The 216,079-nt window shown below is 34.2% G+C and overlaps 7 protein-coding genes across 14 annotated transcripts in view; 4 read left to right on the top strand and 3 right to left on the bottom strand.

The window, feature by feature from the left end:
* Positions 1-19,094: 19,094 nt before the first annotated feature.
* Positions 19,095-125,562, bottom strand: LOC128991528 (gustatory receptor for sugar taste 64f-like). Its single transcript, XM_054414490.1, has 8 exons — positions 125,343-125,562; positions 120,301-120,504; positions 114,778-114,842; positions 105,661-105,882; positions 104,905-105,059; positions 40,141-40,306; positions 19,654-19,743; positions 19,095-19,228 (listed from the first exon to the last, which is right to left on the bottom strand). The coding sequence occupies exons 1-8, from the start codon at positions 125,560-125,562 to the stop codon at positions 19,151-19,153; spliced, it is 1,200 nt and encodes a 399-aa protein (XP_054270465.1). The 3' UTR covers positions 19,095-19,150.
* LOC128991529 (uncharacterized) lies at positions 45,872-103,971 on the top strand. 3 transcript variants are annotated; one of them, XM_054414491.1, is made up of 7 exons: positions 45,872-46,083; positions 46,436-46,654; positions 48,157-48,218; positions 53,580-53,714; positions 100,441-100,584; positions 101,395-101,595; positions 103,758-103,971. In XM_054414491.1, exons 2-7 carry the CDS (start codon positions 46,441-46,443, stop codon positions 103,875-103,877), a joined length of 876 nt encoding a protein of 291 aa, XP_054270466.1. In that variant the 5' UTR covers positions 45,872-46,083; positions 46,436-46,440; the 3' UTR covers positions 103,878-103,971. The 3 variants fall into 3 exon arrangements, with proteins under 3 accessions (XP_054270466.1, XP_054270468.1, XP_054270467.1); XM_054414493.1 differs by lacking the exon at positions 45,872-46,083 and adding an exon at positions 46,144-46,195; XM_054414492.1 differs by lacking the exon at positions 45,872-46,083 and having other exon boundaries at positions 46,373-46,654.
* LOC128991527 (uncharacterized) lies at positions 116,324-140,417 on the top strand. Of its 4 annotated transcripts, none has more exons than XM_054414486.1 (5): positions 116,324-116,436; positions 123,542-123,642; positions 135,949-136,091; positions 137,181-138,337; positions 140,303-140,417. In XM_054414486.1, exons 2-5 carry the CDS (start codon positions 123,615-123,617, stop codon positions 140,400-140,402), a joined length of 1,428 nt encoding a protein of 475 aa, XP_054270461.1. In that variant the 5' UTR covers positions 116,324-116,436; positions 123,542-123,614; the 3' UTR covers positions 140,403-140,417. The 4 variants fall into 4 exon arrangements, with proteins under 4 accessions (XP_054270461.1, XP_054270460.1, XP_054270463.1 ...); XM_054414485.1 differs by having other exon boundaries at positions 116,362-116,587; XM_054414488.1 differs by lacking the exon at positions 116,324-116,436 and adding an exon at positions 121,195-121,322.
* Positions 140,418-148,840: 8,423 nt separating this feature from the next.
* Positions 148,841-156,237, bottom strand: LOC128993254 (uncharacterized). The gene is made up of 4 exons (XM_054417039.1): positions 156,017-156,237; positions 153,220-153,342; positions 152,715-152,867; positions 148,841-151,458 (listed from the first exon to the last, which is right to left on the bottom strand). Exons 1-4 carry the CDS (start codon positions 156,150-156,152, stop codon positions 151,193-151,195), a joined length of 678 nt encoding a protein of 225 aa, XP_054273014.1. The 5' UTR covers positions 156,153-156,237; the 3' UTR covers positions 148,841-151,192.
* A 5,194-nt stretch (positions 156,238-161,431) lies between these two features.
* Positions 161,432-177,384, top strand: LOC128992333 (uncharacterized). 2 transcript variants are annotated; one of them, XM_054415865.1, is made up of 4 exons: positions 161,432-164,101; positions 170,012-170,105; positions 172,789-172,897; positions 173,884-177,384. In XM_054415865.1, the coding sequence occupies exon 1, from the start codon at positions 161,542-161,544 to the stop codon at positions 164,095-164,097; it is 2,556 nt and encodes an 851-aa protein (XP_054271840.1). In that variant the 5' UTR covers positions 161,432-161,541; the 3' UTR covers positions 164,098-164,101; positions 170,012-170,105; positions 172,789-172,897; positions 173,884-177,384. The 2 variants fall into 2 exon arrangements, with proteins under 2 accessions (XP_054271840.1, XP_054271841.1); XM_054415866.1 differs by lacking the exon at positions 172,789-172,897.
* A 6,770-nt stretch (positions 177,385-184,154) lies between these two features.
* LOC128993493 (acetyl-CoA acetyltransferase, cytosolic-like) lies at positions 184,155-202,928 on the top strand. Its single transcript, XM_054417436.1, has 8 exons — positions 184,155-184,354; positions 185,896-186,017; positions 186,388-186,500; positions 195,654-195,853; positions 196,414-196,643; positions 197,515-197,700; positions 198,565-198,727; positions 202,665-202,928. The coding sequence occupies exons 1-8, from the start codon at positions 184,309-184,311 to the stop codon at positions 202,781-202,783; spliced, it is 1,179 nt and encodes a 392-aa protein (XP_054273411.1). The 5' UTR covers positions 184,155-184,308; the 3' UTR covers positions 202,784-202,928.
* Positions 202,929-205,344: 2,416 nt separating this feature from the next.
* The window catches only part of LOC128991284 (cytochrome P450 4C1-like), a 17,028-nt gene continuing 6,293 nt past the window's right edge, over positions 205,345-216,079 (bottom strand). Inside the window, exons 6-12 of one of the 2 annotated variants that reach the window (XM_054414036.1) lie at positions 215,498-215,624; positions 214,499-214,577; positions 214,229-214,341; positions 213,392-213,460; positions 212,283-212,451; positions 210,987-211,166; positions 205,345-205,675 (exon numbers count right to left, since the gene is read on the bottom strand). In XM_054414036.1, coding sequence (XP_054270011.1) covers positions 205,518-205,675; positions 210,987-211,166; positions 212,283-212,451; positions 213,392-213,460; positions 214,229-214,341; positions 214,499-214,577; positions 215,498-215,624 — 895 coding nt within the window. In that variant the 3' untranslated portion in view covers positions 205,345-205,517. Of the gene's footprint in view, positions 205,676-210,986; positions 211,167-212,282; positions 212,452-213,391; positions 213,461-214,228; positions 214,342-214,498; positions 214,578-215,497; positions 215,625-216,079 lie in introns of those variants that run through there. The other variant, XM_054414037.1, reaches the window with a different exon arrangement.

Raw genomic sequence — 216,079 nt, 5'->3', positions numbered from 1 at the left:
AAAGTTACGAAGCATAAAAAGTGAGTACGCCAACTTCACAGTTATAGAATTTCCAGCGGGCACAGTTTTTTTACTATAAATGCCTATATCTATATACCAATCGTTAGTTCTTCGTTAGTTCTCGATAGTTCTCCAATATTTACGTTAGTTCTCAAAAAATAAAAAAGTTAAGAGGCATACAAAGTGGGTACGCCAACTTCACAATTATAGAATTTCCAGCGGGCACAGTTTTTTTACTATAAATACCTATATCTATATACCAATCGTTAGTTCTTCGTTAGTTCTCGATAGTTCTCTAATATTTACGTTAGTTCTCAAAAAATAAAAAAGTTAAGAGGCATACAAAGTGGGTACGCTAACTTCACAATTGTACAATTTCCAGCGGGAACAGTTTTTTTACTATAAATGCCTATATCTATATACCAATCGTTAGTTCTTCGTTAGTTCTCGATAGTTCTCCAAAATTAACGTTAGTTCTCAAAAAATAAAAAAGTTACGAAGCATAAAAAGTGGGTACGCCAACTTCACAGTTATAGAATTTCCAGCGGGCACAGTTTTTTTACTATAAATGCCTATGTCTATATACCAATCGTTAGTTCTTCGTTAGTTCTCGATAGTTCTCCAATATTTACGTTAGTTCTCAAAAAATAAAAAAGTTAAGAGGCATACAAAGTGGGTACGCCAACTTCACAATTATAGAATTTCCAGCGGGCACAGTTTTTTTACTATAAATACCTATATCTATATACCAATCGTTAGTTCTTCGTTAGTTCTCGATAGTTCTCTAATATTTACGTTAGTTCTCAAAAAATAAAAAAGTTAAGAGGCATACAAAGTGGGTACGCTAACTTCACAATTGTACAATTTCCAGCGGGAACAGTTTTTTTACTATAAATGCCTATATCTATATACCAATCGTTAGTTCTTCGTTAGTTCTCGATAGTTCTCCAAAATTAACGTTAGTTCTCAAAAAATAAAAAAGTTACGAAGCATAAAAAGTGGGTACGCCAACTTCCCAGTTATAGAATTTCCAGCGGGCACAGTTATTTTACTATAAATGCCTATGTCTATATACCAATCGTTAGTTCTTCGTTAGTTCTCGATAGTTCTCCAATATTTACGTTAGTTCTCAAAAAATAAAAAAGTTAAGAGGCATACAAAGTAGGTACGCCAACTTCACAATTATAGAATTTCCAGCGGGCACAGTTTTTGTACTATAAATACCTATATCTATATACCAATCGTTAGTTTGTCGTTAGTTCTCGATAGTTCTCCAATTTTTTCGTTAGTTCTCAAAAAATAAAAAAGTTATGAGGCATACAAAGTGGGTACGCTAACTTCACAATTGTACAATTTCCAGCGGGAACAGTTTTTTTTACTATAAATGCCTATATCTATATACCAATCGTTAGTTCTCGATAGTTCTCCAATATTTACGTTAGTTCTCAAAAAATAAAAAAGTTACGAAGCATAAAAAGTGGGTACGCCAACTTCACAATTATAGAATTTCCACCGGGCACAGTTTTCTAAATAAAAATGCTTATATTTATATACCAATCGTTAGTTCTTCGTTAGTTCTCGATAGTTCTCCAATATTTGCGTTAGTTCTCAAAAAATGAAAAAGTTACGAAGCATAAAAATTGGGTACGCCAACTTCACAATTATAGAATTTCCAGCGGGCACAGTTTTTTTTAAATAAAAATGCTTACATCTATATACCAATCGTTAGTTCGTTGTTAGTTCTCGATATTTCTCCAATATTTACGTTAGTTCTAAAAAAAAAATAAAAAAGTTACGAGGCATACAAAGTGAGTACGCTGACTTCAAAATTATAAAATTTCCAGCGGGCACCGTTTTCCGACTAAAAACGCTTAAATCTATATACCAATTTTTAGTTCCATGCATTGTAATTTGATTCATCTTCACACAATGAAAATCAAAGTAACACTGACATTAGAATAACTATCACATTATGATTCTCTCGAAGAGAAAGGATTGCTTATCAGTTCCAGGATAGCGCTTATCTGTGATATTCGCAATAGTAGTTGCAGGTGTCACTCGGTTAGATTATTTTTTAGGAGTGATAATTTTGATTAAGTTATCAAAATGATTAACAGTTGAATATGTTCAGTTAATTAGAACATCCAAAAAAGACAACGCTTCCAAAAATTGGTTTTAGATAAGCAATGAAATCATATTTATACCTACTTAGTTGTGTGAAAAAGTGCATTTTATAAAAAGTCCATCATGGAAACAAAATAAACTATCCATCAAAATGAAAACCAGAGTCTGCTAAGTAAAATGGTATAAAGTAATTTATAAGCAGTGATTATTTGAATTGGATTAAGCAGATAAAATATGTACGATCAAAGAACTTCTGTTTGGTTAATTAAACTAATCGTTTGTATTGTTTGTATTTGTTTGTGTTCGGTATTAGTATTATAAAATTACATCATTAAACGTAACACGTTACGAGTGACAGTTGCACGGATCGAGACTGGAAGGTCATACGGACTTGAACAAACTGGAGACTGGAGTAGTGGATGGAATAAATGTGTACAACACATTACTAGCATGGCGTATTGGGTATGGCGGGGTCGAGACAATATTTATTTAGTTGTATAGTAGTATACTGTAAGCATTTTTCGTTGAATGAAGGTGCGCGCTGGAAATCAGAAGCATTAAATAAGTTAATCTATTGATTATTGGCTATACGTATATTTATTGAATTTTTTTAGAACTAACAAAATAAATGAGTGAGCCCATCTTACGATTAATATTAAGATATAGGCACTTTTAGTCAGACAAGGGTGCACGCTAGGAATGATTTGGGTTTGAGGTTGGCATAACCACGTTTAAGACCTTATTGCCTTTTTATTTTTTAAGAACTAGTAATAATATTGGGGAACTAACACGACATAACGAAGAACTAAAGATTGGTAAATAGATATAAGCGTTTTTAGTCAGAAAACGGTGCCCGCAGGAAATTTTATAAATTTGAAGTCAGCGTACTCACTTTGTACGCCTCGTAACTTTTTTATTTTTTTGAGAACTAATGTAAATATTACAGAACTATCGAGAACTAACGAAGAACTAACGATTGGTATATAGATATAGGCATTTATAGTAAAAAAACTGTTCCCGCTGGAAATTGTACAATTGTGAAGTTAGCGTACCCACTTTGTATGCCTCTTAACTTTTTTATTTTTTGAGAACTAACGTTAATATTGGAGAACTATCGAGAACTAACGAAGAACTAACGATTGGTATATAGATATAGGTATTTATAGTAAAAAAACTGTGCCCGCTGGAAATTCTATAATTGTGAAGTTGGCGTACCCACTTTGTATGCCTCTTAACTTTTTTATTTTTTGAGAACTAACGTAAATATTGGAGAACTATCGAGAACTAACGAAGAACTAACGATTGGTATATAGATATAGTCATTTATAGTAAAAAAAACTGTGCCCGCTGGAAATTCTATAACTGTGAAGTTGGCGTACCCACTTTTTATGCTTCGTAACTTTTTTATTTTTTGAGAACTAACGTTAATTTTGGAGAACTATCGAGAACTAACGAAGAACTAACGATTGGTATATAGATATAGGCATTTATAGTAAAAAAACTGTTCCCGCTGGAAATTGTACAATTGTGAAGTTAGCGTACCCACTTTGTATGCCTCATAACTTTTTTATTTTTTGAGAACTAACGAAAAAATTTGGGAACTATCGAGGACTAACGAAGAACTAACGATTGGTATATAGATGTAAACATTTCTCCTCAGAAAACGGCGCGTGCTAGAACCCGGAAGTGTGAAGTTAGCGTACCCACTTATAATCGGCTATAACTTTTTTATTTTTTGAGAACTAACGAAAAAATTTGGGAACTATCGAGAACTAACGATGAACTAACGATTGGTATGATCAAAAGTGGATACGCTAATATGGGTACGCCAACTTCACGGACCTGGAACATGCTACTGATGTTTTTTTTTCATGCTTTGATCATAAATAAAGCACAAGAACTTTCAAAATTAGTTTCCACATGTTGATACATCAGCATTTGCCAAATAAAACATGCATAGATAACTCTGTATACTTCCGAATCTTTAGGATGATGGATTACAAATATTTTAACACGTAATTAGTACATTTGTACCTTCACTGTTCTACCTTTAATTTGACAACTAGTTTCAACATCTATGCCATAAATTATGCAATTTGTACTCGTATTTATAATTTAATTAAAATTTCTGTAAATACATGTGAAAGATAAGAATGTTGTATTAAATACAAAAATAAAACCTATACCAGAGTTATGCAAATTTAAACATAAAAATAATCAATTAATCAATGTTAATCTTCCTCCCAAACTTAACCTTACCATTACAATGTGTCAATGTTTTGGTAGTGTAATAGATGTGTATATATCTGCGATTCCGTTAAAAACTGATATTTAATAGAAATTCAATTTTCTCCCCTCTTTAATTTTTTATTTTCATTTAACTTAAGTATTTTGTTGATAATGTTAATTTTCAGGGTGATAAGTAAATTTTGTATTTTGTGTACTACTTAGTACATTAACTTAGCCTTTAGCCATGATTTGAAATTGATAATCATGTTTTCAATTTATCCTGGTTCCTATATGGTATATTTGTTTACAAAAAAAGTTCATCAGATAGTTGTTATATAAATCTTTTACGTTTTTCATATCAAGCTCTTTTTACCTGCAGTTTGTTTAAACAATGCCAATTTATAAGCAGACTGTAGCGCAGGCCTGTTCACAGAGCTCCATGTAGGACACAGCCCAGTTCACATTACTGCCCTCAAGGGTGTTGTTTGCACATGATACTCGTCCTAGCAGCCAACGCTTTCATTTATCAAAGGTTAAAGTTTAAGCAGACATTATGAAATGAGTAAGCTAACTATCTGACCTCGATGCTTTTACATACAGCTGCCGTAATTCTAGCGTATTTAATTAAACTCTCATTTTCACATTTATGTTGTTACTACATTTGTACGTATTTCACTAGGTAGTTTATTACCTACCTTAAGTATGTATACATATTTAAGGTAGTATATATACTTAGGTAGGATATTATATGTATATATAAGTTTTTTGCTTTGTTTATTTATTACTTTCATAAATTTATACTTCCACCTCAGTGTTCAAACACCTAGGGGTGGATATTGCGTGTTGAACTATTTATAATAAAGGCCCCTAATAAACAAATCTCGGTCGAGCCAACCTCCTTATTTATTCAAGTGAGCTCAAAGTACACTACCACCATCGTTAAAAAATTATTTAACTACACATAATGTGTTACTATGAAGAATTTGTATATATTTAAAGACTATTGTCCTACAAACTAACCTTGTTTCAGTATGTTCAAGGATTTCCAAAATAATAACTACCAAACGGTTTAATATCCAAAACTTAAACTCGTAAACAAATTTAAGTAAGTTTTTATCGTTAACTCCCAGCAGAAACAGTAATTTAATTACAGAACTTAAGTAGGTAAACAGCAACATGCCAACTTTCCCGGATATAACTTTTAATTAATTTCTGCTTTTGTGGATATACTTCAGCAACACATTACGCTAGTTAAATTAGTTTCCATCTCTTTCAGAGTTGTTGGAAGGACTGTTTGCTATTTTAGTCTACTTTCCAAATTAATATAGAAAAGCTTTTACTAATTAGTTACAAACTGTTAGGAGTTTCTGGGTCAGTTATTTTTACATTCATATGTTAACACGATTTTATGGTATAAATTACAATATAAACCATATACTAAATACAAGATCTGTAAATAAAGGCGATTAAAATCAATAGGCTACTTTTTAATAATCTTAAATTTAGTATATCGAGAATTTAACAATAAATACATTTTTCAACATAGTGATTCAAAATTAACCACCCATACATTTGAACAGGTATGTAACGAACTCTTACAGGATAACATATTAACACATACAGATTTGTATATTATTATAACTTTTTTATTAACCTACTCTTTACTTAAAGATTTTTCAATGTTCCTCTTATCTACATTTGTATATAATGTGTTATAGTTGTGCTAGTCATTCCCCACACCCTTTGCATACATGTAGAAAACTTGGGCTGAAAAATAGATCAACTTAACTATCGTGAACATGTGTCCGATTGTACAAAGACTTATAAAATGCGCCCTTTGTATGTGTTAGCATAAAATTTTCTTAATTTACTTATAACATTCTGAAAAAAAGGGTAACCACATAGAATTGAATAATTTTCTTTATAAGTTGTGTTATAAAGAATCAATTTGGGTTGCAATTAAGTATTTTCTTGAAATTAAAAACGTGACGCCAGGTTTTTCCAGTATCTGTATACAGAAATTTGAGTTCCTTAAAAGTATTTCCATTCGCTTATCACAAATCCACTAGGGATCTGTGTTTAAAGTTTTTTACATTTTTTATTTGATTAAGGTAGCTTTTTTTCTTATGTGTTTTTTCTATCCTAACATACTTATCTATTTTCAACCAGATTAGTGGAAACAATCAAAAGGTAAAAATGTTTATGTAAAAAATACAAATTGGTTGCTAGTTTAGCTAACGAAGCGATTTTAGAAAATGTTGTATTCTTGATTTTCTCTTTATTTTGGTCAAAGGAATCGCTAGGTTAATTAGTTATATCCCCACCTTTTTTGAACACCCTGTATAATAATACTGTATAACATATTAATAAACGATAATATAACAAATACATACAGATTTATACTTGATTCGAGTCATAACTAACAAAGCTCGATTGGGGAGTATAAGGTTGAGAATATAAATAACCAAATCTAAAATATTCGCTACGTTGGGTAATAACTGTATCTCGTATTTCATCCATTGTTTATTCAAAGATTTACTAGATAACTTTTTGATCAAGTTTTTTCATTAGCATACAGAATTTAAACACCACTCTAGTTCTTATACCAGTCGAAATAACTTTGTTAAGATATCAAAATTGCAAAATATTTACGGGATTTGCGTTTATCTTTGATTTTAAAGTCAATGTAATAAACATGTAAAACCAGATAAATTTACATCAAATTCAGTCAAATGAAAAGACTGGAGACAAAAAAGTTACAAATATGTTTAACACTGTAAAGGTCTAGATGTAAAGTGAATTAAAGTATTTATACAAAGTTAGCTGTGAGCCAGCTTAAGCCATGTTTTGTCAGACACAATTTTCATTTCAAGTTGCCCAGCTCGGCTTTACGTAAGGGGTTTGTCCAAGCTTGTTATGTTGTTTACGACCCTTCCAAAGTTACAAGCCCAAGTTTACATCTCCAATTTGTCAGCCAGTTCAGTTTTATTGAAGAAATCTAAACTTCGCACATTTTTACATCTCAAACTATTTCTCTCGTAACAAATTTTGTTATACATTTAAATATGGGACAAAATAAAAATACGTTTGCGTAAAATAGTTTTTCTCACTGGTTTTCCATCCCACATCCTCATATTAAATAAATATTAATTTTTATATTAAATGTAGGCCTATAGGTCCTTTGGGGAGCATACATAATATGTGAAAATAATCACAAAAGCTAATGACTCGTCATGATTAGAATCCTCAATAAGGATTAGATTTGTGAAAAATTCTGTTTACAAAACCTTTATTATTTTCTTCATACGATAAAACAACCCTTTTTGATCGTGATTTAAACAAAACGGAGAAGCAGGGCTTAAACATTTTTAAATGTAAATATTCTTCCTATTAATATTTTTATAGTTTTTACTGGTGAATTTAGGAATCTGTCTTTATTTAATTTGCTGGGAAGCCTACAAAAATTGATGCAATAAATTGGGACAACACTGTATTGCAAATTCACACATTGTGATCACGATCAAACCTTTTTCGCTTTTTCTAGGTCATCTAGCCATGTTGTTTGTTTCTTGTCTTCCGGTCGACGTCATTTCCAATTCCCGTCACCATCGTCACCATTTTCCGTCCGGACGCCCGACCTCAGTCTCGTTGACTCCATATTGCGCAGTCATGTCAATTGTGTTTTAATTTCGTTTATTTAACCAGCGATGGTGATATTTACATTATTTTTAAAATAATTTAAATCACCACTTAAAACCACTTACCATCTTTGTTGTATATTTACCGTCTTGTGAGTAACACTATAAGCGTAAATATATGTTTTAAGTGTTATAAGACGTTTCTTTTATTTACTTTCCGTAAATTTAATAACCCGTACAAGTAAGAAGAAGTTATTTAAGAAGTTATTTAATAATTTAAAAACATAATAATCATTACAAACTTAAATAAATGCTGATGATACTAGGACAGTACATTGATGTACTTTGGTATTATACCGACCACACCGATGAATCGACTTCCAAATAAGATTTTAATTAGTTTAAATAACAAAATCTTCATAACCTATCCTATCCTGACCTAACCTAACCTAAATCATAGTCCACCCTTAGGTTAGCTTAGGTTCTAATTATTAGGTGTGGTTTGGTATGATACCAAAGTGCCTTACTGTGTAGCATTATCTTTTAAAAAACATAAATTTTAATACGTTTCATTACTAAGCTCATAGAACTCATACTGGATACTGAAAACTTAGGTATATTCCTTATAAGGGGGTGTTCCACACCCTTAGATATGTATGTCTCTTCATGAAATACAAAAAAATTAATAGAAATTTTAAATCAATTCGTGTTTATGTAAATGAAATCCAAAGTCTCTTAAGATTCAGCTATAAAACACAATTTAATTTAAATCAACTAAAGCAATGAAAATCCAAGTTTCCTCGGGGGGTTTGCCGGATGGTTGGGTATCTACAAATAAAGCCACATTTCAGTTGATTTCCCCAATGTCTAACTGTGGTTTCTTTAGACTAGAGTAAAAGAAAAACTAGCAAAACTTCTTATACATTTTATAAAGTTATTCCGAATCAAACCCGGAAACGATAATTTATCCATATAAAAAACTAATGATTCTCATGTGGTATATTTTTTTTTTTTAGGATAAGATTAAGCCTTACAGAAAACTTCTTTTACTATTTTTTTCTGATTTTCAATATTATTGATCAAGTCAGCTTTTAATGTGTCATACCAGTCCTTTCATCATTCTTCCCCTTTTTCACTGGCAATTGAAATATATAACAAAATATTCTGGTTAACGAGTCCTTGAGATATTAGATAGTTATGTTATTTATTGATATATTTTGATGGCATTTCGAAAAGCAATTTACGCAATTCTTTCCTTTTTTGGTACTAGTTAGAATGGAATATCCAAGTAGTTTAGTTGTAAAAATAATTTAAAATTTCTTTTAGACTATATTACATTATGTATGTGTGTTACTTATACTCTTACATTTTATATTTTGAAATACAATATAAGATTATTTGCTAGTTTTTTCTTCTTAAGGAACTTTGATCTTTTATCTATCTCTTACTAAAAATAAATTATTTTAAGCTAAACTCCTTGAAAATAGTCACTATTCGAAATAGCTTGATGATTTGTAGTTCCACATTAGGAATGCAATTTTTCTCGCATATAAGGAACTTTATTGGGGTTATTACCTTTTTAAAAATATCCATCCGCTCAAAAACCCTTATGCATGTATTGATCTGTTTAAACCCGAACGACTCTTGTAAGAAAATACCCACGAAGTAGTTCATATTCAAAGTATTACAAACAATAAATCCCACTCCATGCTGAAAGATTTTAAAACATAAACTGTAAATTAAACAGCGTCCCATCTGTGTTGGTGACATCCGGTGGAGAGGAAGCTTTTAAAACATTACTGCCAGATGTTTTATTTATCATTCACCGGTTTGTTTAACTTCGTCATATTCCATCTGTGAGTGAGAGTTTTGAATTTTTAAAAAGCATTTCCATTTATGTGTAAAAACCCCTTAGGTGATATTTTTGCTGAAGTTATAGTTTTTAAGTTGATAAAGTACTGTAAGTGTTTTATGTAGCGTAAAAAGAAACTTACGCTGTTTATTTCAGTTATGAAATACTTTTGTCTCATAGGAACAAAACTTATTAGCCCTAATAATAATTTTCAATAATATTTTTTCACACAAATGTCCAAGCTGTGAAAAAGTTAGAATGGGAGGTGGGATAAAAACAGCATTGTAGTCTGTGTACGGTAAATAAAGAATCTTGTCAGTGCCTGTACAGAAATATACTAGAAAAAAAGTATTCTCCCTTATATCATGACTCATAGTGATGGAGTCAGTATTCTCTGTTAAATTTACGTAGAGTTAGCCATAATAAGCGTTGGCCTTTCCGATTGCAGTGATCGTATTGTTTGAGTGATCAAATGTATAGCATGTCCTCCCATACGCGTGCATTCCTCCGAATACGCGCGCGTGTGTATGTGTGTTTAAACTTTAATATACAGCCAAGAATATCTACTAGTAAATTTTTAATGATACATGAATTATCAATTTTAATTTATTTACGTGAGTGACATATTAAAAATTTGTTTTTTCGATCAAAATTTAGTCTCGTTGGAAAAAATAACATATCAAAAGTTCGATTTATTCTGAGTTGTTATATAAAATATAATCGATCCTTTTTACCCAAAGATCTGCCAACAATAGCTTAAAATATTCCTGGAGTATAGTTCATGCACATTGGTCACCAACCTAGGCTTATATTGTGATCTTACATTAAAAATCGCACAAAAGAGGACAATACCGTAATAGATATTTTCTCTTGTTAGTAAAATGACGAAAGCTTCCAGTGACAATGCATCATTAATCTCCATCCAAGGGAATATTTGCTTCGTGTTTCCTCACAAAGAATAATCCACTGAGGGGTGTCCCTATGTTATTATAGAGTCTTTAACTTCTTTTATTTTTTTCCTAATGTCAAATATGGAAATGTTGGAAACGCCAATAACATAGTTTTAAAATCCAATAAACTTCTAACTTCTGATGTATATAAAATAGTGAAAAATTATACACTCAGAAATAAATATTTTTGATTATAGCGACTTTTGATTTCTTTTCACTAGATTACTTTTGATATAAAAGTCATGCGATAATCTAAATAAAATATTTTATTGGGCTTCAACATACCCCAATGTAACGGGCCCAATAAATAATTAAATAAATAATAATAAATAGTAATAATCGAATATAAACAAATGATTAATTATCGGAACGGTACGGTAATCAAACAAATTATCAATATTCAGTTCAATAATGGACGCTCAATTAGATAATATGGTGGTTAAATTGGAGTCAAATGGTTTTAATAAAAGGATTAATCGTAAATATTCCAAGATGGCTAGATGAGAGCCCTGTTTGTCTTTGACGAAGACGAGGGGCGGGGATTAGACACAAATCGGTATTCTGCGCATCCAGTTGGATTGGGTTGAGAACTGGTGAAACGCTTTTGGTCTATAAAACGGAAATTTTCCGTTTTCATGGTGTTGGCAGTTCCAGGGTTGAGGAACCGACGCGCAAGATCTATAACCAAGCAAGGCAAGGCTTCTTCTTCTTTCTCACTTCTTCACTGATCTTGATACCGTTCGCATCTACGCCAGTTTTTACTTAAATTAACACCGTTACGATACCAATTTTTATATAATTACCATCTACCGGGAGTTTAATACCTACAGTTTAGTCCGGTTTATATTAAGTTATCGGAAAATGTTCGTGACGGTGCATCCCTCTTTCTAAAATTACTTAACACTCGAGGAGAAGCTCGGCTAGGCCGGACGACACGACGCCATGACACCCACACCGGCATAGGAGCATTAGGACATGGGGACGCCACTGGTGGAGGTGGAGGTGGACTCGGTAGTCGGTGGGTGACCTGACCATCTACACTGGAGGCGGTGAACATCTCATCTCACCTCTAAACCTAAGCTAAGTGTTCATAACCATTGACTAAGGAAACAAAAGTTTCCCTTGTCTGTGTCATAACTTAGTGGTTATGGCTATTTAAATAATCTATAGGCTAAAGTAAATTTGGTTTCTTACAAACAATATAGGCCTAGGGTAACTTAAATTAACTTCACTTTCAACCAAAAAATTTATAAGGACAGATTTTCTTTTGTATAGGCCTAGTCTTATTTAAAAAATGTAAATTTAAAAATGTCTGGTTTAGTGTAAATTAATAAAACAATCTTTTATGTTCTGAGAATTTTTTGTTTATTAAAATGAAAGCCCCACTCACACGATTAACCTGAGATAAGAGAAAGGCTCTACTAGCCTAAGTTAAGGTAAAATTAATAAATTGAATATGTAACTGGTGTGATTGACTATGAGAAGGCACTAGTCAATAATTAATTCAAAGAAATAAAGCGCACTGTTACACCAATTGTGTAAATTAATATACGTGAATTTCAATTGCCCCCAAAAATATTGCAAGGAAAATAATAAATCTCCTGACACAAGACTTGGACTGATATTTTGATATCTGAAACTCCAAAAGTCCCAAATGTTTGAGAAGCTAAACGCTCCTCTCTTTCAACAGGTGTTTCTTATTCAGAACATGTCCCGCCTGACAACAGCTTTCCACTAGAACAACTTAACAACTTAACTGTTTGTCTGTTTTGCATATTCAACGGCATAGTTGTGAAAATACGCTTAGAAACTTTGTCGAGAGTTTAAAGCTATTTCCATTATAAAAAGCGGGATTAACTAAGTTACTCCTCAAAAATGTTTTTGATATTTTTCTAATCTAAAATTTTATTGGCTGACATTTATATATTATTAAAAATTGCCAAATTAGACTATTTATCAACTGGTATTTACAATCAAAGTGTAGCCTATTTTTGGCTCTATAAGTTCTTTAAATCTAAAAATCGTGTTTGATTTTGATTGAGTGGTTAGTTATTATTAAATTTCACTTTGTTTTCTTAAGTCCTTATTTTGAAAATCATTAAGTTTAATCAAAATATTTTTTTAAAACTTGATCACAAACTTCAAAAAAAGTACCTATGCAAAGTTTTATAAAATATTACCAAGTCTTTGAACTGTGCATAATCTATAAGTATAAAAGAGGATGTTTGTATATATATTTGTTTGGCAGTGATAAACTCAGACACCGCTGAACCGATTGCCACGAAACTTGGTACATACGTGTAGAATTTCATGGAATAGGTTTATACACCATCAATTTCGTGATCCGTCCAATCGGCTCCGCCCCAGTGGCTCTGGAGTTTCCCATGTTAACCTTATGAGAAATGGAATTAATGAATCTTAACAGCTGTTTCAATTAAACAAGTTGGTTCTGTTCTATGATGTTCAATAGCATTAAAGTTACAAGGATTACCAACAGGGTGCAGCACTATTATTTCTTTTACATTTATGACAACAGCTAATTTGCAACCAAAAGGCGAGTGAGCGTAGCGAACGAACTTCAACCTGGAGGCGAGTTAGCGTAGCGAACGAGCTAACCTGAAGGCAAGTGAGCGCAGCGAACGAGCTCCAACCTAAAGGTAGTGAGCGTAGCGAACAAACTTCAACCAGGACGTGATTGTGCCATGCGAACGAGATCATCTTGAAAATTAAGAAGTTAAACGGGGCAAAGCCCGCGGGTTACAGCTAGTTAAAAATAAAAATTGTACATTATTGCTTTTATCTAATTACATTGTTCCAAATGACAAAAAACTATATATTAGACGAACGCAGTAATTTTAGTATTTTCATATCACCTCTACTCGGAAGTGTAAGCTTATTATTTTCAATTTTTTAGATATTACTATTCTGTTTTTTTCTAGGCCTAATAATATTTTATTTTATAGTTTAATTAAGAATCATATTACCTACATTATTTTTGCTAATATAAAAATATGTTTGGTTATTAACCAAAATTTGTTTACACGTAAGTAACAGTACCGGTAAGAGTGTTTATTGAGGATGGGTCAAATGAAACTGCCCTACGACACACAAACACACACACTCATAAACTTTCAGGGACACAAATACTCATGCACATTCATAAAATCAGATTTTTTTTAATCATAACAATTTCATTCATAAGCTTTATTGAGTTTGTATACAACCCACGTTTGTTCTAACACAACAAGCAGTTAATGGTAGGTAGCATTGATTCAATTTGAATTTGTGTTTACATAAATCTAATTACTTGGTGAAGTGAGCTATATGAGCTATATTACCAAAGTGAATGCCAGGATTTAAATCCACAATAATGATGATTTAACTAATAGTCCTTTCTAATGAACATGTCAGCCTTAGTCACTATTAAGACTACAAGATCTCACTAACACTCATCCAACACTCATCTCCATTCATACTTGGCTTAAAACACCTTAACTTCGTACGGTTAAAAGTATTAAAAGTGTTGTATTTAAGTATTAAGTTGTATACTTAAATTTATAGGAACAGTAATTTGATGTTCCTGCATTGGTTTAAAACTATTAAAATTGTGATGCCGTTTATTTGAATGCATTTCAACAAAGAAGTAGGCTAAAGCAATTGTCCTGATGAAATAATAAACCTCAACTTCTTGGTTTGAAATTTGCAATCTAAGATTCGAGAGTTTGTTAAATTAACGGTCGGAGTTAGCGATTGACTGAGTCATTACAAAAGAAACTATCTGAAAAGAAGAATAATTAATTGTAAAAGGAGGATTCAAATTTACATAATGCTGAGAGCAGTTATTTTACTGGCGCTTAGAATAATAGCATCATTGAATCTGGCCTTTCTCTACTTTAAAACTTCCTCATTGAATTACAAATTATCAGAGTACAGTTTGGCAAAATTGATCTCTGTTGAGATAAAACTGTGATTACCATAATTTTATTATAATTCACCATTTTAAATTTTGCACCCAAAAACTTGTCTACCGAGTAGATTTTATAAAATTTGTTATTTTTATTAATTTAATAATATTTTTATTGGCACAGATTTTACTTTTCATTTGATTCTATTTTTTAACATAGCCATACCGGTATCTGTGTTTTATTTTTTTTGTTTTTTCCGAAAACGCTTTCTAAATTTTAATATTTTTTTTTATTTTGAGTTTTTTATACGTTCTGTTGTAAAAAAGGACTGCCAAAACAAGGGTACAGCCTTCCCTTAGTCTAATATACTTTTGTAAGATAAGGCACAAACTTGCATTTTAAATTTGCATTTTATCACCATGAGAATATGCACAGCTAGTCCTCAAAGGTTGCCACATATGATACCATTGGCTTTTGGATTCTGAAATAGATAGCTTATCTACATGGACCACCTGTCGCTTATTTTATTTTCTTGAAAATAATATCGTTGAATAAACCACTCGTTTAGTGCTACTGTCCAAATATTTTAGTTTTTCTTTTTTTTTAGTTTTGTAACTGAGGTAGTTAATATGTAATAAAAGATGCTAAATCTCGTCCTATAAGTTTTACTTGGTTAAAAATATTGTGTATTCGACAGAAACCAGTAATTTACTCAGACTTTAATCAGCTCACTTTACACTGACAGTTCAATTGTGATATTCTAAAACAAGAGAAAGCTTTAGCACGTGGAGTAGTTCTAATATTGGCTTTAGAAATGCTTTAAAGTTGTTGTGTTAAACTATGAAACTAGACTTGAAATGGTAGCCTATCTTGATTGATATCAAGTTTATGTTGTGTGTGCGCAACAATAAGTCAATCAGTTAGAAGTTCACAATGGAAAGGTAATTAACTTATCAAAGGACTACACAGGATTGTGGATACTAGCAAGTGCCATAACATATAGGTCAAATTTCGATTAAGTATCGTTCTAAAATGTGTCAAATTAACACTTACAAGACCACATATCTTTCATAACGTTAAAGAACACATCCGGTCATTTTGACCGTTTTGTGCATTTTTGTGTTTTTTTTGCCTTATTTTTTTTTTAAATGTATAGTAAGGTGATACAAAGTAAAACAAACATTTAATTTAACAAATAAAAGTTTATTAGAAATGACTTGTGAAATACGTATTACATTTTTGAACATTTTACCTAAGAACAAATATTGTTTGTTGTAAAAATTTACAAATTTCTCTATATCACTTGTAAATTTGGCAAATGTCCAAAGTCTCATGGCTGTTACCTACACACATTCTTCAGCACACCCTGTACACACTCTTCTTTGACATTGTCCGCATATGGCGAGGTTGCACTTGATACACTTGTGTTGTGTTTTGCGGTCACTTCCAGCGGGACACTTCTGGCAAGTTTTGCGTTTCTCCAGACGATCGTCAGGAACACCTTCTATCTGGGGAGCAGCATCATTTCCTAGTATCTTCTGGATTTCCTGTTTCAATTCCCTTGGAAGATTAGCCACTTCAGTGAGCCTCTTTTGAAGATGAGGGACGATCAACTCTTTTGCAAGGCTCTTTATAAAACCAAAGCGTGTTACATTTGTTTTTCGGGTGTAAGACATGTACACAATGAAGGAATTTACACTGGCAATGTTTATGAGTCTGTAAAAAACAGCTAGTGGCCATCTTCTGGTTTTTCTACTTGAAGAGTATACGGCACATTTCATGTCGATGAGGTCGACACCGGCTTTAGTGCTGTTGTAGAAGCAGATTATCTCCGGTTTATTTTTTTCTTCATTAGTGTCGATTGTGTGATGCATGCTCGACAACAGACAAACTGCTCTGTTCTTTTTCGGTACAAAAGATAGAAGTGTTAATTCATTCCTGAAACCATACAGGGTAGATATGACAGGACGATCATTATTTGGAAGGAACTCAACTGGTATGCAGAGTTTATTCTTTTTCAGTGTACCGACGTATGTAAGCTTCCTTTTGCTAAGTTCGTCTACACCCTCCACAGAAGAAAACCAATTGTCTGCTGTTACATTTCTGTTCGTTCCCTCGATTACTTTACACAAACGAACCACTGACTGAGTTGGAATACTAAGATTCTTTTCTGCTTCTGTCAATCCAACTCCATCACTTCCTTTTCCTGTGTAAATATATGCATTGCACAGGTAGGAGGTTTTGGCATCGGCTAAGCACATTACCTTGATACCGTACTTTTTTGGTTTTTTTGGCATGTACATCCGAAAACTGCATCGACCTCGAAAAGGAATTAGCATTTCGTCAATTGTAACATAGGCTATGCTGAAGGGCGATACACAGCCTGACTATTGCTAATGATTTTATAAAAAATCTCTGAAATGGCTGCCGCTTTATCGATTGTTTTTCTTTGCTCTCTGGTTTGAGCATCGTCAAACCGTAAAGAACCCACAAGAGCTTTGTAGCGATTTAGGGACATGGTAGCTCGAAAGATTGGCCGACTAAACTCGTCTCTCGTAAACATTGATTCCATAGTTTCGTCATTTGATTTTATAATTGAAGACAGTAGTAGTAATCCAATTAGAGCAGTCACCTCTTCATTGTTAGTGTTTCTAAAATTGGCTTTACTTTGCCCAGGGGGGATTTTGTCTCGAACTGATAATAACTTTATGTTGGTATTGGTAACGATTTTAGAAATAATCTCAGCATCAAAAAACAGTTGCCATACCTCTGTTTTATTGGACGCCTCTCCTAACGCTCGTGCAGGCCCTGTGATCCCAGGCAATCCTCCTCTAAGAATATTTCTGGCGGGAGTCCTTACATTTCGGGGAGGATGTTTGCTGGTCCAACCATTTGGAGGGCCCTGTTCCTTTTTCCTCATCCTTTCAAGGAAATATTTAGGAAGCGGAACATCTGGAGCAACAGCATTTATTATGACACTTGACTCACCCACGTCCACGTCGTCCACTAGCATTGCATCTTCGTCCGAACTACTCGATTCGTCTGCCTCACTTTGACACATCACGTAGTCAGGGTCGGCGTCTGAGTCATCGACCACGGAGCCAACATCATCCACTTCATCTGGATCGTCCGGATTGTCTTCATCTTCCTCTAACAACCTCCGTACTCGGTCACCAAAATCTGGATCACCCACTGTCCAGGATGTACCACAAGACTTACTTGTCCCAGGTCGGTCCATTTTACGTGAGAAATATATAAAAATAAAAACAAACTATCACCAATTATGTACAAAGAATAAAGTGTCCATATGCTGATTAGACACCTCGAAAAATGTCACTAAATCACTATAAAATAAGTATAGCGAGTCAGTACAGTCTACGTTATAGGACACATACGGTCACTTTGACCGACAGCAGGATAACGGTATAGAACACACGCGGTAATTCTGACCGGCCGACGAAACAAAAACCATCCACACTAGGCACTGCTTAAGGCCAAACTAATCGATATTTTGCCGGGATGTCAGTGAGGGGGTGGGAGGAAGGTATTGTGAGCGGTAGGCGCCAAAACTATTCAGTGTTGCCAATATCAGAGCGTAAAAATTCCCATCGGTCAGATTGACCGATGTGTACTTGTAAGTGTTAAAGTCTACATATGTCAAGAGTTAAAGCTAAACTATAACGCTGTAGGGTACAGCTGGGTTTGGGAATTTTATTCCTGGCGACAATCTTTTTCAATTCTAGGATTATACAAATTGAAAAAAGTGATCCCGGATCAGTTTTGCACATTCCACACACAATAATCACACTCTGCTATTGCAAGGGTGGAATGTGTTTTCCTAATCGTTCTTTTATTGATTCTCTTTTAATGTTCTGTAATATTAAACTATTTTTAAACATGGGGAACTAAACTTTTGCTAATATTTATTATTGAATAATTAGTTAGGTGTCACTGAACTTAATTCATTCACCCTCTTTTTTAAACTTATATTAGACAAACTGTTTAGTGACTGATGTACTAAAAATCTTAATATTTCTTAATTCAATAACTCTGTACTGTAACTTTACAATTCCAGGCCTGCTAGAGGGGCAAGTCTGCCTGGAATTTCCTTACCCTAGAATTACTTAGGCTACTTATTTTGTAGGCCTATTTGATATTTTCTTGAAGATCTCTTATATATTTTTTTAAGACTCTTTTTGTTGAGCCATCCTATAAGTTTTGCCTTTGACTGTTTTACACACACTATCAATAATCAGTTATTAAGATGGACGCCACCTAGGTACGTAATTTATCCCCCAAATATGAGAGAAGGATGAGTGCGGAATGGAGTGAGATTATGTATACGCAATACAAGTGTATACCTAGCTTTATTAAAAAAAAAAATAATGGGGAAAAATTAAACATATTATGTTTAAACATGTATTTATTTTGTGACAACAATTTATAGTTGACTTATCCACCTGGTACGGACCGGTTGGAATTCTGTAGTTGAATTAAAACTATCTCATAAGTGAGAATGGCGCCAGCAATCTGGAAAGTACAATTTTTTTCTAATCATCTTATTAAAACATACATAGATACATTTTGTTTCAATCATAACACGAGACCATTAGTAAAGTTCCAACTGCAGAGAAATGGTAAAAGTCTTTGTTATAGAAAACCTGTAGCCTATACTCTGCTAATCTAGTTGTTAGTAATTATGCAAGATTTTACTGTATTATCAAAATGTTATTCTTAAAGCCTGAATTCAAAAGGAAGATACTGTTTTGTTACAGTAGCATTAACATTTTTTGAAACGCTTTGTTTTAATACTAGGCTAAATACATGTTGCTAAAAAGTACAAAACTATTTAGCATCGAGTATTTGAAACTTTATCCAGCGTATCTTTTCGTAGCTCTGGTTTTATACCTACTAAAAATTGAAATTTAATTAGTTTTGACTAAAACAAAACTTACTCCAAGTAAGAAGTTCCTTGTGATGGCAAACATGTTCAAGCCTGTCAGTGCAACATAATCTGACGTCACCTCTTGTAGAAACCTCTGAACCTGGATGCCAATCATATTTAAGTGTGTTAGTTTTTTATATATATATATAACATGCAGCAAATTTTTCTAGATTCTATGTATACATTATATTTTTATGTCCAATCCAACACTGCTACATTTCTCAATTTATTTTAGTAACTCTGGGTAAAATCAGAAACAGTTTTACGTGAATTCTTTCTGCTATCGTTTCAAAACTGTCCAACTGTCACCTCTTCTCTTGCACATGTCAGTTATGAGGATTTATCAACTGGTAAAATGTTATATCGTCTGAATAGTCAATACTTATAAAACAGGCGTAAAAGAGAGATAAGAGATCTTATGGAATTGCAATATACAGTAAATTATAAAATAATCCCAGAGCTAGATTTTAAGATAAATGTATTATTTTTGTAAAACTTGCAATGATCTAGATCGTACCAAGGGCGTCATTTGAAGTGGCAGGGGGCATTTGCCCCCTCTGGTTCCTGGGTTAGAGAAAGAAAATATGCTGTAATATTGTATTTTTAATATTTTTTACATTTAAAATAAGCTTAAAACCCTCTTTATGGTTTCAAAATTGCTAAATTTTCCCGGACCTTCATCTTTGGTGGGGAATATTCCATACCATACCCCCTATACCCCACGGTGTTTGCCCCCTCGGGTTTGGTGTAATGAATCACTGATCGTAGCCTATCAAACCTAGAAAGTAGCCTAATCAATAAACTATAGTGTTAACAGACACCATACCTACGATTTATAGGCTAACTCCACAATAGAACTACAGTAAATAGTAACCACAAAAAACAGATAGAGATTACGTATAAGGTATTGATGCATGCATGATGCAAAATATTCAAAATATGCACCCTGGTCTGTCGGCATTGTCTCGTCAAAACCAAAACCATGCCCAACAATGTGGCAACGTCACAATCCCCTCATATCCCCTTGTCAGCCTAATCCACAGTCACTTGAAGCTTGAAGACCACAAAAGTACACGATCAGCCATTTGATCTATTCCAATTATGTTCCTTATAGATATATTACTCACATTAGTGAACAAACCCTTCAAAGCATTACGCAGACGCTCCATATGCATTATAAATTAGTGTTAAGGTGTCTTGGTAGGCCGCGAGCGATTGCAGCATTGCCACATTCCCCCCGACATGGCCTCTTATACAGTATTAGAAGAGGCTTCGAGTGGGGCATCGTGAAAATCGAATGGCTGGCTAGTTGAGTGCTCATACACTGCTTGCCTATAGAACATAAACTGTGACTGGCATAGACAATAACAAAGTCACCGGTGTGAGTGATGTAATTTTTTTACATAACCCACCATGTTAAACTTCCCTATCCCAAGCATGATGTTTACAATGATCTAGATCGTACCAAGGGCGTCATTTTTGAAGTGGCAGGGGGCATTTGCCCCCTCTGGTTCCTGGGTTAGAGAAAGAAAATATGCTGTAATATTGTATTTTTAATATTTTTACATCACGAGTGAAGTAAAAGTTACAAAAACTCACTCGGTGAAGTAATGAAACCCATTAGGTACATTTTTTTCAAAAACCTTTTGACATATTGACATGAAACTTTTACACTGCACTAGGAAGTACATTAGAAGTTATTTATACCTCAAAGAAGCTAATTTTTGTGTAAAAAAAAATATTCACAAATAAAAAATATATTTTAAATATTTTTTTTATTATTGTTATTTTTTTGTACAAAACCTAGATTGAAATTTTAATAAGTAATAGGTAGCCTATAGCATGATAGTACAGTTGTTTTGTACAAGCACACAAATTTTCATGTAGCTATCTCAAATGGTTGTTGAGTAAAGTGTACCTAATTGTTAAAAAACCATAGTTACGGAAACGCTCCAGAAACCAAATAAATGCCAAGATTTTAGTTAAAACTTACTTTATTTTTAAAATCCACCAGGAAAGTAGTATCATCTCCTTTCTCATTTTCTTCTGTTGCCTTCTTTACAAGTCTCCTTCTTACTCTTTTCGTTTTGTTTTGTTCTTGATATTCTTTATCGGCTTTTATGATCCGTCGTTGATCGATGGTTTTCAAGCCTTCCACCATAAATTTACCGGGCTTAAGACCCATGTGTTTCAGCACATTAGCTTTTGCAATTGAACCCTCATTGAAACATAAGACTGCATCAGCCACACCAAAATCTTTTCCATATAGGCCTATAACTATTTACACTTTCATTTGGGTTTTGCGTTTTGCCATGCAAACATCGCCCTTAAAGTCCTTCTGCAGACAAATCTTCATATGTCGGTTTTATTGTTTTCATAACTGCTTCAGGAAGAGATTTGTTAGGCCTATGTGTAAACGTTGTTTTTGTTAACAATGATTTATTAAACTTGCACCATGTGTTCTCTCCTTTCGGACATAAGTGATGTTGCGGGTTTAGATCCGTAGACAGCTTGTGGTAGTAAGTTGCCCACACAGCATTTTTCATACCTGTTGCATCAGTTAGGCTACTTCTTATGGCCATACCATAGTACCTTTGTAGGTTGTCTATCTCAGGATCTGTCAGTCTACCTTTGCCTGCAAGAGTTTTGCCATCAGCGAGCTCAACTCCTTTCATTTTCTTTTTCAATGTGCGTAATCAACTTCCAAGTCGCTTCTGCACATGACCAATGCATTCTAATTTAGATATTTCTACATCCTCACCATAAGGCCTGGCTTCTAAGACAGACTGGAAGCCTTTTGAGTCGCCATCCCCAAGGTATTTGACATAGCGCACTCCAAGTTTGTCTTCGGATCTAAGGCAAACGGCTTTAGCGCCTTCTACTTCCATACTGCCACTCGTTCCGGTATAATTTGACTTGCACTCTTTCCTATGCCGTTCTAACTTAACTGGATAATCCTTTTACAGACCTCTGGCACAACTAATGCAGAATTTTGACATGCAATGATAATCTAATACCTTTCCAGTGTCAAAGGATGTTACAGTTATGACGCCGTTTAGTGACATGAACCCGCGTTTTTGCCAGGTGCCGTCAAAAGCCGCAGCAATATCTGGACTTCCTTCATTTTCTTGCACAGCTTCAGAGGCTGCATTTCTCAAAGAGGCATTACACACATCTGTTAGACTTCGGAGGATTTGTTTGTACAAAGTCTGCATCCTTGAGTTAGGAGGAGCTAGGTTCATTACGGCAGAAAAGGTTTTACCAGCCTCAAGCCCCTTGCCTATTGAGCGCATTGCATAAGAAAATCGCAGGTTGACTTCATGCTTATTCCTAAATATATTTGATGACATAGAAGAATTACAGTAGCCACATGAATCACATTCAAATATCAACTTATGGGCCAAGCCATTAAGTTAGTGTAGGTATCATCGAGTCGCAAAATCATGCAGTCATCTGAGCTACATTCTTTACACTTAGAAAAGCTTCTTAGCAGATAAATAGCAGATAAAATGTCCATGTTGATTATTATATTGACATCATTGTTGTCATACTCATACAGTTTTGGCAGCTTTGATCCATGAAGCTTTTTAGAGCTGGAACTTTTCTTAGGTTCACTGGTTGGTTCACCTAGGCCTACATCATTACCTGGAGTTAGTAGACTGAGACTGTGTTGGTTACCTTGAAACCTTTTACGGTTAAACCTTGTGATTCTAGGCATTTTTAGTCTTACACATACATTCACACATTCACAAACAGTAACTCACTAATTCACAATATAAAACAGACTAAAACTCTTATACAAACTTTGTAAAAAATTGAAAATGTTAGTAAACTTTTCTGTAGCAGTTAGTTGTAGCCGTAGCAGACAATAGTAAACAACAACAAAGCAGACCAAAACAGCATAATATTTTGAAGTCTTAGAGACAGACTACAAGCTAAAAACAGGGTTGCCAACTAAGAATAAAACACCCCCGCCGCAGCAAACCTGCCGACTAAGCGAATTTCCATTTGTCTGAATTGATTTTCAGTTAAATTATATTTTAATAACATTAGGTTTAACGAGTACCTAGGTTTGCTGCTACAAGGAAACAAATAAAGTGTGTTTTTGAGTAAAATATTGATAGCTTAGTACAAAATAAATAAATTTGACAAGTTTGATCAAAATATATTCATAAACAAGCAAACTACAACATTTGACAATATTCTCCATAAGAATAACATGGGAATTTTAAATTTACAATTTTTAAAATTTTCTCCGTCACTAATAATTGAACAAAAATACTTTTATATACTAAATTATTTGTTTTTTTAAGCTCTTTAAAAAGGTCTAAACAGAAATTGGGAAATTTTGTGTTTTAAGGGGCAAAAGTGAGAAAAACCAATTTTTACCCCATAAAACCCCCCGTAAAGCCCCGTTCCCATGGTCCGATCGTGCTGGTTCGCGAACTCATTCAAGTTTATCCCGCTTTACACCTTTAAACCAAATTTCATCAAAATCGGACAAAAATTACTCAAGTTATCGCGTTCACGGACGTATATATATATATATAAGAGTAGATATATTCATGTCACTTCTGGGCCAAAAAAGGAGCCACTCAAAAATTAAATGAATTTTCCTATTTTTTTATACAATATGCTATATTTTTTACCCTTTTAGGTCAATTTCTAACATATTCATATTTTTCTAGAAAAAGTATATAATTTTGATGAAATTTTCATGAATATGTCTATATTTTACATAAAATTGACTACAAAACAAAATGTTTTTAAAGAAACAGTTCACTAAAAGTGGACTATTTTTTATCTTTTAAAGAAAATGTTCTCTAAAAGTGAACTATTTTATCTAAAGTGGTTTTATCGGAATCATATTTTGTTCAAGTGTTTTACTGATTAGTTGGAAAATGTGCACTTTTACTGAACTAAATCAAAGAAAAGTGAACTAATGTATGTTTTTATTAAACTATTTTACTGAAAAAATTATCAAAAAATTCTGAAACTTAAAAATTATGAATAATTATGTTTAAAATCAATGTTTTTACTAAAATTTTCCAATTTAGGGTGAACTACCCTTAAACTAAAAACCTTAATAACTTTTTTGTTTGTTAAGATATTTACATGAAATTTGGTATGATATATCTATAAGGTAAGTACAAATTTATTAAATAATAAAATTTAAAATATTCATTTCTTGTGACCTTGAAAATAAAAATTTTTTATTTATTAATATTTTTTTTATGAAACAAATTTTAAATTAACAATAGTAGTCTCATTATTCATAAAATATAATAATATTTTGAAAAATATGTCAAAAAGTAGTAAACAAATGGTGGTTTTATAACAATTTTATTTGATTTCAGTTATATCATTTTTAATTACATTATACTCTAATAATCTTTCAGACACAACAACTACATAGCAATTAGTTTTACTAGCAACAGTTATATCATAATCAAAATCCATATTTATAATAATATCATTCTTTGAACCAGAAATATTAACAGGAGTTTTTGTTGTATCAATCACATACAATGGTCTATTTTCAATGAATTCTGTTGGATCATAATACATTTCACTATTGTTATAATAAACCTTTTTATAATCTTGATACATTTGATATACAATTCTAAATTTTCCATTATTTATATCTAGATTCATTAATTCATCAGGATAATAGTGACCATTTAATTTTACTCTAATATTTTTAATATACATACTATCAAATTTTGAAGTGTCATATAATTGATCATTAGTTCTACCTTTTTGAAAACTAATTATTATAAATTTTGGATTATAGATGTTTCGATAAATATTTGTTATATCAAAACTAACTGTTTTTCCAGTTATTGTCTTTTGTTCAATACATTGCCAATGATTAAAGTGAAATAGTATTTTTTCTTTTTTAGTTATTTCATTAATATATTGAATTTTACTTGTAGTTTTATACTCAATTATTGGAACTCTAATAAAAAAGTCATCAATAATTATTTTTCCAGCACTTGGTAATGTAGTATCATCAAAAGTTCCATCAACTTTTTTAGTTTTCCATCTAAAAATGGCATCATTATCTTCAGATCTAACAAAACATATATTGAATCCTCCTTTGTATATTGGAACATTAACATTTTCAAAGAAACCTAATCCAAAATGTGATAGATTACCCACAGCTTCAAATGTTTTTTTGAAATCTGCTTGAAATCCATTACAGATGTTAGATACTGCTTCTGTTTTTGAATAAGTAACAGTACCTTTTATTGTACTTAATTGTCCAGGATATTCGATTTCCTCAATTAATTTATTATGTTTTCTAATTTCAATTTTTGAAAATAAGAATGGTACAAAATTATTAATCAACTTTACATTATCCGTAGCACCATAGTCTCTATCATCAGATTTTTTTAATGATCCTGAAATATAAAATTGAAATTTAGATGTACAAAAACCATCTCCAAAATCAATATTAAATTCAGTTTTTTTGTTTGGTTCATTCAAATGTAGTTTGGATAAAGGATAAAAATTTTTATATTCAGCTCTTTCAATTTCATAAGTATTAGCCATTTATTAAGGAGAAATTTATGAAAAAAATATGGAAAGAAAAAGGTTTTTTAAAACCAGTAAAATTTTTGTAATAAAGAATAGTTTTATAAATCTTTTTGGAATAATTTAATCAATCTCGTCATAATCCATTTTTTCTTTAAACTGTTCAATATTCAGTGCATGATCTATGATGAATTTTGCTGATATATTTTGATATTGTAACACTATTTCCCAATCCAAATCATTTTTATATTTATCAATAAAATCTTCATCTAAATTTTGATACTTACAAACCAAATTAATATAAGCATTAAGTTGATAATTAATAAACTCATCAATAAATTGTATACTTAATGTTTGATATTGTGCAATTTTTTCCCAATTTAGTTTATTTTGAAACAATCTGATCATATCTTCATTCAATTCATATTTTTCTGAAATAATATTCCAATCTTCATTGGTCAGCATAAATTGGTTTCTGATAATAAAAAGATCAAATGAGTTATAGTTTGCCATTTATTAGGAAGAAATTTTTGCAAAACAACTTTTCTTTGAATTACATATACAACATTTTGCTTTAATCATATTTTTATTTTTTAATTTTATTGCTTGAATGTCTTTAGAATTGGTTTTTTGTTTACATTTAAGACAGTAAATAAACTCCATTTATATAGTAAAAATTATTGATCTTCTTGGTTTTCTGTATTAAGTTTATCTTCTAATATTTGTGCTAATCCAGCAGTTACTAATCTTATTTTTTCAGCAAGTTTATCTTCAAGTTGTTTTTCTAAATCTTCAACATACATTTTTAGATTAAATAATGAATTAACCAATTCATTTAAATCCTGTTTAGTTTTTGAATGATCATTACCAACCTTAATAATAGAATTTAAAACTTCATTTAACTCAGATTTTATGACAACATCATAGTCGTTAATGCTTGGTTTTACATTAACAATCCTTCTAGAATTAATACTTAAATAATTTTTGGATAGACTAATAGCATTAACCAAATTATTAGTTTTCTTAATATGGTTTTTTAAATCCTTATTAATATCATTAAAAATGGAATTTAATTTTGAATTAATATAATCATTTTTTACTTCAATTAAATCTTTTTTCTGTCTACCAAATAGATCAAATATATTTAATGAATCCATATTTATTAAGAATTAATTTATTGATTATGTTATCAAATCTTATATTTTTATTCAACTCATTTAATACAAAAACACACAAATGACCACATATAGGTGGATCATTATAATTTTGAATTTGTGAATCATTAAAAAATATATTGTCTTTTCCTAAATATTTAACAATTTCCTTAAAAGGTTTATTAACAATTTTTCCATAAGAATCAAAGTAATATTTAATTTTATCTTTTTTATAATAACATATCCAATGAGTTCCATTACCAGAAAAAGAATCTAAATTGACTACACCACATTCAAATTTATTAACAGTTTTTGGAAGCATATCTCTCATAAAAACACCTCTAAAATTCTTAATATTTTGACATAATTTTTCTAAATCAGCTAAAGTCAATGGGTTGAAATTTTTTTCTTAACATATTTTAATGTTTTTTCATCTAATCCAGATCCTTTTACATTAGCTAATTCTTGATCTAACCAATTTATAAATTCTCTAAATTTTGGAATAACATTGTCTTTTACTACTTTAGCTCCTCTTCTAACTTTTGGTGTTAAACTATTTATGCCAGGAATATAATCAGCAACATTTAATATTTCATTTAATAAACCACGATCTTTTATTTGTTTAAGTTGATTATAAGAAAATTCAAGTCTTAATCCAGTATTTAATTTTTTATGTTTTTCTAATTTATTCAATTGTCTTTTAGTTAATAATAATACATCATTACCATTTTTAAATTGATCTATTTCAAATTGTATAGTCAAATTTTTATTTTTCTTAAAAGCAGATTTAATTTTAGATTTTTGATAATCAGTTAAATTTACCTTAACTTTCTCCATTTATATAGGTTAAAATTTTAATCCTATTTCTAATCCCATTCCAAATTTTCTTTTTAACCACATAGCACCTGATGTTGGTAAAGCAACTAATCTTTCACCTATATCATGATCACTAGATGTTGCTATATCCCATGCTTTATCTTGTAATATTTTATCAGCAATATCATTTCTAGATTCTGTATCTTTATGATCTCTATAAAATATATCATGTTCTTTAGCAGCTTTATCTAAATCATTTATTCCAGGATCACCTCTTTTTAATCTTTTTTGTAGCTTAGTTCCAGGTCCTAGATATTGAAAACCAGGTACATGCAATTCAAATGGTAAATTATTTATAAAATCATTTAATAATCCTGAACCTATAATTGGTGATGTTATAGTTGGTAATATTCTTTTTAAATATTTTATACCATCAGGTTTTTCAATTAATTCATCTAATTTGTTTGAAATAAAATCTTTAATAGCCCTTTTTTCATTGATAAAGTTATTATTTCCAGCTTTTTCTTGAGCATATATATAATTGATTATACTTTCTAATTTGTTTAAATCATCAATATATCTGTATTCAATTTTATTTTCTGAATATTTTCTTATACCAGATCCTTCAATATTTCCTTTAGAATCCCAAATAAATTTAATCAAATTCATATATTTATTACCTTTACTTGATTTTGGTTTTCTAGTACTTGGATCATTATTTTTATAAATTGAATCTGTTTCCCATAAAATTTTTGAGTAATTATTTAAATCATCTTGACTATATAAATTATCATCTGGTTTGTCTTTATATGTCAATAATCTCCATAAACCTTGAGTGCCAGTATATGTTTTACCATTAACAAGTAAATCATCATTATCAATTACTGTTATTTTATCACCAATCATAAATGATTTTTTATGTTTATCCCAATACAAACCAAATTTATCATCTTTTGCTCTAGGTAAATATTTTTGTGCAATTGGACCAATGATTTTATTTAATATTTGAGGTGAAACAATATTTGGATCTATAAATGTTGATTCTTCTTCAATAATTTGTTCTCTTATTGGTCTAAATGGAGTACTTGAAGGTAACATAAATTCTTCTTCAGATTGTGGTATTGATATGTTTGCAAATTGATTAACAATAGGTACTAAATCCATTAAATTTTTATTTTCATTTAAAACATCACCAATTTTATTTTCTACTTTACCAATTGCAGATGTTATTGGTTCATATGCTTTTTGTTTAATTTGTTCATAATTTTCATCAATTTTAATCTGATTTTTAAATTCTTTTATTAATTTTTTTTTCAATTTCATCTAACTTTTTAGCTTTTTCAACAGTTATGTTATCCATTTATTAAAAGAAAAAATATGTTAACATAAATATAAATGATGTTAACATAAACATAAACCATGTTAACATAAACATAAACTATGTCGATTGACTAATGATTAATATAAATAAAACAAAAATAATAAGTAAATCTAAAATTAAACACAAACACATCATTTTTTATTTTCTGTAAATTTAATAAAAAAGAAACACTAAAGATAAGGCAAATATTATTATAACAAATATTTTATCAACAATTAAATCAAGCATACACCACATTTATTTAGAAGAAAATTTTATATTAGAAAACTTATTCATATATTTTCCTTCATTTGTTTTTAATATCAAATTCATAGTTAAAAATCCATAATTTTCTTTCCAACAATCATTACAAATATCCTTAAATTCATTAAATGACATATCAGAACCTACAAAATGATCAAAAATTTGTTTTACATAATGATTATTTTGCTTAAAAATACATAACATATTTAAATTATTCCTTATTAATTTAATGTCAACTTTTGAATAACATTGTGAAAGATAAATACATGATATGTTTTTATGTCTACCCATTACAAAATACTCTTTTATTTTATCTTGATTTTCTAAAATACAATCATCAAAAACAATTAATGAATTTGGTTTACAATCATTTAATGAAATTATATCTTTACATGAACCAAAAAAATTTGCAACTTTTTTGTTAATGTTCATTTCAATATTTTTAAATCTATGTTGTAGTTTTATATATGCAGGCTGCTCTAATGATTTACTAAAAATATATAAATTTGTGTATGGTATCAATCTTTTATAGATAAAATTTAATAGTAATGTTGTTTTACCAGAACCACTTGATCCTATTATTAACAATCTAATTGGTTGATTATTCTTGATTTTTTCATCATATGTATCAAATTTTATCTTATTTTTTTCCTTTAAAAATTTTTCCATTTAAATAAGATGAAATTATTTAAAATTATAGGCAATTCTTCAAAGATTGAACTAAGATTAGAACATCCAATTCATTTAGATGGAAATTATTGTATTGGTTTTTGTGGATTTTATTCAGATAATTTTATATTAAATGTACCAAATGATTATAAAAATATATATGGTTTTAGTATTATTGATCAAAACAAAACAATTGATCAATATTTTAATATAAAGAAAGGATATTACACCTTAGAAGACATAAAAAAATTATTTACAAAAAGTTTAACAGAATTTAAAAATAAATATGATAAATTTAATGAAAATGAATTTTTATTAGAAAACAATGGTCCTTTTATTGTAATAAAATCACCTGTTAAAATTATAGTCACAGCTTTCATAATTGATCTATTAGGGTTAAAAGATGAAATGATTGAACCAAATGTATTAATAAAAGGAATAAAATTACCAAAATTAAGACCTTTTGATGTTATTGAAATCCATTGTAATTTAGTTGAACCTAGCATTGAAAATCATAAAGATCATTTACATTTACATAGAGAATCTGAAATTTTATATTCTTTCTTTCCAAATATTGAATATGGTTTAAAGATTAGTGAAAAGCCAAATGAAATTAATTATGTTCCTTTAAAAAATATAAATAAAATTCAAAATATTAAAATTACTATTCAAGATAATGAAGGAAATTTATTGAATAATGAAAATGTAAGATCGATTGTGTATTTAAAATTAAAAAAAGAATCTTATATATAAAATTAGATTTAAATGATTAAAAATATAAGTTTATAAAGGTTTAATTATCAAATAAACTATTGAATTTATGGAATTTATTAAGATGTAAGTCACTAAAATTGCAACCAGTTTAATTGATTAAAAAAACAAATTTGTAAAGGTTTATTTAAGGTTTAATTATCAAATAAATTATTAAATTTATGGAATTTATTAAATATTTGACGCGTCGCAAAAATCGCGACGCGTTAATAAATGATTAAAAATGAGTTTATAAAGGTTTAATTATTAAATAAACTATTAAAAAATATGAAATTTATCAAAATTATTAAAGTTTTTTATATCATAAAAATCTTGAAGTAGATTAATTGATTAAAAAAACAAGTTTGTAAAGGTTTATTTAAGGTTTAATTATCAAATAAATTATTAAATTTATGGAATTTATTAAATATTTGACGCGTCGCGATTGATTAAAAATGAGTTTATAAAGGTTTAATTATTAAATAAACTATTAAAAAATATGAAATTTATTAGAATTATTAAAGTTTTTTATATCATAAAAATCTTGAAGTAGATTAATTGATTAAAAAAACAAGTTTGTAATGGTTTATTTAAGGTTTAATTATTAAATAAACTAATAGATTTTATAGAATTTATTAAGAAATAATCAAGTCACTAATATTGTGACTTGTTTAAATAATTAAAAATATAAGTTTATGAAAGTTTTAAAACTAAATAATATAGAGTTTGAAAAAATAAATTATAAAAATGATAAATGTAAATTATATAGTTCTATTAAAAATGATATAAAACAACTTAATAAAAGAGAAAGAATTTAATAAATTGGAAAAAAGTAATATACCTATAAATTGTAATAATTCAACTATAAATATTACATATTAATTATATTTTGATCATTTTCTTTAAAACTATCTTTAACATATTTTAAAACTATATGTAAAAATGGCATAATACAAAAATTAAATGTTAAGTGATAAACATAATATTGGTTGTACTTAAAAAGATAAACTAAATGTTTATTTGATATTTTTGTTTTATATATATATAATTTTTGATCATTTTTACTATTTATTAATTCTTTTGGTATAATTATTATTTCCATTTATTAAAAATATTTTTTAATAAATTCTTTAATTTTAGTTCTATATGGTTTTAAATTTTTATCTTCTTTATTCTGATATATATTATAATTTTTATATCTAAATAAAAATATTTTACCATAAGTCATATTTGGATATAAATATATTATTTGGTTATCATTTATATTTAAAACTTCTTTTGGTATAATTAATGCTTGTGGTTGATCGCTCATTTAGTAATATTTTTATGTCCCCAAGGTAATGTATCTACTCTATTTTCACATACAAATCTTTTATTATCTTTATTACTTAAAGCTAATTTGTTAATTCTCACTGTGTATAATTCATGTTTAAAACTTCTAATACATGTCATCTCTCTATATTGTTCCACATCATCAAACAAACATTTCTTAAAATCATTCATATTAATTGACTTATTTACAACACTTTTCTTGATTCCTTTACATTTAACTGGATTTTTCTTATCAAACTCATAACTGTATAGCTTTGATCTTAATCCACAATATTCTTCTAAAATTTCACCATTTAATTCATCTTTAAATTTTCCAATTACTTTTTTATTCTTTTCATTAAAACATTCATGATCTTTCTTATAATCACTTGTATCGAAATCATTTATATTTTCTTTAATAATTTTATAAGGATCTTTCTTTAATTCCACAAAGTAACTATCAGTGTCCATATATAATAGTTTTATATTTGGATCAAATTTCTTCAATTTTTCATAATAAAATTCATACATCAATAGCTTTGATAATTCTAAAACTGAAAATCCTATATAAATTGGTTTATCAAATTTTACTTTTTCTTTAATCATGTGAGAAGCAATACAATCGGTATCAAATATCTTAAATGTTTTAAAGTTTGGTTTTTTAGCTAGTTTTAATGAATATTCTTCATTACCTAATTTTATATCACATCTATTTCTAACATTTTCCATTGTCTTACCAAATACGGAATTATTCATTAATTTGAAGAAGTCTTTTTCAAAATCTGACTTTGATTGAGCTCTTAATTTTGTATTCAATTGAATATATTTTTTCATATAATTGTCTTGATCAAATGCAATCACTCTATTGACTCTTTTTAATTTTAATCCTTTTTTTAAGTAATATTTTAAGTTTCTTGAATGAACCACATAGTCTTTTTTATTAAATAATGTAGTACAAAGCTTATTATTATAATGTTCAGGAGCTAATGGTAAATCCTTGTGATTATCATGTAATTCCTTTGGATATTCTAAATCAACATCTAAAATATAACCATAATCAGCATTTTCATCTAATTCTAATATAGTTTCTTTCCATTCATCAGTTGTATATACATTTGGATTCATCCATTTAATATCTTTATATGGTAGTTTTTGACTTAAGGCCCATCCATATAAATTGTTTGCATCTACATATAACATGTAATTTTCAGGTTTATTAGGATCATAATTTTTGGTATATTTGTTATTTGCTTTACAATACCTTGTAACACATTGAGAAATTCCACCTCTTATACCTTTTTCAATCATCAAATACATATCATAATCACTTATTAATTCTAATTCTATTTTTGTTAATTTTAACATAGAGTCCCATGCTAATGATGGTGATGTTAAATAATGTGCAGGATCTAATTGATAGTTCTTTAAACAAACTGATCTAAAATTTTCAAATATATCAGCTAATAGCATCACATCTTGAATATTGTATAAATCAGAATAATTTCCTAATGTTTTAACTTTTAATTTATTCCAAACTTTTAGATAGTATTTATAATCATCATCACTAATATTTTCATCAGTTAAAGAACTATAAAACTGTGCTTTATCTAATATTTTATCATAATTTAATTTTTCAATATCATCTATAAACTCATAAGGAAATATACCTTTAGAAGATAATATTTCAAATGTTTCATCATCTTTTTCAATTATATCAATGTTTTTTATAAATTTAGTCAAGTGTTTAAATTCTTTCAGATTTTTAGCTAACTTATCAATTGATGAGGCCATATCTAAACGTATCTACAAATGAGAATTTTACAAATTTTCTAGGTTTATCATCTTCAAATTCATAACCATATCCTGAATTTACTGAATAATTTATATATTTTTCATCAGTATTTGCTATTAAATCAATTTTACCATATTTTTTAGCAAATTCTTTGATAAACAAATGTGTATCATAGTTTGAACTATTATGACAAAACACAGGTATATTTTGTGGAAATTTTAGATTTAAATTACAACTTGAATGTGCTGCACCTCTAAATTTTCCTGTTAAATGACAGTGATCTCTTACCTTTCGTCTTGTGTCATTATCAAAACCACTAGTTTCACAAATATGACAAACACTTGCTTTATGATATTCAATTTCTTCATTTTTAGTTAAACTCGTAGGCTTTTTGTTTTTCGAATTATATTTTTTAGCTATATACTTTGAAATCTCATCTAAGTATTCAAATAATTTATTTGGTACATTTTTCATTTCTTCATCTGTTTTTGCTCTATAACAAATTGGTTTATATATTTTATTAGTCACTCTAGAAACTAAATAAATTGTGAATCCATAAGGTATATGTTTCTGAATTTTATTTGTATATGAGTGGTTTGGATTATTTTCACAAGTATTAATCTTTTTCAGAATGCTTTCAAAATCCATATAAATTACAAAAGGATGTTCAAGTTTTTTACAATAATTTTCAAATTTAACAGTTTCACCAGGAAATGGCAAAATTGGTCGACAAGGTTCAAGAGATTTACAAATTATTAAATGTTCACTTAAATCTTTGTTTTTGTAAAAATGTGTTAAACATCTTCTACAAATGAATTTCTTATGTCTGTTACTTTTTGTTAATTGAGTAGAAACAAATTTACTTAAATCTGTTATCAAAACATAATGTGAATTATTATCATTTTTTATATACAATAGATCAATATCTAATCTCGCATTGTAATTTTCAGATATTTGTAATGGAACAATCTTTTTATCTTCATCAAATCTGTATCCATTAATTGACATGGATGGATAATTATATTTAGAATCAAATGATCTTTTTTCAAATAATTTTATATCTTTTAAACTCATTGGATAATCAAATTCTTTAAAAATTTCATCATTCAAGTAATTTTTATATTGTTTTACTCTATGTGGATGATCAAACTTTTTATCTTCATATTTATCAATAGCACATCTAATTGCATAAATAAAACAATATTCATCTTTATTTTTGAAATTTATACAACACTTTTTATTTTTTATTTCAATTGGTAATTCAACATATGAACCACCATTTAATGAATTATGTTTACTTAGTTTTAAATTTAAATCTAAACATCTTTTTAATGACCAACCAGATCCTTTTGATGGTTGATTTAAATTTTCTCTTAATATTAATTTTTTAAATTGATCATCAATAAATTCATCAGTGTTTAATATATCTGAACTTCTTAAAGGATAATACATTTGGGTTTTTTGACTATCACCATTTACTAATTGTCTTTCATATTCACAAGATAATGATAACTGACCTCTTTTATTTTTAAATTCTTGTTTTTCAATCAATTTTTTAATTTCATTTCTTTGTGATTCTAAATATTCAGATATATCTAAATCATCATTTGAATTTGTTAAATAATACTCTTGAAAATAACCTTTTAATGATGACACTTCCTGAATATTTATTACATTTTCCTTTGGAATTGGTTTATTTTTTAAATGATCAGTTAATAATCCAATCAATTCTTTTCTAGTTTTATCTTTTATTTTAATACCATTTTTAATTGATAGATTTTGAATAAATTGTAATGATCTATATTTTAGATTATTAGGATTTTGTTTGATATTATTTAATCTTTTAATTAGTTCATCTCTATTTAAATTGTCAACATTTCTAACAGATAATTTGTTAGCAATTTCTTTTAATTTTTCACTGTTAAATAGTGAATAATTTGTTGGATCATATGACTTCTTTAATTCTTTTAATTGATCTAAATTTTCGTTTTGATAATCAACTATTTTATTTTGTTTACACCAAAGTTTTAAGTTATTAACTTCAGTTTCATATTTAGTTTTATTTTCAAAATGTTTCTTTGAATTATAATGTCTATTATAATTTTTAGATAATATATTCTTATTACAATAAGGGCATAATATATTTTTATTTGTACGCTCCATTTATTAGAAGAAAAATGTGCACGATTTATTAAGAATAATTTTATTTGAAAAAATTATTGTTGTAAAATATAAATATTAAGATAAATATTTATGTGTTAATTTAAAAATTATAAAACATTTTAAATAAAACTTAAACTTTTTTAAAACCAGTAATTTTTTTAAATAATACTTTCAAAAATTAATATTATTTTTATGAATTTTCTAATTTATTTATGTTTTTATTATGAATTTTAGTTTGTAAATGTTTTTGAAGATAACTAAGCCATTTTAAATCTCTACCACATTCACAATGGGTTGTGACTCTCATCATTTTTCTAACACATTCAATACAAATTGCAAATTTTTTATCTTTACTATAATAATGTTTATGAAAATTTTCCATATCTTTTGTTTCCTTACAATTCAAACATACTTTTTCACTTTTTTCTTCTACTATAATATTATCATATAACTTTTTTCTATAAATTAAATCACATTCTTTACAATATGAAAGTAATCCATCTTTATATTTTTTATTTTTATAAAAATTATTAATATTTTTTAATTGTTTACACTTTGAACATTCCTTCTCCATTTATATAGTATAAAATTTTACAAATTAGTTTTCTTCAATTCGTAATCATAAAAACTACCAAGTATATCTTCATCATTCAAGTCTTTAATACTATATGTAACAGGATTTGTATTATTAATTCTGGAAACAACAAATATTTCTCTTGACCAATTGTTTTTATATTTATTTGAAAAAGTTGATTTTTTGTTTCCTATTCTAACTCTATCATTTATTTTAAATTTAGATTTTGTAATTATTTTTGGTGGGATATATTTAAAAACTGTATTTAATAAATCATTTTCATTTTCTTTATTTACCTCAATTGGTTTCATTTTAATTGTTGAATGATATGAATGATTATATTCTTTAACTATTTCTTTAAGAATATCAATCCATCTAAAATTTTTATTAATTTCAAATAAAACTTTCATTTTTTCATTTTGAGTCCTATTATATCTTTCAATAATACTTGATTTTTCTTCATTTTCTGTATGATACATTTTAATATTATATTTCTTTAAAATTCCATTAAATTCTTTATTTACAAATTCTAATCCTTTGTCTGTATGTAATAAGTTTGGTGGTTTATGGCCAATTTTTATTGAATCTTTAATTATTTGTTCAAATGCTATAGATACATGTTTTCCATCTTTTTTCTTCAATGGTTTTGACCAAACATATTTAGAAAATGTATCAATAACATTCAACATGTATTTATAACCATCATTTTCTTTTTCATAATTTTTCATAATGATTAAATCAGCTGCCCATAAATCATCAATACCTAATGTAACTATTTTTCTTTTTCGAAATTTTTTTCTTATTAGAGCATGAATTTCTTTAGCTTCAATTATTTGATCTTTTTTATTTAATTCTTTTTTTATTATTGGTTTAATTTCCTTTTTAATTATTTTACTTTTATTTGTTTTACAAATTGAACATTTAGTAGCAATTCTAAACAAACCATTCTTCATTTCAACAATTTCTGGATTAATATTTTTAGTTTTCTTCTTACATTTATGACACTGAATAAGTTCTTCCATTTAGATATAAACATTTTATATATAAATGGATATATGTTATAGATGTCGTAATTTTAATAACTTTACAATTATTAAAAATTATATAGGATGTAATATATGTAAAAAAACTAGTTCTGAAAAAAAGATTAATAAACGAAAGAATAAGAACAAACATCTTATAAATATTTTAAGAGAATTTAATCATTTTCAACCATATCGCACACAACAATTAATCAATGAAATCTATACATTATGTATTTTAGACAATAGTTTTGAAATAACACCTAAAAATATAAAATTATTCTTAAAACAAAGAAATTATACAAACTGGATATTTTACTATCAATTCTTAAACAAAATATTCAATATTGATTTTGAATTAAATTTTGAAGATAAAAGAAATATTACAGTAATTTTTAATGCATATTTCAGTTTTACAAAAAGAAATATATCATTTAAAAAACTATTACCAATGATTTTTAAACTTTTAGAATTGAATTTTTATATAAAACCAGAATTTGATGATATTTTTTTAAAATTCTTAAAACATCTATCAACTTTAAATGATCCATGCATAATAAATTAACATAATGGTTTTTCTGATAACATAAGTGATACATCAGATATTATTTAAAAAAAAAGAATTTTAAATATCACACAACAGTTCTAACAAACTGTTGTGTGATATTTAAAATTCTTTTCATATATTTCAATTATTAAAATTTCTATAATTATTTTTTGTAATAAATGGATCTATTAGAAGAGATTAATAATATTGGAGAATGTAAATTCAAAGAATATAAACCAATAAAAAGTTTAGAATTGAATACAAAATATAAAATAGAAAAATTTGAAAAAGTTAAAGATAAATATGGACCAACAATTATTGTTGAATTAGAAAAATGTAAAGTTCATTTACCTCATAGATTTATTAATATATTTGATGAAAAAACAATTAAAGAATTAAATAAAAAAGATTTAAACTTAATTATTACTGAAATTAAAACATTCAAAGATAAAGAAACTGTTTTAGTTAAATTTGTATAAAAACTAAATTTTAAAATTTTACTTGTTTTTAAAAACATTTCAGTTTGTAGTCAATTTTATGTAAAATATAGACATATTCATGAAAATTTCATCAAAATTGTATACTTTTTCTAGAAAAATATGAAAATGTTAGAAATTGACCTAAAAGGGTAAAAAATATAGCATATTGTATAAAAAAATAGGAAAATTCATTTAATTTTTGAGTGGCTCCTTTTTTGGCCCAGAAGTGACATGAATATATCTACTTATATATATATATATATAAGTCTATATATATATATACATATATAAAAATTTGAACGAATAGTGTTTTTGGCTTCTGGGGACATAATAATGAAAAAGTAAATCGGTCCCGGGTCTAGGTCTTACCGTGCCACCTACGGTAATAGCTACTTCCCTATAGGGAAATTCGCTAACATAGCAACAAACAAATGGTGTTATGTAACAAAGTACATCTGTGAGCCTCCCTCACGGTGGGCGCAGACGGCTTGCAACATTTTATATATTTTAATATAATTTTATTTTCCGAAGTGGAAACTATAAACATGTATATATTTTCTGAATCACAATAAATGCAGAATATTTTTAGCAAATAAAAAAAAATTAAATTTTTTGTCGAAAAAGTGCATATCTCCCCTTATTTTTTTTATTTTACCTGACCCGACAATATACATGAGGTTACGAACAATATTTTTCATTATCCATTTCACTCATCTTCTAACAGTAACGTTCATTTACAAACAAAAACTAGGTTAGGAAAATTCTTCAAAACGAAAACATAAAAAAATAAAATTCAAGCGCACAGCTGATTTCTAGCGTTGAACGTCGTTGGCTCCATAGAGGTATATTTTATAAGTTAAGCACTCAATACTATTTAAATGGGGGTTTCGTTACCTCACCGAGGGAGTTTTTTTCAACTTTACATCACTCGAGAATTAAAGAAGTTTTATACATCACGCTTGGGATAGGGAATTTTAACATGGCGGGTTAGGTAAATATATATTACAAGTGTACAACATGGTTTTGGCATTATTGCTTTTACATCATTATTTTTGGTACCTCGGTGCAGTAGCTTTCTGGAGGACATAGGAACAGCTCTGGAGCCACAAGTCTACTCTCATCATGGATAGCAGCAGCAAGGATCACCACAGCCGTCGTCCGCCCCACCAGGAACAACACAGAGTATACATAGAACAGCTGGGACTTGTAATCACTCTGTCCAGAACTGCAAATGAATGTGCTAAAATCAGCAAAACAACATGCTAAATCCATTATGATAATTTACTCAGTGGTGCAAGTAGGTCTAAATTGAGCGGCACCCCACCACAGTACATGTGGATGGCACTCGCGACCCCCCCCCCCCCACGAAAATATCACCACTTTTACAGCATCCGCGGTCTTGAAGATATCATCGTTTCCCGGAGTCACAGAAACAACCCCCTTTTCCGTGATTGTGCCAACATCCAGAATATCTTTTTCGGTCATGCATGCATCATCTTCGTCTCAAGTGGTCACGGAAACGACGCCACCTTTTTTGCGATTGCGTCAAAATCATTAAATATTCTTCGGTCTTGAAATTGAAGACATCGTTGTCTCCCACGGTCACAAAAACAACGTCAACTTTTTCACGATTACGGTGAGTGGTGACAGTTGGACCTCGGCGCCCCCCTCTCCCACAGAATGCGAGGATTGTGGGGTGTTATTTACGCCACTGTATTTAGGTACACTGTACTTGTGTTAAAGTGAGTCATAATGACTAACAAGGTAGCTATTGAAGATTGTGTTTGCCTAAGTTCAGAAGGATGCCGGTCCAATCATAAGAAAAGTTGTATAGTCTTTTTAATGTGTGTAATTTGAAACTGTATTCAACTCTCTTTTAACATGAGGCTTTAAATAAAAATTAAATATGTTTTTATTCTAGACTACACCATTTGGCATGGTTCATGTAACTTGTACGGAAATATAATGATATAATGATTTTATTTCAATTACAATAATTAAAAACTACAGTGCTTGCAAAAGATTAATCCATCGTTTAAGTCACAAGGTTCGTGATCACTTAGGATTAGCTAACAAAACGTTATCGGGAATAATTGTACTTTAGTGTATATATGCATATGTTGTTATTATAGCATAGCATATTGTTAAAGGTTGGAGACAATACCTCTTATATAATAGATTAAATTAATTAGTTACAAAATTCAAAATCAATTTACAATTTAAACTTGAAGTATTATCTAGGCTACGTACCTTATACAGTCAAACAGTTCTGAATCCAGTCACTAAAGGCCGATGCGCATTTCAGAGCTTTATAGCCCTATCTTCAGGTCCGTGGATACATTTATTAATTCATCTTGCAGATTCGTCAAAATTTTTAAACAATAAAAACACATAACACTAACACATAATTCAACATTTATACAGGTACATGTGCCGGTCGGCTATAGATCCCGACTCAATGTGTTTTTATTGTTTAAAAATTTTGACGAAACTGCAAGATGAATTAATAAATGTATCCACGGACCTGAAGATAGGGCTTTAAAGCTCTGAAATGCGCATCGTCCTTTAGTGACTGGATTCAGAACTGTTTGACTGTTTAACTGTACGTAACCTAGGTAATACTTTGAATAACATTTCAGGAGGCAGAATAATGAATAAAACTTGAAATCAGTTACCGACCTTGCGAAGTCCAAAACAATAAAAAAAAAGAACTAAGTGGATAGTGGTACTGTATTATAACCATGGTGGTAATTTGGGGTAAAGCAACCTGAGTTTGAGTTATAGTAGGCCTACAATAAAAATATGTTTTGATCCCAACAAAAATTAGCACAAGCGGGGAATTTGGTACAGTGTGTTGTTGGGTGTACCTTCCTTTTGAACATACTAAAAGTTCCCTAAAATTGAAGCTGTGCTACGTCCGCCATATTGGAAAATGGCGGCATAGGGCCTATTTCTGAATTTTTTGCTATGTGACTTTTGTTAGAGATACGGGAATAAAATATAAATATACAAAATGTAGTCCATCTAAAAGTACAGTACACATTTTCTTTTGTATTTATAATCTTTCTTTAAGCCCAATGGTTTAGTTATTTGTGATTAAGTATGTAGTCTTTTGTTTTTTTCCTTATTATTTCATTCAACCAAGATGGTTACTTAGCAACCCATAAGACTAATGTTAAAAAAATTTGACTTTCAGTTTAATTTTTCTACGTAATTAGATTTTTGTTGGCAGTTCTAACTGCAGTAAACTCGTTTTTAGGCCAGGAATAAACTTTTTACAACATTTGAAGAAAATCGTCGGAGCCGTTTTCGAGATCTCTTGGTGCAAGCATACATACATACATAAAGCAAACATTGCTCGTATTAGAGTATAGGATTATGATCAAACTTGTAAAATTTGTTTATTAATATTTTATACTAAGTTATTGATATTTTACTAAAAAAGCACACTACCTTGTAGCAGCAAACCTAGGTATACATGTTTAACCTAATTTTTATTTATATACATTTGATAAAACATCCAATAAGACAAATGGAAATTTGCTGAGTCTACAGGTTGGCTGTGGCGGAGTTGTTTTACTCATTAAAAATAGCCTAAAGTTAAATTTTAAGATTTTATAGTTTCACAATATTTAAATAAATGGGATGAATTGTCGTAAACCTAAAAGTAACCGTCAATTTCCATGGATTTCACCTATTTTTGATAAATAAAAAAAACTAAATCTATATATAAAGCCAAAAGTACCCATGAACTTTTGCGAAAACTACAAGTCACACCCCCATAAACCATATACTTAAAATGTTCGTCATGACGAGAAACCTTGCGCCAAATTATCCATTATTTCATAAATTGTCCTTTAAGGTCGTAATTCCTTTCTAAAGGGAACTTTTCATAATGTTAAAAATACCTCAGCTGTACTTATCTCTTTGTTATTCTTTCTATTTATTACCTTATTAAAATCAGGTGTGATTATTTGTTTCTTTTACTGTATTTTGTGTATTTCAGGTTATTATTAACTTAACCAATCAATATGGTTTTATAATAGATCAAACATACTCCCTTAGTTAGTCTTTTTACTTGTGTTGGTTAGTCTTTTTACTTGTGTTGGTTAGTCTTTTTACTTGTGTTGGTTAGTCTATGGTTTTATTAATACTTACTTATGATGTCAAACAGGGTGAAGCCCGTGGGTAACAGCTTTGGGCTTAGAGAAAAAAATGATAAATACAAAAAATGTGTATTTTTATATGGACTACATTTTGTATATCTATATATTAATAGGCAAGCATGTTTCTTTAAAACTTTTTTCTCAGCTCGTGTGCCCCGCAGGGAAAATCTACGCATACCTTTAGAAAGATATTTTCCTGTAGAAGTGCAGAATCTCTTTAAAAGGCTCAAATATAAGCACAAAAAATTAATTTGAAATTTAAAAAATTTTACTTTGGCTTTATGGGTTGCCATGCTGGTGACGAAATAACAACGAAATATAAACAGAAAATCAAAATAAATGGAAGAAATTCCAATCACATGTTTTATTTACAGGGTGGGGTGAAAATAGAGAATCCTATACCATAGACTAACCAACACAAGTAGACTTCTCATCCCATTGTAAATTTTGAAGCACGTCTTTCGTGTCTAGTTCATGTACGTGACACAAAGGCGCTAGTGTCGACGAAACTTTGTTTCTATTATTTTAGGGTTAATTTCTTGATTTGTGCTTTACTGTTTAACTAGGGGACAAGTTATTGTTCATGATTAGATCGTATTATTTGGTAAAACGAGGTTTTAAATGACTGTATTGACGGGAAAAAAATTGTAAACAAAACACGACCTCTACATAAACCGTACAGAACTAACAATAAAATTGTCTTCAGCTGTTCCATTAGGATGAGAAATCTACTAAGGGAGTATGTTTAGAAGACAATTTTATTGTTAGTTCTGTACGGTTTATGTAGAGGTCGTGTTTTGTTTACAATTTGTTTCCCGTCAATACAGTAATTTAAAACCTCGTTTTACCAAATAATACGATCTAATCATAAACAATAAATTGTCCCCTAGTTATTTAACCAAACAGTAAAGCACAAATCAAGAAATTACCCCTAAAATAATGGAAACAAAATTTCGTCGACACTAGCGCTTAGTGTGGCGTACATGAACTAGACATGAAAAACGAGCTTCAAAATTTACAATGGGATGAGAAGTCTACTTGTGTTGGTTAGTCTATGGTTTTATCTATGCCTATACCTTTTCATTCCATCCCCATGTTAAAGTTGTCACCAGTTTTTTAAAAATTAAATTCGTCGTAGTTGATGTGAGCCACCAACGGACTGCGCTGATCTAAATTTCTGTCGAATACACGATGATTTTTACCAAGTCAATCCGTTTGAATGAGATATAGCAACGGTTATGACCCAATACCATGTCAGCAACAAAAAATAATGTAGAAAACAAAATTTAAGACACTTTTGGTGAATGGATCAAACAACTACATGTTTTTAAATAATAAAAAATTGTGACAGCTGGTTCATATAGATGGGAAGTCTACCTCAGTATCCAATACTCAATACGTGTAGCCTACGATACATGTTCTTGGTCAAGTTTTCGACCACTGGACGACCACTAGCTTAGATTATTCCCGTATCTATAACAATAAAGTCACTGTAGCCAAAAATACAGAAATATGCCGCCATTTTCCAATATGGCGGCCGTAGCACAGCTTCAATTTTAGGGAACTTTTAGTATGTTCATAAAGCCGGGTTTACACTATGTAGCAAAACCTGCTATATAGCAGATTTGTGTAACATCTAGCAATGTTATATAACATTTGCTAGAAGTAGAAAAAGTCACTTTTCAAAAGTGCTATATAACACTGCTATATGTAGCAGATTCTGCTATATATAGCAAAAATTGTGCTATCCATCGGGAGTCGGTAAAGATCAAAAGAAATGCATGCTACATCTAACATTGCTATATGTAGCAATGTTATACAAATATTTTTCGTCTAGCATCTGCTATATGTAGCATTTAGTGTCAACAGTTAACAAAAGTTCACAGTTGTAGCCTCCTGTGTACGGACGTTTTTGCTCGGGGATCTTTGTTTACAATGGAAAGACTGTAAAGCGACAGTGCGTGGGATCGGGATGCTATTACATATAAACTTTAATTGAACTGTTCCGTGGACAACCGGCGTTGTGGTCATACGTAAAACATTTTTGAATGAATCTACCATCTTCTTATCTATCGTCTTATTTCGCGTTTTAATTATGGATCGCTTCCGCTTCTGACTTCCGATCACCGTGATAGCTGCCTCGAACAATGTCTCTTCGGCTCGACATTTTCGATACATAATGTAAATGAGGTTGTGCTACATATAACATATAGCACGGGCACCTGAATCACAAAATTGTCTGTAACTTTTTTGTATCTTAAAAGTTATATAGCAATGTTATATAGCAAAAGTTATATAGCAGTTTTTGCTACATAGTGTAAACCCGGCTTAAGGAAGGCACACACAACATCAACATCTGTACCGAATTCCCCGCTTGTGCAAATTTTTTTAGGTTTATGGAATTTTTCGCTTATTTTTACTGCACTATTATATTTTAGATTTAAGGATTAGTCTACCACGGCCATCTAAAGGAGTGATCCAAAGGAGGAGGTGAGTCCACTCCTTTAATCTATGGCTATATACAGTATGTTCACATATTTAAGCTATGTTAATTTCACAAGAGTAACTTATTCTTGATTTGGACTGGCAGTGGCAGTGGTAGCACTGATAATCGTGGCTCGCGCGCCTTTTTTTAGATTAAAGTTGTTTGTAATTAATGAAACCTAAACAAAACTTTTATTCTTTTAAAATACAAAATACTTTATTCCACCCACCAACCGAGGTGCCGAGGTGTTGATTTGTTAATCAATCAGGCCCTAACCACAATAATTAATTGTGGTTTAAATTATTATAAATTATTTATTGTTAGACTGTGCTCTAACCACCGAGAGAATAAGTAAGTTATTAGGTTAGATCTAGTAGGGTAGCCCGCCCAGTTAAGAAAATGTTCAAGTTTTGCTAAAAGTCTTCATCCAATCCTAAGCTGTTGAATTTTTCCTCTTAACTTGGTAACATTTAAGCGTTCCTCTCATTTTTGTAATCAGTTTTATTGTATGCTTTGGTATGTTAGTAGCAATTCGAATAAAAGAATCACAAACACTTCTAAGGGAAGCAGTATAAATCACTCAAATGTTTAAACTTTTATCAGCTAAGTTAATTATGTGACAGGGATCAAACACGATGTGCCTCTTGCAGACACCATTCTAGGGTTCCCTGATTTCTTTCTGTTGTAGCATAATTTGTTTTAGATAATATGAAGAAGGAGATATTATTCAACCAGATTCTTTTGCATTTAGAAGAGAGGGGCATGTTAACTGATGATTTTCCAAGAACAGAAGATGAACTAATGGAAGGATTAAGTTCAAACCCTGATGAACGGAAAAGAATTCTTATAGTTCTGGTATCATTATTTTCAGAAGATTACAAATCTCATTTTCTTAATCAAATTGGACTTACTCTAGACTACGGTAAAAGTTATTTATTCTTGGCTAACTTAGCCTATAATTAACTTAGGCCTAAAGTTCAAAGGAAATGTAAAGTATTGTAGTCTCTCAATAGATAAGCTGCTTTTTTAGGTATTTCTGAGGAAACTTTTTTCAAAAATCTATTCCTGAGTCAAAGTTTTGATTCCGCTTTGGCTAACTTACTTTACTTGTCTAACTTAACTAAACACCATAAATACAAGGAATGACCCATTTAAGGTCTACTGGAAATAAGTTAAAACCCTTTCATAGGATTCATAATATTTTTCCAAACTATAGTGAACATATTAAGATCACTTGTTTGTTTGGAAGTAAATTAATTTATAATGTAGGCCTAATCAATAAAAGTAGGCCTAAAGGTCTACATTTAATCAGGCTGCACTTTACTTAAGGTCCTACACTGATTCGAATGAAAATATTGATTGTTCGATTGTTTCATTCAATATATTGTTAGGTTAAGAACCTTAACCTAACTAACCAAATGATAGGCCTATATCGAATGAAATAATCAATCGATATTTTCAATGGAATGAGTGTAGGACCTAAAGTAAAGTGCAGCCGAAATAACAGGTGATTGTAAGTAGCCTATGCCTACTGTAAGCTATAAGTAAGTAGCCTACATTTCACTATTGGTGCCTGAATGTAACCCTTTTTGTGCAAGATAGTGGTTTACGAGTGACATGAAGACAAGTACAGAAATGACAATCAATAAATGGAATAGGTCTGTGAGTTGTGATGACTAGTGAACTATACTACTATACTTTTCACCACACTGAAAATAATCTTACATCATTATAGTATATTAACCCTAGAAAGACATCGTCATACAGCATGATGCTAATGGTATCAATTCGTAAATTTGACGTGCATAGGGATTGTATAGTAAGGTATCGTCATACAGTGTGACGCTTCATTACGTAAATTTGATGTCCTGCCGAACGTTTTATTATGACAAGCCGGCCATTTTACTTTACACAAGCTGACCATTTTACTATACAAAAGCCGGCCATTTTACTACACACACAGGGTATTGATACGTAAGTATTACTTATGCGTTCCTAGAAACATACTAGCAAGGGCATAAAGAAACACACTACGACCCAACCAAGGCAGCATTCACAAGGTAAATGACTGCTGGAAGGAGGGTAGCATCTGTTGGGGGGGTGAGACGCTAAAAAGAACTCATCCTACATCGAACTTATGTGCGATACCCATCTAGGGTTAACCCTCTTTATAAAGTTTTTAGCCTATAGGCCTAGCATGGTTTTACAATTTTATTTGAAATTCAATGGTTGAACAATAAAATGATACCTTACCAATACAATACTTAGGCTACATTATGTGCTCCTATTGAGCTAAACAGCTTCTTTTTTTGGATCAGCTTTTAATAGATTAAAAATCAATGATTTTTGTCAAGCTCAGTTGAATGGAAATGTGCTATTTCCTTAATTAGAGAACTGGAACTGAAACTTTTATTGCTGTTTCAGACCTTGCTCACAGACTTGCAGAACTTGGCCTTACAGATGGAAATCGTTACGATTTTGTTCAGGTAAGTTTTTCTCATAGTCTACAAGGAAATCATTAGTTTATTTTGTAATATTGCAACAACACTTTTTAAAGTTATTTAGCCTACTGTCTATTTTAATTTAAAAATTTGAGACCGTCTATACATGATTTTTTTTTTAGTTTTAAAATCAGTTTTCTGGCTGGAGGACATGACTAACTGGTACATTGGTCAGCCGTGGGTCATTCCACTTCAAATCATCCAGGCCATGTCACCCACCTTCTCAGATTTTGATGAAACTTGGAGGTTATGATCTTCCTACTAAGATATTAAAATATTCCAAATTTCAACTCTTTATCTCAAACGGTTTATGATTTATAGCATTTTAAACTTTTGGAAAAATGGACGTTTTCGCTCCCTCCGAGACTTAGAACGGCGAATAATGTAAAATTTTAAAAAGCTGTAACTTAGGCATTTATCGTTTAAATCTTATGAAAAAAATCAGTATTATCAAGTTAACTATGCTGCATATAGGGAAAAATATGGCATTACTCTAGCTACATTCAATTATTAAATAAAAAAATAAAATGAATTTTTGCAATTATTTTTTTGGGGGGCGAAAATGGTTTTTCGAAAAAAATTATATCTCCAAAAGGCAGAATGATAATCAAATATATATATTCTTTTAATTTAATCTACACAAAATGTTCTATCTGAATAACCAATAAAACTTGTGGCTTTTTTATTGCTTCATTTTATAAAATTATTTTTATATATTTTTCTTTAGCTTATTAAAAGATATACTAAAACATAAGATTTCAAGTATGTTCACTTTGTTAAAAACTAAAATTAATCAGTTTAAAGCATTTTTGTAACACAGAAAGGTAACTAAATAATAATATATTAGCCTATATTTATTTATTAATAAACTTCATCAAAATATTAAATATTGTAAGTTACCTAACCAAGTTGATACCACGGTAGGCCTACTCTATGTACCTTTGAGGTATTTATTGCTTAAAACTTAAAACAAAATTTTGAGAATTCAAATGAATTTAATAAAAAAAGGATTATTTATATATATTGTTGTTTGTTTATTGATTATATTCTATTTACTAGCAGAGTACCCGTCCTTCGTACAGGGTTGGAATATAAGTATAAAAAGCTTATTGTAGTTATACTCAAGCTTTGCGATCAAATTTGTTTTTTTACATTTACAGTATTCTATAATAGTACAGTAGACCCCCTCTTAACAGACCTCGTATTAACCGATACTCGGATTATCCGTCTTCGATCGTAAAATAATGCAGTTTGTTTTAACCGACCTTGCTTTGAGAGCAACTCGGTTTAACCGCCGCTTTCTAGGAATCTCGGCATTTCCGCTTCCACGCTGGGCGATGAGAACTGAACCATACGCTTATCTCCACAGGATATGACTAACAATAAGTTATTTTTTGTTGATCACAAAAAATATAGCATAGCCTATTGTCAGTTTGTCATCATCGTTCGTAGCTATATCTGTATTCGAGCACATCTGATCTGATTTGTTAAACTTATCTGCGCGGCAAATTTATAACATCATAAAGTGCGTCACGATTTTGAGAACTGATTATCTTATCGCCGGAGTAAACAAACAACGCAACTTGTAGGGATGGGGGGTTAACCAATCCAAGGTCAAGATAGTTTTTGTGCCTCGAGACTCCAGTGAGCTTTCTATAAATAAACGTCCTGTCTTGTAACAAAATGGTCGCTTGTATCTAATGTCAACAAAAGGTTCTGTACTGTATTACAATGTATTTGGAAAACATCAATTAATACATTGCAGTACTAAAGTTATTAAAATAGGAATTTTATTGACTCTTGCCTAGTATTATAATATATTCCACTGAAAGTAGGCCTATTTGACTTAACCGTGTTTTGTGTTTATTTGTGACTTTTCTACCAATATGAAAAAGGAGATAAGAGTAGTTTATTTTATAAATAATGCTAGTATGACTTCAAAATAATGATTATATAATTCCAAATGAATAGCACTTCATCATGTTATGATTTTAGGGATTGCCCGTTTTATCCGACCTTTTGCGTTATCCGACCTAGGTCCGGCCCATTAGAGTCGGTTAAGAGGGGGTCTACTGTATTACACATCCACCATAGCCATAATGTTCTACCACTTCACCTAAACAATAGAGAAAAATAAATTATCAACAATTCGCAAAATGTTGGATAAAGGTGTTATCGTGAGAGTAGACACTCCGACTGACTGGTGTTAGTGGTGTTCACCTCTTGTCATTGTCCCTAAAAAGGACAATTCAATAAGACTTTGCGTAGATTTCACTAAACTTAATGAGAGTGTTAAACGAGAACTATATCCTGTGCCCTCTGTAGACTACACTCTGGGACAATTAGATGGTGCTAAGGTGTTCTCGAAACTAGATGCTAGCTCGGGTTATTGGCAAATACCCATAACAGAAGAAGCTTCATATTTGACTACTTTCATCACACCTTTTGGAAGGTTCAGATTTTTATGACTTCCTTTCGGGATTTCCACTGGTTCAGAAGTATTCCAGCGTCAAATGTCTGAATCACTTGAAGGCCTTCAAGGTGTTGTTTGCCATTTCGATGACATAACTATATACGGGAAAGATATGGAAGAACATGACAAAAATTTACATCGTGTTTTGTGTAGGCTCCAGGAAAAGGGCTGGACACTTAATAGATCAAAATGTGTGTTCAGGCATGACAGTATCAGTTTACTAGGCCACCTTGTAACTAAAAATGGTATTAAGCCAGATCCCTCTCGTGTTGAGGCTATCCAAAAAAGACGCCAACTAATGTTAAAGAACTAAGGAGAATTCTAGGTGTTGTCAATTACGTAGCCAAGTTTATTCGTAGTTTGTCGACCATAGTTCATCCACTACATGCTTTACTGCAAAGAAATACAGAATTTGTTTGGGGGCCTGATCAAGACCAAGCTTAGGAAAAGATTAAACTGTCATTGATGTCCGAACCGTGTCTCGCTTTATACAGCATTTCTAAAGAAACCTTCCTCTCAGCGGATTCCTCGTCATACGGTATTGGAGTTGCACTACTTCAACTTCAAGAAGATGGAACTAAACGTCCGGTGGCCTATGCTTCGAGAAGTTTGTCATCAGCCGAACGCAATTGGGCTCAAATAGAAAAAGAAGCTCTAGCGATTGCTTAGGGGTGTGAACGGTTTGAACACCTCATTTTAGGGTTGGATTTGCATATTGAGACAGACCATAAGCCCTTGCTCTCCATATTCAAGATAAAAGACTTGGACAATATTACTCCCAGGCTTCAGAGAATACGACTCCGACTGATGAGATATACGTATGACATTACTTACACGCCCGGTAAACAGTTGATTTTGGCTGATTCACTGTCTCGAGACACAGAGAACTCTGAAGAGGAATGGGAACTTACAGAGGAAATCCTTGCTTATATACAAAACATTGACACTACTCTACCATCAGTTTCGGATGAAAGGTTGCGAGAAATAAATCAAAAAAACTATGAAAGATGAAACTCTAAAACATGTGTCACAGTATTGTGTGAAAGGTTGGCCAGAAAAATCTAAGATTCCAGAGGATGTATTGCCCTACTGGTATCATAGAGAAGATATAAGTGAGCAAAATGGTATACTTCTCTTTGGAAGTCGTATTATAATACCAAATTCTCTAAGAGCTAATGTACTAAGAAGTATTCATGAAGGACATCAAGGCATAACAAAATGTAGATCTTTTGCAAAATTGACTGTGTGGTGGCCTCGTCTTTCTCAACAAATCAAAGAACTAGTAGAAAATTGCAAGACATGTGCAGAAAATCGCGCCCAGCCAGTGATAAGAGCCAACATGGAGCTGTTCTACCAATGGTAGTTTTGGCTCAAGGCATTGAGCCCATAAAATATGCTGAGTTACTAAGTTCTATAAAACTTATGTTTCTAATAGGGTTTTACCCAGGCTAATTACTGTTTCTGATTATCACCAGAGTTATGAAAGTGATAGGCCTACCTCGTTTTAACTAAATAAATAACTTGATATAGGCCTATACATACTGTATTATCATCTGATATTGTGATTAACATTTTATTATTTCATGTTTCCTATAGACACCATATGTGATAGAAAATAGAAAGGTTTAAATACAATTAGTAAAATTATTACTAATTTATAAACTAGGATTAAATAAATATATAGGATGGAGAGGACACAGCTAACTCACCTAATGAAAGGTTGCAGACGAGTCAAAGAACACATAATTATTTAGTTACACATCAGGTGAGTTAGCTGTGTCCTCTCCATCCTATATATTTATTTAATCCAAGCTAAATGCTTTTTCCTAAAAACATAATTTATAAACTAGTAATGGACACCACCACAGAGGGGCAGGAGGATGCCGTTGCCTCCCCCTCTACCATTCAAAAGTTTATTTTCACATTCGTTCGCAGTAGGCTAAAATTGTGAAAATTAACTGGGCTCGCAGCCAAATATCACACAACCTTCTTGGAAGCTTTCTGTGATCAGGAGACTTAAAGCTCGGCTTGAAAATAGTGCCGCACGCATGCAACAATTAGAAATGACCCGACCTGAGCTTGGTCCGGAAATTTTGTATCATCCAAAAGATTTCCTGGACTTTCTGTTGGCCCAGCCCGACTAAAGAATTCTGTAGATCTGCAGACCCCAGGAGTAAGTCCAGTTGCTCCCGCCCCCTGTAAAATTTTCTGGCAGCGCCTTGAAATTGGTAGCCTATACAAACTATTATCATTCTTTAAATATTTAATATTGTTAACACGTTGACTGCGCGCGCCGACTTTACAGGCGCTCCCCAGTGGCGGGCGGAGCCCCGGCGCGCAACCGAATCAGCGAACGCAATTGGCATTCAAATATTTCAGTCTGACGAATCTCAAAAGAGCAGTGGTGACTGTGCTGCGTTACCCCGAGAGTGGATGTAGTTCACTGAAACACCCAAAGGTAGCAGCACTGCACGGATCCGTATCCAGTGTCTTTGTAATGTGGGTTGAAGAGAAAAAATCCCCGAAACCGGGACAAAAGCATTGCCAGACAGGACTTTACGGGAAATTTTAGTACCAACCTACACCAAAGTAAAGCTCGCATTCTAAGCTCGTAGGCTAGCAACAATTATAACGTCTCCGTCTGAGGCTAAGCTCACACTGACTCAATATATTTCTGTTGGTCTGGTGCCGACTTTAGTCGGCGCGCGCCACCTGGGAGCGCTGGCGACGCCGACTAAAGTCGGCACGCGCGGTCAACGTGTTAAGTTAGTTGTTGTGAGTAGAATTTTTTCTATTATTTTAAGCTACGAGTAATTAAAATTTGTTGTTGGAAATTTTAACATTTGATGGATTTGGAAATAAAATTTTCACAGGGAAAGTGTACATTAGAGGAGCAAAAAAAGATTTATGAAAAGCTATTCAAATATTTGCATCTATCATTGACTGCTCAAGAACATGATCAAGACAACTTTTCTTCGGACTGTTTCACTGAAGACCTGCCTGAACAGGTATGGATTAGTCTGACTAAAATAGTTTATATATGACTTCTTTCATGTTTCTTTCTCATCAGAATTCAGCATAATTTTTTATTACATTTTCATCCATTGGGAAGAAGCTACGTAGGCCTAGGCTTATTGAGCGAAGCTCTTTGGGATCAACTTAATTGAAAACAATATAACACCATCACTCAATAACAGCTGAACACATTTCTGCCAAACTTAACAAGATTACTTAGACTAATAGTGAGATCGTTGGTAAACAAACAAATTTAAATTAGATAATGCTAATGCAATTTAAAACCAACTTAAAATTTCCAATTTTTTACATTAGGCTTATGGGACTAAAGTAGCCATGACAGTTTTATGAATTAAGAAGAAAAATGTAAAAAAAGAGAATCATAAGGTATTTCTGAACTTTCTAGACTTTTCTTTTAAACTTTGAAACCATTCCTACAATCTTAATAAACATGAAAATACCGTTAAAACATTTTTTAAGGCGCGGAATTCACTGCAAATTGCGAAAATATACGGAACTACTTGCTTAATGCGCGGAGCATATCGCACGTCAGGAAACAAGGAGCGGAGTTATATGGACCGGTGACTACTTTCTTGGGCACCTATTTGTGTTGCCAGCTGATTAGAAATAAGGATTTAGTAAGCGATATATCGAACTGCATCGAAATCGATATTTAATCCGATAATACCTCACAGGTTATAAGTTGAACTACATCGACGGTACAGTAAGTTATTACACTTATTAATAAAACGCAGATTGAACACTGATCCAATTTAGGCATGTGGGGAAGGTAGGTCGGGGTTTATGAGTATTCGTGACTACATTAGGCTAAGTGTTTTGAAGTAAGGTTAAATTAGGAAAGTAAAGTGTAGGTTATAGGTAGGTAATCGGTTGTTTATTTGTGTTGCACCATGTTATTTTTTACTTTTTGGAATAGTTGGTTAAACAGGGAAACGATTTAAAAAATGCTTGCTTATGGTCTTAACAAACCATCTAGAGTATTCTAGCATTGACTTTATATAAAGACAATGATTCTAGCAAATTACTATATACAGTACAGACCAAAAGAAAAGAACATTTGGATTTGGACCTTTGACCATAGCAAAACTAACATATAATTTATGAAATGGGAAAAGTTGTATATCATTAAACACTATTCTGTAATATTAATAATTGTTCGGCAAATCCTCATTTTAATGGTTCGGCTGAAAATGGAATCTGCATTTTGTGAAACAGTAATTTGGAAATAATTCGGTAATTTCAAATGTTGATAACAGTAGCCTATCCTATATAAATACTGTTATTTGATTACCAAGCCACGGACTATACAGACGTCTAGTTACAACCATAATAAATAATAACGAGCTGGTAGCCCGTCCTACGTACGGTAATCAAGTTGTCAACTAAAACAGAATAATTTCAGAACAACTAGTTTACACGCATAGACACAAATTCTGGCAGTTCTAATGGGGAAGATCACCTTATAAACAAATGTAACGTGACCACCTATTTATTCCATTCGAATATAGACCTAAAATATGGCGATTTGTATTTTAAATCCGATAATTTTACCATAAAACAGCATTTGTGTCGATTTGAAAAATCTTGAAGTGAGATTGGCGACCGATTCACACTGGTTTTGAGTAGAGTAGCTACATGCCACCTCCAATTGCATACTGTACTATTTATGTACTTACCGTACCTTATCTTACCTCCGTGACCACTGAAACTTTTATGAGGATTCTCTTCTATCACCTGCCTCTTCAAAATTTAGATCCCAGTCTGAGGATGCATTTCATAACTTGATATTTCCCGTCTATCGTGTGTTACTCCTTGGAATATACTTTTTAAAAGTTTATGCACAGCCTGCCCATCCAAGCCTATTACTTCTGTAAAGCACCCCTGTATTTGGGTGTTAACACATTTCTCTTAGCTCTCTGTTCTTTTTTATTTCGACCTCCGGGCCGTTACCTTGAACTGGTCTGTATATTTTCTCTGCACTTTATTATCTAACCCATCATTAAGGTTTTTCGGTTATTTGGTCAGTGCCCAAGTTTCTGAATCATCAGTACTACGGGGATGGTTGGTATGGTATGAGTCGACTTTGGTTTCTGCTGCACCCTGCAGTTTATTTAACAGTTTTATAGAGACCTACTACACCGATTGACGCTTTCATTACTAACCAAAATTTTAGTATGCCTACATACTCACATTCAAACATACAGAAAAAGAAGTATCAACACGTAAACCACTTATATCTTAAACAATTAAGCGATAAACTGCTGAAAAAATATTTCCCAAATATGAGTTGAAATTTGCAATGCATAAACTAAATACTTACACAGATTGAATTTACGACAAAACTTGATTTAACGCAAGTGTTTGAGATGTTTAGTTCAATATAACACATTTCCTGATAACGCAGATCCTTCACGGTAAGGAAAACGACCTACATTTTAAAGTGAAATAGTATGTAAGCAAACACCAACGAACAATATTTTTGTAAACAAACAACTCGTAAACATTTCAATGACAGTTATAAACCAGCTGTTAGTTAAACCAGCATTGAAAATACTTTAAATTGCTAGCGTCGGCTGCTAGACTTTTTAAAAATTAAAACTTAATTTCTAAAAAACTGAAACCCTAAACTAAAATTATGGCTTTGACATTCCCTAGTTCTCAAAATTATTTTTCTTTCAACACAAAAATCATTAAAATCCGTCATGTGGTTGATTCAGAGCCGTGAAATAAAAAAACCCTGTTTCGTTTTAATATTGTAGATACCTTACCTTACCCTCTGGCCCTACAGCCCACGATGAGCCTTGGCCTCCATCACAATTTGTCTCCAATCTTATCTATTTCTTGCTCTCTGTCTCCAATTCCCAATTCTCGGAATTCTCAACATCCTGCAGCCATCTTCTCCTTGGACGGCCTCTCTTTCCTGTTCTGTAGATTTGACCATCCAGTAATTTTAGAGGCATTCTTTCATTACCCATTCTCACTACATGACCTAACCATCTTAGCCTCATTGATTTTATCATCATCCTCTCCATGGATTAGATCATCCAGCTCCTTATTATTTCTTATTCTCTTTTGCTCCCCTTCTTTTACCGCACCAAAGATTTGTCTTAATATTCTTCTTTCAAAAACTCTTAGGGCATTAGCATCGGAGCTTAGCAATGTCCATGTTTCTGCCGCATAGGTTACAACAGGTCTAATTAAGGTTTTATACAAATTTCATTTATTTTGTCTGCTTAACAACCTAGATTTTAGAAATTTCTGGTGAGCAAAATAGACCCTGGTACCACTCATTATCCGGTTTTGGATTTCACTGCTTATTTTGTTTTCATTATTTATGGATGACCCAAGATATGTCAACTCTGTTACATTTTGAAATTTCATATTTCCAATGGGCATGCTCTTCGCCTCTCTTCTGACCGTGATATTTTTAAATATTTTGTTTTAGGCCTACCTTCGTTTATGCACAGTCCCACCTTTTAGGTATCTTCATTTAGTTTCACAAATGTCTCCTTCAGCACATTTATTTTTCTAGCTGAGATGACAATGTCATCCGCATATGCTCCAAATAGTCTCATCCTATGAAAAACACTTCCTTCAATACCTACTTCACAAATAGCTGAATGCAAAGTCAGGTTAAACAAAACAGCGGACAGGGCATTTCCTTGCCTAACTCCTGTTGTTATCTCAAACTCATTACATTGCTTTTCACTCCCCCGACTAAAACTTTTCCTTTTGAGTTTTCCATGCTGATTTGAGCAAGGCTTACGATTTTCTTTGGGACACCCATCTTTAATAGCATCAGTTTGAGTCTTTCTCTGTTTATGCTATCAAAGGCCTGACTATAGGCCTAATCAATAAATAAAGTGTGCAAGTCAATGTCAAACTCGGAACATTTTTCTAAGGTTTGCCTCATTATGAATATATGGTCAATTGTACTTCTGCCGAAAAACAGCGGACAGGGCATTTCCTTGCCTAACTCCTGTTGTTATCTCAAACTCATTACATTGCTTTTCACTCCCCCGACTAAAACTTTTCCTTTTGAGTTTTCCATGCTGATTTGAGCAAGGCTTACGATTTTCTTTGGGACACCCATCTTTAATAGCATCAGTTTGAGTCTTTCTCTGTTTATGCTATCAAAGGCCTGACTATAGGCCTAATCAATAAATAAAGTGTGCAAGTCAATGTCAAACTCGGAACATTTTTCTAAGGTTTGCCTCATTATGAATATATGGTCAATTGTACTTCTGCCGAGACGTAGGAATTGGCTAACTCTGGAACTCGGTCGTGTGTCGGAACTGGCTAACCGTCCCATTAAGGAATTGGCTAACTCCGGAACCCGCTAACTCGATTTTGTCCCGCGTCGGAATTCGCTAACTCTGGAAGTCGCTAACCCGGCCACGCCCACTGCACGGAGCATTGCCAACCTTGTACAACAAAATAATCGTACACAGACGTATTTAAAAATGTCAGTGTCAATAAAGATACAGTAATTGTTATGGTTTTTGTTACCAATTCCACTTGTTCAACACTTTTACAAGGCAATTCAAAAATCATCAAAAAGTGTTTCTTTTTGTATTTAACTGTACAACGTCCAATTAAATGTTTATGATTTTGAACTTAAATATAAATGCCAGTATTATAGGAAAATAACAGAATATGAAACATATTGAAAATCCAGTAGTACCAATTGAACCACTATGAAATTAAGCTAAAATACACGTTTGGATGACAAATTTAATGGACAAATTAATGGATGTCGTAATAAACCAAAACCATTAAAAAATTCAGTCATTAACCATCGTGACTTTCATAATTAATTCATATACTTAAAATTAAAAGCTCGTCGTTGAATCGTCCAGCTTACGTGTAAAAATATGACATACGTTTTATTAATTGATAGAATAGCTGTCAATATAGGCATAATAGTTAAAACCAAAGCATTGTAAACCTAGGCCTACTAGTCAAAGCAAGTAGCCTAATCCCAAAATTTGTTGAATTTTTTAGTAATGTTACATGTTTTAACAAAACAGTTTTTAAGATTTTGTCGACCATCGACATAGTCTTAACTATAGTTAAGATCAACTAGTTAAACTATAGCCTACACCCATGCTGTCGACATACCAATATTTTGGTTAGTTATGAAAATGTCCACCGGTACTACAGAAGGTAGGTATTAACATAGATAAAGAATAACAAGCTTCAAAATTTACAATAGGACTGTTGACAAACAAATTGACAAATTCTTCATTTAATTGACAAGGGACGAGAAGTCTACTTGTCTTGCTTAGACATATTGGTCTCTATAACATTGTTAAAGTCCAAATGGCTGTCAGTAGAAACCAAAACAAAATCAAATAATACCGTACCATTTGCTCGGTAAAATATATATGTTTTGGTCTGCAGCTATTAATGTTTAAATATCATGTCTTATATATTTATAGCCGTAGGGTTAAATGTTCATTGACCCTACCATTTGCTCGGTAAAATATATATGTTTTGGTCTGCAGATATTAATGTTTAAATATCATGTCTTATATATTTATAGCCGTAGGGTTAAATGTTCATTGACGGTAGGTACGAAATGAAAGTTCAAGATCGTTCTGAATATGACGTAGAGATTTGTGTGAAAATATTCAATATTTTGTACTCTTATTTCAAAGTTTTCCAGGGTGGTCTAGGAAATTTGATGCGTAGGGTGTTCTCAGGGTGTTTTATAACTTTCAAAATGAATATGAATAGTCTTGATAGTAGTTGCTAATTTTCTACAGTAGAGAATGAATATGTCTTATAGCTTTGTTTTTGGATAAGATCAGCTGTCATTTTAGCTATGGCCACCATTATCAAAATATTTTATCAAACAATAATGCCTGGGTCCATTTAGACCCATAAAAACTACAGACTAAAAAAATACTGAAAGACACAAAGTTAATATTATATATTGTGGGTGATCTGAGACTCTATCACCTCCGTCATCTGCAAGAAGGAGATGCTGTCGTAGAGTTTGTGTCATCTGTTCATCTGTTCCACATGTTTTGTGAACTAGAGGAGGGGAGGCTGGCTACCTACAGAGCAGCAATTGTGCAAAACCAACACCTCCCACTTCTGGCTAAGATCCTACATTTGGAAGAGTTCATGCTGTATGCTCATGGATCTGACCTATGCCATGACCTGGAGTTGAGGCATGCCATGGCAAATTGTTTTGAAGCACTGATGGGTGCTTTGTTACTTGATGAAGCATTGAGGTTGCTGACAAAGTGTTTGGAGAAGCACTCTTCAAAGAATACACGGACTTGTTAGAGGTGTGGGTAGAGTATCCTCCAGATCCTTTACAGGAGCTCCTGCTCCTGTAAAGGATGTGGAGGGTAGTCTACCAACCTTTGGGCGACCGCAAATGGATTCCGGTGTTTGAACTGCTACAGAAACTGAGAATGTACGAAAAACAGTGCCTAGCCTAACACAAAAAGAACAAAGCAAACAGAAACATTACTACGATCAAAACAGGAGGCATTTAGAATTTTTCACAGGAGACTTAGTATTAGTATGGTATCCTAAGAATCTAAGAGATAACAAAGCTAAATTTTCTTATAAATATAAGGGACCATTTACTGTTTTGAGAAAGCTCACACCTGTTTCATATGAGATCGAGCTGTTTAAAAATGGTCAGTAAGTTAGAGATATTGAACACGTTCAAAGATTAAAATTGTACCACAGACGTGACCACATTGTTACACAATAGCTAAAAATATATATTTTCCATAATGTTTATGTAACGTAAGTAAGTTACGGACCTAAGTAACCATACATAAAACATACTCCCTTAGTAGATTTCTCATCGTTATGGAACAGCTGAAGACAATTTTATCGTTAGTTTTGTACGGTTTATGTAGAGGTCGTGTTTTGTTTACAATTTCTTTCCCGTTATTACACTCATTTAAAACATGGTTTAACCAAATAATACAATCTAATCATAAACAACAACTTTTCCCCAGTTGTATAACCAAACACAGGTTGTCTACCAACCCCGATAAATCCGGGAAACCGGGAATTGTACTTAATTGTTTACTGGCCATGAAATGTGGAATTGTCCTTAAATGCCAGATTATGTCCTTAAATTTTTAATGGGCCATAATTTTATCGATAGCTAGTTGGTTAGGAGCACATAAAAGGTTTATCAGATGTTTGTTTACATTTTCATAATTTATTACTAGAGTAATTATGCAATAAAAACCCCATTAGCAGTCTCAAACCCATTATTATTTTATCACGACAATCAAGTGTCAAGTCAAGTACTTCCAAGAACTGTTGACTCAGTAGTAGTTTAGCTCATAAAAGTTGTATCACTTTTATTCCTTTACAACATTTATTTATTACTAGGGTAATCATTATTAGATCCCAAACATATTTTATCATGGAAATAATAGTTTTATAATGGCTGTTAAATTTCTCTTCTTACTTGTACTTCAAAGCTTATTAGTGATGCGTGATTGCGAGATATTACAATCAAAATGTTTTGATTGTTTCAACCTCTCGAGACATTTTGATGGTATTTTTGTTTAGCGAGAGGTTCTTACCAAGAGGTTTTATCGAGATTTTCGTCACGATTGTTTCGTTTCAGCACGGCTTCTCTCGTATCTCGCATTCGTCTAAGAGAACCGAGAGGCAAGAAGTCCTTAGCGAGATTCTTTTTAACGAGATATTCATGGCGATTGTTTTGTTAAGTGCGGCATCGTCATTTATTATCATCTAATTTTTATTGTATCTGCCAGGGATTGACCCGCAATAAGAGGTATATCTTACTTCAAAACCAAGGAAGGTTCATGGATATATTACTTTCTTTATCTACCGAACTTAATACAGTCTAACCTTGATATAACGAACCTCGATATAACAAATTCCTTGATATAACGAACTTTTTTAAATCCCCCAGAACTCTCCATAAGACACAATGTATATTTGACCTCTACATAACGAACAATCCATATCAACGACCTTGATTTAACGAATTTGTCATGTTCCTGACTAAAATAAGACACCTCAATATAACGAATTTATCATTGTCAGAACCTCTACATAGCGAATTTAACCTCTACTTAACGAATTGTCTGCGTCTCTCCCTCGATACAACGAACCCCCCACCACCATTATTGCTTTTGAAAAATCTGTTTCTTCATCAAATGAAATGGAAAGGTGACGTCAATGCTTGCGCTAACATTCGTCTGCTCCGTTTTATCCCTGTCTGCTGTCGTCGTTGCGCGCTATGTTTACAACTAAGAGAACTGATTTCATTCACTGAGGACTGATGACGACGTAATGTGTAGTAAGCTGTGATTGGGTGATAAGTAAATATGGTGAATTGTACAATTTTTTGGATGAAGAGAACCCTTAGAAAGAAAAAGAATAGGAGATCAAGGCAAAGAAAAAGAATAGCAACATCGTTATATTAACATCTCATTAACGTGTGTTTTATTATCTTTAAGTTGGCTATGATTATACACTTTTATAACGATTAGCCGATCTAATATTTTCATTATTTTCAATATGATTTGTACTAAGTTCATGATTATTACAGTACATTCCTCCATTGTGATTTAAAGCAGTAATGTAGCCTACCGGCCTATCGCGAGCAGTAGCTTACAAAACTCTAATGTTTTGTTTTGTTCTTTACGTGGTTTATTGCTATGCAATACAGTGTTTGGCTAGGTTTTAGGTGGGTTGGAGTAAGCAGTAAGCTGTGATTTTAAACTTAAAGTTTGTAACCTGTACCAAGGTCAATGACTATAAATGTCATGATTGCGCAATATTAAAGATCCCTTCCCTTTAGTATCCCGGATAATCGAGGTTCTACTTTACAATGTAAACACTGTACACTGTAAAGTATTGTAGCCTAGACTACTTTAATTGTGTTTTAATCAGGTCCAATCCCGACCTATATAGACTGATGCTGGTTCTGAACCTCGACTTAGCGAAATTCCTGCAAACCTAACCTCTATATAACGAACCTCATTTTAACGAAATCCTTGATATAACGAATATTCGGTTCGGTCCCTTCAGATTCGTTATACTGAGGTTGGACTGTACCACTCAATAAAAACTATTGACAAGACGATATATTTTACAAATAAAATGTTTGTATTGAAATCAAAATGTTTATAACGAGACAGAAGGTTCTCATAAATGTAATGTTAACAGTATTATTTACCTTTACCCATTAGGCTACTTTGAAATAATTTTATGTTTCTGTTGCCATGACGGAGTGACTTAAGTGCTAATTCATATGTCAGCGGAACATCTCAAGAGGGAACATTTCGATTGTTCAAACATCTCGCAATTGCGCATCACTATAGCATATGTTCCGGCGCCCACCGCTAGGAGTGCCGTGTAGTTACTGCACACACCGCTGCAGGCAAGGAGCGCAGGAGCCGTATGCTACCTGCAGACACTGCAGCGGTGTGCGCCGTAACTACACGATACTCCTAGCGGTGGGCGCAGGAAGCTTTATTTGACAGTCTATATTGTCTATGCCCCAAATTATATCAATTCCTTAAGACACTTGAATCCATAAGAATACAATGAATTTTTAGGTATCAGGTTTTTTGCTCAGCTTCAGTTCTGTGGAATGAGGGAATCATATAGAAATTATAGGTTAATAAGTGGCAGTTGTATTGCCGTCACATAGTTAGGGCCGCACTCGTAGGCAGTGTTAGTGCTGTAGCTAACACTATGTGCTATTAGGTTTCCGCTTTATAACGTATATTCTTAATAGTTTTACCGTCTTGTTCACCTGCCACCATGTTCACGTGACCTTGTAATGTGTGTTTCTGATCACGTTTCATAAGGGGTTGTATGGGGTGAATATTGGTTTTTTGCTTTTTGACTGTAAAATAATCAAAATTCCATAGGATTATGTGAATGATATAAAAAGAGCTTAAAATACAAATTTGTATTTCATGGCATTTATTGTCCAATGAAGGGATGCAGAGAAAATGGTAAATAACTCCATCGCAGCAAACCTGCAGACTAAGCGAATTTCCATTTGCCTGATTGGATTTACACTAAAATGCCTCAATTAAAATATCACATTTATTCCCTATCTAAATAGAATAAGTTTAACAAGTACTTAAGTTTCCTGGAACAGGAAGGGTAAAATAGTGTTTTTTGTAGAAAAATGTTAATAGTAAGTAAGAAATGAATGTATTTTCCAAATTTGATCAAAATGTGTTCATAAACAAGCAAACTACAACAGTTGACTTATTCTCCATATGAATAACATGAGAATTTTTAAAACATACAATTTTTTGGAATTTTCTTTGTAACCATTACTTGCACAATAACGCTTCATTATACTAAATTATTTGTTTTTAGGGTCAAAAATGGGAAAAACCTATTTTTACCCCAAAAAACCCCCCTTCCCATAGTCCAATCATGCTGGTTCGCGAACTTGTTAGAATAAATGTAGGTTTACATGTTTATACCAAATTCGTATATAGGGTAAATATGAGTGTTTGCAATTAGCCTATATACTCTGAACCTAAAAACCCCTTGGTTTTGGTGTATGTGTTCAAAAGAACTTTAAAAACAAAGTAGTATATTGTGTCTTTTATTCTCTGATGAAGGGTTATGGTGGTAGTCTATAGGAAAAAATTGTATCCCATAAAATTTATAGTGACTACTGTTGATAAATTCCACTTTTAATATGATTGTATGTAGTGAACACACATCCAATATAATTTAGTAACACAAAGCATCCTAGCTGGACCATGAGAACATGCTTTCACAGGTGATTGTATGAGTTTTTACCTCAAAATCACATGGGTTTAGTGGATGTGTTAAAAAGGGCTTTAAAAATAAACAAGGTATCCCGGGATGAAATCAAAAGCAATTAAACTGATGATGAAACTCCACTTTTTATAAGACTGGATGTAAGAGAGTGAAGACGTTTCTAGAATGAAAAGTGGAAGCATCCTGGTCAAAGGATGAGGACAGGCTTTCATAGATCGAGGGTTATGGGGTAAATATGAGTTTTGTTGTATATTTTAGTCTGAAAACTTCCAGATTCCATATACTAACTAAAGTTAAAAAAAGCTAAAAACAAATACTATTTGTAATCTATTATTGTTTGATAAACCAAAAGGTGGTTTTTGGTTAGGGTTACCATACGGAGAAAATTACAATACAGATTACGAGATGTAGTTCTAATGCGACTAAGGATAAAGCTTCCCCATTAATGTAATTTTGTTGAATACAATAAACACTCCCTCATCAGGTTGAGTTTTACATGGTTTTACTAACTCTCTTGATTAGACCATGTGGACTGGCTTTCATACTGGTTTTATAGGGGTTGGGGGTGAATATGGATTTCTTTCTAATTTAACTTGAAAATATCTAACGAATTACAGATATTTTCTGATCTCCATTTTCATCAATGACATAAAGAGAGTTATCAAACCCAGTTTTCTTTTGTTTTACTGAAAACTTGTTGTGGAACTTTCATCCCTCCAGGCAGGAGGTTGTTAATGATGTTCTCAGCTAAGTTTTTTTTTCTGAAGTCCAAAGATAATATGATGTTAATCCCACCAAGAATAAGTTGATAAATTTTAGCATAAACAAAATTCTCTGGACATTGAATATTTCTTAGATGGCGTAGATAGAAATACTGAATATTTCTTATAGTTCTGGAAGTCTAACCAACAGAGGCCATGGTGTTTTGTTGACTTGTCAATTAAGTTAGGACCACACATTCACCACATCTGCACCGAGGCCTCAGGCAAGCTCGAAATTATCTGCTCTGCAACACACTGAGCATCCATGCCTGCTCGATCCATTGTGCGCCTGCCTGTTATAGACAGACTACTTCGGTGTAGTCTAGTCACCTAACTAACCAGCTCAGCCTAAATTGACTGCCTTCGTTTCGTCCACACACGGGAAGAATGAGCGTGCACCTAGTATACCACAGATACAAGACTTCAGATACAAGACTCCAGCTGGTAAAGCTGAACATAGTGAAAGTTTTCATAATGTTAGTACTGAAAACAAGGACCAGTCGGTTTTTTTAGGGTTTCCCAGTCCGAAGGGGTAGGCCTAGCTTCAGCTTTAGCAGTACAGTCGAGCCCTAGTCTAGAGGGTCAGCAGGCTAATTTAAACAAAATATCAATATTTTATAGTAATATTCAAAGTTTAATCAACAAAATTGACGAATTGGACATGCTGTTCAAGGTGCAACATTTTTCAGTATTGTGCTTTAGTGAAAATTGGCTTAATAGCAGCAACTACGATATTTATAACCTTGAAGGTTATAGCCTGGGGAGCATCTTTTGTCGCTCAAGCATTATCCACGGTGGTGTGGCAATTTATATCTCCAATGCTACGGACTTTGAAGTTTTGGATACGTCCTCCTTCTGTATTGAACTTCTCTTTGAAATATGTGCTGTGAAGCTAATCAACTTTAAGATATAGTATTATCCCTATACAGATCCCCTGCTGGTGACATGACAATTTTCCTGCAACAACTTGAAGCTACACTGAGTTATTTCACTAAGTTTGAAGCCAAAGTTGTTATGTGTGGTGACTTCAATGTAGATGTGCTTAAGAACGATAGTAAAATTGTTCACTTCTTCATAATGCGCTTCAGTTAGTCGGTTGCCGATGCACGGTCTGGGAACCTACTCGAGGACCTGCTTGCCTAGATAATGTTGTTACGAATGTGAAACAGTGTATGATTTCGGCGAATGTTGTTAAACTTCCTTTGTCAGATCATCATGTCATTCTTACTGATATGCTCTTTCCCAGTGAAGTTGACAAGAAAAAAACAACTCGCCCTAATGTTATTGTGAGACCTATAACCTATAACAAAATGGAACTTTTCAAAGAACAGTTAGCCCTTATTAACTGGGAGAGCCTACTCTATAACAAAAATACCAATACAATTTGTACTACAATTTTTAATGTATTAATTGGTATTATGAGTTGGTGTTTCCCCAGAAGGTCGACAAATCACTTATCTACTCCTAAGGGTAAATCAGGCATCTGGTATACCCCCCAGCTTGAAGCACAGAAGAACTACGTTATGTCCCTGTACATAATAGCAAATAATACCAAGAGTGCTACCGATCGAAGGGCTTACGTAGCAGCAAGAAACTTGTACAAGCAAGCCTTTCAAAATGCCAAAAGGGCATCTAACGAGAACTTCATAGAGTCTGCTGCGAACAAGACCAAGGCTGCATGGCAAGTGGTGAGAGATGAACTTCATGCTGCTCCGAGGGAAAGAGGTCAACCTACTGCAGAGGTCTACAGCAGGTTTCTCATGGAGGTCATCCCCCAGATACGTAATGCCATCCCTACAGTAACCACAACGGCTGAAGATCTTCTGAGGAATAAAGTGCTAAGTGTAAAGCAGAGCTTTGTGTGGCAAAATGTTGAGCCTAGTGCAGTGTTGAAAGTGTTAACCAGCTTGAAGTCATCCAAAACCAAGGATATATATGATATGTCCAACGATCTCTTGAAATATGTTGCAGATGTTGTAATTTTGCCCTTAACTTTGCTTGTTAATTCTTGTTTGAGCGAAGGAATCTTTCCAGACGAATTGAAGTTATCCAAACTCATACCTATCTATAAATCTGGGGATGTAAAGGAGGCAGCCAGTTACAGGCCGATATCTGTGGTTCCCGTCATTGCTAAGGTTGTGGAAGTGGTAATGAAAACTCAGGTTAGTGACTACTTTGAATCCAATGGTTTAATTTCTTCTGATCAGTTTGGCTTTAGGCCTAGTATGTCAACGGCTGACGCGGTCGGGGTCCTTGCTTCCTTAGTAATTGAGGGTTTTGAGCGAGGCTTAGCCACTCGAGCTTCGTTATGTGACCTGAGCAAGGCCTTAGACTGCGTTGACCGGGACATACTATTAAAAAAACTTGAGTATTATGGGATAGTCGGTCCTCAAATCAAAATTTTTGAATCCTATCTAACAAATAGGCGACAAAAAGTTAGTGTTAAGGGTTCAATGTCAGTCGCTACCCAGGTTGAGTACGGTATACCGCAGGGCTCGGTCCTGGGCCCATTCCTATTTTTGGTTATGGTTAACGACTTGCCTGATAATGTCTCTGCTAGTACTGTCATGTTTGCTGATGATGCGACCTTTTTTAGAAGCGAGAAAAATTTTAATGACCTTTGTTGCACCATGAATGAAGTAGTTCTTAAAGAGGCAGCTGAATGGTATGCAGCTAACAAATTTCTCCTTAACTTGAATAAGACACAGAATATAACTTTCTCTCTAGACGTAAGAGCACCGAAAGAGGCAGATGATGACAGTAGCGTTAAACTTTTAGGTGTCCATCTTGATCCTAAGTTAGTTTGGGATACTCATGTTACTAAGGTTTGTTCAAAGCTGTCCAAAGTTGTTCACATGTTGCGTCGCCTTAGATTTAGCCTACCTAGTCATTACTTAAGATCTTATTATTTTGCTTTTTTTCATAGTGTTTTGCTCTATGCTATTTTGTACTGGGGCAATAGTCCAAAAATATTGTAGTTTTAGTGATCCAGAAAAAGGCTGTGAGGATTTTATTTAATGTAGACCCTGATGAGCACTGTAGGCCCTTGTTCAAACAAGCCAAGATTTTAACTGTGATAAATGTATATATTTTTGTGTGTTTATGTTATGTTAAGAAGAATTTAGATAACCTCACTTTGTCAAACCAAATACACAACCATTTCACAAGATCTAGTCATCATATTTATAGGCAACATTGTAGGTTAAGTAAAACCCTCAAGTCTTTCAATGTTCTTAGTATTAATTTTAGGGATGGACGAGATTGGATTTTTAGTTCGAGACGAGACGAGACGAGATTTTTTATTTCTCATAAAATTTCGAGATGAGATCGAGACGGGATTTCCCTTCTCATACACAACGGGAAATGCACGTTCGGAATTTTTACCTGATTTTGTAATATTGTTAGATGACTGTTTAAATACAAAAATAATGATAATAGGCAAGAATATTTACAATCTTTTATTAAAAAACCTCAGCATAACATTTTTTTTATTAATCACGCCTAAATTATTAAAAATGCCTACGATTAGGAAACACAGTGATATCAGTTAGGATAGAGTTCAACTTATCCTAAAATAAAATAAATCATAAAATAAAATATTAATTTGTATAAAATAGTTACTTGTTTTGACTTTTTTTGTAGTAATAAAACATTCCTCACACTGCTAACACTTCAAAACAAAACAAACAAAACTTCTCAAATGTTATTAAAATAATTAAAGTAATATTTACATTTGAAGAATTAATTAAATAAGAACGCCTTCGCAAAGGAAACGCAACTACAACACGCTCCTGTATTGCGGGTATTGCATTGACTTTCTGCAGGCGTTTTTAATTTTTTTTTTTAATTTTTTTTTTTTATTCTTGTCTTGATAAAAATCTCGGCCAAAAAGAAATCTCGTCTCGTGTAACGAGATTTAAAATTTCCCGAAAATTTCCCGAAGTTTCGAGACTTGACCATCCCTAATTAATTTGTTTAACAAACTGCCTCATAGCGCAAAAGAAGTTAGTAATAGTAAATTTGAGAGAGTTTTGTCAGATTGGTTAGTGGAAAACCCCATGTATAGTGTTAACGAGTTCTTGAAAATGACTTTCAACGATTCAATGTTACCATTCTGTGTTAAGGTCTAGGCCTATCTATACATCTGTTTATTATTAAGTAGGCTAAGATATTTTAAAAATGTGACTTTGCCCATTGCATGTACATGTTTAACGGCAATAAACGATTCTTATTCTTATTCTTATAAAACATGTAACTAATCTTAAACACAACTAAGTTAAACCCTTTTTTTATGGATATTCCATCTTTCAATTGACAAAACCAAAAGCATTGTTGTTTGCATTAAATTTTTATCACTATGTAGGCCTACTTGGTTTCAAATTATGTCATTGCATTTTCTGTATCTTTGTACATTGTTGGCGGTCAGGTTTCATTTTTTTTTATTTCCCATATTTATTAATTGTGTTGTATGCTTTAAGCAATCTAAATCTTATGAACTAGAATGATGATATTATAGTGACTTTGCTGATATTATAACCTCATTGTTTGTTACTCAGTTTATATAGGCCCTCCTAAATAATTAGGCCTAGGCCTGGGTATTTTGATTCTTTGAAAGTGCTGTAAAATATACTAAGAAAATGTAATTGAGCCTAAGATAAACTAATGATTGCTATGTGTCGATATTAACTTTACAGATGAAAAGACAATAATCTTACTCTGTGCTTACTGGTAGCCGCTTACCATACCGATTTTGTACCTAGAACCGAGTTACAATATATTCATTATGCATTAAAGATTTTTTTTCAAAAGTAGTCGAGAACCTAACGTTGTGCCAGGGCGAATAATGCCAAATTAATCCGCCTGGATCGGATAAGCTATGTTATGATGTTTCCGTGACCGATGGAGATATTTAGGATTTTGTCGCTATTGCAGGAGACAATGATTACGTTTTTCTGATACACTATAAAAGCTGTACCTAAAGTATATGTTTATTTACTTTCAATAAGTTTCTATTTTGAAATTTAATTCTTGTCTATTATTATTTACTTTTCTCTCTGGAACAACTACAATGAAGAACAAGATTAATACAGTTTGACAAATCAGGAATATTGTTCTGTAATCACACCGTCAAAGGTCCTTAAATGTACGGGAATTGTCCATGAATTTTTTATCCAGAATGTAGTAGACACCCTGCAAACATTAAAACACAAATTAAACAATTAACCCTAAAATAATAGACACAAAATTTCGTCGACACTAGCGCCCAGTGTCACCGTACATGAACTAGACACGAAAAAAGTGCTTCAAAATTTATAATGGGATGAGAAGTCTACTTGTGTTGGTTAATTTATGGTTTAACAGTGCTGATGTTAGACGAGACTGTATTTCAGTGAAATGAATATTTTATTCCTAGAATTATAACACACTTTAATTGTTTTCTCTCTTTCAAGCAGCCATTTTAAGCACAAACGTTAACTTCCAACATTCTTAGTTCTTAAACATTATTTTAAATTAAATAACAAAAATATTTCCTTGTCAGAAGTACAGCACAACAATCAAGATAGTTATCACACACACACTAGCGTGAGTTAGTCTCCAGTCCCCAAAATCGTATAAATGTTTCGTTGGAAGTGTCACGCGCGTGTGTTGTGAATATGTGAAGTTTAGATCCCATGGCCTGTTGTCACTTTAGTGGCAGAAGTTAGGTTGTGCAAACATCAAGTGAATTATGTATGTATTGATTTAAATTCATTTGTAACCATAATTATTATAATTATAAATCTGCTTGCTCATTCACAAAATAATTAAAAGGAAATGTTAAGTTCCTTTTTTTAAAATACTCTTCTTTGCTGGTCTTTTGCCATTTTTTATAGTTTATTGTATTTACTAATTTTTGTTAGTTCAATCTGTACTCATTGTTCCTGTAATTTGTTATTTCACTCTTAATTTCTTTATAACATACCTCTTGTAACAGAATGCCAGTGTTTTACTGTTCCTGTACCTCAAACTTATGTCAAGAGAGTTCAGTCAAATTAAATTAAATGCACGAATCAACATAATAAGCTTACATGGTGGGCATGCCATTTTGTTTAATACACAATATATTTTCCGTAAATCCTAAGGTTGATGGAGTGATTAAAATTATTTGTGAGTTTGCAAGCACAATGTGGTCTCGTCTAAAACATTAGTTAGTTGTAAGATATATTTATATTTATCAACATTTGTTACCTATCAACAAAAACAAAACTAAGCTTCCTGTACTGATCTCGATTTGACTTGCTGGCGAGATCAAGTCCAATGGAGATCAGTACAGGAAGTCCAATCGAGATCACGCCAGCAAGACCAATCGAGATCAGGCCAGCAAGTCCAATCGAGATCAGTACAGGAAGTCCAATCGAGATCACGCCAGCAAGACCAATCGAGATCAGGCCAGCAAGTCCAATCGAGATCACGCCAGCAAGACCAATCGAGATCACGCCAGCAAGACCAATCGAGATCACGCCAGCAAGATCAATCGAGATCAGGACAGCAAGTCCACTCGAGATGAAGACAGCAAGTCCATATTGAAGTTTCCAGAAATCGTCCACTTCGGTATCCGACCTCCACAGCTGAGCTATAGCTGTGGAGGTCGGATACCGAAGTGGACGATTTCTGGCCAACCCTGAGTATCAGAAAGCCTGGAGGGAGTACATGAAATCCAGACACCTCATGTCGAACATGCCTCAACCCTTGTATAAGGACAAGGGAAAATTAGAATTAGAGGAGATCAAATTGCAGAGCATGAGGACGAAGAGTGAGCTGAAACGCAACGTCACTGTTACAGTTAGCGTTACAGTTAGCCACTGCTAACTGTAACAGTGACGTTGCGTTTCAGCTCACTAAGAACTCCCACCTGGAGGTTTCATCGCTCTTTGGACGTCTTAGAGGAGAGTTTACGCCGGTGAGTTAAGGCAAGCTGTAGGCGATAACGGTTCTGAAACTCTTACAGAGAAAACTTTGGGGCGAACCCAGACCATGCAAGAAATGCATTGATGAACTGCGGAGTTCGCCAACCAAAATATGGTGATCATAAATATTTTGGTTGGCGAATTCCGCAGTTCGTTGTGCAAAAACAACACCTCGCACTTCTGGCTAAGATCCTACATCTGGAAGAATTCATGCTGTAAGACCTCAATGCCTTCATCAAGGAACAAAGCACCCTCGGTTGATGGGTGCTTTGTTCCTTGATGAAGGCATTGAGGTTGCTGACAACGTGTCTGGAGAAGCACTCTTCAAAGAACACACAGACTTTAAGAGGTGTGGGTAGACTACCCTCTACATCCTTTACAGGAGCAGGAGCCTTGGGGCAACCGCAAATGGATTCCAGTGTTTGAACTGCTATAGAAACTGTCTAAGTTTGAGGATGTACGAAAAACAGTGCCTAGCCTAATACAAAAAGAACAAAGCAAACAGAAAAATTACTACGATCAAAACTGGAGGCTTTTAAAATTTTTCACAGGAGACTTAGTATTAGTATGGTATCCTAAGAATCTAAGAGATAACAAAACTAAATTTTCTTATAAATATAAGGGACCATTTACTGTTTTGAGAAAGCTCTAGCGTGAGTTAGTCACCAGTCTCCAAAATCGTTTAAATGTTTCGTTGAAGTGACGCGCGCGTATGTTGTGTATATGTGAAGTTTATATCCCATGGCCAGTTGTCACTTTAGTGGCAGAAGTTAGGTTGTGCAAACATCAAGTGAATTATGTATGTATCGATTTAAATTCATTTGTAACCATAATTATCTATATAAATAAAATTAGAGTTTTGTCTGTACATTGCTCAGAATCATAAATTTTTAGGTTATTCTATACATTAAAGAAGCCGAAACAAGTCTCATCTAAATTTCTGTCCGTCTGTAACACTCAAGACGGCATTTTACGCTATCTTCTCCAGGAAATCAAAAGTACCTATAAAGATGTAAGTCATTTTAATGTATTCACTGTATTGGCGAGAGTGTCTTTAGCCATTAAAATATGGCCTCACTACTTTGTAAATAAAATTACGGACGTTCAAAAATGCAGTTGTGTGTGATTTTTGTCAAGTTTTCGTCCAATTTTTATCACATAATCATCTATGAAAAAACGAACAGCTGTTCGGATCAAGATTATTTTATCTAGCTGTCACTGATATGTTTACAAAATGTTGTTTACAAATACTGCAACCATTTCTGATCACGTTTTGAAGGCAAATCCCATCGAAGTGAGATTAAAATAGTTTTTTTTTTTTTTACATAAAAGATTTAATTAATCGCAAGTGGAATAATATAGTGTAACCGTAAATTAAATAACTAGGCATCATCCAGGTCAGGAACCAGAGATTCTTTGTATATAAAATTGCTCTTGATATTTGATAACCAGAAAGAAGACATTGAATCAGTGTTGTATAAGGCTGGGAAGCTTAAATTTATTAATGATCGTCGCCAATAGCTTAGAAACAAGTTTCCACTCATTGACGGCGCTTCAATGGTGGTTGTGTAAAGTGTAAAGTAAAAAATCACAACTGCAGTGGGTGATTGTAACAGAGGTTTACGGATGATGCTACACGGCCTACCTACTTAAGAAATAATATTACAAATGTCCAATAACCCAACGTTGTGTGGTTTTTGTCACATTTCCTTCTAATGTTAATAATACCAATCATTGTTTAGGGAATACGTAATCTATTAAATAACAGAAAGTTATTGTATAAGGTTGTTTTTTTTTCAAACTGACACCAATAAGTTTACATTAAGAGTTGATTACAAATAAAGCAATTAATGGGATACAACTTTGATGCCGATAACTTTTTACGAGAAAATCCAAAACCAAGAGATCAATAACCTTGATTAACGCATATAATTGGTCGGATGTACTATAGTTCTTAACTGTAATCGTTGGTTTTTGGTACTGGTTCTTTTCCTTTGAGCTTTGTAGCAGCAAGAATAATTTTTACGTACCAACACATCACTGTAATTTACAAATTAGTTATTGTTGATGTTGCACCTTATTTATTACAGGCGTATTTAATTTAATTGATGTCTTAACTGTATAAGTTTTGCTTTTTCTGTCTGGAACCCAAAAATGTTAGTTTATGTTAAGAAAACGATAACGCATTTTTTTTAGTAAAACATTTATTCAGCAAACCATCATGAATTGTTCAAACGCTTTAACCGTTGTTTATGTATCAATAGTTCGTGACCTATTTTGGTAATTTTTATTATAAATTACCAATCTAAATCATCTATAGTTCTTCATTTCATATAGCAAGCCGATTCATATAGCATTTCGACAGAATTTCGGGTCATCTTGGGTCCAAGCAAATATAAATTGTTAAGATAACATTTTATGACATTAACAAAGATTTCAAATACTAATTTTATAGGAACTTTGTTATGCTTAAAGCGTAGCAAATTCCCTAATTAATTTCTGTATTTTTGTGTGTATGTCTGTTGGTAACGCGTTAATGTCCTTATTTCACAGTGTTTCACGGAAAGGACAAGAGCACCTTGATAATGAAAATGTCAACCCGAATAAAGTGTTAAATTGTGAGGTTGAGGTAGTACCTTAAATACTTTTGTTTTAACCATTGTGGAATGTAACTTTCAATTATAGGCCTACCTTAGGGCTATGCCTTATACGAGGGCTGTTTTTTTTTCAAGTTCCGTTTGTTTCTCCAAATAACCAGCGTAGTGGCGGGAGGCGGGGCTGCGTGTTGTGCGATTGCGCCGCTCCCCTACTACAGCCAACGCCGTTGCCGGCTCCAATCCATCAGTTGTAGCCGAGCTACGGGCGAGTAAGGATGGCCGCTACGATCAATTCTCCCGCCAGTTGTGAGTTGCGAAGTGTGATTCGTTTCCTTTAAGCTGAAGGATGTAGTGCTGCTGAAATCCATCGCAGAATGAGTGTTGTGTATGGTGAACACTGTATGAGTGATAGCGCGATAAGAAAATGGTGTAGGCTATTTGCTGAAGGTCGAACAGACGTCCATGACGAAGGCGGTCAAGGACGCAAGTCGCAAGTTTGGTTGAACGAGTTGACCAAGCGATCCGGGAGAAACGGAGGTTTACAATTGATGAACTTTCTACCGAATTTCCAGCAATTTCAAGGTCTTCCTTGTACATGATTGTGACCACCGAGCTAGGGTACCAAAAACTGTGTGCCCGTTGGGTACCCAAAATGTTGAGTGGGGATCACAAAACGAAGCGAATGGCGTCAGCCCTAACTTTTCTGACGCGATATGACGAGAAAGACAGTTTTTTAAAGTCTATTGTTACTGGGGATGAAACTTGGGTCCTGTATGAAAATCCAGAAACCAAGGAACAATCAAAGCAATGGATGCACACTCACACTCCCCTAGCAAGCCCAAAAACTTCAAGCAGACTTTGACCAAGAGGAAAACAATGGCTACAGTGTTTTGGGACCAAAAAGGTGTGCTTCTGGTTGAGTTCATGCAACAGGGAACAACGATAACAAAGGAATCATACTGTGAGACTCTAAATCGCCTCCGGAGAGCAATACAAGACAAACGGAGAGGAATGCTGTCATCCGGCGTGGTCCTGATCCACGATAATGCACGACCGCATAGTGCCAATGTCACAAAACAACTTCTGCAAAAGTTCAAATGGGAAGTTTTCGACCATCCGCCGTATAGTCCTGACTTAGCGCCCAGTGACTATCACCTCTTTCGAGAAATGAAGGCGTGGTTAGGTGGACGACGCTTCGCTGACAATGAAGAGCTTCAAGCCACTGTAAGGGCCTACCTGAGCTCACTGGCGGGAGACTTCTTCGAGGAGGGTATAGGAAAACTTGTCTCTCGCTATGACAAGTGCCTCAACATTTTTGGTGACTACGTAGAAAAATAAGTAAGAAATTACGAATCTTTTGGTAATAAAATAATCTTTTTATCTCAATGTGTTTATTATTTATGGCCTATCTGAACTTGAAAAAAAAACAGCCCTGATAGATCTATAAAGCATTTTTTTAGTTAAATCATTGGATTTAACATATGGACCAACAAGATCCGGATGACATGTAATTGCGAAGTGAATGAATAAATGAAATAATATGTTTATTTTCCACATAATATACAGAATACGAAATACATACTTCTTAACGTTACAATTACAAAATATAAACTAAAACTAAAATAAAATAAAACATTTCTGTACTTACATAATTGATTTTTTTTTTAGAAAATCAGCAGACATAGGTAAGAGCTGCCTGTGCGTCCGCTGGGTTGCTATTAAAAAAAATTAGTAAGGAAATCATAATGGAAACATTTGAAAATAATTGTTGCTTAAAAAATATTAGTTTAGGGATATACGAATAATAGAATGCATTAAAAATATATAACAAAATGAAATGCAGTTTTAATCAGGTGGGGGCAACGGTTCCTGCTGGCTTAGGGTGGTGGGGGGGGCAAGGGTCGGGTCAAGCGTGCCGGTAATCAGCTGTGATGATAACGTCGGCCTCATCTATACCGAGCCTGAAGAGAAATTCCTTAACTCTTAGTTTGAAAACATTAAGGGAAGGCGATTCAAAAAGCTTATCGTTACTAAAATGAGAACATATATTTCGATAGTGTATATTAGAAATATAGAAAGAGTTTGTTTTAGAGAAAGTATAATTTATTTGAATTGAAGATATGCCTACTCGTGTGGAGTAACGGGTACTATGAGAGTGAGTTATTCCTTGAAATATATTAGTATGATTTTTAAAGATGTTTATTAATAAACACTTAATGAACAACTGTCGAATAGTGAGAATGGACAATTCCTCAAACAGAGCGTCAGTCGGGTATCGTTTGCACTTGCCAAACCCCACTTTTAAAATTGTTTTTTGAGCAATGTTTAAAGGTTCGAGAATACTTTTATAACACCCACCCCATGCAATGATACCAAATGAAAGCAACGACTGGACATAAGCAAAGTATGCCATTTTTAGTTCTTTTATAGATAGGATTTCATTCATCTGTTTAAAAGCAAAAATATATTTCCGAATTTTGTTTCTGAGATAAGTAATATGCGTATTCCATTTCAAACGCTCGTCAAAAAATACACCCAAGTATTTGTACGAGTCTACTTTTTCAATGCTTTCGCATAAACATGTAGTACTTTGATAGTTATTACAATTATGAATAATTAAATCAGTTAAATTAAATTCAGTACTTTTATTTATAGAAATTGGCATAAATTTGGTCTTAGATACATTTAGCAAAAGAATGTTTTGATTCAACCATCAGTATTTAAGTTTTGGCTTGAAACTGTCAGATACTGTATTTGCGAAGGTTTACATATAATAGTTTTGTCAGCATATCTGAAAGTATACAAACCAACTGCTGTGCTTAATATAAGAAGGTTTTAACTGACTACGATAAGATCCCCGTGCGTAGAACGGGCACACAGCTAGTTATAATTCTAAATCTGCTTGCTCACTCACAAAATAATAAAAGGAAATGTTTTAAGCATTTGATTCTCTCTTCCTAAAATGAAAATCTTTGAGATTAAACTTTGTTTTTTTTGTTTTTTCTTTTAAATTTAATTTAATTTTTACAACTTATACTTTTATAATTCTAATTTATAATTTTCATTTATTATCTTATTTTTCCATTGCTTTCCATCTCCAGGACCATTGGTCTCGTCACCAGGACTTCAATCTTTTGATCTTGGGTTAAGTTCCTTCTTTTAAAATACCCCTTCTTTGCTGGTTTTTTGCAATTTTTTATATTTTATTGTATTTACTAATTTTGTTGGTTCAATCTGTACTCATTGTTCTTGTAATTTGTTATTTTGCTCTTAATGTCTTTATTACATACCTCTTGTAACAGAATGCCAGTGTTTCACTGTTCCTGTACCTCAAACTTATGTCAAGCAAGTTCAGTCAAATTAAATTAAATGCACGAATCAACAAAATAAGCGTACATGGAGCTTGGTGGAGGCATGCCGTTTTGTTTAACACACGATATGCTATTTTCCGTAAATTCTAAGGTTGATGGAGTGATTAAAATTATTTGTGAGTTTGCAAGCACAATGTGGTCTCGTCTAAAACATTAGTTAGTTGTTTAAGATATATTTATATTTATCAACATTTGTTACCTATCAACAAAAACAAAAATAAGCTTCCTGTACTAATCTCGATTGGTCTTGTTGGTGAGATCAGGCCAGCAAGTCCAATCGAGATCAGTGCAGGAAGTCCAATCGAGATCACGCCAGCAAGACCAATCGAGATGAAGACAGCAAGTCCATATTGAAGTTTCCAGAAATCGTCCACTTCGGTATCCGACCTCCACAGCTGAGCTATGCTGGCAACCCTTAATATCAGAAGTGTGACGCCATGAGGTGTCTGAATTTCACGTACTCCCTCCAAGCCTGGAGGGAGTACGTGAAATTCAGACACCTCATGCCTAAACCCTCGTATAAGGACAAGGAAAAATTGGAACTAAAGGAGATAAAATTGCAGAGCATGAGGACGAAGAGTGAGCTTAAACGCAACGTCACTGTTACAGTTAGCAGTGAGAACTTTTGTCTTACAGGCATCATGTGTGATGTTGTTCAACATGCAATGTTGATCCCGGTGTTGGTCTCCTACCTTAGGTTTCATCGCTCTTTGGACGTCTTAGAGGAGAGTTTACACTACAAGTTTCAGAACTGTTATCGTCTACAGCTTGCCATGACTCACCCCTCTTACAGACGTTATCAGACGTACTGCGGAGTTCGCCAACCAAAATATATGGTGATCACAAATATTTTGGTTGCCGAATTCCGCAGTTCGTTTTGCAAAAACAACACCTCGCACTTCTGGCTAAGATCCTACATCTGGAAGAGTGCTCATGGATCTGACCTATGCCATGACCTAACTCAGTTGAAGGGTGCTTTGTTCCTTGATGGAGGCAGTGAGGTTGCTGACGTGTTTCGAGAAGCACTCTTCAAAGAACACACAGACTTTTAGAGGTGTGGGTAGACTACCCTCTACATCCTTTACAGGAGCAGGAGCCTTGGGGCGACCGCAAATGGATTCTGGTGTTTGAACTGCTATAGAAACTGTCTAAGTTTGAGGATGTACAAAAAAGAGTGCCTAGCCTAATACCAAAAGAACAAAGCAAACAGAAACATTACTACGATCAAAACAGGAGGCATTTAGAATTTTTCACAGGAGACTTAGTATTAGTATGGTATCCTAAGAATCTAAGAGATAACAAAGCTAAATTTTCTTATAAATATAAGGGACCATTTACTGTTTTGAGAAAGCTCACACCTGTTTCATATGAGATCGAGCTGTTTAAAAATGGTCAGTAAGTTAGAGATATTGAACACGTTCAAAGATTAAAATTGTACCACAGACGTGACCACATTGTTACACGATAGCTAAAAATATATATTTTGTACCTATAGCAGCAAGAATAATTTTTACGTGAAAAACTCACATTTCATTGATGTCTTAACTGTATAAGTTTTGCTTTTTCTGTCTGGATTCCAAAATGTTAGTTTATGCTAAGGAAACGATAACGCATTTTAGTAAAACATTTATTCAGCAAACCATCATGAATTGTTCAAACGCTTTAAACGTTGTTTATGTATCAATAGTTCGTGGCTTATTTTGGTAATTTTTATTATTAATTACCAATCTAAATCGTCTATAGTACTTCATTTCATATAGCAAGCCGATTCATATAGCATTGCGACAGGATTTCGGGTCATCTTGGGTCCAAGCAAATATAAATTGTTAAGATAACATTTTATGACATTAACAAAGATTTCAAATACTAATTTTATATGTACTTTGTTATGCTTATTATGCTTAAAGCGTAGCAAATTCCCTAATTAAAGGCGGGGACACACTTGTCATACACCCTTCCGATCCTACTACGATCCGATTTGCGGGATTCCAGAAGGATCGGTGCGGGATTGGAGGGGGTGAACACACATGTCATACACGCTTCCGAACCGGCGACCCATCTCCGATTTCCTCCACCGGGTAGATCAACACTCGCTAGTCTCGTAAACGTAAACTACGTGCAGAAGGTGATAAATACTGTATGTTCAAAAACTTTGGTATTCAGGATTTAGCCATGGTGGCGTTATGTCTAGATGAAGAGGAAGAAAGTCAGACATCTCTGGAGGGCAGTGGAAAACGGAGAATTTGGGTCCATATTTTGCATGGAAGGAAAGCAGAAGTGCCCATTATATATATTATAGGTTTTTCTCTCTCGAGTTCGTTCAGCTCTTCTACCCGTCCGATTTTCATGATTGAGGTCTCGAATTGAAGGTATGCACGCACAGATTTCAAATCAAGCATCGGCATATATTTATCTTAAACCATTGTTCCTAAACCTTAAGAATAAAGGTTATTTTTAAGAAACTACCCGTCCTGCATCCGACAAACGAATAGACTGCAGTGTCGGTGCGTGATCGGAGTCAAAATCTGAGTAGGATCGGAGTATGACGTGACGCGTGTCGGAGAGGTGTAAACAACCACGTTCAATGTTATGTACCATTCCCCTCTCCGACAGTCGTACCGCAGTATGATCGGAGTCGGATCGGAAGGGTGTATGACAAGTGTGTCCCCGCCTTAAGTTCTGTATTTTTGTGTGCATGTCTGTTGGTAACGCGTTAATGTCATTTCACAGTGGTTCACGGAAAGGACAAGAGCTCCTTGATAATGAAAATGTCAACCCGAATAAAGTGTTAAATTGTGAGGTTGAGGTATACCTTAAATACTTTTAACCATTGTAGAAAGTAACTTTCAATTATAAGCCTACCTTAGAGCTATGCCTTATAGATCTATAAAGCATTTTTTAGTTTAATCATTGGATTTAACATATGGACCAACAAGATCCGGGTGACATTTAATTGCCAAGTATTTAAGTTTTGGTTTGAAACTGTCAGATACTGTATTCGCGAAAGTTCACATAGGCCTATAATAGTTTTGTCAGCATATCTGACAGTATGCAAACCAACTGCTGTGCTTAATATAAGAAGGTTTCAACTGACTACGGTAAGATCCCCGTTCGTAGAACGGGCACACAGCTAGTTATAATTCTAAATCTGCTTGCTCACTTACAAAATAATTAAAAGGAAATGTTTTAAGCATTTGATTCCCTCTCCCAAAAAAGAAATTCTTTGAGATTAAACTTTGTTTTTTTCTTTTAAATTTAATTTCATTTTTACAACTTTTACTTTTATAATTATAATTTCTACTTTTCATTTATTATCCTATTTTTCCATGCACTCCATCTCCCTAATCACCAGGACTTCAATCTTTTGATCTTGGGTTAAGTTCCTTCTTTTAAAATAGTACCCCTTCTTTGCTGGTCTTATGCAATTTTTTATATTTTATTGTATTTACTAATTTTTGTTAGTTCAATATGTACTCATTGTTCCTGTAATTTGTTATTTTGCTCTTATTTTCTTTATTACATACCTCTTGTAACAGAATGCCAGTGTTTTACTGTTCCTTTACCTCAAACTTATGTCAAGCGAGTTCATTCAAATTAAATTAAATGCACGAATCAGCAAAATAAGCTTACAATGTCTTTAGTATTGATTAATTGTGAGATAAAATAGGATATAGTCCAACAAACAAAGCCAGTAGAGTAGCAATTCTATTTTTCACCACACTATGACGTTTTTAGCTGTTTTACATACATTAACAAATGGGTGGCTGAAAGCTACGTTTTGCTAGCCATGCCAGCTGTGACCGTCATTTGGGGACGGAGCAGGTTTTTACATCCCTAGGGTTGCAAAATCAGCTGCTCGCTTACTTTCTTAAAACATGAATGCATATTAAATACACAATCAGTATCCATAGCATTGATAAGCATCTAGGCAGCCAGTGCAACTCCGAGGATCGTGGATCAGATCGGAAAACCCCCCACCAGTGCACATGAGTCGCATATTAGATATGGCTTGACAGTGTGGGGAGAAACTTCAACAAAAAATATGAATCGAATCCTTGTTCTTCAAAAGAAAGCCCTCGCCAACCTTGTCCCACCACAGACTTGCAGACTAGCATTCGCAAACCTAGGAATCCTCAGAGTGGTGTCTCTCTACATACTTGAAACCATAAAGTATGTAGATTAAATAAACCCCCCAAGAAACCAAGACCTGCACCACTACAACACCTGTCATGGCTCCAAATTTGCCCTACCAGTTTACCGAACAACTCTTTGGGGAAAAAAAACCTTCCTACACCAGCTGCAAACTGAGGAACCATCTACCTGACTACCTGAGAGACCTGACTGGCAACAAGCTACACCAGGAGTTGAAGAAGTGGCTAATCGCAAGACCCTTCTACTCAATAAAGAAATTTTATGAAAATTATAGAAATTAACACGTACAATTCACTATTGTATTGACACTATTGTAATTCTTAACGAATGAACAATAAAGAATATTGTATTGATAGCGTGTCGGGCTGATAATTGAAAGGTGCCGGGTTCGAATCCCGCTGGTAGCACTTACCTTTTTGTCAACAATTTTTTTCATATCAGCAAGTTTGGTTGGTTTGGTTAGGTTATGACAGTTTAATTTTATAATTAAAAAATTATAAAATTGAATTTGAAACATTTATAATTTTATTTATAGAACAAAACTATTTTCTTCGATTACTATAAACCTTCATTCGAGTTTTTCATTATCAGCAAGTTTGGTTAGGTTATGACAGTTTAATTATTTGTAATTTAAATTTAACCTACAAACGATACGTTTTGACAGCGACAGTGATAGATATAACAATTTTCTGCGAACAGTTAGGCTATGCTGAAGCTGATGCGCCGGTATGATTTGGAAGCGTACGACATGGTGCGGTGGTGGGGGGTGTTCTGATCCACGATCCTCGGAGTTGCACTGGCTGCCTAGACGCTTGTATAGCATTGCAATAGAAGTGTTTTATTGTCACTGGTGCCACAGAAAACATACTACAGTAGACCTCCGATTATCCGAATCAATAGGGACCAGACCCCATTCGGATAATCGGAGTTTTACCGGAATTCCGGGAATTTTAAAGAAAAATCCTCATTTTCGGTACTAAGTGAACTTTTAATTATTAATAATTTAAATCAGAACAATTTTACAGTTTACAATGCTCATAGTACAAGTGTTCTATACATGTTATTAAGTCAATAGTGTTCCATCAAAGTCCAAAATTGGCTAAATGTGTTTAATAACAATTCTTTGATATTTTGCAAAACTTATTACTGTAGCTTTACGTTTTTAAAATTGTTGAAATAAGCGATTCGGATAATTGGAGATTCGGTTAATTGGAGTTCGGATAATTGGAGTTCTACTGTACTATAACCCAGATTGCCAACCGCATGGTAAAAACCATTAAGGCCCGATTTCACCAAATTCTCGCTAACGATGGTTTAGTTAAACTTCGGTTAAAACTAACCGATGATTTAAACCACAGTTAAGGAAATCTGGTTTCACCAACGAAAACGCGTCAAAACTAACGCTGGTTTTATAAACGAGAGTTTAGAGTAAAATCCAGGTGGCAGTGGCAGTGAACTGTCATAATACCGGGCTGTTACGGGAGCAAGTAAACATAACCTAGAAAATAAATCAGTGTTTATGAGGTAGTGAAAACAAAACTGAAGACAGCAAGCTTACAGGAAAATACAATAGATTCTGAGCAAAATAACAACAGAAAGCAAGAATAAATACCAAAACAATTAACATAAGTAATTAAAGGCAAATCAATGTTGATCAAACATATTCGAGGAACAAATTGGTTGAGTTTTGCGGTCGAGTCAAGACTCACCAATCCAACTTATTACAGGGATGTTCAATGTTCTAATTGTTCACTAACCAGTTTGGTACATTTGAAGTAGTGAAAAAAACTGGAGTCAAAAGAATTACAAGAACGAGACACAATGTAGATAACACCAAAATAATTATTTTCTATCAAATACTAGCAGAATAATGACAATTTAGGTTTAGATTTTGGTTTACTTACGTCTGACCGAACGCAAAACAATTGTTTGAATGTTGGGTTAGGGTTACCCAAAGCCGGGAGAAGGAAAAGGGAGCCTATTTTTTCGAACAATGAAATAATAAATTTGATAATGTTGGTAGAAGAGCCGGGACACTCTTTTTAGCCGGGATAAAAGAGTACGGCTCTTGATCGCCAATCAGTCCAATGCGGTCGCTGATCACAGATATACGCCTTAACTTAAAAGCCTTGTGGGATAACCTAAAGCAATGCACTATGTGGGATAGCCTAAACACAAACCACTACAGTGGTTTGTATTCATTTCCTAAAGAAAAAGGCTAAACGTTTTGATAGTTCATATCTAATAATAAAATCAATTTCATCTTTGTTATTAAAATCATTAACCCTTTCTCTTATCCACCTAGTTAGGCGAACAACATAGGCTACTCTTCATTGCCATCACATCACTTACTTTCAAAAGCTAATTCGTACCGTTTTCTCTTCTACCATTTCGCCTTTCCATATATAAACTTTTAACTTAAAACCAGCTGATATTTACTTAACGAAAGATTAAAGAAGTTAACCGGTCTAAATTGGGCAGTTAATTATCTAACGACGGTTTAGTCTAAACTAGCGCTAACGGCGAGTGGTGAAATCCGATTTCGTCAGTTAAGAGCTAACTGCAGTTAGAGCAAGGCTTAACGGCGGTTTAAAAGTTTGGTGAAATCGGGCCTAAGTGTTTTGAGAGAGCTTTGCCTGTCAATTGTAGGCAGCGCCACCAGCGTTGCCATGCACTCAGCATAGCAACGCTGGTGGCGCTGCCTACGATTGACAGGCAAAGCTCTCTCAAAACACTTAATGCTTTTTACCATGCGGTTGGCATTCTGGGTTATAGTTGTATGTTTTCTGTTCCGGTGCCTAGCAACTATTTATTATTTTTTGCTGATTCCTCAAATTATTTCTTCTCATAACCTTAAAGTTGTATAGTTGTGTTGTATTGACTATCAGTGTGCATTAGTATTGTAGTGAATAGTGGTAATATGATAGGCTATATCTCGAGCCCGCAAAACCTCTTTTTTGGCCCTAGCTATGAAATATACTATTACCTGTAATTACTCAAAATTCAATTTTTATAAATATAGTCCTTTTTTAAATTCCAAACTCAATCTTGTTATATTTTAAATATTTATTCATGTTCATTGTTAATATTATTAAAACCATATTGTCTCAACATATATATAATTTATAATCAAAATTTATTCATTGGCTTATCCAAAATTATTATTCAAAACAATTCATAATTATTGTTGTTTAAACTAAGATAAGATTAGAATAACATTTAGGGGTTTATTTCAACCTAAATACAATTAATATTAGGGTACAACTAAAATTTTTGGCAGACATAAGCAGTGTACAAAAGCACTGAGAAGTGAAAATAATTCTCTGTGACGAAAGTAAGATTGCATAATAATCAATGACCCATGTTATAAAACATTAAATTTGTTACCTTAGTTCCTTATCAAATAGGCCTAACAAAATGAATCGACGACAACATAATATTTATAACATTAATGTTATTACTTTTGTTTAATACAATTATTAAATGATTGATAAGCTAAATGATCCAAGCTATCATGGAAACCCCACATAGACCAGCTCTGCAAAAAGCTAAGCTCAAGTCTCTACGTTATACGAAGGATCAAGCAAGCTTGCAGCCCAGAAGTAGCCAAAGTTGCATATTTTGCTCTATTTGAGTCCCACCTCAGATATGGCATTGCGACTTGGGGTGGAACATCAAAAGGCAACCTGGAAAGAGTACTCCTAAAGCAAAAAAGAGCAATTAGATGCCTTGCCGACCTGAACTACAGAGACAGTTGCCGAGAAGCCTTCAAGAACCTTAAAATTCTCACATCAATTTCACTCTACATAAGAGAAGTCATTATCCACACCACTAAAACAGCCCAGCCAAGACACAGAGACATACACCAGCACAACACACGACATGCCGCCAATTTTTCCCTCCCACAACACCATCTGAGTCTGTACGAGAAGAAACCATCCTACAAAGGTGCTCTGTACTTTAACAACCTACCAGAGCACCTCAAGAGAGAACAACCCAATCTGCTCAAGAAGCACCTGACAACATGGCTTATGGACCGGCCTTTCTACTCTGAGGATGAATTCTTAAACAATAAGCTACCATGAAAAAAAGAAGAAAAAGAAGAAGAAAAAATTCTAATTGTAATTGCAAATTACTGTAATAGTTTACGTACATACTGTACATTTTATGTACCTGACGCATGAATGTTCTCTAGGAATATTTCAATAAAGATTTTGTCTATTGTCTATAATACAGTAGACCCCCTCTTAACCGACCCTAATAGGACCGGAACTAGGTCGGATAACGCAAAAGGTCGGATAAAACGGGCAATCCCTAAAATCATAACATAATGAAGTGCTATTAATTTGGAATTATATAATCATTATTTAGAAGTCATACTAGCATTATTTATAAAATAAACTACTCTTATCTCCTTTTTCATATTGATAGAAAAGTCACAAATAAACACAAAACACGGTTGAGTCAAATAGGCCTACTTTCAGTGGAATATATTATAATACTAGGTAAGAGTCAATAAAATTCCTATTTTAATAACTTTAGTACTACTGTAATGTATTAATTGATGCTTTCCAAATACATTAAGAGAAAAGAATTTATTTATAAAAATAAATACCGCTGCCTTAAAAAATAAGGTTGCTAATGACACAGAAAAATAGTACACATAAAATATCTAAGGATTATACAGCTATAAGACTGATTAATTTTGATGTTTGCCATATAGATGATTTCTCATTATGGTCAATGAACCTCTTAATGTTTCATTAATAATAATTTTCAAAAAGGATCTGTCCAAATCATATTGTTTCCAAAAGTTCACAAAAAATTTTGATAATGTTCCTCTAGAACCAATAAACAATCCAATCACCTCAATTTTTGAAATTTTAAAATTTTGCTTGAAATATTCAAAGGTAGAATCATAATTTTTTTTCTTTTCTTCATTTACTTCGTTAGCTTGATTTATGTTTGTTTCAAATCGAATTGTAGGATCGAGAATTATGCCTTTGTTAGTATCTCTCTCAATCAATAAAATATCTACTCTTCTGGTGCTTCCGTTAGAAGAAAGACAGTGTACTTCTTCTTGCACTTCCCATGTATTATACCTTTTTCGGAAGGCATTTGCTATTATACTTCTTATTTTGTGGTGCCTTGTGTTTCTTAGAAGTTCACTAAACGGACAGAAGCCAAGGGCATGTGCAAGGGTTTCAATCTCACCACAGGCATGCCTGCAGCGGTTATTGCCCTGACTTCTGCCGTGGAGAACACGCACTGGCACCACATTTGCAATCATTTTTATACTGTCTTTCCACTCAGATTCTGACAAGCCTTCTTTATTAATAATACTTTTATTTCCCGGAGTATAGTCCTTGAAAAGTTCAACACCTTTACCCTTCTGTTTTAAGCTTTTCCAATTTTCAAACTTTTGTTCTCTTAAGTCATTTCTTAATTTTTGGGTATTTATTGTTTGATTACGATCAATTTCTTCTAGGTGTAATTTTTTCAAACAAATTGTTTCTATCCGTTTAATTTTGTCTTCATTTATTGTATAACAATTTTTAACCCGTCTGAGTATTTGTATAGAATTAAGTTGTTGAATATATGCTTCCCATTGGGCCTTGATTAATCCAAGTCCTTTATATTTTTTTGGGCTATATAACATAAAATCTGTAGTGTCAGTTGGTAAGCTTAATATTTCTTTAACACTACTTTTAACCAGTTTGTCTAAGTCAGTTAAAAATGCTACTGGTAATTTATGAAGTGGAGCATTTTGAAATGGATATATTAACGTTGGCCAAATACATTGATTAATTATATTAAACTTTTGGCTTGACAAAAGTAATGTAGTCGATGTTAGTCTTTCTAATTGGGATTTGAATTGTTTAATTATTTTCTCTTTATTAAAAACGATCCCTTGGGAAAAGTTAACACCTAAATAATTTATGTTTTCACTATCTGAAATACTTTTTATGAATAAGTTTTCATCTAACCAGATATTACTTTCAACTAGAAGCCCTTTTTCAATCACGATAGACTGACATTTGTTGGGGTTTATTTCTAGTCCGATCGAATTAAGTAAATTAATGGCCATTGAAGTAAGGGTTGCAGCACTTTGTTTGTCTTTACCAATAATAACTAAATCATCAGCAAATCCCATTATGGTTAGTCTATCTAAATCCGGCAGAAGTTCGTATTCGTAAGCCATTTGAACTTCTTTTTCACTTAGTTCATTTAAAATGAAATCTGTGCACAAATTATACAGCGTAGGGGATAAAGGTGCTCCTTGTAGTAACCCTCGTTTGAAGGGAATCGCTTTTGTTTTACTTCCACCAGTTTCAATAATAGTTTGGTTGTCTAACTGAAGATTTGCTATCAAAGTTTTTAACTTCCTAGGAATGTTATGTGATTCTAGCGTTTTAACTAGGTGTTCGTGCCCAACACAATCATAAGCTTTGTTAATATCTAGAAAAACCAATGAAACTTCTTTTTCCTCTGTCTTAGCTTTTGTTAAAATTGAGTTCACTATTTCTACATTGATTGTTGTTCCTGGTGTACTAGTAAAACCTCTTTGGTTTGGGTTAAAACGTATATGACCTCTCAGTCTTTTGTCTAGAACTCTTTCAACACTTCTTCGTAAGACAGAGCAAATAGATATAGGTCTCCAGTTTTTAGCATCTTTAACGTCACCTCCTTTGTAAATTAAAACTGTTCTTGCAAGTTTAAAACAATCAGGGACCCAACCTTTTAGCATCATGATTGTACATATCTTTGCCAAAATAACCGACACTTTCTACAATTTTATAACTCTCATTAACACTTTGTCTACACCAGGAGAAGTGTCAACAGCAATTGATTTCATAGCATTCATCATTTCTTCAGCAGTGACAATTATTTCTTCAAAGTCTTCTTCTTCATTAAAAGTAGTGGAATGTGTGTTTTCGTAGTGATCTCTAACTGATGTATTTTGCTTAGCAAAACGATTGTGGAACTCCTTGTACAAATCATTTGTAGATATCTTACAAGATACATCGCCAGATCCCATAACCATCCTGCAAGCTTTTCGCCTTTGATTATAATACAGATATTGTGCTTTTTCGTACAAATATTTTTCTTTTCTTTTAGACTTTTCTCTTTTTGAAGCTCGCATTGGATTGCTTGAGGTTTTATAGGTTTTACCATTATTCAAACTTAGGTTTGATTTTCTTAAGTTGTAATACTTCATTGCAGGGTGTTTAGGTCCAGGCAAATAGTTTACAGCTGAAGCTAAAAATGTTGTAAACTCGTTCATTTTTTTATTCAACTGTTCAATGTTATCTAGATCTGTTATTTTATCGAATTTTTCTTCCCAATCACACAACATTTTTTGAAAGTTAGTGTCTTTTGATTTGGTTTCAACTTTGTGGGTAACCTTTTCTTGTAAGTCATCAACGTATTTTTCAATTATTTTATCTCTATGTACTGTTGCATGGGCTCTGCTTATGTGAATAACTAGACTTTTTACCGATTTTCCACAATGGGGGCATGTTATACTTTTCTTTTTACTTGGAACAATGTCAGTATTTTGTGCAAAGTTTTCAATGCTTTTCACGCCATTTATATTATTTGTATGTTTAAGGTTATCAGTCAATTGGTTGACTGGTTACCAGTCATTGACAGGTTTGAGTGACGTGTGAAAATCTGACTCTGAGTCACTATCATTATCATCGTAATATTTCAAACAAGGTCTTGTGTACTTAGGATCACGCGAAGGAGGTATCACTACAGCAAATTCATTTGTAGATGAAGGGCCAGGTTCTTGACTGTAACTGTAAGTGACTTTTTGTATAGACCCATTTTGCAAAGATGAATATTCCATAGCGGCACTCCCAAGGAGACATCACACAATGATGAGTGAGCACCCATAATACAGTACAGAACCTTTTGTTGACATTAGATACAAGCGACCATTTTTAAACTATCTTGACCTTGGAATTGTTAACCCCCCTTCCTGTTAATTCCTGCCTTCCCTACATAAGACATAAGATATTTATTGCCGTTGATCATTTTTACATGAGATGGGCATGGTCAACATAAATATATACAGTCAATAATATCGATAATAATCATCAATAATATCTAAATATATTTAAATTAAAACTAAAGTTGCAACTCCAGCCTAGTACCCAAACAACAGCTTCATAAACATTAAATTAATAAAATTGGTAAACCTCATCCAAACAAACAAAAGTTAATGCTTATCATTAATTTGAAAACTTAAAATATATTATCTATGTTGGTGGCCATAAACTCATTAATAGTAAAGAATGGATTGTCTAGAAGCCATTGATTCAACTTGATTTTGAAGCCTTTAAGAGGAGTGGTGTGACTGAGCATTATCGGGAAGCTTATTAAAAAATTTAACACAATTTACCATGTAAGAATTTCCAAATTTTGTTAACCTATGTTGCGGGATTTCAAGTTTGTTTTTATTCCTGGTATTGTTATTGTGTACCTCACGTCTAACAAAAAAAGAATTTAGATTTGTTTTTGTTAATATTAATACATGATAAATATACAAGTTAATAATTGTAGGAATCTTCAATTGTTTGAAAAGACATCTACTATGATCTCCAGGCCTGGCTTGACAAATGGTTCTAATTAATTTTTTTTTAAGAATCAGGGCATCTGAGACATTTGCAGAGTGTCCCCAAAGTATGAGACCATAAGCAATATGAGACTGAAAGAGTCCGAAATAGGCAGTCCTCAGATAGTCAGTAGAGATTATGGAGCTCAGTTTCCAAAACAAACAATTGACCCTTGAGAGTTTTTACACAAATTTACAACATGTTCATTCCATGCGAGCTTTGAGTCTATGTGAATTCCCAGCAGTTTTACAGATTGATTTAGATCGATGATTGATTTTGATTGATAGTTTTGATTTTGTGAAAGACTGAGCAAAATATTCTGAGTTTTAGTCTCATTACACAGCAGTTTGTTAGCTGAGAACCATTCTTGTGCTTGGTTTTGAGCTGAGGTTATTCTGGCCTCCAAGAGGTCAAGGTTTTTACAGCAAGTAAAAAACGTGGAATCATCTGCATAGATAATAGAATTTACACCTACATTTTTGGGAAGATCATTTATTATTACAATAAAGAGAAATGGTCCGAGAACTGAGCCCTGCGGCACTCCCAAGGAGACATCACACAATGATGAGTGAGCACCCATAATATTTACATATTGCTTACGGTTCATTAAGTATGATTCAATTAATTTCAAGGAGTCGCCAGAAACACCATAAAAGTTAAGTTTAGTAAGGATATTGATAGGCGGTACACAATCAAATGCCTTAGTTAAATCTAATAGGGATAGGAAGGCTGATTCTTTATTTTCAAAGGCATGTAGTGCTTTTGCTTGCTACAAGTTGTGTTGTTTGTTTACTCCGGTGATAAGATAATCAGTTCTCAAAATCGTGACGCACTTTATGATGTTATAAATTTGCCGCGCAGATAACAAATCAGATCAGATGTGCTCGAATACAGATATAGCTACGAACGATGATGACAAACTGACAATAGGCTATGCTATATTTTTTGTGATCAACACAAAATAACTTATTGCTAGTCATATCCTGTGGAGATAAGCGTATGGTTCAGTTCTCATCGCCCAGCGTGGGAGCGGAAATGCCGAGATTCCTAGAAAGCGGCGGTTAAACCGAGCTGCTCTCAAAGCAAGGTCGGTTAAAACAAACTGCATTATTTTACGATCGAATGCGGATAATCCGATTATCGGTTAATACGAAGTCGGTTAAGGGGTCTACTGTACATTTCAATAAGAATGAACTCCAATTTTTCGGCCCCACTCGTCTCACGGGCCTCTCTTCTCACTAGCCGTTTCGCGGGCCCCTCAGTCTCCGGGCCCAGGGGCATTGCGGGCCCTTCTGTTACACCACTGCCAGGTATTTTCCAAGTTCCTAATTGACTTATGATTGAAAGCTCTTTAGCATGTGCTCTTTATTATTAGGTTACAAGTTTGAGCAAATTGCACAAGCAATTTACCATTATCACTTGAGACTTTGTGCAATGTATATTTTCCAGCAACGCTGTTAGCAAAGCCTTCCTTGCAAATTTTAGCATTAAAATCACCCAAAACTACAATCACGTCATACCTCGGTACTCTACCACATTCTCTTACAAGTGCATCATAAAACTCTTCTTTTTCCTCTTCACTTTTATCCTCTGTAGGAGCATGCACTGAGAAAACAGTCATATTTCTGAACTTTCCTTTGATCCTAACTTTGCAGATTTTATCTGAAATTGGATCATATTCAATAAGTCGGTTACCTGTCTTTTTGTTCATCATAAATCCAGTCCCAAACACACCTGTTCTTACATTGGGTCCACTATAAAAGAATGTGAATTATTTTTTCTTGATTAGTCCTTGCCCTTGCCATCTAACCTCTAGAACTGCCAAAAGATCTATTTCAAGCTTCTCCATCTCCTTTGCTATTTCTATCATTTTTCCCAATTGAAACATTGTTTGAACCTTCCAAGTTGCAAATTTGAGTTTTTGATCTTTTCCTTGACATCATGTCTCCTCCTAATCTCGTCCCACCTCGGAGAACCGAATGGGAGACTATTTTAAATCCAGATTCAATTTGAGTATTAGGAATCACCATCATTGTGCCTATGCTGAGACTTGTTGCAAGGTCTCCAAACTTAAATTTTTTACCTGACCTTGGTTTTACTTCAGAGTAACCTTGTCCTAGCCTTCAAGGACCCAACCTCCAACCGTACGGGGCAGTGCCTATTTGATGGCGACACATACTCGCCATGACACAGACTATTCATTGGGTTCTGTGGTTTTTAATGGGTTTGACCATGCTAAAAGTCACACCCTCTTAGCCTGCCGCCTCGGTCCGGGACTGCTTATTCTGTTTCCCTTATTCGCACCTAACTCTCATATCTGAGAGCCGTTTGCTATCCACCAACTTGCGACCCGAACGGTGGCTGTGGCTCGCCCCGGGACAACCATAATAATAAGTAAATAATTAATTACTTAGGCTTATAGAAGTCCACTTTTAACCACGGTATGGATATTTGTCTAGACCTGTCAAGAAGTAAGCTACTAATTTCTAATTATATAGCCTATTGAAAAATTGTTTGTAGTTTATTAGGAATGTATTTTATTTATTCTTGCTATTATTTATTATTAGAAATTTAACTTACGTAATATTTAATTCATTCATTCACTACCGCAATTCATTCAGTTCTAATGGCAAACAGCCGAGAGATGGACTGGCCAACGCTTAGTCGCTTACTACAGTAGTTTCCATTCGCCAATTGGGGGAGTAGCTGTACTCAAATAAAATGAAAATAAACTAAAAATTAATATACAAAAAATTATATAATATCATTAAAATTAATTTTTGGTTCTAATAAAGGTCCAGACATTATTAGAAGATGGCGGTCGCTGAGGCTACTATTGGTTAAGTAGCATTAGCCACTAGATGCACCCTCCTCCCGAATGTTGCCAAGCTTCAAATGAAGGCAGTGATTGTATGTGATTGACGTAACAATCAATAGAAGAAATAATATGTTTATGGCGCATAATTATTATTGCAGCGTGGTTAAAAAAAATATACTTTAAACCTCTAATAAACAACGCAAAATACGCTAAAAATTGTAAGGAAAGTTCTGAATTAGGCTGATTAATTTGGGTTGTTTAGATTAGGCCTTTCTTGTGACAAAATACGATGACGTAATTGGAGACCAAATCTACATTGTGTATTTAAGGTGTGTCTTCCCTTCTTATTATTATTCTGTTTTCACTTAAATCAGCTGAATGCGATGTTTACTTATTACTTAAGTTTAGGCCTACATTTCAGCCATCTTATTTTATTGTTCAATAAGTTAGTCTTTTTGCAGTTTTTACACATTGAAATACATGATTGATAATTCAGTTCATTTTAGTCTTTTAAAGGTGTTTTACATTTGAGTCGTACATTAAAATAGCCCAAAATGTTTTGTAGGTCTATGTTTTATGAAGGCCGGTATTAAAATGGCGTCTGTAAATCGTCCTAAAGTAGGTAGAATACCTACATTCCAGTTACATTACAATCATATCCTCCATCAAGAATACTTGGTATTAACAATCATAAATTATTTCCAGCAAAGAAAGCTGAGTTTAACCGATTGCAAGGGTTGAAATGATGACAGATTTTGATGTTGCACAGTTGAATTTTAATGTCAAATTTCAAAATTTTCCCTCCTGTTTTTATACTTAAATACTAGTTTTTTTAATAGTTAATGTTTTTTTTTATACTTAAATACTTTAACCAATTGTAAGGGTAAAAAATCAAGTCCAATGTTTTTGTTGTAGGCTACAGTTGAATTTGAATGTTAAGTTTCCTTTCTCTTTTTTATACTAATGCCCTTTTTGGATGTTAATATCAGATTCAGACTACTGTAATATTTTCCTGGTCAAAACTACCATAATCCACTTTTGGAAGAGGTATCTGAATAACAAGATGTAGTAAAATAAAAACTAAATTTAAATTATTATAATTTTTATCAACAAAACAAGCATTAGTTAGTACATATATTGACTTTTTTACATTTAGTTACTTATACAAATATCAAATCACGTTTGTTTCGCTCAACTGGCTTTCACCTCTCTGAAAGCAATCCTGGTATATTTTGTAAATTATTGGGACAGACGACATGTGGCACAGAGCCTTTCTTAACAATAAATTCTCACACTACTGAAAGTCTCAATTAAAAAACAAGAAACAAGGCAAAAGCTACTTAAACATTATTTGAACCTAACCTGTAATTACATTTTAACCTAATCAAGGACCAAGGTTGAAACATTGTACAATAAAACTCAAATTCAAAATTTTTCACAAAAACCAACACTTTTTCAATATACTATGTAAGTTATTGGGGGATAAAGCTCCCAAGCTTCTTGGACTTCATTTCGATCCTGAGCTCTCTTTTTCTGATCATGTGAGTTACGCATGCCAGATAGCAATAGGTTGTCTGAGAATGCTGTACAGGCACCGTGATTTGTTCCCCAAACCCACATAATTTCTAGGCTTGTGCAGGCACTTGTACTGTCTGTGTTTGATTACTGTCTTCCGGTGTATGGCAATGTTATATCACTGGGAGACATGAGTCGGATGCAGAGGGTGCAAAACATGTGCGTCAGGTACGTCTGCGATCTGCAAAAAATTTGATCGAATTTCATCAGACCTCACATTTCTTGGCTTATTGCCTATGGCTGACTTGTGCCTTTTACGCACAATCCTGCATCATCCGGAGGGTACTGTCAGAAGAGAGACCTCAGTACCTGAAGGTTAAGACTACTTACTTATTTTCCGTGTCCTGAAATCAGACTTCGCTTTTCCAAAAATTAGCTACCGATATGGCTTTGTCATTCGCATGTAAAAGATCATCTAATGTGCAAGACTGGTCTAGGCGTGGGCAGATCAGTAGATGGCCAGGATCCTGAACAGCACCACACGCGCACAAGATGTTTTCTTCGTCTGGTATGAGACCCCATTTCTGCATGTTTGTCTTACATTTTGGTATCTCGACCCTAATTCGATTTAGGGTCTTCCACACCGTGTAATGAAGGCCAGTTCACCAGGAGCCAGTTCCTCCCTGGCTGGTATGGAAAGGTTAGTCAACGTGGCCTCCCACCTTGCCACCTGATTGCTTGAGAGTGATCCATCCAGGACTCGTGTCCGTGATAAAAAGCTCTTTCTGGACCGAAGCCGTGGCTCTGCAGGTTGGTGGCCGTTTATTGGGTGACGAGGGTCTGTCTCTTGCTTAGTCCTTTCTGCTTCGGCAGCGACATCATGTCGGATTGATGGAGGGGCGATCCCTATGATAGGATAGAGTTTGTGTACTGGGGTTGGTTTCAAACACCCAGTTACAATCCGAGCCATGTCATTGACTGCTATGTCAACCTTTTTTGCATGTGACTATGCATTCCATACTGTTGCAGCGTACTCCGCAGCCGACACACTGAGCGCTAAAGCTGAGGTTCTGAGGTCATAAGGGTTAGCACCCTAGCATCTGCTGGTGAGCTTCCTGATGATATTATTCCTCGCTGAGACTTTACCTCTTGTCGCAATACAATGCGCCATAAATTTCAGTGTGCGGTCCAGTATGACACCAAGATATTTAGGTGTAGGACAATGCTGAAGACAGTCTCCCCGCCACCTCACATTCAACTCACGGCCTGCTTCTCTATTGTTTAGGTGAAAGGCATAAACTTCCGGGTCTTAGCAGGGTTCGGCTTGAGGTGATTTGCGTCATAGTACTGGGAAAGTTCATTTAGAGTCATAGTCAGCTTCTGTTCCACCTCTTCAAAACTCCTACCTTGTGCCGCCACCGCCGTATCATCGGCATATATATATACTGACGTGTAGCGTTTGGCAACGGTTGGTCGTTAGTGTAAATGTTATAAAGAGCTGGGGCTAAGACGCTACCCTGAGGCAATCCATTTCTTTGATTCCTCCATCTACTTTTCTTGCCTTGAAGGGACACGAAAAACCGCCTGTTATGAAGAAAAGTGCCTATCATTGAAGTCAGCTGACAGTCTTTGGTAATACTATACACTTTTCCCAAGAGTCTTCGATGGTTTACGGTATCGTAGGCAGCTGTTATATCTACAAAAGCGACACCCGTGATCTGTTTTCTCTCAAACCCATCCTCAATGTGCTGGGTCAGGTTCAAAACTTGGCCACAACAAGACTTGCCTGATCGAAAGCTTGCCTGTTGTGGAATGATCTTTTGTTCCAGAAAATCACCGATTCGATTGAGTATCAGACGTTCTAATATTTTATATGTGTGGCATAAGAGAGAAACGGGTCAAAAGTTCTTAGGATCGTTTGGATCTTTCCCAGATTTGAGCAGTGCAGCCACACGAGCTTTCCTCCATGCCTTTGGTATATGCATTTGGCTTACGCACATGTTCATGAGGCTCAACAACCATTACTTAGGTTCTTTAGTTGTTCGACTCTGATCTCATCAATACCTGGAGCTCTATTAGTCTTTAAGCTGGTAATGACTGCAGTTAGCTCGGACATGGTGAATGGTTCTTCCAGGAAGTGATTCTCACTTGCCACATCACGCACAACAGGCTCCCGGTATTTCCTTCCATAGGTTTTGCCATTTAAAAGAAGGTTGGTAGCGACTTGATCGACAGTAACTGTTGTAAAGTTGTCTTTTGGTTTTGTCGCATCTCCATTTATGTTCTTGAGGAACTTCCAGGCCCGTCTGCTGTTCACCTGCATATCTAAACTCTCCACAAGATCACACCACTTAGTTTTGCGATTTTCGGCAATGACTGACATAAGCTCTTCACCTGCTAGAAGTGTGTCCTCAGCAAAGGGATCATTGTCAAAGAGACCTTGGTATCGTTCTAGCAGTGGCTTTGCCTCTTCAGAGAGTCCTGCGATGTAATGGGTTTGACAGCCTCTAGGTATCATTTTTCTCGAGACCTGCTGGACAAGCTTTAACAAAGGAGTCATACATATCAGGTTGTGGAGGGATATTGGCGATTTCTCTGTCAATGATCTCCCTAAAACCCGTCCAGTTGGCCTTTTTGAAATTAAACCTGCTCCTTAGAGGAACAACTTCAGGTTTAACAACAGCACTAACGGTGCATACTATAGGTCTGTGTTGAGTTTGGGAAATCGGATCACCTACAGACTTTTCATACTGGGAAGCAATCCTGCTGCTCACAAAGATGTTGTAAGGGTTATAACTACTCTTCCATCTACCGCTGTTTAATGCGCAAGGGAGCTTAGGATTGTGTATGAGCTGCAGGTCATTTGCCTCAGCCCAGGTTTCAAGTTTTGTCCCATTTTTACTTGTCTCTTTGTATCCCCAAGCAATGCTCTGACAATTAAAATCCCCCAAGACAAAATTAATGTCATCATAGCATAGATTATCAGGCTCTGTAAATACATACTGACATTCGGGAGGCTTATACAAAGAGGTGACACTGTACTGTGGTGTCCTGACCGTTAGTATCTCAGTATTGTTCCTCTCAGTAAGCGAAGCTGAGGTGATGTCAATGTATGGCCTGGCAAAAACAGCACTACCATATTGATCATGAGGTCTCTCTAGAATCAGTCTCATTCCCTCTATGTTGGGTATAGGTTTTAAAATGCCCCGGTGTGTTTCTTGCACAAGGAGGAAGTCGCATTCGTACGTCTTGCACATATCAGACAGTAATACTTCTTTGTCTCTCGATATTCCCTTGATATTAATCGAGATCGTTACTAGTGGCCTTGAAAAAGACAGTTTAAGCAGATTCATTTTTCGAAGTCGTCCGGTTGTAGATGGATTTGCCGCTGACATGTCAGCGTTGCCCGGGGTGCGCCCGATTGTGATGTCGTTCATAGCGTGTAATGGTCACAATCTTCGGGGAGGCTCCTTCTGTGCACCCCAAGGTAAGACTGAGAGCTCGCTCTGAGATGCGATCCCAATGCACACGGCAGGATGACATGCTGGAGATGCCCCGTGTGCGCTGTGAGTTCGACCGTTGTGGGTTTTCTTATTTTGCCCCTAAAATCTGGAATATATTGACATCCAGAACTGAGCCAGGGGTGTTGGACAGTGAAAAGTCGTTTAAAAAATATATGACAAATGGCTTGAAGAATGGTAAAATAAAAAGGAATAGAGAAAATATTTTAATTTTTAATTAGCCTAACTTAAGATTTGAAAGTTGCCATTGTTTTATGTTATTTATGTTGAAGTGAGTTGTTTTGAAAAACATTATGTTTTAATATGAAAAACGCTCAAGAATAAAAACAATTTTCATTTCATTTCATGTCATAAAGTAAAAAGGACAAGCAGTTACCTACTCTAAGCAAAGCACTGAAATATATAAACATTTTTTGTTCTTTAACTGATCATATGCTCTACAGCAATACTAACTCTCCTTTGGCAGGCATAAAGATTGTATTTCCAAATTCTTGAAATTCAATGAAAACTTCACTTTAGATTTCTTATTAACCTGTGATATGGCGATCAAGTTTGAATGAAGAAAGAATTTGGATTTCTGATTATAAATAATAGGTACATACTAGTGTACATGTTGCTCGAACTCAAGCAATTGCAAAGTATCACAGGAGTTATTTCAAAACGAATAACAGTCATATTTACAATGAGTTTAAAAGAGTCAACTCAAAGATTACCGGTGTGTAACTCAGACCATGTTTATCTTCGTTATTGATAAACCTAAAGCATTCCGGCCGGTTTTCTCCTTCTCAAAATGCCTCGCTGTTACATTGATAGAGGGCCAATTGAGAACGAAAGTCGTTTTGAGGTAGTGTTAGGGCGCATTTGTAACCTAATAGTTGAGATTGTCCAGGGTCAAGTGCTGACTGTTATGAATTAAGCCTATTACGCGCCACTGTTCTGTAGCTGCGTTATCACGATTACGCCTCCTGTCTATGTTTCGTTTTCATCGCGTCGGAGGCATTTAAAAGAAAAAAAACAACAAATAAACTAATTATAGCAACACAAAACAACGATAAATGCACAAATTTAAGAAACAACCATACTAACACGATCCGTCTTGGATGTTATGTTTACACAAACTCAAATAGTAAATAATGTACTCAATGCGTTTCATTAAATTGAAAAATAAATAACAGCAATTAAATCATACAGCTGATCAATATGTAAACAATTATACTCTTCATAAGGATAACATGGGAACTTTCAAAGCCATTGGGGCAGAGCCCAAGGGGCTTTTTCAAAAATGCAAGGCCAGTTTGCAAATCTACGCGACACGCTCTGCCCAATGAGACGTCAATGGATAAAATCAGTTAAGAAATGGCGGAGGAGTTCAACCGACAAAGTTTGATGTACCGTATTAATTATATAGATTACATCAAGCACTTTTACTGCATAAAGCATGGATTCTTCCAAGACAGTGTTGGTCAAACATGTAGCTGTAGCAAAACACTTATTTTTTAAACTACTTCCCCAGTACTTTTTTGTCAAAAAATTATGTTATTTTTCATAGCTTTAGCTTTTGTAATCTTTTAAGTGATCACCGTCCTCCATTATTTAATTTTGTGTGTGTTTTTCAGGGCTCGGAACTACTTTCAAAGACTTTAAAAAAACGTGCTTCTAAAAATGTTGATACCAAAGAACTCAATGAACTGTTGGAGAAGGCAAAAAATACTTTGGAACTCATAAATTTAATGAAACAGAAAAGAACTTCTTTAGTCCAGGTAAATTGCTAATGATTCATACAGTTGAAGATTTGTTTGTTTAATGAGAGATAAGTTCAATTAGTTAACCTTTGCATATGATTTCCGTTGCAACAAATCTTTGCTTTACTTCTTTGTTGAGATATTAAGCATGAATCTACAGTCACATCCTCACTTTGCCAATGGTGGCCGTACAGCAAAGCGATCGAACGTCTTGGCCGCTCAGTTTCCTTTGATCTGGACCGACAACCTGATGGTTTGGAATCGGCATGCAGCATTGCCGATCGGCAAAAGCTGGCATTCGGCATAACGTGGATGGGGCATAAAAACAACTATACAATTGGATAGCACAATGACTTTTACCGAATTTTGCAGACAAAAAAATTGTAGGCTTAATGTAAATAATTTAGTGGAATGAAGCACTATTAGAAAGTTTTAATTTCTTGTTATCTTTGTTAGTTTTGGCAATTTACTATCAATAATTCAGACAAAAACTTTTTTAGTGTAAATAATTTGGTGAACAAAGCAAAATTAGAAAATGTTAATTTCTTGTTATTTTTGTCAGTTTTGGCAATTGACTATTAAGAATTTGAGGAGCATAAACCAACCGGAAAGTTAGGGTTATGTTATTTAAGTAATAAATAATTGTCGTTAGTGTTAATTGATCTTTTAATAAATTAGCCTGGTTAAAGAAAAGGCTGGTCTCAGTGAGTAACAGTTCCAAACCTACGCAAATATCTCACTCTATTCTACACTCATTCTCTATTCTTATACAGGCTGAAATGTGTAATCATGAGAAGTTTTTATCACTAACTGTAATCTTATGAACAGATTCAATCAAAGAAGTTAGAAGATGACCAAGATGAAGAATCAAAGTTATCAAAACTGTTAAGTACTTTACAATCTCTACTACAAGATATGAAAGAAAGAATTATTGTTTCTCCTTTGAGTTGTGCAGAGAAGATTCCAGTTCCAGTGGGATGTGGTTCAACAATTACAGAACTGCATCCAACCCTTCAGTTTGTGGCCAACGTGAGTGAATCAATGATTTTTTATCCTTTTCCTATATTTTTTCTCGCTCTTGGGAACAGAAGAAAATGCTAGGCAGTGACCGTGGTAAATGGTGCTCTTTGGGTTGGCCAGAAATAAAAATTATTTGTCGATTTATAGGTAACAGACTGGTGTGTGAGACATAGCCCTATGTCACCTACGTAAGTCAAACTGATAGTTTTGTTGTACATTAGAGATTGGGGCAAGGGTAGCAAACAGCATGAGTTTGGTTGCATTTTCTTCTATTTTCATATTCTATTTTAATCTCAAGTTTATACACAATTTTAAAATACTTTCTTTCAATAAAAACATATTGAAACAGGAACTGAAATTTTGGAGCACTTTCCCAAAAAAGCATTAGTAAGTTATTACTTTCGTTCAAAATGCCACTGGCGTGACAGATTGTTTGATATTGAAATCGTGCAAGGTTGTAATAAATGGGTGCGTTAGATGAGCAACAATGCGGCAACCTTACTGAGACAGACTAATGTCTGCCACCAAAAACAGAATACAATGAGAATAGTTTAGTTGACTTTGAAAATATATGCATGCAATAATAATGACACGTTAGAAAGGGTTAGGTTCAACACTATAATGTAAATTTGACTCATCTGTTATTTTGTGGTAATTGTTTTGAAGCTACTATACATCCGATGACCATGTTTAAGGTGTCATTGGATAGGTCGTGGCATGTAGATGTGCCATCAAAAAAAAATATGTTTGAAATTCCATCAGGGCTCTGCCCAAGTGGCCTTCAAATTTCCCATGTTATTCTCAGGGAAAAAATTATTGTTTACATTTGAACAGATGAATACTTTTTAAATTTACACTAATATTTGAAACTATACTAATATTTTAATTAAATGAAACATGAGCTATAAGGATTTATTAGATTTGTTTGTTGGGACGGGTCCCAAAAATTCTGGAAAAAGCCATTGTTGTGTTAAACAGGAATCTTGATATATAGTCATGCTTGATTGAGTGACTGTAGGTAAATGAATGACTTTTGAAAAACATGTGGAGGAAATGTGCAAAAAAAGAGTCTTGGAAATAAAAAATTAGCAGGACAGGCCAAAGCCAATAAACGCATGACTGGGAAGTATTTGATGACGCTATACATTCGGGGTTGAGCCAGAAATACTTTACAGATGCGAGTTCTAGGGTAAGGGTGGTAAGGAGATAAGATTGAAAAGTAAATGTTTAGGATGCTAAGAATAGTTTTGTTGAAAGTAGGGAAATCATACAACATAATATCGCATACGATTAAGGTTTTTACTAGAGCCATACCACTCAACCTGCTCATTAAAGAAAGGATTTTGGAGACAAGGCCGCGGGTAGGACTAGGTTGGAAAGCAAGATTGCCAGAAGAGAGGACACATTAGATGAGTGGCAAATGCACTGGGAGCAGATGAGAAAGAAAGGGGAAAGTTTGTATGTATGCCAAACAAAAAAAAGAGACTAGAACAAGATTGGGAGATGGTGTGTTAGGGGAAGACCACGACTACAAAGGAGAGTTTATAGGAATGGTGCACAACATAAGGAATGGTTAAGGCCAAATTACAACGTGTTGAAGGCCAGCAATTGCTACTATGGGCCCCTAGTATTATTTACTTGTTTGAATGGAGTTAGTGGTGGTGGTTTATTTAGTTGCTGGCAAAGCTAACAGTCTACCCTCTTAATCGAAACCTTACAAAAATTGCTTGAAAATTGTACTAAGAATCCAAAAATGCTACTGACTGTAATACGTGACTGATCGAACCTCGGAACCGAAACTTCACAAAACTCGCCGATCGACTCTCTAAAACGATATTTTTCCAAAGCTTTTGTGGTTTTGAGATTTGGTCTTGATACATGACTAAGACTAAAGTCTCTAATATCAACCTAGTGCTGGTTACATGAGAATAATACAATTTGATTTGCTTCCTTAAGATCCTACTAAATGCTACATTTTCATAATATGTAGTCATTAATCGTTTTGTTTTGATATTTATAACAAGAATATCAGATTTGTATTATAGCATCAGTCAACTGACATGCTAAAATAGATCACACTCTGAAATAAACTACATAATTTTGCGCTGATTAAAAACAAATTTTTTCCTCAAATGCTGTTATTAATTTATTTTATTTTATTTGTGTTACAGTGTTTAGAAGCGCCATCAGTAAAATTAGTCATAAGAGAAACCATCGACATGGAGGAAATAAGTGCAGAAGCTAGAAAATTAGAGTTGAATTCTATTGTGAAAAAGCTTGAGACTGAATGATAGAGGTGTTCAACAAAACGGCATAAACAGGTTTACTATGCCTTAATAAAAGTTTTATACTTTTGTAAATTATCAAATATATCTATTTTATTTATTTCTTTGTTTTTACAATTTTACCTCATCCGTAGCCTACATGTTTAGTATAGAGAAGTATCTTTTTGTTTTGAGATGTAGGGTATGCAATGCGTTTTCAGATCTGTTTTTGTGAAAATATTCCTGACCTAATTGAAATCAGAGTTGAATGTCCTACTGCTGATATTGATGAATAACCAATAAAAATCAAGAAAAACATAAATAATAGCAGTGAGCAGCTTGATTATAAAGTATATTAAAGTAATTTGTTAGTTGGTATAAATCATATTACTCGAGCTAAACTTATCACAGCAAGTTAGGGTGAGTAAAAAATTATGAAAACATTATAAGTTAAGGGTAAAATTCAAGATACTTGTTAATAATTACATAATCAGCACATTCAGCTCATTTTTTTAAGTTATCAATACAGTTTTAAATTACACAAGTAAGAATATTGCTGAAACTGTAGCTTTCTTGAAGTATAACATTATACTTCACTTCTGCTAAGCCGCAGGTTGTCCGCACTAAGACCTGACGTGTAGCAGGGAATTACGCAGTTATAAGTAGTTAATGAACAGTGTGGTGCCTTTATCTATTGTGTTTATCTAAACAAAAACAAGGGGAAAGTTTAGTCTAGTGCAGGTGCCCAAAGCTTGGCGTGCATCATACGAGAACAATCAAAATGGTGTCGAGGCTGTGTCTCAATGCATCCAGTGTTTAATCAGTGTTTATAAAAATAAAATAGCTTGCAATATGACAGTAGTCGTTCAGTAGGGAATGTAAAACAACCAAAGATAAGATAATCAAAACTCCTTAGCTACACATTTTCATATTTAACTAGAACAAATTTAATGGAATCAGCTAAGCAACCGATTGAACATGGCAAGCAAGCGTGTAAATAAACAAAATACAGTAGGTATTCGCAAAGAGTGCAGAAAAGGTTATTAGTCGTTACTCTATCTCAGTTATGAGCTGAGCGCAGATGAAGTAGACGTTGTTGGTGACAGACAGAACGATGATACGGTTGATGTGGTGATCCACGAGCTTCACCAGATGAGTGAGAGAAGCGTACATTTCACGGTACTCTCTCCACTCCAGCTGAGTAAGTATCTGCGTGAATACATAATAAATTGAGGAAAACAATATTAAAGGAATATATAAGCTGATTCACAGAATGCTGTGAGAGGGTACTTTAAAATGTTGTACTTTAGTAATTTAATTTAGTACTTTTAAATGTGATGGGTAATTTTTATATTGCTGATTTATGGAAATCTTCATAATTTTGAGTGGTACTTTTTTATTCACTTGAACTAAAGAAAAATTATAATGAAGTTTTAAACTCTAATTAAAGTTTGGCAATTGAACATCTATTTATTTTAGAGCATAGCATTAAGCATGAATGATAAACTTAGAGAATACTGCAAGTTGTCTGTTCATAATGTTCTAATGTAGTGAGTTTTGTTTTTAACAAGCATATTACCTTGTTTGTTGTTTCCGATGAGTGTGTATATTAAACTAAATATTAAATTATTGTTTATCTCTTACCTAAGTTTTACTTAATAAATACTTGATGATAAGGGCAAGTTACTCATGCCTCACTGGGTATTTTATTTAAAAATTGCTTAAATCTTCAATTGATCAATAAGGATGATAAACCCATAGAGGAATAAGTTTGATCTATGCCTAAAGAAAGCACATCCACAAGTCTAACCTTTCCTCGTATTGCTCTGAGCGCTCTATTGAGCACATTGAACTGAGCTGCAAGTGCAGAACTGACAAGCATGATAAATAAGTCAATAAAGTTCCAGATGAATGTTCCTGAAAGACTGATCCATACTGTAGCTAGGCCCCGCCAAGTCGTATAACTGTGGTCCTCGAACAGATACCAGTGCGAGTTGAGGGCAAATATACGCAAGTAGTCCACAAAATATATCTGCAACACAATTAATTAGTGTTGAAAGCCTGATCAAAGGGATCAAATGGCAAGTTTGATTGGAATCTTAGTGTTACTTAAACTAATTTAATTTCATCTAAGGTAAGCGAGAATGGAATAAAGCGGAAATTAGCTATTTTGCTTACTGTTTACATGTGTGGCGATATGTGACCATGTCACGATTTCCATGTTGTGGAAAGATTACTTTTTGGTCGGTATATTACACTTTTGCTCTGGACTCTATTTTGGGAGTAGCTCAAAGTTTTAGACCTATATGGGAAATTTGCTGAAGTGACTAAGTCCATTGAATCTGTGCTGGTATATTAGCTCTATTCAAGGAAAAAATGAGCTCAATTGGTCAAGTTTTCAAGTTATTGGCATACTCCAAACTTCCACATCTATTAATATTAGTTCTTTCTAGCCAAGTCAATGACTTGATCAGTAATGTACTAAAAGTATTAACAACTCAGATAATATTTTTAGGCAAAACAAACATTTAAAAAATACACTTTATAAACACTAGCAGCTAGTGTCACTTTGTGACTTAAATTTGTGACATTTTAATTATTTACCATTTCCTAATGATCTTAGTTGAGTTTAAAATAATATATTTTTTGCGTGATAATCATTAACTCATCCCTTAGCTATTTATACTTGTCCTTCTAACTTTTAAAGCAAACCCTGAACTTTGCTTTGTAATAAGATTTTCCAATAAAATACAAAATCAAGCATATAAAAGTGAACACAACTTGGTGGGGGGGGGGGGGGTGTAGGTGCTCTAAATCTGTATATAGTTAATATAGTTTATATAGTTTTAAATACTTTATATAGTAGTTTCCGATGAAGCGGCATGGTGACTCCGCTTCGCGGCAGAAATCTAAGTGTGGTGCAGACTTGTAAAAATTGGGTATACTGAAAGTGTAACTATTTTTGACTTTTGATTGTTGTTGGGGGCATCTTGGAAATGACAAAAACCGATGTTGTCGCCCTCCCAGCAGGTGCACAACTTGTGGGGGAGGGGGGAAGTAGCGCTGAGGCACGTTCTAGAACATCACTCATATCTCGTGAACTAGACACGATAGAAACATGTTTTAAATGACATTGTATTATAAAACTCATTTGCTTTAAAATTTGTACCATGAAAAATCCCATATCATTGTTAATAATCTAGTCATTTAACATTTTATTAGAAATTACTAATTTAAAGTCACCGTTAATCTACCTATATAAAAACAATACACTTAAAACAATGAATAGTACTGTGTTATGTTGTTTATGTTGTAGAGATGGCAGCCAGGCTAGGCTAGCTCTCTATATCCCAAATGCAGGTGGCGTGAATAAAACCTTTAATTTTATACCAAACTTTACCTCTGCTGCTATTAATTGACTGTATGCACTATTAATTAACAGCTGTGTCTAAGGATTATGTCGGCCTTAGTCACAAACAGGACAACAAGATCGCTCCACTCATCCCACATTCATCTCCATTCATACTTGGCTTAAAATGCATACATTTGTATGGTCGCCATTTCAAAGCAACATGGCTACATTATCAATGACAAACGTGGAAAACCTTATACGAGTGTGAGTAAGTCCGAAAACAGAGTAAGTACGAAAACAACTGTAAAAAACAATAAGAAATAAATTGCAAGAACCGTTGCTTATATCATTGGGTATACACGTATGTACTGACGTGTAGTTATTATACATCGATGGTGTATACTCCATCGTCTGGTTGATTCAGAATCGTGAAAAACCCCATTTACGTTTTAATAATATATATGATAGTTTGGACAGGTTTCAACCCTTCCGAGGCGTAATACATTTACACAGTTTATATGTAGACTACATTATAACTCATAAAATAGTTCTACAATTAAATGGATCTCCTTTTACAAACGTATATAATTACCAGAAATTTTCAGATCGTCCTTGCGTGTATTTTATGCCACAAATTTTGACGAAAGGCTTTTCATTACATAAACTATACCTATTTACAGTGTTGACCAAACAGTTGGCAAGAAGCATTAATAGATAAGCTATGTACCAAATATGATAATTTTAGCTCTATTCTAATTATGACAAAACACGAAGTAACTAAAAGCAGGTTTTGTTGGTGTAGTATGCGTTGCAGGAGGTCTACTTTACACTGAATCGACGTTCACTTTTATTGCTTTTGATCTTCCGGCACTGTTGACTCAGCGAAACTGAACTTGCATTTTACCGTATTTCGTTATATTAAAACTGCTGTTGCATTAGGTCAAATTCCCAATAAGTCAATTGCTTTAACATAGACCACGTTTTTAGCTCGGACTGTACTATTTGACTTACTGGGACTTTTGATCTACAGACACTGCAAACATTGTAGTTTTTGACCTAGCGGCACAGGTATAAATTATTTGATCTTCCGGGACTGTTGACTTTCAGCAACATTCCCGGCAGGAGTAAATATCGAGTATTTTTTTCTTCTGCTACTTCACACACAACCAACCAACCCATTGCCGCTAGAGTACTGTCAGATGTTCGACTCTTTAGAGGACGAGGTCCTAAACATCGATGGTTAGGTGACTGTTTGGAGGGAGTTCAATGCTAGCGCGGTAGAATGGGGTTCACCCCAAACAAACACAGGGGGGCATTGTATGTTTAATATAGGTACCCAAATCACTTTATATGGTAATTAAGAAGCGATATTTCATATTTCCCTCCCTGCCCCCCTCCACCAGTACTACACTTATGTAACTATTATAACCAAATGTTTGCTATAAGGAAGGTAATTGAATGAACGAAGTGAATTCTCATACTGGTGTACAATGCACACTCTCGAGGCTGTGGTTTCCTAGACGCGTAATAGATGCGCTGCGTCTTTTATCCAGGTCCCAAAACGCAGCTGCCGTGAGTGGTTTCCTAGACTGCGTACAATACACACGGTTGGTGCGTAACTTAAGTTTCACGGGAGAGGTAAGTAGTGGCTACTATGATGTTATACGATGATTTAGATAATGAAATGGATATTTTGGTATTAAAAGCTTTGAAGAAGCGTAAGCAGTAAAAAGTACATGATTAGGAACTGTGCGTGGCCCTCGTGGATCTTTTAACTGAACTGTTAAAAAGCAAACATGTCAATTTAAAATGTAAACAATAAATCTTAATCTACCCTGTCCAACTTTGCTTTTACTGTTATTATATTTACCTATTCGGGATTTACCGAATCGATGAAAATACCTTTTACAAGTATAACTGCAATAAGCATTTTATACTTATACGCCAACCCCGTAAGAAGTTTGGGTACAATGCTAGTAATTAATACAGTATAGGCGTATTACTAAGATGTTCAGGAGTTCCTAAAATAATTATGGGGGCTCTTATATTTGGGAGTTGGTGTTGTGCTGACTTGAACAGAATATTTGTCAACATTAGGTTTATTTACTAATAACAACAATAAGAAAATACTAGTTGCTCTGCCCGTGCTTCGCTACGAGGTGAGAATGCAGAAAAGAATAATTTGGTTTTACTTTAAGATACTATAATATACTATAAGGAAGTTACAACACACTTACCAGGAAACATATAGGCAAAGGCTCAATCGTACTTATTGATTATTTAAATGAATATCTCTTAATGTATTACAGTACCATCATTTTATATAGTGTATATCATTTAAAATATATGCAAAAGTATAACTTATTGACCACATGGCACTAAAAAACAATTCTCCTTGTAAACAAATTAAATTAACAAAATAGCAGAACAGCATTTCAGACAACAGCTGGAGTTTCATAACAATGTTTGTTTCCCACGTTAATCTTATGGAGAAATACAAAACTTTAAAGGGCCCCAGGGTCTCACTCTCTAATTATTTCCCTATAAAAAAAGTTTCCTGCACAACTTCACGTTACGCTCTTTTCAATGACACCAAAAACATGGCAATCGGTTAAGTAGTTTCGGAGGAGTAATTGTCACAAAAAATCTGCTTGCGTATTAAATAAGTAATAGATGTGAGGATAAACTAATTAATTGTAGGGAACATGTAACAAAGGAATTGAATATTAAAATTACACATAATGGGGAAATTAACACTGCATAACTTATGATATGAAATATCTAATATATAAAATTCTCGTGTCACAGTGTTTGTCTAGGTTCAGTTTCGCTGAGTCAACAGTGCCGGAAGGTCAAAAGTATAATCGGTTAAAAACAACGTTAGTCCTCTCGACGCATGACTTCAATAATTTCCCGTTTTGGTGTACTTAAAGTTGTGCTAAAATTTTGAAAATTGGCACAGAGCATCTTGGTGAGTCCTACTCGATGACTATTTTGTTGGAACTTTTAACTATTTACCGATCTAATTAATAAAAATTGATATGTATGGTGAAATAGTTTTAAATCGTGATTTCTAACATAAAAAAGTTAGCATGCGAGGTTTTTTTTTGTTTTTGGGTTAGAGAGGTTTTGTCTGTGGCAAAGTTGTAGCCAAAAGTGTGATGCGTAAAATATATTTTTTTTGAATTTTTTACAATCAGTGGTTCAATAGATAACTTGGGTTGAAGAGGACGGCAAATTTAGCATTTCGCAACGCATGGAAAGAACTACATCGTACGATGCGACTGCTGAGTGGACTTTTAATTTACAGTCCTAAGAACTAAGAACTCCTTGACATTTTTTCGATAAACCCACTCGTTTAGGAGTACAGCCTATGAAAAAATGACTCCCGGTGTACATTTTACATCATGTAGCTCCTAAACAAGTAAGTTTATAGAAAAAATGCGAAGAGTAAAAAAGTCTTACAACTGCATCCACATTCCAAAAAAGACCATAATATTCATTAAAAATATGAATTATATTATTTAAAAACTGGCGGCAAACTTGAAAAGTGGAAAACTTTTTATTTTATAGTCTTTAAGAAATGTAGATGCAATTCTAAGACTAATTTACTTTTTGCATTTTTTCTATAAACTTACTTGTTTAGGAGCTACATGATGTAAAATGTACACCGGGAGTCATTTTTTCATAGGCTGTACTCCTAAACGAGTGGGTTTATCGAAAAAATGTCAAGGCTAAAAAAGTTTTTAAATTGCCTATTCTATCCGAAAACATGCTAAAATATAGGGTGTTCCATGAGAAATTTTCAATTTGGCCGCCATTTTGGAAAATGGTGGGTGAGTTAAAAAAAAACTAAAATCATATTTTTAACTGTCACAAAAAATAAAGGAATGTCCCCCATTGTGGCCATGGTGGCCTCCTTGAGTTGATCACTCTGTATAGCCTATATTTATTTATTTATATATTTTTCCCGGGGGGAACCCCAGGACCCCCCAGGCCCCCGGTGACCCCCCCCCCCCAAAATATATGTCTAGGACCGCCCTTGTCTTCTTTACCTATAAAACACATGGGATACAGCCTTTCTTCACTGATCACGTAATGCGTGATTTTCTATAAAGTCTTGGAAAAATAAAAGTTAAAATAGATAGAATACAGGTGTACTGTATGTGGTTTACACACAAATATTCATCAAACTGTGTGATATTTTGTTATTGCAATGAACAATTTGAGAGTATCGTATTGTTTAAGTCGATGAAAATCTCTGTTGATCCTGTTTTACAAGCAAACCAAAAAGATACAGTAGTCACCACTCTATGCGACATATTCTAACCAGAAAATTGTAATCGTATGATTCTATAAGCATTGGTAGGATTGCAAAGTACTACACAAACATCATTTCAAGGGTAATAACAGTCACAATTTCCGCTGACTTTAAAAGAGTCAACTAAACTATTATAATAATGGACACACAACTAAATGGAACAACTAATGGAAATTCTCACGATGTACATTCGTTCGATATAAGCATTGAGTATACACGTCAGTACATACGTGTATACCCAATGATATAAGCAACGGTTCTTGCAATTTATTGCTTATTGTTTTTTAGAGTTGTTTTCGGACTGATTCTGTTTTCGGACTTACTCACACTCGTATAAGGTTTTCCACGTTTGTCATTGATAATGTAGCCATGTTGCTTTGAAATGGCGACCATACAAATGTATGCATTTTAAGCCAAGTATGAATGGAGATGAGTGTGGGATGAGTGGAGCGATCTTTTTGTCCTGTTTGTGACTAAGGCCGACATAATCCTTAGACACAGCTGTTAATTAATAGTGCATACAGTCAATTAATAGCAGCAGAGGTCAAGTTTGTTATCAAATTAAAGGTTTTATTCATAAAAATACATTGCCGCAAACCCAAACTCAAACGATGATGATGATAATAACGTTATTGATGTCGCTAAAACGTATCGTTTGAAATTTAGCAGCTGAAAATAAGTGAAATAGAAAAGGTTTTGGTTAAATCCATCAAATTGTAATTGGACACTAGTAAATACTAGTGCACTTGTTGCTACCTCCCCCCTTCGGTTTCATGTATTCCTCTCAATCAGTTCAAACCTAGGAGTATTGAACCAATAAAACGATATAATCATAAACAATAACTGGTCTCCTAGTTATATAACCAAACAGTAAAGCAAAAGTCATGAAAATAACCCTAAAATAATAGAAACAAAATGTTGTCTACACTAGCGATCAGTGTGTGTACATGAACTAGATGCAAAAAACAAGCTTCAAAATTTACAATGGGATGAGGAGTCTATTAAACATTAATGTTACCTAATTAATGTTAAATCCTCCTAGATTCAAACCTGAAACACCCAGATCGAAACCCGCCTGTCGTTATTTTACCATCGCCTTTTTTTATATTTTTCAAAAAAGAAAGATTATATTGATTTACTTTGGATTTTAAAAATGTTAACGTTTTATTTTGGTAAAGATTTATGGTGATACGTAAATATTGTGGTGTAGTAAAGTATATTATATTGTAGTTAAGTGTTAAATTTTGAAATTTTAGGGTGAATCGAGATGAGTCTTTTTTTATAACATGGGTATCTCCTACCTTAACATACATACCAAGTTTCATAAACATCGGTTGGAAAAGTGCAAAGATAAATATTTGTATGTAAAAAATACAAAATGGTGGATATCTGGTTAACGAAACGATTTCGGAATAAATGTTATCCTTGATTTTCTGTTTATTTTGACCCAAGGAATTACTAGGTAAAGTATCTCCCCGCTTATTTTTAACACCCTGTTTATGATGTATTCTTATAAGTGAAAAATGTAAGCTGGTAATACAGAAAGATGTTTTATAAATAATATGAATGTACTGGTGATCTATATATTCATCTTTTTCTTGTTCTTAGGACTGTAAATTAAAAGTCCACTCAGCAGTCGCATCGTACGATGTAGTTCTTTCCATGCGTTGCGAAATGCTAAATTTGCCGTCCTCTTCAACCCAAGTTATCTATTGAACCACTGATTGTAAAAAATTCAAAAAAAATATATTTTACGCATCACACTTTTGGCTACAACTTTGCCACAGACAAAACCTCTCTAACCCAAAAACAAACAAAAATCTCGCATGCTAACTTTTTTATGTTAGAAATCACGATTTAAAACTATTTCACCATACATATCAATTTTTATTAATTAGATCGGTAAATAGTTAAAAGTTCCAACAAAATAGTCATCGAGTAGGACTCACCAAGATGCTCTGTGCCAATTTTCAAAATTTTAGCACAACTTTAAGTACACCAAAACGGGAAATTATTGAAGTCATGCGTCGAGAGGACTAACGTTGTTTTTAACCGATTATACTTTTGACCTTCCGGCACTGTTGACTCAGCGAAACTGAACTTATATTTTATCTTATTTCGTTATATTAAAACTGCTGTTGCATTAGCTCAAATTCCCAATAAGTCAATTGCTTTAACATAAACCACGTTTTTAGCGGGCTCGGACTGTACTATTTGACTTACTGAGATTTTTGATCTACAGACACTGCAAACATTGTAGTTTTTGACCTAGCGGTACAGGTATAAATTATTTGACCTTCCGGGACTGTTGACTTTCTGCAACGCGTCCCTCCTGCCTAGTAATATTACATTTTATCTTATGATTATGTATTAAAATATATGAATCCAAATATATCAAGTTTTAAAAATGTTAAACATTTGTTTGATCACTCATACAACAAAATCAGCAGTCGGCTTTTTCAAAATAGTTCCTCCCCCACCACACCACACAAGGTTTAAATTCTTATTTTGATGATTGTAATAATTCTTATGGGTCATGTAGGAGATGTTCTTACACAACTACTGTTTATTTCTGAATGTTGCACAGCAATGAATCATTACAAATAATAATTTTTGGAGTTTTTATAGATTGACAAACCCATATATTACTCAGCATTTTTGAGCAATATTGCTGTTTTAGCGATATTTTATTAGCGATAATTTCCCATACAGGGAATAAGCTATAACCATAATACTCATGATAAGACCTGGACCCGGGACCGATTTAATTTCTCGTTTTGAGGTCCCTAGATGCCAAAAACGCCATCCGTTCAAATTCATATATATATGTGTGTGTGTCCGTTAGCGTGATAACTCGAGCTAAAATGATCCGATTTTGATGAAATTTGGTACAAACGTGTAAACATACGTTTATTCAAACGAGTTTGCGAACCAGAACAATCGGGCCATGGGAATGTGGTTTTATTGGGTAAAAATGGATTTTTCCCATTTTTGGAAAACAAAACATAAACAAAACATTTTGCAACTTTTTTTAAACCGTTTTGTAGAGCTTAAAAAAAATAAATAATTTAGTACCTATATGGAAGCGCTGTTGTATGACTAATGGTCACTGAAGGATATGTTTAGGTTTTGTAATCGCAATATGAACTCAAGTAATTGATTTTGAAAAATATATAGGTAAAAACATATTGATACATTTGATTTTAAATACATTTTACTATTTTATCCATGCCCCATGCATTCACTGTCCTTACCGTTTCATTATCATAAGCACTGAAAACTGTTTGCACACTAAGCCAGTTATGAAGTCCATTTTCCACTGAAAAATAAAGAAATGTTAGATGCATTCATTCAAAATAAAATAATTTTATTTTGGTACACATAAATAGATAGAGGCATGCATATATCATGGTAATATTTTGTAAAAGCCAAATTTTTATTAAAATTTTACATCCTTATACAGGGTGAGTTTTAATTGCCCCCCCCCCTAACTTTTTTCTACATTTTTTCAAATATCAATCCCAGACCACTTCCAATCATTGTTGGGTAGTAAGTAATTCATTTTTAAAAGGTGTTCATTTCCGGCCTCCATCTTGGATACGCCATATTGGAAGCAAAATATTTGTTTCAAACGTAAAGGTGGGGTTGTGACCCATTATTTCGAACTAGATTTTTACCCTGATTACAATGCCATAAACAGTTTAAAAAAATCTTGATCCATCCCAAAGTTATGAGGGCTTTTTAAAACTTTATTTTTAGCCCATTTTAACATTGTGCATTTACAAACTAAGACCATCATCTCAAAATAGTGCTAGATAAAGATAAGTATACACTACCAGTACCAGTCATTGTCAACCTATTTTCACTTGGTTATGACAAATGTATTTTTTTTGGCCGCCATCTTGGATCCGCCATTTTGGAATGTGATAAATTATTTTTCCTACAGTTACCGAACAATGTACATGTTCTCTCACTGATTTGAGAAAGCAAAGTGGCCAATTCGCTCTTTAGTGAGACAATGTTAACATTGTCTCACTCTAATTACTTTGTCTCACTACAGATTTGCAACGTGAAGGCACGAAATAGTGAGCGCGTAACATGCAGGCAACGTCGTATGCGCGCGAAGTACGTTGGCAGCACTGGCTGTAAATCAGCTGGTCAGCTGTTGTAGACTGTCACTTCACATTAAATGTTATATTAAAAGTTCACTTCTGTGTAAAAATAGGTTATGTTTCTTCACCAATTTATTTGTTTTATGGTAACTGTAGGAAAAGTATAATGTGCAACTCGAGTTCAAAGTACAATTGCCTCACTCGAGAAACCATTTCTCTCGAGTGAGTCAATTGCTCACTTTTCTCACTAGTTGCACAAATAACTATTTAATATGAAGGGGGTGTTGTGACCCGTCATTTCGAATCACTTTTTTAAGCTGAACTCAATTCCATGATCCGTTTTTCATTTTCATATTTTGATTTTGAAATATTGACATTTTTTAACTAAAGAATTGCAATATTTCATAAATAAAACTTGATAACAAAAAATGGATTGCGGCATTTTTTTTCCAGTGGGGCCTTGTGCAAATTCGGACATAGAAAGGCTATCGTTATTGTTGTTGTTCTCACTTTTCTTTCATTCACATTTTCCAGCTTCCAGCTTATGTCTCTTAGGCACTTTTATTACAGTACAGTATAGTGACCACGGCCGCCTTTAGTCAGTGATCGCTTTCATTTGCATTGATTTTTTCATCTTTGCGCAACCTTTAATAGCACAGCTGATGTGTCCATTCATTGTGTGTTGTCTGTATCGGTCATCGGAGTCTGTCTGGCTGGCTGGCTTGTCTCGTCTGTCGACTGTCACTCACTCTGTCAGTCAGTGCAACGACAACGAACGAGATTGAATCACTGAACCTTCTGGTGAGTGAACACGAAAAAGACATAGAAAAACTGTATTTAAGGAATTTGAAAGTGTAAAAAAATCATCAAGTTTGGAAGAATTTCTGATTAGGCATAACCACAAAATATCGCTAACAATGGGCAATGAGGATGTAATAGGCCTAGTGAGCAAGTAAGATGGTTGTTAATTTTTTTTATAAACAGCTAGGCCCTAAGTTAGTAGCCAACTAGATTTTACATTTTAACTTTGTTCTAGAATCAACTTTGTCATTAGGCCCTATGACTGGTTCTACCTAAATTTCTCTACTATATAAATACTAATTTTATTGTAAATAAACAAATTGCTTTCACCCTGTTATTGATTGACCTTACGTTATAGGCCTATGACCTATTAACGGGGTGAAAATCGAACCTATTTTAAATCTGGGAAAATCTGGCCTAACTTTGTACCTTCGTAGCCTCTTCTAATCAAACTCCTATAGGTAGGCTAAACACTGTATTTGTTCAATCAGAAATACACATTTGCAACTTTCAATATTTATAGGTTAAGTTTATGATGAATAATCCTCAATCATACTTGCCTAGGCCTAGGCTTGTCCTTTCTACATTTTACCAAACAGTTTTAATCGATTTTTCAGTTGTAGATATTAACGAAATATTTCAAATTATAGAATAAACGCAAGAGATCTTAGGGACAACCCTACTTCTATTGAACCTTTTTTTTAAATAGGCTATTTGATAAGTTTGGCTACAGTCTCAGAAAACATACTACTATAATCCAGAATGCCAACCGCATGGTAAAAAGCATTAAGTGTTTTGAGAGAGCTTTGCCTGTCAATTGCAGGCAGCGCCACCAGCGTTGCTATGCTGAGTGCATGGCAACGCTGGTGGCGCTGCCTGCGATTGACAGGCAAAGCTCTCTCAAAACACTTAATGCTTTTTACCATGCGGTTGGCATTCTGGGTTATAGTAGTATGTTTTCTGTGCTACAGTTCACGTACTAATAAAACCAGTCAGGGTGGTAGGCCTACAGTTCCGATTAACATAGGTTACAAAATGACTTTTTTGTCGATGTAAACATTAAATTGTTTTATGATTTTTTTAAGTTTTTATTTATATATAATAAATAAAACTAAGTAAGTTAACAATATCGAACCAAGGCCAATAACTATTTTCAATTTTGGCTGCACTTTAGTATCTGTCCTACACTCATTTGATTAAGAATATATTGATCGAAAGGCCTATATCGATTGTTTCATTCAACAACTGTGGTTAGTTTGGTTAACCTAATCTAACTAACCGAATGAAATAATCGATACATCAAATTATAGGCTACAGTACCTATGCTCATATTTTTCATTCACATGAGTATAGGACAGATAGCCTACTAAAGTGCAGTCTCAAATTTCAATACAGTATGCTAACTTACTGTTGATAGGCTAAGTTATAAGTTATAAGTTAACTAACTAGTTAGTTAACTAGTTAGTTATAAGTTTATAAGTAAGTTATAAGTTATAAGTTAGTTCATATATATGTGTCACCTTTTCAAGGTGATCCATTAATATCTGGCTAAGTATGTGGAATGTAGAGGGAGGAAAGTGTGTCATGTAAGAGATGTTAGTCACCATCTCTACTCGCTATCTACCGCCAGGCCCGTTTTTTACCAAGTCAGCGCCCTAGGCACAACTAATAGTTGCGCCCCTTTGCAAAATATAACAGGGTGTCAATACCAACCGGGAAAACTTGGAAATCCTTGATTTATGCGTGAGTTTTTTTAAACCGGGAATTATGCATGACATTTGAATTTCTACCTGGAATTTTCAATTTACCACGATCGTGCATGACAACAGAGACGTTTCCGTTACCACGGGAGACGATAATATTTCTGCACATGGCCGCGAAGGATGATCAGAATTTTCCGTCATCTCAGAAGACGATGATGATATCTACAGAGTCACGAGGGATGATCAGAATATTGTCGCGATCACTGAAGACCATGGTAATATTTACGCGTCCACATGACAACGGGAAATAGCAAGAATTTGGCCGCGATCACGGAAGACGATGATTATCTCCACACGACTGCGGGATATTATTAACATTTTGCCGTAATCACGGGAGGCGATAACAATGTTTTTTCGACCGCGGGAGACGATTATGATGGCTGCATATATTTTTGACTGCGGGAGATAAAATAATGATATGAGAGGGATCAGAATTTTGTCACAATCGTGCAAGACTATGATAATGTCCACATGACCGCGGGAAAAGACCAGAATTTTGCCATTCACGGATGACGATGATCTCCACATGGCCGCGGGAGATGATTACAGTACCATTTCGCCGCAATCGTGGGATGCAATGTCCAAACGACCACGGGGGACGATATAAACATGTCTTCATGACTTCACGGCCACATTAGGGTTGATCAGAATTTGCCCGCGATCACGCAAAACGATGATAATGTCCATACGATCAAGGGAAAAGATAGTTTTTTTGGCTCATTCGCGGTAGAAGATGATAATCTCCTTACCACCGTGGAATATGTTCATATATTATTGTGGTGATATATGATCATGGAAGACGATAATTATGTCTACAAGACCGTGGAAAAAAGTCACAATTTTGCCGCAATCACAGGAGATGATTACGATGTATACACGGCCGCGAGGGATTATCAGAAGTTTACCGCGATCCTATGCAAATACAACCTCCATTTTTTTTTATTTTCCAATTTTTTGGCGCCCCCCAAAAAAGCCAATTGCCTCGCGCCCTAGGCACGTGCCTACTGTGCCTATTCGGTAAATCGGCCCTGTCTACTGCGCAAGTTAAAACCCACATTGTAAGTCGTTACCTCACACAACAGGCCTACCATTCGCATTCCCCCTAGAAAGTTATTGTCAATACATTATGACGCTAAGGGTATCAATACATAAATTTGTTACTGATAGTTTTATAGGAATTGTCATACGTGTAGTAACGTATCGTCATACAGTGTGACGCTAAGGGTACCAATACGTAAATTTGATGTACTGCCGGCTATTTTTCTATGCACAAACAGTACGGACACGTAAGTTTGTTGTATGCGTTTCAAGAAACCGGCTAGCAAGGACACAAATATTAATGCTAAAAATAAAAATAACTGATGTCGTGATACGCATCTAGGATTAAGATACATGTCTGGATTCTTGTTATGTTTTGGTTTAGTGTTATGTGTTTTATTTTGTAATCTTTTACTCCGGTGGCATTTTTTACTTGAGGAGTTAAAGGTTAAAGTGCTTACGCTTTCCTGGAAAGTGGTCCAAACCCTTATGTGTTGTGGATGTTCCGGGAATTGAACCTGTCCATCGTGTTTTTTATAACTGTGATGGCTAAAAAGTCAATTTATACATTTATTTTGAATTAGATAGTGGTTGAATATAAAGATAACTTATACCACTAGGCTAACCAGAAAAGTTGGGCTGTTATCGGTTAGATTCAATTCCTTAACAAATAATGACGAACATGATATATAGGCCTATAGGCCTAATTTATTATTGCTAAATGAAAGCATGTGAAAGGGTTGGGTTGGATTCGTTTTTAAAAAGGAGAGTGAGGTAGGATTAGTCCTTAGATCAGATCGACAGTGTTCGTAAATCACAATGGAGTCGATTATCAAGTTTTGCCGATTATTTAAGGCCTTTGGTTTGCTAATTTTAAAACTTCATTTTTTATAGCCCCTGAAAAATAGGACGGCCTTGCCCATTTTCTTTTCCATAAGACATTTTATTATACAGCAAACCTTATGGAGTTAAGAACTAAAATTATTTCCTGGGTGTTACAAATTGGTTGTGTTAAAAAGTTTTTGCTTAATTTGTTGATTAGTAAATTGGATTTTATACTTACTGAAAGCCAATGACATGAATACTGTTGCTATTGTTATAAAGCGCAGAAAAAGTCGAGGTTGACCATAAATTTTCATTGACAACTCAACAGTCCTCCATTTATTCGCCAAGTCTGGCCAAGCCTTGGCTAAAGAGAGGAACAGATATATTCCAATACAAGCGTTGCCGTAGAAAATCGTCCCCGATGTTGCTCGCTTAAAACCACCTGTAAAACCATCGAGACTGAGTAATTTTACCTCCCATACATACTATAATATTTTTGCATTTTATAATGTTTTATTTGGGGGTAGAAATTAGCCCCTCAAAACATAAATGTTAATAATTTAATTTGAAATCTTATTTTCTAAAGCGTAAAAATAAAAATAACAGTAGGCCTAGGTTAAGGTGTTGTTGTCCTTTTAAGGGTTATGAATTAAAGTCAGTCTATTAGAAAATTTCTAAGTCTGCAGCTTTTTATCCAATTTTATTTTTTTATAAAGGTTGGTGGCCTTTTTAACTTTGCATTTGCCCACCTACAAACGCCTCGGGCCCATGTGTGGATAGTATCCATTAAAGCAAGAGGAGAGTCGGCAGGCTATAGTACAGATGGTCTGTGTACTGATAAAATTTTACGTGAACCCACAAGATGACTTTCATGTCACAAATTCAAAACCCACTGTGATATCGACTGAACACCGATTCTCCCTAGTTCTTCTATCTTGTTACGTTTACTCATAACAGATTTAGGCCCAACTGATACTCCTAGTTTATGTGTCTAATTCTTTTTTGAAGTCTTTAAAGCTAATTTTGACCATGTTAAAAGTAAGACTGGGTGTAACTTCCTCAAAAGAAAAATAAAACATTTTGCATTGCCATGGTTTCAGTAAACAACTTTTTATCCATCAATCATGTGATTCAAGAATATCCTTTCATGTCTGTCAAAATTTATTCAAGTTAAAACATCAATATTTTCACAAAAACCCCATAGCAATCAACTACACTCTTTCAACAAAGCTCATTTACACATATCGATAAGTATCTGACGTACGTATATATCTCCTGCTCAAATATTCTTTCAAATGATCAGTAGCCTAAAGAATATTACGAGTAATATGAAACTACCGTAGTTTAAGAAAATGGATTTGTAAACAAAGCAATTGGTTTTAAAATTCTCTGATTCTATATTGCTAAACAATGTCAGTAATTGTTTACAATCAGTGCCGTCCTTAGGGTGGAGCGACCGAGCAAGGCCTTTAAGGTTTTAGTTAGGCCTTGCCTCTCTAAAAATAAGTTAAAAGTTTTTAAATGAAAATAATAAAATAAAAGGACAGACAGATATGCGTGCCTGTCTGATTTGCTATGAATTATTTCAATTATTGCATTGATTTAATAAAAACAAAAACCTATGAACAACATTTAAAACACAAAAGAATACAAAACATCGTTCGACAGCAACGGCGGCGGGATGAGGGAACCCGAGCCCCGCGGTTGCCGCCCCCGTTGAGTGAGTCGTACTTTTACGCTAACTCTTACTGTCACGCTCATTGACAATTATATAGGTAGGCCTAATATTTTTTTGATATCTTTGACACCAACTTCCCAGAACAGAGAAGAGTTAATTTTTTTATTAACAATTGCAAAGAACTTTGTGGGCAATATTTATGATATCCACTTTGGAAGTGGAACAATAATATGTGCAATTAGCAATAATATTCACAAAACTATTTTCAGAGTGTATAAGATTCATTTTTTTTGTCAGTGCTTAAAATGAGGACTTTGCAAGTATAATTTTACAAAAATTTCCGGGGGTGAATTCATCCGGACCCCCCCTTTCTGCTGGGGTGTATTCCATCCCCCCCCCAGACTCCCAGTAAGCATTTATTAAACAAGGCCTCGCATCTATGTATTGCCCCAGGCCTCGCATTCTTTAAGGAGGGCTCTGCATACAATATCATTGTTTGAAAATTTAGGCAATCAGACCAGCAGCATGGGTATTTTATCCTATTTATTTCATCCAAATATTGTCAATTTTATCTCTACTTTTATAGCTAAAGCCGGTTTTTATGCACGGCAGTCACGGGGCTTTCCTGGTTATTAGTGTTTATGCACGGGGACAGTAAAAGTGTTCTCTAAACATCATGACGGTTTTACGAAAAGCGTTGTCAAATAGTGTCACTCATTCGCTTTTAACACAAATGTGTGTTCATGCATCGCAAACGTATTAGTTTTCCTAGCATGTGATATTCTAGGAATTAAGAATGTGTTATTCTTATACATTGTAGTCTAATTACAAGCGTGTTGTAAATGTCACTGTCGTGTGACTGAATTGGTCAGAAGCCAGATTAGACGCAAATGCTGCACACCTCGTTTTTTCTTGTAAAACTTGCTTAAGAAAGTAACATTTTGGAAGTTTCATCCACTGTGATACTATATCAACTTAGCTAAAGTCGCGTTTACACCGGAGTTAATAACAAAATTAACTTGACAGAATCGCCCAAAACTTTCCCTAAACAAAAGTTAATGACTCGTGTTTTTAACAGATAATTCCTTGTTATCAACAAGAATTATGTTATCCATCAAGAGTCGGTAAAGATCAAAGGAAATGTGTTATGTTTTTAACAAATGTTTGTAACAAAAGTTAATGATCTCTTTTAGTGCGTTAATTTTTGTTAATAACAGGTCCCTCTCTTCCCCGTAACCCCCGCGCCCAGCATCGTGCTACATTTTAAGCGCCCTGTGTTGTGGGACCCAACCAATGCTGATTATAAAGACAGAAACTTAAAAGACTATGCATGGCAAAAGTTGAAGTTTTGAACAAGATGACAAAAGTGATAGGACAATTTCAATGAGAGAACAAAAAGCCAAAAAGTGGGTCTGGAGCCGAGGCAAAAGTAAAGTAGTTTGCTTACGAACATCTATTGTTTTTGAGGGACAAAATGCGCCCAGATCGCACGACGTCATCCTCTCAGACCATTGTCTCATCTACAACTGCTGGCTGTACATGAGCTATGATTCAAGATGGCGGAGTGACTAAGCTACTGAGTTTATAGAATTTTTTTTTATTGCCCTGGATCATTTGTGATAATCTACTTTAAATTTTTACTAGCCGAGGTAAAAACCATTAGGCCTATATCAGTATTTATGAAATTACTTCCATTAGACTAATCATTTTTTTACCAACGTAATAGAACTAGTAAAAACGCTTACAGTGTTGATCTCTTGTAACACTGTTTTTTTTACAACTGCATTATGACTTTTTTCAGGGATATCAATGAAAATCAAAACCACAAAAGCGCTATTGCAGATATCGATTTGCTGAAACAGGGACTGGAAAGCATGAGTCTTGAAGGCAGCAACAACACAGGTAATTTGTACTGTATAGCAAATCTTGTATAGTGAACTGTAGGCTATGGTTCTTTATTATTATAAAACAATTAACTCCCACTACGGATTGAGGTGTATTGCATCTGTGAGTAAAGTTTAGATTGCTTCTCGAGCATACTGGTAACCCTAATTGTACCATTTCAGCAAATATTTTCTAAAAAGGATTTATGTTTTATAAAATTCTGCCTAAGTCATATACAGCTTGTGACATCTAAGCTGGCACTTGGCCTAACGCGGGCAGTGTTGGCGGGAGGAGGGTGGTGGTAGGGAAAAGACCGAACTGCAAACATTTCCGCTGCCTCACGAGGTTGACTACCCCGCTCCCCCGCTACCGGCGGGGGTGTATTGTGTACTTGAGCTCCTTCATATGGGTCGCGAGGATAGTTGATGCAACCGGCATGACGGGACATAATGTTTTTGAAATAGGTACTAGTAGCGATCGGCCAAGTGCCAGCTTAGATGTGACGAGCTATACCTCCCTTCCCTCAGTCTTAAAATAAAATCATATAGGATAACAATTTGTTTAGTTTATAATTTAAACTAACAATAAAAATATTTTAGTAGGAATCCTTCCCAGGCTTAACAGATAATATTCTCAAAGTTGCTGTGTGTGATGCTGAAGTTTTTACGTAGGCTAAAAGGTACTGCTGGAATGAGAGATTTTGTTAGAATTTACTGAAACTAAAAGCTCATTTGAAAATAAACCTGAAGAAATGCTGGTCTACAGCTTAAAATGTCGTCTTTAAGTCTCTACTACACTAAAGTTCTGTCATGGATAAATAATCAGGTTCCAGGTTCAAATCCTGCCAGTTACTAATGACAGCTCACTATGTGATAATCCCATGCCCAAACCAATCTACCTTTTAAATAGGGATGGACGAGATTGGATTTTTAGTTCGAGACGAGACGAGACGAGATTTTTTATTTCTCATAAAATTTCGAGATGAGATCGAGACGGGATTTCCCTTCTCATACACAACGGGAAATGCACGTTCGGAATTTTTACCTGATTTTGTAATATTGTTAGATGACTGTTTAAATACAAAAATAATGATAATAGGCAAGAATATTTACAATCTTTTATTAAAAAACCTCAGCATAACATTTTTTTTATTAATCACGCCTAAATTATTAAAAATGCCTACGATTAGGAAACACAGTGATATCAGTTAGGATAGAGTTCAACTTATCCTAAAATAAAATAAATCATAAAATAAAATATTAATTTGTATAAAATAGTTACTTGTTTTGACTTTTTTTGTAGTAATAAAACATTCCTCACACTGCTAACACTTCAAAACAAAACAAACAAAACTTCTCAAATGTTATTAAAATAATTAAAGTAATATTTACATTTGAAGAATTAATTAAATAAGAACGCCTTCGCAAAGGAAACGCAACTACAACACGCTCCTGTATTGCGGGTATTGCATTGACTTTCTGCAGGCGTTTTTAATTTTTTTTTTTAATTTTTTTTTTTTTATTCTTGTCTTGATAAAAATCTCGGCCAAAAAGAAATCTCGTCTCGTGTAACGAGATTTAAAATTTCCCGAAAATTTCCCGAAGTTTCGAGACTTGACCATCCCTACTTTTAAATACAAAATGTCCACTACAAAGAACTTTGAGAGGTCTCTAAAAAAAAAATTGAATGACCATCAAAACTCTGTGAGTGGTACTGACCGGCCACTGTGAGGTTGGCCTGGTTGAGATGCTGGATGGTGTAGTCAATGGAAATGAGCTCAACTGTGACGAAGCCTAACAGCAGTACCATGGTATAGACAGTTACGGGGCTGAGCCAACGGAACCGCAATCGCCTGGTGCTGCTGCTGGTGATGTTAGTGACAGGAAATGTTCCAAGCACTGCGGCCAACCCTAGGATGTAGCGAACACTGCAGTGCATGCCTGCCTTGTTGGGTCCTTTGACTAGACCTGACGTTCTGAAATCAATTGGTTTTTGCTTTATCTCGATGGTTTTTTTGCAAAAGTGTTGATGCATGAAAAGAAAAAATGGTTAAAAGCAGCTCAAACCCTCAGGCAACTGGCTTGGTCTTGTCTCTTCTCTACTATGTCTGATGATTTTATTATTGTGTGAACGAAAAATCCATCTCCTTCTAAATATATGTTTACCTCTGTAGAAACCCCAAATGATTATTTTAACTCCTTAACAATTGTAAATGTTATAAATATTTTCAAACACTATCTATATTTGTTATAAATCACAAAATATGTGAATGTTTCTGTAATCTTTCAGACAAAAAATTTATATTGGTCAATCTTTCTCAAGCTTTTAAAGGTGTTAAATGCATATTTCTTGAATACTTTTTCCTTTGGAAGTTTCTTTTACACGGGGAAAATTCGAAAATAACTAACCCAGACACAGGAACAATGCCTCTCAAAGTCTGCCACAACACTCAAAGCCAGGAAACCCCTACCAGCGATGGAGAAACCAAACCAAAATCCTAATGATAATTGTATCTATAGGCCTGGACCGCTTTACCTTACTTTATTTTAATCTGAAATGGCAACCATACAAATGTTGGGTTTTTGAGCCAAGTATGAATTGAATTGAATTGAATACGCTTTAAAGTTCTTTTGTGGGTTGGCTAAAAATTTAAACTAAATCTAAATATATTTCATCTAGTTAAATCAATGAGTTTAAATCTGCTGTGGTGCTGCCATACCTGGGAGATATTTGGCCAGACCAGGCTATCTTGGTCTTGGCCGGAGAGACTCTACGTTGAGGGTAACCACGGACTTTACTGAACCACATCCTCCATTTGGGCTTGGCCTCCTGTGGTTGGCCAGCAAGACCACTCCTTGAAAACATTAAAAAAGTGTTTAGTAATATGCAAGCTATGCAATCAAATACAATTTTGTCCAACAAATTTCCCCAGAAAGAAAATATGGCATTAAGGTAGAAAAATCTGTATTTGGGTCGCTGTTTCCAATTAATGAAATTTTCTGCTGTGTAGAGATAATTGAAATAAGTGAAAAAGATACAGCGAAGTACAAGCAACTTGTATAACATATCAGTGTTTTAATTAAAATGATACAAATTGATCAAGGAAAATGTTACCATCCAATAGTAATATTTGTGAATATTTTTGGTGGTTTGGGAAAAAATGTTCTATTGTTTTAACGATTCAGTGTAAAAGATTTATCTGGTGGTTTGGGAGGAAAAGTGGAGGGAGTGAGTTTTTCTGCCCTAAAATTAAACGTCCTTATATAGCTTTGACTGACTTAAGACCAGCTGTTTCTCTAGTCAGGACTGATCAACAATCAAGATCCAGTTTTAAACCATAAAAATTCAATAAATTCAATAAGCATAGTAAAAAAAGAGTGGACATATAACCAGACACTAACCATGCAGGTTGCCAACCATCCTAGTAAGTTTGAAAAGTGAAACTTAACGTCCGAGAAAAAAACCAAATTTTCCATTGAATTGCGTCAAGCCACCAGCCTAAGCATCCGTGGTAAGAGTTATTCATGCTGGTCGTCTGCTATCACTTCTGTTTACAGGCTGTCAGAGACTGTAACCATTGAGACCATTGTTTACGGTTTTTTAGTGTGAATGAGAAAGATTTTTTGATTATTGCGCTTTTTAGTATCCTGTATTGTACTTTAAAATTTTTTTTAAGTAGACCTAAATGTTTTCTTTTCTAACCCTGTTAACACGTTCACTGCGGTCGTATCCGATCAGATACGGGCCGAGCGCTGTTCAGATGCTGCCGTAACCGATCGGATACGCTCGGCAATGCCTTTCGTATATCATCATTTTTGCTCTAGCGTCGGTCGAAGGCAGACCTACTCCACGTTAGCGTGTAGTGGGTGACTTGCTTTTTGTTGTGTTGTAGGTTGGTAGTAAAATTTCCCCATAAAATCCCCGTCTGGCAAACTTAAAAATCAACTTGTTGTCCCGTCTTTCTCCCTCCAATTGGCAATACGATGGGACCGGCTACGTTCCAAGCAGTGCTGCTATATGTGAGTGTTTAGCGAACTACGTCGACTCTTGTTATAAAACAGGACATCACCGCACGTTATTTGCTATTCGTCATACCGAAATATGGGAGGCAATCGGGTTTGTTCGACGCTGCGGGCTGCGCCGCACTGGGGCTACGCCTGCCATTTGATGGCCCGCAGCAAACGTGTTAAGGGGTTTTTGAATTTTCACAATTTTTTAATACTTATCAGGTCTTTAGTATGTATACGCCATTCTACTGTATATTAAAGTATTGTTGTGTCTTGGATAGTCATGGTTCTTTACAATGTTTGTTAAATCATCATGTTACAATTTTGTCGGGACAGTCCCGATTTTGGTTCCTTAGGTGGCAACCCTGATACATACACTGAAAAAATGATTGAATACAAGTTCTAGACACAGAACAAATATGAAATGAAGGCATAGAGTGTTGATATCTAGTGAGTGTTTGGACCCCTGGGATCTGAATTATGGACCTCCTCTCATTTGCTCTAATCAAAGGACTTTATTTATTCAACCCACTTCCCAGACATATACAAACGTAATGGTAAACACAGCACTCCCTTTTGGCAGGGTTTATAACACTGTTGACCTGTTCTTATATATGAGGCCTTCCATTCTAAAACTCACTTATTGATATATTTTTTTATTAGCGATATTCCTATATAGGTAATAAGCTATTTTGAGATATTGTTATCACTGGATTTGTTAGAAAAGTCTGTATTGACTTTAACATAAACCTTTCCAAAACTAACTTATTTTAAAACCCTTTTTGTTGTTATATAATTCACTCATTACAACTAGCCAATCAAAATGCTTTATCTTCATGACGTTAAATAACTTCTTGATCAACATTGTACGTGTTATTAAATTTACGGAAAGTAAATAAGATAAACGTCTTATAACACTTAAAAGATATATTTACGCTAATACTGTTACTCACAAGACGGTAAATATACAAAAGATTGTAAGTGAAAAGATGATACTCCAATCATCATCAGACCCAATAGGCAAACATTTGCCTATTGGGTCTGATGAAGATTGGAGTGTCCAATCGAAATCGATCACCACTTACCATCTTTTTTGTATATTTACCGTCTTGTGAGTAACAGTATAAGCGTAAATATATCTTTTAAGTGTTATAAGACGTTTCTTTTATTTACTTTCCGCTTCATGACGTTCACCGGAATTTGTAGCCTTTCCAAAACTCTCTGGCAAATAACGTTGCTTCCAATTGTCACGCTTCAAATTACTCTACTACTCTCAGAGAATGTCATGTCAAAACTCATTATTTACAAGCGTGTCATGACAAATCTTGCTCCTTACGGGTTTTGAAGCTCAATTTCAGGTTTCACATTTATATATAGAGATAAAGTTAAGTGCCAAACTACATTGAGTGAGTTTTGCAATGAAACCCCTCATTAATATAGTTTTGTTATGGATTAAAGTATGTTAAGATTTATACTTTAACATTTGCAATATAAGAAACACTGTAAATAATTGTTTTTTTTTTTTTTTTCAATGAATTGTGATTTTTACACAAATTGTTTCAATAACTTAAACTCTCCATTATCATAATGGTGGTTTGAAACTGGACTTAGCTTTCTTTGAATTGGATTTTTGATCAATTGTCCTGTCAAAATAAAATGCTGATTGTAGTCAGTAAATAAGCTACGTCTATTACCTATGATCAATAATTTTAGATAACCTACCTAGATATGCCAATCTGGGGTAAGCCCTCCCAAAGGATAAGAATAAGTTTACTTCTAATTCATGCCCCAAGCAGACTTTTTAATGCTAATAAAGATTGCAAAATGTCTTCTACAGTGAATCTTTGGTCAACTTTTAAAAGTTGGTTCCCAAGCTTGCACTTAGAGATAGGAACTTACAATAAACTTTAGAATGTGATCTCTTGTGTTAAATTAACTGAATTAGTACAAGTGCTTTGAACTAGAAGAAAAGAGTTAGAAAATAAGTAAAAAAAAAAAATATTTTGGACAAAGTGCAGCATAGGTTAACTATTTACAACATGGTATAAATAATAAATGTAAAAAATATACTTTTTAGTTTTTTTTTTATTTGAATAAAATAATTTTGCTGTCTGTATACATACTATAGGCCCTCTGGGAAAGGTTAGTGCTTTCATCCTTCCTCGTGATTTTCGGACTAACTTTCCCACCTGTGGCATGTAGTTCAAAACTATCATCTGTAACTTTTCGCTCACCTTTTGTACAAATCTGATACTCGGATGGCTCCGTCCATTTGACCCCAGAACATGTTGTCCTGCATCTTCGCCTTTACCCTACCTCAGGTCCAGGCCTATAAAGTCCCAATGTTTACAATGTCTCTTCAAGTGTTTACATCTTGAATGTTTGTTGCCCTCTCTTCGCTAATTAGTACATTTTCAAGCACTCTTTAACTTCCATTTTACTGACAACATGTCAATTATCTCCTTGGCTGCGGTTCTTAATTGGTTCTTGTTGACTAAGTCACTTGAAAGAGTGAAAAATGGGTGTTTTCACTTGGCCCCATTTAAATCTGCAACATAAAGTTTTGAGTGAGTTAATTATCATTTATTTGGGTATTTTTGTAATTCTTCTTCTTGTAGTTATGAAACGTTACCCATTTGTCATATGTCCTCTAAATGCAGCACAATACAGTCTCAATTTCAACACTGGATATACCAAATCTTTTGATAATTCAAAATAAAAGCTTAGTCCTTAGAGAATATCTTAATATTTCAAAGTTTTACCATGCATTTTCATGCACTCAGTATTTTAAAGTCTAAGCAGAGGGCAGGCCGATTTGGAACGTGCAGTCTTTAATTTTGCCAGTCATTCAAAGTTTGGTCTGGACAACACTCTATAATTCAAAAGGAAGGCTTCCTTTGCGTCATAACAGGAAACAATACACCCTGTTAGCAAAGTAGTTCGGCTTAAATAATGTTATTGATGACCCAAGAACAGAGCTCTCCTTAGGGTTGGTGGCGCCCGGAGCAAACGTGGTTGTGGCGCCCCCTCCCCCCTAGCAATAATAGTCGCATTCGCATATTTGACTACTACGTTAATACAAATAGCCGCTGCTCGGCGCCCCGTCAGCCAAGGCGCCCGGGGCAGCTTGTGGTCCCCCCCCTTTCGGATGGCCCTGCCCAAGAATCAATAGCAAAAAGCATACAAAACTAACAATTTTTCTGTGTTTAATTAATTGAAAAGTAAGTTGTTGTTTGTTGTAAACTACCTAACTAAAATAAACTGTTAAATTGTAAGGGTATGTACCTTAAATTGTGCAGTATTAAATAATAAACTCTTTGCAATCTGAGTTAGTTTATTTTCATCCTGATAAATCAAACCCTTTGATAGTTAAAAACTATTGATAATTCAAATGTGTTGCTTGGCCCACCAATTTCAAATTATCAAGAGTTTACCGTTTGTTTAATTTGATCCATAAATAAAAGTAAGTGATGAATAACTGATGGTTAAAATACCCTTTTAAACCGTTATAGGACTATCTCTCACATTAATTCATCTACTAATTGAAAATAAGGGAAATGCACTTTACCTTATGGTAGTCCCACTCTGTTTTAAATAGTTGATGCAATTAAGTTATGATAAAACTGAAATTTAAAATCCCATTTTTTAAGCAGCCAATGCTGTCTAAAGCTTAGGTTAGCTGAAACTACTTAAAAGTAGTTCATGTGAAGATAAAATGGTAAAAAAGTTGAGACAGAGTAGTATCCATTAGGCAAACTGCCGTAAAAGTTTAATTTCCCTACAATTTTTGTAGCTACGCTACGACAATCAGCTAGAACCGTAACATGTTTGTTGCATAGTTTGAAATCTCAAGTATTTATCAACAACACAACATTGTGCAAATAGTTTGATAATGGAATTAGTCACTTGTTGATATTCACTAAATGTTGCAACAGAAAAGATTAGGTACATATCTAGATATAAATTTAGATTAGATCATTTGACCTTTATGGATTTGTGATTTTCCTGTTTATTCTCACGAACCCACCTCTCATTTGTTATTGTTTTCTTACAGTAGAAAAAGATATGTCACCAACCACTACACTACCGATCTTAGTCAGTAAAAAAACTGTCATCTCATTGAAAACTCATCTTCACTTTACCTTGAAGTTTTGGGGTTTTAAAAATCTAATCTGTAGGCTTTATGTGCTACGGTTGGAAATTCGGTTGGAATTTGAAAAGCTGTTCCAGTTCAAAGGATCTACAACAGCTTTTTTTTAGTTATTTTAACAACTGTAATTTTAAAATCTACAGCCCTACTAGGCTACCCAAAATATATTTAGATTTGATTTTTTTCCCCATCCCAAGTCCAAGAACTTGAATTATAATTAAGTAGTTATTACCGTATTATTGTAGCCTCTGTTCTTGTGTTAGTTGTATAGTCTTAAAGAATCTTTATTCATAGTATACATGGTTGTACATGAATAGTGTCAAATAAATTTAAACTAATGCTTAAAACTATGATAAAGCCATTTTCAATTCATGCAAAGAGTATATGGACGGGTCAATTAAATATAGCTGGAGAAGTTTTTTTTTTTAATGTTGGGTTTTTGTTCTGTTTTAATTTTCAAAGGAATAAAATTTAAAAATTCATGTCCTGCATTGACAGTCTTTTTTCAAATCTTTGTTTTCCAATTACAAAGTTATTTTTGTTACCTGTATTGTAGCTATGATTGTTTTCTATTTTTGACAAACATAATACAGTACAGGCAAGAACATACAAACCATAAACAGTGAGGATTCTTAAATTTTAAAAGTGTTCTTTTGCAAAATCATCTTTGTCCATTTTTAACATAGCTCTGATTGATTGCTTCTGTATTGTCAAAATTTGGTCTAGATTAGAATTTGAGGTGACCCCATATACACATATGCCATAAGATATATAGGATTGAATATTGGAAAAATAAATCATTTTTAAAACTTCAATACTGCTTCAATAGTTTTGATATTTTTCTAATCGCAAAAATACTAGAATTTATTTGATTTAAAACAAGTTTACAATGTTGGTCCCAAGACAAGTTACTGTCCAATGTCAGGCCAAGGAACCTTACGGCTTCTGTTATTTCAATTGGTTGGTTATTTACTTTAATATTAGGATTAGAATTGTTTTTGTTTTGTTTTCTTTTGAATGTGACAAACAATACATGTAGGTATAGGATACATATATAGTATCCTACTTACATTTCAACAACTTGTGTTGCATCTTCCTGTATTATTACACTAAAACTTACACAAAATATTGTGTATATACTCATATTTACAACTATTTTCAATCGCCATCATTACTATCGTGGTCTGCTCGATCGAGCAACGCAACAACATATTTTCAGTAAAGTCATATTGGCAAGAGGTTTTTTTTCTTCCGTTCCATTTCTTGAACTAGAGGTACTGTATTAAAGTTTTGGATGTATGAGCCCCCGTGCTTTTCTCGTACAGTAAATTCAATATTGACTTGTTGGTTTTGTAGTAGAGCTTGGGACTTCGGTGCCTGAGGTTCTGGGTTAAAATCTCTCCAAATCACTTATTGGACTTTATTTGAGTGATAATGACGCAACCTAGGTCTAGCCTGAAGTAATGTGAAAAATGATCCCGGGCTGTACAATACCCCCTACCCGTACCATACAAAGCTGTTTATGTTCATTGTAGTTGTTAGCCTCCGGATTGCCAAATAATATTATAAAAGGTTTAAATACCTGCTATTAAGCAATCCAATTTTGTTGTTGACACAACTAGTTTCGGTGTCTGTGTGACACCATCATCAGGCTGCACAAGGACAGTTTTCTTTCTTCATACGAAGAGCGTCATATTTACACGAAAATAATAAATAAACATTTAAACACGACACAAACACGAATACGAGACATTTATGGTAACTGATCAGTTAAGAAAACAGACGACGCTAACCCGACGGAGTTTGAGTCCAGACTGCAATCAATTTGAGTGGCAGTCTGGACTCAAACTCCGTCGGGTTAGCGTCATCTGTTTTCTTAACTGATCAGTTACCATAAATGTCTCGTATTCGTGTTTGTGTCGTGTTTAAATGTTTATTTATTATTTTCGTGTAAATATGACGCTCTTCGTATGAAGAAAGAAAACTGTCCTTGTGCAGCTTGATGATGGTGTCACACAGACACCGAAACTAGTTGTGTCAACAACAAAATTGGATTGCTTAATAGCAGGTATTTAAACCTTTTATAAGCTGTTTATGGATAGCGAAATATGACATTTTAATATTATCTTAATTCTATTGTGTAATGCACAAAATTTTTAAAATTCTAAAAAGAGCAATAGTTTGAAGTGCGTTAAGGTTATTGTAAAAATTACTTATAGGTCTGCACAAGTATGCAGTATTGTCTTTTCTCAGTTTAATAAAATTGTAGCCTATATATATATTTTAGTTGGTATTATTTAAGAATACAACTACAGTACGCAACCTGTGCACGTACATGTTCAAAATTAATTATGATCGTTTGCAAAAATCTAAAAATAAACCTAAACAAACACCTCAGAAATTTCTTTACACACAATGTTTGGTCTAATAATTTCAAAGCTGTTTAGATTTTGTGTTTCAAAACTATTAATCATATTCAAAAGTGTCATATAATTAATACACTGTTTACTAAGCTGACTTACCTTGTTGCACAAGGGTAGCGTGAGAACGGTTTATCGCTCTTTTAACTCTCACCCCCAACTCCCCCCCCCACCAATGTCACAACCCCTCCATCATTGTGTCAATATGTGACACCGAGGCAAACATTCTGGCATCATAATCGGTCTTCTGTGTTTGACATATGGGGAGAGGGGGGGGGGTTGCATCAGAATAGTTAACTATTAGAAATTACCCACCTCTTCAGTTTAATTTAAAATGACATTTTGACATAGCTATGGTGCATTTTGTTGCATTTTTCGATGTTCGTGTTAACATAGTGGTGTTACTTCTCCTTCGAAAGTTTCTGGTGTCTTTGTTCTAGTCGATTTTCATCTCAAACAATCTTTAAGCAAATTTTATCTGGTCTACTCCCAAAATGGTTCTAAATACCATCTCAGGCATAAATATTGCAGGTAAACTAAAAATTCTCAAAATATAGACCTACATTAAAAAAAAAACCATACTTAATAGGCTACTCATAAAAAATAATTTCTTTCAACATGAAAAATAACAAAGAATTGTAGTGTTTAGATAATGTCGTATTACTTATTTAAAATTACATATTATAACTTGTTTGAGCTAGATTTATTATTAAACTGAACCATTTCTAGATAAAACTGCTTAAAGTTTGCCCATTGTGTTTCCAGAAAAAGTAAAAATTTCCACTCAATAAGGCATTTTACACGGAAAGCTAAATCATCACAACTCTACCATAATAATAATCGTATTCCACATTTTGCTAAGACTATGTGGGCGTTACCTTTGAAGAGGGTATCTGTTTTTGGCAACTTCTTTCAATACTGCTTAATTATAAATGAGTGTAAACTATTTAATTTGTATGCTTTTTGAAACTGTTTGTAATCTAATTGGTTTTCATGTATCGCAACATCTTCTGTAAACATATAGTGTTGTAACATGTGTTAGCTCACTTTTTGTATATTTTCGGAATACCTTTAATTTGGAAATGGTTTATATGGATTGGATGACATGAAATGTTATGTGCTTCAGAATACAAATCAGAAAGCCATCAGAATCAGTTTAGTCTAGTAATGCACTTCACTTAGGGAACACACCAAAATAGTTGTGCGTGAATGTGTCCTCTCATATGATGATTGCATGTCTAATATAGGCCTAATCTGTTTTGCCATCAGATTATATTGATAAGGTAATAATCCCTCATTGCATGTGCTTAGTTAATCATGGTGAAATCGAATGATACTTGATTATAAAAGTTTAGTATTTTGTTATTGCCAATTATATAATCTTTTTAGGGCATCTGGTCATTGTCATCATGAAAATGCCTTTGACAATAATTTTCCATAAATTCTTCACGTTGATGATTTCTCTCAATAATGTAATTTTTTTTACTATATAGTGTGTGTGTATACATATTCAGTTAAAATACACACTTTATATAATAATATATAATATGGCTTTATGTAATATGGAGTAAAATTACAACAAAATTGAAATGTTATTGTGTAGCTACCTATAAAATAAAAGAAAACCACCCTTACTTAGGGGGGTAGGGTAGCACCCCTCTTGTTTATCAGATAAAATTTTACCTACCTAATTCAATCAGCTTTTTTTCTTTGAGGTACGAAATTAATTTGGCAGTTTTTTGTGCAGATAAAGATGAATCCAAAGTGGATTTTGTTCATGTGCTGCCGATGGAGGTTATTGAGGAGATATTCTTGTACCTGAGCCCAAGAGATTTGGCTGCGTGTACTTCAGTCAGCACGGCCTGGCGTGACGCTGTTAACAGCAACAAGGTGATCAAGAACTATTGGTGCACTAACAATGTAGTCATTTATAAATACATAAATACATTGCCCATTTAAGAGAATGCTGCAGTTTCGTCATGAATATTTTTTATGTAAAATATCATAATCTTAAGACTGCTTTGGTGTAAGTTTAAAACTCCACAGTAATGAAACTATGAGTACAGTTTTAGTGTTTAGCTCCGTACTTTGCGTGTATGCCGCAAAAAGACTCCTATCCACTTACCGGCAAATTTTAATTTTTTTTTTTATTATTGAATCTCCCGCCCGTGCAACGTAAGACCAGTGATGCATTTTTGTTTACCACAAGAAACCTATCCGATGCTGACATTAATCGACAGATGACTGAAGTTTATGACCCTACTGCAATGATAGAGAGAATAGTGTGAAAATTGGCAATGGTGCTTAAAAATGGATGTAAAAATTTTATTCCGGAAGGAATCGCGTTTTTTTGTGGTTACCCAGACTTCTCACAGAAGACCACAAAGGAAGAAGGCTCTCACAGCCATTTTTACTTTATATTACCCATTTCTGCACTTTACCCTCACTCATTGCATTAGGCCCATAAACTTCTGTCATCTAGCAATGAATGTTGGCATCGGATTTGTTTCTTGTGATAAAATGAGGAACTGACCTTACATTGCTCACGGCAACAGATAATTCAATAATTCAAAAACTAAAAAACACACAATGAAGTGTGCACACCAGCTACAGAGGTGCATATGGTGTCATTCTGTTCACAAATGTTGCCAATAAATGGGGAGGAGCCTCGTTGCAGCATACCCACGAAGTACGGAGGTATAGGCTAAAAAATTCCTTCATTCATTTATATTTTTGTAGTTGTGATTCTTGTTGTAATATTTGATAAGTTAATAGATAGTAGAACAATTTCTTCAATGGATAAAGGTAGTAAAACCAGTTTAATGACCACTTTAAGGTTAGGTAGAAAAAACCTTTAATTAATTGACAAAATTGAGCCAAGTAATACTCTCTGTAATAGTTTGCTTTCTGTCAAGTTGATGAAAAACTACTTCTAAGCTGTTACCAAACACATTTTAGTTTTACTTGGAATATTTTCAGGTTTGGGGAAGACTGTGTGACAAGAATAATTGGAAGGACGAGTTCGAGCCACATTTCTCACATTTCTCCCTAGCACAAAACAAGTTCAGGCGATGGGTCCACTCATTGGACTCGTTCACACCAATGTGCCATAAGAGGATGCTGTACAACAAACATTCTTGTCTGCAGCGTCACTGGCGTCATGGCAAGTACAGGGTTGAAAAGATCTCTAATGGTCCAGTGACCTACCTGCAGCTGTTTGAGCCAGTCACTTGTGACGGCCGCTATCTGGTTGTCCAAGACAAAGGCTCCAAGTTCAGCACAGCTGTGACGCTGCAGGTGTGGTCGCTAAATGGCGAACCTTCCAAGGTCTGCGATCTGGATCTGCCGAGAAAAGTGGATGCGGTAGAGTCTGTCGCCTTTGACTTTGGAACAATAGTGGTCGCTCAAGCGTGGATTATAATTGTTTACCGGCTCAAGGATAAAACCTTTGAGAAGGTTTTTGAAAAAACAGATCTTGCTGATCTCGAGCCTAAATCGAGATTACCGAAAGACATCAAAAGAATGGCGCCTCACTTAAAAGTAACACAGGATTATATCATTTGCGTTCCAAACTTTTCGCACAGCACTGTGGATTTTATTCCGATCTTTTTCTGGGACAGAATAACTGGAGAGTTGAAACACACGTTGCCTTTTGACTCTATGTATTATCAAATAGCGAACGCCGTCTGGTTCCAGGACTCTTGTTACTTGAGTCTCTCAAATAAAAAGAAGAAATCCTACCAAGTAGTTCAGTTTGGGTTGAAGTCGGCTGCGTGGGAGGCATTCTCACACAGTGTGGATTTTGAAGTGGAGGAAGTGGTGGTTGGAGACAGTTATGTCCTTGCGGTGACCAAGACATCAAATGCGGCATTCAGGGAAGTGTTCTCTCGCCATGAGACCCCGAGCAAAGAGTTGTGGCTTTGGGACAGACAGACGGGGGATGTGTTTAAAACCCTTGAAGCCCAAGGAAGAGGTTTCCAGTTTGTCAATGACTACTTGATGTACTACGATTCATCAAAGGTGACGGTGCTCAACCCAAAAGCTCCAGACATGTGCAGCGAGTTTGAAGTGTCAGGAACAATATCCTCAATTCAAGCAGCGAAACATCCTAGTATCATTGCCATAATCAAAACCAGGTGAGATTTTCTCAGAATTTGTAAATATGTCAATTGAAATGTAGAATAAACCATTTTTTTATTTTCTTTTTCTGAAAATTTGTTAATATAATGTTGGAAGTGTTAAAAGATTTTAAAATCACATAACCAATCCATTTTTACTTTCTCCCTCTATATTGTATATGGAGAAAGTATTGTTTTTTTAGTTTGAGTGGATATATCCGTTTTGGCCCCCCCTGGAAAAAAGTGGTTTTCTGATAGTGATGTCTGTACTATAGTATCTTCAGGTGTTTTATTTTTATTTTTTGAAATTTAGATTTTTAAAGGCAATTTTGCCATAAAAAGCCATAAAATAACAGGAAAATCTAATGTTGTATTTATTTTGTATGTTCTAGCTCGTTAACTTCTGAACAAAATGATTTAACTCCCATTGCTGTAAAAATTATGGTACAAAAGTTGTTATAACTAATATTATTTTCGCAATAAAACCCACATAAAATAACAGAAAATCAGATTTTGTAAAAAGCTGTTTTGATTAAAATTAGTATGTTATGGCACTTAGCCTATAATTATAAAAAAAATTGTGCAAGATTGAATTTTTATTGCTGTAAAAATTACTGTTTGAAAAATATTGCAACTTTTGTGATTTTCCATGTGATATAATATGATGTTGGTTGTTGACAAGGTAAGGGGAGAAAGTGTGTCAAATTTCTGATACCGTTTACAGTGTTTAAAAAAGAAAGAGTAAACAATTGTAAATTGATATGAAAAGGATCATCAAACATAGATGTTGTGGTATAATGTATTACTCTCAATCTTACTTTTACTGCCATGGCCATGGATAACCTAAGTGGTATTTAGCCTCGCAAAAAAATCTTTCTTTACCAGGTCCTTCCAGCAATTCTTATGTCTTCATCTGGGATTTGCCATCACACTTCTTTAATTAGTTCTCCATCTTCCCTTCTTTCTCCCCATCTTAGTATTTTAATTGTTAATTGTTTATTTATATTCCTATTAATCAAGATTTGTCTATTAGTGTGTGTAATCACCATCACAGCAGAGACAGGCTATGGTAGTCAGTTGTGGTGTGATGACAGTTGAGTCAACACTCATCTTGTGTTTCAGTTGTTACATCGAGGTGTGGGACTGGGGTCTGGGTACTCGTCTCTACACCATCACAGCAGAGACAGGCTATGGTAGTCAGTTTTGGTATGACAGTTGAGTCAACACTCATCTTGTGTTTCAGTTGTTACATCGAGGTGTGGGACTGGGGTCTGGGTACTCGTCTCTACACCATCACAGCAGAGACAGGCTATGGTAGTCAGTTGTGGTGTGATGACAGTTGAGTCAACACTCATCTTGTGTTTCAGTTGTTACATCGAGGTGTGGGACTGGGGTCTGGGTACTCGTCTTCACACCATCACAGCAGAGACAGGCTATGGTAGTCAGTTTTGGTATGACAGTTGAGTCAACACTCATCTTGTGTTTCAGTTGTTACATCGAGGTGTGGGACTGGGGTCTGGGTACTCGTCTCTACACCATCACAACAGAGACAGGCTATGGTAGTCAGTTGTGGTGTGATGACAGTTGAGTCAACACTCATCTTGTGTTTCAGTTGTTACATCGAGGTGTGGGACTGGGGTCTGGGTACTCGTCTTCACACCATCACAGCAGAGACAGGCTATGGTAGTCAGTTGTGGTGTGATGACAGTTGAGTCAACACTCATCTTGTGTTTCAGTTGTTACATCGAGGTGTGGGACTGGGGTCTGGGTACTCGTCTCTACACCATCACAGCAGAGACAGGCTATGGTAGTCAGTTGTGGTGTGATGACAGTTGAGTCAACACTCATCTTGTGTTTCAGTTGTTACATCGAGGTGTGGGACTGGGGTCTGGGTCACCTCTGTACACCATCACAGCAGAGACAGGCTATGGTAGTCAGTTGTGGTGTGATGACAGTTGAGTCAACACTCATCTTGTGTTTCAGTTGTTACATCGAGGTGTGGGACTGGGGTCTGGGTACTCGCCTGTACACCATCACAGCAGAGACAGGCTATGGTAGTCAGTTGTGGTGTGATGACAGTTGAGTCAACACTCATCTTGTGTTTCAGTTGTTACATCGAGGTGTGGGACTGGGGTCTGGGTACTCGTCTCTACACCATCACAGCAGAGACAGGCTATGGTAGTCAGTTGTGGTGTGATGACAGTTGAGTCAACACTCATCTTGTGTTTCAGTTGTTACATCGAGGTGTGGGACTGGGGTCTGGGTACTCGCCTGTACACCATCACAGCAGAGACAGGCTATGGTAGTCAGTTGTGGTGTGACTCAAACACTCATCTTGTGTTTCAGTTGTTACATTGAGGTGTGGGACTGGGGTCTGGGTACTCGTCTCTACACCATCACAGCAGAGACAGGCTATGGTAGTCAGTTGTGGTGTGACTCAAACACTCATCTTGTGTTTCAGTTGTTACATCGAGGTGTGGGACTGGGGTCTGGGTACTCGCCTGTACACCATCACAGCAGAGACAGGCTATGGTAGTCAGTTGTGGTGTGATGACAGTTGAGTCAACACTCATCTTGTGTTTCAGTTGTTACATCGAGGTGTGGGACTGGGGTCTGGGTACTCGTCTTCACACCATCACAGCAGAGACAGGCTATGGTAGTCAGTTGTGGTGTGACGACAGTTGAGTCAACACTCATCTTGTGTTTCAGTTGTTACATCGAGGTGTGGGACTGGGGTCTGGGTACTCGTCTTCACACCATCACAGCAGAGACAGGCTATGGTAGTCAGTTGTGGTGTGACGACAGTTGAGTCAACACTCATCTTGTGTTTCAGTTGTTACATCGAGGTGTGGGACTGGGGTCTGGGTACTCGTCTCTACACCATCACAGCAGAGACAGGCTATGGTAGTCAGTTGTGGTGTGACGACAAGCGAATCATCACATACAACTCCACAGAGAGCGGTGCTTGCAGTGGCATCCTGATTGTGGGCTTCTGGTGACTTAATACAAATAAACAATGACTTCCAACTGTGATCATCTTATGAAACCATTCATTGTTGATATGGCTATTTAAGTTTTTCCAATCGAAAAACAATATTTCCAGATCAGCACTGTTTTACAAGGTTTACTTGTTATTTTACTGATTAGGTATATCAAAACTCGGTGTACTGTTATTGTGTGCACTTATATTACTTTTATTATTGGAAGAAATCATATTTTATATTTACTATTACTTCTATTTCTATACAAGTTCTCGTATAATTATACCATTTAATGGTTTATTTATATCACTTGATTGATAAATAATCAAGTTTAAACATCATGATCAATAAACAGATTTTATTTTATGGTACAATCTTTCTTCATTGATGTGTTCTTTCTATATTCATTGAATGAAGGTTAGAATGGTTTGATATTTGAGGATGGTAAAATAGCTGTTGCTCATTAAGTTATGTTAATGAAAAAAGAGAGAAAAACACAATAACGATGACCTAATTTTATCTAGAACACATAAATATTATTGTTCTTTATATTTAAACTAGTTTTATTTAGTTTTTTTTAAAAAATGACTTCTCATTCTGGAAATGAGATTTTTTTATTAACAATACTTAATACATGAAAAATATTGTTTGATGGTGTGATAAATTATCTATAAAAGTGGTTTTTCAAACCTATCAAAAAGTTATCTTAGTTTTGGTAAATTTGTCAAAAGATCATTTTGCAAAGATTAAAAAATGACAGTAGACCCTTTCATATCAGGAACCCATCAGGGACACCTTATATGTCAGGAACGGGCCATTTTCGGACATGAGGAGGAAAAAAACTCTGTAAAATAAATTGTAATGTACTATGTTACTAAATTCACAATATACTTTTTAAGTAAAATTTAACTGAGCCATAATAAATATTCAAAATATATTTGTGTTGTTTGTTTTGTGTAATAAGGGAATATACATTTTATATTATATAGAATTGATTTGGTTAGCGTTTTTTACTTAAATTGTAGACAAGGAGAAAACTCATGGGAAAATCCATGTTTTTATTTTTTATAAGTTTAGAATTTAGGTGTTATTAAAATGGTATTTTTGTTATTTTCTCTTATTTGACTGGGGTCTAATAGATGAACTAATTCAATTTCAAGCCTATTTAATTAGTGTGGATCATTATCATAATAATAATAAAAAAAATTAGAGTAGTTTTATTTGTTACACCTTGGTTTGTTATCAGGGACTTTGGTTTGTTCTGTTGTAAATATGTACACATAAGATCATAAAATTAATGTAGGTAATTGTCACTTTTTTGGTATAAACCTTTTGCTGGTCAGATACAGTTTCAATTGTTGGTTTTCAATGGTTTTTGTTTTAACTGTGTTATTATTTCTAGAACTAACTGTATTTAAATTTATGATAGTTTAGTTAATGTACTACGGTTTATGATCTTAAGTAGTTTTACATAAAGAACTCATTTATTTGTAATATTTGTTACTGATAAAACACATTGCATATTATAAGACTACAACCATCAAATCATACTTTTAAAGTTTATTTAAATGTAATAGAAAAATAAAAATAAAATTGAGTAAAAGTGAATCTTGACATTTGGAGATACCTTTGTAAAATTGTAGTCTACACTATAGAAACATAAAAATTTCAGGATTATTGGCAGCGAAACTTGTTACTTTTGAGATCTTATTCAATGATTTAGAATTTAAACTTTGGTAGTCCTACACATCAGTCAACACTTAAAAAGTAAATTAAATACTACAGAAAATTACCAAATTTATATTTTCTTTTTTAAATTTGTTTGGATTCAAAATAGTTACTGTCCATTAATATGAACAGTTGAAGCAACTATGATAGTTTTACTCTGATATCTTTGAATACATTTATGTAAAATATCTAAAAGTAAAAAATAAACAACAATCAGTAACAAATGAAGTTTTATTAAATCACATATTAGTTGAGCATAATATAAACTAGTTATGTAAATAAATAAGAAGTTAGGATAATTCAACATTAGTGTGCAATTATTATCTGATCTGCTGTATTGATGTAAATACTGTATGTACTAAATACTTACATAATAGATTTGTTCCACAAATATTTTTACACTGCCCACGTAAAAAGGTAATTGTGATTTCACATGTGATGAGTTATAAAAGGCCCATATTGTTGTACATAATATTAAGTTAGCTATAATAGAAACAGGTTGTTTTCATTTTAGTTACTTTTACAGGGGTGAGGCAATAGGTACAGTCATAAAATAATAGATTTACAAGATTTATTAAAACACATTTTGTTCAATTTAGGTTTTCAATAAATTAACACACTTACTTGGTAGCCTACTTGCTTTGTTGTATTTTAGGATTATTAGTAGGGGTGTGCAGGTACTCGAGTGGCAGAGTATTTCAGTAGGCTATTTGTCTCAATCTGAGTTTTTAAAGGAAACCCAAAGAGTCGAGCTTTTTAAATAATGTTGTGCTTGTTTAGTAGAATCAAAAAGCACAATATTTACTCTAGTATTTTGTAACTCTTAATTTCAACTGGCCTTTGAAAAGTTTTTAATCAAAGTTCTAAAACTGAAAAATGGCAGTTTAGATTGCTTAGTTTTGATACCGAGATGAAATGACCGGTTTTCTAGTTCTGGCAAATAAATTACAAAATTAAAAACAAACTGTTTATTTAATTACTTATGGTTAGGGTTAGGACAAAAGGAGAACAGGTTTTTGGTTTGCACCATATATTTACGGAAAGTAAATAAATATACGTCTTATAACACTTAAAACATATATTTACTCTTATACTGTTACTCAAAAGACGGTAAATATACAAAAGATTGTAAGTGGTGATCGATTTCGATTGGACACTCCAATCATCATCAGACCCAATAGGCAGATGTTCGCCTATTGGGTCTGATGATGATTGGAGTATCATCTTTTCACTTACAATCTTTTGTATATTTACCATCTTGTGAGTAACAGTATAAGAGTAAATATATGTTTTAAGTGTTATAAGACGTATCTTTATTTACTTTCCGTAAATTTAATAACACGTACAATGCTGATCAAGAAGTTATTCACCATATATTTGCCACTGCCATTGTAAAACAAGGCAACAACACATAAACAAAAAGTGAATAAAACAGAGTCTTATTCTGCTGTTTTACTTCCAAAACTAACAAAAAACTATATACAGCCAATAATTAGTTTAAACAGCTGGTATGAGAAAGTTCCTTTTATAGCAAAGGCAAATAAGTTAGTTATGATGAACAAAAATGGCATTTCCTTTTCCTTAAAAAATTCTACATTTGATTGAAGACCGTACAAAGTCGTCGTTTGGGTTGTATCATAGACTAACCAACACAAGTAGACTTCTCATCCCATTGTAAATTTTGAAGCACGTTTTTCGTGTCTAGTTCATGTACGTGACACAAAGGCGCTAGTGTCGATGAAACTTTGTTTCGATTATTTTAGGGTTAATTTCTTGATTTCTGCTTTACTGTTTGGTTATATAACTAGGGGACAAGTTATTGTTTATGATTAGATCGTATTATTTGGTTAAACGAGGTTTTAAATGGCTGTAATAACGGGAAACAAATTGTAAACAAAACACGACCTCTACATAAACCGTACATGAACTAACAATAAAATTGTCTTCAGCTGTTCCATAAGGATGAGAAATCTACTTGGGGGAGTATGTTTTATCTATGGTTGTATTTATCTACAAGTTAGGTTAGGGTATGAGATTTGAATCAAGCAAAGTCAAATTTCTTCATTTATCTTGTAGTGTCACACAAAAAGGTGAAATAGTAAAAATCTCATGGTAAATTACATTACAGCTCTCTATTTAAAAATTAATTGAAATAATCTGTTAATCAACTTACACATGATTAAGAATCACTGATTGTAAAATATAAACATAACACAATAATCAATGGGTGTGTAATGAATCAATACTACTGTTTAGTAACTGAATTTTAAACTGCTTTGTACATGCCATGAAGTACCTATTTAATCGTTTTGGGAAGCTTTATTTTTATATTTGAAGTAATCACCCAAGTCACGTCACTATAAAAATACTAGACTTTAAAAGCTTGAAGGATTTGTTTGATAGTTCAACTCATAAACCTACTACTCGCACACCCCTAATTATTAACGACCTGATTACTCACTCTAAGAAAACTATAATTATGTTAACATTTGTATGGCTAAAAGCTCATTAATCGCTAGTTGTTAAAAATATTCAAGATAGGAAAAATATAAGAGTCACAAATAGTTGCAGTATATCTTTACTGATTAACTATTTAATTTAGATCTCAACTGTTTTTTTTTTTTTTTTTTTTTTTGCAGTCTATGGTCTGTAAAACGTAATCTACTGTAAATTCCAAACACAAAGATTTACCAACTTACTCTTGTCCAATCAAAAACTGAATCAATAAAATATTTCAATGCTATAGACTCATATTTAACCAAACTAGTTTTGACAGAATCGTCTGATGTTATCTTTACTTTTGTAAGTCTCTTAAAAACTGAAATAATTTTTTTGGCTGCAAATACAAACAGCATTTTTTACGTAACACAAATAACTGTGAAAACATTTTTACCAGGCTTCAATGTCAACTACGGTTGCATTACTTGCCAAAATACATAAACAAGTAAAAAAAATTACCTGATAGTCACATAAATGTTTTTTCATGTGGCATTTTAGTAAAACGGTGAAAATGGTAGCTGGACGGTTTATGTATTAAAAAATATAAGAATGTTACAAAGTATCATTGATTAAGTAAGATAAAGTTGATAAAAAATATATGTACATTTACTAATACAATCTGTTCAATTTACTTGGTAGGCCTTAATTATTATAGTTATGTCACATTAATTTCAATCCGAGTTACAATGTCTTTTTGGTCAAATAAATTGTAATAAAACTATTGCAAAAATTACTCCCTGGATATTAAATTGGATGGCATAATACTCTGTACTTCATCCAGTTTGTTACCCAAAACGGCACAGGGAAGTTTTCTCAGGTGCCATTTGACGTCACTTTGAGGGAACACCATTACCGCAACGATACGGTTTTGAGCCATCGGCCTCGGTGGTGTTACGGATAGCGTGTCGGGCTGATAATCTGAATGTGCCGGGTTCGAATCCCGCTGGTTGCACTAACTTTTTGTCAACAATTTTTTTTTCATATCAGCAAGTTTGGTTGGTTTGGTTAGGTTATGACAGTTTAATTTTATAATTAAAAAATAATAAAATTGAATTTTAGGCATTTATAATTTTATTTTATGAACAAAACTATTTTTTAGATTAGTAAACCTTCATTCGATTTTTTCATTATCAGCACGTTTGGTTAGGTTATGACAGTTTATTTTAATAATACCGGTAGTAAATTATAAAATTGTCTCTTTCTTCAGACGCAGCAGTTAGTGACGTCAAACGGCACCTAAGAAATCTTCCGTGTGCCCCACCGGTTTATTACCATAAGTTAAATACTTATTTCTAAGATTTAATTGTGACTTAGGTATAGAATTTGTACTAATCTAACAAGCTTAAGGAAATTATATTTCAGTGTTAGAGAGAAACACTTATATCTTGTTAATTTAAATTCTTTGAAACTACTGAATTGTGTTCAAATGGTAAAATAAAACAATTAATTATTTCTTGTGGTATTTTTATTCTAACCAGTTCCTTGATTACTGAACTTAATTAGTAGAATTAACTCAGGTCAACCAAAAAGCAACTACTCACAACCTAAAGAACTTTCAAACTAGAAACATAATGACAACCTGCTCCGGTTTAGAGAAGCTGAAATTTGCAATGCTTGCACTTCAAATATAACATCGCCTAGCCCTCTTAGAATGTAGTTTCGAAATTCGGTGTACATTTTCCTCATGAGTCCTTGATTCTAACTATATAGCTCAAATTGCCAATTTCTCGTTAGATGCATAGTTTTATTAGCAAAAAAAGTCAAAAGTTTTAAGGAATTTTAAAATTTTAACATGAAAAACTTGGTCTGTAAACATTTCTCATGTACAGCTAAATGCCACTTCTCACACTAGTTACACAAACAATTAACTATATTATCAAATCCTTTTTTATTTAAGACCAGTCGTTTTCTTAATACATATTTAGTTTTGATGGCATTAACTCACATAAGTTTTCAAACTATCCACCATTGGCATTTGAACAAAGTAGTGTTCTCGTCCAAATTACTGAACACTTTTTCTAAGATTTGGGGTGTATCAACATTAAAATGTCACGCTAACATGGTGTAAATTTCTTAATGGGCCAGAAATGTAATAGTTAATGTTAATGATTTCTAATTTAGCTTTTGTGCAATGAAGCACTGGTGGTTTTACAGTACCTAGTGGTAAAGCGCTAACCATCATTCTCTAATCTTTCACTTCAGGAACGGATGTAGTGTACACTAGAACACACTGTGATAGATCGCTACCCGCTACTTGTATGACTCATTACCCGGCTGCCGAAATCTACTCATGTCACGCACCAAAGTTGGCTTCAGCAGTCAGCCCCAGTGCTCCATATATTGGTCTTATGCGATCGCTGACTTAGCCAGTCTAAGGTAATTTTAGAGTTGTTTAGTTTTTTAAACTCCGAGGTTTGATAAAAATATCCTTTTAACTTAAGTTTTAACTCTAGTGACAGAATGAAAACAATGAATAAACAATGCTCTCAAGGTAATAAAACTGTATATTTACCTATGAAACAATGAAACTTAGTGGACAAAACAACTACCCTTAGAGAGGAGGTGGATTCATAATCATTATACACTGATATTTTAACCTCGTCTATGGCTTATTAAGATGTAGAACCCCTCTAAACTCAAATTAGAAGATATCAGAATGGATTAAATACTCTTTTTTTATAAAGACAGGCCCATAAGATCACAAAATAAATGTAGTCTTGCCATACACTATTTTGGGGTGGCCAAATCAATTGCCAAAGCATCCTTATATATAATACGTGAAGGCGATTTCTACAAAACACTACTCCTCTCTTAATAATGGACGGATTTTTACAAACAATGTGTCAAAATTAAGTATTTTTTGTGTGGACCACGCCCCCTTTCACCAATTACTGTAATAAAAGTTCTCCACAGGTCATCAAAATCCCAATGTATTTCTTATGAAGAAAAAATATTTTGTCTATTTAACAGACGAATAATTTGTATTAATTACAGCTGTTCATAGTAAACACATACACACAAAAGCATTCGTTTTAAGAATGAGTTCGTTTTTAGTTTCGATAAATGTAGTGGAGTGATTGATTACATTATTTTTGTATTGACTCTTTTAAGTAATCTGAAATTATGAGTGTTATTCGTTTTGAAATAACGCCTGGAATACTTTGCAATTGCTCGAATTCGAGCAAAAGGTGCACTAGTAATATTAAATTATAGTAGACGTATAATATTTATTTATATCACAGTTTCATTCAACTTAAACTGGTTTATAGGAATACCTTTTTCTAAAAACACTGGTAACTAAAAAAAGCATATAAGTTTATTAAAAAATACTTTATTTAAAATAATATTTAAAATGTGTCACAACAATTATTAAACCAAAATATTAAAATATTCAATGAGACAACATTTTAAAAAGACAACAGAACACTGTTATATAAAAAAAATGTTTATTTACAATTTCAAAATCTTATTCTTATACATTAATAATGCTTTAATTGTGGTATTTTAAAACAAGCAAACGCTGATTTCATTCTATACTGTGCAAATAAATAGGCCTACAAAAATATATGTATTTTATATATATGAATATTATGTATTGTTCAGACATTATGTCAATGAATATGTATTATGTAAATAATAATATGTACGTGTCAATATTTTACGACTAAGGAAATGTTCCACTATTAATATTTTTAATAGTGGAAATTTATAATATTAGGAAAATGTATAATAACTTTTCATTGGAAACATGAAATATCTAGCATACAAATACAAATTTATAGTTACTTACATTCAATCAGATCTTAAACAAAACTAAAAACTATTATATAGCCTAAATAACAAACTGGACGGCACACAAATTTTACAAAATATATGCTATAATAAATATATTATATTTCTATTAAAATGTATTAAGGTATTCATAAATATACACATTGATATAATTATACTACACTTAGAAAGAAGTATTGTGTAGTACTATGTGGACGGACAACTTTCTGTCTAAAAGTGTTTTTTATAAAGAAGGCAGTGCAAAAATAAGGCAAATTTAAGTAGCAACAATACCAAAAGAGTAACAATATTCAAATACTCAAGTTAGGCATACAGTAACACTAAATTACTCTAAACTAGCAGTTGTTCAACAAAGTTGGTACGATAGAGGAGATATAATTAATCGTAAAAATAGCTGTTAATAAATATTCCTAAAAATCTTTAATGCAAAATTATGTCAACTTTGCTATTAAAAGGTGAAAAGCTAAATGAACAGAATTTCTCAGAACCATTTCACTACACAAAAGTATTAGAAAATTGGGAAAACCCACAACCCAATACGAATGACTTGTTCAATATCTACATATGTTTTTCAACAGAAAATAGTAAGCAGAAAACTGGCTAGTGTTATTGACTATTGGATACAAAAGAAGACATCCCATCTATCTGGACCAGCTGTCGCCAATTTTATAATTTAAAAAAACATATTTGTGAGAGCCAGTCACAGAATGCACTAGTGTCTAAAATTCCATTTTCTACCTTAATATTTGTTGCTGACATAGTTGATTGATCATAACAGTTGCTATAGCTCATAATAAATCATTCTATCATCATTCTAGCTCATCATTCTATCAGTTTGACTTGGTAATAAACTAATTGACAGAAATTAGTAACTTAGATCAGCGCAACTACGGCGATTTTGATTTTAAAACTGGCTACAACTTTAACATGGGGATGGAATGTCCAGCTAGTGTCTAGTCTAACCACACCATCTCATTGCAAAACAAGAAGTAAACTTGCTTTTATTGTACAATAGAACCTGGATTAACCGTCAATCTGTGTTATTTGTAACCTTATTTATTAATGGGTTTTTGCTACTTTTACTGTACGTGCCTGCGGTATTTTGAATATACCACAGAGTACCGGTGTATATAAAACCATCTATATATTGTAAAATAATACGCTACAATGTGAAGGCCCCAAGGACAGCAGGCTTACCTTGATGGGGAAGATTTCAATGTGGCACAAGAAACAAACCACTTCAATCGATATACAAAACATCAGAATTCTCATTGACAGCGTTTTCAACTGGGGAAGGTGAGAGTTGAAGAGAATGTTTTGGTTTTAGTGTATAATTTTATGTTTCTTGTGCCAGATTGGACTCTATCCCACTCATGTAACTCTGATATCCTCACAAAAAATACTATGTGAACACTGAGTTATTTTTCCAAAATTATTGTAATTTTTAAATTTAAAGTGCAGTATTGTTATCTGTATATTCTGATAACTGTTCTAGTTCAAGTCCCACCGTTGACGGTTGTGGAGGTTATACTGTACAATCCAATTGGTTTGTAAATAATTGCAGCTTGAAGTTAACCTGTGTTAGATTGCATTAGGCCTACCACTTATTGACAGAAATATAATACTTCATAATTCTAAACTGAGTTTACAACATTATCTGCTATTCCTAAGCATGGCATATGCTTTTTTATAGGGTGTGATTGCTTCATCAAGTTACTTACAGATATCCAGCTAAGACTTCATAGTTCTTTCCACCTTTATCAATGCTGTTTATATAGTGTGAGATTGCTTTTAAGTTATTTTCACAGATTTTAACGTTAACTCCACAGTTCTAAGCTGACATTCGTGTGCATTTTCTGATTAAGGCATCTGTTTAAATGGTGGTGTGTGAACTCTTGGTGGCATGCATGGGGTATCCGCTGCTGCCTCCGCCTAGATGTCTCTCCTCCAGTTTCTGTCGCTTGATATGGTGACGTCTTCCCTCCACCAGAAACATCCAGCTGCTGACGTACGAACAGATCACACCTATCACTGCCATTGCGTAGGAGTAGCCGAGATGATTGTGTTCCCAGTTAGGCATCCACACTCTCCCATCTCCATTGTATCCAAAAATGATCAACGCGATCGTCCCTGAAACGGCTGAAACAAACGAAGAATACACATTGGATTTAGTCTCTATGCAGTAAATAGTAATGTTTATAAGGGATAGAATACACTGTGACCTAAAACATCTATTGTGTCTAGAGCACCCCTCTAGACCCAAACGCTTGACAAAATCCAGTATCTGGCGAGGTTTAAATAGGGGGGATATCACTAATCGCTACCTGGTACAGCCCTAGAGGTCTTGGGCCCTCTAGGAGCCGGCTGCATCGCAGTACTCCATATGCTTTGGAAATTATTCCCCTAATAGTTAAAATTGACATTCACCCCATTACACAACACTCATTTTCTTGAGGTTTTCCTTTATCTGCAACGTCCAGTCAGAAATCCTGCTAGCACAAACAGTTATTGTCTGGTCTTACCACTGTCTCAGATCTCCTGGTTCTGGTCCCACAAAAGGAGTTCTCTCACAAGCTTTTCTGGCTACTCATTACCCTCTACAATAATAAGAATCAACCAAAGGTTTAAGTTACCGATCAAGTCATGCATATCAAACTGGTTCATCCAAGGCAGAGTCTCTCATTTCCCATAGACATTGTGTCTAAATAAGCGTAACTTAACTTGGTTGACCAGTAATATATATTATGTGTAGGTTTTTTGAGTGATCCTTAACACTTGGACCTACAACTTCTGTCAAACACAGTTCAACAATATCAAGTTGCATCAATAGTCAAATTGCAAAAGAGTTCTATTAAAAACTGCTAGTAGGCCCTCAGTATTGCCAAATGTAGGAAAAAACCAGAGGCGAAAAACACGGATACACCATAAAAAAATACCACAAAAAAGGTGTCAAGCACAATTTTGAGGTAAGGTTCCTTCCACAATGCTACAGTAATTAACAGTAATTACTACAGTAACTACAGTAATTAACGCTATTCTATTCAATTACATTAAATCCAAGACAAAACCCCACACTAAACTAAATTTGGAACAGCCCCCACCACTATTGAAATTGTCAGATCTGAAAACAAATTATACCAGTTTAAAGTATAAAACTGGCAGCAAGCGAAACAATGTTCCTCGTACGAAGCTGAGCTCACTCTGGATCAATTCTTTGGAGTTAGGAATGGTACATAGTTTAACGTAGTCCGCCACGCTCACCAGTCCCACACTTCGTTAAATAATTTAGGCCGCACTCAACGTGTTATTGAGCCTAACACTACTAATATAAATAAAGTTAGTAATCTAAGAGGAAGCAGTAAGTGACAAGAGCTTCAAGAAGAAAGAAAACTCACCTCCAACTAGTTCCGCAGTGCCAATCACGATGAGCAACAAGACGTATCTCTCTTGATCTCTACTGCAGGCCAAGTACAGAGCCACCCCTAACACAACGGCCAGAAGGGCTATGACTGTCACTGTGAAGAAGAACTGGGTCGCTAAAAAGAAACCTGAAACACCAGAGCAGTGTGTAATATTTTGCTTGCTTTATCAACAAGTGAAAACTTGCCCCCTAATTGAAAACTGGGTACTCTAAATTACAGTTGGTTATAGCCTTTTAACCATAAGGCCAAAATAATATAATTCAACTTAATTGTTATATAGAATACCTGTAAAAGTTTAACGCTTAAAAAAAATGTTAAACAATAAAAAACTTGGCACTAACAAGGAATCGTAGGCCCTAATGTAATGTAACTTGGTTGTGTTAAATTGGGCAACTTAAAGGGGTTCAGTAAACAAAGTACAACACTTTTTTATAGTTAAAAGTAGATTCTAAGTCAATTTTTCTAAAAAAAATCAAACCTGGGAGCAGGATATCATGGATTATGTAGTATTCCTCTTCAAAGACCCACCAGCAGCCTGTGAATTTTGTTTCATACCAATGTCTTGTGTCCTCGAAATCATGGAAACAGACCACCCACAATCCTGTAGTCAAAAAACAGGGTAGAAAGTAAAAAATTAGCATAAAACATAGGACTAGGTAAAAAAACAATATTAAGTTTAGGCATAGGCTAAATCAATAAAGTTGGTCTAACTTATACCTAATCATTATTGTGTTGTGTTTGTCGGGCAGATCTGGATAGTAGCTGAGAGGTTACTTGATTCTTAATACCTACTTCAACCTTCAACCAACTCAACTATTTGGTTGGGGAAACTTAGGTCTTCATTTTTTATTTGAGGACCACACATTCTGAGTTGGTAGTAGCTAAATGATAAGCCAATGTAACTAAGATTTTTTTATGTTAGTCATTGCGACGAACCAAGGTTTAACTTAACTTAAATTTTTAATAACTTGAATCATAATAAATTAATTAACAACATTTTGGGGTGAGTACATGAATTAATTCACGGTTTCAGTTGCCTCATTCAATACCCTAGAAGCATCGGTCGAGCCCAATACATTTTAAGTTAATATTACACATAGACCGGGAGTCAAATGTGGTTAAGGGGATATGGCAGTGAAATAATGAATTTTTTTTCAAAAAAGTTATTTTTTAAATTTGTCTATTATTTATTATTTATAATGCTATGATAAAACTAAGAAAAATTGGTCAAAAATAAGTCTATTTCAAGAAAACTATGATAATTTTTACTAGGTATTGTCTTTGCTGTAGACCGGGCGTCGCAAATATGCGACATTACAAAAGGTTGTAAAAAATACAAAAAAACAAGAATTATTTACAAACACAATTGTAGCACATTACAATGTAAATGATCACTGTTTTACAGGTTTTCGCCCATGGTCTGTGTGTAGGCCTACTGTTAACCAAGTGACAGCCGGTCTAAGTTATGTGTAAGATTCAAATGTAGGCTAAACCTCGGTCTGTGGCAATGACCGTGGTGTCGCATATATGCGACGCTCAGCGAACGTGTTAAAGGAACATTCTTCCTTATAGCAGTGGTACCACTCGTTTCTTTGTAGACGAAAAATATCCCTTGTAGACAAATAACTTTTTGAAAATAAACATTTTTGGCAGTTTTGTTACGCGTAGGGCCTAAGTTGATGGTGGAACTGACTTGCAGCTGAAATTTCCATTCACTTTAGTGCCTAATTACAGTGGTCTAAGTTAATTGTGAGATAAACAGAAGTTCATCTACTTAACAAGTGCAAGTTTAAAATCTTATCTTTCCAAAGGTTTAAAAATCATTCCATTTTACAATCGATAACTTAGACCTCCTAAGCTTAACAATTTATTTGGATTTAAAACCCAAACCTTGCAAAACGCGACTATTAAATAACTTAGTCACGCTGACAGTTGGAGTGTTAAAAACATTGAAACACTGCGACGTCAGTATATTTTAATGTGACCAGCCATTGCATATGTGCGTCACTGATCCACATGAATGAAAAATTTAGTACTAACTTATATTTAGTGGTAGGCCTCGCGAACGTTTTAAGATAGTAGAATCATATTAGAAAATCCAAATAATAAATGAAAGCGTATAAGTTAATTAAACTTAAAACTGGAAAGCCTCAGTCCATTAAAAACAGCACATGCTCTCTTCAAGGCAGCCTTGAACTTTTTTATCAACCCTCCGAGTGTTATGTGTCGAAAAATCGACACATAACACACTTTGTGTAGTGTTTTGTGTAGATTTTTCGATTCACAAACACTGTTTACGGCGAAGGCTCTACGACTAACAAAATCGGATTGAACTGGATCGAGTTAGGTATCGTTTAATTTGGCAGATTCTAAGCTTTCTCCCGAGGTCTGTCTCTAAGCGCTTTTTTTTCTCGAGCCGATTATAATTGTAGGCTAGCAGACAGCTGACGTGCGTATTTGTAAACAGCTTGGTTAACCTCGCACCAAGGACTAATGTGTTTTATTACGTTTATCATAGTTTTAGTGTTAAAAATCAAAAGTAGTGATATACGTGGTGCATTATTTATAAGAAGATTTTTAAAGTGATTTTGAAGGGCTGGTTGATGATCCTGAAGAAGTAGGTAGCTTGTGTAGGTAGTGATATTGATGTAAATTATCATCCAGATTCCTAGCTATGGTTAGGCTATGCATTCAAACGCTATGTACTGAAATCTGTTTTTGCCCATAGGCCTAACTTATTTATTTGCAAATCTAACTTATTTCCTTACGGTATTATATATTTGTAATCCTCATAAAATTTAGGACAAAGTGGCTATTTTCAAATATCTATAGGCCTATAATTTATACCATTTCATTGAGCGCGAACTTATTTTTTTTAGAAAATTTTCCAAAATATTTTTTTTACCTAAAAATTTTTTTTGAAACAAATGTTCCTTATGTTTTATGTATAATATTGAAGCCCATGATTTTCCAAACAAAATGGTATATAGAACAGTATAATTAACATTGTTTTTAAGCTTCTCAGATCCGTTTTAATAAAACCTTGCAAATGCGCAAAAAATAGGCAAACATTAAGACCAAAACTAGGGACACTCGGAGGGTTAAAACATTTGCAAGTTTGTCTTGAAGGTATCTAGTGAATTGTGGCTAACTAATCAGCCAACCTTTGAGTCAAAAACTACTAAAATTCCTTTCCAAATCTAATAGTAGGCCTAACTTAAATGGATGGCTTTATTTACTTTGTACATAAACATAGCCTAGACACGCCCTCTTACCGATTTGTTCCATTTTAGGATGAGGTAAATAGCCATCACTGACGACCCAACTCGGTGTTGCAAAAGCTAATAAAACAAAAAAGAACGCAGCACCAGCTAAACCTGCAGCAATCTTTCCACTCCTTGATTTAGCCATCTATTCAAATAATAGATAAAAACTTTCACAATTGAACGACAAACAAGTCACCAAACACTAAACAACAAATCTGACATGACATCCAACATCCATCCATTTAATTTGTCATAACCTGCGCGTTCCTTCTAGTTCAGTTTCTAGCAGGCTTCTCTTAATGCCATGTAGTACTTTAATCTCTACATGTAGCTAGTCATTGATTATCATTAATCATTCATAAATTTGCTGAATCGAGGCATATTTATTCACCTATAATCATTCCGTTTTCCTTATATCGTGGTTAAACGATATATTTGGCTTATTCCAATCATTTAAACTCTTACTCTCAAAAACGATGTTACCCATCTATACCAACTTGTGTTCAAAATGTTATAACAGTACAATTTTCCAAATTTAATACAACACACAAAATGAATATTCCTCGATCGATCTGTGTTGTTTATTCCGAATAACGTTGACAAAAATATTGTAAAAAGGTTATATAATACCTAACTGCCTCGTTATTCCTCTGCTCCTATACTGGACTTGGACTACGCGCGTTTCAATGCATTAGCGTCATCACCAGGTCACAAAACTTGAAGAAACCATAGATATAACATAGGACTATGTTTTATCTATGAAGAAACCCAACCATTCTTGAATTAGTCGCATCAAAGTTCACAAAACGTTAAAAACAGTTAAAAAAGGGGATAAAAACTGTAGGTCTACAAACACTGGACTGTGGGTGCCTAGTCTCGACTGGTTCAGGAACTGAACTTTGTCCCCCGGCAAACCTTTTTCACAGCCCTTGGCTAGTAATAAGTGATTTAAATAAAATATTTGTCTGCAGAGTACTTGTTAAAAGCAATTAATTTTATCCCTTGTTCTGTAAATAAATTTTGCTCTAGTACTTTGTTTAAAAGATGTTATTAACATATGTTATATTCATTATTAATTTTTGTAAACAGTTTTCAGTACACATTCTTTTTTTCACATCACAGTATTTTTAATTTAATTTACATTTTCTATCAATAATCATTTCAAGAACATCAGTTTACAACAAAACAAACAGTACTTTTGTCATGTACTGGGGTGTTTGTCCTGGGTTTTTTTTTATTTATTTGTTTAGATGACAATACTCAATTACAGGTAAAAAGCCCAATTACAATGCAGCATTTAAGCTTTAAGTCCATGCTGTCCTCTTGGTAGGCACACACAACATCATAATTTACATGATATTAACTAACACAAGATAACAACTAATAAATAATAATAAATAACATGTCATAAAAAAACTATAAATAGACATAATAATAAATAAAGTAACGGGAACAAAATCAGAGAAAGGGTTAGAAAAATAAATAGTTTTCTATGCAGAAGCAACCCGTGAGACGTATGCCAACACCGTAGATTTATAATAACACATAAATATTTATTTATAATAACAACATACATGTTTTTGTTACTGAGCGGAGTGAGCTAAGCCCTTATACTTCGACTTTTATGAATTTTCGTAATACGAAAACTCCTCCTAGACGGCTGAAGCAATCGTTTTCAAATTTTGCATGGTGGTAAAGACCATATTGGTAAGTCCCAACATCTATATGACGTTAACAAAATCTCCATTGTAGTTCTGCCATTTGTAGTTTCGATTTGTAGTGAGCTGACGCTCGGCAGTCGGCAGTCGGCAGCGTACTACAGCGCGGCGCCTGTGGGTTTCATTTCATGACTCATGTTCTGAACCAGATTGATACCAACTCTGCAATTAAAGAACTTGCCAAGATCAAAGCTAGGAAAATTAATTTTTAATTGCTAAGAGCTTTTGAACTGTTTAAATTGATAATTTTGTATTCTTTTTGTCAAGGTAATAAATTTGGTTTTTCATGTTTTCTTCATGTTTAATGTGTTCAATTAAAAATTCCTCTCTTATCATCTATCTACACCTGTTTTTCATTGTAATAGGCTTTAACTTATATCGTATCCAAGTTATCCTGTAATAGTATATTACGCTACTAGTCCTGAAAATAAGTGTTTACCGGACGAGTGTGGTCGTTCCCGTGCGAGACGGTCGAGTACGGGATTACCATACGAGTCCGGTTAACACATTTTGGATAAGTTACGTACGATAGTTTACGCCATACTACTAAATCTGCACAAACCCTTACATATTAACACCAACTAAAGGACTAAAAATCACTAGTAATAACCTTTAAGAGAGGTTATGTTTTTGTTTATAACCACTCATTGTCACCAAAATACAGTGTAATCAGCTGATTGGTGTCCGGTAAAACTCATTACAGTACAGTAGTACGCAATGAAACCCCATTTGATTAAGCTAGCGGCAAACAGCTGTTTTCTGGACTAAATCCTTGTGTGGGAAGTACGTCAAAATAGTGTATTGTGGCTCACATTTAGAAATAAATTGTTAACTTAGGTCGTGATGCTCGTCAAGCATGACGTCACGATAGAAGACGGCAATGACGTAGGTATTTATTTATTTATTTTCCAAGGAAAGATTAAAACAAGCAGCTGATCACAAACGGCAAACATTACGTCATTGCCGTCTTCTATCGTGACGTCATGCTTGACGAGCATTACGGCCTGTTTTTTTAGTGTGGCCTTGGTTTTGCTAAAGTTTATACGATGAGTAAAAGTGTAAAAATGTTAAATTCCTGGGAATAATAAACAGTCTTTTATTGCAAGTATACTTCTAACCTAAACTAATAAAAAAGTTCTTCCCAAAATCTTTGGGAAAAATTCACAAATAGAGTTAAGTAATGTTCATGGGTTGTGGGTGGGGTGGTGGGGGAATTCTAAGTGGCGCTGATTCGGGTGTTCGCTTAGCTCTGAAAAATTCCTAGAACCGGCCCTGAGGACAGAAACTTGATTCCAAATCATCAGTTTGGGTTTCGATGGGAGCATTCCACAGTTGAACAAGTACATAGATTGGTTAATACAATTAAAGAAGACCTTAAGAAAAAGAACTATTGTACAGCTGTCTTTATCGATGTAAGTCAAGCCTTTGACAAAGTTTGGCACACAGGCCTACTTTATAAACTCAAACTGAATCTTCCTCATATATTTTATATGAAAATTTAATCATACCTAACCGACAGATATTTCAAAGTTAAATTTGGAGATAACATTACAAAATTGTACCCAATTCAAGCTGGCATTCCCCAAGGAAGTGTTCTCGGACCTGTACTTTAAACGCTGTTTTCAGCCGATCTACCTGAAAATGTGAATACTTCTGTGGCCACTTTTGCTGACGATACAGCTATTTTAGCGTCCCATCCTGATCCAGTGGTAGCTTCACTTAATCTTCAAAATTCCCTAGATGACTTAGAAGAATGGTTGCAAACATGGAAAATAAAAGTGAATGAGAGCAAATCTACTCATGTGACCTTCACTACCAGATTAGGTACTTGTCCTCCTGTAACCTTAAATAATGTCCAAATTCCGCAATCCCACGAAGTGAAATATCTCGGCATGACGATTGACAAAAGATTAACATGGAAAAACCATATCTGGAATAAAAGAATGTACCTAAATTTAAAATTTAAAAATCTTTCCTGGCTCCTAAATAGTAAATCAAAATTGACCATTGCAAATAAATTATTACTATACAAAGTAATCCTGAAGCCAATTTGGACTTATGGAATCCAACTGTGGGGAACGTCCAGTATGTCAAACATAAACATCATCCAACGATTTCAGTCAAAAGTTCTAAGGTTCATCCTGCAAGCCCCGTGGTACGTTAATAACAATATCCTTCACAAGGACAGTAGAATTCCGACGGTTGAAGAGGAAATAACAAAATTTAGTACAAAATATCTAAAGAAGCTTGAAAATCACCCCAATCACCTGGCTCTAAACCTTTTGGACAACAGTACCAGTATACACAGGCTGAAAAGGATTCATGTCTTGGACCTAAGCTCACGTTTTGTTTGAACAATTTAATTTTCCCCTGTTTATTTACTTATTTATTTTTTCATTGAAATATTTTTAAGTCAGATCTGCCAATAGTGGGGTCGTATAGCTGCATATAGTGGCAGAATATTTCAGTTCTGGCAGAGAGGCTGCAATTTTAGGTGGTTATAGTATACAAGTTTCTGAACCTAAAACCGCCCAGACCCCAATTTTTAAGGACCTCGGTCGTCCGTAATGACGTCATCAAAATGGCGGCCGTAAGAGGATGCTGGGTCCCCATTAATTGGCTATAACGACCGAATGTCTGAACCGATTTTCATGAAATTTGGCACACAAGTGCTTGAATACATTATATCGGCCTGGGTTGAAAATGGTCAAGTTTCATCAAGTCATTTCAAAATGGCAGCCATTCAAAACTAAAAAAATTATGAGGAAAATAATTGTGAATTGTTTTATACAGGGTGAGTTTTAAATGAGTTCCCCCCCCCTACTTTTTTATACATTTCTTAAGATATCAACTTTGAACCATCTCAGATCATTGTAGAGTAGCAAGTACTTCAATAAGTAGAGTACAAGCATACATAAAACATACTCCCTTAACCCTAAAATAATAGAAACAAAGTTTCGTCGACACTAGCGCCCATGTGTCACGTACATGTACTAGACACGAAAAACGTGCTTCAAAATTTACAATGGGATGAGAAGTCTACTTGTGTTGGTTAGTCTATGGTACAAGTTAGGTTTTATACTCAATGCTTACAGTCACTTTCACAGTTTTTTTTGGTAGTCAGTTGGTCGGTGGGCCACACGGAAGATTTCTCAGGTGCCGTTTGACGTCACTAACTGCTGACGTCACTAATTGCTGCGTCTGAAGAAACAATTTTATAATTTTCTATTATTAAATTAAACTGTCATAACCTAACCAAACTAACCAAACGTACTGATAATGGAAAAATCGAATAAAGGTTTACTAATCTAAAAAATATCTTTGTTAATAAAATAAAATTATAATTGCCTAAAATTCAATTTTATTATTTTTTAATTATAAAATTAAACTGTCATAACCTAACCAAACCAACCAAACTTGCTGATATGAAAAAAATGTTGATAAGAAGTTAGTACCGCCGGCGGGATTCGAACCCGGAACATTCGGATTATCAGCCCGCAACGCTATCCAATGCACCACCGAGGCCGGTGGCTACATCCGTATCGTTGCGGTATTGGTGTTCCCTCAAAGTGACGTCAAACGGCACCTGAGAAATCTTCCGTGTGCCGTTTCAGTCAGCGGAGTGCGTGCGAAAAAAAAAAAAAAAAAAAAAAAAAAAAAAAAAATAGAAACAGAAACAAAACAAACACCAAAACTCATAGGTTAGTTCAGTTCATGTTGTGGTTGTGCTTAGATCATGAATACTAGAATTTTTCTAGTATTCGTGGTTGAGATTAATGTGTACGCGTTTCAGACTCGTGTGTAATAGGTGTAAAAATGTTTGAATGTAACTTTTGTAACAAATCTTTCTCAAGACGGGAGACTCTGACCCGTCACTTACGTGAAGTGCACGGGTATTATCCCGATGTGAGTACAAACCCGAAAAGAGGACCTAGGTTTACCTGCGCTGTTTGTAAAAATGAGTTTACAGATATAGAAAGTCACTTTTCAGAGCAGCATAATATTTCTCTTAAGAAATCAGTTCTTAGTTTTTCTAGTACGTCAGATTTCTACACTTGGAAAAACAACACTGAGGTAAAAGAAAATGCTTTGTTTACAAAAAGATCTGGCAAAAAGATTCTGTCTGGCAACAAGATCAAAATTTATTACCAGTGTAATAGATCGGGAAACTTTGAACCTAAGCCTATATCCGGTAAAAGAAAAAGGGAATCAAAAATAAAGGGCTCCTGTAAAATAAATGGTTTCTGTCCTTCCCGTATAAAAGCAACTTTTTTTGGAAATGGAAATGTTCAAGTAGAGTACTGCGAGACTCATGTAGGGCACACTTGTGACCTAGCCCATCAACCATTGACCCTTAATGATCGTAAAGATATCGCCAGGAAAATATTAAATAAAATTCCTTATGACACGATACTTGAAGAGGTTCGGTCATCTTTTGATCCCGACTCGCCAAAAAGAATACATTTACTGACAAAACAAGATCTGTATAATATTGTTAAAGAATTCCGTCTTAATGAGACTGTGCGTCATTCGAGCGATGCCATCAATGTTGAAGCATGGGTACAAGGCAAAAAGGCTAAAAATGACGATGCCATCAGTGTTGAAGCATGGGTACAAGGCCAAAAGACAAAAAATGATGATGCCATCAATGTTGAAGCATGGGTACAAGGCCAAGAGGCAGAAAGTGACGATGCCATCAATGTTGAAGCATGGGTACAAGGCCAAGAGGCAGAAAATGACGATGCCATCATTGTTGAAGCATCGGTGCAAGGCCAAAAGGCTAAAAATGACGATGCCATCAATGTTGAAGCATGGGTACAAGGCCAAAAGGCAAAAAATGACTGTGTTTTATTATATAAAGCTCAAGGCTTTAATGAACCTTCCACGTTTGCCGAAAACGATTTTGCTCTTGCCATAATGACTGAGGCGCAAAGAGACCTTTTGAAAAAGTTTGGTTCAGACTATATTTGTATTGACAGTTCCGGTACTCATGGAATGGGCGCTTATCATTTTGAAGTGTTAACCCTCATAGTAATTGACGAAATGAGACAAGGATTTCCGTGTGCGTTTTTTATTTCAAACAGAACAGATAAATCTGCTGTGAGTGAATTTCTCTCGGCAATACGAGAGAAAGTTGGAATAATAAATCCTAAGGTGTTCATGTCTGACATGGCTGAATCATTCTATAACGCATGGAAAGAAGTAATGGGCCAAGTTGATAAAAGACTTTTTTGCATATGGCATGTTGACCGTGCATGGCAAAAGAATTTGTCCAAGATAAAAGATTGTGATAAAAGAAAATCAGTAAATAAGAAGTTAAGAGTTCTGCTGAAAGAAACAGATCCAAATGCATTCTTGACAATGCTGCAACAAATTACTGACCAACTTTGTAGTGACCAAGCCACCAAAGAATATGGTGATTACTTCAAGGAACATTTCGGGTCGAACTACCATTCATGGGCATACTGTTTTCAAGTAAATTTTGGCATAAACACTAACATGCATCTTGAAAGTTTGCATAAAACAATAACACATTTTATATTGGAAGGAAAAAATGTGAAGCCACTTGATAAAGTCATAAGTGCAATCATGCAACTCATTAGGCAGAAACTCTTTAATCGATCAGTAATAATTGAAAAGGGAGTACTAACTTCCAAAGTAAAATTGCTCAGAAACCGTCACAAAAGTTCTTTGTCCATGAACCCAGACTTAATTGTTAAGTCTGAAACTTTTGAAAATTCTTGGAATGTGACATCGTCGGATTCTGGCAATACGTACATGATTCGTCAGATAATAGAAGTTTGCTCATGTCGCATTATTTGCCCACAGTGTGCAGCGTGCATACACAAGTTCACATGCACGTGCATCGATGCACGCATTAAATCTAACATGTGTAAACATGTGCACCTACTATGTCGGAAATTGATATCGGAAGATCAAGCCCAAAATCACGATGAACCCGGCGATGACGTGGGAGAAGTCAGAAGTTTGGAGGAAAGAAAATCAATATTGGCAGAAGTGTCAACTAAAACTGTACTGCCCAAAAAAGTTAGACCTACTGACAAACTTCTTCTAAGGCAACGTTTTGAGTCAATTTTAAATAAAATTGACTACCCGGACAGTTTAAAAGTAGCTGATCAATGCTTGAAAAACCTTGAGGCGAAGTTAACGTCCACCAAGCAGAGGAATATTGCCCTACAAGTCAGAAGTAACACAAAAAACATGAAAATCAAGCCTCATGTGAGGTTCTTTTCATCCAAAAACAAAAAGGAAAAAAACTGTAAGGACAACTTCCTGGCCTACACGAGCAGCACAGAACATAGCTTTAACAGCATTGATTGGTTCAGGGTTAAACCTTCAACAAGTCACTAATCAGGTAGGCTAAGATTAATATTACGATGAGTATCATTAGTCCTTAACTTTAAACAGTAATTAATTATTGTATGTATTAATTATTAATTATAGTGTTACCTATAATCAATTAACGGTTAATTGATTCATAATTTGGTAACTTAATCTAAATATATAAAAAGAAAATTGCCTGGGGTGGTGCTTAAACAGCAACATTCTGAGAGACAACCTCTTGTTGTAACACAAAAGGCAATTATAAAAGCGGCACTTGGCAAGGGTAGGCAATACTCGTCGGATGCTCTGTTCACTGAAATGAATGTACTTGATTTAACGCAACTATTCATCAGAACAGTTTCGATGTTTATTTTAAAACAACATGAGTCACTCTTTGATCGTCCACAACATGACCACAATACTCGACATGCACTAGGCCAAGGCATACGCTTACCTACAAAGACATTTTCTACAACTAATTGCTACTATGTTGCACACATCATTTACTCCAACCTTCCACTAGACTTACGAGACTTCGACAGACACTCAATTACAACGTACAAAAAACACATTGTTCACTGGCTCAATCTCATTGGTAGGGATGGAGCTAATAGATTATTAGTTTCCATATACCGGTACAGACAATAGCTGACAGCTGGTACAGTGTGTGATTGTGAGTGCGCGTGTGTGCGTTTGTGTGTGGGGGGGGGGGGAGGGGGAGGTTTTCGGTAGTTAATGGTAGGGGGAAGTCAACGAGTCTACCTGACTTCATTATCTATGTTCCTATGCGATTAGCCAAAATTCCGCTAGTGTTTTGTAATCATGCCAGTAATTAGAAGTTTTTTGTTTTGTTTTTTAATAAGTATCAAAGTTTCTTTTTCTTTCTTATTAAGCTGCAATCGACTCACTCCCACGCACGGGTTCTCCCATGTGGGTTTAATTTTGTATACTTATAAGGTATTCAGTTATACTTCTATTGTAATATACATTATTTGTAAAAACTGTAAAAATAATTATTTTATACGGAATAAAAGAAATTTTGATTAGATTTGATTTGGCAAAGCCCTCACTGACCCACTCACTCACTCATCACTAATTCTCCCACTTCCCATTTAGGCTACCTAGGAGGCTTAAATTCGGTACACCATAAAATAACTTTGGGCTTTGGGCATTAAATAGGAAAACTAAGTAGTTTTTATTCTGATCGGGCTTTCGGGCTCCGCCCCAGTGGCTCTGGAGTTTCCCATGTTAACCTTATGATTTTTTATTTAAAAGGAATTAATGAATCTTAACAGCTGTTTCAATTAAACAAGTTGGTTCTGTTCTATGATGTTCAATAGCATTAAAGTTACAAGGATTACCAACAGGGTGCAGCACTATTATTTGTTTTAAATTTATGACAACAGCTAATTTGCAACCAAAAGGTGAGTGAGCGGAACGAACAAACTTCAACCAGAACGAGATTGAGCCATGCGAATACTTATGACGTTAAACGGGGCAAAGCCTGCGGACGGTACAGCTAGTCTATTCATAAAAGAGGAAGTATGTATGTATGTACGCTATGGACTCCGAAACCGCTTGGCAGACTGTAATGAAACTTTCAGGCATTATTAAGCATTACTCAAGGATGGTTTGTGTGAAGTTTGGTGCAGATCCGACAAAAAGAAGCTCTGCGCCGGAGGGTTTTAAGGAGTCCAATGTCAGACTTTAGGAACTACAATGTTTACAAATACAGTAAATTATAGGCTAATTTAAAAGCAGAGAAGTTCACTTTTTCAAGTATTTTGTAGGTTTATATAATTACAACATTCTGTATTAGTCATGATTTGAAATAGTGCCACACTGTTTTTCCCATAGAATGCAGCACAGAAAACTATTTTACTTTGGAAGTCCAAATATATTAAGTTAAGCCCCAATTGCAGCATACCTGTGCACTCAACAACCTTTTTATTCTCCACTATTAAAACATCAAAACTAAAAACCTTTATCAAAGTATTATAAACAATAAAATGGATGGAAATGCCTTAATATTTTTATTTTTTGTACCATACCCACCTAATCTAGGTCTAACATAAATTATTAAGTGAATAAAAATCATGCGTGCTAACTTATCTCAGGTATTCAAATGCCTCCCAATTTGTCATTACCCCACAAAATTACTGTAATTAAAAGAAGAAACTCCAATTGTGAAACTTAAATCCACCCAAGCTGTGAAACGGAACCAGGGGTAAGGAATAATTTTTTGGGTAGGCCTGAGTTTGATCGGGAGACAAGAGGTTTGAAGGGATTTCCTCTGCTAAAAGGAGGAATTTTAAAACTTAAATGCAAAATAATTAGTTTGAATGTTTATTTTTATTTACATATAATTAAATTTCTGAATTTATTTATCGTTTTTCTTAATTTATTTATCGTTATGAAATATCTATCAAAATTTTGGGTAGGCTCGGGCCTACCTGGCCAGCCCTCTGGAGCCGCCGACTGACAATTCAAAAAATGCCACCAAACTTGATGAAAGCAACAATTATCAGTGTAAAAGAGAAGTCTTACACAAGAATACCGATGATTTAATCCGAATAACCCTTTGAATTCAAGCGACTACAATTTCCTTTGCGTCTTGCTTTCGCAATCACCATTATAAGACACACTTGGCAATCCCTGATGACTATCGCCGGTTTAAATTTAGAAAATGCATGCTTTTCACGTGGTCCTGTGCTATGTCCTGTGCTCACGTGGTGGTATATACGCCTTAAAACATATATATTTATACACCTAATGAACAAACAAAAACATTGTTTATCCACTGGTAATTAAGTAAAATAAATATTCTATTTTAGATTTTGGTACCGTGTACATTTTTAATATTTAGTGTAAACTAGCAGAGCACCCGTCCTTCATACGGGGTTGGCATAAAAGTATAAAATGCTTATTGCAGTTATACTCAAGCTTTGCGTTTGCAATGGGTGGAGGACACAGTTTGATAAAATTTTGTTCATAAATTTACGGTATGATATAGTATAACACATCTACCGATTGCCAAAATGTTCTACCTACCACTGCACCTAAACAATAGAAAAAAATAAATTAGCCTATCAAACATTCGCACAGTATCACAAATTATTCATTAAATTAAAAACTCAAACCTAACTGTAAACAATCCTACTTTGACAGTTCTCATTGTGTATCACAGCTTTTTGTTGCTGCTTAGTTCAAATTAGCTGTTGTCATATATGCAAAAACAAAATAATAATAGTGCTGCACCCTGTTGGGAAACCTTATAACTTTTTAATGCTATTGCATATTATAGAACCAACTTGTAAAGTTGAAACAGCTGACTAAATTCTTTAGTTCCCTTTAAATATGAATACTCATAAGGTTATCATGGGGAACTACAGAGCCACTGGGGCGGAGCTCGAAAGGAATTTCGAGATAAGAATATGCCTAAACTTAAATGTTAATCGGGAATGTGAGCTATCATCATGCCAAATTTCAGCCCAATCCGTCGAGTATTTTATGTGTGATTGAGCAACACACACACAAACTCACAAACTTTCAGATTTATAATATTAGTAAAATAATAAATTACCATTTAAAATATTAGTTCTTAGCGCAGCAACAAGCGCCTGATAACTGCTAGTCATTGTACTAATAATTAACAATCAATGATTAAGTAATTAGCCTAAATGACATAGTCAACAGCAGACACATTAATTTTTATTCTTTAAGTTTAAGTTCTTGTACTTCACATACCGGTACCTATTATGTTCTGATAGGCTAGTGCCATTTTTACTGAAAAAAAAAGTTATTATTTGAACACGTACACACAGACACCCCAGATATATTCACAGAAAGGCCTACCAGTACACATACACATTTAAACGTGGACCCTTGCTTTTGTGACATACTAACATAATAACCCCAACAGCACAATGGGCTTGCTGGGAACTTGTTCCAAGTCCATTGGCCCAAGTTTCCAAGCCTGGTTTAGACTAAGGCACCAAAGTCTGTAGGCTTGGTTTTGACTTGTTTTAGAGACCGAAGTTGGCAGTTGTTCAACTTGTTATGGGTTTGGCTCCCCAAGTCCAACCCAAGTCCCAACCCCAAACCTACAGTGAACTCATGGTCACAAACCTACTCTAAGCTTGGAATGATGGATACAAAACAGGTCTGGTAGATTAAGCAGGCTCATTATGGACTTGTTCGGGACTTGGGGACCCAAGCCCAATTTTAGTAGGCTCATATTGGACTTGGCTTAGACTCATATTGGAATTGGTTTTAGCACATTTTAGACTTGGGCAAACAAGCTCACACTGATAAATTAAACAGGCTCATTATGGACTTGGAGACCCAAGCCCAATTTTAGTAGGCTCATATTGGACTTGGCCTAGACTCATATTGGAATTGGTTTTAGCACATTTTAGACTTGGGCAAACAAGCTCACACATATAGACTCACTCAGACTTGGTACGAAGTTTTATGACTTACTGTCATGATCAGAGATAATAATAATAATTTTATAATAGGCTATAGTAATAGTAATATAATTTATACCTATTTAACATATAAGCTGTTTCACACCATTCATCATTTGTTAGCCCACCTTTTTTCTTAAACATAAATATAATTAATTTTTTACCAAGAAACATTTATGATCAATAAATGAAGCCTATTTTATGAGTCTTAAGTGATCTTGGAAAAAATATTGGTTATATATGATCTTTTAGGTTTAGAAAACAAGACATTCACATTTCAAGACAATTTATTAATATAATAAATACAATGCCCACTATCTTCCACTTCACCTTCAACTTCTTTTCTGAATCCATCAACTCCACCGCCTGCTTCAGAAGATCTATAAAAAAATACAATTGCATTAGACGAATTATTTGGTTTATTAAAATTTATTATTTAAATAATTTTTCATAATTTTTATTTGTTATTAGAATTATTAGATTATTTGGCATTTTTGTTGGTGTTGCAAACACAGGGTATGTTAACTTACTCTTGTTTTTAAAATTGTTATCAAACTTTTATTTCTTACTGTTTTACTTTTATAATGATTACAGCATGTGATAAAGGAACTTACACTTATCAACAAGGCTACTGAATACAAACAACATAAACTAATGGTTTGGCCTGTTTTTATCTGTAGACTAGGTTAAGGCATTTACTATAATGGTTAAGGTTAAACACAAATTTTGGCACTGTTCTGTAGAGTTCAGCAGTAGAAGTTGAAAGGTTAAAGTGCAAAAGGTTTAGGCTATAAACAAAATTCTGGGGTTCTTGATGCAATGAAATTAATTGTTTGCTTAACTTAGCTTACTTATATCATCATAGACTAACCAACACAAGTATATTTTTTATCAATGGAGTGTAAATCTTACCTTTACAGCTAGGAATCCCTTAATTCTTCTTTGCTTCGTCTTGGTATCAAAACCACAAACAAAACGAGCAACTCACAACACCAAAACAAGATAAGTGGGAACTGACAACTGAGGAGAGTGAGGAAGTCTAAATCCAACAAAAATGGTGGTTCAGCACAAAGAAACAGGTTTTAGAAGCGTGTTGTGGGTAGGGGTGGAGGGAAAATTCTTTTGTCATATGGCACTGCTCACTTTAGACTCACATGAACAAGCTTGTCGTGGGTCTGTTTAGGAGTTTAAATTGTAGACTTGGCCAACCAGGTTATATGTAAATGAAACAAGTTTAGTTTTGGCTCATTCACACAAGTTCACTTAACCAAAGCTGTTTTCAATTTGTAGTGGGTTCCAAACTCCAGGTTTGTCATACCAATTCAGAAATATGTAAAAACTAAGTTTAGTCCAAGCTCACGTGCTGTCTGGGAAACAACTAGGCCTATACAAAATTTGATAATCTAGGCCTATACAAAAGATATTTCCTCATTTGAAATAGCCTAATTTTTATGTTAATTTTATTGTTCCAGTGTCCAAGATGAAAGGGATTTGTAAATAAGTGTAAATATATCAAATTAGTTTAAAGAAGAAATAAGATTGAAGATCTTCGTAATTTAATATGAGGTATGTTACTATTTATTAAATGTAGTTAGTCTAAGGTCCAAGCAAAACCAACCTAGCCTATACAGTCCATATTTCAGACAGAAAACATTTTATTGGCTGGGCCTGAAAGAAAAGTAAAACATATCTTTGTCAGCTTCAGTCCCTTAACATTTTCACTGTGGTAATTAGCATTAGGCCATAGCCAGTCTCCCACTATGGTTCGGCCGCTTAGATAGCGACCTCCTCTAGCATTGGTTAGCATTAGCACGCAGGTCGCTATCTCAGCGGCCAAACTATAGTAAAAAGGCCATGCTGCAGCACGGGATTAGGAATTTACGTCACAGTGGTGGATAGGTCTAGTTGTACTAAAGTTGCCAGATGTTAACAGCCAGCTTATTTGCCAAAAACACATGGGATATGGCAGTGAATCTATCCACAAGTGTGACGTCATGAATCCTTCAGCATGGCTATTTTTTTGTGGGACCTTGTTGTAGCACCTAAAATGCTTAAGAACTCTTTTTAATAGGCTGTATAGGCCTGCTCACCAGTATCTTGATGTCTAGATGTCCAAAAGGAGGTAGATTGGCGATGAATACTCATCCATAAAGGAAGTAAGTGATTTTATGGCTTCATTTCCGATTCTGATAAGTAAATTGTAGTAAACTTGGGCAGGCCGCGGCAGGTGCTAGTCCATGTGGGCTGCTTATGCCGCTCAGTTTTTTGGCTGCACAACCCTACAGACCCACCTAAAATTGTTCTTTGCAAGTACAAAGTCTTAAAAATGTTTAGGCCTAAGTTATGTATGAAAAAAATATATTTACTTTAAGTTTCTTCCCACCAACCAATAGCACCAGATAGCAGCACTAGCACTAAACAAATGTGCTAAGTTAACTAACAGGCCCTCAGTTTGGAAAAAGGAAAAAGCCAACAGGAGAGGAAAAGCAGGGGCGAATCCAGGATACACCATAACAAAAGTTAATCAGACAAGTTGAAATTCGCTTAGTCTGCAGCCATAGTCTGCAGGTTTGCTGCGGTGGGGGTTTTAATTAATTATTTATCATTTTTTCACTAGGCCTACTTGTACAGTTTCAGTAACAAAATAAGATAATAACATAATAATTATGATACTTAAAATATTTGATATTTGATACTTGTATTCTTAATCCTTGACTGACGATTGTCAGATTTTATGTATATTAAAACACCTAATTCTTTTAGAACTAGAATAACTATAACTAATATTTACAACTGGTGGTATGGCGGATATTTTGATTGTAAATGGAAAGAGTGGTTCATCGGTCAGCTCCCCAGAGAATGTAGTGGCCTATTCTCACGGGCCTTATATACAACTTTTTAAAATTCTTTCATGGCCATCTCTCAAACTTGTATCCGCATCGAAGCAATGTTAGTGAGGGGAGCACAGTGTTCATGATTAGTAGGCTTATTTTGCTTATTATTGGCTGATTTTGCAGTGCTAGTGCTCAGGTACTTTAATTAGTAGCCTGTGCTAAAATAGTAGAAGGTGCTAAAATTAAAAAAAGTCTGTGAAAGAAAAATCACTTCTCGGGAGTAATGTAAGGCCTAACTTGATGAGAATAAATCATCGTAAGTAACAGCGGATCATAAGGCAATCAATACCTAAAAAGGGACATCTAAGATTGTAAATTAGAGCAGAGTTCAAAACAAAATGAAAGTTGGAACTAGTGATGGTCAAAATCAGAAATTTTGAATCTCAAAACTGAAACCGAATCTTTAAAAAGCTGGTTACAAAGGTTATGGTTACAAAAAATACACATAATCATAAAATGTTAAGTATGCAATCAAAACTGAAAGAGATCGACTCCTGACCGTGACATAACATAAATATGTGAATGTGACTGATAATCTTAAAACTCGATACTGTAAAACAATTTTTTATAAACAACCAACAACAAAAATAAATTAAACTTCTAACACCAACATAAACATGAATATTAGATTAATTAGAACATTTAGTGGTCAATATTTCTTTGTGTTTAGTAAAAATATTGATGTGAAACTGGATTGTACCAGCTATAGACGTTATAGTATTTAAGATACCTTTTGAAGTTCAGGATAAAATTTACTTGTTTCATTACTGTTAATGGTGATGTTTGCTCTGTTGCTACCAGCTTGTTTGGAAACAAACAGTGTTAAAAACAATAACAATGGCACAAAAAAATGTCAGCAGTTTCAAAAATAAAACTGCCAACATCTTCAATTTCGAATCTCTTGAATCTCGAAACCGAAACTTTTCCTAAGCTTTGATGGTTTTGAGATTTGAGATTCGGTTTTGACACATCACTAGTTGGAACAACAGATGATAGTAAGCACAATAGCAAATAGGCCTACAGGTGAGTTGGTGGCTCAGCCAGAAGCGCCATGAAGGCAGCTATGTCATGGGTTCTTATCCTGGTATCCGCCACTACTTATCATTCGTAGGTCTACAGTTCTTCCTTGTACTGTACTGGCTCACCACTTGCTTTGCTGGATATTTTCCACCCACAGGCCTCTGTGGCCGATGTGGACAGGCAAAAAAGCCTGCCCTAGGTAGAGGTAGGCCTAGGCTTACTGGTAAAATAATTTTACTAGTATATAAAACTGAACACTTATTTTAATTGAATTAAGTTGATTTGGAATTGCTCATTATTGAAACAAAAAAAAAAATGAATATACCTTGTTTCAGCTCTACTCCTCTTATATTACTTTACAAATTAAACCAGTTTTGACAACATTCGAGCTTAGTTTGGAGGAATCAGAGAGTATGCTCAAGATGATATTGTCATTACTTCTAGGTAAGTTTTTAAAATGTTACACATATATATAAGCTGTATATAAATGTTTCTTATTCTCTTTTTTGTGGTTGTTTGTATGTTAATTAAGAAGGGATGAATGCGATTGGATTTTTAGTTGGAGACGAGACGATACAGGATTTTCTATTTCTCATAAAATTTCGAGACAAGATAGAGACGGGATTTCCCTTCTCATACTTAACGGGAAATGTATGTTTGACATTTTTACCTGATTTTGTAACGTTGTTAAAAACACCTACTACACACCTACTGATTTATGACATAGATGACTGTTTAAATACAAAAATAATAATAGGCAAGAATATTTAAAATCATTTAACTTATTTATTAAAAACATAAGTAAACAAAAAGATGATATTAATTAAGCCTACCTTATTAAAAACAAAAAACTCTCATGCTTATGAAACATGGTGATATCAGTTAGGATAGAGTTAAACTTTGAAAAATACCAAATTTATCGGTCTTAAACATCAAGTAACAATTTCAGTCATGTGATATATTTAAAATGATATTGGAGTGACTTGTTTTGGCTATGAAAGAAAGAAAGAAAAAAGTGCTTTATTTTTCACAATTAATTAATTTACACCCTGTTATATATACAATAACAAAAAAACAATGGTTTATTTAAACAGTCTGTTTTTTCGGCATGTTAGTTGTGACTGAACATTATTTAAAAACTGTAACATAAAGTACCTACTCAACAATACATATTCAAATAACAAGTATTATTGAAACTCAGCTCGTAAAAAAAAAACTGATCATAAAATAAAATCAATATTAATTTGTTGGTAAAACTTTTGTGAGTTCCCCCATAACATATTATTATAGTTACCCCCACGGCTTGTCCATCACAAAGGTTGTTGTCAAGCTAATGGGAGAAAGTATGTGTCGGATTGCTGCGTTTTTTAAGATATGTTTTGTTCTTTAAGGTGTCATTTTTATGTGATGTTCTTCTATTTTGATTTCAGGGTGTGGCAATCCTGACAACACAGTGTTTAACGATCAAGAATACATTCAGGAACAAACCCAGTACCTAGGACTGTGCAACACATAAAACAACTCAGTGAAAAAGTGCCCCCTGTGTTCAAAGTATTTCTGTGAGTTTTGTACAACTACTGTACTCATCATTATTGTGTTTGACATTAATTTTACCCAAAGAAGTTCTCAGTTATATTCTTGACTGTCCCAGTATATGTTAAACAAGGATCCTAGGAGAATACTGTACTGCACTGAGGTCTTAATTTGTATCTGTTCTTTATTAAGTTTCTACAATTTGTTTGTTATTTAATAGTGTATTTTTGTGGTTGCCATCAATCGATTGGCTTATTGTTTGATTACATAATAGATTTTGACATTAGTTGTACATAATATAAATTTTAAAGGAGCTATAAAACTTGATACAAAACAAGGATATTGAAGGATGTTTTATGTACCGTAAGCAGGGAAGAATGCTTTTGTTATTTTACATATCACTGGTATATTGTGAGTAGGCCTATTGAGGAAGTTGATAAGTTGTAGGTGTAAATAAAGAAATGATAAAATTGAGTAAATACCTTATGTATAATGGATAAAGCAGCTTTAAAATCATAAGGAATATTTTTAAAACAGAAAATTGTATTTTCAATAATTTAAACTCAGTCTAGCTCCCTATGAAAATGGCATCTATGTTGTATTTGCCAGACAAGCTTTTACTAATAGTCTTTTCATATCTCGATGTCACTGACATAGTATTTTCCATCATGTACGTTTGCAAACGTTGGAATAATCTTGCAAATGATTTTTATATGGAATAAATTAGAGTTTGATGTAAATGGAAATCTGTACCCAAATTAAATGTCATAAAGGTAAGCTTTTAAGGCTCCTTCCCAAACTGAAAATAAAAAAGTAAAGTTATTTTGGAATAAGGCAATTGGTTTTATAATAATAATATGTTTAAAGAATACTGTCCTAATTTAGTATGGATGAATGAAAATTAATCCTGACAAATCAACAGAAATTAGTGTATTTTTTATTTTGTACATTTTGCACAATTATTAAACCTTTCAAAATTAAAATTCTCACCTTGGTGTTGTATAAGTTATGCCCATATTTGACTGGTCTATCACTTCCTTGACTTTTTCGTCCACTTTCTTAAGATTTGGTCTGTTACAATTTTTTATTGATAGCTGTCCCGACCTCGGTTCTTTCCAAATTTGGACCAATTGGAGGTCAAAGAAGAAGACATTATATTTTGTCTCTCTAAGAGACACCGGTCCTTCAAGTATCTGTCATTTAGTTGTATTTTGATAAAATGATAATGTATTTAACCACTTAGAGAAATACCAGCTCAAACTATTACATATTACAAATTGTTTAAACTTTACGTAATAGTACGTAAATAGTCTTAATGCAATGACATCTCTCGAACATCCAACCCTTGAGGGAGCAAATTTTTTTCAGCTCAAGTATTGCACAAGTTTTATCTCTCTAGCCTCTCCAAGAATTTAACTTATGTTTTACTTTTGAAAGTAAATTGGACACTGGAGAATAATCATCTTTGTGGTTAAGTATGAATTCAAACATTCAGTTTACTCATAAAGGTGAAATGTGTGATTGTGTTTTAACAAAATACTGGTTTAAAAGTTCTTTCAAATGGTTAAATCTTAATTTATGTCCCAATGATGTCAAGACATACCAAGGTCATTTTGATTAAGTATGAAATCTTGGACAATTTAGCCTTTTGTGCCAACAATTTATGCATAATTAATGTATATAATAAATAAGTATAGATAACTAATGTATATGTGTAATTTATGTATATAAGAATGACAAAATATGGGTTATTTTTAACTTAGTAAATTACTTGGCTACTATTGAGGTACTCGAGAAGTGTAAATAATTTATGGATATAATAAATCCATATTGGATATATTATATCCAGAGAACAAAAACATCTCTTGATTTTAATTAATGATTTTGTAGCCTATTACATGTTACATTTTTTCACTCATTTTGTTATTGTATGGATACAACAGTGCTTAATGTTTTTGTATGGAGGAATTAATAAGCTTATTTCTACATTAGATTGTTTACAAAGTTAGTTTGACATTGCTTATTGTTCAAGAAATGAAGGTTATTAATTTGTAAACATATTTAATAACAATGCATAGTAAATAAAAATTATCAATAATTGATAGTTCAATGTAAAATAATAGCTCAAACATGCTTAACACTTCTTAAATTGTCTTGGAAAACTTTAAATACAGTATGATTGATGCCAAGCTAACACTCTACAGGATTAAATTAAAATACAATACAGCAAGATGGACCCCTACAGTTTTTAAGTATAAAATTAATTTTTGTTTTATTTCAACTTGATTCACTCAATCATGTCAATATTAAAACATTGTAATGACAAACCATGACAAAAGGCAATACGAGCCGGCAAGGTGGCAATGCCCGAACAGAAATGCTACTCCTTTTGTTGACGACTTGTTCAGCTTACCAATGGTTAGCGGCCCAACTAGTACTGCGTGTGATTTTAACTTATTAGATTATTGCAGATCATTTGTACATTTAAATAATACCTTTAATCATTATTTAAATTTAAGTATTAGTCTTAGTAAATCACAAATTACTTGCTTATTTTACTTTACTTTGAACAGAATCATTCCTAAAAACGTAATTATTGTTTTCCGACAAAAAAAAAAATTAATGTATTTAGGCCTGAAACGACCTCGGTTAACTCAGGGGGCTCGGATAACTGGGGTTTGGATAATTGAGAGTGTACTGTAATAGAATAAGGAGGATAGCAACTAGCTAACCTTGAAGAAGGACAGGTCAGCCAAAGAACATACAGAAGAGACATGGAACACTCAATATTTTATCACCTGGGGGACTTGTGAAGTGAGACGATATATTGTGTGTTCTATGTATCTTTTGTATCTTCTATGGACTGACTACCTGTACTTCTTTAAGGGAAGCTATCCTCCTTTATTCTACAACTCAACATCCTGGCTTAGAGCCTGTTAACAAAACTAAACCAACCCATATTTGAATGACATTCAAATTTTAACCTCCAAGAGTGATTTCAACCACCAAAATTATAACTTGAACAAATTACAGTGAAGTTTGGCTCAAACTCTGAAATGATTTTAGCTCGGATCATTTTTGAAATTTGTTGCTTTTGAAATTTGTTAATTGGTGAAGTCTTACAATGAAGAAAACGAAAAACTGTTTGAGAATGTAAATAATTAACTTTGAGAGAGATATCGGTTTTACTTGACTTGTATTCCTTAAGTTTTACCAGAGTGGACTAGTTAAATAAGTGATGGTTATGTTTTGAGGATATACGACATTCTTCTATCTGAATAGAATTTTATGATTACAATATGTATTAATTTTCCCTAGAGTATAGCAGTTATCCGTAACATATTTGTCATGTGTCAACTGTTGATTAAAGACTGACTTACTGATGACGATTAAAGATGTTTGCAATAATCTTGAATTATTCCTACCCTTATGAAAATTTATGAGTATTTGGCAATTTGCAAAAAAATCCTGGGTACAGTTACACAGAGAACCCGTGATATCTGATGAAATTTTCTTTTACAATATTATATTTTAAGAAAACTATTAATTTTATGTTATTTTTATGGGTCTATCTAAGAAGAGAGCTGCCTGCCACTCCTTTACAGTGCTGGGGCAAATAGATTAATTTAGTTTAGATCAGTTTAGTTTATGATAATAGGAAACAAAGTACCGGTAACATTTAAAAATGTTTACCTTTTTATAAACTAGTGAAAACGGGGATACAAACACAAATTGAGGACTTTGTGAATTTATCTCTTAAAAGAATTACACATGTAGACATCTGTTTCAGCGAATTTCCCATATAGGGATAAGCTATTACCACAGGTCTCATGGTAAGACCTAGACCCGGGACCGATTATTTTTATATGGGTGTGTATGTGTGTCCTTTAGCACGATAACTCAAGCAAAAATGATCCAATTTTGATGAAATTTGGTACATACATGTAAACCTACTTTTATTCGAACAAGTTCACAAACCAGCATAATCGGACTTTGGGAACGAGGGTTTACGGGGTAAAAATAGATTTTTCCCATTTTTGACCCTAAAAACACAACATTTTAAAATTTCCCCCCAAACCATTTTGTAGAGCTTAAAAAAGAAATAATTTTGTATATTGAAGTGTGTTGTATGCCCAACAGTTAGGAAGATGAATTAAAATCCTTGTTTTAGCCCCTGAGCTGTATAATAACTAAAATAGGCTTTACCTTCGTCACTGCAGCTCAAATTATTGTGGTGTAACTACGTTACGGCCGTTTCGGTATTACAATGCCATCGTCAGACTACAAAAACACAAACTCGGCTGAAGTACCGTCGTTGAAGTTTAAACACGTAACACATACGAACAATAACATACATTTAAAATATTTACAAAAACCGGCATATATGTTACTTTTGCAAAAACATTTTAAAAATAGTTGTTTAGCCTCCGGATTACTGTATTATACTTAAAATGGTTTACAATACCTGCATATAGTAATCTCTAACAACGAGAGATTACGTGGGTAATCTCCCAGAGGGGAGGTAATTGCCCGGTGTTGGAACCGGCACTTCAGGTAGGCCACAAGCTATGGACGACTGGACAAGCCAGCCTCTTTGGGTTGTACCCAAAGTGAGAGTACCCAGTGATATTCCCTCCATTCAGGGTGGTGGGGTGTTCAGCTCTGCTAGTGTTGATTAAGTTCATAGATCTTTCACCTGCCTGTAGCTTGTGGTTGTGACTGAGTTCTTCGGGCTCGTCCTACCTGTTGTGTTCGACTGACATTTTGTGAGGCATATCCTCGACTTTGGAAGTAGCCTCGTCCTGGGAGGTGAAATACCTAGCCCCCAAAGGGGAGGTAAATGCTCGGTGTTGGTATCGGCATTTTCAAGTAGGCCACAGACATGGACGACTGGGCATTGGGTCCCAGTGACATTCCTTTATCCAGGATGGAGGGGTGTTTAGCTCTAGGAGAGATGGAAGTGCATCATATTCTCTAACCTACCTGTGTCTGTGGTTCTTTGGGCTTAGGCCTGCTTGTTGTGTGCGACCAGCATTCAGTGTGGCAAATCCTCGACTTTGGAAGTAACCTTTCCTGGAGGTGAAAACGAGCAAGTACCCGTAGCTCACGGGGACACTCAAGGGCAACGTAACTTTCCGCAGTGTGAGGGCAACGGTTTGTAGGCACTTATGCAAACCAATCCCTGTCTCTGAGCACGGACGGTATGGTTATCTTGAGTGTGGGGGGTTCTTCCCGGAACCTCAATTGAGTCAAGGGTGTCGCCACCTCTGGTGGATAGGTTCATCCGGGTGGGTCCCACTTCTATACCTGCCTCCTTTTGGGAAACCCTGATGGCCTGGCAGTGATGTTGGGTCTGACGGGCAAACGAAGTAGATCGGGTGCTGGGTCCGAGCCCGCCAGGGGTATCTGGGGATCTATCGCTCTGGTTATCTCTGGTTTCCCAGCAACTGGGTAAGGCCTCGATCGGGTAGTGGTGTAAATGGGAGGTTGGGGTTCCCCCCGTCAGCGTGCTGACGGTCCCCTTCCTTCTGGCTATTGATGGCGGGTTTGCCTGTCAGGGATTAGATAGGTCCCGAGTGTTACTTGCACTAAATGCGTCGGGGCGCTCTACCATGGTCCTCTAGGTCCCGACCTAGTGGAACCCAGGTGGAGTGACGCTTAAACCAGTAGCCGGGAACCCTGGTTAGGATTGAGGGGCAACCCTCTTTCCGAAGGGTCTGCTTCGGCAGCCGGTGAGCCTGATAACCTTAAGTCATCCGCCCATGATGTGCAAAAGGTTGATGCGTAAGCTTCGGCCTACATCATGGGGCCCGGGTAAGTCTCACGACAGGTACCGGGTATGTAGTCAGGGGGCTTCGGCTCTCATGACAAATAATGAAATGAAATGAAATGCATATAGTAATCCTTTGTTGCTGATTTTGGCAACTAGTTTCGGTTCATTATTGAACCATCTTCAGGCCTCAAGGTGTCAAATAATCACTTCATTCGAAGGTCGTTAATAACAGAGTTCAATAAATAAGACATATACAAAACACGATACACGGAACGGACACACATTACAAAAAACACGAAAAACACGAAGGGACATTGACAATCGATCGTGACCGGGCTGAGGTAAAGTCTAGACTAGCGGTCAAAGTGGTCTATGACGTTGTCTCTGTCTTCTTATCACCGGTGCGTGTTCTTTCATTCATTGTTCCCCTCCAGTATCCTAATAGCTGTATTGTAAATATAGTTGGATTGAAAGGAGAGTTTATCGTTCAAAACGTTTTGATGGTCAGCTTTAACTGCTCTGTATATTTCAAACTCCTCCAATGTGTTTCTGTTTAAACGGTCCTGCGAAAAATGTAAAACTTCCATATTACTATTGATGTTTGAATAATTGTGGTTGTGTAATACCAGATGTTCTGCGTAATTTGATGTTTGGGGAGCTGTTGTCTTTCTGGGCATATGTTCCTTAAACCTCTTCTTAAACGATCGTGAAGTCTGGCCAATGTAATATTTCGTGCAGTCATTACAATTTATTTTGTAGACTCCAGACTTATCGTAGATGGTTGAATTAGTTTCTGTTTTTTCTTTCAATAGAGATCCAAGTTTATTGTTAGTCTTGAACGATACGGTGAATTTATTTTTGTCCATGATATTTTTAAATGTGCTACTGATATGTGAACCATAAATTGCTGAAATATAAGTTTTCTTTTCTGTTGATTTAGTTTGAGGTTTATTTAAATGTTTGAAAATCAGTTTGTCCACTAGACTGGAGTGAAAGCCATTTGCGACTGCTATGTATTTGATCGTGTTTATTTCTTCATTTTAATCATTCTGATTCATCGGTATTGATAACAATCTATGGATAAAACTGTTGTAGGCGGCGATTTTTTGAGAGTGTGGGTGGTGTGAATCAGCATTTATGGTCTGGTCAGTGCAAGTAGGCTTCCTGTAAATTTTAAATTCGAAATGATCGTTTTGTTTCTTAATTGTAAGGTCCAGAAAATTTAATACATGGTTTTTTTCCTCCTCTAACGTGAACTCAATATTCCTGTGCATTTTGCACAAATAACTGTTTAACAAAGAAAGTTGTCTGCTATTACCGTTAAATAGCATTATCGTGTCATCAACATATCTGTAATAGAACAAAATCATATCTCTGTAACGGTTAGCGTCTGTAAAGAGATTGTTGTTCTCTATATGGTTCAAGAATATTTCAGCTAAGATACTATTACTTTTGCAGTCGGTTTATGCTTGGAACGGGAACATGTCACCCGTTAGTACGACAGGCCTGTTAGATTTTTGTAAATATTTTAAATGTATGTTATTGTTCTTATGTGTTACGTGTTTAAACTTCAACGACGCTACTTCAGCCGAGTTTGTGTTTTTGTAGTCTGACGATGGCATTGTAATGCCGAAACGGCCGTAACGTAGTTACACCACAATAATTTGAGCTGCAGTGACGAAGGTAAAGCCTATTTTAGTTAGGAAGATGGTTAAAAAAATTGTAAATTCAAAATTCCCATTTAATTCTTATGGACAATAAATAAATAACTGTTGTAGTTTGCTAGTTTATGTATATATATTTTAACAAAATTTTAAAATTTTGTCTATTTGCTACTAGACTATCAACATTGCAATAAAAAAAAAAAACATAGATTGGAGGGGGAAGTCCCTCATGTATAAGTCAAGTGCTAGATGTGCTCCTTGGATTTTTAAGATTTTAAATAGTAAAAAGTGATTTTTTAAGAAATTTTTTTATCAATAGGGTAATTGTTTATATTTAAACGGTCAATTAAATTCAGTGATTATTATTTTAAAAGGGCATAGCGTTAAACCCAAAAGGTGAGATTAATGTATAAATTTACCTGAAAATCAGCAAGGGACAAGGTATAATGTGGTCTCTTATTAGATAAGATAAGGAGGGTCAACTTCATCTGGACTTTGTGGCAGATCTTTAACCATTCACAACCATTGTTGCCTTTCTGTCATTCAAACTGATTGTTGTTTATATTCAGCAAATTTAATCTTTCTCTAAAAATATAAAATTTAAATATTGTACAATTTTTAATTTTATAAAAAAAAACACCAAGAGATTTATTTAATGTATATTATTAATATTATTACAAGAATATACAAACAGTCTATCATCTTAGTTATTAGTTATCATTAAAGAATGGAGCATTTTGAGGAACTTTTATTTGAAAAAACCAATTTAAAGGATGATAATGAGATTCTGATATCAAGTTTTTGTTATTGCTTCCCAGATGAAAGCCATGATTTAGTTAACAGTGCAGCTCAAATTGTGACAAAATTTGATACCATATGTGGCAAGTTGGAGGATCTGGAGGGACAGTTGAGCAACATAAAAGAGGATCTCGATTTGGCTGACTCCAAACTGTCAAGGGAAAGGTGCTCTCACCGTTTTGAGATTGAAAATGCTTTAAAATTTCTAGACGGCCTTTGTTACTGAAAAGGCTGTTTTGGAAACTAAAATACTGGATCCTGGGATCCAAACAAGAGCTTAACCAAAGCTCGGGAATCCTGTTGTGCTACTACCTAAGATAATTCAAGAAAGCTATGACAAGCTCCACAACGACTATGAACGTTTACAGGACTCTAACTGTAAATATATTGTGGAAAACAGCAGGCTGCAAAAACAAATAAAGAAGTATGAAGTTTCCAATAATGAATTGACAACTAAACTGACGGAAAAGCTGTTGTATATAGAAAAGTTTTTACTTATCAAAATGATGTTATGTTTGTTGGACCATCTGTATCACAATTAATTAAATTGCAAACTAAATCAGATGTTGAGAAAACACTAAATGATATGTCTATCAATGAGGAGAAGTATATTTTCTTTTGTATAAATAATAGCACTTCTATAAACTGGTTAGATAATTGTGAGAATGGGGGAACGCATTGGAGTTTGAGATTGACTAAAACAGCACTCCATTACAACTCAGCTCAAGACATCAACATGAAGCATGCTGGGACCTTACTACAAAACATCGGTCAGGAAGGTGTTGTTCTGGATAAGGCTGTAGTTGCACAACAGTTGAATGACTTTGAATGTGACCTACATGTTTTAGTCACTGCTCGGCGGCTCCTCTGCCAGCTGTGTGATCGCATCCTTTCCCCACAACTTTCAGAAAAATACCACAAAAAAAATACAAGTAATACTTCGTTTATGTCTAACACTGAATACACCGTAGATGAGTACAATAAAAATAAATAATAATAATTATGAAGTAAACAACTAAAGACATTGCATTGTGTAACAACTGTGATAAATTTATACAACCTTTAAACACTCTTAAGTTGGCTAACCGATTTGAGGTCCTCTCTTTACCTGACGAGATTGCCAAAGATAAGCCCGAACAAGAGAACTCGACTGATATTACGGATGTTAAAGCAACAACAAAAAATATATCTAAGAGGAAAACAAATAGGTCTAAACAAAAAAATGACCGCAATTTCAATTAAACATCATATTTTAATCCTGGCTGATAGTCATGGGAGGAGTTTGAGCTCAGAATTGACCAATCCCTCCTCTTTACCTATTAAATACACTAATGTTAAAAGTTCACATAAAATTAAGATTCTACACCAAAACATTCAGCACTTCTCTTCTCGGACTTTATAATTGGAAATTGTTTGTTTTAGAAGAAATCAAACCTGAACTTGTTGTCATAAGTGAACACAAATTAAATAAAAATGAAATCCAACATGCATCTATTGTAAACTACAGAACTATAAACAAAATGTTTTAAAATTGTTATACAACAATTGTAATACAAGTTTTGACAATTTTTAACAATTTTTTGCTTATTGGGTAAGTTCCTCCTGGAATATTAAAATTTTATTCTATTTTTTTATATCACTTCCATCAAGCAAACATATTCAAACCATACTGATATAAATGTAGTAATTGTCCAATTACTATAGCACAAAAGGCCCCATAAAAGGTTAAAATATTGTATTAATACTATAAAAACTTCAACAAATAAAACCTTCAGTATGAAGTTGCAAATTGTAGTCACCTCTCGCAGGTAACGTGGATATGTTCAAGGTCGTCTTATGTAACCTGTACGTACATAGTCGTTTGTCAGTGTGCTGGAAGAGTGGTTAAGTTAGGTCTCTTTTTCATAACTTAATTGCAAGACCATACAGTATTGTCAAATATTCCAAGTACAGTATATGCCGTCAAGGTAATATTAATAACAAAGTGTGAGTGACATTTATGTCTGATATCCATTGAATGTTGGATGTTTATGCTGTAACAGAATTTTTAAGTGGATTACTAATTGTGAAAACTAATTAATTTCAATATGAAGACAGATATTGTTATTGTTTCTGCTGTTCGTACACCAATTGGTAAGTTAGAATTAAAAATGTTATATTTTCTGATATCACAGAATTTCAAATAATCCGTTGAATAAGATACAAGTTTTTAGATGTAAAATACTAGAACTGTTGTAATTTTTTTTAACAGAGGTATGTACATTAAAGGCAGCCAAGGTACATAATTAAATTAACTCCCAAAAAAGAGGAAAAAAATTGTATTAAATTTCTATAGTAAAATACACCATCAAACAGTTTTAACAAAATACATAACGTGGAAAAACTATTCTTTGTTTATAATTCAACCGCGGCATTTGGCCACAAAACCAATGGGAGGGTTTTATTTATATTTATAAATGTTACATATCACTAGAAAGAGTAGAACTAACCTTGAAAATTGAGGTTGGTAATAAATAACCAATTAACCATAGTGGTTATATTACAACATTTACAAAATAAAATAAAAAATCATTATTATTATGGTGCTGCTCTTTTATTAATTTCTGCTGCCTACAACTATATTTCTATTGGGCATTAATATAACATACAAAATAATTTACACTACTCAACAACAAACTAGACAACAACTAAACTATTGTTTAGTGAGTCGGTGGCTCAGTCGGTAGCGTCGCGGACTTCCCAAGGCAGCGATGTCGTGGGTTCGGATCCTGGTCACTGCCAATAACATTTTATCAGTACAGTTGTTCACCTTTGTACTGTACCGGCTCACTCCTTGCTTTGCTGTAAATGATCCACGCACGAGCGCTTAGTCTATGTGGACGGGCAAATGCAAGGTTAAAAAAGGCCGCCAACCTCTTAAAAAGTAGGTATTTTCTTCCTCTTAAAAACCTCTTATTTATAAGAGGTTTTTACAGTACCTCTTAAAGGTACTGTATATCAGTATGGTTTGAATATGTTTGCTTGATGGAAGTGATATAAAAAAATAGAATAAAATTTTAAAGTAATTTACAGTACCTCTTAAAAAGTAGTCATTTCTTCAGCCTTGAAACCTTGAATATAATGAGGGATTTTTATATCTTGTATCTATATCATCCTGTTAAAACTGATAACTGAATTTAGCACAAGTAGTGATCTTCCTGTTTTCCCAGTGTATCAGTACATCCAGGTTAGTTAAAAAATTGTGTAAATAAGCTACAAAAATATGAACAAAAGTTCCTGGTCAAACAAATAAATGACATACAGCCTCCAACTTTTTCAAGGAGTGGGGAAGGGATCGTAACTGCAACCAGTCACCTCTCTTCCCCCTGAAAGTCTTTGCTATCTATAGCATTTAAATCTTTTTGTGTTGTGAGGCAGGCACTAACATGTGGACAAGGCCAGAACCCAGCACGTCAGGCAGCGGTCAGAGCAGACGTACCTCTCTCTGTGCCTGCCTATCTTGTCAGTGTGCTATGCGGCTCTGGACTTAAGTAAGAAAATCTATAAAAGTCTATAAAAGTCAAAGAGAAAATCCACAATTTATCAGTAAAAATCAACTAAACTCAACCATCAATTATTGATAGCTGATTCATAAATCTACAAACGAGTATCTTTTATTTGGTCATCATTTGCAGGATCATTCTGTGGATCATTGTCTACCGTAAAGTCACACGAGCTAGGCTCAATAGTCATCAAGGAAGCGTTAAAGAGAGCTTCAGTCGATCCTGCAGATCTATCTGAAGTTATATTTGGCCAGGTTGGTTTTATGTTTTTACTACCTTTATCTATCTTTTACATACATTCTTCAGAGCCTTGAAACCTTGAATATAATGAGGGATTTTTATATCTTGTATCTATATCATCCTGTTAAAACTGATAATTGAATTTAGCACAAGTAGTGATCTTCCTGTTTTCCCAGTGTATCAGTACATCCAGGTTAGTTAAAAAATTGTGTAAATAAGCTACAAAAATATGAACAAAAGTTCCTGGTCAAACAAATAAATGACATACAGCCTCCAACTTTTTCAAGGAGTGGGGAAGGGATCGTAACTGCAACCAGTCACCTCTCTTCCCCCTGAAAGTCTTTGCTATCTATAGCATTTAAATCTTTTTGTGTTGTGAGGCAGGCACTAACATGTGGACAAGGCCAGAACCCAGCACGTCAGGCAGCGGTCAGAGCAGACGTACCTCTCTCTGTGCCTGCCTATCTTGTCAGTGTGCTATGCGGCTCTGGACTTAAGTAAGTAAAGAGACTTTAATAGATGAGTGAACGAAGTGAACGAATCTATGTATCGTGTATAGCGGAGTCGGAGAAAAGTTGTCCGCTGGAGTATGTGTGTGTGTGTGTGGGTGTGTGTGTTCGCACCTAAAACTCAAGAACCGTTGCACTTATAGCGTTCAAATTTTGCACAAATAATTATGACACCAGTGGGAAGACCTCATTAAAATTCTAGACGATTCCGATCAGTAGTAATTATAAAACCCTTAAAAACATTTTTAAATTTGTCCCATAAGAATAACATTAGGAGCTACCTTCTTCTTCTTTTTATTTGTTTACGTTTTGCAACCAACAATTTTGTTGTCTACTTAAGACAGAGAGAACGATCTTTACTCTAAGCTCTTTTATTCATGGAGTAAACAGTTTGGCGTCTATGTCTATATATCATTATAATTTCACAGCTTTCAATAATAAATTATTGAACTTTAATATATTAGTTGGCATTCATTTGTATACAGTTTATGTGCAGTATTAAAACTCAGCTTGACATCACAAATATGAATACATTTACTATTAAGCAGCTGTTTACATTGTCCAATTTAATCTGTGTCTATTCTATACTAAAACATGCTGTATACACCTATAAAATTATAAATGTTCCCAATTTTAACAAAAGATGTATAGTTATGAATAAATCGCATTAAGTATTTAAGCAAAATCATTGATAAAAAGTTGACGATGCATACAGGATACGAAGTGGCCACCTCACGTTTATCAACCGAGTACGCTATCCACTACACCACGAACAATTTTAAAATCAATGATGACGATACGGTTGTGTTGTTCCTAGATCCCAGTAACTAGCCCGGCAACAATGCTGGCAAACAGTTGAAGAACTTTCCACGATCCCAGTGGCTAACCCGCTTCAACAATTACTGGTACAGCTGTTGTGCATACATCGGTTTTTGTTTGAATGATGCTGTTTGAATGTTGAATTGTAGAGTACTTAATACAATTCAACCATTATCCATAATACAGTTCTATTATCTAGAATACAGAAAAATTCTTCATACAAGAGGTAAGTTAATAATCTTATAATAAATATAACAGTAATACTCTTTATAGCTGTTTGTTTAATAATACAGGTTACTACAAAATTAATAACAATCTGTCCTTTGTGGCATACTACATTACTTAGTGAAATTCCTGCCGATGGATTAGGCTAATCTTTGCGTACACGTTGAAAACAATAATTATTGTTAAATAAGTAACTTACTAGGCCTAGGCCTTTTTAGATCTGAAAGTACAATGTTGATTTTACAACAGCAACTTACATCTTTGTGGCTTTGGTTTAAGTTAGAGGTAAGTTTTTAAGCAATTAAAGACCATAAAATAAGAAAGGACTTAGCATATCTGTGTCCACTTAGATCAAAATGAATAACCAATTAAAATTAACTTAGGCCTATATGCTTCGTGATTTAATTAATAAGTATTAGATGTAGGGATGTCGTTTAACAAAAATACAAGGCCTAGCCTACCACCAATTTATTTAGGCCTATACTGTACTTACTAATCTGTAACACTACACACTATTGCAATAACATTAAACCTTAACTTAGTATAGTCTACAAGTAAGTTGTTAGGTTTCACTGGTTTAAGTTAAATTAGTCTATATAATTTGACGAATCGATTAACTTAAGTAACTTAGCTTATAAAGAAAACCTATTTTAACTTACTTTCATCAGTCTGTTTGGGAAATGATTAAAAAACAAAGTTAATTACAAATAATTCTGTCCATAAAATAAAATTATAAATGCCACAAATTAAAAAAATAGCCTACAGTAAAGAATAAATCACATTCTAAGCTAAAATTCTGTCAAAAAATTAGCGCTGCGAGTGGGTTTCGAACCCATACCTCCAGTTTCACAGCCGAGTACTGTAACCACTACACCACGACCACAGGTCACTGATCGGCTGTATCGTTGCGCTAGTGTTCCATAAAAGAATTACCAGCTGGTTGTACACACACGTTTACTAGCCACCTAAAACTACTATTATATTTTAATTCTATTAGCATTTGACTATAAACAGGATTCTATTAGACAACTGAAGGCAATGAGTTTTTGAGAAAAGCTTTGCCTCCACGTACTGTTATTTAAAATAAAGAATTATTGAGCGAAGCCATTGAATCTTGTATATATTATACTCCCTTTTTTATTTTGTACATAATCCTTGCGGAGGCTAAAGCAAACAGGAAATTTAACACAGTCGTAGTAACTAGCCAAAAGGCTACACGCGACAAAAACTAAAGACTATTTGCGGGTAAGGCATTAATCCAAAATAGTACAAATTGGAATAAAGGGCTTTTCTAAATGTGAATTTAAACTTTTAGAAATTTAATAAGAATCTCAAGGTGTTTGGTCATCATGGCATTATTTTCAATATAGGCCAGCAATAAAAAGGCAAACAATTAAAATATCCGTAACATATGTTTTTTAACAAATCATCTAAACTAGGTAGCATTACAAATACAGAACAAAAGGGCAAACAATCTGATTATAATACCTTGAGCACAATTTACTCAATAATCACAGAGAATTTGGTGAAAATACATTGAAAAAAAAAACATTGACACAAACAAATTGAAAACCTCCTCCGCCTTTTGTTGGTGGGGAAGTCCTTAAAAAGAATAACTAATAGATGAGTGAACGAAGTGAACGAATCTATGTATCGTGTATAGCGGAGTCGGAGAAAAGTTGTCCGCTTGTCTGTGAGTCCGTGAGTCCGTGAGTGTGTTCGCGTCAAATCTCAAGAACCGTTGCACTTATAGCGTTCAAATTTTGCACACATAACTATGACACCAGTGGGAAGAACCCATTAAAATTCTAGACGATTCCGTTCAGTAGTAATTATAAAACCCTAAAAAAACATTTTTAAATTCGTCCCATAAGAATGACATTAGGAGCTACCTTCTTCTTCTTTTTATTTGTTTACGTTTTGCGACCAAAAATTTTGTTGACTACTTAAGACAGAGAGAACGACTTTTACTCTAAGCTATTTCATTCATGGAGTAAACAGTTTGGCGTCTATGAATATATATCATTATAATTTCACAGCTTTCAGAATAATGTTATTTAAGTTAATTAAATTTCACAACTTTCTGAATAATAAATTGAACTTTACAATATTAATCGGCAGTTATATACCGTTTATAATCAGTATTAAAATTCACATTTAAATTAAAAATATATACAGGGTGGCTGAAAAGTAACTACCACCCCCCCTTAACTTTTCAACCATTTGAGATATTTGAAATCCGTTTGCGGCAAACTTCTAAGATGTGAGGGGCTACAATAGTTAGTCGAGTTTGGTATCATTTTATAGGTCTTGACGAAACAAAACAATCGACGTAAAGAAAACTAAAATCGGCCCACTAATAACAAAATGGCACTCTAAAACAATTTAAATCTACAGAACCATGAGGAGGGCTTAAAGTAACTTGCACCCCCCCCCCCCTTAACTTTTCAACCATTTGAGATATTTGAAATCTGTTTGCGGCAAACTTCTAAGATGTGAGGGGCTACAATAGTTATGGTAAATTTTGAAAATTTTACCCTTAGGGGTAGCGGAGGTAGGGGGTAGCTCAAAATTTTCAAATAGCAAGTATAGTCGAGTTTGGTATCGTTTTATAGGTCTTGACAAAACAAAACAAACGACGTAAAGAAAACTAAAATCGGCCCACTAATAACAAAATGGCGCCCAAAAACAATTCAAATCCAATCATCCATGATAATGAAAATTTTCGTTAAAAAGTCTTTTAAGAAATGGTAGAAAAAATTACCTTTTATTTGATGAGATGCTCGAATTGCTTTCCCTGTACCTCCATGCAGTAGTACAATCTCTGTTGAAACATGTTCCTTACATTTTGGAAAGTTTGATTGTTTATTTTTCTGCATTCTGTTTCTATCCGTAGTCTTAATTCTTCGAGGGACCTTGGCTGTGAGGTATAAACCGTTGACTTTAAATGGCCCCATAGAAAAAAATCTAATGGATTTAGGTCCAGTGATCGGGCTGGCCATTCAATACTACCTCTTCGACCAATCCAATGATTAGGAAATTCAATGTTCAGTGTATCCCTTGCATCCCTAGCATAATGTGGAGGAGCTCCATCTTGTTGAAAATACACGTTATCTCTATTGAAAATTGGGTTTCCATCTGGTGTTGCAGTTGTTTCTATTAAGTTGTTAATAGCTGGAATTATTTGTGTGATTAGCATGTTATTGTATGCTGTGCCATTTAAATTACCATTTATGATAAAAGGACCTATGATGAAGTTACCAATGATTCCAGCCCAAACGTTTAGCCTCTGCGGGTGTTGAGTGTGACTTTCTCGGTACCAGTGGGGGTTCTCTTGCGCCCAATACCTACAGTTATGCCGGTTAATGTGTCCGTTAAGTTGGAATGAAGCCTCGTCACTAAAAACTATTTCGAAAGTAGAGATTTCTCTAGACTCCAACTTCTGTGTCATTAATTCACAAAATTCAATTCTTCTATCAAAGTCATCTTCAGACAGTTCCTGGACTAACGTGATCTTATATGGATGGAATTTGTGGTTTTTTAAAACTTTGTTCACTGCCCACCTACTTATATTATGTTGTTGCGCAACTCTTCTTGCAGATTTGTGAGGATTAACAGAAAACTCTGCTAAAACTCCTGCTTCTGTTAATTCACCTGTGCTGGGCCGACCGGATCTGGGCTCATCCACAACACTCCCTGTACGATGAAACTTTTGTACTAGAATAGACACAGCTTTTCTAGTGATTTGATGTTCAGGATGCCTTTCGTTAAAGGCGTCAGTTGCTCCACTGTAAGTGCCAGTTTGCCCAAACAGTAAAACAATTTGCACTCTTTCTTCTAACGAAAAAACCATGACAAATAACAAACCAACATACAACAATCAAAAAGTAGCAATAGTGTAGGCCTGCAGTTTGGTTATGTACGATATGGGCAGTTTTCAGTACTGTACTACTGAACTTTCACCTAGAGAAAGAATTCGACAAACAAACAAAAAAGGAAAATGGACAGGAATAACTGATAACAGCAATTATGGAGTTTGGGATTTTCCAGACACTGTTTACTGACCACGCATCTTATTAGCAATGATCCGAAATAGAAAAAAACTTTGGCTGGATACAAATTGAAAGTAAATTAAAATTAGCCTTTTTTACCACCAAATTGCAATTTTCTGATAAGGATGTAATTTATTAAAAGTATTTTTTAGCTGCCATTTCGTTATTATTTGGCCGATTTTAGTTTTCTTTACGTCGATTGTTTTGTTATGTCAAGACCTATAAAACGATACCAAACTCGACTATACTTGCTATTTGAAAATTTTGAGCTACCCCCTACCCCCGCTACCCCTAAGGGTAAAATTTTCAAAATTTACCATAACTATTGTAGCCCCTCACATCTTAGAAGTTTGCCGCAAATAGATTTCAAATATCTCAAATGGTTGAAAAGTTAAGGGGGGGGTGCAAGTTACTTTTCAGCCCTCCTCATGGTTCTGTAGATTTAAATTGTTTTAGAGCGCCATTTTGTTATTAGTGGGCCGATTTTAGTTTTCTTTACGTCGATTGTATTGTTTCGTCAAGACCTATAAAATGATACCAAACTCGACTATACTTGCCATTTGAAAATTTTGAGCTACCCCCTACCCCCGCACCCCTAAGGGTAAAATTTTCAAAATTTACCATAACTATTGTAGCCCCTCACATCTTAGAAGTTTGCCGCAAACGGATTTCAAATATCTCAAATGGTTGAAAAGTTAAGGGGGGGTGGTAGTTACTTTTCAGCCACCCTGTATGTTTATATTTAGAACAAAGCAGCTTTTTACATTATTCAATTTAATGTTGGCATTGAATATTAAATATTCAAAGATGTTAGTAATACTAAAATGCTATGCGAAGGGGGGGGGGGGGGAAACAGGTCCACGACGTAGATAGTGGTAAAGGAAGCGGAAAAGTGAGCAGTGCGGAGTGTGGAAATCCTTTGTGACTGTTAAATTAATATATCTGTAATAGGTACTTAAATGCTATGGAAAGAGAGGGAAACAGGTCTACGATGTAGGGAGTAGTCATGGCGAGCGCTCCGGAGTGTGGAAAGCCTATGTGACAGTTAGAATAATGTATCTACAATTCTAAAAACGCAATGGGAAGGGAGAGAAACAGGTCCACGACGTAGGAAGTGGTGAAGGAAGTAGTCAAGGCGAGTAGTCCGGAGTGTGGGAACCCTTTGTGACAGTTAGATTAATGTATCTGCAATAATAAAATGCTAAAGGAAGGGAGGGAAACAGGTCCACGACGTAGGAAGTGGTGAAGGAAGTAGTCAAGGCGAGCAGTCCAGAGTGTGGGGACCATTTGTGACAGTTAGGTTAATGTACCTGCAATACTAAAATGCTAAAGGAAGGGAGGGAAACATGTCCACGACGTAGGAAGTGGTGATGGGCGTAGTTGAGGCGAGCAGTCCGGAGTGTGGGAACCCTTTGTGACAGATAGATTAATGGATCTGCAATAATAAAATTCTAAAGGAAGGGAGGGAAACAGGTCCACGACGTAGGAAGTGGTGAAGGAAGTAGTCAAGGCGAGCAGTCCAGAGTGTGGGGACCATTTGTGACAGTTAGGTTAATGTACCTGCAATACTAAAATGCTATAGGAAGGGAGGGAAACATGTCCACGACGTAGGAAGTGGTGATGGGCGTAGTTGAGGCGAGCAGTCCGGAGTGTGGGAACCCTTTGTGACAGATAGATTAATGGATCTGCAATAATAAAATTCTAAAGGAAGGGAGGGAAACAGGTCCACGACGTAGGAAGTGGTGAAGGAAGTAGTCAAGGCGAGCAGTCCAGAGTGTGGGGACCATTTGTGACAGTTAGGTTAATGTACCTGCAATACTAAAATGCTATAGGAAGGGAGGGAAACATGTCCACGACGTAGGAAGTGGTGATGGGCGTAGTTGAGGCGAGCAGTCCGGAGTGTGGGAACCCTTTGTGACAGATAGATTAATGGATCTGCAATAGTAAAATGCTAAAGGAAGGGAGGGAAACCGGTCCACGACGTAGGAAGTGGTGAAGGAAGTAGTCAAGGCGAGCAGTTCGGAGTGTGGGAACCCTTTGTGACAGTTAGGTTAATGTACCTGCAATAATAAAATGCTAAGGGAAGGGAGGGAAACATGTCCACGACGTAGGAAGTGGTGAAGGAAGTAGTCAAGGCCATTAGTCCGGAGGGTGGGAACCCTTTGTGACAGATAGATTAATGGATCTGAAATAATAAAATGCTAAAGGAATGGAGGGAAACAGGTCCACGACGTAGGAAGTGGTGAAGGAAGTAGTTGAGGCGAACATTCAGGAGTGTAGAAACCCTTCATTAGTTATATAAACATACAGTATATTGGATTTTTAATCATTTTTAGATTAAATAATTACGATGTTGTTGTTTTAAATCATCATTGTAAGCCATACGATATTTTTATGAGATTCCTTACACCATGCCTTGGCAATTAGGTTAAGTTAGATTAGTTCAGTTTGGCTTAGTTTTGTTTATGATAGGCCTCATAACTAATATGGAAATAGGCTTTATTTAATCAAAAGACATTTTGTACAGGAACGATGGATTTACCTCCTGTCGATAAGTGTTGGAAATCCATTACGTATATTACCAATGACTGGTTAATTAATGGGTAGAAGTTAGGATTGTTGTTTACTAAGATTTGGTTGATTTGCCCATACAAATAACATTGTGTCACCAGTGACACCGGTAAGTAGGCTAGGTGTGGGTGGACTCTTTCATTACTGCGCTCATGTTCACTCATCCCGTTACGCGCAGAATAAGCGTACTACTAGTTTATGTACATGGCTTAAATAATTTAGAAATCAAATGTAACCGTCTAACCAGTAGACATTTATATAGTGACTAGCTGACCCGGCGAACTTCGTATCGCCTAAGTTATAGGTTTCCCCTAAGACAGACCGATGGAAAGAAAGTACCGTTACGTTTAATTTTCAAGATGATCTCGTTCGCATCGCTCAATCACGTCCTGGTTGAAGTTCGTTCGCTACGCTCACTCACCTTTGGGTTGAAGTTCGTTCGCTACGCTCACTCACCTTTGGGTTGGAGCTCGTTCGCTACGCTCACTCACCTTTAGGTTGGAGCTCGTTCGCTGCGCTCACTTGCCTTCAGGTTAGCTCGTTCGCTACGCTCACTCGCCTCCAGGTTGAAGTTCGTTCGCTACGCTCACTCACCTTTTGGTTGCAAATTGGCTGTTGTCATAAATGTAAAAGAAATAATAGTGCTGCACCCTGTTGGTAATCCTTGTAACTTTAATGCTATTGAACATCATAGAACAGAACCAACTTGTTTAAATGAAACAGCTGTTAAAATTCATTAATTCCATTTCTCATAAGGTTAACATGGGAAACTCCAGAGCCACTGGGGCGGAGCCCTTTTAAGAATTTCGAAACGGGAAATAGTTTACGTCCGATTCGCATACCTACAGAATTTACACACCAAATTTCATAACGATCGGTGAAGTCGTTCCGGAGGAGTTTGCAGACAAACACTGTGACACGAGAATTTTATATATTAGATTTAGATACCTATCATCATACTTAAGATGCAGAAATGGACATTTCTAGTGATCTGAAATACTTATATTTTCACGTCACTGTTGCTCTAAAATCAGGAACTAGATGAAAATAAGTTTGATTCAGAACAAAATTGATTAAAAAAATTTACAGAATTTTGTTATAACTTATTAACTTATACAAGGAAGAGGAAAATTCCCCACAAGGTCTGCAAGTATAGCCAGAAAGATACTGTCTGATGATATTGTACGGTTAGCTAAGTGGTTTAGTGGTTATAATGCTGACCTTCAAATCTGAATATTGCTGGTTCAATCTAGCGAGGTTTGATTCTGGAACCACATGCAATTAGTCATTGAGCTATCATAATAATGCCATATAGGTTAAGAATAAGATATTAGTCAGTTCACTTACAATAAATATGATAAATGCCTAAAGAAAGCAAAATAAAAAATATTTTACTGTATGAGGAGGATCATGACTGGAATCCCCACACATCTTGAATAACACAAGGAGTATTTCTAGATAATGTTCTACACAGGTCGGTTGTCGTGGGATGTCGTAATATATTGGCTGGTGATGCCAAAGTGGTGCTCTGCGGGGGCATGGAGACTATGTCTGGGGCCCCACACTTTACACACCTGCGTGCGGGGGTCAAGTTGGGGGCGGCCACTCTCACTGATCATATCCTCAATGATGGACTCACTGATGCCTTCCACAATATACACATGGGCGAGACTGGTGAGAAATATATGTTTAGTTGCAGTGTACAAGTTATTATTTCATGTTTAAATTGATGAATGACAATTTATTTCCAAAATCAAATTAGAATCATGTATGGATTGTGTCTACTATCATAACCTTGCATTGAATTTAAAAAAAAACTTCCTAAAAATCTTGAAAGTGCCCGCTAACTGTCATAAAATAAAAATGGCTTTAGAGATCCAATTGAGCAAATATTTCACTAAAAATACATAACAGTAAATCATGTGACTTTTCATAACCTACGATTATGAATCAAATGAATCTAAAAATTTCATTTGCATGTGTCGTAGCCAATTTTAGAATGAAAATGAGCGCAATTGTAACTCGGCCATTGATTAACAGAGTGTACTGAAATTACTATTACTGATTTCTGACAAATACGGGGCGGTCCGTAACGTAAGTTAACTTTTTAATCAAACTGAAAAGGTCTTTTACTATATCCATCTTTTACTATCCATAGTCAATGGTAACATTCACAACATCAGTTAACACAGTCACAATGACAAACCAGAGCCTTCTAGAATTCTTTGTTCTAGCTGAGAATTTAGCAGTCATGTACAACATATCAAGAGAAGAACAAGATAAGCAAGCTCTAGAATCCCAACAGAGGGCTGCCAAAGCTTTGAAAGAAGGACATTTCACTGATGAAGTTGTTCCTGTCACAATTAAAACATCAAAAGGGGAACAAGTTTTGTTGGAGGACGAGTATCCAAAGCCCAATACCACTCTTGAGTCATTGGCCAAACTTGAACCGGTTTTTGTCAAGGTAACCTCTGCTCACTTAACACGAGCTAGCTAAAAAGTTTACAAGATAAATTCATTTGTTTGCATGTATTCTCTTGGCCTCCAAAATAACTTCACGCATATGGCTTCCTAAAAATGCTTAGTACATTTTAGTAAATGCCCAATACAAATGTTTAATCCGTTTAATCCTACAAAAACTTTAGTATGAAAAGCTCACTGTTTTGTGGATGGTCTCAGAAGATGCAAAAACACTATGTCTTGGGAAATCATATACATTGCAATATTATAATATAACTAAAAAGGTTTCAATCATTTTAGCCTCTGGATTGCTTATATATAATCAATTGATAATGTAAACTCTTACCTTAGCAATCCTTACTGTGGTTATCCGATATTAATTTCGGACCCGTAGGTCAGTAGGTCCATCTTCAGTCGGATTCTAGGGAGAACAAATTAATAATCTACTTATAAATCCTACTTATAGGATCCACGTGTTTCCTGACTAAAGTGAGGCTATCCCATTTTTTGAAAACCATGGTTTTTACCCCTAATCTTTGTGTAGTATTCATGTCGACTGTAATTTGTATCGTTTTAAGTGTCAACATACTTTCTACAAAACCCATTGGGTGGATCCTATTATAAGTATTTGGTCTCCCTAGATTTTCGACTGAAGATGGACATACGGGTCCAAAATTAATATTGGATAACCACAATAAGGATTGCTAAGGTAAGAGCTTACATTATCAATTGATGAAAAAGGTTTCTTAGGATATAAAGCAAATTAATTTGCAAATGCACTAAAAACTTTTAGCCATTTTTTCAAATCATTTGATATCATACAATGCATGATCATTGAGCACTATATAAATACTGACTGTCACTGTGATGTACAGGGGGGGACAGTGACAGCTGGTAATGCGTCGGGAATGAACGATGCAGCAGCTGCTGTGGTTCTGATGTCTGCTGAGGAAGCTGGTGTACGAGGATTGGCACCCCTGGCTCGTGTTGTGGCATACAGTGAGGCTGGCTGCAACCCTAAGATCATGGGCATCGGGGTAGTTCCTGCTGTCAAAATGGTGGTATGTGCGAGATACTTTATATTTACTAGCTATTTATAAACATATGATTGATTAAACACTTCTTCAACATGAATTTTTACTTAACTCAGTCCACAGACAAGGCCTATGTAGACTTTTTCCTTTGCGTTTTTGTTGCTGGTAGGGTCTGTTCTTGGTTTTAACTATAAAATTTTGTTTTTCAGTGGGTTTAAAAGCATGAACATACTATTTTAGTTTCTCCATGTAGGCCTTTATAGAAAATTAAAAGATAAATTTTTTTCCTAATATAGAGCACTATCTCTCCCTCCTCTTCAACACCATAGTAATATTCCCCCGTTTGAATCTTTGAATGTTCTAGTTACGTCTATGACTAAAAATAATAAAATCAAATATTGATTTGAAATTACTTAAGTACCGGTACTGTATTGTTAAAAGTATAACAAAATCTATATAAATAAAAATGAATCCTTTTTTTGATATTCCATAACTCGAGTACAAGTGCGAATTGGATGATTCTTTTTTGTTGTGTTCCTTAGTGCCAGGGGAAAGTTTTTATGTAAGGCTATCCATAAGCTGTAAAAAATAAACTTTTGAAATCACCTAAATGCTCTGTTTCTTACTTTTTTAGGAAACTGTTGGATATTTGATTAAATATTATAATATTGTTTGGTTGTATACAGTAAAATAAAATTAGAAAACAAAATTACATTTTTGAATTATTATTATAACTAGTAAACCACCCAATTGTCAACTACATTTTTCAAGCCACTAAGTCAAAGGATAAAATAATAGAATTTAAACTTAATTAAGAATGATTATCATATACAAAAACAAATTTGTTACTGATGATGGATTTAAATTGTAATATTTCATGTTAATTGTTAGCTAGAGAAAGCAGGTTGGACAAAGGACGATGTGGATGTTTACGAACTCAATGAAGCATTTGCAGCTCAAGCTCTGGCCGTTGTGAGAGAGCTAGGAGTAGATCCGGCCAAGGTAAACATCAATGGAGGAGCCATAGCCCTGGGCCATCCCATCGGAGCTTCGGGTATGTACACAATCAAACTCATCTACATACATTTATGTTGTACCTTGGAATAACACTATTGACTTTTGGGTACTGAAAAAAATAGAAAGTATCAGCAATCTTAGTACCAGCAGTAAGTACAATCAGATTTTGTAAAAATTAAATTTCCCGACTATTTGATGGGTTTTTTTTATGGGAAAATCATAATTAAAAATCCAAATGGAATCCAAAATCTGGAGAGACCTGATTTCATCTAAATCGGACGTCATGGTCCTTAGCTCTGTACATATCCACACATAGACAGACATCACTTTGAAAACCACTTTTTGGGTTTAGGGAGACCCAAAACAAATATATCCACCCAAAACTCAAACTCAAAATCTTGACGAAAACCATACACAACTTTTTTATATACTATGTATAGGTGGAGATAATAAAAATACCTTTTTTTATATTTTACTCAGCGTGTCTCTTTTTTATATTATTTTTTTTATTGAGAGCAAGGTAAAATTACACATGCTCTCAGTCCTTGAGGGTAGTGTAGAACTCACTAGGCAAAAACATCCTAAAAGTTATGAGCATACCAACAATAAGCCCCTCCCCTCCATTCAGTAAGTGGGAGAGCGATCACATCATTTGGCGGAAAGCTAGCAAGTCTCATATTTCCAGAACAAGTATTTTCAACTATTCTTATACCATATTTAGTCATTATTGTTACATATTTTGTATTCATTTATAAACATTTTGTGGGTCCAAAATAAAAACAACTTTTTCCTCCCAAACTGAAATATTCAGTAGGTAATTCAAGCCCAAACTTACACCATAGAATGTCCTACAGAGAATATTAAAGAGACTGCTGGTACATCTGTCGTATGCTCTGTAATTATGTAATAAAGTAATATTCAAAATGGTGGGGGTTCCAAGGTGGATCAAAAGATTCTAGGCTTATATTGGGCTGGTTTCTTCTAAAGTACACTAATTAATATTTAAATAGGCTATGAGCTCTTAATCCAGGGAGGGGTGGTCGTGCCGGTTCGAATGATATATTAGGCTTCTTTAAAATGCAAATAATTTAATTTAGTTATTGTTCTGAAATAAGTTAAGCTAGGTTCATGATGCTATTAATATAGGCTAATAATGTTAATGTCCAAAGAAAGATTCCAAATGGTTTCACTGAATTTAATGAAATAAAATAGAATTTGAAGATTAAATTTTGAATAAAAGTTCAATTTGAAATATGTATATCTTGATGAGTTGAGTTTTTGGGCCTAGTAGGCTGTACTGATTAAATGTCCAATGAAGATTAAATTTGTCCTTAGTTAAATAAGATGGATGATGGTTACCAAATTTGGAGTGTCTGTCTTCTTATAGCCTAAATTGGTACTCTTCAATGCACTTGTCCAATACTTTTGGATGATGAGAAATTTAAAATATAGGTTTTACTTTGGGATTATAAATTTTAGTTTAAATCAAACACAATTTCCAATAGAATGATGTTCACACTGTGAAGAGTTGGCAGGATCTGGGGAGAGGCAATGGTAGAAGCTCAGGAAGTCCATGTCCATTGTTGCAATGATGCACAGCTGGTGAAATTTACATGAATGACACTTGCCACAGTAATTTTGATTTTCTTTGGATAATTTTGAAAAATAATACTATATTTAAGATGTTATTACTATATTGCAATTTTCTTACAATTATATATTATTCTAAATAAATGATTATTGTTGGTTTTTGATGAGTACTTAATAGGTATGGAGAGAATTTGCATAAATATTATATTGTAACATAAAATAGGATGATGTTTCTGTGGGGTGATGGGATATTATATAACATTGAACAAAATTTGATAAAATAACACATTAACAAGGAGAAACATATTAAATAACTGATAATACATTATCAGGGGCATTAACAGACATTATGAGAGAAAATATACAAAATAATAGAGAAATTAATGTTAATGATGAATGAATGACATATAATATTACAAATTATCCCCACAGAAATCTGTATGCTATGAAATGAAATACAGATTTCGACAAAATATGAAATGGAATCATGAATCATTAATATGAATGATACTTACAGATAGGTATGAATAACATTAAATGATTGATTTTCTGGATGATAGAACATTGGGTGATAATACAATAAAATTATAATATAAATTAACAAATGTGTAGGACAATAACATTAAAAGGGGGAAAATAGAATAGAGTGTTCATGGCCTGGCATGGGAAGAAAGGGATATTATGGCTGTTGTTCCATACTGTTCAATACCAAATAACTTTATTGTTTCTTTGTTATTAAGGAGATCACAGTTTATTAGTAAGTGAGTATTGTTTATAAACTTTATCACCTGGGTATCAGTTTATGGAAAACACAATTTATGGGGTCACGCACTCGCGATTAAGGTCCATGGCACAATTTGGTTAGAGATGATGATGCACAAAAGTCTGTTGATGGATGAAACACATTATGAAATTTATTGATATAGAATGTCTTCGAGGGTAGGGTCATCATTATCTATCTCGTCGATCACAGCTTCTATTGCTCGGGTTGGTTCCAAATATTTCTTGAGGGCTGATATATGGTAGGGGCCGTATAAAACATCTTCATCTTCTTTGGTCACGTGGAATGTGGATTTTCCTAAGATTTTCTTTATAATAAAAGGTCCTTCGTATATTTCGAATAATTTCGCTGTCTCGCCGTATATAGCTCTAGAGAGGTGGTGAGATCGGATTAAAACTTTATCATTGATCTTGAGGGTTTGAGGTTTTCGATTTTCATTTAGTTTGGACGATCGTTTCAGGCGTTTTTCTTCAAGTCTTCGTTTTGCTAGGAGTAACTTTTGTTCAATGGGAGTATCACTATTGAATGTGTTTTCAGCTAAATAGTGGTCCCAAAACCGTTGGTCTTTGATTCCTAACTGAAGTTCATTAGGTGTATATCCTGTGGATTCATGATAGGAATCGCGCCACTCATCCTACACTCATCCTTCACTCATATTTGGGTTAAAATACGCACATAGTGGCGTCCCCATCTTAAATAATTGATAATTGATAATTGATAATTGATAATTGGTATTTTCGCTTTCTAAAGGAACATATGATTATAACACTGTTAGTGTTAAATTTCCTTTTAGCGAATTTCCCATATAGGGAATAAGCTATTACCGTAGTACTCATGGTAAGACCTGGACCCGGGACCGATTTTTTTTTTCGTTTTGAGGTCCCTAGAGGCCAAAAACACCATCCGTTCAAATTCATATAGGTACAGTATATATATATATTTATATATATATATATGTGTCCGTTAGCGCGATAACTCGAGCAAAAATGATCCGATTTTGATGAAATTTGGTACAAACGTGTAAACCTACGTTTATTCTAACGAGTTCGCGAATCAGCATGATCGGACCACGGGAACGGGGGTTTATGGGGGCTTTTATGGGGTAAAAATGGGTTTTTCCCATTTTTGACCCAAAAAACATAAAATTTTGCAATTTCTTTCTAAACTATTTTGTAGAGCTTAAAAAAACAAATAATTTAGTATATTGAAGCCGTTATAATGCGCCTAATGGTTACGGAGAAAATTCCAAAAAATTGTAAATTTAAAATTCCCATGTTATTCTTATGGAGAATAAGTAAACTGTTGTAGTTTGCTTGTTTATTAACATATTTTGCCCAAATTTGGAAAATGTTTTTATGTCAACGATACTAACTATTAACTACTAACTATTAAGATTTTACATAAAAAAACCCTTTTACCCTCCTTGTTGCAGCAAACCAATGTTTTAAACTGATTCTATTTAAATAGGGAATAAATGTGATATTTTTAAGGAGACATTTTAGTGAAAATCCATTCAAGGAAATGGAAATTCGCTTAGTCTGCAGGTTTGCTGCGGCGGGGGTATTTTATATCTAACTTAGGTATATTTTTTTGGCTTCCACAGGTACCAGAGTGCTGGTAACACTGCTGTATGCTCTTCGCCGCTCCGGTGGTAAACGTGGGGTCTGCTCTTTATGTGTGGGAGGAGGAATGGGCATAGCAATGGCGGTTGAAATCATCTGAACAATAATACTTTCATGCCTCATTAAGTGTCAAACATAAGGCTTTAACGGCTTATTGTTTTTTGTATTTATGTATACACATATTGTGTGAAGAATTGTGAGCTAAACAAATTACTCGCTTGAATAAATAAATTCTTAAAAATTATTATCATTTTTTTGACTTTATCTAATTTACAATCCGTTCAAAAGTTGAACAATAAGCAAATAATATTAATAACAATAAAACATTAACTTGAAGAACATGAGCCATATGAATCCAAGATTCATATGGTGTGTTATTGACCACTTTCAACACTAACTAATAAAGAGAATTTCGACAACACTTAGACAAATCTGAATGGGAGGTCCAAAATCGAATGTCGCTTCAGTCTGTAAATGGTGTTGTGATTGTCCAATAGATTTAGTGCAAGATGATTTGATTGATTTTTCAATTTGATATTGAAATCCTCACAAGATTTTGTAACTGCTTCCTTGACTGTTTGAATTCTAAGATCATCATAAAGTGTTCGGTTGGTAACAAACCAAGGTGTGTTGATAATTTTACGTAGAAATTTTGATTGGTAACGTTAAATAGTTTCAATGTTTGAGTTGCTTGCTGATCCTCAAAGCTGAATCCCATAAGTTGTTTAGAACTGTCCCATTGGTTTTAGAACTGTTTTGTACAACAACAATTTATTTTGTGTACTAAGTTTTGATTTAGATCCAAGAAGCCAATTCAGTTTAGTTGTTTTTAAATTTGGATGTTGTCTTTTAGTCCAGATATGTGCCTTCCAATTAAGCTTTGCATCTAAGTGCATGCCCAAGTATTTTATTTCTGTTTTTTAGGGAGGTGAATATTGTTCATGGGTACTGGAGGACATGTAGCCATATTTAGGGTAAAAGTAATGTGTGCTGATTTATTTTAATTAATTTTGAACCTCCATTTTTTCATCCAAGTTTAACTGTAAATTTGTTGTAGCTTGAGCGGGATCATTGTGCACAGGTAAAATGTCCGCATCATCCGCAAATGTGGCACCATAGTGTTGACACTCTCTGGTAGGCCCGATGTATAGATAATATACAAGTACGGTCCAAGTACGCTACCTTGGGAATTCCTGATTCTATGAGGTAAAGATCAGTTAAGTAATTTTGATGTTTAGTTTGGAAAATTCTATTTGTAAGATATGATTTTAAAATAGAAAAAACTGAATTTGTTAGTAACTTCTTAATTTTGAATAGTAAGCCAGAATGCCATACTTTGTCAAAGGCCTGACTGGCATCAAGGAAAGCAGGCGTACGAAATCTTTTGTTTTCCAAATATTTCTAATCGTATGAACAACCTTACATGGACTTGTCCTTAATTTCTGAAGGTTTGAAATTTTCCAGAGAAAGTTGAAGTGGAGAGTCCAAGAACTCTAATATTTCTTCTTCATTATTAACCATAGCTACATTTTGCTTGAATACGTTGGAAAAGTATTCCCCGAAAGCTTCAGACTTTTCTATGCCACTGGCATGATTTTTGTTTAAACACAAAACTATTTTCTATTTTTATGATTTTTTGTAAATGGCTTAAACTTTTCATACAAAGGTTATTGACATCTAATAACACTTTTGTGCCTTTACCTTTTGCACCACACCCAAGTAGTACTAGTGCAATAGGGTGCATTTGTCACTGATAACAAATTGTAATTTTTGTTGCATGGATATGCACTATGCAGTTTTGCAATAAAATTAAATAGGTAAGTGAAAAAAATTTAGAATTTGTTCGAGGTAATTTGTTATACGCCTCTTAGTATGGCAGTGAATTGAAGTACTGTACTTGTCAACTAAATTTATCCGGCTCTTATTGTGTTTTGTTTTATAATTATATAGTACAAGTACATAAATGTAATATTAATGTACCTACTATCAGACTGGGACGGGTGGCGTCGTCCTGTAATCCAGCTACTAGGAGGTCATGAATTGTGGATATTTATAGGGATGCACTATGGATGCGATGCTCCCTGGTGTGGATTAACGTCTGCACTAGTGAGTACTACGACTATCCGCAGTACTATCCTGATAATTAGACCAATTCGTAAATTACAATGAAAAATGTGGTTCGGATTCCACTATAAACTGTAGGTCCCTTAGTTGCCATTAGCTGTATGGGCTATTAATTAACAGCTGTGTCTAAGGAATATGTCGGCCTTAGTCACTAACAAGACTACAAGATCGCGCCACTCATCGTACACTCATCCTTCACTCATATTTGGGTTAAAATACGCACATAGTGGCGTCCCCATCTTAAATAAATGATTAAATGATATCAAGTTACTATGATTTAACAATATACTGTACTGAGTTTTAATTTTGAAAAAAAAATCTTTCAAGAATTAATTTCTGACAGAAAACCTTTTAATATCTTAGTCACACACAAATTTTAAACATTTTTAAATTCAAAATTTGTAGAAGGTAGTGTTCTGATTAGGTTGGAATAGAGAAGTTTATTCTGATGTAAATATTTGAATACTCTAGCCACAAAACATTGTTATACCTTAAATAATGTAAGTGTTAGTACAGTTTTTTGGAAATTCTCTGGTATAAACTAAAACGCTAATCACAATATTATTTAAAAAGCAGCTTAATAAAAAATATTTAATTGCTAAATAAGAAACATTACATTGCTGGTTAGTTTACAGTTTCCTAAATTAAGTTTCACCTAAGTTCAGTCTTTTTTCGATAAAGAGTTAACAGTCATTCAAAAAAATGTTATCTCATTTCTTTCGTGGTTCTAGGTTCACGAAGAGTCCATTCACAGGTTTTAAAGTCAACTCGTATAACCTCAGTTGAATATCCTTCACAGCCTTAATTTTGAAGTTTCTAATCACATTGGCAACCACAATCTTCAACTCCATCATGGCAAACCTTTGGCCTAGAAAAGCATTTATAAATCGTTCAGTAAAATTGTATAAATAATAATTGTGCTTAATCAAAGTAATTATCTATTTTGTATGTTTATGTGCTGATATGTAAAAACATTATAGAGAGTCTAGATTGTTTCAAAAGTATAGTAATTCTATCTCTACTATCATATTCATTGAATGAATGAATGAATGAATGAATAAAGTGCTTTATTTTAACATAAACATTCCTCTCATAACATAAGCATACACTTAATTAAACAATGGTCTACGACCGTCTGTTTGGTTGGCACACCTGGAAAACACATTTATGAAAATTAAGTTGAAACAAAATACACTTACTAACGTACACAAATTTACATACAATTTAACATCCATTTTCAACAAAACTAAAAAAAATACCTTTTTCATAATATTGTTTACATAACTTTTATTATTTTATTTTTAAAATTATTAGAATTTAAAAGGTTTACGCATGATAAAAACTATAAAAATTACTATGAATATTTAAGAAGACAAGTTGTTTGACATAATTATTGTTTTGAATTAATTTATAAATTAGAAAGATAAAAAACAATTTTGAATTAGAAAAAAAAAAAAAAATTAATTTATTCGTAATTAAATTCTCTAATTAACTCCCACCTCCTTCTCCACGCCTCCCTCATAAAGTTTGCTAATTTACGCCAATCCCTACCATTTATGTATTCTATGTGTTCTTCCCAATGCATGCTTCGTTTTCCAAACCAATATTCCCTGATATCACCTAAAATTGGGCAAATAGAAACAAAATGAAAAACTGTTTCAAATTCACGCAAATTGCACAAACTACAGAAATGATTTTTATTCGTTATCCATGGTTTGTGATTCAAATCAACCAGCTCTGCTCAGGCCTTAATGACCCATGAGATAAGACTTATATTGATGCTATCAGTGAGAAAACTCCTGGGCCCTAGGTCAAGGTCAACGGCAAGCAGTTGTTGGTGATATTGCGATGTACGCGCTCTGCCAACCATATCAATTCTCCAGCTATCTCTTTCCGCCTCAATTATCTTCACTAATCCCTCAAAAACATCTGCTGACTCGAAATTAATATCCAAACCGTGTTTTCGCCCTAGACATTTCCACTCTTTGGCCCAAAAAATACCTTTTCCAATTACAGATTTAGCAATAATTTTTGGTAGGCGTGATTCTGGCATATTAAAAACCTTAAAAATGTATGTTGCGTTAATTTGTAGATTAAAGAAATACAACTTTTCAAAACATGTTTCTAAGTAAACAATATAGTTGGGAGTGTTATGTGGCAATCTAAAAATCCTTTTAATAAACGTTTTCTGAGCATTTTCTAACTGAGAAATTTCTGAAAACCCCCAAACTTGTGCGCCGTAACACAAAATAGCTCTGAGAATAGATTCGAAGCATAATATTTTAATCTGCAGCGGGACTTTGTTGTTGTCTACTAGCCTTTGCCATACTGAATTAATTGCATAATTAGTTAGCCTCCTCTTCTCTATGAAATGTTTTTCCCATGACAATGTCGTTGTAAATAAGATTCCCAAATATTTATAACTATCTACCACTTCAACCTGTTTGCCCTTATACCACCATCTATCATGTCCCGATAATCTACCACCTTTCCTGAAAACCATTATTTTGGATTTGGATATATTTACTGTAAGGTTCCAAATTGAACTGTAACACTCCAAGTTTTTAATCATCATTTGTAATGCTGTTGCTGTGGGGGCCAACAATACGATGTCGTCTGCATACATCAAAACATTTACTCTCTTTCCACCGAAATTACAGCCACCTTCCAGCACCTCTGGCAAATCATTTACGAATAAGCTGAACAGGAGAGGACTTCCTATACATCCTTGTCTTAAACCTGTCTTTGTCTCAAACTCATCTGAAATGCCGCCCTTACACCAAACCGCTGCAGATGTGTTACAATAATAACTCCTCAAAACATCTAAAACGTGCGTTGATACGCCGATTGATGAAAGTTTTAACATAAGCGATCGTCTATCAATAGTGTCAAACGCACTTGAAAAATCCACAAAAAATGCATACAACTTGCCACCTTTCTCCGCTAAACGTAGTTTGATCATCGAAGCCAAATTAAAAATATTATCTATAGTGGAATAGTTTTGTCTGAAACCCGCCTGGAACTCCGAAAGATGTGGTTTTCATTGACCCAATTTGTAAGTCTATTATTTAGCATTCCTATAAATATTTTACCAATACAATTTATAAAAGACAATCCTCTATAATTTTGAACTGAATTAATATCACCCTTTTTAAACAATGGAAAAACTATCGATTTCTTAAAGCTTTCAGGTATGACCTTATTCCGAAAAATGTCATTATAAATACTAAGTAGTTTAGTCAAAAATAGGTCTGGGGCATTCTTATAAAACTCATATGGGACTCTATCTAGGCCCGGTGCTTTATTATTTTTCAAACTGGACAAAACAACTTTTAATTCTAGGAAATCAAAGTCTTTATCAAGATAATCATCGGCAATAAAAGGTTCTGCAAACGAGATAGTACTCTCCACCAGAGGATTTAGTAAAGTGTGTAACCCATTCTTCAGGTTTTATATTTCCTACTCGGTTTATGTTATTTTTACACTTAAACGAGTTTATTGCTCGCCAACGCGTTTTGGAATCTTTAGACACAGTAAGAGTTGAGATTAAAGAATAGTTGTATTCGTTCTTCTTTCCTGTACATAGCTGTTTATATTTCCTCTGCTCCTCAACATACTTAGCCTTTATTTCAGTTGAATTGGTTTGTCTAAAAAGCTGTAACAGTTTAAACACTCTCTTTCTGGCGTTTAAACAGTGATAGTCAAACCAAGGTTGTTTACCAACAAAAGGTGTATTACTCTTTGAACCTAGCTTATAATGTGCAGAATTAGTTATAACATTTAATACATCATTAACAGTTTGCGGCGAAAAAGATTTCATACTTTCCTCAACTTTGCTAGTATAGTTCAGACAATCAAAATTCGTCCATTTCAGCTTTGGCAACAATGGTATAATTTTCCCCTCTCCTGCACCCCCTCCCACAGGCCCAGGAGTCTCAACATTTAAACTTACTTCTATTGGCATATGATCTGATCCGGGAAAACCAACAACTTTGAAGTCGTGAATCGAATGTAAACAATTAAAAGTGACCGCTGCTATATCTATGACTGAGTTACCCCTATGTCCAACAAAAGTAAATTCACCCTCTTTGTCCCCTATTGACCTTCCGTTTAAAACTACTAATCCTAAATTGTCACACAAATCTAATATTTTACGCCCATTTGAATTTAAAATGTTGTCTTTTGAATGTCTAATGTCCTCAATCCTATTATTCGAAATGCTAATTATATTTTCAGAAAAACTCTGTTCTATTCCAATACGCCCATTTAAATCCCCTATAAGGACTATATTCTGGAAACAGCTATTATCAAAGAAACTTTGAAGCCTATTATAATCTATTTGCCAACAATTGAAATTTAGGTAAACAGGCACTATAAACAATTGCTCGCAGCCAACAACAATATTGTCGAGCCTAACCACATTAAAATATTCAAAGTTTACAAACGTTACATCGCTTATAAAATGAGAGTTACGATTTAATGCGTAAACTAGACCACCTGAATATCTACCAACATTAGCAGTTCTCACTGCGAAAGTAAAAGTTAAATCAAAGTTACTTAACCTATTTACAATAATATCTTGATCATTTTCCGCGACAAATGTCTCTAAAAATATAATTAAATCAAACTCCTTTATGAACTCTAAAAATAACAAATCATTTACCTTATTTTTTAATCCACAAACGTTATAAGATAAAACCTTGAATTGAGTAAGCCCGGTCGTCGTTGGGTTGTGGTTTGAAGTTAGTCCCTCTGTAGATGGATTGGCGTCACCTCCTCACTCATTGTCGTGGTTGGAAACGCGAGGCGACTGCGTAGGTGTTGAAACTGACACGTTCTGCGACGTACCCGTAGCACTCGCCGACCCCTGCGTTGTTGGAGCTGTTGTCCTCTCTGTTGATATGTCCATCACTACTGTTGATCTGGGTACTTTAAGATCACGTAAGAAGTCTGAAAAATCACGTTTGAAGAGTGTCTGCAACAATTGAGCACCATCCTGGTTGCCTGCCTTTAGTTCACCTCCCTCCCATGTGAACCGATGTCCTTTGAAAGTCATATGGTCGAAATATAATGATATCTTATTCTTTTGTTTCCCCGCCACACTTTCAATTTCGTCTCTAAGCTTTGACAGACATGCTCGTTTTTCACGCACTTCTTTAGGATAGTCTCTATGCACTGAATAACCGGTGCCTTTTAACTCTCTTACACGTGACATAATATAGTAGATGTCGGCGTCATTTGGTAGGTGTGCAATGATTGCATTGTTACTTCCCCCTAGAGGGTGGGCTCTATTTACAAATATAGTATCCGCACTCCCGAAAACATCGTTGCAAAACTTTCGCACGATTTCATTGAAGTTACGTGTTTCCTTGGACCACTTCAACCCCCTAAATATGAGGTTGTTACGCCTAGATCTTCCTTCAAGATCGACTAACCTAGACATAACCACACTCTCTCTCTGTTGCAAGTCCTCTATTTGTTTCCTTAGTACAATATTCTCCTTTTGTAACTCCGACACTTGCCCCGTGAGTTGAGAGAACTCCTTTTTGGTTGCCATATTTTCTAATTTACTATCAAGCAACTGGCCCAAGTCCCTCAGAAGTTGGGATCGTGTAATATCGCCTACCTTTTCTTCACTGCCCATGTTGGCCGTTACCGTCTCGACGTCGTCTGCACACTCCGGCGACGAATAAGATCTCTGCCGTTTGAATGACCTATTTACTGGTGTAAAATATTTATCGATTTTTGATTCTGTCATATGACCACTTAACACGCACTACAATTGTAATAATTAGATGGTAAATCCACTAGTCACTCACTGTCCACTATCGAGTCCACACTGGTTTAGCCGAGACCACGTTGCCGCACCACTTATCGCTTATAACTGCTGTTTACTGCCGGTTTGCGGTAAATTTAGCTTATCACTCCGTGTAAATCAGTCAACATAACCGGATTTCACTCAGATTTACTGATAAAATGTCGTTAAATTGTGAAAATTTAAGAATATTTAGGAGCTTGCAATCACGCACGTCTGCTTTGAATCGCACCAGTAGTGCCAACCTCCTATCATATTCATTGACTCGATAAGCTATAGAAACTGAAAGAATCAGGATTCGTACATTATTCACTTTGACCATGCAAAAAAGCAGATAGAATATTTTTAAAAACTAAAAACTCACCAATACAGTTGCGAGGACCAGCACTGAAAGGTATGAAAGCATAAGGATGTCTTGTCTTGACTCTTTCAGGCAAGAAATTGTCTGGATCGAATGTCTCCGGATTTGGATACCAGTTGGGATCTCGATGCAAATGAAAGATGCTAACAGTTAAGTTTGTGAGAGCTGGTACCGTATAATCACCTAAAAAAGAAAAATAGATAACGTAAACGTATCTATTTTTCTCTTTAAACTTTTGTCATTATAGACTATTGGACATCTGTCTCCATTTTAGCAACCTTACCCTTAACCTTAAACCTACCCTAAACCTTACCTTTAACTTAACCTCTATGCTGTTAGTGCTGGCACCTATTTTTTTTCCTAACATCATACCAAAAACCAGAGTTGTATTTATGTTAACTACTCATCTTAATGAAACAATATCTGAACAAAATAACTCATCTCAGACAAAAATAACACCTATGTTAACTTCAGTATGCCTTCAACAACACATTTTTGTTATGTATCAGTGTCAGTGGTTATAGAAGTTAAAGCCCCCCCCCCCAAAAAAAAATTGTATACATTTTGTTAGTATAAATTTAAACATACCTACATTAAGTTATAAAACCATTACGGAGGTTTTTGGACACAGTTATAGACCTTGAAAATGGCTTTAAAAATAGCAAATGTTCCGGGGTAGGACCCCCCAAACCCCACTCTGTGGTGTGGAGCACCCTGGTAGCCCCCCTCTTGACAAAGTCCTTAGCCTAGAACCGCCACTGCTTAGCTCTATACAAACAACTCATCTTTATTTGAACAACATCCATGTTAACTACACATCTACTACAATGCCTTTGTCAAATACTTACCACCAAGCCATCACACTTATGTCATCATCTCATATCCATGCTATCATGACTACTTTAACAACTCACTTCTATACCAACTAATTACATCCATATCAACTAATATCTATATCAACTAATAATCACATCTATATCAACTACTCACTTCTATATCAACAACTCACCTCTATATCAACTACTCACTTCTATATCAACAACTCACCTCTATACCAACTACTTTTTTTGTCCTAGGACACTAGGCATGAGCGCGGAATTATTTTTCACATTACCTCAGGCAAGACCCAGGGGGTTACGGAATCATCACTTATAAAATCCATTGGTGATTTGGCGGGATTTGAACTTGGGACCCCAGGAACCGAAGTCCCGCACTCTAACCACTAGACCAACTCGCTCCCCCTATATCAACTACTAGACTCTATATATCAACTACTTAACCTCTATATGAACAACTCACGCAACTCTAGATCCTCATCTAGCCAGCGAGCTATCATCGGTACACTGGGGTAGAGCCTCTGTGCCTCCTTGATAACTCTTTCCAAATACTTCATGTTACTCAAGTCATCATAAGTAAAGCTTCGCTCAGTACCTTCCAGGACATGATCTAACTCCTCAGCTACCTTTTCCTGGGGAATTTTTAAACAAATGTTTATTGTTTCAGATTAGTTTACAAACGCGGAACCTTAACGGTGCTTGTTTGATAGTAAAATAAAATAATAATGTAAAATTTAGCAATTATTTGCTTAGGCATATTTTGTTAAGCATTTTTGCTTGGGGAAGAGAGAGATTTGGGCTAATAAATACTCAATAAAAAGGCCACAAAACTTACTACAGATTTCTCGTCCTAATACTGTATAAGAAAATAATCATCCAGAGACAAATAAGGTTAAAAGACCTGTTGTCACCTTATGACCAAAGCCTTGTCCTGAGATTATGAGTATTTCGGCTCTTCAGCTATTATCAGATTGTTGAATAAGAAATTACTTGGCTAAAGAAGTGAGTCAAAATTTTGAATCAAAACTCATGAACATCACATAAAACAACGACTAACCGTTTAAGATTAAGTTTTTAAATGGTGTTAGTGTTTTATGTCACATACTATGTGTTAATGTGGTTTGTTAAAAAAACAAAAAAAAAACACACTTTTGGGCAAGATAAGTTATAATACGACGATCTGATGATGGCTGAAGAGCCAAAATGTGCATTCCATGGAGGACGAAACTTGAATGAAGACGCATCAGCATGAAGAGCCCAGATGTGCATTCCATTGAGACTTGAATCAAGATGCAACAACAGTATTTTAACCTTTTTAATTGTCAAACAACTGGTCTGGAAACACCACAACAAAAAATGAAATTCTCCAGAAAGTAGACTGATAGACCTTAGCATCTGTATCCTCCCTGAAGAAGTCCTAGTGTATTTACTTGTATTACCTCAGGTAATCTAAATTTTCAAGTAGGCTAGCTAAAACCAATCCGAAAAACCTTTGGAATCAGCCATATTTGTTTAGAAAAATAATATATTATTGTTTGTCAGAGATTTTTCTCTCAATTTTAATGTCCATACCTGGATGTCAGGGTGTTTTCCCAGCAGGTATAAGGTCCACACTATAGCCATTGCTGTTGTATCATGACCCTGAAAAATAAATAAAATATATTTTTTAGTATTTAAAAGTATCTTTAGATAAAAAAAAAAAAAACTTATAGATAAATGACTTTAGATAAATGAACTTACTTGATATCAATTTTAAACAACTGTGTTGCATTTACGAAGCTTAAGACTATTCAATTTTGTTCTTGATTCTTGTTGTTGTTGTTGTTGATTCTTGTTGTTGTTTAATATTTATAACAAACTCGTATGTTTGTGTATAAGCTACAAAGCCTTTAATTATTGAATACAAACTATTTGACTCTATGATAAAAAGGTAAAGAAGTTAACCGAGTTCAGTCATAATATAATGAAATGATTACAAATTCCAATAGGTTTAATTTATCCACCCACATGTGCACTTTGATTACAAGCGAACCTAATGAGTAAGCTTGATTTTCATTAGTATATATTTTTTAAATCCAATATAAAAAAAACAATTTTTCTGCAGGCTTCTCATGACGAACCAAACGTCTGTGGGTTTTACAGTCTAAGTTAATTTCTTTTTAAAATCGTTAAACCACAAAATTTTTTCTATCAACAATAAAACAACGTGATTTTTTTAAATTGCAAAAGTTGTTATTGGTGAAATTGAATACTTTTTCTGCTGCATGAACTAGTGATTTCAATGGTTATAGGGCTATAACAACTTGTCAAAAGTTATTTGTGAGGGAACAGATTAGCCTTGCAAGCTGCAAACTGTTAATATTTTAGAATTGGATTAAGTTACAGGAAGTTATTTATTGAAATGTTCACCTCAAACATGAAGGTGTCCACTTCCTCTCTGATCTCCAAGTCTGTGAGAGGGTGAGTCATTGTTTCACAAGTCTCCAACAGCAGATCTAGAAGAGCCAGTCTTCTCTTATACCCTGGCGACAGAGTTAGGTTTATTTGTCAAAACTTAAACCCTATTATTCTGCATGACATGCTGTGCTTGTAAAGAATAGCTCTTATAACATAAACTTATTTGAGAACAGTTTGCAGCAGTAATTTAAGTTTAAGAGATGTACTTTTTGTTAAACTCACCTGGAATGTCTTCATTCATTTTATCATCTTTAATCTTCTGTTGTCCATTTTTTCTGTGTTCTTTTCTTTCTCGTATTACCTACAAAGAAATATATATACAGTGTGTCACAATAATGCATAGCGGGCTCTGAAGAAACCAGGTTTTACACACAAATATTATAATAGAAAACAGTGTGGATCATAATCATAAGCAAATTACGTACCGGTAACTAACCCAAATCCTAACTAGTATCTTTGTAGTGTAGCAAAAATTAAACGTTCAAAACTGCTTTGCTAAAAAAACTCTATAGACTCAAGACTCACTTTTTCTCTCGTGTTATAAACGTTACTTTTCGCTACACTACAAAGACTAATTATTTTCTGAACATTACAAAGCTCATAGTATTTTTCAGGATAAAACTTCAATTTAAAGTTAAAATTTACATTAGTTGTACAGTTTTGGTTGTTGAAAGTTAAAACAGTTGACAAAACAATAACAAGTCTTGGTTAGTTTACGTCGGCAAAATCCATAAAAGATAGTTATATAACATTACTTTCGCATAGTTAACATTCTTTTGCCGTAGTAAACAATGTAATGATGAATTACAAATTATTCTTTATTAGTTTGCTTGTGCATAAAATCTTGACTATGTAACACAATTTTACCATTACATTGATTTTTATTATCTTTTTAATGTGTTGACTTCCATACATTTGACGGGCTACCATTTTAGATATATCAAACTCTGGTTTCACCATTCTTTAAGATTTTGTAAACTCTTCAAAATGAGGTGTCACTTGAAGGGGCTTAACATTTAACAATTTTTAGTTACCCCCAAAATCCTCAATTTTTTGGGAAACCTCAAAATTCCCAAAATCATAAAATGAAACTTTGTAGGACCAACAAAAGGATATCTTTGTATATTTCATTAGAAAAATATTAGATGCGGGGTGGGGGGGTTCATGACTTTTTATTCACCCTGTAGAAGAAGGGGCTTATTATTTCAGTTTTGAACTTACGTTCTCAGTAAAGCTGTGCAGTTTCTGCAAGCACTGCATGTAACGTTTTCCTGCAGCAGTCCTGTAGTAGACTGAGTCTGGGTACAGCCAAGGACGATACTCTCTGTATGTTATCAACTCGTTCACTCTGACAAAACAATCAAGCAATAACATACTGAATTTACTTTAGCAGAGGTCCTGTTGAGCAGTTGAATAGTCGGTGTAGTCGTAAATATTCTAGTGCGGGAATGCTTACCAGTGTTTTGGAAAAACACATGGCTGCCTATTAAAGAAATAGGATTTTTTAAAGCAGAGTGACCTTTCCCAGGTGCCTACCGTGGCTACTACTCAATGATGTATCATAAAAATGTTAAGGGTCCATGAATCACATACATAAAATATCTCTTTAATAATGGTTCTAATAAAAAAAAAAATAAAACATCACTCTCCCTTACTACCATTCCTTGTGTTGAACATTAAAGTATACCAAAACTCAATAATTCAATTGTTTTGTAAAATATAAATCGACTTGAACTGATATTTATATTGCATGACCTTTTAAAGTGTAGCTTGTTTAGGTATGAAAATACTTTATAGAACTAT

The sequence above is a fragment of the Macrosteles quadrilineatus genome, unplaced genomic scaffold (genome assembly GCF_028750875.1).
Source record: "Macrosteles quadrilineatus isolate MER2022 unplaced genomic scaffold, UCM_ALF_1.0 Scaffold_4__1_contigs__length_99947679, whole genome shotgun sequence".
Lineage (NCBI taxonomy): Eukaryota > Metazoa > Arthropoda > Insecta > Hemiptera > Cicadellidae > Macrosteles > Macrosteles quadrilineatus.
This window is presented reverse-complemented; position numbering and strand designations above follow the sequence as displayed.

Bases quoted from the DNA above. Each gene is read 5' to 3' on its own strand.
- LOC128991529 (XM_054414491.1), top strand. From the start codon at position 46,441: ATGAAGAAGGAGATATTATTCAACCAGATTCTTTTGCATTTAGAAGAG. The intron at 53,715-100,440 runs GTATGGATTAGT...TGTGTTTTTCAG, and splicing joins CTGAAGACCTGCCTGAACAG to GGCTCGGAACTACTTTCAAA. The intron at 101,596-103,757 runs GTGAGTGAATCA...TTTGTGTTACAG, and splicing joins CCCTTCAGTTTGTGGCCAAC to TGTTTAGAAGCGCCATCAGT.
- LOC128991528 (XM_054414490.1), bottom strand. From the start codon at position 125,562: ATGCACTGCAGTGTTCGCTACATCCTAGGGTTGGCCGCAGTGCTTGGA. The intron at 19,744-40,140 runs GTACCAAAAATA...ATTGGCATCCAG, and splicing joins CAGAAAGCTACTGCACCGAG to GTTCAGAGGTTTCTACAAGA. The intron at 19,229-19,653 runs GTAAGTTTTGTT...TGTACTTTCCAG, and splicing joins CAAGGAACTTCTTACTTGGA to ATTGCTGGCGCCATTCTCAC.
- LOC128993493 (XM_054417436.1), top strand. From the start codon at position 184,309: ATGAAGACAGATATTGTTATTGTTTCTGCTGTTCGTACACCAATTG. The intron at 184,355-185,895 runs GTAAGTTAGAAT...CATCATTTGCAG, and splicing joins TGCTGTTCGTACACCAATTG to GATCATTCTGTGGATCATTG. The intron at 197,701-198,564 runs GTATGTGCGAGA...GTTAATTGTTAG, and splicing joins TTCCTGCTGTCAAAATGGTG to CTAGAGAAAGCAGGTTGGAC.
- LOC128992333 (XM_054415866.1), top strand. From the start codon at position 161,542: ATGTTTGAATGTAACTTTTGTAACAAATCTTTCTCAAGACGGGAGACT.
- LOC128993254 (XM_054417039.1), bottom strand. From the start codon at position 156,152: ATGGCTAAATCAAGGAGTGGAAAGATTGCTGCAGGTTTAGCTGGTGCT. The intron at 153,343-156,016 runs GTAAGAGGGCGT...TTTTGACTACAG, and splicing joins TCCTAAAATGGAACAAATCG to GATTGTGGGTGGTCTGTTTC. The intron at 151,459-152,714 runs GTGAGTTTTCTT...CGTTTGTTTCAG, and splicing joins CACTGCGGAACTAGTTGGAG to CCGTTTCAGGGACGATCGCG.
- LOC128991527 (XM_054414485.1), top strand. From the start codon at position 116,553: ATGGGCAATGAGGATGTAATAGGCCTAGTGAGCAA. The intron at 116,588-123,541 runs GTAAGATGGTTG...GACTTTTTTCAG, and splicing joins GTAATAGGCCTAGTGAGCAA to GGATATCAATGAAAATCAAA. The intron at 136,092-137,180 runs GTGATCAAGAAC...GAATATTTTCAG, and splicing joins ACGCTGTTAACAGCAACAAG to GTTTGGGGAAGACTGTGTGA.